The sequence below is a fragment of the Panthera leo genome, chromosome E3 (genome assembly GCF_018350215.1).
Source record: "Panthera leo isolate Ple1 chromosome E3, P.leo_Ple1_pat1.1, whole genome shotgun sequence".
NCBI lineage: Eukaryota > Metazoa > Chordata > Mammalia > Carnivora > Felidae > Panthera > Panthera leo.
The window spans coordinates 1,975,138-2,214,910 of NC_056694.1; the positions used below are offsets into that span (position 1 = coordinate 1,975,138).

Below are 239,773 nucleotides of genomic sequence, written 5' to 3' on the forward strand. Positions count from 1 at the left end.
GAGCCTGGCGTGGTCACCCACAGCTGTGTGATCTTGGACAAGTTACTCACCCTCTCTGTTCATCAGTGTCCTCGTCCGTGAAAGGGAAGTAGAGTGAATTGAAAGTGCTAAGGACAGCAAAGTGCAACCCAGTACGTGCTTGTGAGGGGATGGGCAGGTAGATCCCGTCCCTGCCTGGCCACTCCTTTGGGGAAGCTTGTGTCTTTTATGACAAAGACAGTGCTCCGTCCTGGCCTCCTTGAGCCTGGAAATTAAGGCAACTGCCACGGAGGGCCCAGCGTGGACTTTGGAGTCTCCTAGCCCCATTTCCTAATACGCATTATCATGCTGTATTAAAGTGGAGGTGGGAACCCCAAGAACAGAGGAGGCTGGAAATGCTGTAAGTGCATGGCAGACTCGCCCCTCTCTGCACCCTAGGGCACAAGGTGCATCCTCTTGGCTCCGGCTTGTCAGCACCCTGGGGCGTTATTTCTGGACTCCTTGCGTTCTGAGAGAGAGGTTCCTACGCCTGGGATTCTGCCGTCTGCTATGCTCTGTGGGCAGACAGGCCCCTTCTGGCAGGCTGGGCTGGGCTTTTGTGGACAGGGACAGCTCTGGGCAGCGGCTTCCCAAGAGGCCTGTCCATCTGTTCACCTGATTGCCCTGACTCGTCTGTTTTCTTGTAATAAGGCTGGGTGGCTCACTCAGCCTCCTGCAAAGGCCTGTGGGCACAGGAGAGGCCTTTTGGAAACTGGTTTCCACCCTTGGGATAATTTACATACCACCCAGTTGGAGAATAATGGTGGGGCAGGAAGAGAGAGGTCACATTCTCCATCCCTAAAGGGCATAGTTTTCTGGTTCCTGTCACTGGCAGTGGGACACACAGTCACAGATGCCCTGCTTCCCCCCGACTCCCATGCCCCGGCCCCGGGGTGGCAGGCCCACCAGGGTCCCATGTAGATGCATGGGGACTATCAGCTCTTTTCCAGGTTTCCAGAAGCCTCGAAATATTGTGCATTTTCCTCCAATAAGGCCAGAAAGCCTGACTCAAACATAAAATGACAACTTAGCTGTACTGAGTTGACTTGTGTCCCCCTCAAAAGATATGTCCGTGTTCTAACTCCTGGTGCTTGTATGATTTTATCTGGAAACAGGGTCATTGCAAATGTGATCAGGTGAAGAGGAAGTCATCCTAGATTATGGAGGGGCCCCAATCTGATGACAGTGTATCTTCATAAGAAGAGAAAATTTGGATACGTCGACTAGGAGACAGACACAGAGACAGACGGATGCATAGATGGAGGTGATGTGTCTACAGCCAAGGAACCTGAGGGTCACCAGAGCCACCAGCAGCCGGGAGAGAGAGGTGGATTAGAGTCTCCCTCAGACCCTCAGAAGGGATCGACCCTGCGGACCGCTTGAGCCGAGTCTTGGATTTCCAGAACTGAGAGATGGTAACTGCCTGTTGTTCAGGCTGCCTGGTTTGTGGTGCTGTGTTACAGCAGCCGCAAGAAACCCATACATCAGGCCGTTCAGAGCTTCTGGTGGGTAGGCGTTCTCTGCCTCTGATTGGCACGCAACGGCAAGGGAGGTCATCACTGATTAATGCTTGCAACACAGTGTGATCTGTGAAACCTTTTCCTAAGGTGGTGGGGGCGGTCCCTGGAGAAAGAATACTAAAGGGGTCCAGGGTGGAGAAAAGGAGGGACCCATAACATATGGTCCTGGAAAAGCACTGCCAGAGCCCCACGCTTACTGCTCCTGGGGGCCTGGGTATTGGAGAGAAAATCCCCCTGGTACTGAAGGGCATCCAGGAAACAACACTTTCTTGTGGCCTGGAGGGGGAGGGTGCACAGGAAGGATCCAGGGGCTCTGGAGTCTGACACTTGCTCCTGTCCCTGATACGTAAACTGGGGTTCCTGCTGCCCAGTCCCTAGAAAGGCAAGGGGTAAAGGGAGAACACTGGGTAGAGGGGGAGGGGCACAAGGAAGCCCTGTCCCCACCCCACCCTCCGGGTGACTGGTGGCACTGGCTGGACCTATGGTGGTTTTTCCTGTCCTGAATGACTGTGGCCAGACTCTGGCCCCACTCTACAGATGCAGAAACTGAGGCCGAGCTCTCACCATTGCTCTGGAGGCATGGGAATCACCACAGAACCAGGGAACCAAGATTCAGTCTTGTACTGTTGGCCACCGACCGAATGGCCTGAAATAGGGCACTAGTGGTCCAAGAAGTCAAAGAGGACTCAGTCGGCCGTGCTGGCCCCTGACCAGGGCGCCCAGGAACACACTCCAGTGACTCAGCGGTGACTCAGGAGGAGGCAGCAGATGCGGAAACCGCTAGTCCTCTGCCAGCTAGGGAAGCAGCCCCGGGTGGTGATAAGCAGCTGGGGCATCCGAGCCCCTCTATCCGGGAGGACCCAGAGCCGGGAACCCAGAAGGCCTCCGCACAGCCGTTCTGTGAAGGCAGGAAGGACAGCCTGGCGGTCCCCAGCTGGGCAGCCCTGAGCCACGAGCCCCCCGGAGCAACCCGCCCCACCAGGTGCCCACATCACAGAGGGGGTGGGAGGGGGTGCTTCGAGGCTCAGAAATGAGGACACTTGTTCCTAATCCACACAGTCAGACGGCAGACATATGGGCCTCGGTTTCCTGTATGTGAAATGGGGCTAAAACCAGCCCCACGACCTGGGAAGGTTGCGTGGTGGAGGCCACGCGTGGAAAGCGCAGCGTGAGTCCATCTTCCAGGCGCGCTCCATTCACGCTCCGCCCCTACGCCGGGCGCGCTCCGTTCACGCTCCGCCCCCGCTCCACGATCCGCCCCCGCTCCACGCTCCGCCCCCCGCGCCGGGCGCGCTCCGTTCACGTTGTGTGCGTGGAAGCCATTGTCGGGCTTACCCACGACTGCTCCGCCTCGAAGGCCGGTTTTTTTTCTATCCTGTGTTTCTGAGTCAGGTTTTGCACGCGGTCTCCGATGCTCTGTGAGCCTCAGCCTCTCACGGTGAGAAGTCTATGAAATGACAGGACGCAGTCGCACCGACAGCCAGGAGGCGGGAACCGCCCGAGGGTCCTTCAGTGGCTGAACGACAGGTGGTACGGCCACGCCAGGGGCGTTAGCCAGCCGCGGAAAGGAACGCAGCCCCGGCTCACGCTGCCACGTGGATGGACGTCGAAAACGTGACACCGAGTGACGGAAGCCAGACACAAAGGGCCACATCTCATGTGCTACTGTTTATTAGACCCACAGTAAGTAAACCCGTCGGAACAGAAAGTGGATTAGTGGTTGCCAGGGGCTGGGGTTGGGGGCGGGGTAGGAGGAAGAATGGGGAGTGACTGATGAATGGGTCTGGGGTTTCTGATCAGGGTGGTGGAAATATTTCGGAAATTATAGAGGTGATGGTCGCACAACATCGTGAGTGTACCAAATGCCTCTGAATCATTCGCTTGAAAACGGTCAGAATAGTTACGTGTATCTTACCACACACACAAACACACAAAATAGGATTACAATTCTCCCTCCACCCTCCCTCCCTCCCTCCCTTCCTTCCTTCCTTCTTTCCTTCCTTCCGGTGAAGTACAGTTTGTGAGTGGAGGACAAGGACAAGAAACCTGCTTGGAAGCATCTGGAACGGAGTGGGAGGGCAAGCCAGGCCAGGAACTCCCCAGGATCTGTGTCCCAGGCCAGGAAGGTGGCTGGGTTGAGCCTCCTGAAAGGCCGTCCCAAGACCTGTGGGCGCCAGGAGAAAGGCCAGGCAGGGCCAGCCTCCCAGATGCTGGGGCGGAAGCCAGAACAATGGCATCCCCTGCGTTTGGACCCCTTCCAAAGAGGTTCACGTTTTCCACGGAGAGAGCACTCACCACAACTGGAAGGGAGAAGAGAAAGCCAGAGGCCGGGTTTCCCAGCTGTGATGTGTGCTGTGCCGCCAGCCCACCGCCCGCTCCCCACAGACACCTGGCTCGTGGGTCCTGGCCGCGGGAAAGCCTCAGGAGCCCTGCTTTCAGGTTGGCCCGGTGGCGTTGGCCGTGTGGCTCGGAGGCTGGGAGAGATGCCATCCAGCGTGCTCCCCGAGAGGTCCACAGGGCGAGCCAAACACTGACCCAGCCAGACTGACCACGTGAGCACCCCTCGCTTGTCTGGAACCACCTCGCTTGCAGCCTTGCCTGTCCAGAGAGCCCCTGGAACCAATAAGTCAGCAGGGATGGGCCGTGGCAGCCGGGGATCCCGCCCCAAGTCCCAGCCTGCAAGCCTCGTCTCGCTCAGAGCCTCCTTACTCCTTGCCTGACACGCGGCACTGACAGGGCTGGTGTCCGGCCGGGCCCCAGGGCTCATATGAGAGGAGCCTGGAAAGCAATCACGGACACTCTCCTCCCCGGGCGGGGCCCCTCAGCCCTGCCCGTCTGCCCAGCGATGTGTCACCTGGCGAGCGTTGTGCAGAGAGAGTGTCGCGGGACCCAGGGCTCATGCCAGGCTTCTCCCGCCAACTACGAGCCCTTGGGAAAGTCGTGTCACCTACGGGGGCTTTATGCCCGCCAAGCCCTGCTTCCCCATTTTACAGCTGGGAAAACTGAGGCTCCGTGCCACAACCCCGGCACATCAGAAAGTGGGAAGCTGTGTCCAGTAGCTCTCCTCGTGGCAGGGAAGAGACTGTGCACAAGCACAAGTGTTAGCACGAACACACCCGACCTGAGCCAGACGGCCGATCTTCGCAGCTCACGAGAGAACTGTGGCTCCTTCATTTCACAGACAAGGAATCTAAAACCCAGAAGATGAAACCGCTCGCCCTGAGTCCCGAGCCAGGGAGCTGGAGACAGTGTCGCCCTCGTGGCAGGCACCACGGGGCCACTGTGTGGTGAACAAGTCATCCTGGCCGAAATTGAGGTCCAGCCTTTGCCTTCGGCTTCGGGGAGATCTGCATCATGTCCGATAGACGTGTCTTTGTTTAGTGCGGGGACCAGTCACATCAGAAAGTCCAGCCACGTGATTTAGTTTGGGGCTTTGGACCACGCCGCATCAGTCCACCTGGTAACCATGTCGGCAATGGACCGACCAATCAATCAAGCCTACGTCGTGGAACCCAAAAAAACTGGGCACCGGGGCTGGGGAGGGTGCCCCTGCTTGGCAACACTCTGTGCATTTTGTCACACGTCAGTGCCGGAGGGCCACGCGTCCTGAGCGCAACAGAAACTTTCCCCGTGGACCACCCCCATCCCCACCCCGGGCCGCCGTCTCCTGTGACGTATCTGCTTTCGTGACTTCCGTGAGTTCTCCTAGCCGGTTTTGGAATCTCCGCGTGGTTTGCGGAACTCTCCCACCTTGCAACTGGTGAAGTGAGGCGTGAGACCGTCTCGGGGCCGATGCTGACTCCCCTTTCACACTTGGGTCTTGCTAATCCCCACACGAGACAGATGACCACCATCCCCGCGTCAGGAGGGAAAAAGGCTCAGAGGATTAGGTATAGACGCAAGGTGTAAACCCCTGTCTCTCAAAATTTCTGGTTTGATTCTCTCTGCCGTGCAACCCCCCCAAATAACGTATTTTTAAAAGACCAACGGGTGACGCATTTGTTGCTGAATAGTTAACCTCCCCCAAAACTCAGTGGCTTAAGACCACCTATGCCGTATCTGTTCGTGGCTCTGGGGCTGAGCAGCGTGGGCTCAGCTGGGTGGTCCTTTGGTGGCTGGCAGGGTTGTACATGTACCTGCGGTCACACGGCAGACCCACTGGGCCATCTGGACGGTCTCAGATGGCTGGTGCTTGGTGCTGAGCCGGGGCCACACTCAGCTGAGTTGGGTCGGCTTCTTCCCCGGTGGGAAAGAGAGCTTTTAAGCCCTGAAGCGTGAACACTTGCCTGCTCGTGTCCCATTTAATAATGGGTCCCATTGGCCAAAGCCAGTCATGGCCAAGCACAGAGACAATGGGCAGGACTGAACAAGGCACGGACACAGGGGAGTGTGGACACGGGCTGGGGCTACGTCAGTCAAGATTGAGCGGACTTCCAAAAGGGGAAGAGATTCTTAAAGTCCTGTGCAGTCCCTTCCTCCCTGGCAGGCGCAGAGGAGGAAATGGATGTGAGCAGCTGGGATGAGAGGGTCTGAGAGGGTTCCTCCCCACAGCTCGGGAACCTCGCCTCTGTCTCCAGGAGCAGCGGGAAGGGGACTCTGGCTTGGTCTCTGGCTTCAAGCTGGTGACGAAGGCTGGCCGGGCAGCTGTTGGAAGGATGGACTGTCAATCACACTGTCCCTGTGCTTGGGGAGAGAAGGCTCCTTTCTCGGACCTTGGACCTTCGGAAGCAGGCCAGCAAGTGTGGGGAGGGATCACGGCCTCTCGCCGGGGGCCGTGGGAGAGGCAGGCTCTCCCTGCCCCCTCCTGAGCCCTGCCAGCTGCTCCCAGGCTTGGGCTGTCTGGTGACACCGTTCCCCTTCCAAGAGCTGAGACCCTTCAGCCGGGCAGCCTTCCAAGCCTCAGTCTCCCCGTCTGCAAACAGAGGACGATCTTGCTTCCCTCCCTGGGCGGGTGCCAGGGTTACGCTAGAAAGGGGATGTTCACAGCTGAAACCCAGCTTCCTTCCCTCACTGTAAGCTGTTTCCCCATGCGATGTGCCCAAGTGCCTTTGGGGGCCTGTCACTCACCCCCCAGCCACTCCGACTGTGCTTTGCCTGAGTAGAGGCCAGCCACTGCATCCCCACGTGGGGGTCCTAGGGGCCCAGGTTCAAACTGGAGTCAGACAGTTCTCATTCCCTCACACACTGTTTCCCTGGCCGGGGTGGGGCCCAGGGAGTCAGGGTCTCCCTCCCCAGGGTGGGCCGCCTCTTCTGGGAAGCCCTGGAAGGAAATGTTAGCCCCACAGGGCTGGTGGAAGGAAATGTCTCCAGCAGGCTGCCAGGAACGTGGGGCAGACGGGGAGGGCTGTGCTCATGGCCTGAGCTTCTCCTCCCCGCCCCCGTCTGTGTGAAGGACGCTGACCGTGCCAACCCCCCACTGTCCCTGTCCTCCTCATCTCTCCCGGAGGCTCAGGGAGGCAGGGGTCGGGGCAGGAGCAAGGTGGAGGCTTCTGGAACTGTGGCCAAGATGATGGCATTATCAGGGCTGGGCCCTTGACGGGTGCTCCGTGCATGTTTCTGGAACAGACGTCATCATGCTCTCCAGGAGCTGCCCAGGCTGGCACAGGCCTGCTCCGGCCACGTGCTCACAGTCACCCAGAGACATGGCTCCGGTCACTCCCAAACCGAGGGTCAGTTCGCCCCGGGTCACCGGCCAGGATGGTCTGGCTAGATCCCTCGGCCTGGATTTTGTTGCCTGCGGGCCCAGGAACCCTTTCCTCCCCAGATATCCCAGCTGCTCAGCAGCACGGACAGGGGGCGGTGGGTGAGTGGGCAGCCCCACTGGGCTCGCCTCCCTGCCTGGCCTCACTTTCTGCTCCCGGATTCTGTGTCTCCCTCCCTCTGCCCTTCCCCCACTCACCGAGATCAGTGAGGAGGGAATGTGCTGGAAATGTGTCCCAGTCTGAGGCCGCTCCCCGCCTGGCACACGTGGGATGCCCAGCCCTCTCCTGTCTTTGGGGGTGGCTAAGAGGGACTGGTTTTATCTGGTGGGCACTGAGGGGGACAGCCTTCACACAGTTCCTCACCAGCCCCTGAATCATCGGCAGCCCTCCCAGCTGCCAGGGATCCTTCACCTTCTGAAAGGCAAATTGGACCTGGCATCCTGCTGCCAGCAGCCCTTCCCTGCTCCCACGGTTCCCAGGGTTCCCGGGGTGAGGGCCAAACTCCTCCGCAGAACGTGCAGTTCCCCCCTCCCTGCCCCCTGCCCCAGCCCCAGCCCCTGCTTCCGCCCCAACCTGCCGGCCCCAGCCACGCTGGACCACTTCTGGCTCCAGGGGGAGGGCCAAGGGTTCCCTAGGCAGGAAGACCCCCATTCCCTCCTCTGGAGGCGAGGGCCACGTGTTCCTGCCCCCCCCCGACCCCGCCCACTGCCCGGTCTGTACTTTGTGCTGCTGGGCCTCTCGCCTGGACCCTCGCCAGCCTGGTAGGGAGGTCTGCCCGCCTGGGTCCTGGCACCCTGGCGGGTGGGTGTTTGGTGGGTGAAGGAGTTTACTCTAGGCTGCGTGGCGCCCGGCCTAGCCGACAGACTTGCAAACAGATCAAATAAACCTTGATCCTTGAAGGTCCACGGTGCCTTCCTCTCTCAGTGCCTGGCACACAGCAGACGTGCAGCAAATACTAAAGCAGGCGGGATGAACTCAGTTCGTGAGAGCGCAGAGAAAGGAGGGGCTGACCCCAGGGAGCGTCTCAGCAGGGCCAGGCGGGCAGGCCTGGGGGACGGGACACTGCTGGCGGGAAACAGCTTGTGTAAGGCGGTCAGCTGGATGGGGGGAAGGGCATGCTCTGGGCAGGCTGTGCGCGTGCGTCTAGAGGGGAGGGCAGGGGTCAGGGCCAGAGGCGGGGGGGGGGGGGGTGTGTGCCAAGCTGGGGCATGGAGGGAATCCAAGTGAGTCTCTTGGGGAGAGAAGGTGTGTGTTTACACTGGCTTTTAACCCAGGATCACAGGGCAGCATGGGGAGGACGGGCCACGGTGCCTGACGTTGGATTCATAGAGCCGGGATGGAGACGAGGAACAGGACGGATGAGTGCTGGCCTCCCCTGGATCTGTCCTTCTCTTCCCCCCTTAGCAACGGAACTTCCCGTTTTTATTGCGTCTAAGACCACCGAGAATAGACTAATGTTTCCCAAGCTCCTTGGCAGCTGGGTAGGCTAGTGAACACCTTCTGACCAATGGAATACCAGTGGGAGTGTCCTCAAGTGAGGGGACACCCCCTTCCTCCTTCCTTCCCGTGGCTCGAGTTTGTGTTATGGCCGGAGCCCGAGCAGCCTTTTTGGGCCGTGAAGCCTTGTGTTTGGGAGAGTGAAGCAGTGAGAAGAGTGTGGGTCTTTGAAAATCACGCAGCCGCCATCTCTCACCTGCCCTGTTTCCCTGGGGGCTTTGGAAACTTCGAAAGTGTTTGGGTTACTGATATTTTGGGTGTTCTCAGTCTCCAGCCGGATCTAAAGCCAATGAATGGAAGGATGGAGGGGAGGTCTCAGGTTCTGAGGACTCTCCTGAGTCTTAGCGGGGACAGGGCAGTGAGAAGAGAGAGCCAAGGCCGCCTCCGAGGTCCTGTGGGAAGCGGCGGGATACTTCACTCTGCATGCGTTGGGCCCCTTCCGTGTCTGCTGCGAGGGTGTACAGGTGAATGGCCTGCTCTGTGCGGGCGGCTCACGGTCCGGCGGGACAGACGCGCGCCGGAAGGGCTCTGCTGGAGGAAGGGGAGCCCCTCGCCCAGGAGTTGCTAAGCGCTTCTTGTGTTCGTTCCGCACAGTTACTGAGCACCTCCTGTGCACCAGATGCCGTGTTAGGTCTTGGGAGCGGCAGTGAGCCTTGCGAACACGGTCTGGAACCAAGGGAGTCTGACAGGGGAGTCACACGGCCATCAAATGATCTCAGCGTTGAGTGACAGGGCAGTGGAAGTGGCCGAGTGCCACAGTGCCACACAGGGTGAATCCTGTGCCGTGAGGGTATCATGCCAGGGGCCAAAGGAGGCTCTGCAGGACCTTGTGACACCCCTCCCCACGGGGTAGACGTCTCAAGGGCTCTCTCGGAGCAAAGCCACTTCCCCAGCGAATCTCCCGCTTGTTCCTGGCTGCCCCTGACCTTGGCCGTGGCTGACGGCGGGTACCCCTGGCCGAATCGAGTCTGGGCCCACAGGACAAGGGGGCAAGGCCACGCAGGTCCGACTGAGATGGTGGCTTGAGCTGTCACGGGCAGGGACGGACGTGGGGAGGAGAGGACAGACGTGGGCCATCTTTAGGAGGAGAAAGCCTCAGGGGGTTTTGTTGACACTTTGGAGATGGTGATAGGGGAGAGGGAGAGGCTCAGAGGGCACCCCCTCCAGGCTTCTGGCCTGTGTGTGGACGGTGGGGTGCAGGAGGGGTCCCCAAGGGTGTGCCTGCATGGGAGGAGAGATCTGTGTTCTTCACAAAGATTTTTTTAAACTTTTTTAGCCTTGATTTATTTTTGAAAGAGAGCACGAGTGGGGGAGGAACAGAGAGAGAGGGAGACATAGAATCCGAAGCAGGCTTCAGGCTCCTCCCAGAGCCTCACGTGGGGCTGGAACTCATGAGCCACAAGTTCGTGACCTGAGCTGAAGTCAGACGCTGAACTGACCGAGCCACCCAGGTGCCCCGCTTTTACAAAGATTTTTGAATTGGGGTAGACTATATATAACAAAGAATTTATCATCTTAACCATTTTCAAACGCCCGGTTCGGGGACATCAAGCACATTCACCCTGTTGTGCGGTCACCACCGCCGCCGTCCGGTTCCAGAACATTCCATCTCCCCACAGGAGACTCTCTCCCCATCGCATGCTAACCCTCATCCCCTCCCAGCCGGGGCACCGCCCCCCCAGCCGTGTTTGTGTTCCCGTCCCTGCCTCGTTTCGGTGAGCACGATGTCCTCCAGAGGCGCCCGTGTGCTAGCGTGTGTCAGGGCTCCCCTCCTCCGTCAGGTTGGAGAGGAGCCCGCTGTGTGCGTAGACCGCGACTCCTTTACCTGACAACAGACACCTGGCTCCTTCCGCCTTCTGCGTTGCGGGCGCTGCTGCTGTGGATGTGAGTGTGCAGACACCTCGTGCCCTGCGTCCCTGGGTTGAATTCTTTGCTGGATCCCGTGGTGGTTCTGTTTACCTACTTGAGGCGCCGCCAGACCGTTCTCCAGAGCAGCGAAACCGCCTTACGTTCCCACCGACCGTGCACACGGGCTCCCGTCCCTCCACGTCCTCACCTGTCACCTGTGGCTTTGATTTCTTTTTGTAGTGGCCATCCCAGTGGGGGCGGGGTTGGTGAGCGTCATTTTGGGCAAGCTGAGGTGGATGTCTTGGGGACGTCCCCAGGGCGCCAAGGAGGGGGTGACTGGGTGGCCGGGGAGGTACGGGTGCCGTCATCCACGCAGCAGGAAAGATGAAGGCTGTGGTGTGTGTGGGCTTGTGGGAGCAGAGGACAGGGTTTCCCAGAGGTCTGCAGAGCAGGGATGTGGGGTTTCGGGGCAGCCGAGGAAGGGGAGGGGGTCAGCAGTGTCACCTGCTGTAGAAACACCCGTGGGGTGAAGACAGGGACTGAGGCTGGAGCAGAGAGCCTCCTCTCAGTACCCAACAGGGGGAGGGAAGGTCAGACCCATGACAGAGAAGTCAAAATTCTACCAGCAGTAACCAAATAAGGACAGGGGTGCAATCGTTGGCCACAAACTAAAGCGCAGGAGATTCTGGAAGCATACATGCAGAGCTTACCCCTACCCCAGGCCTCCGGAAGCAAAGAAGGAAGTCCACAGAATTCTGCGAGACTTTGTCGGGGCCTCTCCCGATATGTTAAGAACTCACTATGGGGGTAAATGGAGAGGGGGCAGTGAGAGAAATATTCCAGAATGTTCCGGGGGGCCCTGAGACCTGTCCCCCCCCCCCCCCCCCGCCCCTCCACAGCTACAGGATGCACTTTCCTGGAGCCCTGAGTGCCCTGCTGGGGGACAGTCAGAAAACCTCCAAGTGGCTCTGGGCAGAGGAACGGCGTCAGATGCGGGATGAGCCCGAGAGCGGCCTCAACCCTACACTGCAGCTCGAGGACGCCCACCCATGATATTTACCGAGTACCGACAGCGGCTGTTTCTAGGGAGAAGGTCTGTGGACGATGTGTCGTGTTTGATGTGAAGGGAGTGGCCAGAGAGCCGGGCGGGAGGCAGAGGTGGGCAGGACCCGGGTGGGGCGGCGGGGGCCGGACGGACGGCTCCCGTGTAAGAGGAGGATTTCCCCCAGACGCACCCTAGGGGAGAGAGGACTCTGCCCTCCACCTCAGCGCTCACAGGGTGTCCCATCCCACTGCGCTCTCGGTGACGACAGCCTGGTGCGAAAGCAGCTTGAACGCCAGCAGCTGAGGCCGCCGGACCCGGCCAGGTGAAAGGATCCCTCCATTTATCTGATGTCACTCCTGCTTGGGCACCGCTGCAGGAGGAGAGCCTCCCACCGCGAACACCGGGGGTCCCTGTGAACGGCCAAGGACTCTCAAACAGCTGGGGCACAAGTGAGGAGGATGTGCGTTGGAGAAGCGCGTCAAGCGGCTCACACGGAGTGGTGTAGACGCCGGTGGGAGCTCGTGGAACCCGCGAGCGGCATACGTGACCCTAATTACGTGTGTACGGTCCACTAACGAACCACTTACCGAGGAGCTGAGATTGGACGATCCCATCCACCCCTGTCAGAAGTTCCTATTTTCACATTGGTCACACGTTTTCCATTTTGGGGTCTTCTCCATGGAAACCACACAGCTTAGCATGGCTTGAGTTTACGGTGTGCGTGTATGTGTGCGTGAGCTTTTGTGTCTTTGGGTGTGTGTTCGTATGTGCAAGTACGTATTTCACGTGAGCGTGCGTTTGTGCGTTTGCCTGCGTTCGTATGAGAGCATGTTTGTGTGTGCGTGTGTGTGCACGCACGTGCATGTCTGTCCGCGTGTGTCTGCCCGTGGGTGCACAGCACGTCCGGTAGGGGGGGACGGCTGGCTGGGGGTTCTGCACAGTAGCCCCGGGCCTGGTGGCTGACTGTGGGGTGAGGACGATGAAGAGAGACGGGCCCAGGCCCAGGTTTCTGGCTCGGAAAACCGAGATGGCATTGCTGGATCGCTGGACGGGGGGCAGGTTAGGGGGCAAAGGTCACTGAAAGCCGGGCCAAGCTGAGCTTGAGGCCTCTGAGACACGTAGGTACAGACGTCCGTGTCGGTATTTGGGGAATGTGGGCATTGGGGACGGAGCCCTGGGGATGCCCGCGTCTAACAGACAGACAAACGGGTGGTGCCCAGCCTGGTTACAGGCTGGGTGGGGGGGCAGGAGAAATACCGTGTGAGGGAGGAGACCAGACACAGGGGTAGGGCCATCGTGCCAGTGCTGCCAAGGGGGAGAGCACTTGGGGCTGAACTGGGCCTAGACGGAGGGCGGGGACGAGGCCACCATCAGCAGGGGCGGCCGCGCCGGGGCCCCGACCCCAGCCACCCCCCTTCCGGGCTTTTATTCCTTCTGAGCCGCCGGCCGGGAAGGGGAGGGCTGAGGAAGCAAGCGGCCAGGCTGGGAGCCTGAATGGCAGCCCCGGGGGCCTTGGCACAGATCGCACCCTCTCCTTTGAATCCCAGGCTGTTCTGGGGCTTAATTAACGGTGAGCTCCGGGGCACCCCGCTCCCTATTCAGAAAGGACTCCATGGAAACTCCAGAGGCTCTTCAGGCAGGCTCTGGCTAATGGGGCCGCCCCTCTGCGCTGTCCGCAGCCCGGCTGGGTTCCCAGGATGTGAGTGGAAGGCGCTGGCCAAAGGCCATTGGCTGGTACCCGAGCCCGGAACGTGGAGCGGTTCCTCCTCGTCGTTTGTGCCCTCAGCCCAGTAGCAGGTGCTAAAAGGAACCGGGGATTCGGATTCTGACATTTTTTTCCATATTCCCTGGTGACTTTTGAAGAATCTCCTCAAGAAAATCATCTTGGCAAGGGCCTGCGGGTAACTCTCAGTTAAGAGTCTATAAGGAGGCCCACGTGCTCCTTGCGGGCCAGGCTGGGCACTACTTTCAAATTCCCGAGGGTCACAAACCAACCAGTGGCAGAACAGGGAGCGGGGCGTGTGCACGTGTGTATCTCTGCGCCTGCTCACGGATTCACATGTCTGTCTACCCCTGCTGGCCGGGGCCCGAGGCCGGGCCGTACTCCGTTCCCTTGCCAGCTCCAGCTAAGGAACTCCCCGGGAGGGTCTCCCCCGGAGGCTGCTCTCTGCGGGTGGACCCCAGCCTCTCCGAGGACACGCAGGGGCAGGCGTGTGGCCGGGGAAGGTGTCTGATGCGCTCTGCTCTCTGCCGTCACAGACTCCTTAAGGCCCAAGCAGCTCCTGCACAAAGCGTGAAGCCTTCCAGACAAGCCGTTTGCCCAGACACGTGGCGATGGGGCGCGAGGTGGGCTCGGGCAAGGCCAGAGCCGGCCAACGAGCCCCTGGAGGGGCTCCGGGCAGATTCCAGCAGGATCTAAGGGCCTGGCAAGCAGCCGCACGCAAGCAAAATCTTGGGGAAGATTTATTCCCCAGACATCAGCTGTCTTCTGCCGCCAGATTCGTGGATTCCTGTCAAAGATTCCTTCCCTGCTCCTAAAGCAAAAGCTGAGTAGAATTTGGGGAAACGCCCCCAGATGAAAACACATTTTCAGTTCCTTTTTAATTTTTAATGTTTTTATTTTTGAGAGCGAGTGCAAGCACAGGAGCAGGGGAATAGCAGCCAGAGAATCTCAAGCAGGCTCCTCGATCCCAGTGGGACCGTGACCTGCACCAAAATCCAGAGTCGGACGCTCAAGCGACTGAGCCACCCAGGCGCCCCTCACGTCTTCGTTTCTTGACGCTCGAGTCCTCTTGGGCCAGCAAGGAGAAGGGAGGAGGGGAGGCGGGAGAGGAGGGAGCCGCGGGCGGGCGGCAGGGCCTCTTCCCTCCGGCCGGCCCTCTGCACCCCAGCCGGTGCGAAGCAGAGGCCCAGCGGCCCCGGAGAGTGAGGTTTCTGAAGCACACAGCCTGGGCTACAGCGTCGCACCCCTGGGGGCAATTCAAAGTGACAGGATTTACTCGGCAAACAAGACAAATACCCTGCGAGACAGCTGTTCTTTGCAGCGCAGGGTGAAAACCTCATCCCTTCCGAAGACTCCTGTATAAACGACGCATAAAGTTACAACCATCTAAATACACGTGCCGAAGGCCAGTGGGTCCACCGCTTCCTCCCCTGAGCCACCTGCTGGTTTCACGTTTTAACTCCCAGGTGGGACTTCTCGTTTTTAAGGACGCTTAGCCGGCGGGGAAGTGGGGCTAGCGGGCCCTTGGGAACGTGGCAAGGTGGGACCCTGGAGGGGCAGCCCGCCGGACCTCCGGTCCTCAGAGAATCTCTGAGCCACGTGACAGCAGGTGCTCTTGCCGGAGCCACAGCAGGGCTGTCATTTAAGCTCACTTTAAATTGTGTTCGGATCTCGAAGGGTAGCGGGCTTTCTGCAGAGGGTATTTATTTCTCGAAATCAGAGACAAAGGCATGCTGTGCTCACCCTGGCAGACGAGCTAGGCCGGTCTCCCTTTTCCTAATGCTGTGGGTATTTTTGCCAGGACGGAGGTTTCTGGTCTGTCTGAAGGGCCAAGAGCACTTGTCAGGACGACAGTGGACGTTCATGGGACAGGGCACAGCCAGCACGTGCCGTCGGGGCCATCGGTCTGTCTCTCAGAGTCCCTCCCTCACACAGAGAGGAGCGAGCAAACAAAACCCCCTAAAAACCCCATCGAGGGGCGCCCGGGTGTCTCAGACAGTGAAGCTCCCGACTCTTGGTTTTGGCTCCGGTCGTGATCTCCTGGTTCGTGGGATCGAGCCCCGCATCAGGCTCTGTGCTGATGGTGTGGAAGCTGCTTGGGATTCTCTCTCCCCCCTCCTCTCTGCTCCTCCCCCACCTGTGCCCTCTCTGCCTCTCTCAAAATAAACTTAAAAAAAGCCATTGAGCTGCCCAGTCAGCGACCTCCCCACTGGGAGGCCTGCGGGGCTCCTGGTCTTGGCGGTCTCCCTCTCCGGACCCTCGCCTGTCCACCCTGGCGGGGACCTCCCGGCCCGCACTCCTCCTGGGCCCCTGGGCACGGAGACCCGCAGCTGAGCTCCCTGGAAGCCGCCTGCCACTCGGCTCGCCCCTCGGCACAGCCCTCACGCGTCTGTCTGGGCAGCCGCCCGGTCCCGCCCCGTGCTGTTCCCACTAGCACTGCCCTCCCTGCCCTCTTTCTCCCTGGAGCGTGCCCGCTGGGTGGGTGCGAACCGAGGGCCGCCGGAGGCCGTGACACTGCCCAGACTCCTCTGTCATCATCACCTGGCACCTTCAGGAATGCCACAGGACAGCCTGTCCCCGGCTCCCGGGCTGGGGTCTCTCCGGCATCCCGGGCGGCAGGAGCAGCATCTCCGTGGCCAGGCCGGGTCAGCCCCCGTGCGTCCGGGTGGGGGACGGCGCTGCTTCGGGAGGGAGGGGCCGGGGGGGGGTGGCGGCAGCCTGGAAGCCTCGCCTCCCCGCGGTCAGGAGGCCCGGCTGTGGCAGCACCGGGTCAGCTGGGTCAGGGCCGGGAGATGCGGCTTCCGCTTCTGCACTGTGAGGGTGGCCGGGGTGGGGGCAGGGCACATTTCTCTGTCAGCCCCCAGCCGGTGTGCGGGTGCTGTGGTGACAACCAGGGCGCGGCGAGCCGCACATGCCCCGGACTCCCCACGGGAGGGCACGGACCTGTGCCTTTGGGGCGCTTGATGCCTGAGGTTGCAGTGCCTGTCTCCTTTCTGCTGGATCCCTTTCCCCTCCCCTGCCTCCCTGGAGTGGGCCCCGAGGCCCCATGTGGGCAGCGGCCCCCAGCTGAGCAGGCACCGGGAGTCGGCGCTCCAGGCCCTCCTGGCTCTGCAGGCGGGGAAACCCAGCCCCACGGCCAGGCCCCACAAGCAGGCTGCTGCCTGGGGTTCTCCTCGGCGCCTGCAGGGCCACAGGGCCACAGGGCAGGCCATCCGCCAGAGGGCGTGCACACTGGACTCTGGCTGAACTCACGGTGGCCTAGAGGTGCATCAGTGACCGAGGCGGCTTCGAGAATGTTTGCGTTTAATCAACAATGCTGCCCCGAAGGCACACAGGCGGACGCGTGTACATATTTACGGTTCTTGGGGTCGTCTCCTTGGAAAACACAAGCACACAGACCGATCTTGCCTTTGTGGCCCTGCCCGCTGGCCAGGCCCCTCCGGTCACGGCACACAGGCCAGCCCGGACGCCACGCGGGGCCTTGTTCTCCAGGGCCCGAATGACGAGTGGGTGGAAATGCCCGTTGTTTGAGTGACGGGTGGGAGGAGCCTCGCCCCAGGAGCGGGCAGGCCCCCAGCGCTCGCCCAGCCCCTACAGACCCTTGGCTCCGAGCCCGGGACCCAGGGGAGGGTGGTCGGGTCACTGGGGAACAGACCCCACGCGTGAAACAAGCCAGGGGCGGCAACAGATTCGGTCCAGTTACCAGTCGGTCCAGTGGGAAAGACGAGAAACAAGAAAATGGTCTTTGCAGCCCACAGACCAAACCAACAAAAGACTAAATCGGCCTAGCTTTCTGGCTGGGCTTTTTTTTCTCAAGCTGTTGTGTGGACGGAGCCTGACCGGGTGGTCCCGGCGGCTCGGGGTGGACGACCATGGACGGGCTCTAGCTGGTTGTGGCGCCAGAAGCTTCCTGGCCACGGTGAGGAGGGCCAAGGGTTTCCCCAAAGAAGAACACATCCTACTCCCCAAGGTTTGACCTCAGAAGGGCTCCAGCCGGCACACTCAGTCCAGGCAAGAGTGAGCTTCCTCACGCAGCTGTGTGGCCTGTGGACCTGTGGAGAGTTGGACGCCTGGCCTGGGGACATGGGGCTCTTAAGACGCCCTTGATGTCCCCCCCCCACCGCGAGCCTGAGGCTCTTCTCGTTCTCATCAACAAAGGCTGACCTTGCAGACAAAGGGGGGGGCTCTGTGTTTGTGTGGCACAGGCTGGGCGGGAGCCGGGGGCCGCACGCAGCAAGGGCCTGGGGCACCCTCGTCACCTGCGGCCCGCAGGTGAGCCCAGCACCCCTGCCCTGCCCGGGGCCTGGGGACAGCTGTGCCGCTGCACTTCTCAAAGGCAAACCTGATGGTACTTCCTGGTTAGGGTTTGGTGCCTTTTAAGGCTTGGCCTACCCAGTGACAGGGTCTCGCCAGACTCCTTCCTGGGCACAGCACCTCTTGGGCACAGGGCCCCGGCGGTGGGGTCGATGGTGGGGGAAGGTCTGCGTGGAGAGGGGCAGGAGGAGGAGCCTGAGGAACACGAGCCCCTCTTGGGGCCCCGATGTCCTCGTGTCTCACGAGACTTGGAGACGCCGTATCCTGCCACAGGGGTCTGTCACATCTGCCTCTTCCAGAAAGTACTTCGCCTACTGGCCGGGTGGAGATCAGAGCACGTGGTGCCAGAGAAGGCGGTGGCGGGAGAGGAACAGGGTGCCGTCAGCGCGGCTCCAGACGAGGCGGGCGCTCCCAGCTCACGGCCGGAGGCCAGGAAGCGGCTGCCGAGACCGCGTCTTTGCAGGGCCGCCGGCTGGCCCGTCCCGGGCAGAAGCGTCTGTCCGTCTGACACCAAAAACTGCGCCGCCGGCCCTTCCCGGAGACGAGATCATTCAGGATTCCCTGAACAAGCAACCCAACAGGCGACCGGACCAACGGAAGAGGAGCACCGACCAGGCTGCTGAGGTGCGTGCGGAGCACGGAGCTCTTTGCCAACAAGGTAAAATACTCTGCAGTCGTAACTGTAGTCCCCACATCCTCTAGGACACGCTTCGTCCTCCAAACCCCGAGCTTCCCTGCAGGGCCGTCGCCGCGTGAGGGGCAGGCCCGGAGCCTAGGGCGGGGAGGCGGCCTTCCTCGGGGCCACAGCCGGGGCCACCACGATCTCGTCGGAGTCGTCAGAGCTGCCGTCGTCCGCGGGTCCCGGTCCCGAGGGAGAGGACGGCCCTGCAAGGAACCGGAGCGGGGTTGTCACCGCAGCTGCTCGGGGCCGGGGCGCGCCCCGGCCGCCAGTCTGGGACACTTCGCACAGCGCCTGCTCCCTGCCGGGCGGGAACGACCTTCGGCGTCAGCGTCACACGGCCACAAACCACCTCAGCCTCCGAGCTCAGCTCTGGACACCCCGGCCGTTGCCAAAAGGCAGACACCCGCAAAAGGTGAGGCTGGCCGACAGCGAGCAAGCTGGAGCACGACTGGGGGGCCTCTGAGGGCCGCCCCCACCGTGGCGCCCCGAGCCCGCGGCCTGGGCGGGAGCTGCGACCCAGCGCTGGCGAGGCTGGCCGCCAGCTGCGTGTGTAAGAGCCCGCTTCCTGGTGGCACGTCCACCTGGGGAGACGGGCACGCGGCGCCCGGTGGCCCCTCCCCCACACTCTTCACTCACAGCAGCCTTCCAGAATCCCATCTCTGCTGGAAGGGGGCGCCAGCTGCAGGCAGCCTGCGCCCGAGGGGCCTGAGGAGGGGCCTGACGCGGGCGAGGGATGGGAGGGAGGCCCGCACTCTGCCCTGTGAGGGGCAAGGGGACGGCCGGGGGGAAAGCGGGAAGGAAGCCAGGCTCGGCCGCACCGAGGCGTGTGACTGCACAGCTGGCCTCTGGCGCTTTCCAGAGAACATCTGAGAGGAGAGCCTCAGGACGCTCAAACATCCGTTTCCAAGGTTATCTTCAAAAACACGGTCACGATCGGACCAAACAGGGCCGCACGGCCCTGCCGGGAACTGAGGGCCGCGTGTGCGGTAACGCCCCTCGGCGGGAGACGACACCGTCCGCAGGAGGAGGGGCTTCAGGGGGCCGGGGGTTCTCAACGGCCCGCCCGGCTCCGCGTCTTCCTAGGGCATCCCGGTGCTGCTGCCCTTGGCTCTCGACACGCGGGGCCTGTGGGGCACCAGAGTTCGACGTCCGCGAGCCCCGACAGCCCGGGCTGAGCGACTGCAAGGGACGCAGCCCGCTCTCCCGTGTGGTGACTTCCCGGGCGGACACGGTGGCAAGCCCTTGGCTCCTCAGGACATTCTCCGAGACCCAGCCCCCCAAAGGCCGCGTCGCCCCCACTCACCGCAGCGGGGCTGCAGGGCTGCTGGATGCCCCGGAGCCTCGTCCTCGGCCGCCGGCCCCTCCGCGGTCTCCCCGCCGCTCGCCTCACTGTCCTCTTGACCTGAAACGACACGCAGACCAGAAGTGCCGGCCCTGCACGTGGCCGGCGTGGGACACGGGCAGGACTCGTCCCCTCCCCCCGTCTTTCCACCCCAACACCCGGGTTTTGGCCTCCTTTGCTGAGGTTTCCTGACACGAAGCCCCGCTCCCTGCCTGTCCTCAGACTCCATCTTTGTGACCTACGAGCTCAGGACAGAAAAGTCGCTGGAAACGTTCTCACGTGAGCGCCACGTGGTGACCGCGTACGGGCCCTCACTAACAGGACCTCAAGACTGCGTTTCTTGCTCCGGTGACCGTCCCAAACCTCCCAGCACCGCCTTCTTGCTCATCAGCAGCATCATAGTACGAGTGCGAGCAAGTCACAGCAGAGGAAGGGGGAGGGGAGGCCGGAATCGCGGGGCCTGAAAGCAACGTCCAGGCTCTCGCCGGGCGTCCGCCTCACATGCGAGGAGACGGGCCCTGCCCGGGACCCCACGTCCACCGCCGGGCAGAGCTGACCGGGCCTCACTGCTGGGGTGCGGCGCCCCTGTCAGTCCCAGGGATCTCTGCACTGTCTGGGGGCCTTGATGAGGCCGAAAAGCAGATACACGCAAAGCTTAACTTAAAACCAACAAACAGGAAAAGCATGGGTCCAAAGGAGGGAAACCACCAGCTCCGGTTAGAGCCAAGGATAAAGACCAAAGACACACGAGCCACGAAGCTCCAAGTCTGTAGCCCGCAGGTGCCCGGAAGCCACCGTCCCTGACCCCGGGGCCGCCTCCAGAGGTCCAGGATCTCCCCGATGCAGCCTCCCTGCTGGTAGGCGGTCACAGTGGACAAGCCCCCACACGGGCCCACACACCCCACGCTTCCGGGCAGTGGCAGCTCTTTGCTGGAAGCTCAGAGGGCCGGGGAAATTGAAACTGAAGTGACGTTACCAGGAGAAGGGGCCGGGCAGGGTGGCGAGGAGAGCTGGCTGTGTGTGGCCGGAGCGGGCTGCCTCCTTCTGGGGGCTGCGGTGACGGCTCTCTGACTGGCGGCGCTGCAAGAGAGAGGCCAGCCGCTTGGACTTCACGGAACGCCCCCGTGGGCTGAGGCCCACGGCGGGGCTCACGGACGTGCGGGAGGCCGGCAGGGCTGGTGCACGGCCAGGGTCAGGGCCAGACGCCTTCCTTTCCCACCGTCTCCCGTGCCTTTCCGTCCCAGCGGACACGGTCACCGGCCGTGGTGGCCGTGCCGGGATGGACCCTGACCCGCGTGGAGCCCCCGGCCGTCTCCGTTCACGGGGAACCAGAACCATGAGATTCGGGCTCCACCTGGCTCTCCTGTGGCAGAGAGGAACCAAAACCGACACCGGAGAGGAAGGGCAGAGTGAGGAGGGGCAGGGAGCCTGAGCCCTGCAGCAGAACAGCCCCAGCCCCCTCCTGAGGGACACTCCCCCGCCTCGGTGCAGAACCCCCCCCTCGCCCCACAACAGCTAGGAGGGGCTGTGACTTTCTGCAGCCGGTGCCCCCGCGGGTCTGGCGCCACAGTGCCACTGAGAAGGAGAGAAGGCGCGCTGCCCTGGGGGGGTTCTGACGACGCCCGCGCCTTCCTGAATGCTGGGGTTACGTCACATTTTCTTCTAACAAGGACGATGCGTTAGGACGAGCCGACCAGCCTACAAAGTGGCAGGTACCAGAACCCCACGGTGTCTGGCCCCTTCTTCCGGTTTCCCCCACCCGGGGGGGCCGTTCCGGGAAGGCCAGAACTCACGGGTTACCCCAACTGCACAGGCAGGAGGAACTCCTCACGGGGTGTTTCTGTTCGGGTGACAAACCAAGGTCCCAGCTCCTACACCCCGTGCCCGGGCACCACCTGGACGGGCAGCTCCCCGCACCGTGTCTGTGGCCGGCGTTTCCCGGGGATACAGAACAGAGTGGGGCCCGCCGGTTGGACTTACCTGCGCCTGACCCGTGCCACGTGCGCCCGGAGGACGGACTGGATGGCGGTGATGGCCTCCTCCTGTCCCGGGCTGCCCTGGGCCTGGGCGGTGGGGCTTGGAACACGTGGTGACGGAGGGTCCTGCGGCAAAATGACAGTGAGCGTGGCAGGGGCCCCCGCCTGGCCCTCAAGAGAGCCAGGTGCGAGCATGGCCCCGTTCGGGGTGGCTCGTCTGGGTACTGTGTGCTTAGCACTTCCTGACTCTCAGACTCTGGAGATTCTTAAAACGGATGTCTTTGTTTTCACAGAGTAGGACGACGCGTATCTTTACTGCGTTAAGATTATACCTTAATCGTGAGATGGACGTGTACCTAGTACGTAGGCACCAGACGTCACATCCACCTGGAGCCTGCCTGGCCCGATGCGCCCCGCGACGGACAGTAAGGTGCAAGGTAGGACACCGCGACCAGAAGATGCCGTGCTGCCTCGGTGGGTGAGGCACCAGACGCGGAGACGGGGAGAGGGCGGCTAGCGGGCCGCTGTGTCCGGCCCCGGGGCTTACCTGTCTGGGCGGGCTGGGGGGTTCTGAAGCACACGCCTGGCTTGACAACAGCTTCACCCGCGCTAGATGTCCCCTGAACGCTGCCTGAAGCACCACAGCCGCCTGGCAGGGAACGGGGAGAGAGGGAAGTAGACGTTAATTCCCCTGCAAGGTGGCAGCTGCGGAGGAAGGGGGATCCAGAGGGAGAAGCCCCAGCAGCAGAGAAGTGACTTCTCTCGCTATTGCGTAACCACGGCCTCTCCGTCACTCACCTAGCGTCTCCCCCAGGGAGAAACAGACCCATCGTCTGGGCAGAGAGAGGCACAGTCGCCCAATCTCGCGGGAAATCACATCATCTGTTAGATGCTAATAAACTTAGCTGCCAGTGTGTGTCCATATTTTACAGTAGTTAGGTTTCCACGTTGGGTAGTCTGTGCCACACCACATGCTTTCCGTACACATCTTCCAAAAGCGGGCAGGGCAGGGGCGCCTGGGTGGCTCTGTCGGTTGAGCGTCCGACTTCAGCTCAGCTCATGACACGGTGTGTGAGTTTGAGCCCCACGTCGGGCTCACTGCTGTCAGCACAGAGCCTGCTTGGGATCCTCTGGCTCCTTCTCTCTACCCCTCCCCCACCCGTGTTTTCGTTCTCTCTCAAAAACAAGCAAGCATGAAGAAAACACAAAATCAAGCAGGGTAGAGCACGATCTCATACTGCTGCAAAGGAATTATTTATCCTTTGAACTTAAATAATTTCTTCAGACGCACATGTGGACGCTCTGCTGAGTTCTGCAGTCAGGGTCGTGGGTCTCGGGGGCAGCAGCCACCAGCCCTGGGTGAAAACGTCACAGCGTGACAGAGGATTTCAGCTATCACGGCATTTTAGGGGAACAACACGCTTAGTTTGTTGAGTCCTGACACATCGTGTGTTTAGATACCTAGAGGCTTCCAGAATCAGTCACAAAAAAAAAAAAACCCTAACACCTTTGCTCTGTCCCTATGGAGGGCAAGGTAAAGCAGACGTCCTGAACTAGGGTTAAGAAACAGGCCCCACAAAGGGCACCTGGGGGGGGCTCAGTGGGTTAAGCGTCCGACTTCGACTCAGGTCATGATCTCGATGTTCGTGAGTTTGAGCCCCGCAACGGGCTCTGTGCTGCCAGCTGGGAGCCTGGAGCCTGCTTCGGATTGTGTTTCCCTCTCTCTCTGCCCCTCCCCCACTTGCAATGACACTCTCTCAAAAGTAAACAAGCATTAAAAAAAAAACAACAGGTCCAACAAAGTGCGGTAAGGGGACCTTCATTAAGGCAAAATCAAACAGGCAAACGCACATGTAGACCGACCCAGGGGGCTCGCTACACGCGGACAACAGGGACCTAGGGCTCCTTACGGGCGACACGGGCTGAGGGTGCTGGCTGCTGACTTACACCAACCACAGCTCGGCCGCACCGCACCTGCCTGGAGAGGCGAGGACGCTCGGGCCTGGGGCGGCACCGAAGACCTCAGTGGAGCACGACAGCACGGGCCGGCCGGCTGGTAGACGCGCTCCAGGGTCCCTGGAGGAGTCCCAAGCTCACCCATTCACCCACTCGTTGCACAGATTTGCCGAATGCCTACCATGTGGCAGGCTGCGTCCTGGGAACTATGGACATAGTGGCCCAAAGGCAGAGTCAGCCTTTGCCTCCGCGGAACCTCCACTGCAGTGTGAGACAAGCAGTTTACGAAGAAGTAAGCTACCAAAATATCAAACAGGGATAAAAGCCACAAGGAGAAATAAAGCAGGACACGAGGCCGGAGTGATGGCTGGCACGGGGTATTCGGAGAGGGTGTCATTGAGGAGGTAATGTTTCGATACGGACCTGTGTAAAGCGAGGGGGCAAAATGTGCAAGTATCTGGAGGAAGAGCCTTCTAGGCAGAGGGGCAGCAAGTGCAAAGGCCCCGTGGCAGGAATATGCTGGTGTTTTCGAGGAGTGTTAAAGAAGCCTCCAGACTGGCTAAAGAAGAATCAGGGCTGGAGGGGTTGCCAGGGCATGTGGCACGGAGGGTGTTCGGGCAACAGCTTTGGAATTTGCTCCAAGTTTAGAGCAGGTCTTATGCGGTGGTGGGTGTTATTTAACAAGTAAGACATGTCACCCCGGAGGCTGCGTGGGGAACAGGCTCGTGGGGAAGGCAACAGCAGCAGCAAGGGGCCGTGCGGGTCCCAGACTCCGTCAGTCCCGGCACCTCCCGGCCCGCGTCCAGCCGCTCACACACACCTGCTCTCCTCCCCGGCAGGCTGTGCTCCTTTGCACACCCGTCTTCTGCCTGGAGCCCTTCCTCTCGGCCCGGGAGCCCTCACATTCCCCAGACCCCACGGCACACCTGGACACGAGCCCTAAACCACACCTGCCACCTTGACCTGCGACGACCCATCTGCTGTTTGAGTCAACATCTTTTTTGAGTCCCGAGGGCCCACCAGGTTGCCTGACTCCGAACTGATGACCGAGAAAAGTGTGTTGAAAGAAGGAATGATTGAATGAACGAACGAATGAATGAATTTGAAGGTGTGAAGCTACCCAAATATTCATGTGATGTTGATATCACTTGGGGCTGGTCTGATTTCACGAAACCAAGTCCCCGTGACGCTTCCTGGGACATCCCACTGGGACTTTGCTCCGGTGCAGAAATACATATTTTGAAACGGGTGAAATAAATTTGCTTACCTCGTCCAGGACGGCCTTTTTTTTCTGAAATAAAGAGATAAATCATGAATTAACACAAGGATGAATTTTTTACAGGAGTATTCGTTTCCTGATCCTGCCCCTGCCCCAGCCCCAGTCGCCATGGGTGGAAGAGCAGAGTCGGGGTACCAGGGCACGCCCCTCACAGAGAGCCCCCTCCTTGCCACCCACACCCCAGGGGGCTCCGTGCATCTCTGTTCCTCCTCGGCCTGGCCGACAGTGCTGAGGGGCCAGCAGCCATAACTAGACGGCCGGCTTTCTCAGGGCGGGTCACGGTTAAAGACGAGACACCTTGGTGTCGCCTGCGACTCTTGGCCAGCCCGTGTCTCACGAGCATCAACACGTGTGCGTGTCTTCGGCTCCAGGTGGGGAAGCCCCTCCCCACGGCTGGAGCTGTCTTGACACGGGTGCCCTCTCCGGGTGCTCACACAGGGGCTGGGCACTGCCTGCCGGAGAAATTACAAAGGGGACCCCGTCCACGGGTCTGGGTCACTGGCCCCCAAATCTGATCCGTCATGAGAAGCATCCAGGGACTTGAGAAAAATCAGCTACACCCAAGACAGGCTGATCCAGAGTCAGCACAGATGAGACCCACGAATACGTATTTTTATAGCCCAGGTCCTTCCGGGGTGGGAACCCCAGGATGATACATGTGCCTGTGGTGGACCGTGGCCACTGTCGATAAAACGTGCATTAAGCAGCTCGTTTTCAGTATTAATCAGAGTGCACAGCCCACAGCCGTTACAGAAAAGGATTTATCCCTTGACTGATGGAGGGAAATGGAGTATGAGGACCAGCAGAGTGGGGAGAGAGAGAGAAAGAAAGAAAGGGGGGAGGGAGGGAGGGAGGGAGGGAGGAAGGAAAAAAACACGTTTGATAACAGTAGTGGTCGAGACCGGCAAAGAAAATCTCAAGCAGCAGACGAGGACGGGAAAGTACTGGCAGGGACACGGGGTGGGGAGTGAGGACGTCTCACGTGAAGCCTGGAGAGAGCAAAGTGGAGGCGTGGGACTGTGCCGTGACACACGGAGACGATGGAATCGTGTTGCCCGCGGAAACGGCCTCTGACTCAGGAGACGTGCCGGTCCGCGGCCGGCCGCGGGCCCTGGCCAGGGCAGCCTGCGGCTCACCCCAAAGCTCGTGGGGCACCTGGGTGGCTCGATGGGTTAAGCGTCCGACTCTTGATCTCGGGTCGTGATCTCACTGTTCGTGGGATCGAGCCCCATGTCGGGCTCTGCGCTGACAGTGTGCAGCCTGCTGGGGATTCTCTCTCCCTCTGTCTCTGCCCCTTCCCTGCTCTCTCTCTCAAAATGATAAACTTGAGAAAAAAGCTTAGCTGGGTGTGGGGCACAACCACACTGGCTGGGAGGGCTCCAGGCGAGTCCAGGGCCTTCCTGCTCACGGCCTCAGACACCCTCGAACCCCAGCGTGAGCCGGAGATGTGCAGACCAAGCGGACCCCAGAGGGAGGTCCCAGGACTCTGGTTTCCGACCGACCGAGTGGCCTTTCAAATGCTTTGTTCCTACATGTCGGTACGCGCATTTCCGTTTATTCTGAGTTCTTTTAAAGCAGAATCCTCAAGGAAGGAAGGATTTAACTCATGAGTCTCGAAGCCGGCCGTGCCCCAGCTCCTGGGGGGGCGAGCAGGGGGAGGAAGCCAGTGTCTGGTGGGTGGGAGCAGGGAGCGAGGTGGACACGGCAGGTGCCTCGGAAACGGCGAGCTCCATCCGGTCTGGGGTGAGGAGGACCGGGAGCCCGCGACGCCTCCTTGTGCCAGAAAGCGAGGGTGCGCCAGCAAGACCAGAGGCACGGACGGACGGACGGAGCCAGACGGAGCCAGACGGACCGCTCCCACTGACCGAACGTGGGACGGGCTGAACGCTACCAAGAGTAACAGTAATTCCTCTTAGACGCAGTGATGCCGCCGCCCCGCAGAGCGTGGGGGGAGGAATTCTGGCCGCCGCAGCCGCCACCACACAGTTCCCTGTCCTGCCATCAGTGCTTACCTAGTACTCGGAGGACAGCAAAGCCTTGACCCTGCCTTAACAGAAGGCCCCGGGGCTGTGCTCTGCGGACCAGCTGATCAGGAAAACTGCTTTACGGAAGAGTGCCGGCCACTAAGCAGGGGGGGATCTGAAGTCATCCCGCAACCGTGCGAAACGAAGGGCTGAGCTAAGGCGCGTGAGGCTGCTGGGGCCACCGGTGAAAGGCACGTCACGGGTTCATCAGCGGGGAAAGGCGTTTCTTTACAGCGGCAAACGCCGGCAGCCGCACCACCCAGTGCCTGCGGCTAGATGTGGCGGGACCGCCCGGTGTCACCTGTGGGAAGGGAGACCGTGCGCCCGGAACCACCTGGGGGGTGCTCTGGCCAAAAATGTTCAACCTGAAGCGAGTCAAGCCTGTGGACCTAACCTGCCCCTTCCAGGAAATAGAGGGGACCGACAACAAGTGAAGGGGCATCCTGGGACACCTGGAGAGGTCTGAATATGGAGGCCACGCCAGGTGACGTCAGAGTCACTGCTGCGTCCCTGGGGCATCTGACGGCACGTGCTGCGGTCCGCTAGGACATGTCCTCGTGCTTACACGATGCAAGCCGGACCCTCGTAACGTCTGAGCCTCACGTCCACGTGGCGCTGGGGAGGAATGGTCGGAATAGAAAGCAAACGTGCCTGCGTGTCGACTACGGGCGGGTCGGGTTGGTGGCAAGAATTCCTGGAATGCCCGAAAGTCTTCCAGCCCTTCTAAATGTCCTGTGAGTTTTCGTGATGCAAGTTTGGAAGAAACAGCAACTTAAAAAGCCCTCCTGGCAGCCTTCTGATATTCAGGCAAGGAGGGGCCTCACCGGGGTTTGTTGGTTCCCTCGGGAGAAAGCACCCTGCCGTGTTCTACAAAACCAAAAACCGGGAGCTCTCTCGGGGTGTGCCATGCGGCTGGCGCAAGGAGACGGCCCCCTCGTCCCAGGAGCTTAGGAGAGGGCCCCAGTCTCCCCCCCCCCCCCACGGTCATGAGACGGCGCCATGAGACGGGGGCTCCCTGGGCCCCTCGCCCCACTCTCCCCAAGCACAAAGGCGCTCGGCAGATACACAGCCCCTGCCTCCCTCCTCCCTCCGGCTGAGACGCACGCGCTCGGAGGCAGGTTTTTCAGTCACAGTAAAATGGCCCACAGCCCAAGCTGCTTCCTCCCAGGCGGCCGCAGAAAAGGGGCTCCGCCGGGGGTTTCAATTCCAGTTGCTTCCGAGATGGATCCGCTTCACTGTGGATCCCATGCTCCGGCCCGTGCTCAGAGGGACGGGGCGGTGATTCCAGAATGCGGCCGCCGTGTGCACCGGGTCACTTCCTTCCCCGCAGGACCCGCTCCCTCCACCGTGGGGCCAGGTGCTGGTGCCTCCCTCACCCCCGGAGACATTGTCCTCATCTGTATCCACGCTGTCCCTCCTGCACGTTGCCACATGCCAGCTGCACACAGCACAGAGCCCGCGCGTCGAAGGGGCCCCAGGGGCACAGACCACGGCAGGGCCTTCGTGGGCTCTCACCTGGTGTCTGTATACCCTCCACCGGCTCTGCAGGATCCTGGCTGCCGTGTCTCTTCGCCCCTCGGAGCAGGTGGAGGGGGGCCGGGAGAAGCCCTCCTCGCTTGTATCTGGCTCAGAGTCCTGCTGAGAGGGCCTGCTGGTGGGAAGGGAAGGTCGGGGTTCTTCCGGGGTCTGCAGGAAATTCAAGGTGCAAAGGATGATTAAGCCGGGCAGGGAGGACGGGGATCAGGTAAGGCGGCACGATACAGGCAAAGCTCGTCAGAACAGGCTTTCAGTTTAGAGGAAAAATCCGTAGCCACACGTCCAGCCTTGTGACATCTTTCATGTCTGCAGAAACGTGTTGCTAATAAACAGATTTCAGGTAGGTCTTCATCCACCCCCCTAAACCTGGGGCGGGGGCAGTGCTCCCCTGGGGAGCTCCCCTGGGAGGCGGCCCCTTCAACCTAGGCCGCACTTCCTGAGCTCAGTAACACGTGTGCGTTACCGCCAGGTTCACCGGCTTTTCCTTTCCTTGGTTTTCTGGCCTAAGACACTGACAGCAACAGGACTCTGATTCAAGGAAACCGATTTCTCGATTTCTCGCTTGGTTTTGGAGACGAAAAGAATTGCTGCTTTGATCATTGAAATAAACCTGGTACCTGCCACACTGCAGGGTCCGGATTCACGGTCTGCAATAAAAATCAACATACTGGCCTGTTCTCACCGATGGAGACACCCATTGCTGGAGAATGCTCTCGCAGAGGCTGGAACTTAAAAACTGAAACTGCCCTGGGTCCAAGGCGCCCGGCCCGCCGTGCAAGCACCAGTGCCCCCGAGCCCGTCGGCCACTGTCACCAGCGCCTCCCGGCTAGCCCGGGTCCTCCTGCTACCTCACCTCAGGGGGGCTTGTCTCCTTGCCCAGTGCTAACGCACCCCACATCTCTGCTCTCCTGGGGCCAGATAACATCTGTCATCGTGTGATCTGTCCCTGCCTGTGCTGCTTACACGTACCTCTGACCTCCAACCTGCCATTTGCCTCACACACCTTCGACACCTGGACATGTGTGACATTTGGTGGCAGGCACCTGGCACCCCCCGCCCCCCCCCCCCCCCCACCAGCCCTGGGTCAGGCCTGCTCTCTGTCTTAGCCTGAAGCTCACACTAAACACGCAGGGCTGGGGACAGGATGTCCTCACCAGATATCCCTCCTTCCCCTGTAGGGCCTCCTCATACTCCTCACCTGCTAACAGACAACCCTTCGGTGTATGTGAAATCTGGCAAGGACTTCACTCGTCAGCTTAGCTAAGACTCGGATGCTAGTTCAAAAAGTCACTTAACTGACGATTAATTAGTTCAGAACTCTGGACTCAACACACACAATTTATGGAAGTCAGTGGTGACGATAAAAGGGAACTGGATGGCCAACGTCGGAGCCAGGAAAATCCTGGGGACAGAGACAGCAGAGCCGTCACGCGTCCGCCCAGAGCCCCACCATGCCCGGACAGGAAGCTGGGCCCAGCTGAGCCATACCTCCGGGGTCATTTCCACGGGGTCGTCTTTTTCTTCTCTCTTAATTTCTCCCAGTTCTTGAAACTTCTTGGTAAGTATTTGAATTTCCTCTCTAACGTGGGAGGGAAAAGACGCCATCTTACTGGTCATCGTGCTGTGACACGTGTCTGTGTGACAGCAGCGATGGCCGCCTGTGGAGCTGGCAAGGCCACCTGTCCCAGGGCGACATGGGGTCTCTGGCTACCACCCCTCCTACACCTCGGGCCGGTCCGGTGCACAGGACTGCGCTCTGCGGTCTGTGGGTCACCTAGATCTGGGGCCCAGAGAGGGCGGGGACAGAGGACGTCTGGGGCCAACAGCACTTCTGGAACATGGTAAGAGTTCTGAGGCCACGAGGGACAAATGGACAGGAATTATGTGTTTGTTTGTTTGTTTTAATTTCTTTATTTTAAATGGGTTTAGGGCGGGGAATCCCAGGCAGGCTCTGAGCTGTCAGCACGGAGCCCGACGCGGGGCTCAAACTCACAAACCGCGAGATCGTGACCTGAGCTGGTCAGACGTGACTGAGCCACCCAGGCGCCTCCTATTGGGGGCTTTTGACAAACAATGTGACTGGAGGAAAATACGATGTGTGCCTTCACTACAGGTGTCTGAGGCCAAGCAAGAACAACTCTTCCCCGTGTACCTGCCCTTTCCGGTCTCCTTTGATCCCGCCTAGTCAGTTCTCCTGCAAAATATTTTCGTTCATTCCAGTAGTCTGTGTCTTACTTATTATTCTGAGTGCTAGGTATTTCTGCTCAGGGTTCTCACCTACGTTTGGGGGGGCATTTTTTTTTGAGGTGAATTTCGTACAACCTAAAATTCACTGTGGCCAAGTCTGCGATGAAGCGGGTTTGAGCACATCCGCAGCATGGTGCCGCCGCGGCTAAGAATGCTCCCACCACCCGCGCCCGTCGGCAGCCCCTTCCCGCACCCCCGTCCCCCAGCCCCTCTCCCTGTATTTTGGAATCCTGCACCAGGGGGCCTTCCTGTCTGCTTCCCCCGCGTGCCACGAGGTCCGTCCCTGCTGTCGCACGTGTCAGAACCCACTCCTTTGTATTCTTTCCTACAGACGTACTTGTTTCCTATCTATTCCTCAGAGACGGGCTTTGGGGCTGTTTCCGCTTTCTGGAGACTGTGAGTAGTGACCCTGAAGGAGCAGGAGGCTCTGTCCTGGGAGTCCTGATGGGGCGGCCCCCCACGGTGGCCGCACCGCAGTGAAAGGTGCGTGCCGAGGACCGGGCGTCACGCCAGGGAGGCAAACGCCGGCCTGATCGCGAAGAGCCCTTCCCCGGAGTCAGGATTTTTCCTCCGAAGGAAAGGAAGAGCCACTGCAAGATGTCAGGGCACGGGGTGTGGGGATCGGGCTGGGGTTGTAGAAGAGCCACTCAGAGAGCCGCGCTGAGGAAAGGCAGGAGGAAAGGCAGGAAAGGCTGGGAGTCGTGTGACCTCCACAGCCTCCGCCTCTGGTGCACTCACCTCAGAGCCTCCTCTCTTCCTCTTCTCTCCTCCTCCCCTTCCCTCGCGCCCTCCAGCTCCTTCTGCAAGGTGGCGTTTGTCTGTAGCAGCTGTCTCACTTCCAAACTGAACACACAGAAGCAGAGACGTTTCAGCGTCACAGGAACACCGATTCTCACCCAGCGGGAAGGGCTTTCAGAAAACATCGTGCAGCCTGACCTCCGTCCCCGTGACGGTGGATGGACGGCAGGGGCACTCGCTCATAGCTACACAGAGCCAGGAACAGACCCGAGAGGCCCGCCGGCCCGGTGGTGGTTCATCCAGGTATTTACTGGGCGCCTGCTGTGTGCCAGCGGCTGTTACGTGCCCGGGATACCGAGGCGAGCACCATCACACGAGCCGCGGGCCCTGCTCGCGCGGGCCTCGCTGTCTCATGGAGACGGGCGTTATCCCAACAGTCACCCAATCGGGTATGTCACCCCTATCTGAGAGGACTGCTGAGGGTCCTGCCCGCGCCACACGGGGCTGCCGCCTGAACTGGGGCCCTGAGGACGAGGGGGGTTACCCCGTCACCTCCAACAAAACTGCTGCCCGATGGGCTTTCCTGGGCCCCACAGGTGGCACGTGGCTCCAAGACAAGACCTTTGCCTGACCTCAGCTCCACTGGTTCCAAGGTTCGTTTAATCTCCACGGGAATCCGAGACACCCTGACTGTTTAGCAGAGCCTCTGTCACATAGTAAGGGCTCAGCAAGCGGAAGCTATTATCATGCCGTGTGACGGCTGAAGAGAAAATCGCAGATGTTATTTATCTTTCAAGATGACTAGCCCCATTTTTGAAACCTCTCATGAAACACTAATTTTTACAAAGGACCTGCCAATTGGCATAGATGCGCTTGGATTGGAGGAGAACAAGGGGAGTGTGAAGGGGTTTTCCTCTGCCATAAACAGGCACCAGAGAACTTAGTCAGCTTAGGGAGGCCTTCTCAGACCTAAACATGCTCACGATCACCAGGGGGCGTCGCTAGACACAGAGTCAGATTCAGGAGATCTGGGTCTGACAAGGTTCTGCGTCTCCAACCAGCCCCCAGGAGGGTGGGGCGAGTGCCGCATCCCTAACCAGCTCCCAGGTGGGCGGGGCTGAGGTTCTGCATCCCTAACCAGCCCCCAGGTGGGCGGGGTCGAGGTTCTACATCTCTAACCAGCCCCCAGGTGGGCGGGGCCGAGGTTCTGCATCTCTAACCAGCTCCCAGGTGGGTGGGGCCGAGTGCTGCATCTCTAGCCAGCTCCCAGGTGGGCGGGGCCGAGGTTCTACATCTCTAACCAGCTCCCAGGTAGGCGGGGCCAAGTGCTGCATCTCTAACCAGCTTCCCAGGTGGGCGGGGCCAAGGTTCTGCATGGCTAACCAGCTCCCAGGTGATGCTGAGGCTGCTGGTTGCCCAGGCCACACTCTGAGAGAAAACCCTCATCTCAGAAGATGCACGGGTTTGGCTTACTCATAACACAACTTTGACCAGAGAAGCCACTAGCGGACAGCGGAGGAGACAGGAACATTTTTAGGAGGCTACAACTCAAGACACTAGAGAACCAACAGCGAATAAGCAAACTCTGCAGGCTTTTCCTTTCAAACTCTCAGGGTCACACTGAACGCTTCACAGCATGTCTGTCTTATTTGGTACTTAGACGAGATCCCTTAAACATACCGCTGATTCTAAACCTTAAAGAAAATCTAACTGATGGCCTATCTACCTCACAAATCAATGAAAGTAGATTATTCTCTAGTGAAGAATTTGGGAACGGCTCTGGAATGGAGTCAAGAGATTTGAATGACACCTCCCCTTCTTTCAGTAACGTAATGTGGTCAATTGCTATCTTGTTTTTACCACTGAAGTGGCTCTTCTCTCACAAACAAGATACAGGACTTTTCAAGCACACGAAACCAGGCCAGCAGTTACTACGAGGAGCTGAGCGTGTCTCCCGAGTGCGCCAGCACGGCTGGACTCCCGCCGCGACCCCCTTCCAGGGCGGAAGGTGCTGGCCGAGCCTTGCAACCTACTCTTTCTCCTGAAGCTGCGTCTGCAGCGCGTCCCGCTCGTCTCTCAGGCTCCGCACCGTCCCCCGGAGACGCTCGCTCTCCTGGTGCCGGTCACATCTCGGCTGCCGGGGCACGGTGGAGCTGGACGCAGACTGCACCGGGGCGCTTGACTTGACCTCTTCTGAAGCCTGTGATGTGGGGCTTTCCATCGAACTTATTTTCTGGGGGCAAAAAGGCATTTGTTAGATTTTCTTTCTCATTTCCCTTTACGGTTGTGAAACCCAAGGAAGAGCGTGACCAATGGAAACTGGTCCCAGGCGCGGGTGTGGGCCAAGCTCTGCGTGTGACCTCACAAGCCGGGATGGCACCACGTCACCGGAGCCCGGTGGGGAGGTGAAGAGCACCCTACCCGCAGGGCCCGGCCTGGCACGGTGGGGGCAAGGCACCGTTAACAAGACGGAACGGAGGGCACGTGGGAGGCGAGCTCATACGCTTTTCTTTGGGCTCATTGACCCTACCATTTCTTTAGGATTTCTGAAATTTTCAGCCTCTGTGCTTTTAATCTCACATGATAGCCCGGTTTTGCCAGCTGAGAGGGACTGACTGAGCGGCCCCAGCTCCCCGGTGATGGTGGGTGTCTCAGCCGAGAAAGCACCACCCCCTGGGCTTCCGCACCACCTCTGGGTGACCTTCTTTCCTAACGAGCTTTCTTCTCAAAATACCCACAGTGCATAAAACTCAGGTTTTCTGCTGTGTAGATCTGTAGTTACTTGATGCTTCCTTCTAGGTTTACTCCGCTCAGCCAAACCAGGGGACAGCTCTCACCGTTTTACCAGACCAGGCAGCAGACGCGGGCCCTTCTGACCCACTCCAAACAAGCAGACTGAGTACTGACCACAGGAGTGAAATCAAATCTGCAAACCCACGACAGGTATGAGGAAGTATTAATCTCCCCAACTTTCTGATGATAAACAGAGTTTTCCGACTCAAGCATTCAGGCCGCCTGGTTTCTGGAAGGCCCTAGGACGACTCAGATATTCAGGCCGCCTGGGTTTCTGGAAGGCCCTAGGACCACCTGCCTCCATCCCTGGTGACACAAGGAGTCCAAAACCGTGGGCCGTGTGACCGTGGCTTTGCCACCTGTGACACCAGGGACAGGAACGACACGACCCGTGGGTCTCGTCCAGACCTGCACGGAGTCTGCTCATTCCCGTCTGCATCGCGTGCCATGCGGGGGACAGCCACCATGCATGTGCTGAGAGCATTCTGTGAGCAAAGGGCTCATCTGCGTCCCCACTTTACAGGGCGCCGGCTCCTGGCGCTCGGGCGGGTCCTCAAGGACGGGCAGCTGAGAGGCGCACCACTCACTTTTTCCAGCTCGGCGATCCGTCTCAGCAGCCGGGGCTTACTCCACTCCGTGTAACCTGATGGAAGCAATGGCTTTGAGAGGTGAACTTGGCACAGCCATCCCGGTGGCCCCGTCAGCCCCGACCGCCCACCTCTAGCACAGCCTGTGAGTGTCCCCTTCCGCCGCGCGGCGCCTGGCAGATTCGTGCAGGAAGGGTGCCTCCCAATGAGGGGGTCCGTGCCCACACTGTGGAGCTGGCCATGCCGATGGCCTCCTAAGGCCTCAGTGTGACATCCACACCTGATCGTGCGTGCCGGTCCGAGACAGAACTTCTCAAGGCCACACACGAGTCCGCGCTGGATGCTCCGCCTTCCTCCCTCCTCCCGGCGCTTCCTTCCCCGGCGCTCTGAGCTCCGTCACCGTCACCGCCACCGCTCACCCTCTGCACCCTGCTGCGTCGCACCAGGGGCTGGACCCCAGGCCCTACTCTGCTCTCCTCACTCACTGGGGCGCTCAGTCCCAGTCCGGCCCTCTGCTGTTGCCCCCCACGTGGGCATCTCCTGCTGAGGCCTCTGCCCTGAACTCCCGGATGCACCCACCTCCACTTGGACACCTTTTGCACACCACAGACTTGACACGTCCCCATCCCCAGACCTGCTCCTGTCTCCGTCACCTCCACCTCACAAGGACACCCTGTCCTTCCAGCAGCTCAGATAAGAGCTCTGGAAGCCGGCTCCTCCCTTCTCTGAGGCATCCGGAACCTGGCCACCTGTCATCCCTGTGGTGCCACCGTGCCCGGGGCCGCCAGCAGCCCCCATGGGGACGCCACAGAAGCCCTGGTCTTCCCGCCCTCTCTTCTGCACACGGTCCATTCAGCACTTCTCACCTCTGCCCCAGCCCCCAGGGCCCGGGTGTGGCATTCACAGCCTGGCCCCACGACTTCCTTCCGCCATCATCGCCACGACCCTCCCACTGCCTACGTATGCTGGGCACACTGGCCGTGGGCATGGCTGTCCCCGAAGACCCTACTCACAGGTGCACGCCACTGCCCCCGACACCTGCTGTCCTTCCTATTTCGCTCCGTGGCACTTCCTGCCGCCAGACCCATGACTGACCTGCTGGCTTCTCCCTCCCAGTACGATGTGGCCTCCACGAGGGATGTCTGCTTTTGTCTAGTGCCCTCCCCAACTACCTGCAAGGGTGCTTGGCTCACAGCAGGTGCTCCTTAGATCTCAGAGTCAATTTTGGTGTTGCCCAGCAGTACGCATCTGCATTTCTGGCAACTGAAATAGGGGCGTGGGGTTGAGCGGGAGGGTCAGACTCTCCCGTGTTTTGCCACCTGCGTCCTTCCTCAAAGAACCCGAGACACGGCCTCTCCTCGAGCGCCCCTCCGCGGGTGGCTCCCGGGCCAGTACCCTTCGTGGTGGAGACGGTGGGGGAGTTGCTCAGCACACGGTCCAGGTCTTCCTTCAGGCTTTGGTTCTCCTCCGTGAGCTCCTGGACGCTCCGGGACAAGCTCAGGAGGGCGCTGCTCACTTTCTTCGGCCTCTTGACGCCCAGTCTCTTCTCCCCCGGAGACCTGGGAACAGCAAAGCCAAGGGCTAGGTTTGGGTTTCTAAACCGGCTGGATAAATGCCTTCAAGGGGGGGCAGCCACACGGCACCTGTGGGTGCCTGTCTGTGGCTCAGAGTGCTCTCTGCAGATATCTGCAGTGGAACAGGGAACCCTGACACTTAACTACAAGGAAGCAAAGTGCTGTCCCCCAAACAGAAATCTGTGCTCATCCGTCAACTTGCAGAACAAAACACTGTATTCGATAGTAGTAATATATTTTAAATCGTATCACGAAAACGTTTGTGGGAACTTACGTTCTCTCTCGTTACGTAAATAGCCGTACAATAGCTTGATTTGCCTCTTATCCTACAAAGTCTAAAATACAGTCGGTCCTCATTGTTCAGATTCCGTATTTGCAAATTTGCATTCTTGCTAACGCTTACCGTGTGACCCCTTCACAGTACAGGGCCACGGGCTGGGTGGTGGACAGCCTGAGGGACAAGTTCCCGGTGGCGGGGGGTGGGGGGCAGGAGTGGGAGGCAGGGGCGGGGGGGGGGTTGGGGGGGGCAGGCACCCAGCTTGGCTTTCACTGCCACCCTCGGGCTGTCCACAGGCGGCACCTTCACAGCCTGTTGAGTACATGCTTTTTACACCTGGGTGCTTTCGTTGGTGAGTTCAGGGTTTAAAGCAGTCCCCTTCACAGCACTCAGGGGCTGCCCCATGTTCCTGCCGGGGCTCGGGAGAAGGCTGATGGGCCTCGTGAGGAAGCCCGTGTGTGAGGTGCTGGCTGACACGTGAATGCACAGACACGCTAGCGGAAACAGGTTGTGTGCTGACCAGTGGGTGACGGTCCTGCGGCCCAAGGCACCCGCTGCAGGAGCCTACGCGGCACGCGCCCCGGGGGCGATGGCTTAGCAGATGCGCCCATTCCGTGTCTGCGGACGCTTTGCGGGGCTCGCCTGCTTCAAAGAGCAAAGCAGCGGCTGTCCTGTACGGAGAAAGTCTGCCAACCCCGAAAAGAAGGAAGGGAAGGCCGTGCCTGGCTCAGGGCGAATGCCTGATTTGAGTTCACAGCTCAGTGCCGAGGCAGTGATGTGGCCAAATCTGTGAAAAGGGAATCTTCGAGACGGGGAAGCCCTGATGTCTCTAATAAACTTCTTGGGGGGAGATGGACTTGTACTTGGCATTAAACGCCTTCTTAATAAGGAAGCCCTGCTTGGAACAACAGCGCTTTCTAATTCTAAGCTGGAGGATGTTACATAGCAGGAATTAAGGACTCAGAGCATGGGGAGGTGAACACGCGGTTAGGAGCCAGCACGTGGCTGTGCGTCACCGTCCCAGATGGAAACCGTTAACAGACTGATGCAGGTGCGTGCACTGCTCCAAAGAGAAGGGCAGTGCACGCAGTTCCCTGCGCTTTCGGGACCAAACATGAAACACGCTTCCCGAGGAGATGATCATACTTCTTTCCCGCGGTCTCGGAGCTCGCCAAGAGAGTCTGGAGACGATGAATCTGCAAACGCGAAATTAAAATACGTTACGGTACAAAACGAGCACGAAGGAGAACGTGCTCTGAAAAAGTTGTGATCGGGTTCCTGATTTCTGCCTACGTTGCTGGGATTCACGTTCAAGCTGAGACGGAACGGAAGCGCAGGGTGCCAGGCGTGGCGGGCGACCGCCCAGGTCACTGACTTCCCCTCCCCGAAGGGCACGCACCTCCTCGTAGTACGTCTCCATGGCGATTCTCATCTCCTCCAAGTTAGTGGTCTTCATATCAGTCTGCAGTTTGCTAGAAACCCAGTTCACAGTTAGTAGGGCAGCGCCGGCCCCCCTGGGGCAGAGCAAGGGCAAGAGCGCCTCCCAGGACGTGAGCGGAGGAAGGGCTTGGCAGAAGAGAAGCGGGCTGGGCGCAGACCCACGGAGAGTCCTCACGGCCACGGGCCCCCTTCTGTGCAGAAGCAGACTCCCTAAAGCTATTCCTCACTAAGCGGGGGGCTGTCGTGGAAGAAGCGGGGTAACCGTGAAGCCTGGGGCGAGGACAGCCGCCTCTGGGGGCGGTGGGAGGCTCCTTCTGTGAGGAAGGAGCGTCACCCCCGACCCGTATTGCCAGCACCCCCCACTCAGCATCCAACAGACCTCAGATAAAAAGCTCTAGAAAATCAAGATGTGGAGTTCAGGGTGCCGAAATACAGAAGAAATCAGCAAATAACACAGATTTTTACAGGGGACGATTTCATCAAGAAGCACAGGAGGGGAAGCAGAGGAACAGAGAAGGGACGCAGGGAGAGAAAGCGGAAGGGGACTCGGGCGCCACCAGGCAGGACTCTGCTCCGCACGGCACCACCGGGACCACACGGGACCAGGGCAGGCCGCTGGGGTGCCGGCGCCCACGGGCCCACAGGGAGATGGCACGCGGCCCACACCAGACCGAGGACAGAGAGCAGGGCTCAGATGCAACGGGAACAGGAAAAGATGAGAGGGAGACGCCGTTCGGGTGATGTTTGAAGAGGCAGCTAACACTTCCTTTCATAGTTTTGGCACAAAGAGGATGCTGGGACAAGGGACGTGGGACCGAGGGTGGCGGGTGGGGACTGGGGGTGCAGTCCCAGCAGACGGAGCAGACACCGCCGCCGGGTGCGAGGGGAGGCGAGCGGGCACGCGGGCTGGCTGCAGCCAGCCTCGCCAGGGCCCGGCCGAGGAGACCCTGCGGAGCCCGCTCCCCCCCCCGGCCCACCCCCTGCGCGCCCGCGCGTGCCCGTACTTGATCGTGTTGTCCTTCTCCTTGCACTGCTGCTCCAGCCTCAGAATCCTCTGCTTTAGCCCGTTAACGACCTGCCAGTTGAACACGCGCACGTCAAGTCGACTGCTTCCGCAGTCCACGAGCTCCCCCTCCCTCCTGTCCCCAGGCTGGGCTAGGCGTCCCCTGCCCGCTGATCCTGCCCCACTCTGTCGCCGGCTTCTCCCGTAGTCCCTAGCGCAGCAAAGAAAGGGCCCGACTGTCCGGCTCTCGGCGCTGGGCGGGGCGGGGGCAGGGTGGGACAGGTGCAGAGCCTCCCCCCAACCCCCACGTTCCACACTAGGAACGCACGGATGCACCGCCATCACCAGATTCAAAGGACAACTGTGTCCACGGTATCCCCCTGGGAGCGAGCAGAGCCGACCCCCCACGACCCTGAGCTTCACTCTGGGGCACGGAAGACCGCGTGCGTCTCGTTGTTCCTTCTCTCTGCCAACCCGTCACTGTGGGAGACAGCACGCTTGCGCTTCTGAAAGAATATCCCCTTCTTTCTTTCTGGCTACCCAAACGCCTTTCCGGTTGGATTTTAAACTAATTTTCAATTATGTTTGGTAATACATGAATACATCTTCTTGGGGAAAAAATGAGAACATGTATCAGACTATGGCCCTTGACCTTAACCCCCCTCACCGAATACTGTCATCAAGCGAATTTGTGTCCTCTAGACCTTGTGTCGTGCATGTGTACCCCCTGACGTTACAGCATCCTACCGCACAGGCGGCCACGTGGTTTTCTCATGGCACGAATGGTCCTGGTGGACCATCCCTGTGGGGCCGCACCCCTACGTGACTCCTGCCCGATACAGTCATACAGTGTGGACACCCATTCCTCGATCGATGAGGCTTAAATTGCTATTTACGACCAAGACTTCAGTAGAAATCACCCTTCTTATGCATACGTGCAGACGTTTCTTGAGGGGTGATGCTCACCAGCCCAGTGCTCACCAGTCCAGTGCTCACCGGCACCTTGCTCACCAGCACAGCGTTCAGTCATAGGACACGGCAACTCCGAAGGGCGATTTGGCAGCGGGTGTTAAGGTGGAAACTGCACACACCCAAGGATCTAGAATTTCTACTTTCAATCAACTTTAATTTTAAAAAAGCCAGGGCACCGGGGTTGGCTCAGTCAGTGGAGCATCCGACTCTCGACATTAGCTCTGGTCGTGATTCCGAGGTCGTGGGATTGAGCCCGGGGTTGGGCTCTGTGCTCAGCACAGAGCCTGCTTGGGATTCTCTCTCTCTCTGATTCTCTCTGATTCTCTCTCTCTCTCTCTCTCCCTCCCTCTGCTCCTCCCCCACTCACGCTCTCTCTCAAAAAGACCCAGAAAACCCACAGCATCAGAACAGAAATGCAGAGCCCTTTCTCTAAAAGTATGCATTATTTACAAAATTCTAAATCCTCAATCACGCAGCCATTTCTGAACATAGCTGTACTCATTTATATTCTTAATTTTTTTTTCTTCTGAAAATGTTTCCATGTGGCATCATTCAAATTGTAATGGCTTCTCCTCAATGTTCCCCACCCAAATCGGGCAGCTATAAATTTCCTTGTGTAAAAGGGTTTTTACACTGGAGTTTTTCCCTGAGACACGCCCGAAAGAGAACAGTACCCAGCAAACGGAAAGCACAACTTCACGGCCATTCCTCTGCTCGGTCACGCCAACCTAAAACACGGTGTCTCAGCTCTGAGCATGCCCGGTGTTCTCAGTCCTGCTGACGCTGGTTTTGATCATTTGTGTTTATTCTGCTGGTTTAAGGCGTGAGGTTTTACTCAGGGTAGCTTAAGACATCTTTTCTCCAATATTAACTACCGGAGGAACAGTGGGGACCAAGGCATGGTGCTTGTGGATTCACTATAAACCCAACCTGGGCAAATCTCTCTCTCTTTAAAAAAAAAAAAAAAAAAAAAAAAATTAATGTTTATTTATTTTTGAGAGAGAGACAGAGAGTGAGTGGGGAGGGGCAGAGAGAGAGGGAGACACAGAATCTGAAGCAGGATCCAGGCTCCGAGCCGTCAGCACAGAGCCCGACACGGGGCTCAAACCCACAAACTGCGAGATCACGACCTGAGCCGAAGTCGGATGCTTAACCGACTGAGCCATCCAGGCGCACCATGGCCAAATCTCTTAACCTCAGTTTCCTGAGTTTCAAAGTGGGGATCGAGGGGCACCTGGGCGGCTCAGTCGGTTAAGCGTCTGACTTTGGTTCAGATCACGGTCTCGTGGTTCCTGGGTTCCAGCCCTGTATTGGGGTCTCTGCTGTCAGCACAGCGCCTGCTTTGGATCCTCTGTCTCCCTGTCTCTCTGTCCCTGTCCCGCTCACACTCTGTCTCGCCTTCTCTCAAAAATAAGTAAACGTTAGGGGCGCCTGGGTGGCGCAGTCGGTTAAGCGTCCGACTTCAGCCAGGTCACGATCTCGCGGTCCGTGAGTTCGAGCCCCGCGTCAGGCTCTGGGCTGATGGCTCGGAGCCTGGAGCCTGTTTCCGATTCTGTGTCTCCCTCTCTCTCTGCCCCTCCCCCGTTCATGCTCTGTCTCTCTCTGTCCCAAAAAAAAAAAAAAAAAAAAAAAAAAAAAAAATAAGTAAACGTTAAAAACAATTTTTTAAAAATAGGGATTGAGTCCCTATCACAAAATCCAATGAGATTATGCTCAACTGTTCGCTGTCTAGGAGTTGCTATTAAGCTGAAAACGATTTTCTTGTGGAAACACTCCGATCTGTGCTCACGCCCTGAAAGTACTTCCTTCGTGCGTCCTGGGAACGGGGCCGGTGTTAACCACCTGTACAGAGCCGACTGCACGCTTTCCGTACAGGTCCGCATGGATTCTGTGTGTCGCACTGGTCAGCGTCCTCCCTGCTCCCCCATCATGTTGACTCAGTTTCCCCTGTAGTCCCACGGGGCTTTGTTGCAAATGTTGCATCATCACACCCGAAAGTCACATCGTTAATGTTATTTGATTCCTTGGGCTCAGTGCTCACAGAATTGGATCCCTTCCAGGTCTGTCTGCATCTCACTCTTCTCGAGAAGTGTGCTTCCTTGACTCAGCAGGTTTCTTGTGGTCCTTCTTCTCTGCTGCCGCAGCCCTCATCACGGAATGGCGCCGGTGCCGTCACCTTGCTTCACTCGCTGTGCTGTGTGTTAGGCGGCCCCGTGGCAGAGCTGGTGTGTGTGTGTTAAAGTGTTAAAGGCTTTATCCTATCCCGCTTTGTTTCCTCAGCATGTCTAGTTCAGTGTGGTGACGGGGGACATCACCACCGCGACCGCTGTCCTCTGCTGTGCACCTTCTGCCCTGCGCGGCCTCTCGGTCTCCCCTCACGCCCCCAGCAGCACCCGCAGCGTCTTGTCGTGAGCTCTCCGGCTCCTGGGCGGTGCTTTAGGGGCTCCTGGGCCCTGGCTCCCTGTCACCCCTCTTGCACGACTGCATTAGAGGAAAGGCGTCCCTCAACTCTGGGCTGTTTTGAGATTCAGACTTCGGTGGGAAGGTTATCGGTCCTGCTGGAGTCGGTACTCACCCAGCCAGCATCGGGCCTTTTCTCTGCCAGAGTCCGAACAAAATCCGGGTCCTGCGGCAAGCAGACGGAGAGATGAAGACACTGGCGGGCGGCCTCTCCCCCCTGCAGCCCGAACAGCGGAGCCTGCGCCTCCCCTGCCGCGGCCGGGCGCCACCGCTGCGGGGCTGCAACTTACTCGGGACGGGTCCAAGAGCTGCTGTATCTGCCGGTCCTTCCTGCTGTTTTCCTCCTCCAGGCGCCGCAGCCTTGTTCTCATGAGGTCCACGTCACTTTTCTGCACGTGCAGGGACTGAGAGGAGACAGAACCACACACACACACACACACACACACTCGTGCACACGCGCACCCCAACACCCAGGTGAAACACAAGTCGGAGCAGAACTCGCGAGGCGGCCCGGTTCCCGGTCAGGGCGCGTGCGTGGCGCTGGGGGGGAAGGAGGCACCTGGTGCCTGGGAACCAGGGGGGATGCCGTCAGGTGCAGGACCACCCGACGTGAGTAGGAACGCCCCCTCCCTAAAGGCAGCCCCACGCAGGCACGCCGCTCTCTCCCACGCCCACCTGAGGGAGCCCACACGTGTCACAGCACGTGTCACCAAAACTCATCCGAGGCTAACGTCCACTTAAAACTCTTGGCCTCAGCTCGGGCTTGGGGGGTCAGATGGGGGCCCCTGCCAGTTGTTACCAGTCTGCGGTGAACAGAGGGAAAAAGCCTGAGCAGCTGATTTTTCACGGGACTAAAGTGATTCAATTCCACAACCGCCCTCTTTAGAAAACTCTCCTCCCTCCTACTTTGGGCTTCTGTCGTCCTTTTAGGAAATGGTGATGGTAGGGGATTTTTAATTTTTGTTTTCCACGTCCTCACTTGCAAAGGCCTTCTCCCAGGGCATGAAACCGCGAGGCCTGGAGAACACGAGGTTCAGACGTGCCCACAGCCCGCACGGGGACAGCCAGGGCACTCAACCAGCTTCCGGCATCAGCCTGCATCCGAACTAGCCAGTTAACCTGGAAACACCCTTCTCCCTCCAGGACTCATGAGGCGTAGAAGAGAGACAGTGCCCGAACGAACCCAGCCCCCACCACTGGCAAGCGGACTCCCAGTGTGCACTGCAGAGAGAGAGGCCGGACAGGTCAGCTGCAGGCCTGCCACTGGCCGGACCGCCATAGCGCTCCAGGAGACGAGGGGACCCTGGCACTCAGTGAGTGTTTAATGAATAGGTCAGTTCGTGCACAGCCATCGGGAAGGAGAAGAAATCTAATAATGGGAATTCTGCTTCCGGAAACGGGGTACACTCGGTGCTCCCTACTCCTGCAGCCGTGGACACTGTATGTAAGACAGACGTAAGAAGGCTCAGAAGGGTGGACAGAAGACAGACTAGGCTGGGGCTCAGGACCCAAGCAGGGACTGCAGGGCCCCCCAGTTTTCCTGCTGCCTCACGTGTTCTAGACGGGAGTGCTGGGGAAGCCAACAGCCTGGACAAGCCCACGGGCACAGACAGGAAAGGGGCAGCCTGGCCAGGCAGAGAAGGCACGGGTGATAACCGCCCCACCCTCAGGCAAACACAGCAGAACCTGCAGGCCTCACCCCTGCCAGCGAAGGCTGAGCCGGGAGCCAAGCCCCCCACCCCTGCCAGGCTGTAGTGAGGCACCCTGCCTCCTTGCAGGGGGGAGGGGGGTGGGGGGGAGGCCTGCTAGAGCATCAGGACTCTCACTGTCCAGGGGTAATGAGGCCACATACACAAAATAAAGTGGAAGACTTAAATCCTAACCTACCAATAATTACATTAAATATAAATGACCCAAACAAACCAACTAGGAGACAGGAAGTGGCAACGTAGATTAAAAAACACGCCCAACTACATGTTGTCTACAAGAACCTCATTTTAACATAATGTGAAAGGAGGTCGAAAGTAAAAGGATGGAAAGAGAGATGCCAGCGAAGCATTAACCAACAAAGGCAGGAGCAGCCATGTTAGCATCAGACAAAGCAGAATTCGGAGAACAGAAACGACACGGCGACTCTACAGGCCAATCCACAGACAAGACAAGCGACCATAAATGCACCCTCGTCAACGAAAGAGGTAAGACGTGTGACTAAAGAGGAGGCAGAGCTCCCCCCACAGTATCACATACTGCATCAGTCCACATAGAGAACATTACCAGGATGCCAGAATTCTAGAGATGGGGAGAAAAGCCAGTGGCCGCCAGGAGTCAGGGATGGGGAATGGGGTGGGAGGCAGGTGCGACCACCAAGGGGCAGCTGGAGGGACAGCATGCCCAGTGGCGTGGGGCAGCATGCGTGCAGGGACACGGGTGCACACACGCGGCAACACGGCACGGAACCGGACACGTGCACCAAGTCCACGTCTGCGGCCTGGCTTTGACACAGCGTGGACTGCCGGGGGAGACGGGTGCGGGGGGGCCTCTGTGCCATCCCCGCCACTCCCTGGGATGTTCTGCACTCGTGGCCTCTTGCGGGGTGCCGGCCGTGGCACAGAGTACTCCCTGGGGCCCTGCGCCAATGGGCGCACCCGCGTCGCGACTGTGAAACCGTTCCTGTATTATCCCCATTTTTCAACAGGAAACTGAGGCACCACTCGCCACAGAAAAACAACTCTGAAGCTCAGAGTCCTGGAAGTGAAATTCTCCTCCCCCTGCGTTTAGAAGCCTAGACTGATTTTTCCCATAAGTCCGTGACGGGAAGTTTGAATAAAGTCAGTATCATTTTACCCAGAGACCACTTCCAGCTCCAGAAGATTCCTTTCAAGACTGCTACTGCAGTGATTATTCGGAGTTCCAAATGAGGGCTCTCCCCACAACAACTCTGACACACAGCTGTCCTCAGGACAGGGAGTGCGATGCTTCAGCAGCACCTTCACTGCTGGGCAGCTCCCATGGGGGAGCAGTCTCTGGACGGCCCCTGACATCGGAGCATCTTGTCTGGGCCGCCACAGAAGGGCTGCGTCTCACGCACGGGGGCCCAGAGCGGGGGCTCCTCGGGTAAGATGGCTCGAAGACTCCTCGCCGTGGCCGTGCCCCTGGGCGTGCTGGCCGCCCACGCCCCACCTTACCTCTGGTGCCCAGACGGGCCATGGCCCTCCGGATGCGGAGGAAGTGAACCCTGGCCGCTTGTCCAGGGGCACAAGTATGCACGTGGATGCTAAGAGCGGGGTGGCAGCAGTGGTTCTGTCGAAGGCGATGAGGGTGGCGATAATTTATTCCAGTGCAATTTACACCATAAGGAGTAGGAGGTAGCACGGGGCAGCAAAAAGAGCCTCGGCCTTGGGAGGCAGGTGGCCTTGGGGGAAGTCCTCATTCTGCTACTGGTTGACCTGGGACAGGCTACTACCTGGTCTGAATCTCGAGGTCATCACCGGCTAAGAGCCGTAAGCTCCCTCAGACTCCCGTAGAGACCCATTGAGCTAGGGAGTGGGGACCGTCTGGTTACCACCGAAGAGTCCACACGTGGAAGGCTACTGATAACGATGACGCCAGTGGCCTCATCTGACGCCAGATCTCCGTGCAGAGGGCCTGTGGTATCAATCCCATCTTTCCCATTTTCCGTGCCGTGCTGCTGAAGCAGAGCACACGTGGAATCTCAACAGTGGAGGCCTCTCCTGCAGCAGGCTCTAGGTGGGTCTCCCAGCTTCCAAGGCACGGGGCCAGGGTTTACACTCAGGTGCTCCTCGAGGCGCCCGGGGGCTCAGTAGGTTAAGCGTGCAACTCTTGATTTTAGCTCACGTCACAATCTTGAGGTTTGTGAGTTTGAGCCCCAAGTCGGGCTCCGTGCTGACGGTGTGGAGCCTGCTTGGGATTCTCTCTCTCCCTCTCTCTGTCCCTCCCCCATCGCACGTGCGCATGTTCTCTCTCTAAAAGTAAATAAACTTAAAACAAAACAAAACTCGGGCGTCCCTGCAAAGCTCATGTTCTTTCCATATGCACACATCTCGGCACTGATCCTGACTTTCCCACCCGTGGTTACGGAAGGCTCTTGTGGTCTAAAACCAACAAAGGACGGACAGAAATACTACCTTCTTCAGCTCAATGATCTCGTCGTACATGTCTTCCTTCTCTCTGTAGACAGGGGTCCCGGGAACGTGACCTGGAGGGGGACACGCAAACGTCTGAAAAGATCATCTGAAGAGTAGACGGAATTCTTGGCTGTGCCTTAAGAAAATCCCGGACGTTTGATAAAAAAGAAGACCAAAGCATTTCACCGGTTTAGCTGGACCGTGATCATTCCCGGAACATAAGGAAACCAACACCGACAGTGAGTAGAAGGGTGAAGCAGGAGAGAACGGAAAGGTGTGAACACAGGGCTTGCCTGCAGGAAAAGGAAAGAAGGGGGACAGAAGGAGAAGGGATACATTTAGATTCTAAATCGCAAACAAAACAAAAAGACAAAGACAGACAAACGGCAGCCCTTCCAGCGCTGACAGAGTGAGGCAGAGAAGCAGACTCGGGTCTCCGTAATGCACCTGATAGACTGAGACTCTACAACATTTAAGCCCAAAGTAGAACTCGGAGCCAGCAGGAAGGGGTCGGCAGGGGGTCAGGGTGACAGGGGCTCACCACGATCCCTGTGGAGGCCCACGAGGACAGCCGTGAGAGCCGGGGAGGAGACATGGGGAGAGACCAGACAGAAGGACGGAGACAGGACAACAGACCCAGGCTTTCTGGTGAGATTTAGGGTTTTCACTATGTGCAACTGTTATTTCTAGTACTGTCCATCCGATAAATCTCAGCAAGCCTCCGAGTTACAGGGGCAGGCCCGACTGGAGCCTGGGGACACGTAACTGTCACGTTAGGAGGGCAGAGCGGACTTGCGGGGTTCCCGTCCTCTCTCCACGGTCTCGTAGAGACACAGCCAATACAGGAAGCCCAAAATCTCACTTTGTCAAAGGACAGATCCCGAGCTTTCCCTTACTTGTGGCCTCGTCACCGTCAACATGCTCACCATTGCTGGCAGAACGCCTGAGATTGGACCTCTTCACTCTTAAGGCTGCTCTCAGATAGTCGGGAGTAGTGCTGGGGGGGCTGGCCCATGCCTGCTCCAAGGTCAGGTCTGACTTCAGGGGCTGGGTCAGACTTCCTGCTTCGAACGTGCATGGATTTAATATGACAGGTAAGACAAACACAACGGAAGGTTTTGCCTCTACTAATCAATGCTCATGGGCTGAAGAAAGCTTAAGACAACCAGCAGATGGTGGCCATCAGTGGGATGCTGATGAAATTTTTTGGCTCTCAGAAAATAAAGCCCAGATCCGGAGCGTTTGTCTATTTCCACGGTATAAATAGTCCTATGATGTCCAATTTCAGGCGGCCAGCGTGACATCGACCGGCTCACCAAATTCTTAAAAATTTAACAACTGGCTCTTGCGAGTGGGTGGGAGCTGGGCCAGCAGTGCTGGGACGTCACAAGACTCCAAGGATAGCGTGTCACACCCGCAAACCGTCAGAAACCACACTTACGTAAAGATTACGTAAGGATTATGAGGCTCAACGTCTTTGAGAAGTTGAAAAGCAACGTCATGCAAATAAGTCCTATTACGAACTCGATCTTTTTTAAATTTTTTTTTTTAACGTTTATTTTACTTTTGAGACAGAGACAGAGCATGAACGGGGGAGGGTGAGAGAGAGGGAGACACAGAATCGGAAGCAGGCTCCAGGCTCTGAGCCGTCAGCCCAGAGCCCGACGCGGCCACCACCCGCCACTCGTCAAACCCTCCTCTGGAGCGGGAAGGGCCTCTTTGTCGGACCAACCACGTCCCGCATACCTGGCTTCGAGCTTCCCAGCCACAGCTTCTGTGGGGTTAAGGACATTCTGTTACCAAGAGGCATGCTTGCTGCTGTCCTCAGAGATCTCCAGGATGCCACTTTCCTCGGTTTAGAGTGATAAGGTGACTCTAAAAAGCCAATACATGGTTTCAGAGGGGCAAGGTATCGATGCCTCTCAACATTTGTGCTTTAGTGACACAAAAATGGTACCAGAACATTCATAAGAACATTCTGACAAAAGTAAAAAACATACAGCATATGGTTATATACTACATATTATATAGCTATATCACATAGGTATATATATATACACACACACATATATATATATATATATACACACATATATGTAGTGTATACATACTTATGTTTGTTTTTGGAATTTTATTATAAAGACATAACATAAAAGGAAATTTATCTAAAAATCCAGTCATAATTCTACCAGTATTTGATGTTCTCAGATACAGGTGTATTACAGTCACAGAACAGTGAACACACAATTTTGTCCTTTGCGCTTAACAGTATAAATATTTTTCACTTTGCTACCTAGGGACACAAGTAATACTATCTAGAACTTACTATGTAAAACAAAAAATGTAGAAGAAATGAGAAAAAAAATTACCTTTCTGGGCATTTTTGATGATGTTATTCATACAAGGGAAACATTTTAAAGTTACTTTTTAATCTGGGATTTCATCTCTTTAATTATGTAAAATCGGACACATTTATGCAATAACTCAGTTATTCATAAACCATGCTTATAAGTAGCAAAGAAATTCCTGTCTATGGTAAGTCCTGAAAAACCTAAAAAAAATCTCTAAGTTTTCTCCATGGCTTCAAAATTTAGGGGAGATTTCTCATTATAATTTGGGACAGAGAACAGACTCGTTAGACCTGGACGCATTTTCCCTCAGCGGGACCACGGCGCCCTGACTTGGGGGCATGCTTGAAGGCCTCCCCAACCCTGTCCATTTAAGTGCTCACTTATAAAGTAAGCTGGCCGTAAGGGGCAAGCTCCACCAGTAACATTTCCCTCCCTGGCCCACGTGAGCTATCAGCGACCGGTAAGGATCCCTCAGGAAACACGCACGCACGTGGACAAAAGTGGGAAGGCAGAAGGAAACAGGAGTCGGGAGATACGAGATACTTGGGCGAGCGGGGCTGTGAGCAGCAGAGCCCTGGGCCCCGGAATCCAGTCGGGCCTTAAAGAACAACACTGGCTAAGTGAACAGGACACGTGGTTGCCGCTGTCCCGGCCCAGGAAACCAGACAGAAGCACACCTGCTGGGCTGGTGTCCCAAAGGCCGCTACAGGAGTGGGCATCTGAGCGGAGATGGCTCCTCCCGTGTGAGAGGGCTGAGCCAGCCCAGGGAAGGGGGCACCGGGGTGCTGGGGAGAGGACCCTGAAGGTCGGGGGGTGGAAAAAGGCTCTGAGGACCAGGGCTGGGCCATACGGAACTCCCAGTGTGGGCTGCGGGGAGAAAGCACGGGGGAAAGCAGGGTGCTGAAGTTCAGCACCCCTCGACTTCTGGATACTTCTGGGGCTTTCACCGTTCTAAGTTATGTGAAGCACGACTCTGACATTTACAGAAATCAAGATACAAACAATTGGACGATTACTATTTGAAACACTTGAAACGCTGATATTCAGTAAAAACAATTAAAGATGTTCTAACATTTACCTTGTAACCGAAGAGAACTTAAAACAAAATGGTTCTAAAACAAGAAGGTTTAAAACACACACACCCGCCCTTCACATCAATTCTCAATTCCTCCATGGAAGGAGAGGAAGGACATCAAAACCCCAAACTGATAGATTCTTTCTTCGTTTTTTATTTTTTGGAGAGAGTGCGTGAGCACGGAGGGCAGGGAGGTCCAGGGAGAGGGAGAGGGAGAGGGCGAGGGAGAATCCCAAGCAGGCTCCACGCTGATAGCAGGGCTTGATCCCACAAACTGAGATCGTGACCTGAGCCAAAATCGAGAGTCGCACGCTCAACCAGCTGAGCCACCCAGGCACCCCAACAGATGATTTCTTTCTAACGCTTATATTTATCTGTGATACAAAACATAGTTTCTTTTCTGGGCAGGAATTTATCTAATTATGTTCTTCTTGGGCTAATGAAAGTCCAGTCGTGTTCTCTGAGTGCATCACATACACACAGGAGACGTTTGAAATACACTCGTATAGAAGAAACGTAGATAACGCATACGGAGGTCAGAGACGGCTACGGGCTTTTGGGTAACAAAAGGAAGCCCATCCGGGATTTAAGCTCTCTCGGAAAGGCATTCCTAAGCATCAAATTCACACGTGGTTCTCTGTGCACTAGAGCAGTGTCGGAACGGCCCGGACGAAGAGAGGCCTGGCTGGCCGTCTGGACTAAAACCCCATCTGCCACGACTGAACGCTTGTGCCCCCCCAGTCGTACGCTGAACGCTAACGTGAACCCTAACGTGCTGGTGTCGGGGTGAGGCCTGGGGGAGATGATTAGGTCACGATTAGGTCCCAGAGCTCCCTCACCCCTTCCCCCACGTGAGGTACAACCAGGCCGCGGCCGCCCACAACCTGGAAGACGCCTCATCACAGCCACCGTGCGGACGCCCACCCGAGTCTTGGACTTGGGCCTCCAGGACTGTCAGAAGTAAATGGCTGTTATTCAGAAGTTGCCCGGCCTTCCGCCAGCTGTCGGGGCAGAGCAACACCCATCCCCGCAACATCGTCCCTAGCAGGCAGCCACCCACGTGACCACGGCCAAGGATGGTGTCTCCCCGCAGAGGATGGGGAACACAGAACCTGCCCACAGATGCCGCAGGGCAAGCCCACCGGGAAACCACTACACCCGCTCAGCACGGCATCCACAGCAGCTCTGACTCAATCCCGAGGGGATGAGGCCTTCTGGCCGAGGCAGCGTTTGGAAGACACAAGCGGGTTCAGAGGGCGGGGAAAGAACCCAAGAGGCCAGAGCACTGCATCTGCAGGAGGCTCCTGGGACAGCGGCCCCTGGGAGCTTCAGCCCCCTGCTGGGCCTCCTCCCACGGGGGCCATGGGGGAAGGCAGGGACCCCAAGAGTGCCGGCTCCCAAGACCCCACCACAAGGGCCACGGGGGAAGGCGGGGACCCCGAGAGTGCCGGCTCCCGAGACCCCACCACAAGGGCCACAGGGAAGGCGGGGACCCCGAGAGTGCCGGCTCCCGAGACCCCACCACAAGGGCCACAGGGAAGGCGGGGACCCCGAGAGTGCCGGCTCCCGAGACCCCACCACAAGGGCCACAGGGAAGGCGGGGACCCCGAGAGTGCCGGCTCCCGAGACCCCAACACAAGGGCCATGGGGGAAGGCGGGGACCCCAGAGTGCCAGCTCCCGAGACCCCACCACAAGGGCCACAGGGAAGGTGAAGGCCCCAGAGTGCCGGCTCCCGAGACCCCACCACAAGGGCCACAGGGAAGGCGGGGACCCCAAGAATGCCGGCTCCCAAGACCCCAACACAAAATGGAGCCAAGTGGTGGGAGTGTCACTTCTTGATAACCCCAGGTGTTTGAAGAAGACATTCTTGATCTTTCTCCCAAGACATCAGGGAAGGACAGCTTCTAAAACCCTTTCTCTGGGTTAAAGTGCAGAAATTGGAGGGATGAAGGGCCTGGTCATACTTACTCAGTGATGTGGGTGGAGGTTTGTGGAAACTTTTCCTCTCTGCTTTCTGAAAGAAAAGAAACGATGTAAAGCACGTTGAGCCTGATGGCCCCAAAAGTGAAGCACAGGCATGTTCAGGACGGGTCAGAGCAGGTGCAAGGGCAGCGAGAGAAGAGGTTAACAGCAGAGACATGAGTGAAGGCTGAGCCCAGGAAGAAACACACAGCACAGCGAGGTGACCCCGGAAAACGTGATCCGTGCGGTGTTCTGGCTGCACTGGGTTCCCGGGAGCTCTCGGGACACTACCTAGAAGCACACTGAAGATGCCACGCGAACAACTATCTTCGGCCCCCCTGACTGTCCTCAGGCCAGCGCCTGCAGCACCAAGGTGTGACCGTCCACCAGGATGGACTCGGCAGGAATACGGCAAGTACAAACCCCACTGGGGAGGGACGGTCCCGCACGGGAGGGGCCCTGTCGGAACACCGTCTCCCAGGGCAACCCTGATGCCAAGTGCAGAACTGGGCCCTGCCGCGTGCCCAGGAAAAGGACAAACCTCATCGGCTTCCTCTTGGACAGAGAATCCCTCCTCCCTCCCTTCCAGCAGAAACCACGAGCCCTGCCATCTGAATTTTCCCTGGACATGAGCTGGATCCCTACTCCTCCGGGGAGCATCTCGGGTCCACGGCCTCAGTGGTGTTGAGGGAACACCCCCTAATCTGCAGAGGTCCCTCACTGCAGACAATGGGCGCGTGATGTTCCCCTTCGAGTGCACAGAGCCGAGGTGGAACGGAGACCTACTGGTGCCACGTGCCCTCAGAGCCATGCGCTGAGGCTCGTCTGTGACTCTGCCTGCTGGACACGTGCCTTGTGCTCTTTTTTTGTGACCGCGAAGCCGGCAGGCTGCATGTTCTACCCAGCACGGCTCCCCAGACAAACCCAGACCGGCCAGGCTGGGGGCTGCTCTGCCTTGGGACCCCTGCTGGCCACTCTCCCTTCAGGCCACTCCTGGCATCCAGGGGACCCTGGGGCCATCGTGCCAGGACATCACACACCGCCAGAGCCGCGGCTGCCAAAGCGAATCCCTTCTCCAGCCTAGAGCCCTCTCCCCCCTTCATGTTACACCAAAACCAGAAGCAGGATAAGAGCTTAGAATGTGCCTCAAATATACTCTACTCACAACTAACACCCGGATACAAGTTTTAAAATTATAATCACGGTTACCTATACCAACCAAGGGCTCAAAACTCCTCAAGTGCAGAGTAGCCCCTAGAGTGTGTTTTCCGGCTCTAAACGTCACGTTTGCGGGGAAAGAGCCGGGGGCGTGTTTGGGTAACGTGTAGGGGCCAGATAACCAGCAGTGGGACAAGCGGCTGTGCCCCGATCGCACTCACCGTCTCAAAGTCAGAGTCAAAGGTAATTGCGGACAGACTGTCATCTCCCTGGAAGAAGAGATGGAAACAGTGAAATTTTAGGGAACCTGCCTGGCCCCCCCACGGTCACAAGTACAAAGTGAAAACAGCCCATCCACGGCTGCTGAGACAGTGACTCAAGAAACCCACTCCGAGTTAGCTCAGAACATGCAAAGTGGGCAGCGGCCAGCCCGCTCGGTTGCAGCCCAAAGAACGGTGGCGGACGTGACACAAAGCTCCACCCGCTCGGGCTGCTCCACGTCTGTCCATCTAGCGGCACCACATCCAAGGATCCGCTATGTACTGTCGATAAAGAAACGGTTTTGGGGAAAAGGAACGTGTCTCACATCGTTTAAATGCTCTCTTATTCATCTTCACATCAAGGCACAAGGGACCTGGGACTGGATCCTGACAAGAACAAGTCAAAGTCATTTAAAAACACAACGCGCATTAATACATGCCTTATTTGGCCGTAGAAACCTTCCTGCCCGGCCGTGGAGGGTAGAAGAAAACCTGTACCACCTAATTTCAGTACGAGGATGTCATTTCCCAAGAGAAGACTGTTTCTGTGCTAACTCACTTACTCAGTTTTAAATCCTAAAAAAAGGGAAAGGAGGAACACACATAAACCCGTAAATCCCCTCTGATCGCCGTGCTGTTGATTCGCGGTGCGGTTGCCAGGAGTTAGGAACTGACACCCGTCCTGGGAGCCGAGAAGGCTGTGTCTGCTGGTGAGCGTGTCTCAGCAAGCCGTGTGGGTGCGGCTGAACCCACACGGTGTCGTCGTGGGACTTTGCTGCCTTCTGAAAAGCACAAGTACGGACTAAGCCATATGGCCATAGTATCAGTACCTTAAGGAACAATTCTTCCAGCAGATGTTCCACTGGAAACATATGGCCGTGCCAGAAGGGTGCGGGGTGGGTAAGGTGTCGCTGTCGGGACGGGGCAGCCCTCCAGCCCAGCGATCTTAAACACAGGGTCCGGACTAAAGGTGTGGCGTGACCTGATGTGGGACGGGGGGAAGGTCGTGTGCCCCAAATAAACAGAATCTTTCATCGGCCACTGACGGATTTTCTGCGGCATTTCACAAGTGATGTTTTAAGGCACAACTAGCACGTGACGATCACAGAGCGTCTTCCTTGAGCACAGCGTGTGAAAATGACGCCCAACGTTTAGGAAGGGAAGGCAGCAGGTTCAACGTGCAGATCCCGTGCCAGATCTGGGGAGACACGGTGGCGACCGCGCCCTGGCATCGCAAAGGACATGCCTGCCGACGGCGGGTGTGGACCCGCTGGAAACTGCACAGAGGAGGAGCGACGACTTTCTCTGTGGACGCCGGTCATCATTACTTGTTTAATGGCCTGAAGGCTCAACAGGGAAACGAGGCTACCGTGTGGCGGACAAAACCAAGGGATCTGTCTCCCACAGGTGCGCTCACCCACCACGCCTTCCCCCCGGCGGATCCTCCCCGCCTTCCCTCCCTCTGCCCGCCAGTCAGGCTGCAGCAGACAGACCAGGGGCTGCGTTAAAGACAATGAACGCGTTGATGTCTCTGAGCAGAGTCTGAGCTGCCGCACCCGTTCCCTGGGCGTCGGGAGCCGGGGCGGCCACGGGGCAGGCGGGCGGAGAGCCCGACGGGGCCCAGAGCAGCATCGTGCCTCCCCGCCGGCTGTGTGACGTTGGCCACACCACTGACCCTGTGCATCCCAGCTTCCTCAACAAGGGAGAACACGTTCCTCTAGCGTTCAAAAAGCACTAGAAGTATATGTGTACTAAGCAGACACTGGGAAAAAAGAGCGGGTCTCGAAGGAGACGGGGGAGCCTGCGGGGATTCAGTACACGGTGTCGGCGAAAAAGGAATACAACACGTTCCCTAGGAGTGGTCTTCCAGAATGATGGGGTGAGGAGCTCGGACGACTGTCTCCTCAACAGACAGCCGTTTAATACAGAAAGCCATCAAACAAACAATCATTTGGGTTTCTGGAAACTGGCCTAAGGGCAGAGAGCAACGGAGGAGATTCACTCAAGAAAATCTACTAAATCTGGGAGAGAACAGTCCGGGGCATCCCTTGCCCCCCCACCCCCAGCCCTGTCCCACGGGAACTCCTCCAGGGAGATAGGCTCTAGGTGGGTGCAGGCAAGACGGTGGTGAGCGGTGGGGGAGATTCCCTGCGCCCAGAAGGAGGGTGTAAGCCCTACCCCAGGAGCAGCCGACTAGGAATTCTAGGTCCCCAGCTTGCTCGCGGGGCAGAGGTTCCGCTCAGGGAGGGTCAGGCCCCCACCTGCCCGCACCACAACAGGACTGTCACTCGAGGAGGCCGTCCCTGCTGTTGGCCCCGGGCGGTAGCACGGGGGCCTGGCTGTATTTGTAGTGCATGGTGGAGGATCCCAATGGCTCCCCGATTCCAATGCCAAGTTGAAGACAACGGGGACGTGGTGGGGAGCCATGACAGGGGCCTCCTAGCTCTGTGACGGCAGCAGCAGGAAGCCCGTCTGAAGAACAACCAGAAGCTTAACAGAGCCCAGAAGAGCCTCCCTGGGGTCACAGTCGACCTCGAGGGTCAGGGAGGCTGCCTCCAAGTGCTAGACCGCGCGCACGTGGCCGTGGGCTTGAGGAGGGCTTGGAAACACTCCCCACACACCTAGACCAACCCTGGCTGAGGGGCCTTAGCACAACCTCGAAGCAAACACTGGCTGCACAAGAAACCACCCCGCCACAAGAGCCGCTCCCAGGAGCCAGGCCTACAGGTACAATATCTGGAGGTCCGGAGGGCACGTGCGCGTCTAAGGCTGCCCGTGCAGGGGAGACGGAGAGGGGCAACCCAAGCTACTAGTCCCTGGCTGCGGGTGGGCAAAACCGTAAAGTCGCGCACTGTGACAGCAGCCTCCAAGCCACACGCACACAGATGCACACATGCACGCACGCACACGCACACACAGGCACACGCAGTGTGACAGGCCAAGGGGCTTAGCCACAGCCGTTGATCAAAAAATGGCTTCTGTTGACCCAAGGGTGACCCCTAGGTAGTGAAGTTAAGAGAGATGCAAACAAGACAAAACCTGCAGGGAACCAGAGGCTGCACAGCGCAGGCAGAAGGACCTCAGAGTCCAGCTAAGTCACTCACCAAACACGGACCACCAAGCAAACACCAAGCCCATGGGGAGGAGGGGTGGCGACCCAGGGTCGCTGTCACATTCCATCTAAATGTCTAGCTTCCGACAGGAAACCATGAGATACCCAGAGAAACAGGAAAGTGTGAGCGTTAGAAGGGGGAAAGAGCAGAAATAGAAACTTCTGAAGGAGCCCGGATGAGGGACTTAGCAAAGACTTCAGAGCAGCCATTATAAATATGTTCAAGCCGTGGTGCTGTGAGGCTGCAGGATGATCTGGGAGGCAGGAGAGCACAGGAGATTGTGAGCAAAAGGTCGGGGGCAGGGCTGGGGGGAGAGGAGACCTGAGGTCTGGGCCAGGGGGCTAATAAAGCACGCGACATAGAACCTGACACATAGTAAATGTCTAATAAATGCTCTTCTTGTCTCGTTCTAGAAACTGTGAGCCTTTTTACGAATATTGGCCCTTAAATCACCAGTGGCCCCACTCAGCCTCTACGTCACCCCCGTGGCTCTGTACTGCGGTCAGCGGAGCCGCTTACGGCCGCCGCACAGTGAGGCCCCTGGCACACAGTAAGCGCTCTGCGAAAGTTCACGAGCAAGCCTAGAGGCAGCTCTATTCCAAGGGACTTGAGAGAATGGACAGCCTGGACAGTGCCTGCTCTCAAGAGGTTCTTGTCTAACTGAGCACAGATGCAAGCTAGCAGAAAAGCCGCACGTTAGCCTGGACCAAGGGCGTCTCCTAGACGTGGAGAGAGCTTTGCAACAGTTTCTCCTTGAGACCAAGGCAACGTGGCTTAACTTGTTCTGTGTCCTCAGAGCCTCACACGTAAGGGGCTTAGCAAATGTTTATGTGCGTAAGGATGTTTATAGTAGCACTGTTTCTAATAGCTGAACAGCGAAAACAAAAGAGTAAAGAGCAGGGAAATGGGTGAATACAATAAGGGCATCCACAGGTTAGACTTTTTCATATCATGCTCGTGAAAACGTGCGGCTGTGGGAAAACGCTAACAACAAATTAAACAGTAAAGGTTACAAAACGAGTCAAATACGCTCTCAACTTTTTTCAAAGGTGCGTGGAAAAAGATGCATTGCAAAAAGATTGGAAGGAAATCCGCCAGATACTGACCAGGTCTTGTGCAGGTAAACGGACTTTCTAAGTTTTCTCTAACGGTCATGAGTTTTACAATCACGACATAAAACGTCACTTTCTAAAGATGAAGGAGCCTTAGCGGTAACTGAGTCGCCTGTAGGTGGGCGGGCCTCCCAGATGAGGCAAGACTCGCTGCCTTGAGGGACAAGTTCAGTCGCTCCCAGGAGCCAGCAGCACTGAGCCTGGGCCCTCGCTGTCCAGCCCGGCTGAGTGCTGCGCTCTCAGTGAGAAGGAAGCAAAGTGAGCAAATTTCCCTCTGTCTGGAGCCCTCCCAAGGCTTCTCACCCCGCCTGCAGTAAAATCCACGCTCCCTGCATGGCCTGCACGGCTCCCGTGGCCAGGCGGGTGCCCACCTTCCATGCACACCCCTTTCCCCCAGGAGGTCCCAGCAAGCTTTCGTGCAGGTGCTGCGCCACACCCCACTCTCCCCTCTCAGGACCTTAGTCCATGCTGGTACATGCTTAGTACATGCTGCTGCCCCACTGCTCTCAGGTCTTTACCAGCCTGTCTCCTTCTCGTCCTCATCCACGGCGTCCTCAGAGCGGCTGCTCCGGGCACCCCGTCTAAAGCAGCCCTCTGCAACACCTCCATCACATGGGGCCTGTTTTATTTTCTGCACAGCTCACTCTCTGAAGTGATCTTGACGCTCTGTTTCCTGCCTTCTTCTCCCCCAACGGGAATGCCACTTACCCACGTGGATGCCTCCCCTCCAGCGGGTAGTGGGCGCACCCAAAACACTTGGAAAAGGCACGAGCGGACAGCACGTTTGCCCTCACCCAAAGGAGTAAACCTGGGGACGCCTCCCCCGGGGAAGCCTTCTCCCATCAGCGCCGGGCAGGGCACTGTTGTCCGGGCCGGGGGGGTTTTCCCCCTGCACACCCAGGCCGGCCGCTGCCCCCCGCCCCGGAGGCACGGGTGGGCCAGCACTTACACAGTAAGCTCCGTCGCCCCGCGGACCGCGGTAGCAGGCTCGGCACGGGCCGGGGCCTCGAAGGAGGGCGCGGCGTCCGGGAGGGCTTCCTGGAAGCGGCGGCCTGTGCACGGGCTGGCGGGGTCTAGGGGCGGCTGGAGGCTGGGTGAGGGGCGGCGACGCCCGGCCGGCTGCACGCGGGCGGGGGCCCAAGGGTCGGTCTTATGCGGTAACAATAATGGCAGCTGTCACCCGGCGGCCTCCGGCCGTGTGCCCCTTCCTCCGGACCGCGCCTGGCCCCGAGAGCCGGCGAGCTGGAGGGAGCGAGGAGGCCCGCCCGCGCTTACCGTCTCCGAGGCCGGATCCGCGGTGCCCAGTGACATGGCTGCGGCGCCGCCCGGCCGCCCCTCGGCGCTGCGGGCGCGATTGTCCGGCTGTGCGGCTCCGCCGGCGGCCCAGCCGCCCGCAGCCTCCGGACCTCCCTGCCCGCGCGCCTGCCGCGACCCCGCTGCCATGGTAACCGCGCGGCCCGCACAGCCCCGGATGTGGCCGGCGCCCGAGAGCCCGGCCGACCTTGCGCGTGCGCCGGGAAGCCCGAGGGCCGACCCGCAGCGCGCCCAGAGGGGCGAGGCTCAGAGCCCCGCGGGGCTGAAGCCCCGGGAACGCGCTTAACGGTTCCCGGAGTGCGTCCCCCGCCTTCTCTCGTGGAGGCTCCGCGACAAGCCTGTGCGCCAGTCACAGAGCAGGATGCTGCTGTTTATTAGGTTAACGCTAAAAGGGACAAGGAGCTTGTGCAGGCTGCTAGTTCTGGACACCCGGCGTTCAGAAAATTATCCTCCCTGATCTCTATCTTAAGCTCCAGGGTTCTGATGTAGTAGCCCCACGACAATAAAAATACTGCGTTTGCGCTGCAACTCAGTGGGCATCATGAAGATCTTTAGGAACACTGGGCTCCAGAGTTTATTGAAATTATTATTAGCAAGTATGCTTTTTCTTGCTCCTTTATACAAGTGTCCAAGGGCACCTACTCTGTCCCCTCACCCTGCTTTCTTTTTCCAGCCACCTGACATCTATCATCTACAAGAGCGTTCCATGTCCAGAATGTAAGCTCTCTGGGGCAGGGGCTTGGTTTTGTTCACGGCCTTTTTTCCATCCCTTGGAACAGGGGCTGGCACAGAGCAGGTGCTCACTATGTATGTGGTGTCCGGGGAGTCCTTATAACTTTTCTGTGCTGCTGTTTCCACAAATGTTGATAAATGGGTTGTTGTGAGAATCAACTGAGTCGATATCTGTAAAGTGCTCAGAGAACAGTTGCCCATTCCAGAATGAGTGCAGTGTGACACTTCTCTTGGTGGGGTGAACAGTTGAATGAGTCCTCACCCACTGTAGCGTGTTGTAGCCGAAATGCTGGCAGATTATTACTGGTCTAGTTCTGGCACCAACATGTAGTACAGGTTCATGGCTCTCTTCTCGTCAGTGTCCTCACTTGTACACAAAGGGGGTGTGGCCCCCCACCGGCACAGAGAACCTGAACTGCTTAACAACTTCCATTTATTTCGAAGTATTGCCCACATGGAGGACAAAAGCTTTTGCTACCTTAACTACCTATACCCCTGTACCCCCCGCTCCACTCCTGGAGCTCCACAGTCCCCCTGCCCTTCCTGATTCTGTTTTTCACTTACCTCCTCTCATTTAGTTACAGAGACAGTACATGTCCACGGCTTTTTATCTGCTGTTCTGAATTCGGAAAACTTTTGAAAGCCTTTCAGAATTCATTGGTTGGCAAAACTGTTCTGACCTGAACTCATTTGTTGACAAAAGTCTGAGCTGAGACTATTTATGGTTGTTTATTCCACCTGGAGTGTATATTAATGTGACCGCGGAACTTTTAACACATTATACGGTGTACTGCATCAAACCCTGCTGGGATTGTAATCTCACACACTGTACATGCACCACATAGGTTCTCTTTAAGTGTGAACAATTATGAATTCTGACCCATGTGTCCCCAGAAGTTTCAGGTAAGAAATTGTGGGCCTGTATAATCTGGTATTCAGCTCTGGAGTCAGAATGCCTAGGTTCAGATGTCAGCCGTGCCAGCCCACTGGCTATAAGACCTTAGGAGTTCGCCTCTATGCACCTCAGTTTCCTCATCTGGGCGGATGGTGACAGTACCCACCCTCCTGAGGTTAGGGCAGAATCATGCGAGCTTATTTTTTTTTTTTTAGTGGGTGCATTTAATTTTATTTTTTTTAATTTACTTTCAAATTAGCATATAGTGCAACAATGATTTCAGGAGTAGATTCCTCAGTGCCCCTTACCCACTTAGCCCATTCTCCCTCCCACAACCCCTCCGGTAACCCTCTGTTTGTTCTCCATATTTAAGAGTCTCTTGTTTTGTCCCCCTCCCTGTTTTTATATTATTTTTGCTTCCTCTCTTATGTTCATCTGTCCTGTGTCTTAAAGTCCTCATATGAATGAAGTCATATATTTGTCTTTCTCTGGCTGACTACTTTCGCTTAGTATAATACCCTCTAGTTCCATCCACGTAGTTGCAAATGGCAATATTTCATTCTTTCTGATTGCCAAGTAATACCCCATTGTGTGTGTGTATGTATGTGCATATATATATATATATATATATATATATATATATATACATATATGGCACATCTTCTTTATCCATTCATCCGTGGATGATCATTTGGGCTCTTTCCATCCGAGCTTATATTAAGTGAAGCACTGAGCACAGTGCTACTGTTAAGATGCTTTTCCCCAACAACTGCTCGATCATGCAAATAGGAGTATCCCCTTTTTTACAATGAGGAATCACAATTCGGGGAAAACTGTGTAGTTCAAACCTTTTCACCCAAGTGCTTCTAAGGGGCGGGGTGTCCGAAGTGATTACCCATAGAAGTCGATGTTTTTAAAATTCCTTTTTATTTCAGTACCCGTAGGAATTTTGCTCTCTATATTCTAACACATACCTGGTGTTTCCCCCCAAATCGTGCTGAAACACTGACGCTAAGGGAAGATGAAACTGGGTTTTATCCATTGGCTTTGAGAACCTCTGGCACACAGCTAATGGGCCCTGAGGGCTCAGTTGTGAGGCCAAAGGACACTGTCTTCGCCTTAAGGATGAGGCTGCCCCTTCCGGCACCTGCACGCCTCCTGCACGCCCAGAGTATCCAGGCGGGCGAGGCCACGCCTCTTCCGGCCATAGCCTCGCTCCTTCCGCCGGAAGTCCCGCCTTCTGGCGCGATGCCCGCCGGGCGCTAGGGCGCGTACCACCGAGCGTTCCTGCGAAGGTGATGGGTCGGGGGGTCACCGGATTGGCGCCGGCCTGTCTGAGGGCTTCTCAGCTTGAGCTCTTTTCTCCCGGGGCTCCCGGGTGGCCTTTCGGGGACTTTCACGCTCTCCCCGGCCGCCGACTCTGCGGTCGCCCCCTCCAGATCCGGCAAGTGGCGCGGCCCGGGGCGGGGCCTGAGGCGGCGGAGGGACGCGGAGCTGGTGAGGGGCGCTACCGGGGAGGGGTGGCGGACCCGGCAGAGTCGGGAAGAGGGGCTGGGGGCCCTGGAGCATCCTGGGGTCAGCCGGGCCGCGGCCGCCGCCTCGTGTTCCCTCCGGGCCCTTCGGGAGGCCGGTGCCCGGCGCGGCAGCTGGGTCCGCAGGGAGGGCTCCCTTCTCAGGGACCTAGCCTCACCGGGGACGGACAGACAGACCCACTTCCGGCTGCGACCGAGCCCCTGACCGCCCCCAGCTCCCGAGAGAACCCTCCCTGACCGCATGACCGCCGGGCTCCCCGTCCCCTCCCAGACGGGACACGCAGGTGCACACCCCGGCCCGGGAGAGACGGACCCGGGACGGAGCGCCTTCCTCTCTGTACACTGCTGGCTGCGGGGGTGTCGGTTACAGACTCGCTGACCCCGGGAGAGACGCTCTTCCCCTGTCCGCGCGGCTAGCGCCAGGAGGCACGCACCCCAGACTGGCCCACGGGCAGTTTGGGTGAGCATCCAGCCGTTCCCCTCCCACCAGAGTCCAGGGTTGGCAGGCTCAGCACCTGAGACTTCGTGGTTTACACCAGACTCCTTTCCAGCCAGGGCGGCCAGAACTCAGGGCCCCTGCCTGCTCTGGAACACCTCCCAGTACCACCCTGGCAGCTCCCTCGGAGGATTGTGGTCCTGCAGCGCCTGGCCTGCTGTGAAAGTTCTGGGGCCTGAGCGGACACCGGGGCTGCCTGTGATTAGGGTGGGCGGGACCTGGCCCTGACCTTTTCTTTGCAGGACTCTCCAGCCTTATCATGGACCCAGAGTGCTCCCAACTCCTCCCGGCTCTCTGTTCCGTTCTGGCAGACCCCAGGCAGCCCGTGACAGATGACACCTGTTTGGAGAAGCTGCTGGACTGGTTTAAAACCATCACTGAAGCCGGTAAGGTGGAGGGTGGTGCTGTTGTCTTTTTGCCTAGAGGCCAAATGGTGCATGGGACTCCCCTGTCCAGGGGAAGGGGTGTCCATCTGGCTCCCTTCCTTCCCATCCTGGGGATTCCACCTGGCTGGTTGGGAATACGTCCAGTTGAAGCTTGAGTGAATGAGCAGGAGAACTTGATCTTGACATTGTTAGGCTGCTTCCAGCCCTGATTCAGGCCTCCTCTTGTCCATTTCACGCTAGAGGGCTGCAGAGGGCGTAGACAAACTTACTTTGTTCTCATTGCACTTACTTGTTTGAAGAAATCTTTTCTTATTATGAAATGAATACGTATGCTTTAAACCTTGAGCAACACAAAGCCGTCAAGAGGAAAATTAAACCACCGGCAACTTGGTTAATTTCCTTCCAGCCTTTTTTCCTGACGTCATACAGCTGTATTTTTCTTTTTTCTTTTTTTAATTTTTCAATGTTTATTTTTGAGAGAGAGCAAGCGGGAGAGGGGCAGAGAGAGGGAGGCACAGGGTCAGAAGCAGGTGCCAGGCTCTGAGCTGTCAGCACAGAGCCTGACGTGGGGCTTGAACCCATGAACCTCGAGGTCATGACCTGAGCTGAAGGCGGATGCTAACTGACTGAGACACGCAGGTGCCCCCAGCTGCATTTTTCTTACAAAAATGAAGTCACGCTGTAAATACAATTCAGTGTCGTGCTTTTTCTCTGTTAACCATTGCAGAGGGCATTTTCTCTGTGGAACACGTTGATTTTATTGACCATGTGGCATTCCCTGTGTGCATGGACCATAATGGGTATAATCACACCACTGCTGTTAGGTGGTTGTGTTTCTCAGGCTCCTTATCATAAATAATGCCGTAATGGCTTCTTCGCATGCACGTCTTTTCACGCAGATGTTTGATCTCTTGGCTGGTCGTTGCCTTAGAGTAGATCCCACACCATTAATTTCTATTTGTTCCTTTGGTTTATCCTGCACTTTTACTCTCTTTTGAGTTGAATATCTAAGCCTTTCTTGTTTTTTAATATATGCACCTGAGGCTACACACTTTTCTGAAGGCATCATTTTAGCTGCGTCCTTCAAAATTACTTTTGCTGTAATTTTTTTTTTAGAGAGAGAGCACAAGTGGGGGAGAGGGAGAGAGAGAATCTTAAGCAGGATCCACACTCAGCGAGGGAGCCCAATGTGGGGCTCAACCCCACAACCCCGGGATCGTGACCTGAGTGGGACGCTCAACTGACTGAGCCCCTGGACAGGTTTCTTTGAGATACAATTTACGTACCATGGAATTGACTCAACGTGTGTAATTGGTTGGTTTTTAGTGAAATCACGCACGGGGCGGTGCACTCATTGCCATGGTGTAATTCTGCAGCATTGTCGTCTCCTTAAGAGAAACTTGGTGCCCAGTAGCAGTTCACTTGCCCCCGCCGCCCCTCTCAGTTCACCCGCCCCCCCTGCCCTGGCCCCCCGGCCTGTGCTCTGTGGTCCTTGTTGCTCCACACGATCAGAGAACTGGCCCCACGCTGGCTCCTTAGTCACGTCTACGTTCAAGCCTGCTGTCTTCCTGCCAATCGGTATGCTTGCTTGTTTCCGGACAGAGGTGAAGACCCTACCCTGAGATGGTGGGTTCAACCATTTGTCTTTGACGTCCTGTTTTTCCCTTTGCACACTGTGAAGTTAGCCTAGGTACGCGCAGCCTTAGCCTGTTCCCCCTTTGACCAATGACGTTTTCCCTGAAGCACCGATAATGCTTTTCGTTTCAAAGTCAGGTTTGTCAGCTGTTCTCTTGCCGCGGCAACTCTTCGAAAGCGGGAACTGGCAGCACCTGCGACGCCGTAAGCCCATCCTTTGTGTGCCGCTTCCTTGCTTCTCGTAAGCACCATGCTGCCGGCCTGGTTCTTAACTGAAGATGAGCAGCTCTTTTAACAGACAGTCTGCTTCGTTTGTTTAGCTTATTGTTACGTTGGGACTATCTTCTCTCGTATTTTTCATTAATTACGAGGCCTTGTCTTTGTTTCTTTTTTCCTCCTTTTTTCCTCTCCATTGGATTAATAAAGCTTTCGTTTTTAAGTTTTTCTTTTTTTGGTTTGGAAGTTATGCATTCCACTTTTGTTCGTTTGCAGTTACCTCCCCCACAAACTGGATGTAAAAAGTCAAAAGTTAACTAGAATCTCCATCTTCTGTTCCAACAACACAAGGATTTCAGGGCACTTGAATGCCAGCCAAGCACAAGCCTCTTTTTTATTGTTGTCTGGTATTCTGATTCCACCTTGTTGTAACCCCTGTCAAAAGTGATTTATTTAAAATTTTTACAGTTGGTGCTTTTTTTCTGATATTCTAAAGCATATACATTTTATTTTTTAAAATTTAAATCCAAGTTAGTTAACATATAGCGTAATAATAATTTCAGGAATAGAATTTAGTGATTCATCAGTTACATACAACACCCAGTGCTTATCCCAGCAAGGGTCCTCCGTAATGTCCTTCTCCCATTTAGCCCATCACCCACCCACCTCCCCTCCAGCAACCCTCAGTTTGTTCTCTATATTTAAGAACTTCTTGTAGTTTGTTTCCCTCTTTGTTTTTATATTATTTTTACTTCCCTTTCCTAACGTTCATCTGGTTTGTATCTTAAATTCCACATGTGTAGGACCATATGGTATTTATCTTTCTCTGACTTAATTTGCTTAGCATAATACACTCTAGTTCTATCCACGTTGTTGCAAATGGCAAGATTTCATTCTTTTTGATCGCTGCCGAGTAATATTCCACTGTATGTATAAACCACATCTTCTCTATCCATTCATCAGTCGACGCACATTTGGGCTTTTTCCATACGGTTCTTGTCAATAGCACTGCTATAAACATGGGTACCTTTGCCCCTTTGAATCAGCACTCCTGTATCCTTTGGATAAATACCTAGTAATGCCATTTCTGGGTCATAGGGTAGTTCTGTTTTTAATTTTTTGAGGAACCTCCACACTGTTTTCCAGAGTGGCTGCACCAGTTTGCATTCCCACCAACAGTGCAAGAGGGTTCCCATTTTCCACATCATCGTCAGCATCTGTTGTTTCCTGAGTTGTTAATTTTAGCCATTCTGACAGGTGTGAGGTGGTATCTCATTGTGGTTTTGATTTGTATTTCCCTGATGCTGAGTGACGTTGAGCATTTTTTCATGTGTTGGTTGGCCATCTGGACGTCTTCTTTGGAGAAGTGTCTATTCATGCCTTTTGCCCATTTCTTCACCGGATTATTTGTTTTTTGGGTGTTGAGTTTGATAAGTTCTTTTTCGATTTTGGATAGTAACCCTTTATCTGATACGTCATTTGCAAATATCTTCTCCCATTCTGTCGGTTCCTGCCTTTTAGTTTTGCTGATTGTTTCCTTTGCTGTGCAGAAGCTCTTTATCTTGATGAGGTCCCAGTAGTTCATTTTGTTTTTGTTTCCCTTGCCTCCGGAGACGTGTTGAGTAAGAAGTTGCTATGGCTGAGGTCGGAGAGGTTGTTGCCTGTGTTCTCCTCGAGGATTCTCATGGCTTCCTGTCTTCTGTTCAGGTCTTCTACCCATTTTGAGTTTGTGTCTCGTGTGGTCCACGTTCTTTCTTCTGTATGTCGCTGTCCAGTTTTCCCAGCACCATTTGCTGAAGAGACTTTTTTCCACTGGATACTCTTTCCTGCTTTGTCAAAGATAAGTTAGCCATATGTTTGTGGGTCCATTTCTGGGTTCTCTATTCTGTTCCATTTATCTGTGTGTCTGTTTTTGTGCCAGTACCATACTGTCTTGATGCTTACAGCTTTGTAACACAGAGTGAAGTCCAGAATTGTGATGCCTCCAGCTTTGGTTTTCTTTTTCGGGATTGCTTTGGCTATTTGGGGTCTTTTCTGGTTCCATACAAATTTTAGAATTGTTTGTTCTAGCTTTGAGAAGAATGCTAGTGTTATTTTGATAGGGATTGCATTGAATATGTAGATTGCTTTAGGTAGTATTTACATTTTAACAATATTGTTCTAATCCATGAGTATGGGGTGTTTTTCCATTGTTTTGTGTCTTCCTCAGTTTCTTTCATAGGCTTTCTGTAGTTTTCGGTGTATAGATTTTTCATCTCTTTGGTTAGGTTATTCCTAGGTATTTTATGGGTTTTGGTGCAATTGTAAATGGGATCGATTCTTGATTTCTTTCTGCTCCTTCATTATTGGTGTATAGAAATACCACCGATTTCTGTGCATTCGTTTTATATTCTGCGACTTTGCTGAATTCATGGATCAGTTCTAGCCGTTTTTAGGTGGAAACTTTTGGGCTTTCCATAGAGGGTATCATGATGTCTGCAAAGAGTGAAAGTCTGACTTCCTCCTGGCCGATTTGGATGCCTTTTATTTCTTTGTGTTGTCTGATTGCTGAGGCTAGGACTTCCAACACTGTGTTGAATAACTGTGGTGAGAGTGGACATCCGTGTCGTGTTCCTGACCTTAGTGGGAAGGCTCTCCATTTTTCCTCATTGAGGATGATGTTAGTGGTGGGTGTTTCGTATATGACCTTTATGATCTGGAGGTATGATTCTTCTATCCCTATTTTCTTGAGGGTTTTTATAAAAAAGGATGCTGTAATTTGTCAAAAGCTTTTTCCGCATCTGTTGAGAGGATCATGTGGTTCTTATCCTTTCTTTTACTAATGTGATGTGTCACATTGATTGGTTTGCAGATATTGAACCAGCCCTGCATTCCAGGAATAAATCCTACTTGATCGTGATGAATAATTCTTTTAATGTATTGTTGAATCCGGTTTGCTAGTATCTTGTTGAGAATTTTTGCATCTATATTCATCAGGGAAATTGGTCTGTAGTTCTCCTTTTTAGTAGGGTCTTTGGTTTTGGAATCAAGGTAATGCTGGCTTCATAGAATGAGTTTGGAAGTTTCCCTTCCATTTCTATTTTTGGAACAGCTTCAAGAGAATAGGTGTTAACTCTTCTTTAAGCGTTTGGTAGAATTCCCCTGGGAAGCCATCCGGCCCTGGACTCTTGTCTGTTGGGGGATTTTTGATTATTGATTCAATTTCTTTACTGGTTATGGGTCTGTTCAAATTTTCTATTTCTTCCTGTTTCTAGGTAGTGTATATGTTTCTAGGAATTTGTCCAATTTGTCCAGATTGCCCAGTTTGTTGGCGTATAATTGTTCATAGTATTCTCTTATTACTGTTTTTATTTCTGCTGTATTGATTGTGATCTCTCCTCTTTCATTCATGATTTTATTTATTTGGGTCCTTTCCTTTTTCTTTTTGATCAATCTGGCTAGGGGTTTTTATCAATTTTGTCAATTCTTTCAAAGAGCCAGCTCCTGGTTTCATCAGTCCGTTCTGTTTTTGTTTTGTTTTGTTTCGTTTTTTATTTCTGTATCATTGATTTCTGCTCTAATTATTTCCCTTCTTCTGCTGGTTTGGGGCTTTGTTTGCACCTCTTTTTCTAGCTCTTTTATATGTAAGGTCATGTTGTGTCTTTGAGACCTTTCTTCCTTCTTTAGGAAGGCCTGGATTGCTATATACTACCCTCTTATGACCGCGTTTGCCGCATCCCAAAGGTTTTGGGCTGTCGTGTTTTCATTTTCATTGGCTTCCATGTAATTTTTAATTTCCTCTTTAATTTCTTGTTTAACCCATTCATTCATTAGTAGGATGTTCGTTACTCTCCAAGTATTCATGGTCTTTCCAAATTTTTTCTTGTGGTTGATTTCGAGTTTCATAGCGCTGTGGTCTGAAAATAGGCAAGGTATGATCTCGATCTTTTTTTACTTAAGGGCTGATTTGTGTCCCAGTATGTGATCTATTCTGGAGAACGTTCCATGTGCACTGGAGAAGAATGTATATTCTGCTGCTTTAGGATGAAATGTTCTGAATATATCTGTTAAGTCCATCTGGTCCAGTATGTCATTCAAAGCCATTGTTCCCTTGTTGATTTTCTGTTTAGATGATCTGTCCATTGCTGGAAGTGGGGTGTTGAAGTCCCCTACTGTTATGGTACTATTATCAACAAGTTTCTTTATGTTTGTGATTAATTGATTTACATATTTGGGTGCTTCATGTTGTAAATATTCACAGTTGTTAGATCTTCTTGGTGGATAGACTCCTTCATTACAATATGATGCCCTTCATTTCTTGTTGCGTGTTTATTGTGAAATCTTGGTTGTCTGATATGAGTATGGCTACTCCAGCTTTCTTTTGACCATTAGCATGATAGATGGTTCTCCATCCCCTTTAAATCGGCGCTTTTTAGATTTGCCCACGTGTTTACTGGTTTCTTTGATTCGTGCTTCTCTAATCTTCACGCTGTTCTCTTTCGTTCTTACTGAATCACATTCTCTGGTAGTTATTTCAGCCAGGGCCTCCCAACCGGAAACTGCCCGCCTTTGCCCCACAGTTTCCTTTCCCCGTCTCGGCGCTTCTGGACAGCAGTGTGGCCGAGTAGACGTCTCAGATATCTTCGTTGTCCTTCCTCACATTGAGTGCTCTTGGTTTAAGAAAAAAGTATCCATTCGAGAGGTAGAGACGGTCTTCTGCTTTAACTTGCATTCCTTTTTGTAATCAGCAAGATAGATCGCCTTCGGGTTTGCTGGTCCTCGCCCCTCCCCTGTGTCGGAGGTGACGGCCGTCTGGTCTGTGCCCTCTCGCCGCGTTGAAGCGCCGACTCCTTTGTTGCGGTCATTGCGAATACTTTCGCCCAGTGCGATTATTAAATCCGGCCGCGGGAGAGGAGGTCTGGGGGTCGCCCGAAGAACCGGCCTCGAGGGAGAGTTGATCACTAGGCCTCAGTGACACTCTGCCCGGCCGGGCCCGCCCGCAGGGTCCAGCCTGCTGTTGTTACAGGAGAACCCCTGCCTGCTGGGGCTGCTCTGCCACGTGCTGAAGCCCCAGGACCTGAGTCCCAGAGTCCTCGCCTTCTCGCTCCGCCTCGCGGGCATGCTTGCAGCCCAGGAAGATTGCTTCCAGTACCTTCAGGTGAGCCTGGGCCCTCCCACCGAGAGGCCCGCCGGGAAGTACACGGCTTTCTTCTGCAGGCGCACAGAGCAGCGGCGGCTGTCGTGACCCTTGGGTCTCTGAGACGTGGCTTGCCCCGTGTTTTGACGTGCACCACGGGATTTTTTTCCTGAGCGTAATCCTTCTTTGAAAAACTGACCGGGAATGACGGGGTGAAGGGGTAGAGTTTTTGAAGTAACACAGAGCTGGGGTTGACTCAGCTCTGACACCTGCCCTCCGAGCCTCAGTGTCTTCCTATGACGGAAGGAGAGCTGTGCGTGTCACGTAGACCGTCACGAGGCTTAACCGAGAGCATCTGTCCAGCACTTAGTCCTGTGGGACGGATGAATGAGGGCCTAGTGAGGATTTCTACTGAGTAAGAAGGCAGGGGGCTTGGAGAGACGCTGCCCCCCCCCCCCCCCCCCCCCCCCCCGCCCCAGCTGTGCGTCCAACAGCTCTTCACAGTCCCGGGTGGGCACAGTGGGGTTTGTGAGGCGATGCCTGCCATTCGCCTGTCTGGCCCTGTGCCGGCACCCCTGGCTCCTCGGAGCCTCACGGCTCACCTGAAGGCTCACCAGCTTCCTGTGGCGCAGTGTGTGAAGGGCCCCGGGGAGGCCATGCCGGGATGGAGTCGCTCGAAGAGGGGACAGTAGCGGGGAGGGATGTGTCCTCTCAGTAACTCTGGGTGCCGTTCTCGGACGCTGCTCACTTGGGCGATGCGGTCTCCCGAGAGGCACGGCCCGGCACCGACCGGCCCGCCGTGGGACCCACCACAGTGTTCCGGGGCGCGCCTCTGCTGTTCTCGTGGGATCGTACGGTAACCCTCACGTGCCCGCAGAGCTTGAAGCTTAGACAGCTCTTCAGGGTTTGCGAGGTCACTTTCATTTCATCCGAGGAGCCCTGGCCAGTCAGCAGATCAGCACCCTTTATCTCTATTTCCTAGACAAGGGAATGCCGGGGGGCTTAGTGCGAGAACCCCACAGAAGGGGCAGAACTCACACTAGACCCTAGAGAGTCTGCTGCTGGCTGTAAGCAGGGATGAGGGGCCCAGGCCGGGTGCGGGCTCTCAGTCGGCAGCGAAAGGCTGCCCTCCTGTCTGCTGGGCCCGCAGCACTGGGCTGGCCTCCTGTCCCTTTGCCAGCTGCCCCTTCACAGCCCCACGGTCTCCTGGTCAGCCAGCTGCTCAGCGAGGGCCAGCGTCTAGGCGGGGAACCTACAGACCGACGATGCATGGAAGGGGGTGGCAGAGTCTTTGTGCCGCCCGTTGGCTACGATCCGCCCTGGGGAGGGGCTGTACCTGTAGGAGGGTCCCCCTTGGGTGACCGCAGGTCCGCCGTCAGTGGCGCCCCTCTGGGGCCCGCGGCCATCATAGAATTAGACTCTTAGCCTTAGGGGATTGGAATCTGTCTCTGAGTCTTGTCCCTTATCCTGGAGTCTGAGGTGATTGGACGGTTCCTGTACCTTGAGGGTCGGCCATCGTTGAGCAGGACGCCCTGTGGCCCAGGCAGGGCGCAGGCCTTGACCACATTTCTTCTGCGGGGGTAGGAGAGGCTCAGAGTGAATAACTGCTCCAGCGAGCAGCTCTGTTCGTAAGAGGCAGCATCAGGCTTCCGTCGTGTCGTGTGGAAACCCAGGAGTGAACGAGGATGTGATGCCCGTGGTAGGAAGTGTAGGGCGGTGTGTGATTGTACCGTACGTGTCCTTAAGCCAGTGGAGCTTGAGTGGGGAGTTAGCCACTGCCGGCTTGCGGGGGTGGGTGTCAGCTTTGTGGGGGCAGTGGGCTCGCAGCTGGGTTGTAAAGGTTTGAACAGGTGCAGGGAGCGGGGCCTGACGCAGGTGTGCGGGGCATCGGGGTGGGGGGACACCTGGAGGAGGGTGGCCGCCTTGGTGGACCCGCATGCCAAGCTCAGGAGTTCGGTGGTCTGTGGAGACCGTTGAGACTCCGTGAGCACAATGTCACGGTCACAGGTGGACGTTTGGAGATGGAGCTCGCGGTTCTGTTTTCAGGGCGAGGATTTCTGAAGTAAACCGACAGGAGTGATGGACCTTTGTTTACAACCCCGTTCTGCCCCAAAAGCTGTGTCCTGCAAGGCAGACCTGGCATTGCCGGGGCTGGTGTGGCTGTGCCGGTGGCCACTGCCACTTCCCGGAGGCACGGCTGCCTGGGGGCTTTTCGTGTGGCAGTGACTGAGAGAGCTTCCCCGAGGAAGTGCCTCGACCAGCCCTGAATGGTAGAAAAGCCACCTCTGAAGTGCCCGTCTCCCGGGAACCCGCCCAGGTCACCGCTTCCTTCTCCGCTTCCCAGCAGGGGGAGTTGCTGCCCAGGCTCTTTGGGGAGGCAGGACCCCTCGGAGGCGCCGCCTGGACCGCCCCCAGCGTGCGCAGCGGCTGGATCCAGGGCCTGCGCTCCCTGGCGCATCACCCCAGTGCCCTGTGCTTCCTGGCCGACTGCGGTGAGTGCCCTGCCCGGTCCGCTTCCTGCCTGTGGCCTGGCCGCACCTCTGCGGCCCCAGGGAGATCATTGCAACGTGCTGGGCCTCGTCTCCTCTTCTGTGAAAGCGGCTGTGCTATCGCGGGGCTGTCGTGAGGAGCATGTGAGGTAGCCGGGTGGCGGGGGGGGTGGGGGGTGGGCAGAGAAGGGGCGGTTAGAGGCCCTTCGAGGTCGCTGCAGCGTGCTTCAGCTCGGAGGTCAGACCCAGCAGGTCGGGTGGTTTTGAGACTCATTAGAGTCAAAAGCTTCCTTCCAAGGGTCTGGAAATCTCCATTCCTGTTCCTCTGCCTCTGAGCAGAGGGGAGGCGGGGCCCTCGCGGTGCCTCCTGGGGCTTGCGGCGTTCGTGCTGTTTCCCTGAGGCTCTGAAGTTAAAGCCGCTTTGGATTCTGTTCCAGCTGAACCCCGTTTTCTTCTCTCCCTGCCCCTGTCCCCAACCCCAGGTGCCGTTGACACCATCTTCTCCCTGCAGGGAGATTCCAGCCTGTTTGTGGCCTCGGCAGCTGGGCAGCTCCTGGTGCACGTCCTGGGCTTGTCTCTGCAAGGTCCAGCTGAGGGACACCCTGGCCTGCAGACTGGTGATTGGCCAGTGTGTGCCCAGAAGATAGTGAGTCACATTGAGGAGTCCCTGCGCTCCGCAGCCACCCCGCAGATCACACAGGCTCTAAACGTGCTGACCACCACTTTCGGGCACTGCCACAACCCTTGGACGCAAGTCCTGTGGGTGCGGCTGAGTCCCCTTGTGGCCCGTCTGCTCGAGAAAGACCCCGTCCCCGCTGCACACTCGCTCGTGGATCTCCTCCTCAGCGTGGCCCGGTCAGTCCCCTGGGGTGCAGCTGGGAGTGGGCAGGAGTTAGGGGCGCTCGTTTCCCTTGGGAAGCCTTAGAGTGGCTGTTACACCTGGGGTCACCGCCGGCGGCAGAGGGAATGCCAGAGGGGGTCTGAAAGCCCGCACACCTAGAAAGGCTCCGTCTCAGCTGGGCGTGCGTGGCCCCGGGGCTGTGGCAGTCCCACTGGACACTGCACGGGCTTTGGGGGACAGGACAGAGAAGTAACTTCCTTTCTGGGGTTCTCTGCAGTTCTCCGGTGCTGAGTTCGTCCAGCTGTGGCCTGTGGGAGACTTTAGCACAGACTCTGAGCCATCTGAGCCCCACCCAAGCAGGGCCGTTGGCTTTGGGGATCCTGAAACTGCAGGAGTGGTAAGGATTGGGGTTTATTTTGCGCAAGGACCGGCAGAGAGAGGTCTCGGCCCCTGCCTGGGGGCCGGGGGGCTTTCAGGGAGCTTCTGAAACTAGAGAAGAGTCAGAGGTGGCCGTCGGCAGCGTGGCCTGGTGGGATTTCAGTTACTACAGAGGCATTGCCGTATGCTGTGGCTTCCTGCACGCTGTAGCGACAGAATAACTACTTCAGACACGAGCTTTAGAGGCTCCCCGGAGATAGAGCAGAGTCTCTGAGCTGCTCTGCTCAGAGCAGGGATAGGTTCGTACCCAGGGTCCGCTCTCGCCGCCGCCCCTGCTTCCCTCCCCTCCCCAGCAGTCTTAGCTTGTAGATCCTGGGCCGCCATGGTGTGCATGTCGCTGGGGCCCTGGGACAGTAGGGGGGACCCAGTAGGCAGGAGCGGCTGGCCAGCTTCCTGCAGGTAAGGGAAGGATGCCTGGGTCCAGAGATGGGAAGAACAAGGAGGTCATTGCAGGGTTGTGGGCAGATGAGAGGTGGTCGTGTTGGCCCAGGTTGGGGGTGAAAGTCACCACAGGACCCACTCGCCAGAGGGGCTGTGTGTCTGACGTGGGCCTGGCTCTGAACTCCAGGCTCTCCGGGTGTTCATGAGGAGGTAGTGGCTGAAAGGGGAGGACCGGGCAGCCCCCCGGGCAGAGTTGTGTGCTGGCTGAGTCCCCCACCCCACCCTGAGCCCGAGGACTTGGGAGACAGAGCAGCAGGGACTCTCCCGGGAGGTGGGGCCTCCTGTCCCTTGGTCCTGAGCGGGCGCTGTCCCCTGGAGCACGTGTGATGAGGCCTTCCTTCCTAGGGCTGTTCCTGGGGCCTGGGGAGGTGCTCCTGTGGGGTCCCACGTTGGTGGCCTGCATACCGGTGGCCTGAGTGCCGGTCACAGTGCTTGAAAAGAAGCTGTTTCTCAAGGGAGCGTCCAGAGTCCCGGCACTGGCGTCTTTGCCCCAGACTTGCTGGGGATGTTAGAGGGGTAGTAGCCACCTCACCCCAGGGTCGGGAAGCGGCACTCACCGTGTCCTCTGTGCTCAGTCCACAGGCGTTGAGGGCCCAGGCCTTTGCTGTCCTCCTCCAGCCCCTGACCTGTGTCCTTGAAGCCACCGCTCAGGCCCCCGGACTCCTAGGTATGCTGCTTCCTGAGGGCGGGCGGGTGCAGGAGGGCAGCCCCCGAGGGTCCTGGGCACGTCCTTGGTGTGGGGGCAGGCGGCTCGCTGCCCCCACTGACTGTGCAAGTGGTGGAGGGGAGCCTGTTGTCACACGCGTGGCTGCTGCTCCTCTCGTGTCCCTACCCTGGAATTAGCGGGGCAGCCTCGCCCCCCGCGGGCGTCATCTCACGTGGCCCCAGAACAGCTGGGTGGTTACGCGGGCCTGCACCACATGCTGGTTCCCGACCCAGGACAGGCACACGCTGGCATCTCGACTGGGTGCATCTAGACTCTGTGACCGGGGCAGGGCGACCGCTCCTGCTGTACTTGTCTTGCTTCAGCCGCACAGTGTGTTGAGGACTGGCGAAGGGGACCCAGGGGTGCCTGGTGGCCCCGTGCCGAGCGCAGAGACGAATGTCCTGAGCAGCGGGATCGGCCCGAGCACGGGCTGTGGGCAGAGCTGGGCTCTACGGCTCAGGCGCCCGGCAGACAGGCTCAGAGCCCAGGTCTGGCCAGCCCGTGTCACCCTGGGCACGTCACCTGCCTAAAAGCTGTGGTCCTGGTCTTCAGCGTGGGGTGACGGCCACAGGGCCCGTGGCCGGCAGCCAGGCCTGCAGTGGCCACACGGGAGGCGCCGCTGATGGAGAGCCGCTTCTGGCTTGGCTTCCAGACTCGTGGGACGGTACCGGGGGCGCTTCGGTGACGGTGGACACGCTCCTCGCCTCCAAGGCGGCCTGCGTGGGTCTCCTGTGCCGGACGCTGGCCCACCTGGAGCTGCTGCAGCCACTGGTAAGTGTGGCCCCGGCCTGCGTCCGCGGCAGCAGCGGGACCCGGGCCTGCACTGACCTGCCCTCTCTCCCGGCCCCAGCGCCCCTCACCCTGGCCTCAGGCGCCCCTGCTTGGCGCCACGGTGACGATACTGCGGCTCTGCAGTGGTTCGGCGACCCCCACCTCTGACGCGGGGGGCCACCTCTGTGCGTTCCTGGTGGGCTGTGTGCGGGTCCAGCGAGCGGCCCTCGATTTCCTGGGGACGCTGTCTCGGGGGACAGGTGAGCAAGAGGGTCCCCCCCGCCCCCCACCGGGCCCCGCTTGCCTGCCGCTAGCTGCACCTGGGGCTGCCGTCCTCTGTGTCTTCTCTAGGGCACAGCGGGTTCAGCTGGCCGGTGGGTTCTTTCCCCTGCTCTCCTTGGGTTGACACACTCTGCTGGGGAGGCCCCTGGAAGGGAAGGTCGGGTGCTTCATCTGTCTGTCTCAGGTCCCCGAGAGCTGGTGACACAGGTGTTCGCTGTCCTTCTGGAATATCTCACAAGCCCAGACTCCAGCCCCACGGTACAGGCACAGGGTGTGGCGGGGAGGGCTGGGAGGGGGAGGAGCGTGGGGAGGAGGGGGAAGCGCGTGGGGAGAACCTCTGCAGGCCGCTCGGGACAGGGCCTTCTGTGGGGCCAGAGTCGCTCCTTAAAGTGAGGTTGGAGGGGCGGGCAGCGGCACGGGGACTGTCCGGGGCTGGTGAGGACCATGGGCCATGGAAAGCAGAGAATTCTCTGTGACGGAAGGACTCTAGAGCCGGGCAGCCCTGCACTTGGGATCTAAACTCCATCAGTTAGAGACTGGGCCAGTTAGAGACTGGGACAAGAGGCCCGGTGGGTTCCTGGGCCTCTGAGGAGAGGGGGCCTTGGAGAGTTTCTGGGTCTTGGTGCGGAAACCCTGTGTCCCCGGTAGTGGGGCATCCTGCTGAGAGCTGCCACGTCCTGTCTCGTGACCCAGGATGCCCGTTCAGCCGCTGCCCGGTGCTTCTGCCTTGGAAAAATGAAACGCAGTGCTTCCTTCTTCCTGAGCCTGGGGTCCCTCCTTGTACCCCTGAGCAGGGGAAGGAGCACAGCGGGGGCAGATGGGGGCAGGCAGGCAGGCCAGCTCGCCCCTCACCGGTCCTGGCCCTGCAGCCCTGCTTTCCCTGCTTTCCCTGCTCCAGGTTCTGAAGAAGGCCTTCCAGGCCACGTTCCGGTGGCTCCAGAGTTCACCTGAGACCCCTGGCTGCAGTGATTTGGATCCCCACGCCCAGCTGTTCCTAAGAGGTAGCCCGGCCCTGCCCGGGACGCCAGACCGGGTCGTGGGTGTGGGGCAGCCCGGGGCAAGGCGGGTCTGGCCTGGGCCGCCCTGAGCTGCCCCTCCCGCTGCAGAACTTCTCCCCGTGCTGCCTAAGCGCCTGTGCAGCCCCTGCTGGGAGGTGAGGGACTCTGGCCTCGAGTTCCTGACCCAGATGATCGGACGCTGGGGAGGTGAGTGCAGGGCGCTCGGCTGGCTGCGGGAGGGCGGGCTCGGCCTGAGCACACTGGTTGTTTCCTGTTGGCTTTGGGAACCCAACCGCCTAAGCTGCCCTTGGGGAAGGAAGGAAGGAAGGAAGGAAGGTACAAGTTCAGCCCTTGGTCACAGCTGGTCGTGGTCGCTTGGACCCCTAGGGCAGGCCGGCTTCAGACGCGCGCTCCTCGCTTCCGAGGTGCCCGAGCTCACCGAGCAGCTCCTGCGAGACCCTGAGAGTTACGTCCGTGCGAGTGCAGTGGCCGCCATGGGACAGCTCTCCAGCCAGGGGCTGCGCGTCACCCCCGCCAGCCCCGAACACCCAGGGGGCCAGCAGGTAGGAGGTGGTGGGTCCTGAGGCCGGCTAGTTCACGTCCGGCCGTTGTCTTCACCCCCAGGGTCCAGTGGGTCGCCACCCAGTCACGGGTGGTCTGGGGCCAGGGGCCAGTCGGCCGCATCGCCTGAATCTCTGGCTCTGCTTCTAAGTACCCCTGTCACTCGGGCGTAGTCACCTCCCTCTTCAATACGTGAGCGAATGGAGGGCCGCGGGAAAAGCAGCACTAGCCCCCAGACGCGCCGGAGGTGCTCGTCAGCAGGAGCTCTGGCTTCTGCGCTCCCCTCCCACCGTCTCTCGCTCTGTCCTTCAGAAGAGCCTGCTCGCGGAGCTCCTACACATCCTGTCCACAGACTCGGAGGGATTCCCCCGGAGGGCTGTCATGCACGTCTTCACCCAGTGGCTGAGGGACGGGCACGCCGACGTGGCGGCGGACACGGAACGGTTTGTGGCCAGGGTGCTCCAGGTGGCGAGCCAGGATCTGGACTGGGAGGTCCGGGCTCAGGGCCTTGAGCTGGCACTGGTGTTCCTGGAGCAGACGCTGGGCCGACCCAGCTCCCACTGTCCCTATGCCGTGACCCCACCCGTGGCGGCCCCGCCGGGCCCACTGGCCCAGGCCCTGCGGCCACTCTGCCGAGTGCAGCTCTTCGAGTTTGCCTTTCGTGCCTTGTTTGACTGTGACCGACCCGTGGCTCAGAAGTCCTGTGACCTTCTCCTCTTCCTGAGGGCCCAGACTGCTTCCTACAGCGGCCCGCAGGGGTCCGGGAGTGTCCCTGAGGTGGCCTCTGTGGAGGCCGCCCTGCAGAGGTGGCAGGCAGGTGATCAGGGCCAGCCACTGGGGTACCTGGAGCCCGAGGTCGTGGTGGCTGTGCTGAGGTCTATGGACCTGGAGGGCCTTCGGGGCGCATTGGCCGAGAGCAGCGACCGCGTAGAAAAGAGCCCTCAGTCGCTCCTGCAGGACATGCTGGCCACGGTGGGCGCTCTGGGGGAGGACGAGGCGGACTGCTACTGAGGCAGCCCAGCAGCAGCCTCCCCGGGCCTCCCCTTACGGCCCTTCTTCGCGACCCTGTCACCCAGAGAGCTCTAGCCTGGCCTGGCTGCACGAGGGACCTCCTGGGGAGGCCAGGACCAGGTGAGACCATCAAAGCTGAAGAGTCCCTTTTGATGTACTATTAAAGAAGAGGCTTATTTTTTACTCAAAATAAACGGCGTTTGGTCCCGCCGCTGAGCCGGCCTGTGTTTGGAGGCTGCCCCGGGGTAGGTGCGAGCGCCAGACCCAGGGGGCTTTGGAGAAGCGACTGAGGAGGGATTTCTTGGCCGGACAGGCGTGTGCTTCATGGGAGTACGTGTTGGGGGTCTCCACTTGGACCCCACTGTGCCCCAGGGGTGCCCGGGCGTCAGAGAGACGATGGCTTGGGCGGGAGAGCATTCAGCCCTGGGTTCCGGCCCCTCGTGATAGTGACCCCGGGTCGGATCGAGGCCAGGTTCCCAGCCTCTGAACCCCCGGGATCACTGTCAGGTTGTAGTGATTCAGAGTCTGCTGTCTCTACTGAGCAGGCAGGGAGAGCTGCCGGTGGCGACACCAGGCCAGTACCCAGGGGGCCACACGGCTGCACCAGTCCTAGCTCTGCCGTCTCTGGGCTGGGTGACCCTGGGCTCGTCACTTCCTCTTAGAACCTGTTTTGTCATCTGTAAGATAGAGATTCTCCCGTTGGCCTCCCAGTGGTAAGTGTCCTGGTGTTCTAAAGCAGCCGGCGTGGTCAAAGAAGACATTGCAGGTGGAATTTAGAAATATTTCCGACGAAATAAAAGTGAAAATACAGCTTATCAAGGTTTGTGGGATGAAGCAGTGCTCAGCCCTCTGAGTTTACAGCATCGAATGCAGAGATTAGGAAAGAGGGAACATCTAAAATCAAGAGGTTTCTACTTAGGTGATTAGAAGAAGAAGATCCAATTAAGTCTAAAGCAGGAAAATAAAAATTAGAACGAAAATGTTAAAATTGAGAATGAAGTCAAAAGAAAAAATCATCCAAACCAAAAACTGATTATTTGAAGAGATCAATAAAATTGATAAGCCTCCAGCCAGTCTGACTTAAAGAGAGGGGATACAAATCACTAATAGCAGCAATGAAAAGGCCCCTCACTGCAGGTCCCATGGAAATTGAAAAAATAAAGGAATAGTGAAGGAATACTGTGAACAGCTTTGGGCCCACAGGTTGGGTGACCTAGATGAGACCAATTCCTTGAAAGAAACAAGTTGCCAAAAGTCGCACAAGAAGAAATAAATAAGCCTTTAGTTAAGGAAATGAAGTCAGTAATTCGTAACTTTCCCAGACAGCACCAGGCCCAGATGCGTGCGCTGGTGAACTCTACCAGACACTTGAAGAAGTCCTTCCCTGCCATCTCTTCCAGAGGGCGGAGCAGAGGGAACGCTTCCTGCTAGTTCTACGAGGCCAGCATCACCCTGACACCCAGACCAGACATATTCCGAGAAAACGCTAGAGACCAATGTCTCATGAACATAGATGGTAGGCGTCGTCAAAATGTGAGCAAATCGAACCCAACAACGTAGAAGACGAGTTGTGCACCACAAGCAGTGGGATTCGTCCCAGGCGCGCAAGGCCGGCTCAGCATTTGGACGTCCGTTCGTGCAAGCCGTCACACCCACAGGCCAATGGAGAAAAATCTCATGCTCGTGTCGACAGGTGCAGGAAAAGCATTTGGTAAAACTTGTCACACCCAGTGTTCACCCCAGAGGTGAAGGCCCCACGGCCTCTGGAAAGCCTGTGCCTTTCAGAGACACTGGTGGAGGGAGAGAAACGTGTGTGGACGGCAGGGCGACCTGTTCTGGGCAGTTCCGCGGAGAGCAGCCGGTGCTGTCTTGGGCAGACTTTACATTCATGGTTCGGCCCTGATGGATTCCACCTTTCCCCTCCTTCACCGAGGGGCACTGGCCAGGTCCTGGCCCCACCACTACAGGCCGCTGCACCCCGGGTGGGTCCTGGGACCCCACTGGGTTATAGATGGGCTCCACCAGGCTGTTGAGAGCTGACAGAGACATGGTGTGTCGTTCACCAAGAAGGTGGTTGACGTGTTAGCTTCTTGCTTTACTCCATGTTCTTGACCTGCTGTGTCCCCGCGGTTCTGTGGATCGGCCTGCTCTCCCCCTGCTCTGCCCACGTCCTTCCCCTGGCTTCACACAGCACCCTCCCGCTGACAAGCTCAGGACTTCTGCCCAGACTTCTCTCTGATTCCTGAACCTGCACGTCCACTGCCAGCGGGTCGGCTGTGTCATGATGGGGCAAGGACACTGCACTTGTGACATCATGACGCTTCGTTGCGTCCACTGCCTGTCTTGTGGGCTCCTGCAGCCAGTTTTTAATGGGTTTCCTTCCACCCACCTTCCCTGCCTCCAGTCTGTTCTCTTTGCCTGCCAGAGTGATCTGTCTAAACCTGGTCATTGTCCCTTCCCTGCCTAGAAGCTGCCGTGGCTCCCCATTGCCAGCAGGCTGCACACCAGAGCCTTTGGCGCCCATCAGCCTGTCCAGCACAATGTCTTGCAAAGCCCTACCTTATTCCACACCCTCTAACGTCACCAACAGGAGGCTCTAAGGGTCACCTGGCCGTGGCTAGGTCTCAGGGCCCTCCGTCCGTTTCCGCTTCGGCAGGCGGTCTGCAGCAGGGCCCACGAGCCTGCATCTTGACACCGCAGGAGAGTCTGGTGATACGAATAGCAGTTTTGATTAGTCTTTTTGTTTGTTTTTAATGTTTATTTTTGAAAGAGAACATGAGCGGGGGAGGGTCAGAGGGAGAAAGGGAGACACAGAATCCGAAGCAGGCCCCGGGCTCTGAGCTGTCGGCACAGAGCCCGACAGGGGGCTCGAACTCACGAGGTGTGAGATCATGACCTGAGCCGAAGTCTGACGCTCAACCGACTGAGCCCCCCAGGCGCCTCAGTTTTGGTTAGTCTTAAGATGCCGTATCTCGGACTACACGGATGCCAAGCGTAGACTCTGATCTGGCAGTTACTTTCTTGCAGCTGTTGTCCACGGAGCACGTCCCACTGTTCCCTGCCTTCTGTGGCCAAGCGGTCACTGTCAGCCTCATTGCTGTTGCTGGAGGTAACCCATCTTTCCTCTCTGGCTGCTCTTAAAATTTCTCTCCTCCAGTTTTCTGCAATTTTACTATCGTGTGTAGGTGAGGTTTTTTTGTTTTTTTTTCTTGGGACTCACTGGGATTGTTGAATCTGATTTTTTTTCCCATCAGTTCTGGCAGGTTCTCAGCCCCTGTCCTTTCAGACTTTCAGATACGGTCCTTGATCTTGACTCCGTCTCACTCTGTCACTTACCCTAGAGCTCCAGCAAATACCAGATCTCACGGTTTCCTTCACATATCCTGTGTTGTATTGGTTTCTCTATGTTCCATTCTGTCTGCTTTTTGAAAATTCGTCATCGTTTTATATAGCTTCCTGCTGTGTGCTGATATTTTCAAGCTTTTGCTTCTTCAGACACAGCAAGCTTAGTTGTTTTATAGTCTGTGTCCGCGGTAACACTAGCCACTGATCACGCACCTCCAGACGTCCTGGCCGAAACTCCTACAAGCTCATTCATTGCCCACGGAGTGGTGCCCTGCACGCATTTCTCTCCTGGCAGCTCCCTCCAAGAGGTGAAATGGGACCTGGGCCCCTTGTTCTGGTGCCTTCTGCCCATCAGCCCATGGCTCCTAAGGCTCCTGTGGCTTTGGGTCCATGCCAGGCATGCACATGAGAGCATGAAGGGTCAAACAGGAGGATTGTACAGGTGGGGCCCGGAAGGCACATGTTATTATGCATGTTCCGTGGTCGGGGCTTCAGTCATCTGGAGTCATGTGGCCGAGCCCAACAATGCAGGACTTGGGATTGTACGAAGGCTGAGGGTGAAGGGACCAGCCAGCCGCCATCTTCCACGATGTTAACAGTTCCGGCACCCAAGCCTATCCGGGTGCCTGTGGCATATCGCTTCTGCCTGTTCTTGGTCATTCACTGTGCTGATCACTGGCTCTCGAACACTTGTATGTGGGGATTCTTGGAGGCCGAGGATGAAAGGGAGCTCTCCTAGGGAGGAGTTCGGTGGGGACCCCCCTCAACCCAAGTTCCCTGGTTGAACCAGGGAGCCTCACCCAGGTGATGCGTCCCTGGCCTTGAATCGGTGCTCTGACTTCTCAGGAATCTCGTTTTGAGACTGCGTCGCTTAGCACCAGGCCACTCTTGTCTCTGCTTCCCTGGGGTTTGCAGCAGGATAGAGGGGCCGGCCTAGTTCAGATTCATTCCTAAGGAGTGCAGCTCTTCAGATTTTCAGCTGAAGCTGAGGTGGGTCCTCTGTGATACACCCGACTGTGGTCAGAACTGGCCCTGACTCCTGCCCTCTGATCCCCATGCGGCCACCCAACAGGTATTGGCGGGTATTGACAAATGCCGGCTGAACAAAAGGATGCCAGCCAATCGGAATGGACATTGGCTGGTACGTCCAATCAAAGTGCAACAGCTGACCGTCAGCACTGTTGCTGGGCAGATTTCTCTTCCCGGTGGGAGCAGGCTAGCTTATGTGGGCTGCCCATCTCACTTCAGACAAGGAGAGGTGCGGGACAGTGTACTTATCACTCTCTGTAGGAGCACGGAAGTGCTGACCAGCCATCCCAGAGGGGCCTTGCTCAGGGAGGGAGGGCAGATACCCCACAGGGCAGGAGCTCTGAACCACAGTCCTCACTGGACAGACTGAGATCTCTCACCAACTGTGACCCACTAACATGCACTTACCCAGGAAGTGAAATGTCTCCAAACGGGGGTCCACGGGGAGAAAAGCAGAGCGTGGAAGCTCTGATCCCGCCAGGTTCTGTGGCCATGTCCCCTGCTGCCGCAGCCACGGGTCACCCACCCTCTGGCCTGTAAGCTGGGACCGATAACGCTGCCCTCTGTGTGCTGTGGGCTCCTGGAACAGAGATGGGCCCCATACTGTGTCTCCATCCCTAGGTTCCAGTGGGGTGCTGGCACACAGTAGGTCTGTGTGGAGCCTGCACACCCCGGGTGAGCTTCTGGGCGCTCAGCACCTGCTGACCGCGTGAGATTGGATGACTATTGGCCAGGGCCCTGGGAAGAGGGCGTATCAGCTTCTGCTCTGTAACAGATCGTCTCAGGCCAGTGACTTCACACAACAGCGTTTCACAGCGTCTAAAGTCTGGGGGTGCCGGCAGCCAGGCAGTGCTGCTTCTCTGGGCTTGCTGTCCTGCATCTGGGGTCAGCAAGTGAGTTGGCTGGGGGCTTGCTGTTCTAGGGTGGTCTCCACTGGGATGGCACAGGCCCCCTTTGTTCTCTCACCCTCTAGAAGGCCGGCCCTGGCTCACCTTCCTGCTGCCGCCACAGGCCAAGAGAACAGGCAGAAGCCCACACCTCCCTCGGGCCTGAGACCAGAACTGGCATGGTGTCACATCTGTCACCTTTTCTCTTTTTCTTTTGAGACACAGAGTGAGCACGAGCAGGGGAGGGGCAGAGGGAGATCCCCAAGCAGACTCCTCGCCCAGCGCAGAGCCCCGCACGGGGCTCGATCCCACAACCATGACATCATGACCTGGGCTGAAATTAAGGGTCGGACGCTTAGCCAACTGAGCCCCCCAGGCGCCTCACTTGTGCCACCTCCTATTGGCCAACGCAAGTCATGAGACAGGCTCAGATTCGAGGATGGGCTCCAGGCTTCGCCTCTTGACAGGAGATTCTACAAAGCGCACGGGTGGTTCGGAGGGGGGTGGGGAATTGGGGTTTGCAGTTGCTCTTCCACAGAGGGGGCCCCAGAACACTTGCCCTGTGGGGCCAGGCTCCAGGAGGGTGGGAGGCTGGGCCTTGGTGCCCAGGGAGCTACTGAGCTGCCTAGGATGGGCCTTCAGCAGGCCAGTGGGGACGACGGTCCGGTCTCAGGACACGGCCCGCGAGCCCTTGGTGAGCCAGGCCCCTGCCTGAGGCAGCCAGCATGGAAGGTTTGTTGAATGACCGAACGCCCTAAGTCAGCTCTGGTAGCACGTTCCAAGAGGAAGTCCCGAACCTCCTCCTCAGGGCGCAAGCCCCACTCGGGACGGAGGCTCATGGGAGCACACCCTCCGTGCCTGCCTGGAGCCCGAGGGCGGAGACCTCGAGCCTCGTCCCCTCCATGGAGACTGTCTTCGCTGCACTTGTCTGTTTCCGGCAGAGCCGAGATGTGTCGCCATGGAAACTGCTTGGCAAACACGCCGGCGGGCAGAGGCGGCCAACAGCAGCCCGGGCGCCTGTTGCAGCGAGGGTGGCGGGGATGGCAGGAGAGAGCGCGCACGCCTCGCTCTGTGTGTGTGACCCGTGAGTGGCGGGGGGGAGCGAGGGCTCCGGGCAGCGGGCGGGGAGGGCCCTGGGCCCCGGCGGGCACCGTGCGTGTGTGCGAATGCAGGCAGGCGTGTCCACGTGGGGGTGCTCGGGGTACTAGGCACGGGCGGGGTGTGTAGGGACGGGGTTTCCACACTGCCATGTGGTGCGTGGCATCACAGCCACCCCGGCCGGGCGCTCGCTAGGAGCTGAACATCGCGCTGGACACTGACGGGAGCGAGACAGAGGTGGCCGCAGCTCCCCAGCCCGTAGCGTCTTTCCGGGCGGAAGACAGCCGCTGCCCAGGTGAGTGCGCGTGAGGAGGGCTTGTGGGGAGAAGTAGTTGTTGGGTGTGAGAGCTAAGTGCGGAGCAGGTGTCTCCCAGCAGACGGGGGCGGACGGGGGCGCAGACGGGTGGACGGGGGTGGATGGGGGGCAGACGGGGGCGCATGGGGGTGCGGACAGGGGCGGGCGGGGGCGGGCGGGGGCGTGCAGTGGAAGGCACTGGAGCAGGGAGCGGGAGGAAAGGAGGCAGGCAGGAGCAGGTGCAGAGGACAGCCGGGATGGCGGCCAGAGCTCGTGCCCTGCATGGGGTGGGGGCTCCAGCCCCACTGGGGGAACCCTGTTGAGGGGTGCAGCGTGCCTGCTAGGCAAAGGGACGCCAGAGGTAGAAGGAGGGTGTGTGTCTGGGACAGACAGGCCAGGGGTGGGCTGGCAGCTGCTGAGTGTGGCACAGGGTGGGCGAAGTGGCCCACGGCCTCACGGGCTGCAGGGGGAAGGCTGGGCTTTAAGAACAAGGGGGGTCCTTGAAAAGCTTCTGTGGGGCGCATGGCTTCGTCCGGCTCTGGGTGTGTGGCTGGGAAGAGGCCACAGGGCGGCTGGGTGCTCGCCTAAAGGTGAGGTGACCGCGGCCCCGGGGCTGCCGCACCAGGAATCCCCGCCCCCCCCCCCCCCCGCCCAGTATACGCTCCGTTCTCTGCACTGGGACGGGCCGAACCCCACAGCTCCTTGGGCCTCCAGCTCCTGCGGGCTCCCGCACCCTCCAGGGTGGGCTGGGTGTGCAGCCCACCCGGCAGACCCGCCTAGAAGACCCCAGCTGCGGTGGGGCTTCCCGGACACCTCCAGCAGCCCGCACCCCACCCTCGGCCGCCTGTGGGCTCTGGGGCTGGGTTGCAGGTGTGGATGCAGCAGGGGTGCCCCAGCCTAGGAAGCAGGGAGGGCCCTGCAGTGTAACCGCCTCGCCCCACAGCCCTCCCTGCTCGGGGGCGGGAGAGGCAGACCTGATGGGTCAGGAAGGCCCTGTGACACCGGCTCACTGCGTCCCCCGAGGCTTAGTCGTGCCAGGCTAATTCTGGCCCCGCCTGGGACTCTCCCCCAGCCACCTTCCCAGACTGACCCCATCCTCTTGTGCCTCCTTGGAGAAGCTTCTGGACCATGGGTTCCGAGGACTCGAACCGGCCACAAAGCCGGGACCCCTCAGGTAGGCCTCCCACAGGCCTGCCCAGAGCCGCCCACACACCTGGGGTCTGCCCCCACTGGACTCTGGGCCTCCCCGGGTCCCCCCCCATAGGGCAAGCGGGGCCAGGCACACACCCGACAGTAGGGTGCAGGAAGGGCCGGCAGGTCCTCTCTGGGAGTGAGGACGTCCCAGATCCTGATGGTGTGGCCTCGGTGGGCCCCCTGGCGAATCACCAAACCCTAAACCTTTGGGATACCGTGTCCGCCAAAGATGAGTGGTCCATGAGCGTGGGCTGCCTTGGGGTCTCTGGAGCGCCGTCAGCCCTCGTGACCACCCGAACTTGGACATCCGGAGGGAAGCAGCCCCTCTGTCCGGAGCCACCCACTGTCATGGCTAAGCACGGGGCAGGCTCGGTCCCAGAACCACCCCCGCCCCGCTGCCCTGCTCTGGGCCCCCGAGAGTGGGCTGTGCCTGCCACTGCTGGGGTCCGGGTGCGGGGCTGTGGCTACCTGGAGCCCAGGTGGGCCACCTCCAGAGTCTGCATGTTGCCAGGGCACATGGGCTGCTTCCCCAGGAGAGGGCGTGCGTGCCGTCTGGTCCCCTGACCTCACAAGACCAGGAGAGGAGGGGGGTGTGCCAGAGAGAGACAAGACACAGGGCGGTCCTCACGGGCTCCTGGGACCCCCATTCGTGGGGAGGGGCCCCTGCCCCCAGCAGCAGAGGCAGGGCCCTCGGTGTGTGTGTGGGGGGGGGCGGTGACTGAGCTGAGCCCCTCCCCTGGGCCCCAGCCAGACCAGCTGTTCTCTGGGGTGAATACTGATCAGGAGCGCAGAGGGCGGACCCTTCTGGCAACCCAGACTTGCTCTGCCCTGCCCCCCGTCCTGCCTCTCATGCCAGGGTCTTCTGTGCCCCCCATGCCCGAGAGGGCCCTCAGCCCCGGACAGGAGATGAGGGGATGGGGGTCCCTGGGCGCGCAGCGCCAGCCGGTACAGGGTGGGCATCCGGTCAGGCGGTTCCAGGTCCTCGCTTTCCCCCCATCCCTCTGGCGAGACACAGAGCAGCTCCAGGAGCATCATTGAGACAGGAGGCCTGGGGAAACTGAGGCACGGGCAGGGAGCCCTGCGCCCCAGGGGAGGCCTTGAATCTATGTCCCTGCCCAAATCGAGCAGCCCCCACTGCCTGGGCCTGGGCTCAGGCCTCCCACCTGGACGTCACCTGCCTCCCCCTACTGCTCCCAGGTGACCTAGTAAGAGACGCGAGAGCCCCTGCCTGGGCCATCGGCCCCCTCGCCTTTGTTACAAGGGCCTTGACCACCCCCCACCCCCCCAACGTAACCCTGCTTCCCCTCTTGAGCCCTTGACCCCCGCCCGTTCTGCCTTCCAGGTCTGTGTTCACACCGTCCCTCTGGCTGGCAGGACCCGCTTCTCTGCCCCGGGCCCCCTTGTCCATGCCACGTGTGGCCCCTCCCTCCATCCTGTCTCCCCTGGTCTGCTGCCAGTGGACAGAAGGAGAGCACAGAGAGGCCTAGCATCCTGTCCCCGTGGCCCAGCACGGGGCACACAGTAGGTGTCTGAGCATCTGCTGAATGAATGTTGTAAGGGCCTCCCGAGTGCCGAGAAGTACCGTGTAGCTTTCGAATACTGACAAGCAACCCCAGGAAACGCGGGAGGCGCGGGGGTTCGAGAACAGCAGCGATTGAGTCTCCCAACTCTGGAGGCCAGAAATCCGGATCAAAGTGCCACAGGGCCATGCTCTCTCCAGAGGCTCTAGGGGAGGGTCCTTCTGGCCTCTTCCAGCTCCTGGTGGCCACACCTGCCGTCTCAACTTCCGAGGTCACCTGGCCTCCTCCTGTGTCTTCTACTCTTCTCCCACTTTTAAGGACACGTGCCAATGGATTTAGGGCCACTCGGATCCAGGATGATCTCATCTTGAGGCTTTTTACCTTAATTACATCTTCAAAGATCTTTATTCCCAATAAGGTCCCATCCTGAGGCCGCAGGTGGGCCGCTATTCAAGCCACTCCCAGGAAACACGTGCGGTGAGGTGAGGGAGCGTCCCCAGACCACACAGCTGTTACCCCAGATCTGCCCAGGCCGGAGGACGGCAGTGAGCACGGAGGTGGGGACGGTACCCTTTGACCGTCTGGCTGAAAAGACAGGGGACCCCACGTCGGTGTCCGTTTCTAGAATTGGCTCTAACGAGGTGACTTCACAGGAGAGGTCTGGACTCCGAGACGAATGTGTCCCAGCGTGCAGGGGTGGGGCGGTGGCCCGAAGCGTCAGCCGGCCCGGGGCTGGATGTCAGCAGGCTGCCTCTGTGTTCTGGGGGGCCCGGCACTCGGTACCCCCCGCCCCACGCGGAGTGAGGATCCTTCCGAATGAGCTGGTCCTCCCTCACCTGGATTTCCAGTTGGCCGCACTCACTGGGCAGCTGGAAGGAGGCAGTATCCTAGTCTGGCTGCCCGGCCGAGGGGCGGCTGGGGCGGCGGGTATCCAGGGGGCGTTCCTTGGGTCCCCGGTTCTCTGACCCCCCCCCCCCCCACAGTGAGAATCACAAATGCCCGCGGCTCTGTGTGTCAGAGTGCGGTGCCGTGAGCCAGGATGTATTGGTAGAGGTTTGTGCTGAGGGGGAGAAAACGGCATGTCTGTGCGGCAAAGATGTACGGAAATGAGATTAGCACAGATTATATGTAAACTGGCAAGGAAACCGGGGGAGAAGACAGAACGTCCCAAAGCAGGTGAATCACCCACGAATCAAAACACAACACAGAGAAGGTGGGGACGCGCTTTCTGGCTGTTGGCGGGGAGGTGCCACGTGACACAGCCGCCCGCAGGACAGAACGTGGGGTGTGAGCCCCCAAACGTACCTGGAGGACGTCTGACCTCTCGGCGGCTGGATGACAGGGTTTTCTGTTTTTCTCGATCTCCTACAATGGACAGTTGTTGCCACGTCATCTCTTAAGGTTTAGAGGGAAAATTCCCTTGCTTTGTTGGGGACCACGATGACACATCCCTCAGCCATCCGTGGGGGCACTTGCTTCTCCGGAACGAGGCCGGGCAGACAGGGGTGGGCGGGCGGCCTGGGAGCCTGGCGGCCCAGAGCAGAGGCGACACTTGGCTCAAAGGGGCCCCTTATCATAAAGGTTTCCAGAGGGGAAAAGGGCAGCTTGGGGACAAATTGGGGCCGGAACAATAATGCCGGCCTTCAGACAGGGGCTCCTCTCTGCCCTAGGAACCTCTCTCGCCTCGTGGGCGTGGCCGGGGCCGGGGCCACAGCTGGCTCTGGGCAGGTGGCTGTGGGGACCCAGCAGGAGCCGTCACGACCTAGACTCGGGAGAAAAGGTGGCCCTTACTCAGGGAGCCCTTCCCTCCCTCTGGCCGGCTCCCCTTGCCCACCAGACCCAGACGGGACCCTTGGGGAGGGGACAGAGACCTCACGGCAGCGGTCAGCTGGGCAGGCCTCCACGGACGAGCACCTCTCCTCCCAAAAGTGTGGTGCGGAAGCTTCTCCCCCAACCGGAGGGGCCAGGAGGCGGGAGAGTGACCTCTGGGAGCCTGGGGTGCCTGTTCCCCACCTGTTCACTGTGCCTTCTGGGTCCTAACCCAGAGCCCGGTGCAGGGTCAGGACTCAGAATAGAGGCTGGCTGGCTCCCACAGATGGGAGCACGGATTGTGCTGCTTGCCCAGTTTACCCTGCGTGGAGAGCTCCCCATGATGCTCCCCGTGGTTCCCCCCGTAGTTCCCCCTGGGGTGCTCCCGGTGGAGCTCCCCGTGGTGCTCCCTGTGGCTCTCTCCGTGGTGCTGCCCGTGGATCCCAGGGGGGGCCAGCCCACAAAAGGGCACACGACCACACTCAGGTCTGGGAAGTCAGTGCACGGCAGGAGGGAGGCCTGATAACCCGGGGCTGGGGGGCTGGGGCTGGGCAGCCAGTGGTGGGGTCCTGGCGCACCAGCCGTGTGGGGGCTCAGGAGGCCCCGACGCCAGAAGGGAACCTCCTGTGGGCCTCTCCCAGACCCCATTCTAGAACATTCTCCTGCACTCCTCAGCTACCGCCGTCGCCTGTTTCTCCCGTCACACCACATATCCCGAGAGAACAGTAGCCTCCCTCCCATCTGCCCGCCTGCCAGTTACCCCTCGACACTCACCATGTGACTTTGCCGGCTACTCTATAGGACAGCTTCGTCCCCAGGAGACCCCAGAAACCTCCTGAAAGCCCAGTCCGAAGGCCTCCTCCCCATCCTGCCCCTTCCGCATGCCCTTCCTCTCCGGGCCACCACAGTGCTACCCTGCCCCTCCACAGTGCCTCCCTGGCCCTTCCCGGACACGTGGCGGGGGCGCCCAGCTCACAGCGGCACTGAGGGTTGGGGTGCTGGGGTCCAGGTGCTCTCTGCCGGGAGGCCACGCCAGGTGACTGGGAGGGGACCAGGTGACTCCAGCCAGAACAAGGCCCAGTTCCCTTGGGGGTGGGCAGCCTGGGAAGCTTCCGTGGTACACGCCCCCGTTCTGGGGCTATCTTAGGGCGCCCAGCCCGACACTTCCTGGCCGGGCGGCCTGAGAGCAGCTGAGGGTCGACCCAGTAACATGGCCCCCAAAACACGGGTCGTGTCGGTGCCAACGGCATCCGGAGGCAACTTCCAGCCCCGGCTCAGAGGTGGTGGGGACACGTCTGAGGGAACGAGTGACCTCAGCTGGACACTAACGAGAGAGCCCGAGAAGGTGACACCCTCTCATTTGACCGCACGACGTGTGTTTCCATCCAGCAAATACGGACACCTGCTGTTTTCCAGGCACTGTTTTCAGGCGCCAGGGACAGAGCCATCAGGTCCCTGCACACGGGTTTATGACACACGATGAGGGAAGGGCAAGGGAACCGGGGTTCAGCCTCCCACAGTCGTGTGACGCAAGTCAGGCGAGGAGGGGAGAGCGTGAGGGGTCCCTGCATGGGGGTGGGGTCAGCTCTCTAGGGCCATCCGAGCAGTAGAGTGCGTGGGGGGCCATGTGGGGGAGAACGTTCCAGATGAGAAAACAGAGGCTCAGGAGGAAGCAGCACCACAGTGGCCACGCCAGGCGGCATCTGTTGCCACGTGAACATGATATGGTGCGTCTTTGGAGCCACACGGACCTCCGTTTCTGTCTTGGGGACCACTTCTGGGCTCCCGAGCCTCCGTTTTCCCATCTGTAGGATGGGACGACAGTACTTCCTTCCCCCCCTGGGTTGGCATAAGCATTACATGAGGTGACCGCACAATCCAGCCCCTGGTCTGGCACCTGAGGGCCCACGCCCCCAGGTGGACATTCAGCGTGTCTCGTCCCCCGCAGGGGCTGCACATGCGGAGGTTCAAATGACCGTCCCAGTGGCCCCATCCGACCAGCACTCTGCAGGTGACATAACCCCCACGCCCTGCCCTATGCAGACCGGGTCCCTGGCCTCTCCGTCCCGCAGGTGAGGAGAAAGTTCGGTCCGGCAGCCCCAGCAGGGAGTCCAGACGTTTGACCACTGGCTCTGTGCTCGGGTGGCCGCCAGTCCCGCACACGGTCCTTACACCTCGCTGGCCTTTTTGGGAGTTTTATTACAGAATCCTCCAGACAGGACCCATCCTCCGTCAAAGCTCTTGGGGGGCGGATGGTGGAAGTCCCCTAAGGCCCACTCAGGGCCGGCCCTGCCGCGTGTCCAGACCATGCCCCCTTCTGCACCCGAGTCCCGGGGCTGGGCTTGGAAGAGGAGCTGTGTCGGGGGTGCAGGAAAGGCTACGGAGCCTGTGACCTGAGCTGTATTCTCTATCAGGAGTGGGGACAACTTGGGGCGCCTGGGTGGCTCGGTCGGTTAACCGTCCGAATTCGGCTCAGGTCATGATCTCGCGGTTTGTGAGTTCGAGCCCCGCGTCGGGCTCTGTGCTGACAGCTCAGAGCCTCGAGCCTGCTTCGGATCCTGTGTCCCCCGCCCCCCGCCCCCACCGTCCGTCCGTCCGTCCCCCCGCTGCACTCTCTCTGTTTCAAAAATAAACATTAAGAAAATTAAAAAAAAAAAAAAAGGAGTGGGGGCCACTCAGGACAGGGTCCTGTGCCACTTTGGGTCCCCATGCTGAGCTACAGAAGAGAAGGCAGAGCAAACCGTTAGCAGTGGCCCGAGAAGTGTGCCGAAAAAGTGCAGAGGCCGGCGAGCCCCGCCTGCCGCGTCTCCTGAAGGCTTCTCTGCAGCCCAGCAGGGTGACGGGGCTCGGGGGAGGCCCGGCGAGGCTGGGGCAAGGACGATCCGGCGACGGCTGAGGGACCTCTCCTCCAGCTTCGCGGGGGCCGCCTGCCGGGTGGGGACGGCCCGTGGCCGTGGCCTCCCGGGAGCTGCGCGCCGCAAACCAGTTCCCCAGGGAGGACGCGTGGCAACTGCTCAGCCGTGGTGGCCGGACTGGCGGGACCACAGCGCCGAGGATGCCGTTCTCCCGGGGAGCAGCGGGGTCCCCGCCGCCCTCCCTTTCGTCTCCCTTTCGTCTCCGGGGCGCCGGCCACCTGCATTCTCCCGGGACTCGAGGGGTCCCAGCGCCCCCACTCCCGACCGAGCGCCCTGAGCCGGGAGCCGGGCGCCGGGGCCCGGCCGCTCGGGGTTGACGCGAGCCCGGCTCTGCCGCCTGGGCCAGTCGCCTCCCCTGCCCACGCCTCGGTTTTCCGTCCATAAAATGGGCGCAAAAAGAAGCGTTACCTGTCAGGCTCGTGAAGAGGTCGGCAAGAGAGAATAAAGGCCGAGCATCCAGGGAACCGCTCCCCCGCCCAGAAAAGTCCTGAAGACTCGTTAGGTCCCTCCAGGCGGACCTGCCGCGTGAAGGGGAAGGTCCTGGGGCCGCGGCGACGGAACTGGCCTGCCTGAGAGCCGCCGGCCGCCCCACCTGGGCCCCACCTGGGCCCCACCTGGCCCGCCGCCTCACCTCCCTCACCTGTGCCGCTCCTCCCCCGCCGCCCCCGGGTATTTCTGGGAGCGCGGGCGTCCCACGCGTGCTCGGCGGAACTCGGCGGCAGGTCGGTGGCCGTGCCCGGGAGTCGTTCGCCGCTGCCAGCCTCCCGCCCCCTGGTGGCCCCCGCGGAGGGTAAGACGGCGGCGAGGCGGGGGGGGGGGGGGGGGGGCGGGTGCGTGTGTGGTGCCCGCGGCGGGAGCGGCTTCCTCCCGGCCCGGCCCGGCCCGGCCCCCGGTCCCACCTCGGTCCCGGCCCCTGTGCTGACGTCATGCTGGGACCTCCTTGATTTCCGTGGCCCACGACAAGTGCCCACGCTGCCCTCGGCCGGCTGCGTGCGCCGGCTCCCGAGGGCGCGGGGCTGCGAGGTAGGGGGGCGGCGCTTACGGGGCACGGAGGCGCGGTGGGGAGGCCGGGACGCGGGGACCGGGAGGGGACCGCCGTGCCGGGTGGCCGGGAGCCCAGGGTGCAGTGTCGGGTGGGAATGCCCCGGCCGCGCTGCGGCGCCGGTCGGGTCGCGCAAGCCCGGAGGACGCCGCGGTGGCGGGCGCGCTCCCGCTCGGCAGGGGGTGGAGGGGGTGGGGAGGGAGGGGAACCAAAGGTCCCCCGGGCCAGGAGCGGGGGTGTGGGCGCAGCGCTCCCGGAGGGCCTGGTGCAGGTCGTACTCCGTGCTCCGCGCCAGCCCCGCAGAGGGGACGCCCTGCCGCGCGGCGGGTCTGGGGAGGGAAGGGGCCGGGAGACCCTTCCCGGCCTTCCGCGCCCCGCGGCAGGGTGGCCCGGACTCTGGGCCGCCGGCCGTCACCGGTGCAAGCAAACATGCAACGGGAAGGCGGGGTCGAGGGTGGAAAGGGAGCGCGCCGGCCCGGAGAACCTCCCCTCCTCCGGGAGGACCGCGCTCCTGCTCCTCGGGCGGGGCGGGGCTGGTGGAGAAGGAGGCTGGCCGGCTGCGCACACCCGGGAGATGAGGCAGCGCGTTCAGAGGAGAGAAGGGGGGAGGGGAGGGTTACTTAGAGACGCCAAAGTTAAGCGTGCGGCCCGGATCCGGGCGGAGGGCGGGGACCCCCGCCTGCCTGGGTCACGCGAAGGGAAGGGGGTCTGGAGTCCAAGTTAGGGCCCTCCGGGGAGGGCCCATGTAACAGGAAGCCGGGCGCAGACACAGCCCCCCCCCCACCCCGTCTAAGCCCTGCTCCCCCCCCCAAACCCAAGCCTTCTGAGAAGCGGGAGCCGACCCCTGACACGTGTCTCTGCGGGCCGCTCCACCTGCACTGAAGGTTGGGGCCCGCAGCTCGTGCAGCTGCCGGAGGTTTTGCAAAGCGCCCTCAGAATGACAAGAATCAGAGCGTGCTTTCTTGCCCGGAGACGGGGCGTCTGTCCAGGCAGACGCGGGAGCAGGTGCCGGGACCCTGGGGTTGGGCAGCCTGCCCTCCCTCCCCGGCAGTGAGCCTGCCCTTCCGGCTGGCAGACCTACCCCCCCACCCGCGGGAGGAATTGGCTTGTACCAGGCCCTTTCCCAGCCTCTGGGCGACACTGACGCCAGGCGAGGGGGTCATTGGGCGCCCCGGTGGTGGGGGAAGCGGCCTGAAAGGTCGGGCAAGGCCTCAGTGCTAACAGCCTTTGGGAGGGGACGGGTCCCACCCTGTGTCTACGGTCCCACCCCCCTCTGCTTCGGGAACTGTCGGTGCCTAAGAGTTCGGGCTGCATCTCGAGGGCTGGCTTTGAACCCAGAGCTGGCCGCCGTCCAGCCGTGTGGCCCCATCGGACACCTCACAGGCCAGTGCGGCTCGGATGGGACCCTGTGGGGGAGGGAGGGAGGGGCTTCCCCCAGGGACCCAGGAAGGTGGATGCGGCCACACGGGGGTCTCGAGAGGAAATGCTGTCTGGGCAGACATGTGTCCGCGTCCGGGCCCCGCAGAGAATTAAACACCCTCGCACCCCAGCTGGAGCCGGGCCGGGCAGGGCCGGTGTGGCCCTGTCTCCCAGGCTCTTTGGGCCCCGGGTGGCTGCTGGGCCAGGGGCCCTGCTCAGGGCAGGGCACGTGGGGCTCTGCTGACTGTCACTGGACCCGTATCCCCTGTGGGTGCTCTGAGCACCACGGTGGGTGTGACGTGTCTCAGGCAGGAGGAATCAGAGAAAACTGGTTCTCAAAGTGTATCCTGGGGCCCTATGGGGAACCCATGAGGTTAAGATTGTTCTCACAATAACACTGTTGACCTGTGATTTGCTGTTTCCTCGAGTAGGTGGCTTTTCCAGAGACCACATGACGGTGTGGGTGTGTGGAGGGGCGTGTGGGGGTAGGGTGGGGTGGGCTGTGGGTGTGTGTGGGAGGGGGGTTGGGGGTATGGGGTGTGTGTGTGTTGGGTGTGTGGGGGGTTGTATGGGAGGGTGTGGGGGGAGTAGGGGTGTAGGTGTGGGGGGTTTGTACTGGGGGTGTGGTGTGTGTGTGGGGGGGTGTAGGGGTGTGGGGGGTTGTATGGGAGGGTGTGGGTGTGGGTGTGGGTGTGGGGGGGGTGTAGGGGTGGGGGGTGGGTGTGGGGGGGTTGTATGGGAGGGTGTGTGTGTGGGGGGGTGTAGGGGTGTGGGTATGGTGTGTGTGGGGGATGTAGGGGTGTGGGGGGTGGAATGGGGGGTTTTATGGGAGGGTATGGGTGTGTGGGGGGGTGTGGGGGTGGGTGTGGGGGGGTGTAGGGGTGGGGGGGTTTGTACTGGGGTGTGTGTGTGTTGGGTGTGTGGGGGGTTGTATGGGAGGGTGTGGGTGTGGGGGGGTGTAGGGGTGGGGGGGGTGGGTGTAGGGGTGTTGTATGGGAGGGTGTGTGGGGGGGGTGTGCGGGGGTTTTACGGGAGTGTGGGTGTGGGGGGGTTTGTCCCTGGGTAGTGGTGTGGTGTGGGGGGGGGGGGATGTAGGGGTGTGGGGGGTGTATGGAGGAGTTTTTTGGGAGGATGTGGGTTTGTGGGGGGGGTGTAAGGGTATGGGGGTTTGTATTGGAGGGTGTGGGGGGTGGTATGGGGGGGTTGTATGGGAGGGTGTGTGGGGGTGTGTTGGCGTGTGTTTGTGGGGGGTTTGTCCCTAGATAGTGGTGTGATGTGTGTGTGGGGGGATGTAGGGGTGTGGAGGGTGGTATGGGGGGTTTTTACGGGAGGGTGTGGGTGCGGGGGGGTGTAGGGGTGTTGCGGGTGGGTGTGGGGTGGTTGTATGGGAGGGTGTGTGTGGGGGGAGTGGGGGGTGGGTGTGTGGGGGTTTATGGGAGGGTGTGGGTGCGGGGGGGTTTAGGGGTGTGGGGGGTGGGTGTGGGGGTTTGTTATGGGGTTGTGTTGTGAGTGGGGGCATAGGGGTGTGGGTGTGGGGTTTGTAACGGGGTTGTGTTGTGGGTGGGGGCATAGAGGTGTGGGTGTGGAGGGTTGTATGGGGGGCAGGATTCTGTCCTCGTGTCGCACGCGTCTGAGTTTTAACTTTAGGCCTGGGGCGCCTTGAGAGCTGTGCCGCCGTGCACGAAAGCTCCCGTGGTCCCTGCCACTCTTCCGGTGCAGGGGCTGCAGGGGTGAGACACGGGCTGCGCCCCGGCCCCTCCAGCCTCCTTGGGAAACAGCGGCCGTGTGTCCCGGGCCTTTGGCCCCCGGGGCCCTCGTGTGCCGCGTGACTGGGATCTCTTGGGATGGCGAGGGGAGCCCGAGGTTCCCGGTCCCACGTGGGAAGGAGCGGCAGGGCCCTGGAATTTCTGGCACAGAGAGGCGGGCTGGGGGCGTGTCGGCTCGAGGCCCCGAGGAGTCGACGGGTGACACGGTGACACGGGAGCGACGCTGCCGGAGGCCCCTTTGAGGGCGGAGGAGGCCCTGTGGATGAGGCCCAGAGCGAGGGGCGGTGTACCCGAGGTCAGGAGCGCCTCCTCTGAGTCCGTGTAGCTGTGTGTCCCTGGGCAGGTGGCTTCCCCTCTCTGAGCCCGTGTCCTTGGCTTCTGGGATGGGTGAAGGCCGGCAGCCGTGGGTTCAGACGAGGTGTTGGGTCAAAAGCAATCTTGGGTTTGCGGGACTGAGGCGCTGGGGGGCAGGGGAGCGGGCGTGGGGGGCGGGTGTTGACCGGGGCCGGTGGGGGCTACCCGTGAAGGCCGTGACACAGACCTTCCCGCGCGTCCCGAACCCGTTTCTAGGCAGCTCTCGGCCTGGTGAGCCCGATGCGGCTGGGCCGCTCAGGGGACCGTCTGGGGGTGGCTGCTGGCGGGAAAGCCCCTTGCTCAAGCTGGGGGCGCCGCGCGCGGGTCTGGGAGAGCCGAGGGCGCAGACGCAGAGCCACGGGAGCCCCGCCCAGAAATAGGCCGCGAGGTGCCCACGGGGTCAGGTGCTCAGGGCGGCAGCCGGGCGGGACCCGGTGGTTCTCCTCCTCCCGCTACGTGCAGCCATGCTCTGGGTGAGGCGGGCAGCTGCCGCCAGGCCCGCCGTGCCGGGGAGGACACTGCGGCACGACGGGGTGGGAGGGCAGAGGGCCAAGTTCATCGCGGAGCTCGGGCTGGCATTGAGGGCGCTCCCGAGTCAAGGTTCCCTGAATGGCTCTCTGCCCCCGGGGGCCTGGACCGCCAGGAGCTCACAGCCCGCTCTGAAGGCTGGACGCCTGGCCTCTGGGACGAGACGGGTGGTACGCACACGGGCCCCCCGGTCCCCCCTCGGGATGAGGCCAGAGTTGTAGACACAGCCTTCCCTGTGCTGCGTGATGTGGCCGGTCTTCCCGCCCCCACTCCCGCCATGCTGTCTCCTCACTGCCCCTGAAGCCACCCACGGGTCCTTTGCACCTGCTTCTCTGCTTGGGACACTCGCCCCAGACCTTCCAGGCTGCTCGGACCTCACCATGTCAGGGTTAGGGTTAGGGTTAGGGTTAGGATTAGCCTTTTCTTCCAGGCCCTTGATCCCCTTCTCACACTGTGTAGACAGTATGTACTTTTATGTTTATCGCCTCTTATTGTCTGTTACACATTTCTAGAATCGAAGCTCCCTAAGGTCAGAGACCTGTGCCTGTTTAGTCCAGGGGGGTCGGCCAAGCACCACGGATGAGCAGGTGCTCGGGGACTGCCGAGGGAACGAGGGAGCCAAGGACAGAAGGAACTTGCCGGTGTATGTGCCCCTCCCGGGCCCCATTCGGAAGTGCAGGTGTTCTCTCCTGGGTCCCTGTGGTGCACAGGGTCTGTCCTCGCTAGGTCCTCCACACGTTTTCTGGCCTCTTGGAGAACCTGCCCCCCTCCCGCCGTGGCCCCGTCCCCCCCAAGAGTTGGCCCATGGGTTTGCATCGGATGTTTTTTCCCCCTACAGCCCAGGCCCCATTCTTCATCCTGGTGCAAACTCCCGGTGTTGCCCTGGAGTCTGGTGGTGCGGACTGGGGCCTGGACAGGGGCTCCTGAGAGGCGGGGCTCCGCGTGATGGGGACCGGGCCCAGAGCCCGACGTGAGGCTCGATCCCGCGACCCCGGGACCACGACCTGAGCCCAAATCGAGAGTCAGACGCTCAACCGAATGAGCGACCCAGGCGCCCCCACCTTTGGTGGTTTTTATTTGCTGCTGACTAGTTAGAACGTCAGCGGCTGTTGGGGTTGTAAGTTGTCATGACCTTTCTGGAAAGCAGGTGGGCGGTGCAGATCGGGACCCCCTTAACCACCCCCACGTGGTATCTTTTCTTCTGGGCATCTGTCCTGGGGAAAGAGAAACTCAGACTTTGGTAGGAAGATGTTCATCATGGTGTTTTTGGGAAGCCGTTAAAAACGGCATTTTTACAATAGAATGTGTAAGGATTTGGGAAGATGCTGGTAATATACTAAGTCTGGAGGAGGTAGGATTGCACCGCACCGGCAGCTTAGATTTGTGAGAAGGATCTGCAGAAAGGAAAACCTAGAGCTCTCTGCGGGCATTCAGGCCCAGCCCCCACCCTCCCTCGTAACTCTGGGGAATATATCTGTGTATACATCCGCCTGTGTGTACGTAATTTCCTCTGGAAAAACTCGATATAATTTTCCAGAGGAAAACGTATGGATGACGGAATTTGGATGCATGTATATGTACGTGCGCATGTATATTTAAATTTTTTTTTTTTTTAACGTTTATTTATTTTTGAGACAGAGAGAGAGCATGAACAGGGGAGGGTCAGAGAGAGAGGGAGACACAGAATCGGAAGCAGGCTCCAGGCTCTGAGCTGTCAGCCCAGAGCCCGACGCGGGGCTCGAACTCACGGACCGCGAGATCACGACCTGAGCCGAAGTCGGCCGCTTAACCGACTGAGCCACTCAGGCGCCCCTGCGCATGTGTATTTACACGGATGCGCGCGCGCACACACACACACACACACACACACACACACACACACACGTATGTGTCCGTGTGAGCGCTCCGAACTTTCACGTTTCAACTCGGGGTCAGCTGCAGGGAGTGGGGCTCAGGTCCTCACTCTGCCCGCGGTGCTGTGTTTGCAGCTAGGACCCCCACCCCGCGGCAGGGCCGGTCTCTCCTCGCCCCGCCCCACCCCCACCCCACCCCACCCCCACCCCGAAGAGCAGGCTTGGCTCTAAATGAAGATGCTACCATTCTCTGTGCTTCTGGTTCGCCTTGTTCTCTTACTTGTGTGCCTTTTCTCCGGCTTCTGGCTTCTTTCCTCGTGACCTCCCTGCTCTACTCATCTGCCGGTGGCGGCCTAGCTTTTTGGGGTGCGTATGGTGGCCGAGGGGGCGTCGTCTCTGAGGGGCACGGACCTCTTAGTCTTCCCTGTAATGCGGAAGGAAAACTCCACTTTGTGAACTGACTTTGTCCGGTTCTCTGGACCCGTCTGTCCCCCCCCCCCCCCCACCCCCCAGGCGTGTCCTCTCCCGCCGGTCTGTCCCAGCCCTCAAAGCGCTCTTTGTTGCACGGTCACATCTCCCTATTTATAGCCTTCTGTGGTTGGCACGTGTGCTGGGAACCTTCTGGATCTGGGGGCTGCCTGTCTCCCACGTGCTCTCGCCTGCTTCCAGCTGGCCTGGCGAGTCAGGGGTCTGGTGCTCGTCCTCAGGCAGGCGGGGCCCCGCGAGGAGGGCTTATAGGTGGGACAAGGAGGCACTGTGGGGCCCCTGGCGATGGGCTGCACTTGGCCATCACAAAAGGACGGGAACAGCTGGTTGCCTTCTTGGGGGTGCCCCCTCGGGCTCTGCAGGGGCTCCCACAACAGTGGCATAGCTGTCCTTCCCGGGTGCCCCCTCCCATCTGAGGGCGAGTCCGTGGGAGTGGGCACCGGGGCTCCATGGAAACAAGCTCCCCACTGGGGGTGGGGGAGTAGGACCCTTCCCCGAGCTGGGCGCTGGTGCCTGTGCAGCGGCCAGAGAAAATGTCCTTCTGCTCCTCCTGCCTCAGAGACCCGGCCCCTGTTCTCAGTGTGCGTGTCCCCCTCCCCAGGGCGCTGCCGGGCCTGGAGGCGTCCGAGCCACCCCCTGCGGTCACCGAGGAGGCCCGACACCGGGAGGGGCCCTTGGCTCAGCGTCCGGCTGTGGGGAGCCTTCGGCCGTTCTGATCGGCCCGCAGGAAGGCTCCGGAAGAGATCGTGGCTGTCCCCTGTGGGGTTCATGGGCAACAGCGGGGGCTCCCCGGAGCGGCCGGGCCCGCCATGCTGCAGTGCAGGCCGGCCCAGGAGTTCAGCTTCGGCCCGCGGGCCCTGAAGGAGGCGCTGGTGTCCAGCGACCCGGCCCTGCGGCGTCTCTACGCGTCTGCCTTCACCCCTGCGGAGAGGCTGTTCCTGGCCGAGGCCTACAACCCCCAGAGGACCCTCTTCTGCACGCTGCTCATCCACACGGCCTTCGACTGGCTCCTCAGCCGTCCCGAGGCCCCCGAGGACTTCCAGACCTTCCACGCCTCCCTGCCGCCCCGGAGGCAGAGCCCTGCCCGGAAGCACATCTACCTGCAGCCCATCGGTACGAGGTGGGGGGCCGCGTACCCTGGGGCGCCGGGCCCGCAGCGGGTGGGCATCGTGGGGCCAGCCGCGCCCCGCTGGGGAGCCGGAGTCTGAGTCTCGCACAAGGCAGGGTGTCTGGGCTCCGGGCCGGGCGGGGAGGCCCCCGCTGGGACCCGGCTCTCCGCCCGCCCAGCTCAGACACCGCTCCGGAAGCCAGGGGCCGTGGGGCCTTTGCGGCCGCGTCACCCCTCCCCTGTTGCGCGTGGGGTGTGCCGCCCCAGGCGCTGTGCCGGGGGCCCTCCAGAGACTGCGTTCCTCCCAGCCCTGACCTGCCCCGGACGCCGAGCTGGCCATGGGCACAGGTGGGGTTTGAACTCAGGCCTAGTTGAGCCCGAGGCCGGTCGGGCCTGGCGAGGGTAAGGGTTCTCCGCGAGGCCTGCTGGGCCAGGGCTGGGGCGGACGAGGGGCCTGGCCGGCTGTCCGCGCGGTGAGGGCAGGGAGGGTGGCGCCTGGCTTTGCGGAGGACCACCAGGCCCGAGCAGAGCTGAGGGGGCCAGAGGCCTGCGGCCACCCTCGTTCTCCAACCCCTTGCGGCCCGTCCGCCGCCCCTGGCTCGAGCTGTGTCCGGCAAACAGCGCCCAAGCCGTCCACTTCGTTCTGTCCCCTGCCGGCAGCTCACGCGGGCGCTTGCGAGGCCCTCACGAGCAGACGCGTGGGCGCTTGTTAATGTGCGTTTTGGGGCCTGAGGCGGCCTGGGGCTCTGCCTTGCCAGCCAGCTGCCCGCCCCGGGCTGTCCTCCTGCAGCAGTCTGGTGTGGCTGCCCCGGGGGCGTCTCGCCCGCACGCCTCCCGTGTCCCGCTCTGCTCCTGCCATCCGGCCAGCCTCAGCCTCGGGGACTCTGGGCACCGGCCGGGACCCCCTGCCCCTCCCTGAGGGGCTCCCCACCTTCCAGACCTCTCTCATCGGGGCGTTGCCCTTTCTTGCGGCTTTCTCCTTTCCGTGAAGGCGGGTCCACGGTGGCCTCCTGCGCCCGGTGGCCGCTGCGGCCGGCGGGGGGGCGGGGCGCAGGTGGGGGCGGGGCGGCTGACGGGCCGTCCCGCCCCCAGATCTGAGCGAGGGCCCGGCGGGTGGCGCTCTGCTGGAGTACCTGCGCGACTGCACGGAGGCCTTCTTCCTGGGCTTGCAGGTCCGGTGCCTGCCCTCGGTGGCGGCCGCGTCCATACACTGCTCCTCACGTCCCAGCCAGGACTCCGACAGGCTCCAGCTCCACACGGGTGGGTGATGGGCGCGGGGGTGGGGGGGGGGGGAGGGCGCGGGCCCTTTCCACGAGGCAGAAGGCGGGAGGAAGGAATCCTTGCCCCGTTTCTTTGCGGGGGGAGGACCTCTATTCCCCAGGCTTTTGAAGAGCAAGGCTAAAACCAGCCTCCTTCCCCGTCTGGAGGCCAGACGACCCTCCCAGCGTGCGCTGGGGACCCCAGGGCATGACGGGTGGGGGAGGCAAGCCCTTCTCGGGCGCCTGCCGCCTTGTAAGGCACCCCTCTAGACTTTTGTCCTGCACGTGTCCAGCCCCCACCAGCCCCCAGGTCACTGGCAGCTGGAGAGCGGCCGGGTCGCGGGGCACAGATGGGCCTTAGGCGCTCCGATGTGCGGGGCACCCGGACTCCGGTCGAGGGAGGCCCCAGGAGTGGACTGGGCACTTTGGATGGCGCTGGGGCTGGAGGGCCCCCGTGGCCCAGCCGTGGCTGGCGGAAACCCCTCCGGCCCCTCCTCCAGCCCCACGCAGGGCCCCCCAGCTCCACCTCTGTGCCTTTTCTCTCCTTGGGCTGTGAAGCCGGTACATCGAGTTCCTAATTTTAGTTCTCCCCTTTCTATTTCTGTCGTTTCTGGTGGGTTCTTTCTCAAATCGGCAATCTATTTTTTTTTAACGTTTCTTATTTTTATTTTTTGAGAGAACACGTGCGCACCAGTGGGGGAGGGGCAGAGAGAGGGGGACAGAGGATGTGAAGTGGGCTCTACACTGACAGGCTGCCCACGCCGAGCCCCACGCGGGGCTCGAACTCACGAACCGTGAGATCATGACCTGAGCCGACGTCAGGCGCTCAACCGAGGGAGCCACCCAGGTGCCCCCAGCAGTGTCACTTCTTAAAAATACCAGTTTCCCGCTAAGATTTAAGTTCAGTGTCGATAGCCACAAACGCAGGTGCTTTTCGGTTCCGCCGTCTGGCGCGTGCTGGTGGCCAACTCGTGGTCTTTCCGTTCTTTCTGTCTTGGTGTTTTTTCTCGTTAGCTGGACACACTACTTGGAAGCTTAGTTTACCTCTTTGGAGATCTAGTGGCCTGGGGTGATGTGATTCGTGCTGGGTTCGTGCCGGGGGCGGGGCTCTGCTTTTCCTCTGCCAGGCCCCTGTGGGTACACAGCTTTTCTGGGCCGTCCGTGGTCCTGGGAGCGGGGTCTGCCACCCTCCCTCGTCTCTGAAGGGGCTCAGTCTCAGCTAGTCTGCTTCAGTTCTCTCCCTGGATCTAAGTTGCCATCAGGTTTCGGATTTTTTTTTGTTGTTGTTAAATCCTGTTTACCGAGGCATAATTCACATGCACTGACATTCTCTGTTTTGCGTGTAATGGTCCCGTGAGCCTGGACGAGCACCCCCGTGACCCAGTTGCCATTGTCATCAGACGTAGAAGAGCTTGCTTTGCCTCCCAAGACGCGCTTGGTCCCCTGTGGCCAACTCCGCTCCCACCTTGGATGCTTTAAGAAGCCGTGTTTTGTATTTCACTCAGCTTATCTGGTTTATCTTCGGCGGGAGGGCTGGTCTCCATCCCCAACGCGTGTGACAGGAGCTGCTGGCACTGAGGTTTCAGGGTTGACAGGGAGCTCTTGGCTGGGACAGGTGTCCTTCTAACGGTAGCATGTCCCTTTCTGTGTCCCAGGCTGCAGGTTTGTCACTCTGAGACCCTCTCCTGGCCATGGACCTTCCTGGCCCTGCCTTTGTCCCCTGCCTTCAGGACACTGTCCTGCTGCAGGCGTGGTCCCCGAGCCCCGTGTCTCTGTCCACCCACCACAGCACCTTCAGACCTCTCTGACCCTCTGCCTCTTCTTTCTGGGGACCCTCAGGATTGCACTGAGCCCTGTGGCTCCTCTGTCCCCACAGACGGGATCCTGTCTTTCCTGAAGAGCAGCAAGCCGGGCGACGCGCTGTGTGTGCTGGGCCTCACGCTGTCTGACCTGTACCCCTGCGAGGCCTGGAGCTTCACGTTCGGCAAGTTCCTGCCAGGGCACGGTGAGCCCCCGCCCCGGCAGCCCCCGCCTCGGTCGAGCTTGCGGGGCCCGTCCCGGGGAAGACGATGCGCGCACGCGGACAGAAACCGCTGCCCCCGAATGTGCGGCCGTGCCCTTCCTGCTCAGCCCTGGGCTGCTGCCGGGGGGCCGGCCTGCAGGAGCCGTGCGTCCTGAGGGGTGGGGTGGGGGGGGGGGCTCTGCTCCTGCGCCCCCCGGGTGAGGTGACCCGCGAGCCCGTGTGTCTCCACCTCTCCCCAGAAGTGGGCGTTTGCAGCTTTGCCCGTTTCTCGGGGGAGCTCCTGCAGCCGGGGCCTGGCGCCTCGGAGGCAGCCCCGGTCCAGGCGGCAGCCGACGGCCCTGAGACACCAGTGCAGGACCCAGGCCAGACACTGTGCTTCAGCGCCCTGGGGCTGGCCCAGTGCTGCAAGGTGGGCGTGGAGACCAGGGTGCAGGGGTCACCGCACAGGTGGAGGGAGGAAGTGGGCAGAAGCACTGGGGGCTCTGGCCAGTTCGGGGAATGTGCCAAGGATGTGCGATCAGACACGGGGGTGTGAGCAGGCAGCCGCTGAGTCCCCTGTCCCGCCCTCACCGGGACGACCCTGCTTCCCTGTAGAGAGCGTAGGAACCAAGGCCGAGCTGCCAAGACCTTTGCCTAAGGTCACTCGGCTGGGCAGCGGCAGAGATTTGAACCGGTGTCTGATGCCCCTGTGCCCTGTGCAGTCAGGACCGGGACGCGGAGGGCTGATGGACCGCTTCCCGGTGGCCTTAGGCCCCTCTGGGGCTGCCTGGGGCGTCCCGGGGATCGGCTGCGAGGTCAGTGGCGGGCCTTCCCCCGCAGGTCACCTGCCACGAGCTCTGTCACCTGCTGGGCCTGGGGAGCTGCCGCTGGCTGGGCTGCATCATGCAGGGGGCGCTCAGCCTGGAGGAGGCCCTGCGGCGGCCCCTGGACCTCTGTCCCATCTGTCTGCGGAAGCTGCAGCACGTCCTGGGCTTCAAGCTCATCGACAGGTACAAGGTGAGCGGCTCTGAGGGGGGGCCCCGGGACAGGGACCGCAGCAGGCCAGCGCCTGGTCTGGGGGCCCGCGCGGGAGTCCGAGAGCAGAGGATAGTTGGGTCCCGGGTGTGAGAGCCCCAGGGGAGCAGACAGACCCGCGTGCCTGCCGGTAGGCACCTTCCTGCTCTACTGGGCAGCGTGTGGCGCCCGAGCCTGGCCCGTGGCGCGCACCCAGCAACGGTGGCCGTGGCCGTCGGGGCGCAGGGGGGACAAGGGGTGGCCGGCTCCTCTCAGGCAAGGATGGTAAATACCAGCTCTGAACGGTGGGTGGGTGCTGGGCGCGCCCACCCACGCCACCCCTGCGTCGGCCGGGGTCGCCGGCTCCGGTGGTTGGGGTCCGGCTCCGGTGGTTGGGGTCCGGCTCCGGTGGTTGGGGTCCACGCGGGAGGAGACCCGAGCGGGCCTGGCAGGGGGCAGCCACGCTCTGGACTCGGTCCTGTCCTGCCCTGCCGGGTTTGGGGCGAGCCGCGGGCGCTGCTGCCCTCTGCTGTCGGCTGGAGGAGCTGCCGGGGGCGCGGCGCGGGCCCTGTGGGCGGAGCCTCCGCCGCGGGAAGCCCGCTCGGCGGACTCCAACTTGATTCTGAGTTCAGCCTCCAGAGGCCGGTGGTGTTTATCAAGGCCTCTCCACCGAAGAGCTTTGGCCTAATTTGAAAACCAAAGTTTTAAGCCAGAAGCTGTTTGCGGTTCTGGGAAAAACCCCAGAGGCAGGCAGCCCGGGCCGCGACGGGGTGGCTGGCGGGGGAGGGGGGTGCAAACGCTCCGGGGACGTGGGTGGGGGGGAGGGGGTGTGTGCTTCTTGGCCACGCAGCCCCTGGACGGGGAGGGCCTGCTTGTGTCACAGGCTCCCAGGGGTGCTGCGGCTCGGGGACCACGTTTTGGAGGACCCCCCCAAGCTGCCCCCAGGAAGTGGCCTGCCCGCCTGGAGCGGGGAGCCCACAGGCAGCCCCGCTGAGGGTCCTCACGGCGGTGGGGTGGGGTGGGGCGAGCGTGCTGCCGGGGCGGCGACGGCCAGGCGAAGGGAGACTCGGCTCTGGCGGTAGCTGGGCGCTCGGCACACGCGTCCTTCCGGGGCTTGGTCTTTGGGCACAACCTTCCGCCCCGGAGCTGCTGTGCCTCTGGGTGGCGCCTCCCCTGCGAGTTGGTGGAGGAGGACGGGGCCGCGGGGACAGCTCCTGGGGACTCTCTGGGAGGTGACCTGGGGGTGGGAGAGGGGCCGGCCGGGAGCGGGAGCGCTCTGTGCCGGTGCACGCCTGCTGGGGACAGAGGTGTGGTCCGTAGTGGTGGTGTCTCCCATCCTAGTACACGGCCGGGGGGGGGGGGGCGCGTCCGCCAGCGCGGAAGCCAGGGTACAACGAAGTAGAAACGGACAAGGTGAGGAGTTTTGGGTATTTATTGGTGTGAAGGCAGCCTGAGGTCAAGTGCACACTCGGTAGAATTTAACTGCCCCGGAGCTGGCCCCACACGGCGCCTGGCGGGCGCGGGGGCCGGCAGCGCGTGGACGAGGTAAGGGACGGGGCCCAGGACACCCAGCCCGTGTCTCTCCCTCCAGCCCGTGTCTCTCCCTCACAGAGACTTTACGCCTGGACTCGAGCCGGGTCGCGGCCCGACGTGGATGCAGGGGCGCCGTCCGCCTCGGACGAGACTCCGCCCTGCAGCGCCGACTCGGGCCTGAGCTGCGACAGCGGGTCGGAGCCCCTGACCCCCGACATGTGGAGCCACACCTTCTCCGCGGGCCCCGAGCCGGAGCCCGAGGAGGGGCTGGGCTCCCCGGCCGTCCCGGACAGCCCGCCTGGGTGCGGCCCCGCCGTGGACGCCATCAGGGAGCACGGACGGTGGCTGGAGCGCTGCATCCGGGCCCTGGAGCGGGAGGTGACGGAGGAGGAGCTGGCGCAGGTGGACGGCGCCGTGGAGGCCCTGGCGGGGTGGGAGATGTTCACGGGGCGGCTCCCGGCCCCCAGGCAGGACCCGCGCTGCGGCCGAGACGGCTCGGGGCTGCGCCGGGTCCTGGGCGACACGTTCTCCTCGCTGAGGAGGAAGCTGAGCGCGCGCAAGCCGTCCAAGGCGGGCTCGTCCCCCGGCCGCTGGCGGGAGGAGGGGAATTAGACGGGGGCCCACAGCCCGGCGCTGTCGGCCCGGCGCGGAATATCGCGTGGGGCCCTGCGTCCTGCCCCCTCACCCCGGCCCCTGCGGGGGGTCCTCGGGCCCAGCCTGGACGGCGGCTGGCGGCTTCCTGGGGCCCCACCCCTGTGCCCATCTCCCCACCGCCACCCCCCACTCACCCCCAGAGTGGGGCCTTCTCACACTCACAGCTTTCCTGTCCTCAGGCCTTCACGCTGTGTCCCCGACACCACCTCTGCCTGCTGTCACCCTTGGTGTTCTGACACAAGGGGCCTGGGGTGTTGACAACTCGTTCCAACAAGTGTTGAGGCCGTGGGGGGCCGGCTGCCCGGGGGTCAACTGTCCCCGCTTACTTCTGTCAGACTCTGCTTCCCGCCTCTGAAATCCTTCCGCGTGCTCCCATGTTGGCCGGTGCCGGCTTCACTAGCAGGGGGCCCCTGGGCCTGCGGGGAGAGAAACCTCTGGTTGCAACAGCCGAGGAGCATGGTCACCTGGAAGCAGGCAAGCAAGGGGGTGGCTCTGAAACGGGGGGGGGGGGCTACAAAAACTGTGTAAAAAACGAAACACAGTGCAGGTTGCAGAGTATTCACCCCCCCGCCCCGCCCCGCCCCAAGCAAACAGGGTGGAAGGTTCCTTGTAATTGGACACCAGGCTGGGCTGTGGGATCCCAGACCCCAAAAGGCCCGGCATAGATATGGCCCCAGGCCTGGGTTGTGGCTTCTGGGAGGCATCGCTGGGACCTGGAGGGAACTGACGGAAAGCGGGGAGAAGACGAACAGCCAGGGGGGCAGAGGGGGGCCCAGGACCTGAGGGAGACCAGTCCGGGGCTGTTGCTGTGAGCACGCCCCCCCCAACTTTAGTGCCTTAAAGCCCCAACCCTGTGCTTAGAGCTCAGGACTTTGCAGTGGGGACAGAGCCTGGCGGAAGGCAGGTCCCTGGGCCTGGCTGCGGGGTCTGCCGGGAGGCCCCCAGAGCATCACCCTCACTGTACCCCAGCTCCTGGGGAGGGGCCCTGGGTCCTACCTTTGAAGGGTGGTGGCAAGGTCCGGAAGACCATGGGGCATGGCATCACCTTCTCCGCGTCTGACCTAGCTTCCCGTTCCCTTCGGTCTTCTGCCAAAGGTCTGTCTCCAGACCGATGGACTCGGGGAACTGGGGGCCTCAGGGGCTCAGCATGTGCCATGGGGGTGACGGCTGCGGGCGGGAACGTGGGAAGAATAAAACTTGGAGGCACTGAGACCAGAGGTTCCTTCCTACATCAAGTACCACTGCAGAGGGGGGTGGAGAGCAGTTGGGGACGGTCCCCAGGGGAGGCGGCTCCGGCGGAGGTCGTAATGAACGCCATCTGCTCGGGCAGAGTCGCGGGTCACGAGCCCTGGCGCGGCCGAGCACCTCACCCGAGCTGACCCACAGGAGCTACACATCAGGCTTCTGAGAAGGCAGGGCCGGGGCTGTTTTTGTTGTTGTTTCTTTTAAATAAACACATAAAGTGGACTGTACTGCCTGGAAGGTCCGTATCAGTCCCAGGTCCCCGTGAGTCCCCAACGTCCCCGCAGGCCCAGGCCAAGAGCGAGAAGGGAGCTAAAAATACTCTGGGGTCACGACATCATCTGCATCGTGGTTCCTGTGTGAGACGGGGCCAGGAACGCTTCCCGCACCTTCCGAAGCAGCATTAACACATCAAAACTGTTCTAATGAAGCTGGAGGAAAGGCCTGGCCGTTTCTGGGCCTCTCCGCCCGAGTGCCTGCCACCCACACGCTGCCAGGGTCCGAGAGAGGACTTGGGGGCCTGTTCGTAGGTTCTCCTGGGACGGCTGGTTCAGACCTTTCTGGGAAGAACAAAATTTCCAGAAGGGCTTAAAAATAACCCCCAAACATGCCATGGCTTAGCCAAGCAGCTAATGTTAAAGCTGAGTCCAAATTTAGATCTCATCAAGTTCAAGAGAGGCCACACCCTTCCAGGGGTGCGTGCGCCCACATCCAAGGTCCGAGCATAGAGCCCCAACAGACAGTGGGGGGGTGGGGTCGGCTGGAGTCAAATCCACCTGGGAAAGGACCCGCCAACCTTCCTACAAATAAGCTGTGCAATCGAACGAGTCCTCCCAAGCCCCCCGGGACTTTCTTACCTCCATCCCCCTCGATTCTCGACAACCCTGGCAAGAATGCTGCCCTCCTCCGGAGACCTGGGCTTGGGGGTCGGCCGGAGACTGCAAGGCTGCAGACCTTCTGTATTCTGGCTCTTTCCTAGGAGCACACAGGTGAGTCCGAAGGGCGGGGCGGGGGTCAGCAGCCGCAACTCATTGGGCTGACTCCCTGGAGGTCTGGGCAGCGGCCTGGGTAGGTGACCAACGCTCTGGGGTGAGTCGTCCCCGGGAAAGCCAGGAGGGTCCGGGCCTCACCAGGCAGCTCCCAAACTGGAGCTGGAAACCCTTCCGGGCCGGGCCTCAGAGGTCACCTCTGCCGGGAGAGGCCCAACCAAGCCCGGAGACTCCTGATCACGGTGGGGCGGCTACCCAGGTACGGGCAACCGGGTTCAAGGACGCCCAGGGAAAGAGCAGACTTCCAGCCCTCAGAGAGCCCGGCAGAGAAGGCGGACCCTCAGGGTCAGCTGGAGCACAGCTCACGCAGCCACCCGATCCCAGCACAGCACGCAGCACCGTGATGCAGGAGCCGGGATAACCCAGGTTTAGGTTTGAACTCGCTAGTGGCTACAGACGCAAAGGGAAACAAACCTGTCAGGGCTCTGTTTAAAACAATTTCCAAGAAAGGTCCTGGGGTCGCTAGCGTTCCGTCCAGCCCCAGCTATCCCGCCTGGTGATGACCAGGGAGACCCTCGACTCACGGCCGGGGCCACACGCCTGCCACGGGCATGGTCCCGGGGGGATCGGTGACGCGGCCTCTGCTGGGACCCCGGGCGCCCACCAAATTCCCTGGAAACGCCGTCGGCCGGGTTCCACGTGAGGGACTCCACGGGGCTGCTGCCCACGCATCTCCACCGGGACCCTTTTGTGGCCGTGCGTCACCTGTCCCCGGGGGCTCCTGCCACGCTGACTGCTCCTGCTTCTCGGGCGCTGTCCCCTCCCTCCGGCCACCTCCTTGGCTGGCCACGGCCGACACGGCTTCCTCCCGGGTGCCCGGGACGTGCTTCACGGCACTGCTCCCCCATGTCTGTGAGTCCGAGTAAGGGGTGTCTCACTGGCCTGAGGTCAGCGGGGCCGGCCACGGAGCTGCGCGTTGCCCGCCAGCTCGAAGCCGCCGCAGCACAAGGGGGCACACGCTCACCGGCCGCCACAGCTGGCCGACAAAGCAGAGGGCTCCCGGGGCGCTTGATTCCGTCTGAGGCCGACATCGCTTTGATTTCCCACCTTCAGCCTTGCAGCCACAGAAGCTGACCTCCTGGTTCTCGCCACACCGGGTCAGGGTAAGAGGTGTCAGCTGGACTGTTCGTGACCTTTCCTCGTGGACGCGGCCTCCCACCAGGGGCCCGTCGGTGGGAGTGCTGCCTTCGTCCCTCGGCCTGCCCGTGGGGACGCTCCTGGGAGCTGCATGTGGCAGGCGAGTCACGGAAGCCGGGGGGCCAGAGCTGGGACGCACAGGGTCGCAGGAAGAGAGCGAAAGCACCGTGTGGGGTCCTGAGCCTGCAGAAAGGAGCCGCCTAATGTCAAAGGCAGGAACACACACACCATCTTCCGTCCACTTGGCCTAAGCGTGCAAGCAGGAAAAATACAGGGAGGGACACACGGGCCTCAGCCACGTTCTACCTGCATCCCTTGGGAGTGACCTGGGTGCTCCCCCCGAACACCCCACTGGAGACACTGCACCAAAGGTGGGACAGTGGCATCCTGGCTGGCATGCGGCAGCCCTAGTGGGACCGGAGGCGGAGGCCCCACAGCGCTACCTCTCGTTCACTCTGCCCTCGGGCCTGCCCTCCCCTGCTCCGGCTTCTCCCTGCAGGGCTCGGGAGGTGGAGCTCTGTCGGTCCGGCACCAGCTTGTCATGGGTCCCGAGCCCTGCAGCCCATGGCCTCGTCCCCAGGAGCCCTCTCTCAATGGCACCAAATTCGTCCAGATTACATCCGCTCCAGTCACAACCAGATTAAACTGCTTGATGGGCACTGTTTGTATTTTTTTTTTAAAAGATTTTCTGTTTAAGCAGTCTCCTTGCCCAGCGTGGGCCTGGAACTCCCAACCCCCAAGTCAAGAGTCGTGTTCTCGACTAAGCCAGCCGGGTGCCATCATTCCTATTTTTAAAAGCCCCGAAGCCAAGGGGAAACATACAACCTGAACGTGGGCATCTCTGTGCCGAGGCTCCGGACAACTGTGCCATGCGGGGAAAATTCCACGTAGTTCAAATTTTCTGAAGCACTTCTATGTTACGTTATTGTTCTCGAATAAATAAATGCCGTCAACCTGAACGAAGAAAAGGCCTTGCGGGCAGAGGGTGAAGTCCACCTGACACCCACCCTTGGAATCCGGGAGCCGTGCCCTCCTGCTAGGAGGCGGGAGGCCCGCCCGGCCGTGAGGGCGGCAGGTGCGCACGGCCCTGGGTGTCCGAGGGGCTCTGGCCCTCGCCCACGTGGGCAGGCCTGGAGGGTCTGGTCCCCTTGGCCACACACACGCCCTCGAGGAACCTCTACGTTCGCAATATCCCTGCCGGCGGGGTTTAAAAATCCGACTTACCAAACCGACTCAGTTGCTAAATGCACAGTACCTGTTTCCAAGCTTTCTGGGGTCAAGGTTGATGCTTTATGAAATCACAGAATGAAAACAAAAGGCTAGTTTCGTTTTTTGGGGTGGGGGGTGGGGTCATTATTTCTATTCGCACTAATGTGACCCACATCGCCTTTTCTGCCTGGACACCAGAGGTTCAATGCGGTCACCCAGCTGCCCGCTCACCTCCCATCCAGGCAGCAAGTCTGCCCGTGGAAGGGCAGGGGTGAAGATGGCGGTGTGCCGTGGGGGGAGCCCCGGCCGTACGAGGCCTTCCTGCCAGGGGAGCCAGCACCCCGCAGGACCAAAGGGCAGCGGGGACAGGCCGGGGTTACGGAGGCGAAGGACGGGCACGAGACAGGCACGCTTCATCCACAGCAAAACCACAAGGGGGCCCGGGGTTCTGGAAAGTACAGTTTGGCCCAGGTGGCCTGTGGATGCCCCGCTAAACACGCACTGCGGGTTCCCCGGCCACACGGCCCCCTCCATCCTAAACAGGTCACACGCGGTGGCCGCAGGAGCTGGCGGTGGTGGGGGGGGGGGGTTGGATGCAACATGCCAGGAAAACAAACGTCATTCGAGGCAAACGTGAACACACTCAGAAAAGCCACATACGCTGAACGTGCTACGCCCACCACCGGAGCCGCACAGGGCGTTTTCACACCTCACGGTAAGGATTTTAACCCGGTGCACGTCTTCACAGACGGAGGCCTGTCCCAGGACCTCCGTGGGCAGGCTTGGTGTGGCCCTCTCACGGCGGTGCCCGTGACGGAGCCCGTGGCTGTCATCCTGGGGCTTCCTTCAGTGTGTAACGACCCCGGAAGGGCTCAGAGCTGGTGTCTTCAAGCGAACGCTGCAGCGAGAATGTCACGGCAGCCCAGGCCTCCTGTAGCGTCCTCTGCGCTGGCTCAGTGGCGGGAGCGGCCGCAGCAAGGGGGCCACGCGGGAGACACTGGTAGGGCGCTCGCGGGGCACAGGGTCAACCATGGGGCGGCTGGCCACGTAACGCTGTACTGTGTCACGGGACAACCTGCCAATCTGAACAAGGTCCAAAGGTATTCGCGAAGGTTCTAGAGACGGACAGCCTCCAGAGAGCCGTTTTAAATTTCTTTGTAAGCGGGCTCGGTTGAGAGTCCAATAAGATCTCAACCCCGAACAGGACAGATGATGGAGAACACGGCCAAAGCTGCCACTGACTGCCCGCGGGAGGTCCCCCCCATGCCTCCACCTGCCACCCACAGACCGGCCAGCGAGACCTCCACCCACCTGCTGCAGGCGGGTCCGGGAAAGGTGTGCAGCTCCCCCAGGCGTCCCCCTGACGGCGTGGCCCAGCCGGGGAGCCCCAGAGACCCTCGGGCTGGTCTGAAGGCTCCCAGTGACCGAGAGCTTCCTGTCGACAGCTGGCACCGACCTGTTTCCCAGGGCACCGTGACGGGTGGTGCTGTGGGGGCTTCCGCAGGGGTCACTTCCTGGATGGAGCGGGGGGCACAGCCGGGTGTATGTGCCACCCCCAAGTGCTCCCGGACCATCGGTGGCAGGACAGACGGTCTCTCGCCGGGGCTTCAGGACAGAGACTATAGGTCACAAAGCAGGGTCTGCCCGCACCCCCGCTGTCCCTCTTTCTTCCTGCCGGTCACTCTGACGTCAGCCGGGAGAGGCAAACCGCCTGCACTGGTGCCAGAAAGTGCCAGAACTGGGCTCGGAGGGCGCGTTCCCATCTGAGGGGGTCAAGGTCTTCATCGCCCTGCAGTTGACTTGAGCGCCACCTTACAAGACGACACGGGGGCCGTGTGGACCCAGGCCCTCGGAGGAAACACATCAGCTTTCACAAACAAAACGTCAAGTGAATTCACGGTTAATGACAAGGTGACCCGGCTAGAGAACGGAGGCCCTCCGATCGCTGTGGCTCGGGGTCGCCCCGTGGCACGGCTGGTCCCGCCTCACCTGCGGGGTGGTACTCGCTTATCCACGGGCCTGAGAGGAAACTCGGGCTCCTTCAGACACCCCAGGGCAGCTGCTCTAGTGTTTCACTTGGGTTTACGTTACACGCACATAAAAAAGAAAACCCTCTGAAAAGAAACAACTACGTCTATAACCGACTTGAAAATAACCTCATTTTCTGGCTGAGCTGCGTTCATTGAGAGCCAGGTGTGAAGTCTACAGGTCCCTGCTAAGACTCCCACGATGACATTTTAGGACGTTCTGCTGAAAACTGGGAAGATCCAAGGGGGAGGAGCCGCCGCAGGTCAGGGTCAGACCCGGGAACACCCCTCCCCGTCCTAGCTGTCCCCTACTCCCATCGGCTAGGACAGCCCACTGCCCTCTGTGGTCTCTTTCTGGGCGGGAACCCCAGGGCCTGAGTGCCACCCCATTCCCACCCCCCAACCCAACGGACACCAATCTCTGGGAAGGTCCACCTGCCGGGATATCTGAGAAGCTGTCTGTTCCTGATCTGGGATTACAGCCTTGGGAAAGCTCAGCCCTCCCGGAACCAGTTCGGCAATCTTGCATTAGGCAAAGCCCCGAGCTTGCAAAACGCAGCTCTAACAGCCCCGGGGGCTTCGGGTGCGGCTCCCAGGCGAGGTCACCATGGTCAGGGCTGGGCAGGCGCCTCCAAGGAGCCGCGTGGGTGTGAAGCAGAGGGAAGCGGGCGACAGAAGGGCCCCTGGGTAACCTGTTACTGTCTCTAGCACGTTTCCACCTGGAGAGGACAGCAAGGGGCAGAGATCACACCCACCTGTTCTAACACACCCTACTGAGCTTACCAGTCTCCGAGCTTCGAGAGCCCTGAAGTCCTTCCCCAGCAGAAGACGGCGAGAGACAGCTCCTTCCTCGGGGGACCCGACGGCTTTCTCGTCAGGGCCCGGCACCGCCTCAGGAACGGCCCCACACGGGGGCTGTCGGCACCCCCAAGCTGTGGACCCGGCACCGCCTCCCGACTGGGACCGGTGGGACCGGCAGCCCTGATGCCCAGAGAAACATGGCACCACACACACGAGCCCCACGGATCGTTCCAGAAGGAGGCTGCCGAGCGCACGTGACGTACCTCGTGGAGAAGACGGGCCGCAGGGCGGGGGAGGTTGTCCACCGCGGGAAAGGCGCAGCCACCGTCGCTCTCCAGAGAAGCCCGCCCACTGCCGTGGCTTCCTCTAGAGGTGGGCTGCTGGTCACAGCGAGGTTAGCCGCACGGGGACACAGGACACAGCCCAGGAGAAGGCCTCCAGTGCGGCTGATCTATCCGGTGGCCCGGAGCCCCGGATGCACGGGAGATGGCCAGGAGCTCGGGACTCTGCACAGACGGGGTCCCTGCCGGGCAGGCCCCGCGGGGAGGGCTGGGCCGGGGCTTCTGACCGTGGCGCCAGCGCGGAGAATCACTGCTTCCTCCCCGGTTACAAGGGTTGACACTGGGACGCAAAGAGCTTGACCCACCGCCGCGGGTGACTAACCACGTGGCAGGCTCCCAGCCAGCATTTCGGCAGAGGGGCTCCCACCCTCCGGCGTAACCGGGTGCTGTGGTGCCTACCCAGGCCACGGCCGCTGGACAGCACCCGGTTCCTCCTTCCGGAGGACAGTCCTGTGACAAAGCGTGCCCACGACTGGGCATCACTCATCACGCCGGCGGGAGGTTTCTTCATTCTGTGGCTGGGACCAGAACCGTGGGGGTCGTGGCCGCGGAACCAACACCCTCCTGCCCGTCCCCCTGGCGCCCTCTGGTTACAGGGCTCAGGCCGCGCCAAGCATCCACCTCTAGGTGGTCCTGGGGTTCTCAGACAGGCACTCAGGGCCTCACTCACACCATGTGAGGTCCCTGCGCACACACACGCACACGTCTCTGTGCACAAGCCACTTTGGTTGGCTTTGAAGTTGTGTCTTGGAAATAAAAGCCGCTTATCAAATAATGAAACTTCAAATACAATTAGCCTTGGCGTTGCTGCGCTCTGGGCTCTGCATGCGGAGGACAGCCTTAACGAACGCCCGGAGGGCGAAGGTGGTCGTCCTCACACCAGACCGTCCGGCCCAGGCTAACGGGGCCACGCGTGAATGCGAGCCGTTGCCCGGCTGTCCCTGTCCCGTAGGCACGTGCATCAGGGGAGTCCCGCCCAGCCCGGGTCGGCCTGGCCTCGGGACGCCCAAGTGAGGCGGTCATGACCGTAACTAATCATTGTGTTTTGAGATGATTTTGGATCTTGGATTTATTTGTCTTTTTCCCAGAAGTAACTAAAGTTACAAGAACAGGAACACTAGACATCTCTATAAATTACATAGGTTAGAACACATTATCTTTTAAGACCCTTTCTCTACAGACAGAGGAGTGTTTCAGGGAAAAACCTACACGTGTCCTTCTAGGTAAACAGCGTAACCACGAAGAAAAGACCTTATTTTGAGGAAGTTTATTGTTACATTTTTGCAATAACAGAATGAGGCACGACTATCTCCTGCTTCTCCAACAACTCAATAAAAAAGACAATAATCAAGGATAACAGTGTAATTAAAAAAATACAAAAGCTGAAGGTTTTGGAGACAAAAACGACTAGTCTATGTGTAGGAAAGCCGTGAATGGTTTTAGTTGAGCCTTGCAAATAGTTTCTTCTCCGATCCCCCTCGAAGCCCTGAACTTGGAACCGGGGCCTTTAGAGACCTCCCCACGTGCCCCGAGGTCAGCAAGAGCGGAAGCCCGGGCCCGGGAAGACATGGGAGGCTGGGGCCCTGCGGGTCGGGGACCCAGGCCTGGCGCCCTCCCTGACTTCCAGGCAGCTCTGCACAGCCCCACCCCCTGCGCTTCCGGTCAGCCGGGTAAAGGGGCGGGAGCACCCTGTGCACGCCCAGCTGGTGCCAGGGGCCGGGGTGGCTCCCACACTGGCGAGCAGCCGCTGGGGAGGTCCCCCAGTGACGGGCGAGGAGAGCCCACCACACTGGGAACCGGGCGGTGGGTCCCTGCAGCCACGTGAAAGGACCCCAGACCTCCCCGGGGAGCCTGCCAAGACTGCTCCTTTTCCTTTAAGCCACGGTCATCGGCACTGACCCTGGGTCACATCCTTCAGTTCATGAGGAGCCCCAGGAAGCAGTGCAAAAACAGCAATTTTTTTTTCCAGCCAAAAAAGTCACAAACCCTAACAAACATGGACACAAAGCCTTGAGCACCGAGAGAGAGAGAGAGAGAGAGAGAGAGAGAGAGAGAGAGAGGGAGGGAGAGAGGGAGGGAGGGAGAGAGGGAGGGAGGGAGGGAGGGAGGGAGGGAGGGAGGGAGGGAGAGAGGGAGGGAGAGAGGGAGAGAGAGAGGGAGAGAGAGAGGGAGAGAGAGAGGGAGAGAGAGAGGGAGAGGGAGGGAGAGGGAGGGAGAGGGAGGGAGAGGGAGAGGGAGAGGGAGGGAGAGGGAGAGGGAGAGGGAGAGGGAGGGAGAGGGAGGGAGGGAGAGGGAGGGAGAGGGAGGGAGGGAGAGGGAGGGAGAGGGAGGGAGGGAGAGGGAGGGAGAGAGACAGAGGGAGTTTCCCGTGGTCTCCTCACTGAGAACACTGATGACAAGGACGAGTCAGGAGCAGGTCCTGCTGTCCTTCCTCCTGGGTCAGCACAGGCCACAAGATCGCCGGAAACGAGCCAGGATTGACGCAAAAGGGACACAGCATCGGGAGCAGGGCAGCCTCGGGACGGGGGCCTCACGGGTGCTACTCAGCCACAGTGACCGTCTGGTGCCAGTCAGAGGAAGCTTCCTGTTTCCTTCCAAATACTAGGAAAAGTCCTGACACACCAGACGTTTCTATCAGAGGAACGCACAGCGGGACCAGCTTGGGACGCAGTGTATCTGACAGCCAGCGGGAGACACCGGTGCAAAGGTGAGTGGGTAGGGGCACGGCGGGGGGGTGGGGTGGGGAGGAGATCTGCCATGTCCAAGCTCGCGGGCCTGGACAGACCTCCCTGGCTTCTCCTGGAAGAGAGCCACGTCCGGTAGCGATCACTTGTGGCATGTGCACATCGACGAGGAGACCCCGGTGAGCGTGAAGGTCCGAGCGGAGCCGGGAGCAGGTCCCGGCCCAAAGGCATCGAGGTGGCAGCAGCTGGCAGAAACTCGGACTCCGGCTCCAGAGTCTGGGCTTCGTGGAAGGTCAGCAGGTGGACTCACCAGGCAGCCGTGGCGTTCACACAGGCTCCTCCAGGAATCCTACCGGTGTTCAGGAGTCCCGAGGGGAGCAGGAAGCGCTCTCCCACCTTCCGAGGGAAGGGAGCCCGGGTGCGGCCGCGTGCAGGTATCGGAAGGTGACTGGAGGACAGAGGTCCCAGGCAGAGCAGGGCGGGGCGGATCACCAGCACCGGCCGTGTGGCGTTAAGGCGAGCCCGCTCCCACCCTCCAACGCGGGGCCCCCGGCCTCAGCTAGGGTGCCTGGACCAGGGCCCCTCGAGCCGGCACCGGGGTTTTAAAAGGCAACGTGCTCGCTCTAGGAGGGGGCGTGGAGACCCCTGATGTCCCGCAAACCGCCGTCAGGCAAAGCTCTCGGGTTAGCGTCTCTCGCGGAAGACTGGCGGGGGAGAGAGAAGAGCCACCTGCGAGGCTGGCCGGTTTGTGTCCTGGTCATTCCCGAGCGTGCGCGGCGTGTGCACGCCCCACCCCCTCCCCGCGCACACGCACAGGGTCCTCATGAAACTGCGTCAGGAGGGGAATACGGCTTCTGTGAAGGGAGAGGGAGAGGTGTTACCAGGTGTCAGGAACCGAGGGCAGAGTGACCCCTTGGATTCTCAGTAGTTTGACTACGCCCCGGCTTCAGTAGCTAACGTCCGAGTGTCCGTGGCCCCGGGCCTGGGGCGTGGCGGCGTGGCGGGCGCGGCGGCACAGATCCGGGAGGCCCACCCCGGGCCCAGGGAGGGCTGGCCGGTGGCCGCGGAGGCGGCGGCGGAAGGCGGCGGGGGGCGGGGGGCGCCCTCGCTCACTGCAGCATGATGTCCTTCAGGTTCTCCTGCAGGATGGTGTCCTTCACGGCGTGAAACACAAAGCGGATGTTCTCCGTGTCTATGGCGGTGGTGAAGTGGTGAAACAGGGGCTTGGTGCGGATGCGTCTCTTGCGGTCGAAGCACTGGACCAGGTAGCGCTGGACGTCCTCCAGCCTGTGGGGGTCGCCCTTGAAGTCCGGGAAGTGCTTCTTGATGCTGACGGTCTTGACCTTCTCCACCAGGAGGTCCGTCTTGTTGAGGAAAAGGATTATGGAGACGTTGAAGAAGAGTTTGTTGTTGACTATGGTCTCGAAGATGCTCATGGCCTCCAGCAGCCGGTTGGTGCGCCTGTCCTCCATGAGCACCTGGTCGTACTCGCTGGACGACACCATGAACAGGATGGACGTGATGCCGTCGAAGCACTGGAACCACTTCTGGCGCTGGGACCTCTGGCCGCCCACGTCCACCATCTTAAAAGGGATTTTTTTAATGACAAAGTCGTGTTCCACAATGCCCTTGGTGGCTTTCCGCGCCAGCAGGATGTCCTGCTTGCTGGGAAAGTAATTCTGTAAAACACGGGAGAAGGGAGAGGTTTAGCAGGAGAGACAGAACGCGAGGACCCGAGGGCCAGAAGAGCCCCAGGGACTTCCGTGAGAACTTGAACCAGGCACCAGAGTGACTTTCGGCGGTAGGATCAACGTTGGCCAAGGCAAGGGAAGCGAAGGCATCGAGCGGCTTGTCTCCCGTGAGCGGAGGCTCCCGGCCCGAGGCAGGTGACCGGAATCCTCCCCGTCAGCTGCAGCCGACAATCCCCCCCGTGCTCGTGCCCACGGGAAACCGACCGCGGCTTCGGTTTCTGCCCCACAACCACCTTCCGACTGCGGACTTCCAGAGCGTACGCGTTCCCAGACCTTACCGCCAACCGATTTAATCTAGGTTTCGCGATGCTGTTCAGATCTCGCCCGCGATATACTTAATATGTTATTCTCGGAAGTCTTTAGCAAGCACGGTGACTCTCCGGTCACCGCAATGCGGCACCGCTGAACCCTCCAGCGACCGCACAAGCACTGAGGCGGCGGCCCGGCCAGAGACCAAACAGGGCCGCCGAGGCCTCTCAGTCCGGAGACCGGCTCACGGGGTGCGGGGGACAGAGGGGCGTCTTTGGTAGCATCGCCGGGAGGGGACAGCAAAGCCGCACGTGGGGCAGCCGCAGGAGGAACGATCCAACGACCTCACGAATAAACGGCGACAAGGAAAGACGAGGGAGAAACCTTCACAGACACTGGAGTGACGTGGCCCTCCTGTGAAGGACGGGCCTTATGAGGACGCGGACTCAAACCGCTAAAGCAAGCGGCGCCCACGGGAACACACGACGACACCCGGGCAGGTCTCAGCGCTCACCGGCCATCGGCTGAGATTACGGAACGCTGCCAATGCCTTGGGAGCAGTGGCGGCACTGTGGTTAGGACTTCCGGAGCCCTATTCCGATGAGATGGCTTCCTGGGAGGTGCGGGGGCCTGGGGGCGCATCGCACGATTTGTGTTTATGTACGTCTGAGGCTCCCCTGATAAAAAGTTAAAGGAAACCCTCCGTTTTACTGAAGAACTGCCACGCCCCTTGTGGCGAGCAGAGCGAAGGATTTCTTACAGAAATCTAGCAGGGAGCACGGTCCGCAGGCGGGAACGTGAGCGTGTCCTCCACTGGCAGGGGGAGTGCTCACTGCCACGCGCTCGCTGGCCGTCGGCCCTGACACCGAGCGCGGATCTAAGAGCCCGGCAGTCCCGCTCGTCACGGGGCTCACCACGTGCTCCCCAACTCTGGGTCGCAGGTTCTCGGGTGGGGACTGTACTCACCAGCTGGCCGATCCGGTCCAAGTTATCCAGAAAGTACTTCACGGATTCACCCTGTCGCGGAGGAAGAACACACACGAGTCAGCACGGTTGCGAACCCTGATTTGGCAACTAGACGGTCAAGACAGAGTCACATGAGCGTTACTTCCCCTGTACGAATAGGAAGGCGAAGAGACCCCGAGTGCACGGGCGTCTTTACACATTCAAAACACAACTGAACTTAAGTGCGGTTTCTCTCGCCGAGACCCCAACATTCAAATTCAGACTGTTTTCAAATCACTCCCGCGGGACTCTGGGGACGGGCGGCGTGCTGGCCCCTCTGACCAGCCAATCCCTTCCTTGCCACAGACGAACACTGGATGCTCCAGAGCCAGAGCCTAAGTTCCCGGGAGCAGTCTGTGCTGACAGAGGTGGCCTGAGGCGCCCCAGACGTCTTCAGACAGGGTGACTCTTGAAGAGAACAGGTGCGGCACAAACTGCTTTCCAGCTTCCGGAAAGAGGCCTAAAACTCCACTGCTACTCGCCATGCTTGTACGACCTGACACACAGCCTAGGATGAGGAGGACCTTCAGTCTGGATGTCCGTGGAGGAGCGGGGACCCCTTCACTCCCCTGGACGTGCTGCGGACCGGAGGCCAGCGCAGACAGACGGACACCGTTCTCCAGCTCCCGGCATACCCTGGGGCCTCCCGTGCTCTGTTTCAGAAGTGTTTAGAGGCCATGCCGAGCAGAGGAAGGGCAGTTTTCCCCCAGGAAGCGGGATGTAGGAAACGCATCACGTCCCATACACTCGAGGGGCATGGCTTTCCACGGGCTTCGGCTACAGCCTCCCCACGGTGGACAGGCCACCAGGACAGTGCTGGGTCACACACGCTGCCTCACACAGGCCCGGGGAGGGTCACCTGGGGAAGCCCAGCTCAGCCTACGTTCTGCACAGACGTGTGAAAGTGGATGGCCACACCCACGCAGCAGGTGGCCGATCCAGGAAAGACCACCAGAAAGGCTGGCACCACGGCTTGAGCCTGTGACTTTATGGAAGAAAGAAAAGAAAGAAGACGAAAATGACAGGAGCAGCCAGCTCCTGATCTGAGCCTCTCCCCACTGTCTCCCCAGGGAGGGCACCGAGGACTCAGTTTCTTTTAGGGGGAACCAGCCTTCCCGTTGCACAGCAGCGGCCTCTCAGAGAATGCAGAAGAGTGCGTGCTGTAAGGGGACGGGAGCACGCGTTACACATAGCACACAGGTTAGGGTCAGCATTCGCAGTGTTCCTCCTCAGGTTAGGGTGCGGCTGGACCGCAGTCTGCTCTCTGCTCTAGGGACATATACACCTGGAGCTCCAGGAAGGAGACTCACTCCCCGACACCCCGGCCTCAGGCCTCTGTCCCCCGTCGACTCCAGCCTGGGTGTGGGGACAGCTGTCACCGCAGTGTGGGGTGGCCAGTCCGCACATCCCGCCGCCTCCCCTGCGGGACGGGAAGCAGCTGGTCAGTGAAGGGGCCGCGGCCACAGACCGTAAACGCACCTGATTCATGACCGCTCCTTCGTTCACCCCAAACCCGTGTGTCTTACCCCCGCTGCCCCCCGACTCAGGGTTGCCAAAGGTGCAAGGAGAGCCTATGAAGACTCAGGACCGTGTCTGCACCCGCCTGCCACCGTGACTTTGCACCGGGAGCGGGGGTCCTGGGGTGGTTGGGCAGAGGGTCACGGCAATGCAGATGTCCCGGCCAACATTCTGTCGTCGCGGCACAAGTGTCCTGGGGAGACCCTGGGACATAGGTGATCAGCCCGACGGCACAGGAAGGAAAGGAAGAGGCCCCAGGGGACACAAGAATGGGTCAGTATATTTAAAACCTGAGAAGGTGTGTCTTCCACGTCTGGGTGGAGAAATCGCCCGTGAGCTTGAACTCAGGGCCACGCCACCTGCACTCCAACGTTAAGGGACGCAGACCATCACCGCTTCTCCCTCTGCCGCGTGCCTCCCTCCTCCTACTCCTTCCAAGACGCAAGGTGTATCTGGGGCTCTGCCGCTCCGCAGGGTCGGGCACCCGCACGCTTTCGGGGGAGGGCCGCATGCGAGAGGGGGAGTCGGGGTCAGGTGGACCCGCCTCGTCTCAGTGGGGGCTGGAGGGTCCACAGAGCTCTGTCGGGGGCCGAGAGGCCAGCAGGGAACGGGAGAATCGGCTCGTCCGAACCGGCAAGGAGCCACTCCGCCAGGCTGAGCGGGAGCCCAGGTGTGGACCCTGGGGTTTTACCGACAGAGACTGACGTGTGCGCCACGGGACTCGACACGCAGGCCACAGAACAGTCGTCTGCACGGGCCTCGCGGCTCCCAGAGCACCAGCTCAGGAAGACGCCCAGGTTTAAATTCTGACAGATTTCCAACACTGTGGGGAAGCAGTCAGGCCTTCGGAGAAGCGGCACGCGGTGGGAGCGGAGGTGCTACCGTGGACTTAGCCGCTCAGAACCTCAGACTGTGCCCCCCACCCCACCATTCGTATGCAGAAATCTACGCCCCAGTGTCAAGGTGTCGGGCGGTGGGGTTTCGTGGGTGCGTTGGTCCCGGTGCGTGGTCAGGGTGGAGCCCCTGGAGCACATGCTCCTGCCTTGTGGGGACACATGAGAAGATGCCGTCCACGAACCGGGGGGGGGGGGGATCTCCCCACATACCGAATCTGCTGGTGCCTTGATCTTGGGCTTTCCAGCCTCTGGATTATTTCTCACAGACCCAAGGCTACGTATACTTGCTACCAAAGCCTAGACGGGCACAGACGATGCCTTTACAAAAAGAGAGCATCACGCGAGGCAAAACGGTCCTGGGGTCCTCTCGACGGCCGCTGCAGTAACACGGTCGGGCAAGAAAAGAACACGACAACTTACGGGCTTTCCGTAACTCTTCGTGGTCTGCAAATCTGAGTCCCTTCGTTAGTGACGGCACGGATTCATGGATTCGATACAACAACATAAATTAGTTGTGCTCAGAGGCAACCAGGCATACACCTGACATCAGCCTGCCTTCCTGACCCAACTCCCAGCAAAATGTGCATTAAAAAAGTTTTTTTTAAATCTCACAGAGAGAGCGAGAGAGAATGAGCAGGGAAGAGGGAGAGAGAGTATGAGCAGGGGAGAGGGGCAGAGGGAGGGAGAGAGTATGAGCAGGGGAGAGGGGCAGAGGGAGGGACAGAGTATGAGCAGGGGAGAGGGGCAGAGGGAGAGAGAGTATGAGCAGGGGAGGGGGCAGAGGGAGGGAGGGAGTATGAGCAGGGGAGAGGGGCAGAGGGAGAGAGAGTATGAGCAGGGGAGAGGGGCAGAGGGAGGGACAGAGTATGAGCAGGGGAGAGGGGCAGAGGGAGGGAGTATGAGCAGGGGAGAGGGAAAGAGGGAGGGACAGAGTATGAGCAGGGGAGAGGGGCAGAGGGAGAGAGAGTATGAGCAGGGGAGAGGGGCAGAGGGAGAGAGAGAGTATGAGCAGGGGAGAGGGAGGGAGAGAGTATGAGCAGGGGAGAGGGAGGGAGAGAGTATGAGCAGGGGAGAGGGAGAGAGTATGAGCAGGGGAAAGAGAGAGAGTATGAGCAGGGGAGAGGGGCAGAGGGAGGGAGAGAGTATGAGCAGGGGAGAGGGGCAGAGGGAGGGAGAGAGTATGAGCAGGGGAGAGGGGCAGAGGGAGGGAGAGAGTATGAGCTGGGGAGAGGGGCAAGGGAGGGAGAGAGTATGAGCAGGGGAGAGGGGCAAGGGAGGTAAAGAGTATGAGCTGGGGAGAGGGGCAGAGGGAGGGAGAGAGTATGAGCTGGGGAGAGGGGCAAGGGAGGGAGAGAGTATGAGCAGGGGAGAGGGGCAAGGGAGGTAAAGAGTATGAGCTGGGGAGAGGGGCAGAGGGAGGGAGAGAGTATGAGCTGGGGAGAGGGGCAGAGGGAGGGAGAGAGTATGAGCAGGGGAAAGGGGCAGAGGGAGGGAGAGAGTATGAGCAGGGGAGAGGGGCAGAGGGAGGGACAGAGTATGAGCAGGGGAGAGGGGCAGAGGGAGGGAGAGAGTATGAGCAGGGGAGAGGGGCAGAGGGAGGGACAGAGTATGAGCAGGGGAGAGGGGCAAGGGAGGGAGAGACGATCCCCAGGCGGCTCCACACTCAGCACAGAGCCCAACTCGGGGCTGCATCCCACAACCCTGGGATCACCACCTGAGCCAAAGTCGAGAGGTGGACGCTCAACCAACCGAACCACCCGGGCGCCCCGAAATGTGCACTTTTATTAGCAGCCGCTGGACGAGTCTGGGGGGCGGTGCTGGTGATCGAGCAGGCAGAGGGGGCGATCAGTGTCAAGGAACCGCGCTGGGACACTCGCATCCGCGCCGCAGACAGGCGGATGTGGCCGGAAAAGTGCGCAGGCCTGGGCGCGTCACCCTCGCAGAGAGAAGGATCATTTTCGGCAGATGGACGGTCTCCTGCGCCGTCTTCCCTGGGAGCACCCATCACCCACACCGGCCGCACGAGAATCCCATGTGCTTCTGTTGGCATCATCAGACCCAGACCCAGCCTCCTGCACCCCTGCCTGCCCGCGCTCTGGCGGTCCCGTCGGCGGACGTCGGCTGGCCCCACCCGCCTCGATCGGCTAGGAAAACACAGATCTTCACCTGGGGCGAGTGGCTTTTTAGTCTGAAATCCTGTCTGGGCGCTCGTAAGCCCCTCCTATAGTTCCGGAACCAGGGAAGCTGGTTTTTAGGTTCTAACAGGGGATCGGCTGTGCTGGGAGATCCAGGACTTGACAACGGTGAGCCAGACGACCCGGAGATTAGTTTACTCATTTAAACATAACAAATTACAAAGACACAATTTTTTTTAATGTCTATTTTTCAGAGAAAGTGAGTGAGCAGGGGAGGGGCAGAGAGGGGGAGAGAAATTCCCAGGCAGGTTCAACACGGTCAGCACAGAGCCTGATGTGGGGCTCGACCTCGTGAACCACAAGATCGTGACCTTAGTCGAGATCAAGAGTCGGACACTTAACCTACTGAGCCACCCAGGTGCCTCCAGATTACAAGGACAAATTTTAAAACTGCTGTATGTTAAAAACAACAAGTTATTGCAAGGGTCAGATTTTCATTTCCATTACTTAACAAATATCCAATTTAAGTCTTAACTTTGGCTTAATAGAGATGCTGACCAAACAACATGTGTGAATAGAGGGTTTTTACAAATACTTAAAAAAAACATGAATTCCCCAAAGGAAATGTCATCTTGAATTCCGGCTTTGCTAACTAAGTTGAATGCCTGTGACGCTTCACCGGGGTCTTGTGAGAGTAAATGATCCCACAGCCGTGAAAGCATTCTGGACAAAGATAAAACCCCATATTCCTACGCGTCGTCAAAACAGAGGTTCTCCCATTTTAATCTGGGTGCCTAGGACCTGTCTGTTGCTAATTTATGATCCTACTGTATCAGGGAAAAGATTCACCGTGGCGCTGGCACAGCATCGAAAGCCTGGGAAGACCGCAAACGTCCACGGACAGGAGGCTGATCGGGTAACGCAGGCGACCTACACAGGGGTCGGACACGGCTGTGGGGGGTGGACGGTGGTCCATGGCTGGTGAGAAGAGGTGCAAGACACCAAGTACGATGTGTGTCTCCTTGCGTGTGAGGAATGGTGCGGAAATTGAAACACTGACTATTTGCTCATATTTAAAAAAGGAAACGTAGCAAGAGAAACCAGCAACAGATAGAAACGATGAGGTACGGGGAGGGGGGAACAGGGCAGGAGCGGGACGTCTCAATGCATTCTGGCTTTGGAACCATGTGGAGATCTTACATAATTAAAAACGAAATTTATTTAAAAAATCCACCCCTCAGAATGGAAACCAAACTAAGACACATGAGCCTAACAGTATGTCAGGTGGGGGCAGGGCCCCTGGACTCCGGCGGCCTCGCCCTTCTGCCCCAGCACGAGCAGGTGCACGGGAAGCCGGCCCAAGGCGCGCCCACGCTGGCGGTCCTGCTCGGCCACCCGGCCGTGCCAAGGCTGGCGTCCCATATCCAGGCTCTGAGTCCCCCACCCCGGTTCCTGGGGACAGCTGCTCCTTCCCAGCTGTGACTAAGGCCCCAGGGAAAGGCCCAGGGTGGCGCTGTAATATGCCAGGCCCCTCTGAGATTTGTCTTTTTCTTCAGCTCAGGTAAAAGTAACGTGACAGAAAACTAACCACTTTAAAGTGTATATAGGGGCGCCTGGGTGGTTCAGTCGGTAGAGCACATGACTCTTGACGTCAGGGTCGTGAGTTCAAGCCCCACACTGGCTGTAGAGATTACTTAAATAAATGTAATAAAATCTTTAAGAAATAAAGCATACGTAACACGGTGGCATGTAGCACGTTCAAGGTGACATACAACCACCACCTCTACTACCTTGTTGGAAAACACTGTCATCACCCCCAAAGGCAATCGCGCCCACCAGCGGTTACCCCCCACTCCCGGACAACCACCCATCAGCTCTCTGTCTCTCTGGGTTTGCCAATCTGGGGTATTTCGTAGCAACGGTCTGACCTACTCCACTGGGCATCGTGTTTCACCGTCATGGCGGGGTGAGCACTCTGTTCCTTTCTACGGCTGGATAGCGCCCCCCTGCGTGGACCCTCACAGTGTTTATCCGCTGGTCAGCTGATGGGCATCTGGGCTGCTTCCAGCGTCTGGCTGCTGCTGTGACCGTTCTCGTACAAGTTTCCATTCGAATGCCGGTCTCTGGTCCTTTGGGGCAGACATTCCACCTAGCGGTGGAGTTTCTGGGTCACATGGCAACTATGTTTAATTTTTAAAAAATTTTTTAAATGCTTATTTATTTTTAAGAGAGAGAGAGAGAGAGAGAGACAGAATGCGAGCAGGGGAGGGGCAGAGAGAGAGGGAGACACAGAATCCGAAGCAGGCTCCAGGCTCCGAACCCACGGACCGTGAGATCATGACCTGAGCTGAAGTCGGACGCTTAACCGACTAAGCCACCCAGGCGCCCCATGTGTTTAATTTTTTGAGGAATCACCCAAGTGTGTTCCTCAGCGGCCGCACGGTTTGCACCTGTATCAGCAAAGGTAAGAAGGTTCCCCATCGTCAGGACATTTGTTTTCCGGGTGTTTAATTGCAGCCGCCGCACCTCACTGTGATCTTGTGTGGGATCCAAGGCGGTCTGTGCATAATGAACAGCTGTCAGGCTCATTCCTCAAACGGTTCTGGAAGTTGAGTAGCACGGGTTACAGACCCAGCCTTGGAAACGACAGATCTAATCCTTCATTTGTGTCACAGGGACCACCACAGAAAAATGAGCTAGAAAGAAACCAGGGCATGATTTTAGATCTTCTTTTTCTCCATACGAGAAAGCACACACACCATGGGGTGAGGGAGGGGCAGGTGGGGGGGCAGAGAGGGGAGGGGCGGGGGGGGGGCTTGGCCAGTTCTTAGAGGTTCCAGATGCAGAGTCACACCCTCCTGCTCTGGCACTTAAGGAACCTGCAAGTTGTCACTCCAGTCCCCACACAAGCTGAACAAGCTGAAAACCAACGACTCTTTTTAGAGCCACACGAGACTGGATGTTCAAGGGTTGCTGCCCCCCAATCTGGAGAGGCAGGTGAATATGAGGGACAGGAACGTGGCTGGAGCCAGCAATGCATCCAGCTTTCAACGGAAAATGACAACGTCCGCTCTATAAAAGGCAAAAATCACAGTCTGAAGAGACTGAGCAAGCCCTGGAGCCAGACTCAGATGTGGCAGAGGGTCTGCGATTAACACATCAGGAATTTAAAACAATTATGATTAATAAGCTAAGCACTCTGATGGAAAAAGTAGACGACGTGAAAGAACAAATGGGAAATTTAAGCAGGGAGATGGAAACTCCATGGATCAAATGGAAGTACCAAAAGGAAATCACAAAGCACATTAGAAAATATTTTCGGTGGTGCCCGGGTGGCTCAGTCGGTTAAGCATCCGAGTCTTGGTTTCAGCTCAGGTCACGATCTCATGGTTTGTGAGTTCAAGCCCCACATCAGGTTCCATGCTGACAGTGTACAGCCTGCTGGGATTCTGTCTCCCCAATCTCTCTGCCCTTCTCCTGGCTTGCTCTCTTTCTCTCACAATAAATAAATGAAGTTAAAAAAATTTTTTTTTAAATATTTTGGGATGTATTTAATGTATTATCTAGGGAAGAAATCTGTAGCTCTAAATGCCTATGTCAGCAATGTATGTATGATACGTATTGAATCACTACATTGTATATGTGAAATACAACACTTTCACTGTACTGCAATTAAAATTTAAAAATAAATGTTTATACTAGAAAAGAAAATGGATCCAAAATCATTGACTGAAGTTCCTTCTCAAAGGGCCTAAAAAGGAAGAGTAAAGAAAACCCCAGGTGAGTAGAGGGAAGGAAATAAAGACCGCATATCACCGAAATAGAAAATGGACAAACAACAAAAAAAATTAACAGGGCCAAAAGTGTCTTCAGAAAGGCCAATGAAATGGGTAACGTCCTAGCCAGAGTGATCCAGCAAGAAAAAGGGAAATTGCTAGTACCGGCAATTAAAGAGGAGTCACACTATGGATCCTACAGACGTTAAAAAAATATGGAGAGGACATTCTGAACAACTTGATGCTACCAAACTGGATTTCTTAGAAGAAATGGACAAAATGTTTTAAAGATTTAATTTACTAACAGTGAAAATCTGAACAAACCTATTATTTACTTAAAAAAAAAACCAAAAAGCACCTGAATTTATTATAAAAAATGTTCCCCCAAAGGAAACCTGCCGTCAACATTCATGAACAGGTTCTGTGTGGACAGTTTCCATTTCTCTGGGTAAGTGCTCAGGAGTGAGATTGCTGGGTCACATGGTTAAGTACAAATTTAGTGTTCAGAAGAAACTCCCAGACTATAATCCAGGACAGCAGCATCATCCACATTCCTGCCGGCCATGCGGAGGGGACCTGGCTTCTCTGTATCCTGGCCAGCCTTTGCTATGGGTGCTGTGTTTTCCTTTCTTTCCTTTCCTTTTTTTAAAAGTAGGCTTCAAACCCAACACAGGGCTTGAACTCATGACCCCAAGATCAAGATCTGAGCTGAGATCAAGAGTTGAAGACTGAGCCGCCCGGGCACCGGTGGCCGCTGGTCTTCTTTTCTAACTTCTAACATGTATCTCAACATGGTTTTGCGTTTCCCTTAATCTGCAAAGACCCAATGGCCAGTGATGTCGACCACCTCCCATGTACTTACCTGCCATGTGCACATCCTCTTGGGGGAAATCTCTTCAGATCTTTTGCCCATTTTCTAGTTGGACTGTTTTATTACCATTGAGTCTCAAGAATTCTTTATGTTTTTTTGAGATGAGTCCTTTGATAGATGTGTGGTTGGCAAATATTTTCTGTCTGCGGCCTCTTAAGAGGGTCTTTTGCAGAGCAAGTTTTAATTTTGATGAAGTCAAAATTGATGTTTTTTCAAAAATGATTTTTTTCTTTTATGGGTTTTGCTTTTGGGGTCTTATCTAAGAATACTTCATCCAGCCTTAGGTCCCAGAGTTTCTATCATGTCACCCGCTCAAAATTCTATATCTCTCATTTAAATCTACATGCCGGTCTTAGTTGTGCGTAAGGTTGTGAGATTCAGGTCACGGTTCTTTTTCTTTCTTTTCCAGTCTACGGCTATCCAATTGCTTCAGCAGCATACGTGGAAGGCTGGCCTTCCTTTACTGAACCGGTTTTGCATCTCTGCATACTTGTGCGGAGCTAACCTCTGGGTCTGTCCCACTGACCTGTGTCTGTCCCTCTGTCGATATCACTGTCTTGATTAATGCGGCTGCATCTAAGGTCTCGACATGAGACACTGATAACTTGTACTTTATTCTTCATTTTCTAAATGGTTTGGGCTATTCTTGTGCCTCTCCAAATTTTGGAAGGATCATATTTATATTTACAAAAGGTCTGGCTGACATTTTAGCAGGAACTCTGTGTTTAGTAGGAACAGAAACCTGTATATACATTTGGGGAGAACTCACACTGTTCTATGTTGAGCCTCCTAATCCAGGAGCTCAAACCAACTCTCCATCTGTTCAGACCCTCTGATTTTTTTTTTTAATTTTTTTAATGTTTTTTAATTTATTTTTGAGACATAGAGAGACAGAGCATGAACGGGGGAGGGGCAGAGAGAGAGGGAGACACAGAATCGGAAGCAGGCTCCAGGCTCTGAGCCATCAGCCCAGAGCCCGACACGGGGCTCGAACTCCCGGATCGTGAGATCGTGACCTGAGCCGCAGTCGGACGCTCAACCGACTGAGCCAACCAGGCGCCCCGAGACCCTCTGATTTTTTTAATGAGCATCTTGTCATTTTTAATCATACAAGTCCCATCCCATCTACATTATGCTAAATTTACATGAAAGTATTTCCCCCTTTTTTGTGAGCAATTGTTAAAAGTAATGGCACATTTGTTTGCCTGTGTTCATTGCTAGTATACAGAAATAAAATTGATTTTTGTATTTATTGAGCTTGTATCCTGTCGACTTGCTTAATTTACTTAGTTCTGTGACTTTTTGGGTGGGTTCCTTTACATTTTATATGTCATCTGCCAATAGGAACTTTTCTGACTTATATGCCCCTATTCTTTCTTATATTTCCTGCCTTATTCCAATAGCTGAAACAGACGTTCATTATTTTTCAAATATTTACTTTTTTTGGGGAAAAGAAAAGTGGGGGAGGGGCGGAGTGAGGGGGACAGAGCATCCAAAGTGGGCTCTGCAATGACAGGCTGATAGAAGTGAGCCCGACGTGGGGCTTGAACTCACGAACTGCGAGATCACGACCTGAGCCAAAGTTGGACGCTGAACTCACTGAGCCACCCAGGTGCCCCATGAAACAGACTTTTATAAAAATGTTTAAAACCTCTTCTTTGGAAAACGCAGAGCACCAGGACAAAAGAACCTACATGATTGGAGAGATATGCCATGTTCATCAATTTTAGGAGTCTCAATACTGTTAAGATGCCAGTTCTCCCCAGATTGACCTACGGATGCCGTATAATGCCAACCAAAGTCCCAGCAGCCTTTTTTTTTTTTTTTTTTTTTTTGGTAGAAAATAACAAGCTCATTTTAAAAACAGTTTTAAAAAGTGACCTCGAATAAATCGATTTTATAAAAGGAAAGCATTTTTTCGATGCCTGATTTCCAGACTTTCTATGAAAGAGGGGGTTGGTGCGAGAAAAGGCAGACAACTGAGCAGAAACCAGAGTCTGGGCGCAGGACCTCACAGAGACGGCCAAGTGCATTTTGACAGCTGTCAAGGCAAATTAAGATGGAGAAACGGGCATTGTTTCAAAAAATGGTGCCGGAGACACTGGTGATCTGTACGGGGGACAAAAGGGACATAGACCCTTTACCCATATCATACACGAAAATTAAAGTGTGTCCACAGACCTAAATGTGAAAGCTAAAACTAAAACCACAGACTTGAAAAAAACACAGGTGAAAATCTTTGTAATCTGGGGTTAGGAAAAGAGGTCTGTGCTGGCAGGATTTGAAGATGGGCCTCAGTGACTTGTGTCCGTGTACAATCTCCTTCTCTGGAGCACGGGAGGGGCCCGTGGAGAGCAAGAGACAGCACACCTTCACTGGGCTACTCTGAGCCGATCAAGAGAGATGATCCGGGGTGGGCCTGACCTAATCTGGTGAGCCTTTTCAAAGAAGCGTCATGTTGTAAGAGGAGGGGCCCCATGGCAGGGAACCTAGGGCAGCCCCTGGAAGCTGGCCAGAAACCCACAAAACAACGGAGATCTCTGTCACACAACTGCAAGGAAATGAACTCTGCCAATGACAGGCAGCTGGCAAGGGACATTAGGTGAGACCACAGGCCCACCGACACCTTGATCTCAGCCTGATGAGATCCTGAGAGCAGATGACCCAGTGAGGTCCAGACACCAGGACTCCTGACCTGCCCCTGCTGTGAGACAGCGCATTTGTGTGGTTGCTTTAACTTCCTCCATTGTACCAGGTACCTGCAACACAACCGTTCACCGCGGAAGAAAAGGCCACCTTCACTGTGTGCCCTCAGCTCCAATAGCGTCTTGACCCTTAGGTACCAAATGCTTGTTGGTGAATGAAGATACGGATTTTTTTCTTTTTTTTTTTAATGTCTATTTTTGAGAGAGGGAGAGAGCAGGGGAGGGGCAGAGGATCTGAAGCGGGCTCTGCACTGACAGTGGAGAGCCCGATGTGGGGCTTGAACTCACTAACTGTGAGATCGTGACCTGAGCTGAAGTTGGATGCTTAACCGACTGAGCCTCCCAGGTGCCCCAGATACGATTTTTTCAAAGCAGACCCTTCTAGTGCTAGCCTAGGCATTATTTCCTCTGATAACTCAGCGGATTGCTGGCTTGAGTTTGCTGTCGAGGACCTGTCTAGAAAAACTTGCCCCCGCATCAGAATGGCAGATAATAAGGAATTCTTCCTCCTCCTTATAACGGAGCTGCTCGAGTCACATAATACAGGACTAAAAACCCAGTGAGTGTCTGAAAAATCTCCTGCTATGGCGTTAGTCATTAGCTAACTCACAACAAAGGGGATGAGTCAGAGTCTGTTTCTTCAGGTTCGTTACGGAAAGCCCCTGTGCTTTCACTGCCTTACTCAAATAAAACCAGGGAAGCCTCTCCCCGGGACACAACACCTCCCAAACTATCAATATTTACCGTATTAGAGAACTGAAGTAATTTAGAAATACAGTTATAACAGGCATGTATCTAGGCAGCCACCAGAACGATGATATCATCACACACCATGTGGCCTCTGGAAAACTCCAGTGTCCACTCTCGAGTAAATAACAGTGCAAAAGGCAAATGGCGTCTCAGTCTTATTCTGAAAACAGTGTCGGTCTTGAGGAGCCCTCGACAGGACCTCAGGGATCCCCAGACCACACTTGGGGAAGCACTGCCCGAGAGGACACTGAACGTGAGCCAGAATGCTCCTGGCGGCAGGATCATCAAAGCCCAGGCTGGAAAAACCCAGTCAACCCTGACTTCACCGGATAAATAAATGGCAGCATATTCTGGAACCGCACAGGAGAATGAACAAGAGGGAACCATTACCATGTGCATCAATACGATGAATCACAAAATAAATCGGTGAATGAAAAAAAACAAGCGGCAGTACAATATTTACACTATTCTTGACTTACATGATGTTTAAAAACTGGAAAAATTAAACACAACAACAGTTACAGTAGCTAACACGCATACAAAGTTTACTAGGTGCCCCGTGCCGATCTAAGTGCTTTACACATATTAACTCAGTTAATCCTCAAAATGATGCTTGAGGCCCGTATTACGGTCATCCCCACTTTACGGATAAAACTGAGGCAAAGAACGGCTCAGGGATACATGGGTGGTAAAACTACAAATAAAAAGAACGTTAGCCGACATCAGAAGGGCGGCTACGGCTGGGCGGGGGGTGTATCCAGGAGCAGGAGAGCCGACAGTGGGTGACACATTACCACTGATGCCCCCCGCTTTTTTAAAAATTCTTTTTCAGCATTTATTCATTTTTGAGAGACTGAGAAAGACAGAGTGTGAGTACAGGAGGAGCAGAGAGAGAGGGAGACACAGAATCCGAAGCAGCTCCAGGCCCTGAGCTGCCAGCACAGAGCCCGACGTGGGGCTCCAACCCAGGAACCGTGAGATCATGACCCGAGCCGAAGTCGGACGCGCCCCACCGCTGATGCTCTTGATCTGCACGGTGGGGGTGTGTGCAGATGCGTCCCCTACTACTGTTGACCGTGTGTCCATGTTTCCTGCGCAGGTACAGGACTGGGACAGAGACACAGCGAAGGCGGTACGGACCACGCTCACGGCCGGCGGCCTCTAGTTCGGGAAGTGCACACCCCGCACGTGGCACCGGCCCTGCCGGCCTGGCTTTCAGAGCCCGGGATCGAGGCTGCTCCCTGCCGCTGGCAGCCTGGTCCCGGGGCTACGACACAAACACTCAACAAAGCAGAGGAACACCTAGCACCTGAAGGCTGGGGAACTGGAGTCGAACAGAGAGGCGTCTGTTAGTGCTGGACGACCGTGCGCCCTGTCCTTCCCTTCCACCCCTGTCCGGGGAACAGGTGGGAGATGTTGAGAGAGGACTAGATAGGTAGAAGATGGTGAATTATCGAGGACTTCCAAGTGGGAGAGAGATCGCTTTTGCCAAACCAGTTACGCAGGCTCACTTCTACGTAGCGATGCACCTGTGGGCCCATGTCACATGTTCCTTCTGTGCCCGAGTCAGCCCTGGAACACCCAGGTGGCGCTCAGCCCCCTTCCCCTCTGGGCCGTCAATGCTGCTGCTCTCTGGACCCAGCGGGTGAGCATGCCAGAGCCCACGGTGCCCTTCCAACCGCCCAGACCACGTTCTCCTCACTGCTGGGCACAGCCCCCCGCCCAACCCGGCACGCAGGACCCCTGGGGCCCCGCCCCCCGGCAATGCACCCACAGCCCCCCCTCTGCACACAGGATCCCCGGGGCCCTGCCCCCCCAATGCACCACAGCCCCCAAGGTGCTCAGTACCTTTGGGCACGCCCCCCGCCTCAATGCACCCGTGGCCACCTTCCCCCCACCCCACTGCATGCAGGACCCCCAGGCACACATAGCGCCACGTGCCAGACCAGCTAAGTTCCCCCGATGCCAGATGCCACACTGGAGCTGGTGACGGAGCTGGCGCAGGCCCGTCCTTGCACGTCACACAAGCCCGTGGCTGTCCCTTTAAGCCTCCCCCACACCCCTCGCCCCTCCTCACACCGCACCAGCAGCTCATGCAGGGAGCTAAGTTTAGCTCCCTCCACTTCCAGTCTTGCCTCCAGGGACAGCCTGTGCTGGTGGGGCCCGCAAGGCTCTCTGAAGCCACCAGAGGCTTGCTTCGTAGCACGGAGGGCCTGACCTGGATCAGCGGTCCACTCCCCGGAGGGGGGGGATCCTGCACACAGAGGTTTTTGGGGAAGGGGGACGGCACCCCTCTGACCGGACTCTTCCTCGCCCCAGCACAGTCTGGCCTCACGGTCGGGACAAGGGTGGCCCCGTCAGTCCCCCACGGTCCGTGACTCATCTGGGGACAGCTTGTTGTTTTGGGCCCAAAACAAGAACCTTTAAACGGAGCCACGCACCTCACCGATCGGCTCCCTCTGCCACCTGGACCTCAGGTCGGGGTCCTTCGGAGAAAGCCTGTGTGCACCTGAGCTGACGGGATGTCCCCTCCACTCGGGACCAGAACCTGACCCGGAGCCGTCTCCAGGCCGGGTCAGACGCACACAGAGCAGGCCCTCAAACGGGAGCTATGGTCTCCCTGAAGCCAGGCCTCTGGCCACACACGGTCCTAAGGATGTTGGACAGAATCTGGGACAGGATCTGAGGGACTACAGAGGGAAAACGCAGGCAGCGCTTGTAAGCCGGCGTGACCCAGGCCGCGTGGCAAGAGCTCCCCTGCAGCCACTGGAGCGGCCCGCATCCTCTTCCGGAACCAGTACCGGCTAACCCAGGTGATCTCTACGGACAGAAACAACACCCGCTCCACAGCGGACTTGCTTCCAAAACCAGCCTCTCACCCGACACTCAGTGTATCTTCACTTGATTTGCAGTTTGGCACCTAGTGATTGTCCTGTCATGTATGTATGTACACACACACGCACACACGCACACACACACACACTTGAATGTGATAAAAAACAAACAAAAAACCAATCTCAGGAACAGTTGCCAGCACGGGCTACTGGAAAACAAAAAGACGATCAGCGTTGTTGTGATACAAGGCGGACACACAGCCGCTACCTGTTTCGCATTCACGCCTTCGCACGCGCCTTCCGATCTCGGGACAGCGCTGCTTCCGACCCTGCTCCCAGCCGCGCTTCCCCACCAGTCATACTGACAAACGCCAGAGCCCGGACCAAGGCGGCCCGTCCGGCTGCCCGGCAGTCCGGCCACGGCGGAGCTGACCACGGCCCGAGCCCCGTCCTGCACCCCAAGGGCCGCCTCTCCGGTCAGTCCCCTCGCACGGAGCTTGGCAGGCGGAGAAATCTGTGAACGTGCCCCCAATACCGACCCAAGACGCCAAAAGCTCTGGCTCTGGGGCTGAGGAGGCTGACAGGTTTCATTTCCAGGAGGAGTTAGACGGGCCGAGCAGGCGCCCGGCCAGGTGCCCCACCGGCACCGGATGGAGGATCACAAGTGGGGTGTGCGGCCGGCTCACAGAGGCTGCTCCCTCGGCCGGATGACGGCACCAAACCGGCCCTGCGGTGCCAGGCGCTGCGCCACTCGCTTGCCGCGCATTATCTCACTTAATGCAAACGCAGTTGTCCCCATTCTCCTGCTGGAAGAGACCAAAGCTCACAGGTTCACTTACCCAAGCGGTCGAAACCGCCGCTCAGCTCAGAAGGCCGAGCTCTTAAGCCACACGCAGGGCCCTGACCAGAGACCGCGAGCCAAGCTTTGTATTTAAGAGTTAAGTTCCAACGTGCTTGCGAAAAATGAAATTAAAAAATCGGAACAAGGACAGTAGTCTCATTCGTCATATGACCTGACTGTCAAGGAGACAGGGCTCAGAGCAGCCAGACGACGAGGGGACAGACCATCTGGACCGGGCAGCACTCTGAGGCCAACCGCCTCCCCCTGGACGGCGGAGGGGAGCCGGGGCCAAGGGGTCAGGGTGCCCTTCAGCGGGATGTTTGCCGGCCTCCCCACCCCCTCGGCTCAACAAAGCCCGCCTCGGGCTCAACAAAAGGGAAAGAGGAGTGCTCAAAAGCAGCCTTCCTCCTGCCAAAGCCTGACTCATCGGCCGTGCTCCAGCTTGGCTCTCCGAGCGAAAGGCCGGCTCTGCTCGTGGAGCCAACCAGAGCCGGGGCTGGCCCGGAGGAGAGGGAAGCAGGGCAGGAGGCCAAAGGCAGGGACGCCCCAGACGCTCGGGCCGGCGAGCCAGGGATCTGGCTCCTCATAAAGGGCCCTTGTGCGTTAGGCCCGGGCCGCCAGGCCCTGTAGGCCTGGGGTCCGGGGGCTCTGGGGCCGCTGGAGCACTGACTGGGCACCCACGCTCCACACGAACTCTGACCCTGTCCCACGAGAGACCAGACAGCTCTGAGGAGACGGACCACCGCCTCCGAAAGCCTCTCTCCTTCCAGAATCGCTGGAAAAGTCTCCGCTGACAACATTTGCAGGATTTCACGAGGCCCCACCTCCACCACCAAAAGCCCAACACAACACAGCGTGGCAGAAATGCCAAAGGTAATTCCCCGGAGGAACGGACGCCCCACAGCGTGAGAGCCGAGCTGGGGGAGACCCGGATGGAATTCCTTGGCTGCGGCAGGCACGTCGGCACGCACCGCATCTGGCAGGGACCGGGCCGGGCTCCGGCACAGGGAGCCCACCAAGGGTTTCTTCCCTCGGCCGTGCCAGCCGTCTGAGTCAATGCTTCGCCTGGAAAAGCTCCCCGAACTCCCTCACCCTGGCCACAGTGCAGTTCTGTCCGCCGGGATGGAGTTCTGACACCCGTGCGTGAACTTGATTTTTGACTCTGCATGGCCCTATGATCTAAAGCTGGCTCAGGACGCCTGGGTGGCTCAGTCGGTTAAGCATCCGACTTCGACTCAGGTCGTGATCTCATGGTTCACGGGTTTGAGCCCCGTGTTGGGCCCTGTGCTGACAAGCTCGGAGCCTGGAGCCTGTTTCCGGTTCTGTGTCTCCCTCTGTCTCTGCCCCTCCCCGACTCGTGCTCTGTCTCACTCTCTCTCTCAAAAAAAAAAAAAAAAAAAAAAAAAGTTAAAATAAATAAATAAATAAATAAATAAATAAATAAATAAATAAAGCTAGCTCAAAACAAACAGGAAGTATTCCGAAGTCTGAAATACCTGGAGAGAGCCATACAAAGATTTACATTTTCCAGATAAGCACCATAAAGAATATTCTGGAAATGGCAACCACTGGTGTCTTATTTACTATTGGATTGTGCCACAGTACTTAAAATTCTGGAACCCTCACTAACTGCTCTTAAATTTAACTTAAAAAAAAATCACGTTAGTAAACCTTGAGAGAGAGAGAGGGAGGGAGAGAGAGAGAGAGAGGAGAGGGAGCTCTACTTAAAAGAAAAGATGACCTTGTAAAACACACCAGGCTGAGTGAAATGATCTTTCTTTTGTTTCTGGTTTGTCACTAAGGGAGATAAATAAAAACAAAAAGAGCCTGTCAAAACGATCTGTAAAACATTTAGGTCAAGGCAAAAGATGAAAGTTTATGTAATTACTTTTGTGAAACTGATCTGCTAAGCAATACAGAGATCAGACCTCAGTCGGTAACTAAAGGTTCTGATCGATTCCCTTTTTTTTCCTCTGCGTTGGAACATAGGCTGTGAACTAGCTGTGCCTTCAAGAATCAGGGCGAGAACTGGGACCTCACCAGCCAAGTGCCACCTACCAGAGCGTTCTCTTCACGGAACGCCCACGGATGCGCATAAACCCCAATTCAGGCTACTTTTGGGGGACCTCCTTAGAACAACAACGGGGGTTTGCTCAGGAACAGGGCCAGGGGAAACGTAAGCCACCCACAGCCTGAGCGCCTCCTGGACAAAGGGGACATTTGAAAGGTGTCAATAAAGTGCTTCTCCAAGCAACATGTTTTCCACCTCAAACGGAGAATTTTGCTTGACAGTTCCAAAAACATGTTTTTAAACCCAGTAAATAAAAGAGGGAATTGTAGGGATATTTCACCAAATCTTGCTTCACACATATTTTATCACATTCTGCACTGGAACTAGTACACGAAGTTCCTTTTAGGAACATTCACTGAGAAGACAAAATATAGATTTATTAAAGAAAAAAAGATGTATTTAAAAAAAAAAAAAAAAAAAAAAAAAAAAAAAGGACCCCCTGCTCCAAACCAGAAAGCTGTTCCTGGTGATCAGCCTGAGTGGAGGCTGAGGTGAGCATTGGCGGCCGGCAGGGGTGGGGGGCGGGGAGGCCTTAAGGGGAAACTTGTCTGTCTGGTTCTCTGCTGCTGATCCCGCGTTCCACTGGGTTTCCTTGGAAAGGCTAACTCACACCTTGCTCTCACTCAAAGGATCATCAAATTCACCCTCTTCAAGAGATCCTGAATTCTTACCTACGGTCAGATAAGAAGGGGGAAAAAAATTAAATACTGCTTATTGTAAAAAATCACATCCAGGGGCGCCTGGGTGGCTCAGGCAGTTGAGCTTTCGACTTCGGCTCAGGTCATGATCTCACGGTTCGGGAGTTTGAGCCCCTGGTCGGGCTCCGTGCTGACAGCTCGGAGCCCGGAGCCTGCTTCCGATTCTGCGATTCTGCGTCTCCCTCTCTCTCTGCCCCTCCCCTCCCCACACTCCGCCTCTCTCAAAAATAAATGAACATTAAAAAAAATGAAAAAAAAAATCACATCCAAAGAGCAAACTTCAGTTCTCTTGTAGGCACCTTTCACACCGGTTTTCTTTTAAAAAGCTGCAAAACAACGTCCACAGCAGCACCACGCTTAAGAGCCCAACGGGCGAAAACTGCCCAAATGCTCATCACACGATGGGTGAGGAGACAAGACGTGGTTCATCCACAGAACACTAGGCAGTGATGAAAGTGAAGACAGTGCTGGCCCAGACTGCAGTGCGAGTGAACCTCAGACGCTTCCTGTGGAATGAAAGAAGCCAGACACCAAGGCCACGTACTGCGTGATTCCATTTCTAGGAAATAACCGGAAAACCTACAGAAGCAGGAGGAGGAAGAGGGGCTGCCTGGGGCCGAGGACTGGGGTTGGGCACGCACGGGCACGAGGGGCCTTACTGGGACGACGGGAGGGCCCTAAAACTGGTTCGCGGTGGCCACCGCGCAACTTGGCGAATTCACTACAAGTCACCGAAAAGTACCGCTTAGAAGAAGCTGCCCCGAGAGAAAAAAGTTTCCATAAAACCAAGTTATTTACTCAAGAATGCTCCTGTGTTGCTCACACTGAGAATTAATCATCTCCATTTAATAACTCCTAAGTAGTTCAGGTCTATTTCAGGAGCTGTTTCAGACGCTCAGAATTTTCACGGCGGGTAAAGCTCCAATTATAGCTGCTTATGGGGCTGTTCTCATCTTTATTAAACCACCATCATTTAACAAAACAGCAGCAGGAAGTTCAACAGACCCCGGGTACCAATTAAAAGGATCCCAAGTTAATAACCCTACAGGCTTCGGCAAGTTCCCCTCACAGGGCCACGCCCGGCCCTCGTCTGAGCCGGGCACACAGGGACAGCAGGTGGCAGGAGCTCGGGGACACTGCGGGCTCCCCGTGCTGATAGAGAGTTCTGGCCTCTTAGAAGCCCCTAGAAAAGCAAGGCAGAAGCCAGTTTTTTGGTTCGGTGTAGCTTCTCATCTGGGGGTTCATTTGCAAAGTGCATCGTCTCCAACGGCACCCACCTCACTGAGGAGCGCCGGGGCGGCGGGGGCGGGGGGGGGGGAGCCAACCACAAGCCATCCTCGTGCAGGACGGGCGTGGACACGCACTGCCAGGCGAGCTGTGTGGTTTGCACGTCCTTCTCGTTTATTTACCACCAAAATCCGTTCTCATGTGAGGCTAAAAGTCTATCCTCTTTTAGGTATTGGGGGGAAAACGCCCTCTTTACCGCATGTCCTTATGAAAGAAGGGAGCAAATCATTAGCTTCATAATTCACCAAAAACGTTGCAGCACCTGCTGGAGCTATATCAGGACGCGTGTGTCTTACAAGGTTGAGGCAGAGAGATGGGAAGGATTAAAAAAAAGAAAAAAAGCATTCAGAAAACAAACGTATGACAAAGAGTGAGAAAGAAGGCAGGGCAGGGAGGGGGAGAGGTGAAGGGAGGCACCTGTTCGGCAAAGGAGCCCTGGCCAGGCCGACTGCAGTTCTCGCAACGCCTCCCGAGACTTTTCTACAAGTTGGAAACGATCTGAAAACAGGAGTTTAAAAAGCTCATAATGGGAGACGCTTCGCACTTGTGAAGAAGATGGCACAATTGCTACCCGAGGACGGTGGGTGACAAGACTTGAAAAAGCCGGCCCAGCAGATGCCTACTCGGAGGTGTCGAGAAATTCCTTCACAGATATGAAGGGGGGACGCTGCCCCCTCTGCAGAAGGGCTGCCTCAGGGACTCCCCATAGAACACATCGCGTCTGCGTACGCATACTCAACGGTCCTACAGAGATGCCCCGGGAGGAGTGCAGGGCTCTGTGCCTTTTCTAGAAGTCTCCGGAGGCTGCCGCGCCAGGATCTCCTCCGGTTTAGTATTCACGGAGATGTGCGTCTTCTGTTCCTGGGGATCAGCTGACCAGCTTTCGGTCGAGATTCTGTGTGAAGCGTATCTGTTCGATTATTTGAAACCTCCGAACCAAGGTGGAGCTCAGCTTGTCCTCAGAATCCAGGCTTCTCTAGGTCTCGTCTGGGTAGCAAGGGTTACTTTGTTTCTAACATATAAATTAATTATTTCCTCTACCACAGCTTAAGGATCCACAATCATACTTTCACTTGACTTAATGCTACAGTGTTTCCCCTCATTCAAATATTTTGCTAAAATCTTAACTTAAAAACATTCATAAGACTTCAATTCTAATATTCTTAGCAGAGGGAAAGAAACCAAAACCATTTTTAACCCAGCGCCAAGCGGCTGGTTTAATCAAGGCCACGGTCCTCCTCCGAGCCGGGGCTGCACCAGAACACGTTTGCATTTCCAGGCTTCTCTGCAAGCGGAGGGGAGCTGAATACTGGCACCCCCCCACCCCCCCAGCAGTTTTCGCCCCGGCTGGGTGCTACGCAGCGTCTGGAGGGCCTCCGGTCCCCCCAGCATGTGCCAGGGGATCCTGAAGGGAATGCAGAGATTAATTTCAGCTGGACTTGCTCTTCTCAATCCTCTTAGCGCAAGAAGGCCTTGGAGACTTAAGGAAGCATTCGTTATTTCAAATGCTTCTGTTGGGGCGCCTGGGTGGCTCAGTCGGTTGAGCATCCGGCTTTGGCTCAGGTCGTGATCTCGCGGTTCGTGGGTTCCAGCCCCGCGTCGGGCTCTGTGCTGACAGCTCAGAGCCTGAAGCCTCCTTCGGATTCTGTGCCTCCCTCTCTCTCTGCCCCTCCCCTGCTCATGCTCTGTCTCCATCTCTCAAGAGTAAATCAACTTAAAAAAACAAATGCCTCTGCTGAGGCTGGGTGCACAAAGTGTTGAGGTGGGCCTACTGCATTCTGTATACAAAATAACCATCTGTATCCTGAGGAAAATGAGGACCCTTCCTGAAGGGAAAGGGCGCACAACCCCCGGGACCCCAACTAACTTTCCCCCAGATTTTCACCCTTGACGTTTATAATCACTTTTGTTGAAGGTAAGGGGAGAGTCACAATTTGGTCAACAAGAGGAGGTTCTGTCGAATGAATGGGCAGGGGGTAGCAGGGACCCTCTAAATCTGAGAACTCACTTGTGAATGTTGGGACCCAAAGATTCAATTAAAGGTGGGGAAAATCAGCGACAACCAGCAGGCAGGCCCGTATCCTGTGTGTCTCCCCTGCAAAGTATTGTTCGCTCTGACTACCACACGCACCTACTTTTTTTTTTTATAATTGTGAAAAATTTACCATCGCAAAGATTTTTAAGGGTACAGTTCAGCAGGGTTAAGTGTAGTCACACAGTCATGAAACGATCTCCAGAATTTTTTCATCTTGAAAATGTGCAAGTTGAACTATTACACAGCCGCTGCCCGGCCCCCCAGGGAGCACGATCCCACTTTCTGGCTTGATGAAGCCACCTGAGACACCGCACGTAAGTGTAGTTACACCACACTGGTCTCTGTGCCCGGCTTACCTGACCTGACGTAATGTCTTCAGGGTTCACCCGTGCTGTAGCGTGGGGACGGCGATTCCTTCCTTTTGAAGGCGGAGTCCTACTCCGCTGTGTGCAGACAGCACGTTTATTTATCCATCCGTCTGTGGGCACTGGGCGGTCTCCACCTCTTGGCTACTGGGGACCACGCAGCCGTGAACACGGGTGTGCGAGCACCTGTCTGTGCCCCAGGGCTCGGCTCTCTTCCACTTAAGTGGAGATCGCTGGATCCCGTGCTAGTTGTTTACGTTTTCTGAGGCGCCTCTTTTCCAGTAGCAGCTGCGCTGTTTTACAACCTCCAACAGGGCACCAGGTCTCCATTTCTTCGCGTCCTCGCCCACACGTGTTGTCGGCTGGCTTTGTGACAGCGGCCATCCTGCGAGGTGCGAGGGGGTATCTCCACGTGGTTCTGATTTCTAGGTCTGTGAGCATTACCGATGCTGAGCACCTTTTCCCACAGTGTTGACCGCTTTCGTGTATCATCTTGGGAGCCAGATTTATTTGGATCCTTTGTCCTTTTTTCAACAGGGTGATTTTCTTGTTGCTGAGTTGTAGGAGTGTTTATTTTTTTTTATTTAAAAAAAAAATTTTTTTTTTTTACGTTTATTTATTTTTGAGACAGAGAGACAGAGCACGAATGGGGGAGGGGCAGAGAGAGAGGGAGACACAGAATCGGAAGCAGGCTCCAGGCTCCGAGCCATCAGCCCAGAGCCCGACGTGGGGCTCGAACCCACGGACCGCGAGATCGTGACCTGGGCTGAACTCGGACGCTCAACCGACTGAGCCACCCAGGCGCCCCTGTAGGAGTGTTTAAAAACCACATTCGGGATATAACTCCTCATCGGATATAGGACTTGCAAACATTTTCTCCCATTCCACAGGCTGCCTTTTCATTCTCTTGGCCGTGGGTCCTCTGATGACAAGGATGTAGTTCTCTTCCTGTATGCTTTCAGGGTCCTAGTCACAAAATCATCGCCAAGTCCGGGGTCATGAAGCTTTTCCCCCGGCTTTCTTCTAAGGGTTGTACAGTCCTGAGTCTTAGGGTTAGGGTAGGCCTGGAGCCCATCTGGAGCTAAGTTTCGTAGGCGGTGTAAGGGCCTGCATTAAAAAAACAGCTCTAATAATAGCATTCCACTGAACACAGGTATAAAACTTTTCTGCGTGACCCTGTCAATAGCCGTTTGAGATATTTCCAGCGTTTTGCTGTTGTTCCCCATGATGACACAAATATCCTTTACAGAAGCCCCTCACAGACATGAGAGGCGATACTTGGCAGTTTCCGAGGAGCCAAAATTAACTTTTGACTGGCTCGCTTCAAATTTTGCATTTTACCCCTTCACGTTGTGTATGACAACCCTTACTTTGGAATCCTCAGGACCAGACAGATGTATTTTGGAACTCAGAAATTTTCACATTTGGGGAAGTAATATGGTACCGTTACAGGATATCCCCAGTTGGGAACAATGGGTATATACGTATACCCTAATATACATAATATATCCACAATATAGGGTATATTATAGGGAACTTATAATCAAATATGCTAATACGTGTGTAGTAACACACAGATATAAGTAACACACACACGCGCACACACACACACACACACACACACACACACACACACACACGAATATTTAAGACCAGTGGGGAGGTAGGCTCCTGAGGGCGGCTCAAAATGGAAATATCTGCGAGTCTCCTGAGATCTGCCCTTAAAAATCATGGATAGAAGACACAGGGAAAAAAAGATAAGAATCACACCAAATGTAAATAGTGATCATTCCTTTCCTCTTCCACAACTGTTACAATGCAATTATAAAAAAAAAAAAAAAAATTTCCTTCATTTATAAAACTAGCTAGCCAATGAATACATTGTCAGGGTACAAAAACATTACGACGCAGCTGAAGGAGGGTCACATTCGTCCCACAACAGTTATCCACGTCTATCACTCAGGCCCATATTCTTCCAGACCTTTGTCTCTATTCAGGGCACAGATGTCGGGGTAGAAACTTAAAGTTTCAGGGCTGGTTTGCCTTTACATGAACGGAATCAAACGCTGCGTATCATTTTTCAAGTCGGATTCTACCAGGTCTCAGAGTTACGCGGAGCTTCGTCCCTCCTCACAACCACCCCGGATTCTCGAGTAAGACGTGTTACAGAGGGCTACCCGTGGATGTTTACATACTTACAATTTCTGCTACCACCACCGCCGCCACGGGAACCGTCCGCACACACGCGGCTCCTGGAACACTGTGTCTGTTAGCGGTGTTCCTACAGACAGAACTGCCGGGCCAGAGTATACACGTGTGCATTTCTAAGAGCTCTGGCAAATGGCCTCGCCGAAGGGTTCTACCAATATATACCCCAACGAACAAAGGCGGAAGGTATCTATTTTCCCATGGCCTCACCACACTGGATATTAGCAGCAATGCAATTTCCTTTTCTTCTTCTCCCCGCCCGCCCCGTGTGATGGGTGAAAAGTGGTATTTGTTACTTTTTACGTCCGAGTTTTGTCCTGATCACTGGGGGCGTGAGCATTAGGCACTTTTTCATCCTTGTAGAAAAGCCAAAAACTTTATAAGAAGAAGTCATGACAAAAACAGATCATGATAACATGCAGAGATGAGATGAGATTCAACATCAACCACAGATCGGCTCAGCGTTTTGAGGAGAATGAACTATGTGGCGGACATTAGTACGCTGCACAGACAGCCACACCTAAAATGGAGGACTTTACTCAAGTTCACTGCCATATCCTACACAGGAAAGCCATTTGCCCCAGTCTGCTCCAGAGAGCCCCCTTTCAAGCTTAGTGCCCTGGTAAAATTATTAGCAGCCCCCCGCCCCCCCAAATGCCCTGATTGGTGTCATCAAGTTACACAAACTGCACATTTACACACACTGTGGCTCAACAGGCACGGGGCCCAGCAGGTCCCCTGGAACTGGCATCACGTGTCACTGCGAGACCTCACCAAGTACTGACAGCTAACGGGATCGTGTGTCCGCAACTCCGTTTTTCCAGCAGGATTATTACAAGTCAGAGTTATGGCAGCCATAATTTGTTCCCTGGCTGTTGAGTGCTTCCACGCCAAGCTATCAGGCAGCATTTTGGCAGTGTTTTAAGACTGTGTGAACGCTGGGGCGCCCAGGTGGCTCAGTCGGTTAAGCGTCCGACTTTGGCTCAGGTCATGATCTCACAGCTCATGAGTTCGAGCCCCGTGTCGGGCTCTGTGCTGGCAGCTCAGAGCCTGGAGCCTGCTTCGGATTCTGTGTCTCCCTCTCTCTCTGACCCTAACCCACATGCATTCTGTCTCTGTCTCTCTCAAAAATAAACAAACGTGAGAAAAAAATAATAATAAAAAAAAAAAGACCGTATGAACGTGGACCTTGTAAGCACTTGGCTCCGGTATTTCCTGCCACGGCAAATGCACGAGGAATACGATTAGGGAATCAAGTGATTAAAATCAAAGGAAAGAGCCTGAGGTACAGAGCTCAGAACCCTCAGCACGTACCCTGCATTTCATTCAGCCTTCCAGACAAGCGAACACCGACATCCCGTGCGTCTGAAGTTGCAAAGGGACAACCAAGTCCATGGTAGGCTGGGGGTAAACTACACTGCACGAGGTAGGCACACTGCTGGATGACCTATTTCTCTATCCCTCCCTTATCCTGTCATCTCCTCTAATAAAATTTTTCTGCCTTCTACGTTTGGGAGACATGGTCTGCCTCTCCTTTCCATAAAAGGCCAAAAAAAAAAAAAAAAAAAAGCCCAGATAATTAAGTTTTTCTAACGGTGCCAATAGGACTTCTGTGCCGCACTGTCCACTCCAAGGACACAGTCCTATGGCAGTCGTCATGACATCAGTCCAGGAGGAGAACCAAGCAGCTAGCTCGGTAAACACTCTACAGGCTAATCCTGCTGGCACGTTTTACACAGCAGACGGAAACTCGGAAAGTGCTAAATAAATCTCAGTCTTCAAACAATTACACTTAAACGTCCTATTTAAGTCACAGAGCACAACGCAGCTGCCTTCGGGGACGTTATCAGGATCAATCCAGTGTAGGGAGGAGACGGTGGCGGAGTGGGGCACTCGGAGGCCTCCGAAGACCCTGGCCCTGCGGTAAAGGGAAGAAACTTCCGGAATGGCAGCGGAGACTAAGAAGATTGCTTTTCCCTGGGAGCTCTTTAGGAAAGCTGGTCTTTTCCTTCCCCTCTCAACCGTCAAGGCAGGCAGATCCCAGGCCTCGTGAAAGTGAACACGTAAACAAAGACAGTGACATTCAAAAAAGCCTCTGTTCAATGAGTTACTTTCACAGGGCAGCAGGAATTAAGAGCATTATCTTTTTGTGAAAGAAAGAGCTTGAGGCCTAACTGGCATGTGCGAAAGGACACGTACTCAAGGGGACAATCTGATAACCTGTGACGGGCACGTCCCTGGGGGACCAGAGCGGCAAATCAAGGAAGGTACGTCCACCCCCCCAAGGTCTCCGCGTGTCCCCTTTCTCCTGCGCTCTCCTCCTGTCCCCGGCCAACACCGATCCGCTTCTGTCACTCTCCCTCTACGTTTCCGGAGTTTTACATAAATAAACCATGCAGCGTGGACTGTGTGTCTCCCTCGCGCGGCACAACCCCGCTCACATTTGTCCACGTGGTTGTCCGCGTCAGTACTCTGCTCCCCTCGCCGCGGAGGGGCAGTCCCCTGGATGGATATGCCCGAATTGGTCACCAGTCATCCGTCGAGGGACAAGTTAGCAGTCGGCAGCCACGACAAATAAAGCTTCTCCGAACACCCGTGTGCAAGTCTTTGCCGGGACACGTATTTGCATCTCTGTTCGACAAATACCCAGGAGGAGAGTGGCTAGCCCACAGAGGCCGACTTTTGACGACGCGCCATACGCTTTTCCAAGGCAGGAGTTCCAGGCGACACTGCCACCAGACCCCCCCCCCCCCCACGTCACCACTCTGTCGGCTCAGCCCTCCCAAGTGTAGCCTCTAGGAGGGTGCAGGGACCCCTTGCTGCGGTTTCCATTTCCATTCAGGTACAGACGACGTACGGAGCGAATCTTTCATGCACTTGATCCACCATTTTCGCCCCTTCACGTCTTTTGCTCATTAAAAAATTTGGGGTAAGTAACGTGTTCTCTTACTACTGAGTTTTATGAGTTCTTGGGGTGCCTGGGTGGCCCAGTCAGTTAAGCGTCCGACTTCGGCTCAGGTCATTATCTTATGGTTTGGGTTCAAACCCCGGCATCGGGTCTGCGCTGATAGCTGGGAGCCTGGAGCCTGCTTCGGATTCTGTGTCTCCCTCTCTCTGCCCCTCCCCTACTCACGCCCCTCCCCCCCCAAAAATGAATAAACATTAAACAAAAAAGAGTTCTTTATATATTCTAGATACAAATCCTTTTACGTAATCGCAAATATTTAATTTTCATTCTTGTAGAGGTATCTTTCAAAATTTTAATGTTTGGACCTTGATTTAAATAAGTTAAAGTAAAAAAAATAAAATTTAAATTCTGGATTCTCTCTTACATCTCACGGAGCCATTTGTCTGTCATTATGCCAATCCTATGCTGTCTTGTTTTTTTTTAATTGTTTATTTATTCTTGAGCGAGAGACAGAGCACGAATATGAGCAGGGGAGCAGCAGAGAGAGAAAGAGACACAGAATCCGAAGCAGGCTCCAGGCTCCAAGCTGTCAGCACAGAGCCCGATGTGAAGCTCGAACTCACAAACCGTGAGATCATGACCTGAGCAGAAGTCGGGTGCTTAACTGACCGAGCCACCCAGGCGCCCCAAACGCTGTCTTAATTACTACAGATTTATAGTAAGTCCTGAAATCAGGTAGTGGTGTATTCTTTGTTATTCTTTTACAAAGTTGTTGTGGCCACTCTTGATTCTTTGCATTTCCATATACGTTTCAGAATCAAATAGTCAATTTCTACAAAAAGCCTGCTAGGATTCTGACAGGGATTCTATTTAACCTTTAGATCAATTAGGGGAGAACAGACATATTGACGTATCGAGTCTTCTGACTCCTGTACATGGTATATCCTTCTGTTTATTTAGGTCTTCTATTTACCTAGCATTCACACATCTATTTCTTTAGATCTCAACTATGTTTTTGTTTTCAGTAAATTTCAAGATTTTGCACATCTTTTATTACATTTAACCCCAAGTAGTCAGATTTTTGATGCTATTGTAAAGGCTATGTTTATGCCAATTTGTGATTATTCACTGCTAATACGTTAAAATACAATTTTTTTTTAAAGACTTAAATTGAGAAGAAGGTACGGTTTGCCCTTACACCTGGTGCCCCCAAACACCCACAATCTCCCTGATCAACATCATTCACGAGAATGGACCTTTTATTTTTAAACCAAGGATGAACCTACACCGACACATGATCACCCAAAGTCCATGGTTTACCTTCGGGCTCACTTTCGGTGGTGCACCTTGTATGTGTTGGGACAGAAGTCTAATAACATCTTTCTATAATATAACTGCACACGGAACATTTCTACCGTTTTAGGAAATCCTTGCGCCTATCTACTCATCGCCCTTACCACGTGCCAGCTGCGACGTTTATCGTCTATTTCCGCCTCTTCCAGAATGTCACATGGACGCAACCCTGCAGTACGGAGCCTTCCCACACGGTTTCTTTCACTTAGCAATATGTATCTAAGGTGCCTCATGTCTGCTCATGGCTCCACAGCTCATTTCTTTTATTAAAAAACGTTCTTTTTGTGCCCACTGTGGGGACAGGGTGTGCCCAGCTCGCCTTGGACACCAGGCACTTTTCCTCCCTTCTTCTCTCCTCAAAGGCTCCAAAGCTCCTTTCTTGTTCGAGTTGAAGAATACTGCACTGTCTGGATGGACTAGAGGTTAGTAATTCATTCACCTACTGAAAGACATCTTAGTTGTTACACTTAGTTGTAAGTTTTGGCAGTCACAAATAAAGCTGCTATAAATATCCACGTTATTTTTATTTATTTTATTTTGTTTTTGTGCGAATATATGTTTCGATTCCTTTGGGTAAATGCCTCAGAGCAGGACTACTGAGTCATATGCTCAGAGCATGTTTAACTTTGTAAGAAGCACCACGGTGGCCTCCAGAGTGGCCGTGTCATCTCGCATTCCCACCAGCCATGTTTGACAATTCCCGTTGTTATACACCCTTGAGCATCCTTCCATGTGTCTATTTGCCATCTGTGTATCTTCCCTGGTGTGGTGTCTGTTAAGGTCTTCAGCCACCTTTTAATCAGGTTGTTTTTTTTATTACTGAGTTTCAAGAGTTCTTTGTATTAAGGATACCATACCTTTAACAGATCCTGCAAATGTTTTCAAAAAAATTTTTTAATGTTTATTTTTGAGAGAGCGAGCGCATGTGCATGAGTCGGGGAAGGGAAGAGGGAGAAGGGGACAGAGGATCTAAACCAGGCTCTGTGCGGACAGCCTGATGCGGGGCTTGAACTCAGGAACCGTGAGATTACAACCTGATCTGAAGTCAGACACTTAACCAACTGACCCTCCGGGCGCCCCATCTGTTTCTCTGTTCTTCTGTCAAGGCCACGCTGTCTTGATTAACGTGGCTTTACAGTGAGTCTTAAAGTTGGGTAGCATCACTCCTCCAAATGTGTCTTTCCCCTTCAATAGTGTGCTGGCTGTTCTGGGTCTCTTGCCTCTCCATAGAGACATTAGAATCAGTTTGTCAATATCCATAAAATAATGTGCTGGGATTTTGACTGGGATCGAATTGAATCTATAGATCAAACTGGGAGAAAGTAACATCTTGAAAATATTAAGGCTTCCTATCCACAGACACGGAATATGATTTAGCTCTTAAATTCTGTTCACCTAAACTTTGCAGTTTTCCTCATATAGATCTTGTACATATTTTGTAATTAGAATTATACCTTAGTATTTCACTCTAAGGGTGTTAACGTAAATTAAATTGTTTTAAATGTAAGCCACTTGTTCCATTATTGGCACATGTGAAAGCAACTGACTTTTGCATATTAACCTTGCATCTAGCAACCATGCTATCATAGCTTAGTAGTTCCAGGATTTTTTTTTTTTTGGTTAATTCTTTTGGATTTTCTACATAGGTGATCACGTCATCTGCAAACAAAGACAGTTTTAGGTCTTCTTCCCTAGCATGTATACTTTTTACCTCCCTTCCTTGCCTACTGCAACAGCATGGACTTACAGTATGATGTTGGTAAGGAGTGGTGAAGGGGTCCCCATGCCTCATCCTTGATCTTTATGGGAAAGCTTCGTTTGTCACCATGAAGTGTGCTACTAGCTGTAGGTTCTTTTGAAAGATAGTCCTTATCAAGTTGAAAAAGTTCCCTTCTATTCCTAGTTTAATGAGGGGTTTATTATTATTATTATTATGAATGAGTATTGATTTTGCCAGATCTCTTTTCTGTAGCTATTTACAGGATCAGTTAATTTTTATTTTTTTAGTCTGTTGACATGGTAGATTACATTAATTGACTTTTGAATGGTGAACTGGCCTTGCACACTTGGTATAAATCCCACTTGGTCAGCTTTTTATACTTTTTCTGGATTTGCTTTGCTATTTTGTTGAAGATGTTTGCATTTATATTCATGAGAGATATTGTTCTCTAGTTTTCTTTTCTTGGAATGTTTTTGGTTTTGGTATTAGAGTAATGCTGGCCTAATGAAATGAATTATGAAGTATTCCCTCTGCTTCTATCCTCTCAAAGACATTGTGGAGAACTGCTAACTTTCCTCCTTAAAGGTTTGGCAGAATTCACCAGTCAACCCATCTGGGCCTGGTGCTTTTGGTTTGGAAAGGTTATTGACTCAATTTCTTTAATAGATATAAGCCTATTCATATCATCTATCTCTTCTTGTGCTAGTTTTGGCAGATTTTATTTTTCAAGAAATTGGTTCATTTTATCTAGGTTATCAAATTTGTGGAAATAAGAGTCGTTTGCAGTATTCTTTTATTATCTATTCAATTTCCATGGGATCTGTAGTGATGTCCCCTCTTTCATTTATTTTATTTATTTATTTTCCTAAACATTTATTCGTTTTTGAGAGACAGAGAGACACAGAGCACAAGTGGGGGAGGAATAGAGAAAGAGGGAGACACAGAATCCAAAGCAGGCTCCAGGCAGGGCTCAAACTCAAAGACTGTGAGGCCATGATCTGAGCCAAAGTCAGACACCCAACAGACTGAGCCACCCAGGTGCCCCCATTTCTGATATTAGTAACTTGTGTCTTCTTTTTTCTTACATGGCCTGGTTAGAACATTATCAATTTTACTGACCTTTTCAAAAAACCAGCTTTTCGTTTTGTGATTTTGTCTATTGACTTCCTGATTTCATTGATTTTTGCTATAATTATTTTCTTCTGATCACTTTGGCCTTATTTTGCTTTTCTTTTTCCAGTTTAAGGTTGAAATTTAGAGTACTGATTTTACATCTTTCTTCTTTTCTAATATATGCATCTGATGCTATAAATTTCCCTATAAGCACTGCTTTTGCTGCATCTCACACATTTTGTTTTCATTTCGTTCAAAATTTTAAAAAATTTACCTTGAAATTTCTTCTTTGACTCATGTGTTATGTAGAAGCATGTTATTTAATCTCCAAATATTTTGAGATTTCCCAGCTATTTTTCTGTTATTGACTTCTAGTTTAATTCCACTGGGCTCTGATGGCAGACATTATATGATTTCTGTTCTTTTAAACTTGCAAAAGTGTGTTTTATGGTCCAGAATGCAGTCTATCTTGATTAATATTCCATGTGAGAAGAAAGTGAATTCTTGAGAAGTATGTGAATTCTGCTGTTTTGGATGAGGTAGTCTACAGATGTCCGTGGTAGCTAGTTGATTGACAGGGTTAAGTTCAACGGTGTCCTTACCGATTTTCTGCTGGCTGGATCGGTCCATTTCTGAGAAGGCGTGCTGAAGTCTTCAACTATGATAACAGATTCATCATCTATCTCTCCTTGCAGTTCTGCCAGTTTTTGTCTCTCGTGGTTTGATGCTATGCTGTTAGGTGCATCATGGTAAGAATTATGGAAAACCGACACTTTTATCAAAATGTAATGCTTTTCTTTCCTGGAAACTTTCTTTACTTTGAGGTCTGCTCTGTCGAAATTAATACAGCTATTCCTGCTTTCTTTTGACTAGTGTTGGCATGGTGAATTTTCCTCCATCTATTTACTTTTTTTAAAGAGAGCATGAGCAGCGGAGGGAGGGAGAGAAGCTTGAAGCAGGCTCCGTGCTGGGCGTGAATCCCATGACCTTGAGATCATGAGCTGAGCTGAAATCAAGAGCCGGATGCTTAACTAACTGAGCCACCTAGGTGCCCCATTCATCTATTTACTTTTAATCACCACGTGTCTGTATATTTAAAGTGGGTTTTGAGGTGCCTGGGTAGCTCAGTCGGTTAAGCATCCGACTTGAGCTCAGGTCACGATCCCATGGTTTGTGGGTTCGAGCCCCATATAAGGCTCTGTACTGACAGCTCAGAGCCTGGAGTGTGCTTTGGATTCTGTGTTGCCCTCCCTCTCTGCCCTTCCCCTGCTCACACTCTATCTCTCTCTCAAAAATAAATAAATGTTAAAAAAATTTTTTTTTAAAAAGTAGTTTTTTAGGGGTGGGTAGACTGTAGTTGGGTTGTGTTTTTGATTCACTCTGACAATCTCTTTTAATTGGTTTAACTGGCACTTAGGGCACTAACATTCAGAGTTATCATCGATACAGATGGATTAATATCTACTGTACTTGTTACTGTTTTTTACAATTTACCTCCGTTCATCATTCCTATGTTTGTCTACCACTCTTTTTCTGCCTTTTGTATATAATTGGGGTTTTTTCCTTCAATTTCTGTTGTAGTAAAATGTACATAAAATTAACCATCTTTACCATTTTTAAGGATATGGTTCAGGAGTATTAAATACATTCATCATGTCATGCAACCATCACCACTATTCTCAATAACTTTTAATCTTATAAAGCAGAAACCCTAGGTCCATTAAACAATAACTCCCCATTCTTCCTGCTCCCAGTCCTGGAAACCAGCATTTCCTTTGTGACTCTGTGACTGTGAACACTGTAAGTATCCCGTACAAATAGAATCATACGGTGCTTCTCTTCTTGTCAATTCGCTAATTTCACTTGGCACAGTATCTTCAAGGTACGTCCATGCTATAGCATGTGACAGGGCTTCCTTCCTTTCCCAGGCTCAGTAATATTCCACTGTATGTTTATGCTGCATTTTGCGTACTCACTTGTCCTTGACAGACACCCAGGCTGTTTTCATGTTGCAGCTATTGTGAATGATGCTGCTACAAACACAGGTGTGCCAGTATCTCTTCAAGACCCTGCTCTTAATTCTTCTTTGTACACCCAGAAGTGGATTTGCTGGATCATCCAGTAACCCTATTATTTTTAACTTTTTGTTTTGTTTTGTTTTTACTACTGTTTATGCACTTTTTTTTGAGAGAGACAGAATGCAAGCGGGAGAGGGGCAGAGGGGCAGAGAGACAGAGGGAGACACAGAATCCAAAGCAGGCTCCAGGCTCTGAGCTGTCAGCACAGAGTCTGACGCGGGGCTCCAACTCATGAGTTGTGAGATCATGACCTGAGCCAGATGCTTAACCAAGTGAGCCACCCAGGCACCCCCAGTAATCCTATTTTTAATATTTTGATGAATTATCATACTGTTTCCCACAGCAGCCACACCATTTAATATCCCAACACCAGCATTGCACAGGATCCTGATTTCTCCACATCCTTGCCAGAAGTTGTTCTTTTCTGTTATTTTTATTGTGGTGATCCTAGTGGGCAGGAAACATTATTCCATTGTGGTTTTGATTCGCCCTTCTGTAATAATCAGTGGTGTTGAGCATCTTCTTATGCTTATTGACTATCTTCTCTGGAGAAAAGTCTATTCAAGTCTAATGTCCACTTTTGAACTGGATAGCTTTTTTGTTGTTCAGTTTTGAGAATTCTCAGTACAGTCTGGATATTAACCTCTCATCACATACCTAACTTGCAAATATTTTCTCCCATTCTCTGGGCAGCTCTCTTACTCGGCCGATTAGTGTCTTCTGATGTGCAGAATTTAAAATTTTTCACGTAGAATCGAATTTGTCTGTGTTTTTCTTTTGCTGCCTCTATCTTTGGTGTCCTATCCAAGAAATGACTTCCAAATCCCATGTCATGAAGTTTTGCCCTATGTTTTCTTCAAAGTTTTATAGTGTTAGGTCTTACATTCAGGCCTAAGATACACTTTGAGTTAACTTTTGTATACAGTGCTAGATAATGGTCCAACTTTACTCTTTTACATGTGGGTTTCCAGTTTTCCCAGTACCATTGGTAGAAAAGACCATTCTGTCCCTGATGAGTGTTCCTGGCACCCTTGTCAAAACTCATTTGAATGCAGCACAAGGATTTAATTCTGGGTTTTCTATTGTATTCCATTGATCGATGTGTCTGTCTTTATGCAAGTACCACACTATTTTGGTTACTGTGGTTTTATAGTAAGTTGTGAAATCAGGAAGGGAGTACTCCACTTTATTCTTCTTTTCCAAGATTGTTTTAGCTATTTGGGGTCCCTTGAGATTTCATAGGAGTTTCACAAGGAGAATTTCTCTTTTATTATTTACTTATTTATTTATTATTTCTTATTTTAAGTAAGCTCCGTGCCCAACATAGGGCTTGAACTCATGACCTGAGACTGAGATGTATGCTATACTAACGCAGCCAGCCAGGCACCCCCTCTTTTTTTATTATTAATAGAAAAAAGATCATTAAGATTTTGACAGGGATTGCACTGAAACTGTAGTTCGCTTTGGGTAGTACTGACATTTTAAAATATTAAATTTTCTAATACATGGACATGAGATGTGTTTCCATTTATTTATATCTTCTTTAATTTCTTTCAGCACTGTTTTGCAGTCACATGTCTTTTACTTCCTTGGTTAATTCCAAGTAAATTTTTTTTTGATGCTACTGTAAATGGAATTATTTTCATAATTTCCTTTTCAGATCATTCACTATTAGTGTATAAAAATGCAAATGATTTCTACACGCTTACTTTGTATCTCGCTACTTTGCTGAGTTAACATTAATTAGTTCAAACAAAATTTTTGTGGAATCGTTAGGGTTTTCCTCCTATAAAATCGTATTATCTACGAGCAGAGATGACTTTACTTCTTCCTTTCCCATTTGGAGGCTTCTGTTTCTTTTCCTTGGCTACCGCTCTGGCTAGAACTTCTGGTATTTCACTGACTAGGACGGTGCTCGAAGGTGGCCTTGTCTTGTTGGTCTTAGAGGAAAACCTTTCAAGTCTCTCACCACTTAGGATGCTGTTAGATTTAATTATGTGGAAGTAATTTCCATTTATTCGTAGTGTGTTGACTGTGTTTATCAGAGGGTATTGAATTCTGTCAAATGTTTTTTCTGCATCAAGAATATCATGTGTTCTTTTCTCCTTCGCTCTGTTAATGTGGTATGTTACAATCACCGACCTGCATGTATTGGGACCATGCTTGCATTGTCAAAATAAATTGCACTTGGTCGTGGTGTACAGTCCTTCTAATAGGCTGCTGAGTTTGGTTTATTAGTATTTTGTTGAAGATTTCTGCATTTGTGTTTATAAGGGATACTGGTCTGTAGTTTTGTTTTTTTTTTTTAAGTTGTTTTTCAACGTTTATTTATTTTTGAGAGAGAGAGTGAGCGAGGAAGCACGAGCAGGGGAGGGGCAGAGAGAGACAGAGGGAGACACAGAATCTGAAGCAGGCTCCGGGCTCCCGGGTGTCAGCACAGAGTCCGACGCGGGGCTCAAACCCACGAACCATGAGATCATGAGCTGAGCTAAAGTCGGACGCTCAACCGACTGAGCCACCCAGGTGCCCCTGGTCTGTAGTTTTCTTATAGTCTTTGGCTTCAGTATCAGGGTCATGATGGCCTCATGGAGTGAGTTAGGAAGTACTCCCCTCCCCTTCCCTGAAATTTTTGGAAAAGTTTTAGAAGCACTGGTATCATTTAGCGGGGGGGGGGGAGAGAGCAAGAGCACACACACAAAGTGAGTGGGGGGAGGGGCAGAGAGTCCCAAACAGAGCCCAATGTGGGGCTCAATCCCATGAACCACAAGATCATGACTTGAGCGGCAATCAGGAGGCAGACGCTCCACTGACTGAGCCCCCTGGGCGCTCTGGCATTAGTTCTTTGTAAAATGTTCGGTAGAATTCACCATGGGAGGCCATAAGGCATCAGGACCAGGGCTATTCTCTGCCACATTTCTCGTTACTGCTTCAACATCCTTACCAGGTCCATTTAGATTTCCCATTTCTACATAATTTAGTCTTGGTAGGTTGTGTGTTTCTAGGAGTTTGTCTCATTTCATCCAGGTATCAAAGTTGTTGGTGTACAACTGTCTCTCTTACAATCCTTTCTATTTCTGTAGAATCAGTAATAAGTCCCCATTTTCATTTCTGATTTCAGAACCTGAATCTTCTTTTTGTCTTTGTCCATCTAGCTAAAAGTTTGTTGATGTGTTGATCTTCTGAAGAACCAACTTTGCTTTTACTGATTTTCTTTATTGTCTTTCTATTCTCTATTTCATTTACCTCTTCTCTAATCTTTTACTTCTCCCCTTCTGCTAACTAGCTTTGGATTTAGTTCATTCTTCTATTTCCTTCGGTTGTAAAATTAGGTTGATTTGAGGTCTTTGTCTTTTAATGTCAGCATTTATAGCCAAAAATTTCCCCTTTAGCACACTGTTTTTACTGAGCTCTGGAAGTCTTGGTATGTTGTTTTTGTTTTCATTCATTTCTAAGTATTTTAGGATTTCCCATGTGACTTCTTTGATCCATTGGTTCAGAGTGTGTTGTTTAATAGCTACAGATTTACGAATTTTCCAGTTTCACTTCTATTACTGATTTCTAACTTCATCCTGTGGTGACTGGAGAAGGTAATTTGTAGGATATATTTTTTTAATGTTAAAAAAAGTTTTTTTAATGTCTATTTATTTTTGAGAGAGAGGGAGACAGAGAATGAGCAGGGGAGGTGAAGAGAGAGAGGGGGACACAGAGGCGAAGCAGGCTCCAGGCTCTGAGTTGTCACCACAGAGCCAAACGTGGGGCTCAAACTCATGAACTGTGAGATCATGACCTGAGCTAAAGTCAGATGCTTCTTAATCAACTGAGTCCCCCAGGTGCCCTGATGTTTTTTTTAAATGCTATTTATTTTAGAGAGAGAGCGCGCGTGAGCAGAAGAGGGGCAGAGAGAGAGGGGGCCAGAGGATGCAAAGCGGGCTCTGTGCTAACAGAAGACAGCCTGATGTGGGGCTCAAAGCCGAAGTTGGCCACTTAACTGACTGGGCCACCCAGATGTCCCTGTATGATATATCTTTTTAAAACTACTGAGACTTAGGGGCGGCTCAATTGGTTGAGCGTCCGACTTCGGTTCAGGTCACGATCTCGCGGTCTGAGGGTTCGAGCCCCGTGTCGGGCTCTGTGCTGACGGCTCAGAGCCTGAAGCCTGCTTCGGATTCTGTGTCTCCCTCTCTTTCAGCCCCTCCCCCACTTGTGCTCGGTCTCTCAAAAACAAATAAATGTAAAAAAAATGTTTCTAAGTCTTTTTTGTGGGTTATCAGTATAGCCATCTTACTCTCTTCTGCTAACTATCTACACGGAATGTTATCCTTTTCCAACCTTTCGCTTCTAATCTACCCGTGCCTTTGGGTTTAAGGTGAGTCTCTTGCAGACAGGAGATAGTTGGACCATTTCACCCATTCTGCCAGTCTCTGTCGTTTGATGGGAGTTTAATCAACGTAGACTTAAAATAATTACTGGTAAGAACATCCCTACTGTCACTTTGCGATTTGTTTTCTATACACCTTGGAGTTTTTGTTCATTTCCTGCATTACTATCTTTAGTGTTTAGTTGTGTTTAGTTGAAAGTAGTGAAACGTTTCTTGCTTTCTCATTTCTCTGTGTGTATAAAAGAGAATGAACTACCGATAATGTAACAACATAGATGAATCTCACAGTCCTTATGTCGAGCAAGTAAGCCAGATTTAAGGGCACAAAATAAATTATTCCAGTTAAATGAACTTCAAAAACAGGTCAAAGACTCATCTATAGTGCTAAAAATCTACACAGTGGTATCACCTGGGAAGAAGCAGGAGGAACTTTCTGAGCTGCTGAAAATGTTTTTTTTTTTTTTTTTTTTAATTTTTTTAACGTTTATTTATTTTTGAGACAGAGCATGAACGGGGGAGGGTCAGAGAGAGAGGGAGACACAGAATCTGAAACAGGCTCTAGGCTCTGAGCGGTCAGCACAGAGCCCGACGCGGGGCTCGAAATCACGGACCGTGAGATCGTGACCTGAGCCGAAGTCGGACGCTTAACCGACTGAGCCACCCAGGCGCCCCTGCTGAAAATGTTTTTTATCTTAGTCTAGGTGGTGGTTATAGGAATATATATACCCAGGTAAAATTCACTGAGGTGTATACACTTAAGATTTCTTCATTTTATGTATGTAACTTATTTTTCAGTTAGTAAGAAAATGAGATACCTCTCTACACGGTCCACAGAGTAACTACACGAAAAGGACAAATACCACGCGAGGAGGTGGAGTGGCTGAGCTTGAACTCTGCTGATGGAGCAGAAATGGATACAAACGCTGTGAAAGGGCTCGTAGGACGGAATACGTGCCCATCCTCTGTCCGATTCCGGATACTCCTGGCAGAGATGCTTACGTCTCTTCATCAAGACACGTGCTCGGATATTCACAGCGACACGTTCAGTACAAATCCCGATGCCCATCAACAGGAGAGTGTATATTAAGTGTACTACCTTCACATACTGGAACACCATACACTACTGAGAATGGGGGATGCACAACCACCTGCCACGACATGAAGCCACCTCACGAAACACGATGCTAAAGGAGACAAGACAGTTACAAAAGAGGAAATACTCTGTGATGCCACATATGGTGAGTACTCCTCTGTGCCGTCAGAGGTCGGCACTGGTTACATCTGGAGAGTGGGAGGTAGCGACCCAAGAAAAGGGGTCCTGGGGTACCGGTAATTTTGTATGCTGATTTGTGTTAATCACACGGATGTGTTCAGTTTGTGGCAACTAAATGAGTTAACACATACATACTTCTTTTTTATATGTAACACAACTGCACAGATGTGTGTATGCAAACACGCATGCACATATACACGTGTGTAACAAAATCTCCAATAAAAATATTTAAAAAATGAAACAGGGAAAAGTAACAGGCAGTGGTAGGTGAGACTGTGATGTTAGTCAAGAAAGTCAGGGAAGGAACACCCGCGTGGCTCAGTCAGCTAACCGTCTGTCTTGATTTCAGCTCAGGTCGTGATCGCATGATTCATGAGTCCAAGCCCTGCATCAGGCTCTGTGCTGACGGCGTGGAGCCTGCTTGGTATTCATTCTCATTCATTCTCATTCTCTCTCTCTCCCTCTCCCTCTCTCTCCCCCGCCCAGCCCCTTCTCCACTTGTGTGCGCTCGCTCTCTCAAAATAAATAAACTTGAAAAACAGGTCAGGGAAAACTTCCCTGAGAAGGTAACATTTGAGTCAACCTCTGTAAGATGTAGGAGGAAGCCTATGCCAGGCAAAGAGAACACCAAGTGTAAAGGCCCTGAGGCCAGATTGTGCTCTGAACGTTGATGGCGTTGCAAGAAGGCCCGAGTGAGGAGAGTGGAGATGCAGGGGCAGGAGGTGGGAGTCAGCTCGTTAAATCACCAAATGTCTTAACTGTATCGAGTGCAGCTAACACACAAAGTTTAGCAACTTTAAGAGCGAAGTCAGCACCTGTTACTGAATACGCCTTTACTTACACTGGTCTTCCTTTCTACATAAGCCCCTTTCAAAAGATGAATAGGACCAAACAAGTCGTATCTATTAATTGTTCCCTTAAAAAAAAAAAAAAAAAAAAAAAAAGACAAGGTTGCACCTACTTCGGAAGTGAAATCTGTGTTTCAAGAGCCAACTTCTTCCTTGGGGTTTAGTTCATGGTTCATGGCAGTCAGGCACCCGATATGCGGGAACTGCTGTTAGCATCACAGTGACCACTAATCGTATTCTAAAAACAGTGTGAATCGTGCAGCTCCGTTTACTGACGTCCCTCTTTCAAGCTGGTGGGTAACATACTTGCCTTAGAGAATTTCAGCTCTTCACCGTATTACAAGTTGCGTACATTTTTAGATTAAAGCTTCTCAACAGATGATACACGCATATGGTACAAAATTCACAAAAAGGAGGTGCGTACGGGAAACAGGTGCCCCAGCTACTGCGGTCTCTCCACGGGCAACCACCGTAACTTGCTTCCTGGGCCTTCAGGTCTTATTCTAATAGGCTTGCACGAGTTATCCCCTTTCTGCCTTTTCTTGATCTCACCGCCTGGTTTTGGGTTAAATACCACGACAGAGGTTGGCTGGAAGGAGCTATCAGCCAGCCAGAACAGTCCCGGGAGACTAGGATCTAAGTAAGAAGTTCTGGACAAAAAAGAGCAGGTCGGCAATAACAGAGAAGGAAAGATCACCTGGGAATCGAGCCTGGTTCCCGCTCCCGTCGTGGCAGAACTCAGGAGGACTGCGGTGCCCCGTGGGGCCCGTGCCTAAGTAGGAGCTGGGAGGCGAAGCTCTCCACCAGCACCACTGACAAGTGCAGCAGAAAAGCAAGACCCAACGCCCTGTATCCACCCAAACAGCTTCTTCTCGAGGGGTAGGGACCTTAGTGAAGGGTACCAACCACCAAATCCTGTCTGTGAATCAAGAGGAAGGTACCAGGCTTTCATGTCAGGAGGGGAAGGGGCCTCAGGCCAGTCAGCCCGGGCTGGGCATCAGAAACACCAGAAGGGGCTTTGCGCATGGAGATCGCAGCTCAGTTTTCTAGTGCAACACCGCATTTGCAGGTGGGGCAACCATGGCTTTCACGGGACTCATTCACATGCCCTCCCTGGGATTCCTGTTGGGGACGGTTCTTTTCAAGAAAGACAGCAGTAACACTCTAACACCCCCACTTCTGTGGGAACTTCAAAAATCTGAAACAGCACTAAACGAACACACGCAGACGCACACACACACAAGGTTATAACACACACACACCCTACCACTCCACGCTTATACGATCGGGATTGTGGTAAGGATCTTGTGCCATTCACATACTTCCCAAACCACATAGTTTGGATACGTGCCCTCCTTTACCTGGGGCTTAGGCTTTGAGAGTGTGTCCACAGGCACGGGCTCCCCGAAGAGCACACCTGTGAGACGGGTCGGACGAACTTCCCCTCGCTGATAAAGAACGAGGGCCCTGAGGCAGGTGGAAGTCAGTGGCCAGGAAGAGGCCAGGAAGAGACCAGGCCTCTGGCTTCCCCTCTGTGCCCACCCCCCGCAAAGCACCTTCCTTCGGCCGCCCTCTGCGTCCCTATCCCAGACAACTCCCCTGGGGCGGCACCGGCTCACCGCCGTCCCTCCCCTGGCTACAGCATCGTCTGCAGTTCTGCAGCGGCCATGACACCAGCAAAGGGAAGGAACGCGTCATCCGTGAACTCAAGCTGGGCGCACAAGGCTGTTCATCCCGTAAAGAAGCTAAAGAGGAGACGCCTGACAGGAGCGACTCAGGGACAGCGTGAAAGACAGAGGAGAGGAAGGCGGCCGATGACGAGCAAGCTCAGCAAGCTGACAACAGGCCTGGGTCAGACACCAGTACCCACGACTCCCACCGGGAGCAAAACTAGGTGGGAGAAGAGGGGGCCGTGGGGCACTCAGTACTTCAGGATCACGGGCTGCTGTGGAGTCACCGACCTCCTGTGCTCAGGCCAAACCAGGACTGACGCCAGCGCTCCAAGGACAGTCACCTTTGGCAGGAGACGTGACCTGTCCCATTAGACCGCTTGGGAAATACGAGCGCACAGACAGGCTCTGGAGAATTCGCTGAAATGCCCCAGAATGATGCAAAACACCCACGCAGGGGACCTCGGCCACACCGAGCTCCTTCTGTATCGAATATCGCTGACGGGATGGGATCAGAGCCTCATTAAACAAGCTCCAACCAGAACTGGCCACCCCGGGGTACTGTGTCCACAGCACCCTGTTCCCATCACTAGCCTGGTCTTCAGAAAGTTCAGTGACGCTGGGTCACAGACAGCATATGCCAACCTGGGAAGGAAAATCCCCTAGGGTTTCAAGGACCAAAGCACCGTTCCCCTTAGCATGGGTTTCTGTAACATGACGGCAGAGGAGGGGCCAAAACGCAGAGATTCCTGGTCCTGTGGCTCCTCGGGGCTGAGAGCCTCCCGGAGCCTCCTACCGGTGATATGGCGGCGCTCCGCCTTGCCTACGCCTGATTCCCCGGGCACACGCGAACCTTGGTCCCTCCATTCTCTCACTGAATTCTGCTTTTCTCAACATTCATGGGGCTGGGATCTCCTTTAAAATAGCAATTTTGGGGGTGCCTGGGGGACTCGGTCGAGAGTCCAACTTCAGCTCAGGTCATGATCTCAGGGTTGGTGAGTTCGAGCCCCGCGTCAGGCTGTGTGCTGACAGCTCAGAGCCTGCAGCCTGCTTCGGATTCTGTGTCTCCCTCTCTGTGTGCCCCTCCCCTGCTCACACTCTGTCTCTCTCTGTCACAAAAATAAACGTTAAAAAAAATTAAACAACAATTTTAAGCCTCCTAATACTCTGGGTTCAGAATTCCTGGAACGGGGAGGAGGACAATCCTATCTTCATTAGAAAGGCGTCCTCTAACACGTAAAAGTGTCACACATCTGGCCACGCAGCCAAACACATAAAACTTGTCTTCTTGTACCAATGAAGACGCACGGAGGGCTGAGGGGAGCAGAGGAAGAGGCTGGTTAACCGCCTCTGGGAAAGGAAGCAGGAAGAGGGATCGAGGACGGGGACGCTGCCCTGGACTGAGCATGCGTGCCCCCAGCCCTAACCCCCAGCGTGCTGGGCCGGGAGGCGGGGCCTTTGGGGAGTGACCGGCTTTACAGGACGCCCTGAGGGGGGGGGGGGCCCATATGGGATTAGTGGCCTCCCTCCAGAGAGGAAGGGGAGAGTCCGGAGCCTGCTCTCTGGGGGTGCGGGGAGGAGGCAGGGAGGAGGGCCCTCCCAGTCTCCTGACCTAGTTACTAAATGGTCAGCCGCCCACACCCACAAGGAATCAGTGAGGAGAGGCTCATACACCAACTAGCCGTTCCCAAGACTCGCTGGGATACACCTGCTCAGTCGTTAATACTGATGCTAGAAAGGCTTAGTGACTCACCAAAGAAAAGGCATGTTTTACCACCATCTAAGAGAAAAAAGGAAGAAAGAAAAAAGGCATAACAAGTGAATAAATCCGCCATTTCATTTGGCTTTAATGCAAAAGTCTCAGCATTTCCCTAGGGACGGCCAGAACAGAGCGATCCTCCCTTTCTCTAGATGCCTCCTTCACTAGACGCAGTCTCTTTTTCGGTCTGATGACCACTTACCCGTCGTATCAGCCCAATAGCACCCTCCTTCCTCCCGTGCCCTTTTACCCTGCCTTTCCTTAGAGACCCGCTTGGTTAAGGTCTAACGTTCTCTAGGACACTGACCGACAGTCACGCTCAATTGGACCTTCACGCACAGGGGGACGCAGGTGCCTACTTCGGGCATCTGAACCCCGGCGCTCGGGGAAGCCCATGGCCCAACGCTGGTACAGAAGAAATTCTACATCGGCAAACTAGTTCAGCGGACAGACACCGCCCACCAGGCCTGGTGCCGGGTGTTTCCGCGTCTCCCGTAAAAGGAGGCGGACTGCCCGTTGGACAGCTGAGGGACTGAAGCTCCCACAAAACGCAGCCAGATGGGCCTGAGTCCAGGGCTCCTCCCCGTCCTCAGGCTCACTGAGCAGTCGCTCGAGGGGACCACGTGTCACAAAGTCTGGGCAAAGCAGGTGGCGGTGAGGAGGGGAGGTGACACTACCATCCTTTGAAAGGTTCAGATTAATAGCACATTTTAGCTAACCACAATTATTCAAACCTTAAAGATTTAGCAAATTGTTTTCTGTGGACGTTAATTTTTACAATTCATTTAAAAATGTTTTCATGGTTTTTTCCTGATTTTTTATAAAAATAATTCTGCCATGACTAAAAATAATCTTTGAAACCCACATTTTTGCAATTATAGACACATACAAAATTAAAAAGGTAACAGGTGGAGTAGGTCAGTGGATGGATGAGGTTTTTGTTTTCTACGCATTAGTATGTATATACAGTATTAAGTGTGCGCGTATATACTTTTTCTTATATATATGTATGTCTATATATATATATATATATATATATACACACACACTGCCTTTTTTTTTTAAGTTTATTTATTTATTTTGAGAGAGACAAAGAGAGTGCCAGTGGGGCAGGGGGGGAGGGCAGAGAGGGGGATGAATCCCAAGCGGGCTCCACTCGGCCATCACGCAGCCCCGCAGAACCTGACGCGGGGCTTGAACGCAACGAAGTGCAAGATCATGACCGTGACCTGAGCCAAAATCAAGAGGTAGATGCTCAGCCAACTGGGCCACCCAGGTGCTCCTATATGTACTATGTCCTGCTTCTTGATCTGTTCATCGTGTGTCACAGACGTCCTCACGGGTCAACGAACGTGGCTGTCTCTCAGCTTCTCTAGGAGCTGTCCGGCATCTGACCCGTGCCAGCTTCGAACCTGGTCACCCAATCCCCACTGGAGAGTATTGAGGTTTTAGCTTTTATGAGCAATACATTCAACGTTCTTTACAAACAGTCTCCGCACATTCGTCTAATTGGATTTTCCCTTTCAAATTCATATCGTTATTACTGTAAGCTATTGCATAATATGAAACAAGTGTGTCAGAGAGAAACGTATAACCGCTCTGATAAAGCAGCCACCACTGAGGTCAACAGGGAACCGTGAACAGCAGCGCCCTCGTCAAACGTCCACTGTGACGTGTAAAATTCACCACCGTCCTGACGCCGTGATGGTATTTCTTAACTTCTCCTGGTAGTTTTATCCCCTGCGTATGTACTCAACAACGTGGCTGAATTTTTACGCACTCACGCGGTACTCCTGCTCCCACGTCCGCCTCCTCTGGCAAGACGCCGCCATACTTGTTGATGGGAGCTGTCCTCTGCCCGTTTTCACTGCAGTGCTCGGAATCACACACCGTTTACTCACTCATTTTACTGCTGACGAGCATTTGGATTGTTTCCAGTTGTGAGTAACGTTGCCATGCACACTGACACACACACCTTTCTATACGGCCAGGGTTGGGACGACGGAGACACAGAGAATACACATCTTAAACCTGAGTAAGTAACACCCATCTGCTTTTCTGAACTGGGTGTACGATTTAAATGACCACCAGCAGCAGCGTTTATGGAAGTTCCCGTTCCTCTAGTCCTACCAATTCCCGCAACTGTCAAATGTTTTAATTTGGCAAATCTGCTGAGTGTGGAAGATCATTTCATTGTCCCAGAAACGTCCGTTAAGCCTCTAACCCATTTTTTCTATTGACCTGCCTATTTCTTGTGGATTTGTGGAAGTTCTTTAAACATTCTGGACACTTTTCCTTTGTCGGTTGTAGATGATGAGTGTGTTCTCCACTCTCACAGCTGGTGGGGTCTCTGGATGAGCACAAGTTCTTCATTTGATGGCAGGCAGATTCTGGACCTTTCCTTTTGCACTGGTGCTCCTATCACTCAAATCCTCCCCTATACCAAGACCATACTGATAGTTCTGGACTACGTCCTAAAGAATACTGGAGCGTTTCATACTTAGGTCCCCAATCCACTTGAAACTGGGTGTGTTCAGGGTCCGATTTCATGGTTCGCCGTGGGGTGCCACCAATTTACTTACCTTGTTCTGCTGCGTCACTCAATCCCCCACTGTATCGGTTATTAAAGGTTTTCCTTTTCTCTGTAGGGGTCCAGATGGTAACTATTTAAGGCTTCGCGAACCCACAGTGTCACCTCTACTGCCTGTTGTGTTTTTCCTAAGCCTTCAAAAATGTAAAACACATTCTTAGCTGGGGGTCCAAACAAAACCAAGCCACATGAGAGGCCGCAGGCCACACTTTGCTGACCTCTCAGAAGAGCAAGCCCTCCTACTTCATTTTCCTTCAAAAGTCGCTTGACATCATTCGTCTTCAGAGGAATGTAAATCAAAACCACAATGAGAGAAACAGAAGAAAGTTGGAAGGCTTACACTTCCTAACTTCCAAACTTACTACAAAGCTACGGTAATCAAAATAGCGTGTGACTGACAAGAGGGTACACACACAGGCCAAGAGGACCGAATGGAGAACCTGGAAATAAACCCAACGTGTATGACCGACGGATGTTCACCCAGGGTGCCAAGACCACTCAGTGGGGAGAGAACACGGGTCCAACAAATGGGGCTAGAATGACCGAACGCCCACCTGCCTCACTCCACTGACAAAAGTTAACTCAAAAACGGATCGACCACCGAAACGTAACAGGACAAGCTAAACATAAGAAGGAAACAAAGGGGCAGATCTTTCAGGCTTGCATCTGGCAATGAATTCTTAGATTCGACACCAAAAGCATGACCAACAAAAGAAAAAAATAGATAACTGGTCTTCATTTTTTTTAACGTTTACTTTTGAGAGAGCGAACGTGAGTGGGGGGAGGGGCAGAGGATCCGAAGCGGGACCTGGGCTGTCAGCACAGAGCCCGACGGGGGCTCAACCTCACGAACTGTGAGATCACGACCTGAGGCGAAGTCGGGTGCTGAACCGACTGAGCCCCCCGGCGCCCCTCCTCCTCATTCCTACTTACGTCTCAAACCCTCCCTCTGGAATCACTTCCGTTTTGCTTCAAGTGGAGTCTTCAGGGTTCCTTCAGTATTTGTGGATGATAAACTTTCTCTGCCTCAAGAGGTCTCCATTCTGCCCTTAACCGTACACAGTCCTAGAGTAGTGGTTCTACCCTACCAGACTCCCACCGCAGAGCGTCATTCGCTCTTTGTGGCTTCTGCTGTAGCATCTGGGAAGAAAGCTGCCCAACCGTCCCTCCTTTTAAATTACACCTGCTGCGGACTCACGGGCCTCCCGACTGTGATCGGGTGTTTTTCTCTTCAGTGACTGTGTCTGCTCCAGCCTTCTTTCTGGAACTCGTGCCTGCACGCTCGTCAGACCTTCTCCCACCACACCCCATGCCCCCTCAACCCGCTTACGTGTTCTCCCCGTTTCCGTCTTTTGTCCTACATGCTTGAAATCTGCTTCCCTTATTTCTTCTTCTTTATTAACATTCTCTTTTATTGGGTTCACGCTACTGCCTAACACATCCACAGAGTTTCAATTTTGGTTTTGCATTTTTCAATTCAGTAAGTTCTAGTTTATTCTTTTGAAATATGTTAAGTCACTTTTGGCGTGCCTGGGTAACTCAGCTGGTTAATGTCCGACTTCGGCTCAGGTCACGATCTCGTGGCTCACGGGTTCGAGCCCCGTGTCGGGCCCTGTGCTGACAGCTCAGAGTCCAGAGCCTGCTTTGGATTCTGTGTCTCCCTCTCTCTGCCCCTCCTCTGCTCATGCTCTGTCTCTCAAAGATAAATAAACGTTTTTAAAAAATGTTAAGTTGCTTTTAATAGTTTCCAGTTTTTTTCTTAAAGAGATTTTCTAACATCTATTTTTTTAAACACACTAAGATCAGCTGTTCTAAAATCTGTGTCTGGTAAGTCCACTACCTAAACACTACGGGTCAGATTCTGCTGTCCTTTCTTCTGATTCTAGATATTATGCTTTGTTTCCTTGTGGCTCTGGCTATCCCAACCCCATCCTTAAAAACATCATTTCTGGGGAGTCTCCAGGCTTCAGGCCTAAAGAGTCTTTTCCAGAGAGGTTTCCGCTTGCTTCTATCAGGCACTCAGGCACACCATCTGGTGTCTCACTGTGAGGTAAGTTCACAGCAAGGGGGTTTCTCGGACGGCTCTTACGACGCGGAGAACCAAGCCCCCAGGGAGCCTGTCTACGGTGGGTTTCCTTGTGCCTCCTCCAAGCTGGGCCCTGGCTCGGTAGCCAGGCAGTGCTCTCCACTCCCCCCCCTCCCCCCCCCCGTCTGGGGGTCCACTTGCCGCTCAACCTCACCCTCAGGGGCCTCAGCTCACTACAGAGGCACTTCGGATCAGAGTCGTCAACTTTGGCAATCTTAAAGGTCGACCTCCTTTTGAGACCCTGAAAACTTAGGAAACATCGTGGTTCGGGTTCACATCACCGAACGTCTCAGGGACACGGCTGCCGGGGCTGCGCCTACCTCCCCGGGTCTCACCCTCAGGTGTGGCCTGGTGCGTCCTCGCCGCCTCCCCCGTCCGCACTTAGAGGCTTTCCCATGGTGGTTTTCCAACACTAGAGTTCTAAGTTCCCTTTGGCAGGAGTCTCTGGGTAACTGGTTCCACTGTAATTAGAAGCCGGAAATCTTATAGTTACTGCTGGAGAGTGACTCACGTCACACCCCTGCCACCTCTGTGTATCAGTACCTCCCTCCCGGGACCCCAATCAGACCAGGGTATTGGCCGCCACAGTCACGACCAGTCCGGCGGACGAGTGCGGACGTCGCTGTTGCTTTAATCGGCAGTCCCACGGTTAGCAGCAAGGATGGTGACTTTCCATCCTTCGTGGATTCGTCACGTACGATTCACGAGAACGTCTCAGGCTGCAGTTGTCTATACCCTCTTCACAGGGGGGACAAACACCTTTGTCACACGCTGCAATTTTTTCCCCAATTTGTCGTCTCCCTTTTAACTTTCTTTAGGCTGACGTCTGCCGTACAGAAGTTAAAAACATACATTCAAATACATTATCCTCTCCCTTGGGGTTCCTGGCCTTGTCATCGCACACAACGAACGACAGTCCGTCATTAATTCTACCCCCGTCACGCCCCAGAGACATTGCAGGTTCGCGGCCAGATCACCGCAGTAAGGCGAGGGTCAGAGTAAAGCCAGTCAAATGAATTTTTTGGTTTCCCACTGTGCCTAAAAACTGTGTTTACGCGGGAGTGTATTAAGTGTGCGACGCCATCAGGTCTAGGAAAACAAGATACGAGCCTGCAGCGGGCTGTAACCTTTCTGCCGGTGGAAGGTTTTCCTGGAGGCCGCCGGCTGCTGACCGTCAGGGTGGAGGTTGCCGGAGGCTGGGGTGGTTCTGGCAAGTTCTGAGGTGAGACGACCAAGTCTGCTGTGCTGACTCTTTCCCGAAAGGCCTCTCCGTAGCGTGCGAGGCTGTTCGAGAGCATCGTACCCACGGGAGCACTTCCTTGACGCCTGGGGTCCAGCCGCTCACCCTCCTGTGGCTTTAGCGACTCGGTTTACGCGCCGTTCTCAACCCTCTGGGGTCATTTCGCCCGTCCGCGCGGCGCCTTCACCAGGAGTGGGTTCCAGCTCCAGAAACCTCCTCACTTGCTCACCCGGAAGGAGCGCGGCCTCGTCTGGCGAAGCGTGAGACGGAAGCCGTCCGGCCCCCCCCCGCAGGCTCCGCCTCTGGTTCTGCGGTTTCCACGGACCTTCAACGTGTCAAGGAAGCGGTATGTGCGAAGCGCAGTAAAACGAGGTGTGCCTGTAGGAGGTCCGTTTCCACCCGGACCACCGTGGCTCCAGCTCACAAACCGTCCAGAGGCAGAACTTTACAGCACATTATTCACGGGGATCTACGTTAAAATGCTTAACACTTCATTTTTTCGTCCCCCGAAGGAGTAGATTTTAGAGGTCTGTGAGTACATAACACTGTTCATGATTAATGAAACGGGGGGAAGAAAGGCCGACATCATGAGCAGGAACACGTAAGTTCTCACCGGCCCGCGATCCAAGAATAGCATAACTTGGCTTCCTGCTTCTGTGTCCTCAGGCAAGAGCCACCCAGAGGAAAACTCGGTGCGCCCGCCCCCACGGTGCTCGGATCGGGACCCAGACAGGCCCTCAAAGGCTTGGGCTCCACGGAGTTCTCTGCGTTCTAATCCCGGCCAGGCCGCTCATTAGCCGTGTTACTGCAGATACATTTCTTCAACTCCCAAGCCTCACACCCTCTCAGTATCGAATAGGAGGATTTGGTTAGAGAAATTCTCAAGTCCTCTGACTTCAACAGTTTTAAGAAGGCTGAGTTTTCTCCTACGAATCACACTATGAAAGTTAACTTAGTTAGAAAGGTGACTGACTCACACACACACACACATACGCGGTACCAAACCAGGATGAGGAAAGTAACCTCTGGTCGTCCAGCACGTCAAAGAGAACTCCACTGTCTGTAGAAATTATTCACTAGTTTCTAACACTTCTGAGCTATTCTTTTAAGATAAAAAACGACGCACATACCTCTGTATCTGTACATGTGTATTTAGCTCTATTTGCAATTAGACAAAAGCGTGGGGCCTCCAGACGGGGGAGTACTGCTCAGAAATAAACAGGCAGGTCGCCTGGGGGCTCAGTAGGTTGAGCGTCCTGACTCCTCCCGACTCTTAATTTCGGCTCGGGTCATGATCGCAGGGTTCATGGGATCGAGGCCCACGTCAGGCTCTGTGCGGACGGCCCGGAGCCTGCTTGGGATTCTCTCTCTCTCTCCCTCCCCCACATGCACACTTTCTCTACAAAAAAAAAAAGAGAAGGAATCATCAGGCATACTACTGATAAACGATAAACGCAGCTGGCTGGCTGGCTCTCAAGGGCATCATCAGCCTCAAAAGTGCACACGCTGTACGACTGCATTTGTGCAATCTGGTGCACGGCAGGGGTGAGGGCCGCCAGGCACGGCTGGCGTGTGACTGCACCAGGGACGTCTCTGGGTGACGGAGGAGCTCCAGGTCAGTGTCCTGACCCCAGGGCCGATTACACGAATCCACACGCGTAACAGTGTGACACACGCAGGCACACACACTGCACCAACGGCAACTGTGTTGTCTTCTTCTTATGCTAGAGTCGCGTCTGCCGGGGGAAAATGGGTGAAGGATGTACTATCGCTGCAACTTCCTGTGAATTTATGATTTTTTCAGAATAAAAAGTTAAAAAAAAAAGCATTAGGGAAAACAAGCACCTGATAAGAGACTAATAGAAACCAACAGAAACTCGTTCCCACAGGAAGACAAGAAGTAAAGGGCATCACTAGCAACTCACACAAGGTAACGGTCAATGGCTGATAAACATACGGAACGAACTGACGGTCACGGAGCTCTTTTCACTGATCCACTGGTAACATGTAAGAAGAACGAAGCGAGCGCGTGGAGAGCAGGAAGAGAGCGGCTGGGGCTGGGAGCCCGCGCTGCACTGCAGGGGGAGGCACAGCCAGTGGGAGCGTGCAGGGGGGCGGTGCACCGACCGCAGTTCTCACTCAGCAAAGCCCGGGTCAACAGTGACCGAGCAGAGCTCTGCCGGTCCCCCTGCAGCACAGGAGGGCTGGCCTGGCGCTTTCCCGGGGTGGGGGTGGCGGGTGGGGGGGGACGTGCGGGCCTGTGAACTGCTGTGGCCTGCCCTCCTCTGCTCCAGATCTTTGCTCCCGCCCTCCTGCTCTCGAAACCTGAAGGAAATGAAGGGTGACCGAGCTTCCCAGAAAGACTGGGACGTGCGGTCTGACCCGTGTCTCCCGGCAGAGCCACCTCTGGTCACAGACACCGTGAGCACAGGGTTTACTTCCGTGGCTCCAGGGGCCGGTTCCAGACACACAGGCGGCCCAGGAGCCACTCGCAAAGAAGAGAAACGGACTCTCCGACAGCATCGTTTTAAAACACAAAGTAAGGGGCGCCCAAGTGGCTCAGTCGCTTAAGTGTCTGACTCCTGATTTCAGCTCAGATCATGAGCTCAGTTTATGAGTCTGGGCTCTGTGTCAGGCTCTGCACTGACCGTGTGGAGTCTGCTAGAGATTCTCTCTCTGTCTGTCTCTCTCTCTCTCTCTGCCTCTCCCCTGCTCTCTCTCTCTCCAAATAAATTAAAAGAATATTAAAGTATCAGGCTCCATATCAGCCACAGGGCTGACGCCTAGGGAATCCTTAAGCTTGGATGGGCAGTGAGACCAGAGGACCTCCAAATTCCTCTTCAGTTCTAAGACATACAGCCCTGACCACTTATCCCCTCCACCAAGATCATCCTGATTTGAGCCACAGCCCTGTCACCTAGATTACTGCAAAAGCCTCTAAGCAGGCCTCCTTGTTTCTATGACGGAAAGGGCCGCCAGAGCGATCCTGTTGAGATGTACATCAAATCACACCACACTTCCCCCCGAAGCCCAAGTCCTTCCAAGTGGCCCCTCATCACGCCCCCGTCCCCTCTCACCCCACCCGCTCACGTGGCTCTGGAACACAAAGCGTGACCCTGCCCCAGGGCCTCTGCACCGGTTAGTCTCCTGGCTAGAACACATCCCCCTCCCCCGGACAACCACAAGACCTGCTTTCCCACCTCCCTCAGGGCTTTCTCAAATGCCACTCAGGGAAGCTACCTCAGTTAGGGCTCCAAGCCCAGCTACGGAGGCTTTAACAGTATGGCCCAGGGTGTCCCCACTGTGCCCCGTGCCGCTTCCACTGTGGGTGTGCGCTGACCACCCAGGTTCTGGGCACCGGTCAGCAGCCTGAGCGAAGGAGGACAGGCTGGGGCAGACGTGGCCAGTCATTTTAAGAGCAAGACTGAGAAGTGAGTCCCAGGGCTACATTCAACCAGAGAGAGAGCGGAAAACGTAGCCTGGCTCTGCGGACACGTTCTCAACTCGACTCCCGTGACAGAAGGGAACGCAACTGGGGAAGAACCAGGAATATGCTAAGCGCCGCCCTGTTTACCCAGGTAGCCCCCCCATTCTCTATCCCAGGCCCCCCCACTCTGCTTATCCACCGAGGCTCTCCCCCCGCCCCCGCATTCTCTATCCCAGCTCCCTGCTCGTTCTCCTCTAACACACACAGCACACGTGCCCGGGCAGGCGGGGGCACGCACGACCGTCTCTTCTTATCAGGAAGTCCGCTCCACGCGGTGCCTGTTTGCTGCTACTTCCCGGGGACACACGGTGGCTGCTCCACAAACACTTGCTGAGCGAACGCGCTCCACACAATTAGAAAGGACACACGAGCCTCAAAGCCCGGCCGTGAGGTATCTCCAGCAGCCCGTATACTCAGAGGAGCCACCACACCACGTGCTCTCCCGACGGTCTCCTCGCTCAACACGGGGGCCAAAGGAACTTACGGACCCAACTCTCCCTCGCGGGGGCCCCGCACGGAGCACCGACCCCCACCCCCATCGTGTGGGAGGCGGAAAGGTCCCAACGGGCCTCTGGCACCGGCAGCCGCGCGTCTCCGTCAGGAACTCCGGGCCGCTGAGGGCCCGCACGCAGCAGGGGACTCCGCTCCCGCCACACTCACGAGCACGTCGCCGTCTGGGGCGCACGTCCGGGCAAGGAGCCCCGCGGAAGGTCACCGCGAGGGCCCGGACACAGGCCCTCGCCGCCCTCCCTGGACTGGCCGTCCTGCCACTTGTGACACGAGGGGAGAAGATGGCGCCCCCGTCCGGGGCTTCCTGCCACGTGCAGCCAGAGGTCACGGAGGAGCGGACACCCAGGAGCACTGAGCCTCTGCCAACAGCAGGAGACCCGCATCCCCAAAGCAGAAAGGTTGTCCGGAACGCCCCAAGTTGCACCGCAAGGAGCATCAGGCGCTGAAGGCTCTGTGCTCGCCCACCTGCTGGGGGCCCCCCGTCCCCCTCTGGCCTGACACCTCCCGGGACAGCTCTTTAAAGAAGCACGACCACAGGGCATCTCGAGAGCAGAGCGAAGAGGAAAAGGCCAAAGGATTCCGGGGACGTCGGGCGGGCCGGGCGGAGCGCAGGCAGACCAGCCACGGAGCCTTCAGAGACCGGCGGCGAGCGCCGTGTTCCCCCCAGACAGCCCGCGGACGCGACCTGTCGTTTCCCAGGCACGCCGCCACCCCAGGCCTCGCTCACCGGCCAGCCACCAGGGAGCCGCCAAGCCGTGAGGGCACAGGTCCTCCCTAGCAGGAAGGGCCGGCTGCAGGGGGCCGCGCCCATCACGGCCGGGCCCCTGGTCTCCGGCGCGCTCGAAGCCACGGAAGTTACTGTGGCCACAAGGCGCCTCGTCCTCCGTTTGGCCTGGCTCTCTGCCGTCTCAGAGCCTTCCTGAGAAAGCTCGCGAACGTGAACCAGGGCGTCCGGCCTTTTTGAAAGGGGGCCGGTCCGATCTTTGCAGAGATGGAGGAAGGGGCACGCGGCCTAACCGATGTTTGCCGCAGGAGGCAGAGGAGGACGTGGGGCCCTACTCTCCCAGGGCCCGACGGAGGGGCGTTCCCAGCCCGAGGGCTCGCGAGCCGCGTCTCTACAGCCCTTCCACGGCTCTAGCGTCCATGGGGTGAGGGCCTGGCAGAGCAGGCGACGAGGCAGGGCCGACACGGATCGTGGCCGTGCAGGAAGTCAAGCCCTGGGGGCCACAGAAGGTGAGCACGACACGGGTGGGTTTTCCGTCAGGCGCCAGGCTGCTGCGTCCAGAGATTCTCTTGATGGCGTAAAGTATAAAATCATAAATCATGAGCCAGTAGGTAGTATAAAGTTACCCGAGGCCACAGGTCATTTCCCTGTTAAACTGTCACACTCGGAGGACTGTCAGGGGGCAGCACCCGCACACGCCCGTGACCAACAGCTGTCCTGTCCATCTGCAGTTCAGCCGGTGCACTCAGCCTCTCCGAGCTCCTCTGCTGAGGTCGGGAAGACTCGATTCCTTTAAACGTGACGGGGGGAAAATAAGTCTCTGTACTAAGCAGAAGCCTTTCATTTCCAGGAATCAAGAAACCCGGGGCCGTCAGCGTAAACGTGCTCCTCTGAGCGGAGCCTTCGATGCCGTCTTCAAAGCAGGAGACAGACAGACGACATCGTCAAGCCAACACACCGTCCCACCCCTTTGAAAGAGGAACGGAAAGGATGCACCGAGTGTCCACGGTCGACGTGAATCGTCCTGTGTGCGTGCCACACGTCCGCCCGCGCGGCCTCCCCGCCATCTGCACGGATGCTGGGCTCACAATCGGACGACGGGAGGTCACGTGGAGACTCAGGGGACTGTCCGGTCCTCTGAGCGCGAGACGGTGCGCCTGACCTAGGGTCACACCAAGCCGTTTCCGGAGCCGTTGGGCCACAGTCTCGAGAGCACACTGGCTGCCTTCAGGCAGGCAGGTCGGCACCCGGTGAGCCCCTGGCTGCTCACACGGGTCAGGGTCGGGGGAGCTGGTGACGAACACGAGGTAGACTACATAACGAGCAGTCGTGCAGAAGCAAACGCCCCAGCAGCGGTAAATCCGAAGAGGTGGGACCGAGTGTCAGAACCACTGGTGCTCAGGCCGCGGTTCTCAGTCTGTCACCGGGCCTTCCGAGGGAGCCCAGCAGCCGGCCTCCGCCTGCCCACCACCGAGCCACTTCTGGAAACCCGAGAGCGGCTGCACGCACACAGCGGTTCTGCGGCTCATGGGGGTCCTGCGCTGCTCCGCACCGCCCCTCGTCCCCGGGCCGGAACGGGGTGGACAGGGCACCCAGGCCAGACCGGCGGCCTTCCCCGGCCACTGAGCCCGGGCTCCTCCCTGCTCCCGCAGTGGCTACGCTGGTGAGACCCTGTTGTGTCGCCGCCGCCTCGTGACCACAGGGGAGGCGAACCGGCCTGAGCAGGAGAAGGGGGACGGTGCCAAGGAAGGCCCAGAGGGGTTCCCCGGTGGCCTCACGGTCCTGCACATCTGCCGAATGCCCTCCCCCCCCACCCGGCTGCCCCTCACTCCCATCTTCACACAGCTCCCCCATGAACACCTCCCCTCATCCCTCCCTGCCCGGCTGGAAGTGCCTATTTTCTCCGTTTAGGCCTAACGTAGCCTGTATCTTCCTCAATTATATTTCTTGGCACATTTCACTGCAATTATTTGTTTGTAAGTGTGTCTGTCTCACCAGCTTTCAGAACAAATGGGACTCGACCTCAGCACAGCGCCCGGCACGCAGAGAGGGCTAAGTGAGCGCCCGCCTGCCACATGGCCCAGCAAGGACCACGATGTGCAAACTCACGGTCACTATCGGGGCGGAACTTGTACACAAAGGACAACGTGCCCACCTCCGCTGTACTGTAGTAACGAACGAGACCCTAATTTCAAAGGTATCACAGAAAGCAGGTAAGTGGTGAATACATTATCCATATTCTATATTACAGGCACGTGAATTAGCACGTAAATCGCAAAATTCATTTAAAGACCCAAAACTGTCTTTAGCTAGCACAAGGTCACAGGCAGAGACGATACTTACGTTCGTCTACCTACGAGGAAACCTCTGGTGTGCCTTGCTACGTCTCAGAAGCGCTGTGAAAGGTAAGATCTAACGTAGTGCGGTCGTGCGCTTTGTTTCTGAGCTGCAGAGCTTATCAAATTCCGCGTGTGACTGGCAGTCAGCCTCAGGGACCACACAGAAGGGCCAGGCGGCCTCCTCTTTGGAGCGGGAAGAGCCCCGGCCTGCACACCCACCCTGCTCTCCGCCGAGGAGGAAGGGCCCTCACACGGCCGTCACCAGACTAGGCCTTTCTCCTCCCTCTCCCTGGACTGGCAAGTAAACCCAGAGGGCAGAGGGGACAGGAACAGTCTAACACCTGGTGGACAGCAATTCTCAAAGCAGCTGGATCTCTCCAGTGAGAGACTGTCAAGGGCCTGTCACCTGGGGAGGAAAAAAGAAAAAAAAAAAAAAAAAGAAAACCAAGTTGATGAAGCATCACCCTGGAAAGGATGTGACGCTTAAGAAAGGTCCCCAGAGGAGAGAGAGCAAGGTCGGACTGCAGATGGGGAAGGGAAGGGCCTGGTCATGCTGCACGGAGATGCTTCTGTTCCCCACGGCGGGCCCTGCCTGCACGCCTCGGCAATAATGACCACGAAGGCCTACTGTCCCCCATTTCAATCAGATGCTCTGATTTTTAACTTATTTTTTAACTTTAGGGGGGCAGGGGGAAGGGAGAAAATGCCAGGCAGGCTCCAAGCTCAGTGTGGGGCCCGACGCAGGGCTCAATCCCGTGACCGTGGCATCATGACGGGAGCTGAAATCAAGACTCAGATGCTCACCCGACGAAGCTACCCAGTTGCCCTAATTTTTATAAAAAAAAACACACAGAAAAGTACAAAGTAGAAGAATAACAAATACTGGGCGGCTCAGTCGGTTAAGCAGCCGACTCCTGATTTCAGCTCAGGTCACAATCTCACAGTGTGTGGGTTTGAGCCCCGTGTCGGGCTCTATGTTCACTGTTTGGAGCCTGCTTTGGATCCTCTGTCTCCCTCTCTCTGCCCCGCCTCCGTGCCGTCTCTGTCAAATAAATAAATGTTCAAAAAAACTGAAGAAAAAAACCCAAACAAACACCTGGGGCGCCTGGGTGGCTCAGTTGGTGGGGCAACCGGCTTGGGCTCAGGTCATGATCCCACGGTTCGTGAGTCTGAGCCCCGCGGTGGGGTCCGTGCCGTCAGCACAGAGCCCGCTTCGGTTCGATCCTCTCTCTCTGTCCCTCCCCCGCTCGTGCTCTCTCTCCCGCTCAGAAACAGACAAACAAACGAACAAATAACAAATACGTCCCTACCACCCAGTGAACCAAACCCAGGGGCAGCTACTCCCGGTTACGGCGGCCGTGAAGCCTACAGGACTGCCGGGAACAGTACGCCCCTCGGGCACTGCGTCTTCGGGGAGCCCGGCTGCTGGGCGCGCAAGTCGGAAACAGAGGCCAGGACCCACCTTGCACCAGTTTCACCTGACCCCACGCCGAGGTGAGGTCTAGACTAAAGGCTCTCAGGGACAGACTATTGTTGGCCTTATGACTGCCATACCCCAGCCTATCACACCCGTGGCCAGCACAGAAGGTGCTCCTTAAGTGTTGGATGAATGAATGGAGTTAGAAAGACGCAGACTGGCTTCTGAGGCCCAAGTCGCTCGCAGGGATTACTACGAAGACGGGCTGTGGAAGCCATAACCTCTGCGGCGTATTTCCACGTCCTTCCCTGCACGAGGCCCCGACCTCAGCTGGGAGGCCCCTAGCTCGACATGACTGCCCCCCACGTGACTGTGGAACAAGGCAGACAGGAGTCTGGCAAAACCACCCCCACACCACCCTCCCTGACGGAAGGCTGACCAAGCGAGAGCTCTGAGTAATCGGCCGTGGATGCCTACATGTGCCTCTCCGGTCAGTTCTCGACGGGTAGTAGTGATTCCACGTCCTTTACAGGGACAAAGACTCAAACCCCAGTGTTACACGGAGATGCTGTGTTCCCCAGCCGTTCCGGATGTTCCTGCCCCTTAGAAGATTAAGATTTCTTTCTGTGACGACTGCATCTTCCAGTTCTGTCGACTGTTCCACCGTAATTTTTGTTTTTATTTTTTAATTTTTTTTTAACCTTTATTTATTTTTGAGACAGAGAGAGACAGAGCATGAATGGGGGAGGGTCAGCGAGAGAGAGGGAGACACAGAATCCGAAACCGGCTCCAGGCTCTGAGCCGTCAGCCCAGAGCCTGACGCGGGACTTGAACTCACGGACCGCGAGATCATGACCTGAGCCGAAGTCGGCCGCTTACCAACGGAGCCACCCAGGTGCCCTTCCACCGTAATTCTTGAAGTTAACTTGAAAAAGCATGTCAAGGTGAGAAATGTCCCCGGTTGGATCCAGCGATGGGTATTAAGGCGAGTGGGCAAAAGCTTCAGGGGCAACAGGACACCTGCATCGCCTCAAAGCACCCCCCCCCCCGCCCCCCGCCCGCGTATATGACAGTACCCGGGAGCTTGAGAAAGCTCCCGACAGTACCCAGGAGCTGAGAAACCCAGCAGCCACGGCCTTCACTGAGCCACGAAGGCTCGCGTCGCTACGAGGGGGCACACCATCACTTCCGCAGTTTTTTGGCCAAAAACGGACAATCTCGTCCTAACAAGGAGGAAATACCAGACAAACCCAAGTAGGGACATTCCACAAAATAACTGATCGGTGCTCTTTAATAGTGTCAAGGTCACAGAAACCAAGGAAAGACGGAGGACCGCCACTGACGGGGGACTGTCACTGACTACAGACTACGGCAATGTGGGGTCCTGAGCCGGATCCTGGCACACAGGGAGTCCCCAGTGGAAAACACTGCAACCGGAAAAAGGTCTGTTGTTTCATTCACGATATGGAACCAACACGAGTCTTCCGGTCACGGCGGCCGTGCTACGGCTGTGGGACAGGTCGGCCTTAGGGGCGACGGGGTGAACAGCATATGGAAACTGAACGGAAAAAACGACCAGGCAGGCCACATAAATACATGACAAAAATACAAATAACTCATTAGAAAAAAGCGGCAAGAGCACCAAAGGCATATCCTAGAAGGCACACAGCCGATAAGCATCATCAGGGGAATTTCAATGACACCACGAGAAGCTACTATCACAATTTTAAAGCCAGGTAACGCTAGTATCAGCGAGGACGAGAGCTAACGGGGACCCTTTTCTGCTGCTGGCAGACGTGTTACAGGGACGACCACCCTGGAACATGACCTGCTGCATCTGGTCCATTTGGAGGCATAGGCGTCCGCGGACTGGGCAGCCCTCCTCACCCGGTCCGTGTCGCAAGGAAACCCCCGAACACATGCGTCTGGAGACACACAAGAGAGACCACAGCAGTTGTGTGTGGAGTGGCAAAACACGGAAAACAGTTCCCAAGCACAGCTTTGAGAGAACGGACGGATCCTGTTTATTCCCGCCGTGGACAGACGGCCGCAGAGAAAATGAAGGAACCACAGCCACACCAGCAACGCGAATGAATTCCGAAATCGCAAGTCACAGGAGAGCATATTCACTATGAAACCATTTATATAAACTTTGAAAGTAGACAAGACGCTTTAAAAATACATCTTGTAGCAAAACTGTCAAGAAAGGGACTGATGGTTCAAAACGTGGGGTCCCAGCTCACAGGGGCAAAGGGAGTGAGAGTCACAGGTGCTTCTGGCCCCCCGGGGTGTGGACGGACGGACGGACGGCGGGCACAGCTGCTCCTGTTACGGGGAAGTCTGAAGCCCTGTCTAGAGCGAATGAAGGGTCGTTAGGGAAAAGCCAAACGCAAACAGGCGTGTCTTCAATGAATCTAAATGACAAAGACGACCAGGCATGTTTCAAAACTTTTGGACATTAAAACGGAAGGAAAGAACCCACAGAAAGCAAGCGGACGGTTCGGATTAGCAACCAAGGAGCTGATCTGGAAGGAGACGGTCACCACCTGCCAGCCGGGAGCTGCACCGTACGAGCCGGAAAGCGGTTTCAAGGAGACGGTAACTTCCCACCATGAACAAGGCCTGAACATTCTAAGCCCCGAGAGTTACACGGAGCTTTAACAGTACGTTGTACTCCTTGTACTTACTTAGCCAGAATGAATGAAAATTGCCCCTGCTGAACCATTTAGATAGCTTCATTTGCCTCCAGTGTGTTTGCTGTTGGTGGTGTTGAATATTAGGATGTACAGCAATTTGCAGCTTGCCTGTACTTTGACAGTTTTTAAGGAACTTCTGAAGGCCAAGACCGGTCATGAAAATCACGATCGTGTAGCCTGGGGGAGGGCTCACTCACCAGCTGGAACTCGCTCCTCCGGCTAAAAGCCTCCCTGATGCCGGAGTCCCTCCAGAGAGCGCTCAGGGCGGGGACGTACAGCTGGAAGGTGGCAGGCTCCACGGGCAGCCCCGCCTTGTTCTCAAAGGCCAGGAGAAACATGCCATGCTTCTCATTTTCCGAATGCTGCCACGGGATGCCCAGCTTGTCTCGCGCATCCACGAGGACCCTTGAGCCCTAGGAGATAAAGGAGACAGAGAGGGTTTAATTACACTCCCAAGACCGCACCACGACAGAGAGCCGCGGCACAGGCCTTGACCGTCACGCGGCAGCAAACTCACAGGCTATCAACCAGGGTCTGTGTCCTGCTTCGTTTGGTCAAGTCACCCGTGTCTCAACTCGCTGAAACCTGGCAGCTCCTCGACACCAGGAGGACACGACGGTCTGAAAGCCTGGAGCGAATGGGCGAGCCACCAACAGGTGGCCAGTAACCACCAGACGGGACAAAACCGAGATGCACAAGCCGAGCGGCCTGCCCCCCCCCGAAACAGGGGCCCGTGGGCACATCCTGGATTGAATGCCTCCACTGTTAGTGATGAGGAGAGGCTGTTTTTCATTATTTGGCTTACTTCCTCACTGTTAGAAATAGAGTATTCTTGACCCCTTTCTTACCTCACAGGTTAAGAAAGGGGATGGAGAAACAGCCCCAACCCAGGTAGGTGTCCAGTCTGCGGGGGACACTGTCCTGGGGATAACGGCCCCACTGGGCAGTAACGAGGTCCAGTTCATCATTCTCACCCCAGTGCTTCCAAATTAGCAACACCGTATGGAAGCAAGTTTCTGAGTTCTTCTGAGGGGACCCAATGAACGCTCTCTGGCACCGTGAATCCTGCGGGGGGCAAAGACCAGCGGGGGGCCTGTCTGGAAAAGCCTTCACAGGCTCAGGGTGGTCTGGTGGGGCCTGGAACGACAGGGGGCAGTAACTCGTCTCCTGGCACAGAGAACACCAGGACCTCACTGCTACTGGGCACTTGTTTTAAAAAAACAATCAGGGCACCTGGGAGGCTTAGTCGGTTGAGCTCAGGTCACGATCTCGCCATTGACGAGTTCGAGCCCCGCATCAGGCTCTGTGCTGACAGCTCGGAGCCTGGAGCCTGGAGCCTGCCTCGGATTCTGTGTCTCCCACTGTCTCTCCTCCACCCCTCCCCTGCTCATGCTCTGTCTCAAAAATAAATAAACATTAAAAAATAATAATAGTAACGGCTTTATAGGATATATGTCACATACAATCCCCCCATTTAAACTGTACAACTCAGTGGAAGTTTCACGTCCAACAACTTGGGTCAGAGCGGATTCATTCATCATCGATTGTGGCTTCCTTGTATCCCTGCTGTAGCATGTGTGGTGCCTACAACTTTCGTTTCTGCATTGAAACACTGAGCCGAATGGTAACGGGGACCAAAAAGAGTAGTGCAATTTGTCCTCCAGGTCTAGACCAGGACTGTCTGGTGACCGATGTTCCTGCGAGTTCCCTCCTCGGGGCCCACACTCGTCTGCCATCCGTAACCAGGCCCATTTCTACTGATCCACAAACACATGTCCAAGGCTCACAGGCACCATGGGTAAACAGGTTTATGAAGCAGAGTCTGATCTGTAGAAACTCGGAATCTAGCTAGGGAAACAGACCTACGAATTAAAACAATTGATAACCATTCACCATAAAAATACTCAGAAAACTAGGAATAGAGGAGAACTTCCTTAACTTTGAGAAGACTCACAAAAACTGACAGCTAATGTCATAATTAACAGTGAAGGACTGAATCCTTTTCTCTAAAATCAGGAACAAGAGAAGGCGCCCACTTGTGGAGGTGCCAATGAATACAGTACTGGTAGTTCTAGCCAGTAATGGCAAGGTGAAGACATACAAGGTACAGGGATCAGCAAGAGGGAAAAATAAAACTGAGTCTATTTGCAGATAAAATGAAATGATGGTCTATGTGGAAAATTCCAAGGAATCTACCAAAAAAACTTCCTCGTGAATTCATTCAGCAAGGCCGCCGGATGTAAAATTAACCTATAGAAATCAACTGTCTTTCTACTTACTAGCAATGAACGTGTGGAAACTGTAATTTAAAATGCCGTATCAACAATCACTAAGAAAGTAGAAATCGTATAAAACATGTCCAGGACCTGTATGTTGAAAACTACAAAATGTTGACGAAAGAAACCAAAGTGAACCTAACAAATGGAGAGACATACCATGTTCATGGATTGGGAGTTTGAAAATAGTAAATATTCTCTCTAAATTGATATACAAGTCTAACACAATTTCTATAAATCCCAGCAAGATCTTTTAGGGGCACGAATATGGATATATGAGTGTTGTATATAGACGTGTGTGTGTGTTTGTGTGTGTCGTGTGTGTGTGTGTGTGTGTATAGCTATCCTAAAATTTTTGGGAAGGTACTAGATTAGCTGCAACAATTTAGAAAAAGAAACTCAGTGAAAGGAATCACTCAATTTCAACACTTACTATACAGCTATGGTAATCAAGATTGTGCGGTACTGGTGACAGGACAGGAACAGACACAAAGATCAACTGAACATAACTGAGAACCCAGAGATGGCCCCACATAAGTGTGGCCCACTGAGTTTTATAAAGATCCAATTACAGAGAGGGAGAACAGCCTTTTCAACAAATGGTGCGGGAGTAACTGGGCATCCACAGGCAAAGGAAAAAAGAACCCTGACCTCCAACCTCACATTTTATACAGAATCCACTCAAAAGGCAAAACTAGAACATAGGAGAAAATCTTCCGGATCTACAGCTCGGTGAATATTCCTAGGTGACGCAATGCATAATTTATAAAAGAAAACATCAAGAAACTGGACTTCATCAAAATTAAAACTGCGCTCTGCAGAAGACTCTCTGCAGAGGCTGAAAAGATGCTCTATGGACTAGGAGGCAATACCCACCACACACCCGACAAAGGACGTGAGTCTAGAATTTATACAGAACACTCAAAACTCAACAGTTAGAAACACAATCCAGTTAGGAAATGGGCAGAAGACATGATGAGACGTTTCGCCAGGGAGCACACACAGAGAGCACGCAAGCAGGTGAGAGACCAGATGTTCAAGGCCACCAGCCATCAGGGCAAAGCAGGTTAAGACCAGAGAAGGTACCGTTACACAGTATTCAAACAGCTGAAACGAACAAACAAAACCAGTGACAACACCAGAGGGTGGTGAGGGCGCAGAGATATTTAATCTCTCATACATTGTTGATGGGATCTGAGGCGGCACAGCCACTCTGGAAACCGTTTTCCGGTTTCTTAAAAAATTAAACCTGTATTTATCAAACAATCCAGCCATCTCACTCCTGGGCACTGACCTCAGAGAAATGAGAATTTACGTCCGCACAGAAACATGTGCAAGAATGTTCATAGCAGCTTTATTCATAACAGCCTAGAGCTGGAAACAGCCCCAAAGTCCTTCAATAGACAAATGGTCACACGCTGTGGGGCCCCCGTACCAGGAAAAAGGACATGGCAGTAAAAGGGAATGAGCACTTGATTCATGGGACAACCTGGACGGGGCTCAAAAAAAAAATTATGCTGAGTAAAAAAAAAAGCCAGTCTCAGAAGATCACATGCTATGTGATTCTGTGTAGAGACTATTCTTGAAGTGACAAAATTATAAAGACAGAACACAAATTAGTGGCTGCCAGGGACTGGGAACGGCAGAGGAAGCAGGACGGGGGCGGGGGGGACGGTCCCAGGGTAGCTGGAGATCTACACACACACCCACACCCACACACAGTAACAATGTCAATTTCCTGATCGTGATAGTGCACTGGAGTTCTAGAAAATGTAACCACTGGGGAAAACCGTGATACCTCTCCCCTGCTATCTTTGCAAGTGCCTGGGAACCTAGAATTACCTCAAAATATATTTTTATCTTATTATTTTTTAAGTTTATTATTTATTTTTGAGAGAGCGAGCACGAGCGGGGGAGGGGCAGGGCGAGAGGGAGAGAGAATCCCAAGCAGGCTTTGCGCTGTGAGCATGGAGCCCGACCGGGGTGGGGGTGCGGGGGGGGGGCTCGATCTCACGAACTGTGAGGTCATGACCTGAGCTGAAATCCAGAGTCAGACACTTAACCAACTGAGCCACCCAAGCGCCCCCAAAACGTTGTTTCAAAAGCTAACTAGCAGCCATGACAGTAAATGTTCCGATTTCGTGGTGTGGAAAGGTAAGGTTCACCAGGGGAGGGGGAGGAGGGTGGAGATCAGCAGGAAAATGAGATGGATGGGTCTCAGCAGAGCCTGAAGCGCAGGTTAACTTCAACCTGGCACCAATGGACTAGCACCCACCCAGAGGAAAACCGGACTTGAATAAATCCTCAGCTCTCCTTCCTCTGGGTTCCAACCACCCCATTCCTCCCTCTGGGTCCTTCCCGTCTCCCCATTTTCTGACAACGTCACACCAAGCTCCCGCCTGCCCAAAAGGACAGTCTCGAAAAGCTTCAAGAACCCAAGAGAACAAACATGTTTCACATTTTCCACATTACGCGGGACAAGAAATATCTGAGTACAGAGAAGGCAGAGGAGACCTCTCTGGTGAGGTTCTTGGCACAGGGTCACAGCACCCTTGTGGAAACCAGACAAAGGCTCCCACCGTCCTCGCACACAAGGCCCCTCTTCCGGCAGAGGGGCTGGGTCGGGATTTGAGCCCTCCCCCAGGCCCAGCCCCAGCCCCAGGTCAGGTGACCAACCCAACTACCTCTCCTGAAAATCCAGCCCGCTCAAGTTCAACTCAGGAAACGCGGTCTGACACACAGTGCCCTTTTGACACATCAAAAAGTCCGGCTTGACAAGGAGCGCATCCTCACTCACACGGTAAACTGAACCTCTGCTCCCTGGGGGTTTCATTTTCATGTGTCGGAGATGAAGGCAAGGAATCAAAACGGACTTGGAGGCCCGAGCGATCGTTTCCAAGACTGCTTTCAACACTGCACCAACCAGGCCTTGCCTAATTACTGGGGTGAACACAAGTTTGGCTTAAAACACCCTGGTCTATCCAAAAGCAGCCTGTGTTCCCACCACACACTACCACCCAGGCAAGCTTGGACACGGTCCAAATGAGCTTCACCCAGACACGAAGAAAAGGCTCCTTATTTCTCTCTCTTTAAAAACCCAGGGAAAGTGAGAAAACTGCTGACGAACTTTGAATTACTCTGGTTAGCTAGAGTCGTTTTCTGTATCGACGTCTCTACATATGGAGGAGAAAAGTACCGAGAAAAGAGAGGTCTCTTTTGCCTTTTTAAGTTTGTCCCAGTGAAGAACCATTCTCTGCCACCTTTATTCCGAACACCGAAAATGGAGATCACGGAGAGGTTTCCCCTTTGGGGCATCTGCCTAAAATCAGGGCCCACTTTTTCTTCCTTTTTAGACAGAGTATCAAGTCTTGGGAATGTTCTGCCTACTGTGCTTTTGCAGAACGGATCGGATCGTTACAGGTGTCACCACCATTGTTTGGAGCTGCAGTGCTTCCAAGACACCAGAATATAGGAGGCAGGCTGCAATTAGCACCTTGCCTCATTGTTTCCCACCAAAGACCTACTTCCTGAAACGCAAAGCCGAGAAAATCCTAAAATCCATATGTACTCAGTAAGAAAAAGAGGAGAAGTGAAGGGAGAAGGCAGTCTGCTTGTGTCATTCATCGTTCTCTCAGTAACAATGTTACCCAAGTATTCACTTTTTGATAACCATACATTTTATTCAGTTACCTAAGGCGAACAGTTAAAAGTCTGAAGCTGTTTGGTGACTTCATCTCAATACTATGTAACACTTCAAACTGCTCAAAGCACAGTTTTAAGACGACTTCTAAATCCAGCCACTGAAACTTCTGGTCAAAGAACAGAGTCCCGGTCTGCTGGGGATGTACAACTGGGTGGGTGGGGGGGGGGGGGTTCAGCTTTATTGGATGGAGACCCAAGACGGCAAATCCTGTCATCTCATTTCAAACTACGTGTGCTGAGTTTAGCCCCCAATCAAAGCGAATCTTTTCGGCTACTTCTCACTCCTCACTAAGCTCTTCCCACAGCAAATTCCAGAGCCCAGACACGCCTAAAACGCTGGCAGATCAAACGAGCTGTTCCTGCAGAAGGAAGGCCGCAGGTGCGCGAGGAACCCGGCGAGGCCCGAAGGTGCTCCCCACCAGCAACAGCCCATCTCCTCGGAAAGCGGCTGCTGCTATTTTTGAAACCCACCAGGGCCGGGTTGTGCGCCTTTGGCCACCGTCCAAATAAAAGAAACGCTGCCAGAAATGTAAACAGGATACACTTCAACTGCACGAGTCCAGCAAGGAGGGGCCGAGGGCTCCTCGCAGACTCTCTCTGGAATGAAGGGGAGGAGAGCTCCGAAGTCAGAGGTCAGAGCAGCCGCGAGGGAGGGACGGGGAGCACCGGTACTTCCGGGGCAGACACGACAGCACCCCCCTCGTCCAGCCCCCGCCCCCACGGTGCCCCCTCCCCCCCACCGTGCGCGTGCGCTTTGGGAACAAACGCACTAACAGACGTTCCTCCCACCCGCAGAGCTCGCCCTTCAGGCAGAGACAGGCACCAGGGAAGGGGTCAAGAGCCAAAGAGGTGGTAAGTGTGGCACCTGCCCGAGGGCCTTCTAGAGGGAGAAGCGGCACAGAGGCAGGAGAAGGCTCGTGCGTGTGGAGGATTTACTCGCAGAAGCAGGAAACCAGGAAAGGTCCGGAAGGAGCGGCTGCGGCAGGTGCGGTGGGCGGGGCAGGTGCAGGTTCAGGTGCAGGGGGGCGGTCGGAAGGCCACCCCCAAGGAAGAGGGGAGCAGCCCCCAAACGCGGAGGGCCGTAACCACACCACCAAGCAGCTCTCCACGTGGAGTCCAGAGGAGGGTCTGGCTCGGCCCGGGGGGTGGGGTGGGGGGGGGCCTGGGTAAGCGGAAGGCAAACTAGATTTAACGGGACGGGAAACCCGAGGCAACGCTTCCAGGAAACGGAACGGTCAGAGAAACCCTGGGTTGAGGCAAATGCAAACTGTCGTCTGGAGGGTTCTCCGGCACCCGGGGAAGGCTGGTGCTCCTGGAAGCTAAAAAACACATCCAGAAACAAACAAGGAATTCAGCATCAGCTCAGAATTCCTCACATCTCCTCCGGTGGAATGTGAAAAGCCACGCCGCATCTCACAGCTCAAGAGCCAGCAGGCCGGGGACTTGTGAGGTCACCTCCCAGAGCCACACAGAGAGCAGTCTCTCCTCTTCCTGTTCAAGGTGGAGGCCCCAAGCCTGGAACCCACTTGGACTAAACATTCACTAAACGTTACACGGACAAGCTCTAGCACCAGGGGGAGCAGAGCCTTCCTGGTCAAGTACAGAAAATAAGAAAGCAATCTGAGAATAATACTAAATATGATTCCAAGGGGGAAAACGTCCCACAAACACCACAAACAGGTAACACGGCTTAATGCACTAATTCGGTGCTTTCACAATTCAAATTTCAGTGCAGTACAAAATTCAGCATGAAACAACGTAGCAGGCTTTTAAACAACTCAATAGAACATAACGGTAAATAACTTATAAATGATAACAGCAAGTGTTTCATGGAAATTCTGTTTTAGTTAAAGGAAGATCTGTATATATGCAGGGCACCTGGGTGGCTAGTTGGCTGAGTATTTGCCGTGTGACCAATACTGTGTTAAGTGCTCAACACCCATTCAGCTCCTTCCGCTTTTTAACCCTGTGAGGGGAAGAGTTACTATGCCCATTTTACAGATGAGAAAAACTGAAGCTCCATCACAGCCAGTGAAGTGTGATTCTGTGATTCTAAAGCTGGTGTCTTCTATCTATATTCTTTATGCCTACGCGTCTATCAGGGGAATGAGGGAAGGAAGACAGGCAGGAGGCAGATGTTCACACAGCTGGCAGCAGGCCCCAAGAGTACGCCTGAACTGACCTTTGGGGACCTGACATTGGCTGGTATTCTCTAGAAGATTAAAAAAAAAACCCAGTAATTAAAATCTACAAGTATGGGATATGCTTATGCCTGGCTCAGTTACACAGAAGTTAGTGAGTTCAGATGGTACCTTAATCTTCAAAGAGTAAAAACCTTTCATTCATGCGAACTACCTTAGCAGCACAGAATTCGAACATTCGACCGCTTTCTGTCCAAGAGAGACACCCTGAGCCACCATGGCCACTGAACGGTACAAGAGTGGCCAGTCTGAATTGAGGTGTTATAAATACATACCAGATTTCAAAGACTTAGCATGAAAAATATACATAAATATCTTTTACTTTTTAATTCTGTTTACATGTTGAAGTAACATTTTGATAATCTTGGGTTATCAAAATGTATTAATTTTCTTCCATTTACCTCTCTTAATGTGGCTAAGTCAAAGTATGAATTTGCGGCTCATGTACATTTCTGTTGGACTGAATCGCTATACATTTCTTAAAATGGAATTTGTTTCTTTCTGATCATAAAAATATTTTTAGTGCAGAAAGGAGAGGGAGGAAACATAGAAATGTATTAAGAAGAAAATGAAATCCTTGGGGTACGCTGGGTGGCTCAGTCGGTTGAGCGACGGACTTCAGCTCAGGTCACGATCTCACATTTCGTGAGTTCGAGCCCCACGTCGGGCTCTGTGCTGAAAGCTCGGAGCCTGGAGCCTGCTTCGGATTCTGTGTCTCCCTGATCTCTCTGCCCCTAACCCACTCGCATTCTGTCTCTGTCTCTCTCAAAAATAAACATTAAAAAAAGTTTAAAAAAAGAAAATGAAATCCTCAAGAATACTACTATTTAGAAATGACTGTTGTTAATGTAGAGTGTTACAGTCTCATTCTTTACAGACATTCCCTTTGTGTGTATAAACATTTTAGAAATCTTCAACATTTCTAGCAGTATCTCGAACATTTCCCTGTGTCATTAACTATTTCAAAACTTCAGGATTTGTAACTGCTGCATGGTAATCCAACATATGGGATGGGCTATAATTAGACTGATCCCCTGTTGCTGAACATCTGAGCGGCTTCCAGAGCATGGCAAGCGTGAACCGCAACACGCCAGGAGCTGGCCGGTCGGGCAACGTCCACACACATCTCACTATTCTCCCGTGACAGATTCCTCTAAGTCGCATTATGGGACTCCTGGGTCAAAAAGTATGCACAGTTATTTCTGAGGCTTTTGATAAACATTACTGAACTTCTCTCCAGAACGGCTGTGCCAATGTAATCATTTATATCTGGTAATTTTTCATTTTCCTAAAATTGACTCTTTTTTTAAATTGGTCTCTTTGGTTTTTCTAAAATTATCCTCCAATGATATGTAACCAGTCCCATCTTTAAATCATGGCGGCAAGGTAATCACAGTAATTAGCAACTGTGAAAATGAAGCAAATTTAGGACACACACATATACACACTGACAACCCAAAGTCAGAAAGAAACAGAAAATTAACAGACATTTCGCTCTTCTACTTCTAATATATTTTTACATAAGCATTCTCTTTCCTCTAAGTCCTAATGATAAAACATGAATAAACCAAATAAATCAAATAACCAATGAAAATGAATTAAAAATAGATAAAGTAATAGAGTAATTGTTAGTAAAAATGCTTGGTTTTCTCAAGTCCTTTGCTTCCAATCAGAACAAAGATGTGTCGGTCCTTCCAGTAAAGCAGCTCGAATCAAAGCAGACAGAAGATGTAAACGTGTTAGCCTGAATTCCTAGAAGGTTCCCCATCAGGAGACCTTGAATTTGACGGGAGAATTAACATCACTTCTTATCTGCAGGGACAGAAGTCCCTCGAAACAGTGCGGCATTGAGATGAAGCGTAAGAGGAGAAAACTCGCTCGGACGACACACAGGCGTGCGACTGCTCTCACTCCCTCTGAAACCATGCGATGGGAAGGTGGAGGCTGGCGACAAGACTAACCGGAGAAAAGTTAAAAGCCGGCAAACTTAACTCTTGCAGAAAATAAACAGCACCCCAGAGGCATCTGCACATGTCAGTAAGTCCACCTTCGGCGTGAGGCTCACACCGAACTGTTAAGACACCGCAGCCTTTCAAGTCAAGTCTCAGGCATAAATACAGGCGGGCGTGACAGGACAGGAGAGGCGGTGCTGGGCTCCCTAGAAGGAGCTGTGGAACGTCACACACCCGGCGTCCCGGCCCCACGGAGGAGCCACAAGCCCTGTCATTACTTGCGCCGTCCCCTTCCTTGTGGGACTCCAGCTGCTCTAGGAGGCACCGCTGTTTGGGCGTCCGGCCTCGTGGACTGGACCAAGAATAGTGCCGATGGCGGAAAACCGTAGCTTGCGAGAGGGCCCGGCGCTGACCCTTGGGATTCTCTCTCTCCCTCTCTCTCTGCCCCTCCCCTGTTCTCACTTTCTCTCTCTCAAAATAAATAAATACTCGAAAAAAGACAGACAAAAAAACCACCAAGGAAGCAAGTTCATGGCAGTTCCTGCTCAAGCCGTACAAGAGCCTCCCTCCCCAGCACAAGAGCCCAGGTCCTGGAAGGGGCCCAGAAGGTGCCACGTGACCTGACCCTGTTGTCTGTCCGACCTCACTTCCTCTTCCTCCTCCTCCTCCTCCTCCTCCTCCTCCTCCTCCTCCTCTCCCCTCCCTGCTGGCTTCAGTACCGTCACATGGCTTTGCTGCTTCTGCCTCTGGGCCTTTGCACTCCTGGATCCTGATGGCTGAAACCCTTTTGGCCTAGATAGCTCTAGACTGCCTTAGATAACGCACTCCCTCAGCTCCTTTGATTCTACATTCAAAGATCAGCAAGGCCTTCCCTGGGCCATCTTATCCACGGCTGAGACCTTCTCCCCGCACCCCCGCCCCTCCACCCCCCACAAGCCCACCTCTCCCGTCCCTTCCCCGCTTTCTGGCTCTCTTTAGCACTTCCCACTAGCTGGCTAATGGACCCTACGGTTAATCATTCATCTTGTGGATTCTCTCTCTCCTCCCCAGTGGACAGCAAGGCCCCTGAGGGTGGGACCCTTGGTCTGTTCAGTCCCATATTCCCGGGGCCTGGCACACAGTGGGTGGTCTACTTGCTGAAAGAATAAATGCCTGGATTTCAGGTTCCTCATCTGCTAGACAAGGATAACGTTCCTTTCTAGACCCAAGGCTGCAGCACGGATACTGCAGGGGGCAGATATCTGTACACTAACAAGTAGATCTGTCTCGTACCCAAAGTGATCAGATAGTACACCAACCAAGTATCACCAATCATTTCAATTTACTTCTCACTGGAAACCTTACCACACGAGGAATCATCACGCAGACTAATAAGTTAATACTGGCTCATGTATTACTTGAGAGTAATTTAGTTGTATAACGGGTCTGGAAATTCCTCTAAAAACTATCTCCCTTCCGTATGTCAGAGATAAGAAGCCCGATTACAGGAAAAGTTCAACCGAAGAGACAGCTTAATTTACCATAGCGAGTAGATTAAAACTGCAGTGCGATCGAGTTTAAATCAAAGAGATGCCCCACATCTGTGTCTCGCTTCTTTCCAGTATACAAATGCTTTTGTGATCAGTAAGATACAAATAAATCTTTATTTGAAAGCATAACGAACAGTCTCCCAGTGTTGTACCCACTCCCGACAGCAGACCCACCCGCAGTCCCTGGCAAGACGGCAGCAACAAACGGGAAGGTGTATCCCCCTCAGCAGGGGTACCGAGGCCAGCAGCTCGGCCTTTCCAGACGGTACGTGCAGACGATCTGAAGAAATGAAGTCTTCTGATGGTGACGTGAGGAGACTTCATCGAACAGCAAAAGGAGATCAGAACGCGGGAGAAAACGCAGACGCCCCGGCCCCAAATCCCTGGGCGGCAAGGCCGGATCCAGACAGGAAGCCTCAGCTCCAGGCAGGGACCGGTGCCCCGGGTGGGCGCCTTGCAGTGAGCCTTCCGCACCAGGCCCGCAGCCCAGGCCTCGGGGTGCAGCCGCTTTCTCCACGGCCCAGGGAGCCCCGAGGCAGCCAAAGGCATTAGGGTGTGTAAGAGGGACGGGGAGAATACACTTGCGGCTTATTACGCAGATGGGCTGTTAAAGTACCTTCTACCAAATGTTTGTCTACCATACAGACTTCTTAAAAAATCACCGGAGAAGAGGGGCACTCGGGTGGCTCAGTCGGTTGAGGGTCTGACTTCGGCTCAGGTCACGTTCTCAGGATTCGTGTGTTCGAGCCCCGCGTCGGGCCCCGTGCTGACAGCTCAGAGCCTGGAGCCTGCTTCCGATTCTGTGTCTCCCACTCTCTCTCTGGCCCTCCCCTGCTCACGCTCTGTCTGGCTCCGTCTCAAAAGTAAATAAACATTAAAAACAATTTTTAAAAATCTTTGGAGAAGAAGCCTCGCAGTAAAATCAGTGTAGCTGTAAGTACGCTGCCCACGCTCAGCAGTTTGCAAACTAGTAAAACTGAAATGAGAAGGATTTCCAGTGCATCCGAGCTCCCCCGCAAGCAAGCCCTGGCGGGGTTTGCAGGCAGCACTGGGCGCGGTGAGCTGGGGGCAAGGGCTCCCTCCCGGGGGGCGCTGACCCTTTACACACAGTCCGGCAGGCGGCACCAACACCAAGGTCCACTTCTGCAAAAGCACCTTCCGTAAGGGACCAGGTGAAAGTCACAACTTGTTTCCATATAAAACCACAAAAACAAAGAAAAGAGGACATTTAGCGACATTTAGCGCAGAAAGCATTCGTTATTTAGAAGCTGGAGGGAACCTCCCGCAGCTTCCTCCCACTGCAACCCTGCAGCCATGGGGGAGGGAGTCAAAAAGGTCTTCAAGTGTTAGAAACCTGCAGACTGAGTTAATCCCTGGGTTACTAATTCTATGAAAAAACTATTTTTAGTTTTCAAGTAAGTAAGAATAATTCCTTAAGGACACACATCTGCTTTTCCTCAAAATTACGATAACTCCCTCGGGCAGTGTTTTCCTTCGCTTTCTTTTTCTTTTAAAGCTACTGAGACACTAACACAGTCTTTAGACCTCAGCTAAAACGTGGCGACTTCACAGTCTTTAGACCTCAGCTAAAACGTGGCGACTTCATGCTCTGGTTCGGACACGACCACTTGAACCCCCCAACGTTTATGGTGAACTTCAAAGTCCATCTAGATAACTGGCGGGGGGGGGGGGGGGGGGGCGGAAAGCACAGAACAAGACCAACAACCCACCACAAAACCTGTACTTTTAAGGACAAAATTGGTCAACAGAGGACATTTACTCAGCATTTACAGACGGACTTAAGGACACATGCACGTGGCTCTTACGGACTCCATCCCCCTCGCAGCTGAAAATTTTGACTCCCCCAAAACTTGACTGCTAACAGCCTACTGTTGACCGGAAGCCTTAGGGAGAACATGAGCAGCCAATTAACATATATTTTGCAAGTTCTATTTATTTTATACTGTATTCTTACAATGCAGTGAGCTGTAGAAAAGGAAATATTGAGAAAATCATAAAGAAAGGAAGACACATTTACAGTGCTCTATTTATAAAAACAACAACAAAAAACCCCAGATCCACGTATAAATGGACCCGTGCTGCCTAAACCCGTGTTATTCAAGGGTCAACCGCACGCACACAAAATCGAAAGAACGCAGTGACTTTTAAAATGTAATTACTTCAGGGGGGGCCTGGGTGGCTCAATTGGTTAAGCGTGTGACTCTGACTTTGGCTCAGGTCATGATCTTAAGGTTTGTGAGTTTGAGCCCCTGACAGGGCAGAGCCGGCTTTGGATCCTCTGTCCCTCTCTCTTTGCCCCACCCCCTCTCTATCTCAAAAATAAACATTCAAAAAACTAAAACAGTTTCAAAAGTGTAAATTTTTTTTACTAATTTTTTACTGATAAAAATTATTTTATCAGCTTTGATAAAATAGAATGTTCTTTCTCAGCAGGATGGTTCTTTTACTTTTTATTTTTATTTTTATTTTTATTTTTATTTTTTTAACATTTTTTATTTATTTTTGGGACAGAGAGAGACAGAGCATGAACGGGGGAGGGGCAGAGAGAGATGGAGACACAGAATTGGAAACAGGCTCCAGGCTCCGAGCCATCAGCTCAGAGCCTGACGCGGGGCTCGAACTCACAGACCGCGAGATCGTGACCTGGCTGAAGTCGGACGCTTAACCGACTGCGCCACCCAGGCGCCCCTCTTTTACTTTTTAAATTATTTAACAAGTAGACAAGGACAAATGCTCAGAGTACACACGTCATCAGGGGCCCGGCGGGGGCCGCATGCTGGAGTGGCCCCACCGTCCCTGCGAGTGAAGCATGAAGCATGACTCGTGCCAAGAGACCTACTGTACCTGCTGCCAGCTGTGACAAAGACGCCGGGGAAGACAGGACAGCATGCAAGAAGAGCACGAAGAGGGAAAGGCAGCCAGGCCTGGAAGGCGGGGTGGAGCAGGATGTGAGGGAAAACCCGAGAAAATGCAGGCGGCAGGCCCTGTGAAGCGTAGGAGCAAAAGTGGAAAATCAGGAGGCACCGGCATTAGTCACGAGGCTGGAACTGGACGGCCCTGTCCACAGGGCCGCCAGACAAGCCGGGAGCAGGGACCAGAAGGGACCAGGAAGGACATGGAATGCAGTCACGAGGCTGGAATCGGACGGCCCCGTCCGCAGGGCCGCCAGACAAGCCGGGAGCAGGGACCAGAAGGGACCAGGAAGGACCAGGAGGGACCAGGAAGGACATGGAACGCTGCCCTGGGCTGTGGGCTGCACACGGTGTGTCCGTCTGTACGTGGGCCTCTGTCTCTCTGAATCCACTAACCTGAACTCAAGACGACTGAAGACCCACCCTCTCAACTTCGTCCGGCTCCCAGATCAAGTCAGGGTCACAGCACAAGGCTCTTGGGGGATTTCCTGGGCAAACAAAGTCTCTCCTCGAGAGTCACCTTCTCAGTGAGGCCTGACCCGACCACTGTATTTAAAGCCACGGCCCCACTGCTAACTTTTGAGTTCCTTTTCCTGCTTTCTACACGGCACAGAGTTCCAGCGCTGGAAGGCGTCTAGAGGGTGCTCTGCCGAATCACCCCCCAGACAGCAATTCCTTACAAACACCCGCTTTCTAGCCTTACATGCTTATCAGTCTATGTTGGATGCTTTAGAAAAAGGGCTCTCCAAGTTATCCCGCGAACCCCAAAGGCACCTTCCTGTGCTCTCCCCAGCCCACCTGCCCCTGCTCCCCCTCACCCCTCCATGCGCGAGCCCACTAGGGCACATGCTCCTCATCACGGTACCCGGATGCATCTACACTGTGTTCCTAGTGCTGAACTCACAGTCACATGGGTGACAAGGAATCATCTCTGTCCTTCGGGCCAATGAAGGTCATCCATCGGTCGCCGGGTGCCAGCCCATGGCAGGTACCCAGACTACCGCAGAGACGAGACACACGGGCCCCTGGCCTCTGGAAGCTTCTGTGTGAGGGAAGGGGGACACAAATCGCAGGTGGACAGACACAGATGTCACCGCAGCCCAGACCCGGGACCGTGCCCTACAGGCAATGACGGGCCTATGGGGTGGAGGGTGGAGGGGGCCGCGGTCGACAGGGGCATCGGGGAAGGCCGCTAAGGTGCCAAGCTGACCTCGAGGACAGGAAGGAGCTGGCCACGCGGTAAAAGTTTGCCTAGTGGGAGGGAAGCAAGGCCCTGAGCTTCGTGGAAGGGCTGGAGCATGGCAGGTTGGGGGGGAGGGGAGTGGAGAGCTCGGCGCGGGGCATGTGGAGTTTTCCTGGACTATGGTTTGAAAACAGTGCAAACCTTGAACACACTACAAGCCGTGACGCAGGACGCGAAGAAGCAGAGTGTTAGTGTCATGTCACCACACGATCTTAGAAGCTGGCCAACGTGGATTTAGAGCTGGCCCAGCTGGGAGCTTGGCGTTATCAGTTTATCCACATGCACGGAGGTGCGTTGAGACTTTTCCACGTACGGTCGAGATGACAACAGAACGGGGAGGCCCTCGTCCCACGGCAACAGATGTGGGGGGGCGCAGAGGCTCAGGGGACGGGGTCCTCGCCTTTGCCAGCAAGCTGAGAGCTCAGGCACCCCCTGTACCCCGAGGGGCCCTGAGACTCTGCATTCTTCAGAGCCGACCTTCCGTAAGCAGCCTGGAGCTCAGCCTGCGTCTGAGGAAAACACAAACCTCGAGGCACCAAGGGTGGGTGTGAACAGCACTATCACAGGATCCAAGAATAGGAGGAACATTATTCCCCACGCCACCCTAGTCCGAGCACCGCCCGGAACAGAGGGACCGCTGTCCTGCCTGCAGAGCAGAAATGGGGAGCGGCAGGGACCCCCAGTCCCACCGTAGAACCACATCAACCCACTCCTGTCAGGTGAGGCAGAGGCTGGAAGCCTGAGGCTTGCAGGCCAAACCCATCCTGTGTTCTGACCTTGTCTGGCCTGTGAGCTAAGAATAGTTCTTAGAGACCGGTGTTTGCATTGAATTTGATGACAGGAACACTAACTTTACACCCCAATTAAACGCAATGGTATTCCTCCCAAAGAATTCTAGTCTCCTCGAGAGGACGCATGTATTACAAACTGTACTCAATATGATAATTCTCATTGTTATATTTTGAATTTTATCTATGAAAAATTAGTAGAGGGGCGCCTGGGTGGCTCAACTGGTTGAGCGTCCGACTTCGGCTCAGGTCACGATCTCGCGGTTTGTGGGTTCGAGCCCCGCGTGGGGCTCTGTGCTGACAGCTCGGAGCCTGGAGCCTGCTTCGGATTCCGTGTCGCCCTCTCTCTCTGTCCTCCCCCGCTCACATTCTGCCTCTCTCAAAAATAAGTATTAAAAAACATTGCAGAAATTCAGTTTCTTTTTTATTACACGAGTATCTACATAGTACCTTCTATATGGACTCCTGGCCCACAAAACCTAAAATACTTACCGTCTGGCCTTCACAGAGCTTTGCCGACTCCTACGACTTTTGCTTCTTGCTCCCAAGGCGAGCTTCTCTGATGCTGAGAACCCTCAGGAACAGCTGACCAGGGTCCTCTCTCTGCAGACCAGTACTTCTCAGTCCTGGCTGCTGTGAAAGTGACCTGGGGGAGTTTTTGTTTTGTTTTGTTTTGGAAAGATGCATGAGCGGGGTGGGGGACAGGCAGAGGCGGAGAGAGAAAACCTTAAGCAGGCTCCATGCTGAGCATGCTGTGGGGCTCGATCCCACAGCCCTGGGATCATGACAGGACCCAAAATCAAGAGTCAGACACTCAGCCCAGAGCCACCCCGGCGCCCCACAGCTGGGGGACTTTGAACCCTCCTGACGCCCGGGCTGCACTCTAGACCCAAGCACCGGAATCTCTGGGGGTGGAGCCTCAGCCGGGCACTTCCGGAGCCACCTCAAGGGACCACCAGCCTGACCGCTGCGGACCCCAACTAGGAGAGGAAACAGGCTTGCAGGGAAAGAAAGAACGATTTCATGTTCTGGGCACTCCTAGTCTAGGTCGTAACTATCTTTGAATGATTTCTCCTTCTATTAATGTTTCCTCTTCTATTTATGATGCTCTGACATCCTAGGGGCCCTGTAATCCTGGAGACGGCTCCTCCCAGGGACAGCCAACTCCCTTTCTAGGCGAAACAACCAACACAGATCCCGGGAGGCAGGACCCCTCTGCCCTAATCACCCAGGGCCGGCCCTAGACAAGCAGGGACCACCCCCACAGCCAGGAGCCCACCTGACTCCTTGCCGCCCCCTTTGCCCTGCCCACTCCTTCCCACCACCAAGGCTCCTAGCCACACGCCTTTCCTTCTGTCCGCCTGTCTCCCGACTGACTCTGGCGCCTCCCTGGGTGGCCCCACACGGCGGGCCGTGCCCCTTCTCTGAAGACCTGTCCACGCGAGCCTCTTCCCTCATGAGCATGGCCATCTCTGCGCCTGCGTGTCCTGCCATTCCTGATTAGAACAAATCCTGGGTGCGTCTCCTGTGGCCCCTACGGCTGTACTCAACCAAGCCCCAACACCGCGTCTACTCAAACCATACCCGGCGAGCGTTTCACTCGCCTGAAACAAAGAACACAGTTTTCCCGCTCATCTGATAGCTTTGCTAGTAAGACTTTCCACGAGAAGCGGTATTTGACCAACACTCGGTCAGGCTGCAAACTGCACGTACGAGTCCATGTCTAAGTTCATGCTCTGGAGACACCGTGCTCACGGTGTATGGCGGACGTGGATGAGGACGCAGAGTGCAGCACCGTCGGCCGCAGGGGGACGGAAAACCGGCTCACGACAAGTTAGGAGGGAAGGGACTACAAATCTCGCTAATTAGTGTGACGGTTACAGTAACAAACTAGACCCGTACGCGCCAACATGGACAGATGCAAACATACTGCTGAGCAAACCAATTTTTAAAACCATATATTCAATATGCCACGTGTACAAATTCTTAAAAACATACGAAATATATATTTATATACACACACAGTATGGATATACACATAGTTACTCGAAGTATCAAAACACAGACCGAATACAATCAAATGCATGCTAGTGGCTGCGTCTGGGGAGAAAGGAAGCAGCAGCAGCGACACTAAGAACGAAGCCAGCGTGAACTGAACCCTTACTACGTCCAGGGACCAGTCCAGCAGGCATTCACACACTCGACTCTTAGGGCAACCAGGAGACAGCTCCAATCACCATTCCTATTTCACAGGTGGAAAAACTGAGGCTGGCAAGGGGACAAGATACCCATGTCCCTTGCTCCAGACCTAAGTGAACTCCCAACGGAGGGTGCAGGCCTCCTGAGGTGCTCCAAGTGACCCCCTGCTCCTGCTCTGGCCCACGCTCCCGCCTCCCCAGCCCCGTCTCCATTCCCCACCCGGTGCACCGGGAGGTCCTTGTAAAATGAAGCCGCACCATTTCACTTCTCTACTGAAAACTTTCCAGGGGCTTCCCACGACACCTGGGTTTACTGTTCTATTTATATTTTTTAAAGTTTATTTATTTGAGAGCCAGCGAGTGCAGGGGAGGGGCCGAGAGAGAGGACCCCAAGCAGGCTCCGCGCTGTCGGCACAGAGCCCCACACGGGGCTCCATGTCCTGAGCCCTGAGATCACAACCTGAGCCAAAATCAAGAGCCGGCTGCTGTAACTGACCGAGCCCCTCGCCACCCCCCGGCGGCCCGCACTACGCTGTGTTTTAAAGGGGACACCCTGGGGCGCCTGGGTGGCTCAGTGGGTTGAGCTTCCGACTTCGGCTCAGGTCATGATCTCACGGTTCGTGGGTTCGAGCCCCACATCGGGCTCTGTGCTGACAGCTCGGAGCCTGGAGCTTGTTTCAGATTCTGTGTCTCCCTCTCTCTCTGACCTGCCCCCACTCATGCTCTGTCTCTCTCTGTCTCAAAAATAAATAAACATTAAAAAAAAATAAATAAATAAAAAATAAAATAAAATAAAATAAATAAAATAAAATAAAATAAAATAAAATAAAATAAAATAAAGGGGACACCCTTACTGTGGCCCACAAGACGAGGCACCGTCCTCCCCGGCTCACTCTCCCTTGCTACCTGTGCTCCACGCACGCTGACCTTCCCCGGGCCCTCCAGTCCCTGGCCACACCCAGCCCGTGGGCGTCGCGGTCACCGTGCCCTCGCCCGGAGCACACTCCCGCCCCCAGACACCCGCGGGGCTGGCTTCCTCTGGCAGTCTCTGCCAGCTGTGGGACCTCCGGGCCTGCTCCCACCAATCAGCGGTGCTCCCTGGTTGACCGCCCACCGTGGCTTCTGCCCGGAACCTCGCGAAGAGGAAGCCGCAGCCACGCTGCAATGAACCAGACGAAGCTGAGCCACGCACGCTCGACAAGAATGGCAGATGCGCATCACTGATCTTCCCGTCGGGGTTCCGCTCACGCTGACGAGGACTCCCGGGTCACGGCCGGAGAAGTGAGAGCGGGGGAAACGCTCCGGCTCTATCTCGGGGTGGAGACGCCACCTTTCGACAGTGGGAAACCAGCTGTTGGCTGCGGTCAGGTGCCCAGAGGCTGCCCCACTCCAGACAGATCACGCGAACGAGCCAAGCCACCAGCGGCTCTTCCTAAGCAAACACAACTGTGACAAAACGGATGTCAGACGTGCCCTGACGGCAGAGAGAAACCAGTGCCACGTGTTTTCAGTTACACGGGGCGGCGGGCAGAGAGCTGCCTTTAATGGCTACTCCTGAAACTCCCCAACGGTGTGGATGACTCTACGGAAGGAAACCAGGCTTGCAACTCCCCGCCGACTCACTGGGTGGCCCAAGGCAAAGCAGCTCACCCCTGAACGCTCCCCGGGGGGTGACAGTGGCCCCTCTGGTCCCCCCAGCCCTCTGTTAACACGCCCACTCTGCCTTGGAAGGAGCGCTCCACGCAAGACCAGGGAAGCGATCTTTCTTCCCTCGGCCCGTCGACCAGCAGAGGGCTAGCTGCCACCTCCAGTTCCACAGCACCCTCACCGTCATGTTACTCACATCGTGAGAAGTATCTTACGAGATCATCAAAATTAAAATTTGCCTTTCCAGTTCTTTCAGACTTCTTTCCTCTAGAAGTACTTATTCGTATACCCAACAAACACTCCGAATGCCCACCACAGGCACGAACCAGGCCGGGCCTCAGGGGTCCGAGGCGCACGAGACCAGGTGCCCACGCACGCACCCATGACCGGCACTCCTGGACGCACGCGCCAGAGCTGTGTGCAAATGTAAGGTATGCATGTGAGCTGCTAAGATTCAGGCTGACACCGACATTTCTTCGTAAATGTAGCTTAAAAAATGTTATAATGTTATCTACTCAGCTCTCCTATTTTGTGTTTTTAGAACTTTTCGCTTAAATGTGCAAATTCTGAAGCTGCTGCTGGATGCTGCTTTTCCTTTGAAAAGAGAGGTTCTATTCTGTAGGGTTTTTGTCTCCCCTCCCAGATGTCACTGGGACGCTATCGTCAGAATTCCAAGGCCATCTGCTCGTGTGAACCAGCATCGGTAGTGTCCCATAAGCAGAAGCGGGAATTCTGAATAACGGGGATCTTAGACCTGGCACCCCCTACCTCCCAAACGTCCCTCTCTCGAGCCCTACTCAACATAAACACAGTGCCTTGCAAAGGAGCTGGACAAAATTAACGTCCCTGACCCTCCCACCCCAAGACGGTCTGCCGAAACCACTCCTAAAAGCACTTATCACCAGAGGCCCTCGCGCCCACTCCCTGACCTCACGCTTACTGGAATTCGATGTGGTTGAAGAGATTAGCAACACCAAGGTTTTCAGGAGCACTACGGTTACCAACCACTACCATGGCCTGGAAAAGCCGCTTGAGTTCTTAGTGACTATTCACACATTGTCTGCAACAATAAAAAGTCAGGTCTGAGGCATCCGTGGCGGGCTTTCCATACCGCCTGGTCTATACAGTCCAGAACCATCCCAGAGCACGGACAGGCCCTGCTCCCCACTACATACACCACACCCACCGTAAAACGGTGGGGGCCTGCGTTTCTGTGACTGTGCAGAGACAAGACTATTTATAGAACAGGCTACTTAGCTAACCCCAGTATCGATAGCGGTTAGGGGCCAACTGCGTCCCGGGCCTACGATTTCCAGGAGCTCCGATGCAGACGGCACAGGATGGGGGCCTGGGGCGGGTGGCAGGACGGAGAATGGGACATTCTCTGTCATTCCATCACACAGACCACAAACCTTTGCAGATGTAGAGAAACCAAACCCTTCTGGAAGGGGCCCAGGGCTTCCTCCGAAGACCTAGAACAATTCATCCAGTAAGCACTTAGGAAGCGCCCGTGACAAGGGGGAGTAGAGACAAGATCAGAACGACAACGTGAACTTCCAATGGTCTTGATCCTAGTTGGACACAGAATGAACTAAAACAATAAAGAATTTAAAAAACAGGCCGTAGAGGCAAGAGAGTACAAAATGTAGGTTAATATCTATAAAGTGCACGGCAAATGAACGATCTTAAGGACTTGGGCTTGCAATAAAAATACGTAAACAAAGACACTTCAAGTTTTTCTTTTTGTCCTTGAGAGAGAGAGAGCACACAAGCAGGGGACAGGGGTAGGAGGAAACAGAATTCCAAGCAGGCTCCAAGCCCAGAGTGGATCCTCACACGGGCTCGATCCCACACCCCTGGATCATGATCTGAGCTGAACCTGAGCCAAAATCAAGAGTCCGACACTCAACCGACTGAGCCATCCAGGCGCCCCTGAAGTTTCAACGAAAGTAATGTATGTGCTTACGTAAGTAGGCAAAAAATAAAAATAAGTCCCCTTTAAAGAGAACGATTTGCTACATTTTTGTAAATGTAATCACGTCCCCCCGCCCCCACAATTTATTTTTGACGCTCACGATCTGGACCTTGAAGAAGAACAGCTCACCCCCTTCTTCGGTTCAACACATCACAACCACGTTCCCACATCTCGAACACATCATTTTCAGTATCAGCAGTACCTTGGAAACACTGCCAGACCTGGTCACTCCTCACCGTCTCTGCTCCTGATGCCCTGACCTCCGACACAGGCGACAGCTGGTAACCCTTGAACGTCCAACGCCGATCGCGTCCCTCGTCTGGGGAAACCCGCACACGCAGCCCGTGTCACTCAGACATAAAGCCAGGTTCCCTCCGATGGCCTGTAAGGCCCCAGTGCATCGGCACCCCTCCTCGGCCCCCCTTCCCCTTTCTGGAGGGGCGGGGCTCTTCCTGGTTCCAAGCCCCCCTCTCCCACCCCCCCCACCAGTTTCCAGGCTCCAGTCCCCCGGTACTTTCTCTGCGGGAAGCGCCCTCCCCGTGTCCCCTGCCCCACCAGTGTCACCTCTGACAGCAGGCTCTCTGGGCCCTCTCCTCCACCCCCCTCCCCCTCCCTCTGCTCGCTTTTTCCCACGGCACCTCACACCTTCTAACATTCTAGACGAGTGAACATTTATTACATTGGTCGCCTATTTCCCACACTAGCGTATAGGCTTTAGAGAACGGGGCTCCCCACCCCCCCGTCACACACACACTGATGCATCCCAAGCACCCAACACATAAGAGGCGTTCAGTAAACATGAGGTAAGTGACTTCTCAGCGGCCACGCGGTGCCCGCCACACGCCATCATTTAACGGAGTACCCCCACGGCTGGCGGATAGGAGGTCCAGGTTGTTCACATCGTGAGTCACACTGTGGAGCACGTCCGCGCCATCCAAGCGTGCCGAGGACCAGCAGCAGCCGGGACCTAGAAACGCTGAGTCCCAGGCGCTCTCCCTCCCGGCCTACGGAGTCAGAGTCTGTGTTCTCACAAGACGACGGTGGTTCCAGGCCCACGTGGGGCCCCGGACCCGGGGAGGCGGAAGCGGCCAGGGCACAGCCCTGGGGGAGCCTCCTCTCTCAGGTCGCAACACGGGACGCCCTGGCCCTGGGTGGCGGACAAGCCCTCGTGAGCGTTTACTCGTGGAACCGCACTCAGAAGAGAGGTTACGCGGGCGTGCACCCTAAAACAACCTGCTTACCGACAGGAAGCCAACAGCACGCTCAGACGAGGGGTTAACGACGAAGGTGAGAGGGGCGCTGGAAATGCACGTGGGGGGAACCGATGCCCTGATCTCGTGTCCTTCCCTCCCCACCCGTCCTCTGCAGCCACGTCACCGTAAACCACCGTCTCGGCTCGAGATGTCACGGACCACTGGGCGGTCCGCGCGAGGACGGCTCCTGGCCCGCCAGCCGCCAGGGCAGAGGGGCCGAGAGAGGCCGGCTCACCTGAACTCCCACCGCGGTCCGGAGGGGGCTTTTCCCTTGCCCCCAACGGGTGCGTTCTCATTTGACACGGGAAAGCCGAGCCGCCACGGGGGAAGGGAAGCGTGGCGTAAAGAAGGCACCGGAGGGCCGGGAGCCCACCCTGGCCGTCGGTCCCGGTGGGAGTTCCTGGGTCTAAAGGGCGACTTCTCAAGCGGAATCACAGCCGATACCGATGTTTGGGGAAGCTCGCGACGCTCACGTGAAGGACGCGCAAAGAACAGGTCAACGAGGGCGGGCACAACGGCTGCGGTGGCGATGCGGGCGCACCGCCATCGAGGCGGCGGGGAGGAGCAGGCCCGTGAAGGATTCTCGTCCCGAGTTTACATTCGCAACGTTCTCTTTACAAATAACAGCGACCCTGTAGCGTCTCCTCCCGTTTCCGACTCTTTGGCACCCGAATGGCAAAAATGGCCGTCGGTTCTCAATGACGTATATGGCGACGGCTGTGAAAGTCCGGAGAGCGCGCACGTGGGGTTGAATAAACACGGGTGAAAGTCGAGAAGCTACAAGAAGAGTCTCGAAAGCAGAGCGAAACAAGTCAACACGCGAGAAGACCCTCGAGGCCGCCGAGAGACGCCAGTGACGACCAGGACGGCCGTAACGCAGAAGGCGGACAACGGCGAGCGTCGGCAGGACGTGGACACCCTGCAGCCTTCGTGCCCGCCGGTGGGAACGGAGAACGGTGCAGCCGCTGGGGAAGACGGTCCGGCGGTCCCCGCGAGGGCTCGGCACCTGAGCTCCCGCGACTCCGCGCCTCGCGGTCTACCTCAGGCCAAAAGTCACTCACACGAAACCCGTGTCCGCACGTGAACGTCCACGGCAGCGGCATCACGGGAGCCAAAAGCGGGGAAGGACCCAAACGGCCACCGGCCGGTCAACGCACGAGCCGAACGCGTCCGCTCACACGAGTGCCGGGCCGGGCCGCGCAACGGTGTGGATGGACCCACAACGTCACGCTCAACGGGACGACAAGGAGTCAGAGACCGGGAGGAAAATCACCACAACACACCTCCGGTGACGGTCTGGTATTCAAAACACACAAAGAGCTCTTAGGTTTTTTATAAAATTAAACTCCTACCGGCAACTGCACCCCTTGGCATTCGTGCAAATGAGTCGAAAGCTTTTATCTACACAAAAACCTGCAGTCAAGTGTTTACAGCAGCTCCATTCATAAGCGCCAGAACCTGGAAGCAACAAGGACATCCTCCAACAGGTAAAAGGATAAACATACCGTGGTCCACCCAGACACTGGAATATTATTCGGCACTAAAGAGAAAGGAGCTCTCAAGCCATGACAAGACGTGGGGGACCATTAAATGTATGTTGCTAAGTGACAGAAGCCAACCTAAAAAGGCTTCGTGACATAGGATTCCCAGTACCTGATTTTCCGGAAAAGGCAAACTATGGAGACAGTGAAATATCAGTGGGGGCGCCTGGGTGGCTCAGTCAGTGAAGCGTCCACCTCTTGATTTTGGCTCAGGTCATGGTCTCACGGTTCGTGGGATCGAGCCCCATGTCGGGCTCTGTACTGACAATGTGGACACTCTTTCCCTCTCCCTCTGCCCCTCCCCTGCTCCTGCCTTCTTTATCTGCCTCTCTTTCTGGAGGAGGAAGAGGAGGAAGGACCAGTGGTGATCAGGGGTTGGGAGAAAAGGAGTGAGGGACGGATAGTTAGGACTCAGGGGGTTTTTAGGGTAGTCAGACTATTCTGTGGGATTCTGTAATGGTGGATACATTTCTCAAAACCCATAAAACCACACCATCAGGAGTGAGCCCGAGTCTGGGGCGCCTGGGGGGGCTCAGTCGGTTGAGCGTCCGACTTCGGCTCAGGTCATGGTCTCACAGCTTGTGAGTTGGGGCCCTGCGTCGGGCTCTGTGCCGACAGCTCGGAGCCTGGAGCCTGGAGCCTGCTTCGGATTCTGTGTCTCCCTCTCTCTCTGTCCCGAACCCACTCTCATTCTGTCTCTGTCTCTCTCAAAAATAAATAAATGTTAAAAAAAAAAAAATTTAAAAGAGTGAGCCCCAGTGTAAAGTATGGACTTCAGTTAATAATAATGTATCGAGGGGCGCCTGGGTGGCGCAGTCGGTTGGGCGTCCGACTTCAGCCAGGTCACGATCTCGCGGTCCGTGAGTTCGAGCCCCGCGTCAGGCTCTGGGCTGATGGCTCGGAGCCTGGAGCCTGTTTCCGATTCTGTGTCTCCCTCTCTCTCTGCCCCTCCCCCGTTCATGCTCTGTCTCTCTCTGTCCCAAAAATAAATAAAAAACGTTGAAAAAAAATTAAAAAAAAAAAAATAATAATAATGTATCGATACAGGCTCACCGGTAATAACAAAATACCATTAGATGCAAGATGCTGGCGGCAGGGAGACTCTGAGGAGGGGAGGGAGGGGGCGTACGGGAAGTCTGTACCTTCCACTCCATTCTGGAAACCTAAAACTGTTCTTAAAAAACAAAGCTTATTAACTTAAAAAAAAAAAGTGTTGAGTGAAAAAAGCTAGACGTAAAAGTTACACATTTATAGGAAATACCCAGGTAGATTCACAGAGACAGAGGACAGATTAGCGGAGAGACTGCTTAAGGAGTCTGGGTTTCCCTTTGGGGGGTGGAAGCGTTCTGGAACCAGACAGAGAGGACGGTTTCACAACACCGTGAGTGTACGAAATGCCACTGAACTGTTCACCTCAAAATGGCTGATTTTATGTTAAGTGAATTTGACCTCGATTATGAAAAAAGCAGAGGAAAAATAAAAAGGTCACATTGAAGCAACTTCGGTCAACTTTTGACGTCCCACAGAAGTTCCAACGCTGTCGTCCTGACTTAAAGCACCCGAACGGAGAAGAGCCAGCAAACACTCCGTCAGAGGCCGCCCGTGGAGCTACTGCAGAGCCAGGCGGTCAACGGCACGGGGAGACGAGGGCTCAGGATACGGACAGTCAACAGGACTCGCGACCCGCTGGGTGGATCGGACGTGGGAAAAACAGGACTCAAAGACGATCAGGTTTCCAGACTGCACGCGCTGGCAGATGATGGGACCCCTTTACGAAGCGGGGAGGACAGCGGACGAGGGGTCAGGGGTTCGGTCCCGTGCGTCATGTTCCAGATGCTCCTGGGAGGCACAGGTGGAGACGGCGAGGGGGCCGTGGTGTAAAAGAGTCCAGGAGCCGCAAGGGTACAGTCAGGACCGAACGTGTAAACACGGAGACTACTGGAAGATGGGAGAGTGTCAGAGGACTAAGGACATCACCTTCTATCGTATCCCGGAAATACTACTTACCGGTTCGTTCAACTTCGTGCTCTTTTTGGCCAAGCAGAATTGAAACGCTGTTAGAGAGTTTAAAAGGTCCATCCCTGCCCTCTCGACCATTTGTCCTTGATGTCATAACCTGAAAGACTTTCCTCAGCCTGGGATCACAGAAGTACTCATCTACATCTTATTCTAGAATTCTGATCCACTTTTAGTATTTTTGTCTACACTCATATGGAAATCATTCCTGTATCAGAAAGGACTAACTCTATCGTTCTCCTCAACGATTAGCCACCTTCACAGCACCCTGTGTTCAACCATCCCTCGCTCCCCGCTGTTCTGAAAGCCTCCCTTCATGGTATCCCGACGGCCCAGGTACACGTGGGTCGGCCTGGGATCCCTGTCTGCCTCACCAAGCCACTGCCCGTTCCTGAGCCAGCGCGACCCTGCTCTAATGATGGCGACTTCACCACACTTTGGTAGAATATTGCGCAGGAAAATGGCCCCAAACACGCTGCCTTTCCCCCAGACTGTATTAGGTAAGACCACGCATTTATTCATCATGCAGATCTCAGTATCGTTCCGTCAAGCTCCAAGAAAAATAAACTGGGGTCTGTTTGACTGGTATTATGTTCCATTCATAAACTGGCATTATTACACCATCAGCGATTCCTACTCACAAAAAATGATCAATTTTTCGCAGTCTTTTTATGTTCTGCACTCAAGTTTTACAGATCTCATCCTATAGGCTTCACTCAGTTCTTGCTTATTCCTGGTATGTTGTCCCACGGTGCAGTTACGAATGGGATGTTTTTCTATTACACGAAAGTGCATACACACACGTGTTCAAACACACCCATTTACTTTGTAGCCAGCCATTTCTGGAGCTGTGTTTCATTCCAACGACACTTTGGATGATACCTACCACTTATGATGTTAATTTTGTCCCTTCCTTTCTAGCAGATACACCTAATTTCTTTTTTCTTTTACCTGACTAGAATCTCCACAACATCACTGAATTAGATTGGCACCTGGCATCCTTGACTTTTCCAGTCTCGAAGAAGGTCTCTGTGCAAGGGACAGTCCCTCCTCAAGACAACACACCTGCAGCCTCTCTGACCTGTCACGTCTGTCATTCTGTCATCGAGTACTCAATGGTTTGCTCTCGGATCACGTTGTTTATATAAAATGAGTCAGATGACGGATCAGCGCCAAAACTATTTGGGGAAAAAAGCCATAACCGAGGAAACAATCACCTGAGTACTAATTATGGAAACAATACAAAAGAAAACAAGTACCCGTGTATATCGCCAATTACTCAAAAAAAAAAAAAAGTGGACGCAGTCTCTTTTAGAAGGCTCAAGACCTGTCTTTTAATCTACTTCAAAAACACTTACATTTAAAACTTATACCCAATACTTTTTAAGAGTATTATTGAGTCTGGGGCACCTGGGTGGCCCAGTCAGTAAAGTGTCCAACTTCGGCTCAGGTCATGACCGTGGTTTGTGGGTTCGAGCCCCGCCTCAGGCTCCATGATGACAGCCTGCTTCAGGTTCTGTGTCTCCCTCTCTCTCTCTGCCCCTCCCCTGCACTCGCTCTCTCTCAAAAATAAACATTTAAAAATAAATACACATTAAAAAAAAGAATATTATTAACTTTAAGAACTAATGGAAGACTAGAAAAAGGCATTTACACCGTCAGAAGAATTTTACTTTGTACCAGATATAGGAAGGAAAGCTCAGGCCGCATGGTGGCTCTTTTCTTAAAGTTACCAAGAAATAAGGAAAAAGACAAGTTTCCAATTAAAAAAAAAATGCTGAAGATGCTGTGGTCTCCTTGGTAAATATTTACACATTCTGAAAATATTCAAGATTACAAAAATTCTAAAGGGAAATTCAAACCACACATTAAGTCAAAACACCTGCAATTAAAAATGAAAACGTCCTTGTAACTGTCGAGAGCTGACAGAGAGAGGCAAGGGTTTAATCAAAACTGGATTGCTTAGTCATATAAATTATGTTCTTTAATTACACTATGTCAATAATATTGAATATATTCCTCAGGACTCATACTATAAAATTACTATTGCCAAGGCACTCTCTAAAGTAATGTTTTCTGTAGAAAACCTATTTTTTTTAATTTTTTTAAATTTATTTTTGAGAGAGAGAGAGAATGAGAGTGAGCGAGCAGGGGAGGGGCAGAGAGAGAGGGAGAGAGAGAGTCCCAAGCAGGCTCTACACCGTCAGCGTGCAGCCTGACGTGGGGCTCGATCTCACAGACCATGAGATCGTGACCTGAGCTGAAACCAAGAGTCAGTGGCTTAACCGACTGAGCCATCAGGCGCCCTGGTAGAAAACCTATTTTAAAAAATAAATTCACAAATTCCTGCTTCTCAGGAGTCAACACTCGGCATTTTGCTAGTCCGCCAGTTTTCCTAGGAAAACTTTCCTTTCCTTTCGCAAGGGCTCACAGTGCATCACTCCCGAGGAGGCCGTGTGTGCCCGGGGCGTGTGCCGTGTCCTCCGGGAGCTCCGGTCATGCTTGTGCTCACCGGGGACGACGGTTAACCCCGCCGATGCCACCCCTGAGGTCACCAAACGGGGAGTGTGAGCCACCGCTGGGAAGGCTGTCGCCAATTAGGCGCCACTCCCAGTTTTTAAAAAGCGGAGCCCGAGGACATCAACACAGCCCACCGTCACCCGCTCACACCGGGCAACGTCGTGCGTCCCAAGGGCCGGACGTCAGTCTCCTCCACCCAAGCGGAGCCCCCACCCTGCCTTTCGCCACTTACTGGGGCGCTGCCACAAGGACACACGAGCGCAGTACGTGAAAGGAGGCCTGGAGACTGCCGAGCCACGCGCAGGCAGACGTGGTCGTCGCTGGTTCGTGGTCCCGAGCGGGCAGCTGGGAGAACCTGGCCCCGGGTCCCCCCGCTCCTGCCACGTGCGGGCACCGGGTGAGACACCAGGAAGGAGAACAGAGCAGCTGCTCCTGTCCTGAGGACCTCAGCTTAGCAGGCGCCCAGAGAAACGGGCTTCCCTCTGCTCGGACAGATCCGTTTGCGGTGGACAGACCCACGCCTGGACGGCCCGTTCCCTGCCACGGAGCCTGAAGGGCTCACGGGGGACACGGAGCTGGGCCAGGCCACACAGCCTGCTCGCGGTCCGGCCAGGAACGGCTCACGGTCCGAGCGGGAGACAACACGGGCTCCGTCCCCGCTGCGGGCACAGGGGAGGCGTCAGTCGGGCCTCCTCGGCGGCGGCCGTCAGGTGTGTGTCCCCACACGGCGCTCCGCTGTCTCCCCGACTCTCTTCCCCGACGGGGGCACTCAGGGGCGAGGGGGACTGGGCCCGTCCCCGCGTCCCGATGGCGTCTCCGCCCGGGCCCTTCCTGGGCTGGACTTACTCAGGGGACCTCGAACAGCGAGTGACATTTCAGTGTCTCGCCGACTCTGAGGTCATCCTGTTTTTCTCACGCTACGGTTTCAGCAGACCCTTGGGTCTGGTTTTACAGAATATACGCTTTCACAGTGCACCTTCTCTTCCAGGCTCGGCTTTTCTTCCGCCCTGTGTGGGCTCCCCTGGCCCCTTTGGATACGGCGGGGAGAGTGGCCAGGCCGGGTCTCCACGTCTCCCACGGGCGGCTCTCTACCAACCCGATCTTCGCAGAAGCACTCTGGGTCAGCTTCCCTGACGGCATTTCTACCCCTCTGGTCCTCCCAGACCAGAGCCGAAGGCTGACGTGGCTGATCCAGGTCTAAGGGGATGAAGCCGAAACCCTGTCTGGGTCGCAGCGGGCTTGCTTCTGAAATCCTACCAAACGTCCCCCCTTCGAGCTCACTACTCCGTCTGGTGAGCACTGGCTCAGCACGGATTCTGCCTTGGCCAAGGTCCCTCTGCTTCTGAGTGCTTTCCCTAACTTGTCCCAGGGCCGAAGTCGGGGGGACTAGTGGGGACGTTCAGGCCCGTGCCGACTCACCTGCTCCTCAACGTTACTGCTCGGAGGTGGGGCGGAGGCCAAGAGACACACTACACGGCCCTAGAATCATCTCTCTGCCTTTGGCCACAGTGTGTTTGAAATATTAGAACCATAATACAAAACTGCCGTTTTTGTGGGTCAAAAATCAGAATCTCATGCAGTTCAACTCCATGTGTAAGAATGCCTCTTTTTGTTCCTTGATTACTTCTGAACGTTTTCATACTCGTGTGTCGGATGATTTTTCAACACATACGCACAAATATGTAAACACACACACACACACGAGCATCCCATCAGGTAATGAGCAGGTTGTGTGAACCTCGCATCCCAATGCACTGCCCCAGACGGGTCAGTCCTCTGCCCCGAACTCCACACTCGTCTCCCAGCACCACCAGAGTTGTCTTGCTCAAGGAGGCCCTGCCGGACCTGCTCAGGTTCCCTCCTCCACCTGCCACCCGGCATTCCAACACAGCTCTCTTTCCGTTCCTTGAAAGCCAGCTTCTTTCAGCCTCACTGCTCCCGTGCTCTTAACCCCTCGGCCTGGCTCACCGCAGAAAGGGGGTTCCCGGCTTCGGGTTCGGTGTGCTCTCAGCCTCGGGCCACACAACACCCACCTCCAAGTTCAGGGATCGGGGGCTACAGGGACTAGCGTGCGGGGCCAATGGCAGCTCTGCCCAGAGGGAGGGGAGCCTCGTGTCTGGGGTTATTTCTGCAGTACGTACGTAATCTGCGGAATTAATAAAGAAGTCGAAAGCTATCACGGGGAGCTTCACGCAACAGGACGTCAAATGGGCCCAGGTGTTTCTGGGTTACCTGTAACAACTCAGTGTCGAAGAAGCATGTCCAGAGATGTGTGGGGCAGCCCCAGTGAGGGACACCACGGGGACCTGAGGGGCAGGGACACTGGAGGACGTGAGGGGCGGCCCCGGTGAGGGACACCGCGGGGATGTGAGGGGCAGGGATACAGTGGGGACGTGAGGAGCAGCCCCGACGAGGGACACCGTGGGGACGTGAGGGGCTGGGACACTGGGGGGAAAGGAGGAACTTAGGGACTCCGGCGTTCTGTTGGACCCCTGATGTTCCCACAAACTGGTGAGCAGCTAGCATTCTTGATGGCTTCCTTCAGGGACAACTACATTTATTCCTAAAAGAGCGATCAGCTTGCTATTTCCGCTCGTCACAGAAAAAGTCCCAGACGGGGCTGAGACGTCACCAAGGGGCTTCTAGCTTCGCAGGTGGCCCCAGGCAAATTCACCCTCAGCGAGCCTCCACTTTTCTCCCTCTGCTTCAGAGTCTGCAATCAATGTGGAAATCACAACGGGAACCAGCTCGATAGACGGAGGTGAAGACACCGGCTTTCGTCCTAATAGACGCCAGATGGGAGAGCTGGTTTTAGACTTGCAGCCAGCGAGGTGTGGGTGTGCTCGCAGGCGTGGCTGGACAGACAGACACAGGCGGGATGAAACCGGAATGGCCACGCCCTGCGGGCAGGGGCTCCGGAGGAGGGAGGCCCAGAGCCCGGCGCCTGCTTCCTTCTCGAAAGTCACCTGGCCAGCGGCTCGCTCATCATCCTCCCCCCCCCCCCCCCCCCCCCCCGCACGGGGGTGGGGAGGGGAGGGAAGGGAAGTTAAGAAAGTACTGGAGCTGAAGTCCCTCCCCAACAGAGTAAAGCCCCGAACCTATAGCCTCACAGGGTCACTGGGCCCGGAGCACCTGCCTTCCGCACAAACACCAAAGCGCCCCATGCAAAGGTTTTCTTCCTTCTCTGCAGCCGCGTCCTCGCGGCATCTCGCGCATCAACACACACTTGATAAGTGTTGGCTGACTCGGCTTCCCGAGAGGATCGCTTTTAATGAGACACCTGCTTTAACTAGGAGGTTCCAGGGGTGCCGGTTTGTTTAAGGACACAACCCGACTGCTTCGGAACCGAATCCACCATGTACCGATAAGACGGTCAACCGCCCGTCTCCCACGTCCCAGTTGTGACGGCCAGCCTCGCGGGGGGCGTCTCCTCCTCTCCCACATCACTCCCCACTTAGACTTTCGCACCCACAGGCCTCTGATCCAGGCGTCAGAATCCTCGGGAAAACACTCGGGTGGCCCCAAAGATGCAGCCTTGGGCCGTCCCGGGGGTGCCAACGACCGCAGGGCAGAGCTGGCACCAGTGGGAAACACAGAAGAACCGTCGCGTGTGACAGAAATTCCCAAAGCAAACTCGGAAGCGGCCCCTCCCGTTCACCTGTAAGGGAGCCGAGCAGTAAGGGGAGACTGAGTAATCGCTCCCTTCCCTTCCCCGTAAGTGTCCAGTCCTTCGCCGGGACGCCGTGTGACGTGTCCGCAGAGAGGAGAACGAATGCACTCCGCGTGCCACGGTGCTCCGCCAGCGACCGTGGGGCGTGCTCCTCCGGACCCTGAACTGCTGGCGTCTCAGCGGTGGGAGCACTCGTGCCCCAGGGGATTCACGTGTAACACGAGTCCAGGTGAATCTCACCGCACATCCCGCAGACGGTCCTGATGGCCCCTGCAGCGAGGCCGGGGCCCCCGCCCTCCTCTCCTGCCCGGTCCTCCCCGGTCTTTCCGGTCCCCACACGAGTCAAGCAGGCAGACAAGCACCATAAAAGGACTCACCACCGTGCACACAGCACAGCAAAGGGACGGCTGTGAACCTCGGGAGCACGTCTTGCTGCGGCCCTGACACCTATCCTGGCCTTCCCCGGGTACGGCGGGGAGCCTCCCTCTGCCCCAGACGTGCACGCGAGGGCCGTGGGGCACCCACGCCATGTACCATCAGCAGAACATTCCAGCAAGGCAAGGACAATATTAATACTGCACAGGGCACAGATTCCGAGTCTGAGTGTTCTGTTCCCGTGGCTTAGTTTCTGCTCCACTCAGCTGAAGTAGTTACTGGAGTCCCTGAGGCCTGGGTTCACTGGCTTACACCAGTCAGTGTTCGTGAGCATCAGTCTTCCCTGCTGACTCTTCACGTAACACGGCCGTCGGGCAAAGTTGGTGCCGTGGGCTTCAGGCCGGACGGGAAGACAGGCCCGAGTTCAGAGAGCGGTGCTGTCTGCTTGGCCTCTGCTTATGACAGCAGGGGTGGGGACGCTTTCTTGCCACACTCTCCAGCTCCTTTCCATCCACTCGCAGAGACGCCCAAGAGTCAACAACTGTTCCTTTTCTGTCCTACGGACGAAGCACCTTCCAGAGCACAAGTTCCCAAAGGACGCGGGCTACCGCGTCGGGACAGAGTTCTGGCCGGCCGACACACTCACACGACACAGAGGCTGTTCTCCTGCCGTGAACCAGTGTCCGGGACCCACGTGAACACGTACCCTGATGTCAGACGAACGTCCGAACGTACAAAAGAATCACTCAAGACAACTCATCACGTGGTCTGCGTTCCGCTCACCCTAAGGGCCACCGGGCGGCCGCTCCAGCCCACCGGACGGAAGGCACGGAGACTGCTGCTTTTGGTGAAATGCAAACAAACGAGAATAGTTAGAACCCAAAATCCCGCAGCCCGTCTTGAAGAGAGGGCGGGCGCGGCCCTTCGAGGGCTGACGCGGGTCTAGCGCCAGCTCCGCCACACGTCAGCGTCCTGTGCTCGCAGCTCGCCCTATGATCACATCTCTAGATAAGCCTCAAGTGTAAACCTTCAGTTCCAGTTACTACCGATGGGGTCCAGGTCCCCGCTCTCAACTACATAATAGCAGAGAAGAATTACCTACGGTCAACAAAACACGATCTAGCATCGAGCACGGCTGTATTACAAATCTCACGTGACAGATGACTTCGGGTCAAAACTGCTCCCCTAAAATCGGTTTGGTTAAAATGACCAAGCTGTCAACCTGAAAGGGGAGGGTAAGACCAATCGTCCACATGCTATGAATCCCCAATAAGGGCCAGAGGGGTCTCTGGATGGAAAAAGATGTCTTTGGTTTTTTTGCCCTTATCAAAGCAGTAACCATGCGTGTCCAGTGTAAAAGTAAATTTGTATAAATGCAATCAGCCAACGAGCCAGTAGAACCCGGACTGTTCTCCCAGACCTGGAAGTGCGTTTTCGCTCCTGTTCTCACGGAAACCCACAGTGGGGTCAAGCACAAACGGATTCTGAACCCAAGAAACAAAGACCCCGCAGCCCAGGAGTTTCCAAGTGCCTAAAAATACAGAAGAGCAGTAGAGGCTCCCTCAACGTCCTACTGGCCTTTGCAGAAGATAATGCCACAGCCAACGATCCTAAAAAAGATTTTAATTTACAAAAATTTAACGTAATTTTCGATATTCTACCACAAAATATCTTACCCTGCAGCCCACAGAGCATCCAGAGGCCCCCTTCGAGGCTCAGGACGGTGAGGGACTCCTTGAAGGGACTACATGTGCGCATATGAATTTTCTAGAGAGAAGGTCTGGGGTTTTCACATAAAGAACATCGTGACCAAGGTCTCTGGCAAGCCACTGCGTTACGTATGACCAGCTCCCTGCGCTAGAAAGTTCCGTCCAGCTCCTACTCTCCTTCTTAACACTCCAAACCACGAGAATTCTCTGTCCTAACTGGCAGACATGTGCCGCATGGAGATGGGCTCATCTGTATGTCCCTCTCCACCTGCTCGAACTCCAGGGCGCCCTCAGAGACCAGCTCAAATCACTCTTCCTCCAGAGGCTTTTCCCGACGCCTCAGCCAGAATCCACCTTTCCTACTCTCACTGAGCCACCTGCCGCCTTTTACGCTGGCATTCAGCACGGCGTGCGTTCAGACTCGATGTTAAAGGGTGCACCTGTCTCCCCAGCTGGTCGGAGCACCCGAAGGGTAGAGACGAGGCCGGATTCGTCATAACTGGCCCTTTCCCCACTGGCACCGAGAACACCAACGTGGGTGTATGGTCAAAAAGTGTGTGTGGAGTGTTTGTTTCAGTGACCACCAGTTCTAACAATCTCATTCTTCACAAGGTTTCTAAATCAGCCACACGACGACACTCTAGGAAGCCCCACCTCTGGGTGGTTAAATGCTACTCACGCAATTGTGTGAGTATTGGGATTTCTAGTTCACAAAACAAAGGCTAATGTATGTCAAATGGCTTACGTTGTATTCACTTTTTTTTTTTATTAACTTATTTTGAGGGGGGCAGGGAGGGGTAGAGAGAACCCCAAGCAGGCTCTGCACTGACAGCACAGGGCCCGACGACACAGGGCTCGAACTAGCAAACCAGGAGACCATGACCTGAGCAGAAATCAAGAGTCAGATATTTAACTGCGCCACCTGGGTGCCCCGCGTTGTATTAACTTCTAACTCGATGTGGGATTCAGTCGTCACAAGTCGCTCCTGAAAGCACAGATGAGGGGGGCTAGAGCCACCGGGAGAGAAGGCCAAGCTGGTCTGAAGCCTTCTCCACAAAGGCCCAGGCACCTGCCGTCACCGGAGGGGTTACTAACGAAGTTCTGAGGCAGCACATACACAAACTTTAGGGACAGCCCGCCCAGGAAGTGAGACACTAACATCTTTAAGATTATAAAGATAAAAAGAATGAATACGAAGTCTTACCGGGAATATTTACAGGAAGCCCAAGCAACTAACAGATTCAAATAATACACTGCAGAGGGTAGTGTGAGGGGATGAAGTTAAGGAAATGAGAGGCTCACATGCAGCCACAACTGTGATCATGAAGGAGGAGGCCTGGACCTGGAGTCAGAAGACCAGGATGACAGAAACTTCTGGTTCCACAGATGCAGTAGCCCCATTCCTCCCGGGTCCCCTCCTTACAACGAAGGACACTCAGGACGGAACACAGCGAGCACGCGCTGGAAAGCCGGCGGAGACAAGGCGGCAGGCGGCCCGGGACTTCGGGCCCGTGGAGCCACTTGGCAGGGAGCTCGCCAGGTGTCCTTGCCGCCTACCTGTCTGGGACAGGGTGCTGCACAGCCTCCAAGCTCGAGCAGCCAAACGGCACAGATGGAAACAGCTTCCAGAAAAGCTGTTCCTCCCGGCAGAAGGCCTGGGAAAAGGGTGGTCCCTCAACAGAAAATCCGCATCTGTCACCCCCTGGGTTTCAGCAGGCTCATCTCCCGCTTCCCTTCGGGGCCCCGCACAACCAGGGAGCAGCTTCCAAGTGGCCGAGCAAGATCTCCTCTCCTGTCCCCTGCCTAGAGATGCAGGACGTGCTCAACTCCCCGACCAGGGCGGCGTCAGTGGGGCGCTGAACCTCTACCCCGACCCAGGCACAGGCGGGCAGGAAAAGGAGGGGGGAGGCTGGGCGGGTCACCACTCCGCTGCTCCTAATACTCCCGGTATCAGCCAGGCCAGGAGTAGCTGATGTCACATCCCACTCAACAAGGCAACAGAGGCTCAGGGACCCGGAGATCAGCAGTTAAGAGCCAAGTGACACTCCTATCACCAGAGTCTCAGAAGGAAGGGACAAAGAGTGGGGCCGAAAAAGTATTTTTAGAAATAATGGCTGGAAACCTCCCAAGTTTGGCGAAAGACACAAACGCACAGATTCAGGAAGCCGAGCAAACCCTAAATATAATAAGTCGAAAGAACCTATGTCAAGACAAATCATAGTTCAACTCTGGAAACTGAGACAGATGAGCAATCTTAAAAGCAACCGGAGACATAGGACACCTTTACTTAGAAAGAGCAATTCGAGGGGCAGCAGATTTCTCATCTGCAACAGGGGAGGCCAGAAGAGTAAGGCACCTTTTTCAAGTACTAAAAGAATGTGTCAACTGTGAATTCCATAGCTGGCACCGAGATCTCAAGGACGAAGGGGGAATAGAGACATTCTCGGATGCAGGAGACCTGAATTTCTTGTCCACTAGCCCACCCTTAAGAATGGCTAAAGGAAGTTTTCCAAACACAAAGCTCAGAACTGCAGGAAGAAAAGACCATCAGAGTAGGTAAAAATAGGGGTGAATCTAACCATCCCACTTTTCACAAGTTTCTTAAATCTTATTTGATGACTGACAGAAAGCCCTGTGATGTGGTGCTCCAAGTATAACAAGACTTAAAACGTTGATATTTAAAAAGTGAGGAGGGTAAAGGGATCTAGAGTAAAGGTCCCACACTTCACTGACGGTTGTAAAACACGGATGCCGGCACCCTAAGCTACGCACGTACACGGTAAGCCCAAGCAACCAACAAGAAAGCAAACAAAGCTTTAATTGATATATAATCACCAAATGATCAAGATGGAATCCTAAAACATGTTTAACCCACAGGAAAATAAAAAACAGAAGAAACACACAAAAAATTAACAAAATGGGAGGCTTATGCTTTAACAGATTAATCACTTTACCTTAAATGTAAATGGCCAAAATACACAAATTAACAAAGATGGACAGAGTGAACAAAATAGGACGTAACAATATTCTGTCCATAAGATACTTCAAAACAACAATGTGGGTAGGTCAAAGGGATGGAAAAAAATACAGCAGGAAAGCATTCATTAAAAAAAAAAAAAAGAGTCGCTATATTAAAATATCTGATAAGGTAGGGCAGAGGAAATTACTAGAGACAAAGAGGGAGATTACATAATGACAAAAGGATCAATCCACCAGGAAGTCCTAATAATCCTAAATGTTTATACACCACACAACAGTCTCAAAACGCATGAAGCAAAAACTGAGAGCTAAAGGAGAAATATCCACAATTGTATTTGGGAGACTTTCACACCTCCCTTTCAGGAACCGACAGAAAGAGTGAACAATCATCAGCAAGGATACAGAACGTGACACCCCCATCAACGGCACTACCTAACGGACATAAGTAGAAAACTCCACCCAACAAGAGATATGCATTTTTTTTTCAAGTGTCCATGAACATTCACCAACAAAGGCCCACAGAATATATACCATGATAGACCATATACTGGGTCATAAAACAAACCTTAAATATTTCAAAGAATTGAAATCATACCAAGTATGTTCTCTGACCGTAATAAACTCATAGAAATCAATAAGGATAACAGGAAAAACTCTAAACTCCTAGATTCTACAATACGCTTCTAAATAATCTGTGGGTCAAAGAATCTGAAAAAGAAATACACACATGAACATGAACAAAAGTTCAAACACAACATATCAAAATATGTGAACACAGCTAAAGCAGTGCTGAGTGGGAAATCTATGGCACATATAAGAAACGAGGAAAGGTCCCAAATAAATATCCAAATCTCTACCTCAAAAAACAAAGAAAAAAAAAAAAAAAAGAGCAAATAAACCCGAAGGAAGTAGAAGGAAATAAGGAGAGAAATACAGGATATTGAAAACAGGAAAGCCATAAAGAAAAGTTAATGAAATAAAAAGCTGGTTCTTCAAGGAAAAAAAAAAAAAATCATTAAAAGTGATAAGCCTCTAAGAAGACTGACAAAAATAAAAGACAGAAATCACCAACACCAGAAAAGAAACACAAGACAGGCCTCTCACCATTCTCATTCAACAAAATACTGGGAGTTCTAGCCACTGCAGTAAGGCCAAGGAAAAGAAAGAAAGCATAGCTATTGGGAAAGAAGAAATAAAGCTGTTCATTTGCAGATAACAGGATGATTCACAGAGAAAATCCCAAGGAATCTATAGGAAAGCCCTTAGAACGATTGAGTATATTCGCTAAGCTCATAGGACACAAAATCAAGACACAAATATCAATTGCATTGCTGTATAAGAACAAAGAGCATGTGGAAACTGACAATAAAAGCACTGTATCATTTCCAGTTGCTCTAAGGAAAACAAGATACTTAATACACACTTAAAACACATACCAGATCTGCATGCTAATAATCGCAAAATGCTAATAAAGAAAATCAAAGGCTGGGGGCGCCTGGGTGGCTTGGTTGGTTGATCGTCCGACTTCGGCTCAGGTCATGATCTCACGGCCCGTGAGTTTGAGCCCCGCGTTGGGCTCTGTGCTGACAGCTCAGAGCCTGGAGCCTGCTTCGGATTCTGTGTCTCCCTCTCTCTCTGCCCCTCCCCTGCTCATGCTCTGTCTCTCTCTGTCTCAAAAATAAATAAACGTTAAAAAAAATTTAAAAAAAATTAAAAAAAAAAGAAATCAAAGGCTGAAAGAAAGACATACCATGTTCATGGACTGGAAGACTCAACATAGTCGAGAGGTCAATTCTCCCCCAAATGATCTATAGGTTTGATGCAATTGCTATCAAAATCCCAGCAAGATTTTTTTTTTATAGACACAGACGAGTGTATTCTAAGACACATCTAGAAAGCCGCAGGCCCTTCAATACCTAAAACAATCTTCAAAAAGGGAAATGAAGTGGGAGAAACCACTCTATCTGATGTTAAGGTCTTCCGCGTAGGTATAGTAATCAACAGAGCGTGATAACGGCAGAAGGAGAGACATACAGATCAGTGGAACAGAATAGAGAACTCAGAACTAGGTCCACACAAATATGCCCAACTGGTTTCTGACGAAATTGCAAAAGCAATTCAAAGGAAGGACAGTCTTTTCACCAGATGGTGTTGGAACGATTAAGCATTCAAAGCAAAAAAACAACAAAAAACAAAAAACTTCCATCCAAAACTCACACATTTTCATGGGATAATTAACTCAAAATGGATCAGGGACTCAAATGTAGAATGTAAAACTACCAAAATTTACGGGAAAAAAATGGATTGGGATCTGGAGCTAGGCAAAGAGTTCATAGCTTTGATACCCAAAGTGTTACCTATAAAGGGAAAAACTGATAAGCTTGCTTCATCAGAAAAAGTTCTGCTCTACGAAAGCCCTTGTTAAGAGGATGAAAAGCAAAGCTACAGACGGGGAGGAAACAGTTGCAAACCATAAAACGTGGCAAACGACCAGTATCTAGAATGCATAAAAAAACTCTCCAAGCATTCACTAGCAATAAACCACAATAAATAACAAACCATAAAAACAAGCAACCTCTAGAAATAGAAAATAGGTAAAAAAAACACCAAGAGACACCACACCAAAGAGGATATAGGGGCAGCAAATAAACACGTGAAAAGATGTTCTACACCATGAGCTATTAGGGAAAGGAAAATTAAGACAGCGAGGAGACAGCTCTTGCCCACCTAACAGGATGGCTGACACAGCAAAAGGACATCAGATGCTGGCGAGGATACGGAGAACCCGGGTCATGCAGACACCGCCGGTGGGAATGCGAAAGGGGACAGGCGCTCCGACAAGTTTGCCGTTTCTTATCACGTTAACCACACCATTGCCACACGACCGAGCAACTGGGCTCCTGGGCACTTATCCCAGACACGTGAAGATGTGCGTACAAACGTGTACGTGAACGTGCAGAGCACATTTCCTCACAACAGGCAGAGAACTGGAACCCAGAGGCCTTCGACAGGTGAACGGTTACGTGGTGGCCTGTGGTAAATCCACACCGCGGATCCTACCCGGCAAACGGAAGGCGCAAACTATTTCCAACACGCACAACTTGGGTGATTCTCCAGGGAATGAGGTGGAATGATAAAAAGAGGTCATGTTCCGCATGGCTCCGTTGGTACAATATTCTCGAATGAGTAAAACTTGTAGAATTGGAGAAATGATCAGTTCTTGCCAGGGTCAGGGAGGGGCGGGAGGGAGCGGCCAGGAAAGGCGACCTAAGGGACCCTTGACGGTGACGGGAATATTCTGTATCTTGACTTGCGTGGCGTCGGTATCCTGGTCGTGACGCTGCATCACAGTTTTGCAAGATGTCATCACAGAAGGTAACAGGATAGAGGGTACGTGGGCCCTCCATATTATTTCTCACAACAGGATGGGACTCCACAATTATCCCCAAAATTAAAGTTAAAAAAACAAAAATTTTGGGGCGCCTGGGTGGCGCAGTCGGTTAAGCGTCCGACTTCAGCCAGGTCACGATCTCGCGGCCCGTGAGTTCGAGCCCCGCGTCAGGCTCTGGGCTGATGGCTCGGAGCCTGGAGCCTGTTTCCGATTCTGTGTCTCCCTCTCTCTCTGCCCCTCCCCCGTTCATGCTCTGTCTCTCTCTGTCCCAAAAATAAATAAAAAACGTTGAAAAAAAAATTAAAAAAAAAAAAAAAAAAAAAATTTGTTCCCAGCTCTGCCACCTGCTACGTAGGTAGCTGACCTTGAACAGACTCTGAACTCCCTGTCCTCAGTGTTCTCACGGCTAAATGGGACAATACCTCCTGAAACATGAGAAAAACTAAATGCCACTTATGAAGGATGTGGCAACGCGCACGGCACACAGTACTTCAACAACAGCCTGTGAACGCTGAATCTACGCGTAGACACAAGAAGTATTCTAAATCGTACCATTCAAATGCCCACTACTGCAGCCGCTGCAGAGCAATTAATTTGAAAGGTCTCCTCCCAAAGTGATCAGTCTAAACATGGCGTGGGGGGGGTGGGGGGGGGGAAGAATTTGTGGTTTTAAACTGAAAAAAGAGGGGGCGCCTGGGTGGCTCAGTTGGTTAAGCGGCCGACTTCAGCCAGGTCACGATCTCGCGGTCCGTGAGTTCGAGCCCCGCGTCAGGCTCTGGGCTGATGGCTCAGAGCCTGGAGCCTGTTTCCGGTTCTGTGTCTCCCTCTCTCTCTGCCCCTCCCCCGTTCATGCTCTGTCTCTCTCTGTCCCAAAAATAAATAAACGTTAAAAAAAATTTTTTTTTCAAAAAAAAAAAAAAAAAACCTTAAAAAAGAATTCCTAACTAGCCACTGAACTAGTCACAGACAAAGCGAGTTTAAAATGGAGTTACGGTGAGTTAAAAGCTGGGAAGGAAAAGAGGAGACCGGCTAACAAACCTAATATTTCTGTTGATCAGGAAGTCAGTAGAGGTTAACGTTTGCGTGCACTGGGAGAAGGTTAGGAATGAGTTTCCTAAAACGCACTCAGCACAGTCATTTAAGACTCTATGTTGCTCAACATTTTGTCTACCTCCCGAGTTAAAAGTGGGAGAAAGTCAGTCAAATCCTTGTGATCCTTTCTACACCTGCCGGGCGTGGAGGTTCGGAAAAGCAGCCGAAACGCAATCTGGCTCCGAGATAGAGGAAGACAATGAAATGCACTTTACCCCAGAAGATGAGGGGAATTTTAAACACACAGTGTATCCCCGGGAATCACACTGGGCTCCTGGCCTTTAACGTTGGTGAAGACTGCCCAGAGCAGACCCACAGAGGCTTTTGAAAGAGGTGAAAAGGAAGGAGTGTTTTGTCATTCAAATGATTCTCTTCCCGTCATTCCCCTCAAGATCCTAAAAGAGCTTTTTCTACTAAAATGAGAGATTTTCATAACAAATACAGAAAGCGGGGATACCAGGCCGGGCCTGGAGGCTTAGACGCGGGGTTTCGGCTTCCAGGGGGTGGACTCACTTACCCCCCGGGCCTGGAACTTCTTCCTCGTGGGTGAAGTGAGAGGCACCGGATGGGTTTCTACAGCCCTCTGCTACGTTTAAAGTCCCTGGGGGCACCGTAAACTCTCGTGTCCAGACAGCCGTCTGGTAGGACAAACTCTCCTCTGCTTGAGACATACCTGCTTTCCCCACAATGAGCCTGGGAAGGAGTAGGTGAGAGGGCAGTGAGAGGGGGTAGCGATCCAGTAAAAACGAGCACATAAAAAATCATAAACAAACCCCCCAAATGACTCTAAGGGCAGGAGAGAATCTACGCTGGGCTGCTCGCGGTCCGTTTTCTCCAGATTTCCTTTCCGGGGAGCCCTTCAGCACAGACTCCCAGCAGAGAGAGACCAGAATCCAGACTTGGTCAACCCCACAGCTTTTTTGTTTTGTTTTGTTTTCCCCAAAACCGCCAAGGATAAGACGAGCAGGGAATAGGAGAGCCAGTCGACTGTGCACAGCACGCAGGACATCCACTAAAGGGTGCAGAGCAAGGAATTCCCTTGTACCGTCACGCGCGCACACACAACGGCGACGGGGCAACGCGGGGGGCTGTGAGCACAGGCTGGGTTATCCGAGGGTGTCAAGCAAGCAGTTACTGATTCGCGGCTTCGGTAGGCGGACCGCGGTGGTTTCTAAAGCGAGGCCTTCTCTTTCAGCGACAAACGCTAAGACCCTTCCTAACGAAGTTCTCCGCGGTCTGGGGTTGGCTTCCAGCCCCAGGGCAGGCGTGTGGGTGACCCGAGCGCTGAGGCTGGGGGAGGGGGCGTGGGTACGCGCACTTCGCTCTACTCCCTGCACGTTGTGCAGGCGGCAAGTTCTCAGTTCCCAAGCGGAGCCGTGCGGCCGGCCTCCTCTCCGGTCTACACCGCTCTCCGGCACTTACGGGGAGGGCAGGGCGAGGACGGCTCCCTGACCCCGGGAGGCCGGCTGTGGGAAGCGCGCAGAAGCCGTCCTGTAAGGGCGCGTCCCTGGCGCGGCGTCCAGGAGGGGCCCGCCCACCGTCCCCATCCCCCGAAGTTGGCCAGCTTTTCCGCGTCTCGGCCCCCAGCCCCCACCCCCCGCAAGACGGGCAGGGGCGCAGGCCATGATCGCGCCCCGGCGCCGAAGGGGTGAGCATCCCCGGCCGGATACCCTCCCCGCCCAAAGCCGGGGTCAAGCGGCCCGCACCTGGCCGCACCTGCGCGCACCTGGGCGCAGGTGCGCGGGCGGGGACGCCGAGGCGCGCGCACCTTGAGGATGTTGTCGAAGATGGTGTCGCGGAACTCGAGCAGCGCCTTCTGGTCGAACTCGCGGCCGTGGATGATGCGCATCTGCTTGAGGAAGGTGGACTTGCCGCTCTCGCCCGCGCCCAGCAGCAGGATCTTGACGAGGCGCCGCACGGCGCGCCGCTCGCGGGCCAGCCCCGCGTCGATGTCCCGGCTGCGCCGCCGCGCCTCGCGCTCCGCGTCGCGGGCCCCGCTGCCGCCCGCCCTGCGCTCGCGGGCCCCGCCGGCCTCGGCCGGCAGCAGGCAGCGGCTGAGGGTCCGCACCACGCCGGACATGGCCGCTCAGGCCATGGACCCCGCCGCGGGCGAGGCGAGCCCCGCGCGGCAGCCGGCCGCTCCCTCAGGCCGCGTCCGTCCGTCCGCCGCCGCCGCCGCCGCCCCGAGGCCCGCTCTCGCCCGCCGCTCGGCCCCGGCGGAGGGGCGGGGCGGCGCGGCCGGGGCCCGGCGATTGGGCCGGCCGCCGTCCATCCGGACGAACGCGCCCTCCGATTGGGCCGTGTGGCGCCGGGAGGCGGCCGTCCCTCTGGCCCTCGGGGCGGGGTCGGCGCCGAAAGAGGCGGGATCTTTGGGGTGGGGGCGCTTCTCATTGGGCATCTGGGATGAGGTTCTTTCTTTCAGAATGAAAGGGAGGCGGGGCTGCCGGGGAGGCGGGGCGGCCGTCCGCCATGACCAATTATAATTGCTCTGGGGTCACGTCAATCACGGGGAACAGGCTTGGGATTGGGAGATCGACGAAACGGGGCGGGACCAGAAGTGCCAGGTGTACAGAAAGATTCTCCCTGAGTTCCCAGATTGGGTCAACCTGTGAGACCAGGCGTCTCGTTAAGTGGACTTAACGTTGCCCGAAAATGCAGATATAAGAGGTGCAGCTGCTCGTCTTATGTTTGCAGAGAAAGCTGTTCCTAAACCATTTTCCTTCCAGAAACACGCAGGGGGGGGAGGGACGCACACACAGTTTTAAACAAATGCACCCTTTGAGAGTGGCATGGCCTCTGGGCGTCTGTCTTCCGTAAAAGCTAGCTAATCATCCAAACCAGAAGCCCCCCGCAAAAGTCTTACGTAGCACAGTAATTGGGAGTGGGGTCTGCAGTTGCTGGGTCTGAGTTCGAATCTTTCCTCAATCCCTTACTACTTGCACAGCCTTTTAGGCAGCTCCCCGCCCTCCCTCCCAGCCACATACCCCGTTTTTAGCTTCAGTCTCTGCAAAATGGGGCGACGATAGCAACCACCTCACGGTTATGAAGATACGAATAGAGAACATGGACTTGAGAAACACTTACCATGCTGCCAAGACCCCAGTAAGTTCTTGCTAAGAGCTAGCTGATCTTATTAGAGATTCTTACCTGTCCCAGATTGAAGTGTGGTCAGGATCCCTGGAAGGAGTTCAGGTATCTCTTAATCTCCAGGTGACCGGCCAGATTGGGGAACCATTGCCCGTTAAAAGATAAACTGGGGCATATTAAAATTTTTAAGAATTTGCAGTATTTTAGCAAAAATTGATTCAAATCATGACGAACCAAACCAGAAGTGGTTAACGCTCCCCACAGTGGAGCCAGGGAAAAGACTTATAGAGAAAGTGCCTGGAGGAAAGAAAGGAAATTGATTGGCTGTAGCTTGAAGGCAGGTTGGCAGTTTGTGACTGGTTGTGTTTACCGTTCCGATTTTGTAACCTTGAGGCTTTGATTTTGGCTTGCTTTCCTAAGCCACCACCACCGCATTAAAGCCACTTCAGTCTAATGGCCTCCTTTTTAAATTAATTTAGCAAGTCTTAAAGATCATCCTGTCCAAACTGCCCTTCTCATCAGGTGTATAAAATAAAAACCAGCTTGCAAACGACTGACAAGGTTCCCACACAAGGGCCACCCAGAGCTGGGCTCTCTTTCACTGTGTCACCATCTCTGATTAGAGAGCACTGAGTGATAGACTAAGCGATTTGCGAACGTTATGTCATCTGGTTGTACAGATAACGTTAGCGCACCTATGAGAACGCCGGGCACCGGGGAGGTTTGGAGAGGAAGTTGGAGATGGAAAAGATACATTCTTTGTGTCAAGAAACTTGCACGTAAGTTAGGGAGCCAGGCTGCTCAAGTCCCCGAGCACAGGGAACGCTAAGGGAATCCCTAGTTTCTGCCACAGAACCAGGGTCTTGAAGGATCTAAACTCCCCAGGGACCTTGAGTGCTGATGGATATGGGGCATGTCATGTATTGAGGCGTGAATTTGTATCACTTATGAGTCAACATACCATCCAGTACTCTGTCATCCTTCACAAATGATGGAGAAAGTCTTGTTTCTTTGTAAAAATGCCCTTCCACAGAAAGACGCACACTAGTGTTATAACAGAAGTAGAAAGTCGGAGGCCTCAGAAAGCAGTGTGTCTGAAAAAGAGAATAGGAGTTTTGAACAATTAAACAGGAAAATGTAGAATTCAGCAGTGGACCAGAGTGAGCTCTTCATTCAGTTAAGAGAGACTGTGAAAAGGTGATTCACGAAACACTCTGAGCAAGTGCTGCAGACAACATTTACAAACAAATTGATATCTTTCTAAATAACTTTATGTCTGGGGCACCTGGGTGGCTCAGTCGGTTAAGTGTCCAACTTTGACTCAGGTCATAATCTTGTGGTTCGTGAGTTTGAGCCCCGCGTCCGGCTCTGCACTGAGAGTGTGGTGCCTGCTTCAGATTCTGTGTCTCCCTCTCTCTCTGTCCCTCCCCTGCTCACACTCTGTCTGTCTCTTTCTCTCAAAAAGAAATAAACATTAAAAAAATTTGAAAATAAATAACTTTATGTCTGTGTTGATGCAATTATTATATAGTGTCCAGTTTGGGGTTTCGACAAGGTTTCTGGATATATCCTTTAGATTTGTCATAGGGTTCACGTGCTTGAAGTAAACAAGATGATCTGTATGCTTAAGAATAATCTCTTAATTATCCCCTACATTTGTATGACATGTTATGGTTTTTGAAGTGCTTCCACATACACGGTCTTCTCATTTGTCCTGTGAACACTGCTGGGAGGGAGGCAAGGCAGAGACGATTGTGATCCCTGGATCCCATGGAGTTAATGTCGCGTGTCAGGGGAAGCACAGTAATTTACAGAAGCCGGGTTGGAAACCCGGCCCAGTATATTCCCCATGCACAATATGAAATGGATGAAAGCTGGACTCTACCACCTACTAGCTGTGTGACCTTGATCAACTCACTTAACCTCTCTGAGACTTACCTTCCTTATCTGTAATATCAGGAAAAAATAGGGCTCTGATAAATGTTAAACAAGTTAACACACATAAGGCCTTAATACATAGTGGGCATTCGGTAATTTCTAACATTATTGTTATTATCATGGAGCTTTGGGAATCAAGTACTACAAATTTAGAATAATAATACTGGCGTGGTGATGAATAATCCATAAGGACAAGGTACTGTATGATATTAAAATGCAAAACCTTAAATATAGGTACAGCCTTAGAGATGAAATAACATATAGCTCCCAAAGAGAATAAGCAAGGCCCAACTGTGTGAACAGATGGCCACCACGTGTTTAAAAATTGGCAGAGGGGTGGGAGAGGTGGCCTGAATGCCCCTCCTAACTTATGTTCAATTCCACCTCCTGAGCTAAGGGGCAGCCAGGAGGGAGGGTCCAATGGCAGGGCCTGGAATGCATATGTGGAGAGGTGAGCTCTTCTGGAATCTCTAGAAAAGAGAATAGCCACAGGACTCATTCTCCAGCCCGGTGGGAGTGAGGGGCTCAGCAGCTCCAAGGCCTGGGATAAGGTCCAGAACTCTGTGGTTCCCAAAAGGAATAAAGTCCTCTTGGGTCCCAAGAATGCAGTCCCCTGTGTGGGCTTCTCTAGCCTGGGGAGAATGTGCGATAAATGCATGGGCAAGGGGGCGGAGAGATTGCCCGTGTCTGAGAATGGGGGCTTGCCAACAACCAGAACGGCTGAAACGTGGCAGCTTCCTCTCTGTGCTCGTCACAGGGGCAACGGTTTGCCTGTCACCTCGTCTTTCATCACTACAAAAGAGACCCAAAGAGCTTTTCCTGAAGCCAAAGAGCTCTGAGTAGGAAGAAGAAAGTCTGAAGAGGCTGAAAAGGATCCAGGTACCAGAGAGAAGAAACAGAACATCTCAATTAACGGTAAATAGATGAAAACTTTACATCATCACCGCCACCACCATCATCACCATCATCTCATGTTAGGAGAACTGTTCATGGTATAAAACGGCATTGCACAGTATCAACAAATGATTATGGTAACCACTGAGAACTTTTGAAAACAAGACAAGGGAACTGGAAGATAAAACGAAAGAAGTATCTCAAAAGTCAGAGGAAAAGTACAAAGAGATGAAAATCATGAGAGGAAGAACGGGAGACTTACCTGGGAGTGCTAAGATTCTGGAAGGACAGGGAAAACATATGGAAGAGAGAAGTAATCAAAGAAATTTCTTTTTCTGACGGTATGGTAGAGACCGACCCTTCCGCGGCAACAGTTAAAAATGCCTTATTAACTATTCAAAACCTTTTTTTAAATGTCTATTTCTTTATTTTGAGAGAGAGAAGAGGGGGAGGGAGGGACAGAGGGGGAGGGAGAGAATCCCAAGCAGGCTCCATGTTTAGCGTGGAGCCCAACATGGGACTCGATCTCGTGACTGTGAGATCATAATCTGAGCTGAAACCAAGAGGTGGATGCTTAACCGACTGAACCACCCAGGTGCCCTCAAAAAAAAAATTTTTTTTTTTTTTTTGAGTCACTGAGCTGAGTATGAAACCTCAGGGGCCAAAATCAAAGTGGAAACAAAAATTCAGAGTTAAGCTGATTAGCGGTGAAGCCACCAGCTTCCCTAACAACATCTGCTGTGTCGGATGTTGTGGAGGAGACGTTCGATTTTCCTCATGGAGCAGACGTTCGATTTTCCTGGCCACAGGAGTTGAAGCTTAAAGATTATTAAAGGTGGACAGTCTGACAGAGGACACCTGCATAAACCTTGCACCAAAAGGGACTATACGTTCAGCGAAAGAGCTGGTAAATCAACAGTATGGATGTCGATCATTTATCAACAGGTTAAGTTCCGAGGGAAGTGAGCGTACATTTTTTTCAACCACCCATGAACACGCAAGAAGATAAGGCATCATGAGCGAAGTTCAGCCCAAACCACAGATAGCAGAATCACACTAAAAAATGTGGGATATTGGCCTCGTCAAATGCAGATCATAGAGTATTCTTAATATCTCTAAAGAAAGAAGAGAGGCTATTGAAAGCATTAGTAAGGAATAAGAGAATATAGAAAATGGGGAGGTGTGAACAAGAACCAAATAACACAACTAAAAATGAAAACTATAATTGAAACAGAAACATGACAGATGTGTTACATAGCACAGTAAGACACGGATCAAGAGAGTAAACTGAATACAGATCTGAAAACATCGCCTTCAATCCAATACAAAAATACAGAAGACAAGAGGCTGGAAATACCTACTGAACATACATATTTAGCCAGAGTTCCAAAGGGGGCTGGAGAGAAAGGAGAAGGAGCAGTATCTGAAGCCATCACGGCTTAGAATTTTAAGCTGACAAACGACACGAGATACTTGGCTTGAGAAATGAAATCTAGACTGAGAGACACCATAGTGACCTTGCAGGACATCACAGACAAAGAGAGGATCTTAAAGGCAGCCAGAGGAAAAACAATAATAGCTACTGTTTATAGGATACTTACCATACTGACACTATTCTGAGCACTTCGCCTACACTAACTTGTGTCATCTGCAAAGCAACCACAGAAACTGAGAGCTGATACCTGAAGAACAAAAGAGGAAGCTAGATTAGAATTAATATCTTAAAAGCATGGAGCAGATATAACCATTAACTTAAAATGGTAAACCCAGTAAAAATACAGCTCAAGAAAATGGAGGATATGGGGGCATTTCAAACAAAGAAAAATAGATGATTACCTTAATTATGGGCTGAATTGTGCCTCCTCCTCCAAAATTCATATGTTGTACTCTTAACCCCCAGGACCTCAGAATGTGACTCTATTGGGGCATAAGATTTTTAAAAGGTAATTAAGTTACAAGGTCATTAGGCTGGGCTGTGACCCCATGACTGGTGTCCTCATGGGAAAAGGAAATTTGAGGGGGGCCTGGGTGGCTCAGTTGGTTAAACATCCGACTCTTGGTTTCAGGTCAGGTCATGACCTCACAGTTTGTGGGATTGAGCCCCACGTTGGGCTCTGCGCGGAGCCTCCTCGGGATTCTCTCACTCTCTCTGCCCCTCCCCCACTCATGCTCGCTCTCCAAGTAAATAAACATTCATTAAAAAAAAACAGAGGGGCTCCTGGGTGGCTCAGTCTGTTAAACGGCTGACTTCAGCTCAGGTCATGATCTCACAGTTTGTGAGTTCGAGCCCCACGTCGGGCTCCGTGCTGACAGCTCAGAGCCTGGAGCCTGCTTCGGATTCCGTATCTCCCTCTCTCTCTGTCCCTCTCCTGCTCATGTTCTGTCTCTGTCTTTGTCTCAAAAAAAAAAAAAAAAAAAAAAAAAAGACTAGATGCACAAAAAAGAAGGAAAAAGAATCTCAAAAGGAAGGTCTGCCATACAAAAAGAAAGAGTGGACAGTTTCTGAAGATACAGGTCACTCTTATCATTGACTATATTAAATGACAATAATAATTTTAACTTGTGGAGTTAAGGGAAAAAAATAGGACTAAAATACCGGATACCGAAGGCACATATACAGGGAGGGGATGATCACAAAGTTCTAAGATCTTTGAAAGCTGGAGAGGAGAATAAACACTTTGATTAATGTTAAACTTTGTCAAGTTAAATATTCACGCTAAAATTTTTAGTGTAAACACAAAAAGAAGAGAAGTGGGGTGTACAAATTCCACACTCGCAGAGGGGAAACTTGGAATGAGGAAGCAAAAATCAACCAAGACGAAAGAATGTGAGGAACGAAGGAAGGAGAAACACAGGAATGAAGGCAGGACAAACGGGCCAGAATAAGGTGTCAATACATCCGAATATACGACTCATCAAAATAAATGTAAACAGGCTAGAATAGTTCAAAGACAAAGACTATCAGACTGGATAAGATAAAAACAAGGTCCAGCTTGTTTTTAGCCTAAAAGACATGCCTGATGACCCAGAAAAGATCAAAGTAAAAGAGTGAAGAAAGATTTACCAGGCAAATACCCCACGAAAGAAGTCTGGTAAATCTATGTTAATTTTTTTTAACATTTATTTATTATTGAGAGACAGAGAGACACAGAGCGTGAGCAGGGGAGGCAGAGAGAGGGGAAGACACAGAATCCGAAGCAGGCTCCAGGCTCTGAGCTGTCAGCACAGAGCCCGACGTGGGGCCTGAACCCACAAACTGCGAGATCATGACCTGAGCCGAAGTCGGTCGCCTAAACAACTGAGCCACCCAGGCGCCCCGGGCAAATCTATGTTAATAGGAAACAGAGTGGATTTTAAGTGTAAAAGCATTGCTAGTGATGAAGAGTCATTTCATACAATAAAAGGTTTAATTCGCTGGTAAGGTGTAACAATTCTAAACTTGTATGCACCCAATAACAGCCTCAAACCTTTAAAGGAAAAGAATGGACACAACCTCAAGGAGAAAGGGAGGAGTCCCTCCAAAGGGAGGGGTGGGGCTGGGGGTTAAACACACCTCTGCTAGTAATGAACAGTTCAAGAAATCAAAAAACGTGGTTGTGGGAGCCTGTTCCATCAGTAGCCCCCAAAAGAATCACTTCTCTTTACACGAATCCAGATCGGACGTGGAGCATGCTTTGAAAAATAGAGTGTGGCAGAGGTGATATTCTGCCAGTTTCAGGTTTGAGCCCTAAGGAAGCCTGAGAGCCTCTGTTTTTGTGTGCTCAGAGCCCTGTGCTGCCTTGAGGAGCCGGCTGCTGTGCTGAGAGACTGGGGGAAAAGGTGAAGACACCAGCACTACTTGCAAAAAGCTGCCCAAGCGTCCCAGCCCAGCCACATGCTCAAGACAACCCGGGGCCGCCCCGGGCCATGGGAAGGACCAGCAGAGCTGCTGGGCTGAGTCCAGGTTGCAGAGTCACGACCACAGGGCATGTGCTAAGCCGCTAAGATTTGGAGTGACTTGCTACGCACCAATCAATAACTTAAGCGACAATGAACGGGTTTGACCTACTACAGATGGGTTGAATGGTGAGCCCAATAATTACAGAATACATATGCTGTTCAAATGCAAGGAACATTTTCGAAATTGACCACAAAATAGAAGGCAAGTTTCAACACATTTTGAAGGCCTGGTGTCTTGCGGGCCTCATTCTCTGACCATGTTAAACTTGATATTACTTTTTTTAGATGTGTCAAGTTCAATTTGGCATTATTACCGTGAACCTGTCTTCCGAAAAGTCCAAAGTTTTAGAAATTAAACATAGTCCTTCTAAGTAAACAGTCTAGCTCGTTTAACTTGTTGCTTACGGCACCAAGTAAGCAAGGCCGTGGGGTTGTGTGTTACTGCTTCCTCACCTCACGTATGCCTACCTCTACGACTGTCATGCGGCGATACGGCCTCATTTAGAGCGTGGCTCTGGGGCCCGCCTGTCTGCGATCCGATCCTGGCTCTATCCTCTACTGGCTGTGTGGCCTTGGGCAGACTTCCTAGTCTCACCGTGCCCCTCTTTTCCTCACCGGTAAAGTGGGAACCATCATGGCACTACAGTTCTGCAATAAAGTTGAAATTACCGCAGATTAGGTGAGATATTAAAGCCCTAAGAAGAAAGACCTTCAAGAATATCTCTAAAGGTTAATTATTATTACTATTATTCCATTCATGGTCTATGCAATGACACTGACACTCTCTTACCCCAAATCACATACTGAGGAAGTGGCAAAGCTGGAATTTCATCCCTGTCTTTCTGCCTCCCTATCCTCCCTTTCTGGCATCATGTGTCTCCCCCTTCATGGACCTAGGAATAGGGCCCTCATTCCTTCCTCCTCCTGCCCCCCACAAACCCAACCACTCTGGAGAGTTTAGCAACTCTGGCTCCTATTTTGGGGAAAGATTGCTCCCGCCTCAGGGCCTTGCCTCCAGTTACTTCCTCAGCCCCCCAAACCATCCCACCCTCAATTCTCTCTCAGGTGCTCACCCTTCCAGACAAAGCTCAAACTTCACTTTCTTGGGAAGCCTTCCCTGAACCCAAACTTGCCCTGCACACCCCACTAAACTAGGCCCGGTTCCCATGATCTGCTCTCCTAGCACCCCATGCTTCCACTTAGAGAGTTTATCATATTTAAATTACTTGTATCATTATATGTTGAATGTCCCTCCAGCTGCATCTATGAGTCAGGGTCTATCTATACAGGGCTGGAGCCCTGCACCTGCACATAGTAGGAATTCAATCACTGCTTGTTGGGTAGATGGGTGGAAGGAAGGAAAGAAGGAAGGAAGGAAGCAAGGGAGGAAGGATGGGTGGGTGGATGGATGGATGGGTGGATGGATGGATGGATGGATGGGTGGATGAATGGATAGATGGATAGATGGGTGTATGAATGGATACATGAGTGGATGGATGGGTAGATGAATGGATGGATGGGTGGATGGATGGGTGGATGGATGGATGGGCGGATGAACGGATAGATGGATGAATGGGTGTATGAATGGATACATGAGTGGATGGGTGGGTAGATGAATGCATGGATGGATGGATGGATGGATGGACGGATGGACAGATGGGTTGATGGATGGGTTGATGGATGGGTGGATGGATGGAAACATGAGTGGATGGATGGGTGGATGGATGGATGGATGGATGGATGAATGGATGGATGGATGGAAGGATGGATGGATGGATGGATTGATGGATGGATTGATGGATGGGTGTATGAATGGATGGATGGGTGTATGAGTGGATACATGAGTGAATGGATGGGTAGATGAATGGATGGATGGGTGGATGAACAGATAGATAGATGGATGGATGGGTGGGTGGATGGATGGATGGATGGATGGGTGGGTGGGTGGATGGATGGATGGGTGTATGAATGGATGGATGGGTGGATGGATGGATGGGTGTATGAATGGACGGATGGGTGGATGAATGGATAGATGGATGGATGGGTGTATGAATGGATACATGAGTGGATGGATGGGTAGATGAATGGATTGATGGGTGGATGGATGGATGGGTGGATGAATGGATAGATGGATGGATGGGTGTATGAATGGATACATGAGTGGATGGATGGGTAGATGAATGGATACATGAGTGGATGGATGGGTAGATGAATGCATGGATGGATGGATGGATGGATGGACAGATGGGTTGATGGATGGGTTGATGGATGGGTGGATGGATGGGTGTATGAATGGATGGATAGGTGGATGGATTGGCAGATGAATGGATGGATGGATAGATGGCTGGATGGATGAATGGCATTCACAGTCTCTAGGGGCCTTGAGGACATCACAGAAAACCCTTTCTTTAGGATAGGCTTAGTCACTTCTCTTGGAAGTAGACAAGAGGATTTTCCAGGATGCTGCCTGCCATAGTTTGGAAGAGAGAGTTGCCTTGCTGACTGATTATTTCACCCAGAGTCAGCATTTTTTAAAAATACTATTATTTTTAAATGTTTTTATTTATTTCTGAGAAAGAAAGAGAGACAGAGTGCAAGCGGTTGAGGCGCAGAGAGAGAGAGAGAGGGAGACACAGGGCCTGACACAGGGTTCGAACTCATGAATCATGAGATCATGTCCTGAACTGAAGTCAGATGCTTAACTGACTGAGCCACCCAGGTGCCCCCAGAGTCAGTGTGTTTTTGGCGAAGAGTTAGCTGTGGAACCCAGGCCTCAAGTGGTGAGGCCCTTCCCTCTTTGAACCCAGGTTCGACTTACTTGACCTCAAGCGTCAGACAGAGGACATTTACGGGAGCCAAGAGTCAGCAATTTTGAGAATCAGGTAAGCAGTGCGGACAGAGGAGTGACTGTCTGCCTCAGGTGCTCACCCAAGTTCAATATCACAGGCTGGTACGTGTTATTTCATCGTTGGTAGCATCATACACGGAGACTTGCACATCGCCTCTGAAGATCAGGCTAGGATCTGGGGGTGCCCCTGGGGGATGCCCAAGAAATGGTGAGGAACTTCACAGGAGCTGCCCAAATGCACGATGCAGCAGAAGGACCCATATTCCTTACCCTTGGTTTAGCCTCACGAAATTCCCCTAAACCCAGGATTGATTTATTTCTGACTCTCGTCTCAAGTCCACCAAAGGCTGTGGGGAAGATCTCCTTTATGTCCACTCCTTCCAGGACCCAGGCTGAGCTGGCGGCCACCAGCGTGAAGCCTGCTGGTCACCAAGCAGAAGAAAAGAGCGGACGCTGGAGGGTTTTGCACCGACGATGAAATGCACAGCCTGGAAGTAACATGTCGGCTGCACACAAGCTTATTGGCCAGGATTTGGAATGGTTAGCTTGAGGTGTCAGTTTGGTGAGGCCATCTGTACTCAGCAATTTAATCACACACGGATCCAGGTGGTGCTGTGAAGGTGTTCTGTCCATGTGGTTAACATGTACCATCAGTCGACTTTAAGTAAAGGTTACCCTCGTTCATGTGGGTGGGCCTCAACCAAACAGTTGAAAGGCATTAAGAACAAAAACTGAGGTTTCTCAGAGAAGAAGGAATTCTGACTCCCAAGTGTAGCAGGGAATCCTGCCTGGGTCTCCAGCCTGCCGGCCTGCTCCACCAAATTCCGATTTACCAGCCCCACAACGGACGTGATGTCAGGTCACGATCTCACAGTTCGTGAGTTCAAGCCCCGCGTCGGGTTCTGTGCTGATAGTGTGGAGCCTGCCTGGAATTCTTTCTCTCCCCCTCTCTCTGCCCCTTCCCCAACTTGCTCTCTCTCTCAAATAAATAAGCTTCAAAAAATAAGTCTCTTGATGTATATAAATATAAGCCTCTTGATCTATTACTACAGTATATACACGATTATTATATATAATAGATGCACCATATATAACATTGTGTGTATATGATCTCCTGTTGGCTGCAGTTCTCTGGGAAAGCCCCAAACTGACGCAAAGCTAGCTGTGTCAGCCCTAACAAAGGGACCGGGAAGTACAGTCTTGCCAAGGACTGAAGACGCCCAAACCTTCGGCTAGTAGTTAATAGCCGCTGTAGAGTTACTGCAAAGGTGAGAGATAAAATACGGAAAACACTCAGGGTGCAAAGTGCATCGTGGGTGCACCACACTCTGCTGCTTGCCAGCTGTGCTGACTCTTGGGCCAGTTACGTACCTCTCTGTGCCTCAATTTACTAATCTATACAACAGAGATGAAAAATAATCAAGCCTGAAGGGTTGCGAAGGTTAGGTGCCTGAACGGATGGAAGGAATTTAGTCTGGCGCATGGAAATTTACTTCATGCCCGTTGCGGGGTATCTCCGTCCTTTGCACTTGGACCCACTGCAGCCGTCTGGAAATTCTGCCTAACTTACCGCAGATTGCTGTGCCCTCTGGGACCGCCTTCCTGATCCTCCCCCCACCTTCCGCAGACAGGCAAGGGCAGGGTCCCGTGGTGGCCCTCTCCTGCTCGCTGGGTCGTCTGCACATCTGCACAGGCCAAGGCTC

General features: G+C 55.1%; 4 protein-coding genes and 1 long non-coding RNA gene across 26 annotated transcripts; 2 read left to right on the forward strand and 3 right to left on the reverse strand.

The window, feature by feature from the left end:
• Window positions 1-16,643: 16,643 nt before the first annotated feature.
• IQCE (IQ motif containing E) lies at window positions 16,644-59,262 on the reverse strand. 12 transcript variants are annotated; one of them, XR_006198021.1, is made up of 24 exons: window positions 59,006-59,251; window positions 53,467-53,514; window positions 52,094-52,139; window positions 48,445-48,573; window positions 47,625-47,759; window positions 46,699-46,769; window positions 42,844-42,957; window positions 42,669-42,719; window positions 39,123-39,193; window positions 38,078-38,150; window positions 37,825-37,874; window positions 36,223-36,386; window positions 34,828-34,883; window positions 33,481-33,680; window positions 31,448-31,552; window positions 29,951-30,041; window positions 28,442-28,612; window positions 24,891-24,914; window positions 22,215-22,316; window positions 21,672-21,793; window positions 20,668-20,771; window positions 19,653-19,751; window positions 17,746-18,552; window positions 16,644-17,405 (listed from the first exon to the last, which is right to left on the reverse strand). XR_006198021.1 is itself a non-coding variant. In XM_042923047.1 (24 exons), exons 5-24 carry the CDS (start codon window positions 48,506-48,508, stop codon window positions 18,440-18,442), a joined length of 1,980 nt encoding a protein of 659 aa, XP_042778981.1. In that variant the 5' UTR covers window positions 48,509-48,573; window positions 52,094-52,139; window positions 53,467-53,514; window positions 58,680-58,879; window positions 59,006-59,262; the 3' UTR covers window positions 16,644-18,439. The 12 variants fall into 12 exon arrangements, 11 of the variants coding, with proteins under 11 accessions (XP_042778981.1, XP_042778984.1, XP_042778975.1 ...); XM_042923047.1 differs by adding an exon at window positions 58,680-58,879 and having other exon boundaries at window positions 16,644-18,552; window positions 59,006-59,262; XM_042923050.1 differs by lacking the exon at window positions 53,467-53,514 and adding an exon at window positions 58,680-58,879 and having other exon boundaries at window positions 16,644-18,552; window positions 59,006-59,262.
• Window positions 59,107-81,372, forward strand: BRAT1 (BRCA1 associated ATM activator 1). 10 transcript variants are annotated; one of them, XR_006198019.1, is made up of 15 exons: window positions 61,868-62,168; window positions 62,942-63,085; window positions 69,919-70,073; window positions 72,397-72,544; window positions 73,024-73,396; window positions 73,660-73,779; window positions 74,837-74,928; window positions 75,620-75,738; window positions 75,812-75,998; window positions 76,205-76,278; window positions 76,919-77,021; window positions 77,127-77,225; window positions 77,406-77,581; window positions 77,892-78,710; window positions 79,991-81,372. XR_006198019.1 is itself a non-coding variant. In XM_042923039.1 (14 exons), exons 2-14 carry the CDS (start codon window positions 62,959-62,961, stop codon window positions 78,588-78,590), a joined length of 2,472 nt encoding a protein of 823 aa, XP_042778973.1. In that variant the 5' UTR covers window positions 59,107-59,174; window positions 62,942-62,958; the 3' UTR covers window positions 78,591-78,801. The 10 variants fall into 10 exon arrangements, 9 of the variants coding, with proteins under 9 accessions (XP_042778973.1, XP_042778967.1, XP_042778965.1 ...); XM_042923039.1 differs by lacking the exons at window positions 61,868-62,168; window positions 79,991-81,372 and adding an exon at window positions 59,107-59,174 and having other exon boundaries at window positions 77,892-78,801; XM_042923033.1 differs by lacking the exon at window positions 79,991-81,372 and having other exon boundaries at window positions 61,828-62,168; window positions 63,011-63,085; window positions 77,892-78,801.
• Window positions 81,373-100,939: 19,567 nt separating this feature from the next.
• Window positions 100,940-107,870, forward strand: AMZ1 (archaelysin family metallopeptidase 1). Of its 2 annotated transcripts, none has more exons than XM_042922451.1 (6): window positions 100,940-101,243; window positions 102,331-102,498; window positions 104,374-104,502; window positions 104,760-104,929; window positions 105,340-105,516; window positions 107,125-107,870. In XM_042922451.1, the coding sequence occupies exons 1-6, from the start codon at window positions 100,940-100,942 to the stop codon at window positions 107,656-107,658; spliced, it is 1,482 nt and encodes a 493-aa protein (XP_042778385.1). In that variant the 3' UTR covers window positions 107,659-107,870. The 2 variants fall into 2 exon arrangements, with proteins under 2 accessions (XP_042778385.1, XP_042778386.1); XM_042922452.1 differs by having other exon boundaries at window positions 105,409-105,516.
• Window positions 107,367-109,261, reverse strand: LOC122210042. Its single transcript, XR_006197880.1, has 3 exons — window positions 108,697-109,261; window positions 107,863-108,116; window positions 107,367-107,636 (listed from the first exon to the last, which is right to left on the reverse strand). It is a non-coding gene; the product is annotated as an uncharacterized LOC122210042 (long non-coding RNA).
• Window positions 109,262-117,817: 8,556 nt separating this feature from the next.
• GNA12 (G protein subunit alpha 12) lies at window positions 117,818-227,459 on the reverse strand. The gene is made up of 4 exons (XM_042921268.1): window positions 227,133-227,459; window positions 182,572-182,787; window positions 121,157-121,207; window positions 117,818-119,869 (listed from the first exon to the last, which is right to left on the reverse strand). Exons 1-4 carry the CDS (start codon window positions 227,442-227,444, stop codon window positions 119,300-119,302), a joined length of 1,149 nt encoding a protein of 382 aa, XP_042777202.1. The 5' UTR covers window positions 227,445-227,459; the 3' UTR covers window positions 117,818-119,299.
• Window positions 227,460-239,773: the final 12,314 nt, after the last annotated feature.

Bases quoted from the DNA above. Each gene is read 5' to 3' on its own strand.
- GNA12 (XM_042921268.1), bottom strand. From the start codon at position 227,444: ATGTCCGGCGTGGTGCGGACCCTCAGCCGCTGCCTGCTGCCGGCCGAG. The intron at 121,208-182,571 runs GTGAGTGAGCCC...CCTCCGCGACAG, and splicing joins GGAGGAGCGAGTTCCAGCTG to GGTGAATCCGTGAAGTACTT. The intron at 119,870-121,156 runs GTGAGTACAGTC...CGTGTTTTACAG, and splicing joins TGGACCGGATCGGCCAGCTG to AATTACTTTCCCAGCAAGCA.
- AMZ1 (XM_042922451.1), top strand. From the start codon at position 100,940: ATGCTGCAGTGCAGGCCGGCCCAGGAGTTCAGCTTCGGCCCGCGGGCC. The intron at 101,244-102,330 runs GTACGAGGTGGG...TCCCGCCCCCAG, and splicing joins CATCTACCTGCAGCCCATCG to ATCTGAGCGAGGGCCCGGCG. The intron at 104,930-105,339 runs GTGGGCGTGGAG...CTTCCCCCGCAG, and splicing joins GGCTGGCCCAGTGCTGCAAG to GTCACCTGCCACGAGCTCTG.
- IQCE (XM_042923040.1), bottom strand. From the start codon at position 59,173: ATGGCAGCGGGGTCGCGGCAGGCGCGCGGGCAGGGAGGTCCGGAGGCT. The intron at 42,720-42,843 runs GTAAGTTGCAGC...TGCTTGCCGCAG, and splicing joins AGCTCTTGGACCCGTCCCGA to GACCCGGATTTTGTTCGGAC. The intron at 33,681-34,827 runs GTGAGTGGTGCG...TTTTGCCCCCAG, and splicing joins GGATCGCCGAGCTGGAAAAA to AAAATAAGTTCGATGGAAAG.
- BRAT1 (XM_042923031.1), top strand. From the start codon at position 61,970: ATGGGTCGGGGGGTCACCGGATTGGCGCCGGCCTGTCTGAGGGCTTCT. The intron at 62,169-62,941 runs GTGAGGGGCGCT...TTTTCTTTGCAG, and splicing joins GGCGGAGGGACGCGGAGCTG to GACTCTCCAGCCTTATCATG. The intron at 73,397-73,659 runs GTCAGTCCCCTG...GGTTCTCTGCAG, and splicing joins CTCCTCCTCAGCGTGGCCCG to TTCTCCGGTGCTGAGTTCGT.